The following is a 279908-nucleotide window of genomic DNA, read 5'->3' as shown; positions in this document are numbered from 1 at the left end:
GCACGAGGTATAGATGAAACGATGAGATCAACATGTGTACCGAGTTTCATATTATTACATGCAAGCGTGTTTGATTTATGGACCAAGTGTTCGGACCCCGTTCCAGGGGGCGCTGTCTAGCCCCCCTGCCACGCCCGGGTACCATCTTCAGCCTGGCCCTGATGGCCGCGGGTTCTGACCCGTGTGCAAAGTTTCAAGAGTTTTTGAGCATGTTAAGGGCCCCAAAAGTGCCCGAATAGTCGTATAAATAATAATAATAATAATAATAATAATAATCCTAAGGAAAACAATAGGGCCTTCGCCCTTTCAGGGCTTGGGCCCTAATAATAATAATAATAATAATAAATATAGCTGCGAGCAGCGATTGCGGGCCCAAGCCGGTGGCACCGCAACCCCGATGCCTTTAGTTACCCAAAGGCACCGGGATGGTGGTACCGCCGGCTTTGGCCCTTTATCGCTGCTCACAGCTATATTTATATTTAATCTAAAGCCGGTGGCACCGCCACCTTGGTGCCTTTAGGGTTATTCTGTACGACGTGTAAAAACGTAACCCCCGCTTTGACTATCAAAAAGAAGTGTATTGTAGAGCTTGCATCAATGCGGACTCGATGCGCTGTGCGCTGTAACTCCATGTGGCTTTAAGCGCATCATTCTCCACTCGGGATGCGCATAAGCGTTTTGTGCCACACTGTACTGAGCCTTTCATATCATAATGCAGTGACGCAATGACAGATTATTAATTGCCTTTCTTGTTCTGTTCCATCTATTATATGTTGATAATAGATAGGACAGAGCACTAAAAACCTCAAACAAAGCACTAAAAACTTAAGCTGTTTGCTGTGTAGTCTGAGAATGAGCTGTTTGATTTGCACCCTCTTCCTCTTCACTGTCCTCCATAAAAACCAGCTATTCAGGTCCATGTTGTTCTAGAAAGTTTGTATGTTGCTGCCTCAATTAACATCTCTGCTATACATTTAAAACATGGCTATATCTAAAATAATTTATCTTTTTGATTTTTGTTATCTTGTTTTTCATGAATATTTTACAACAATACAAAGAGCAATGTGTATTTTCCAATAATATAGTTTGTAATGGCTTTTTTTGTCATAGATTATAATCATATATTTTTTGGATTTGTTATTTATCTTTATAATGAAGTTGTCTGTATTAAGTAGATTATGTTTAACACACACAAGAGTGATTTATTAGTTCAACACATAGTTATAGAAATTCTACTTTATCTAAAAAAAACCCTGCACTTTATACACACACACAGATAAATACATGTAAATAAAAATACCAAAAAAAATACATCAAATGTGTTTTTAGTCAGAGTATTATTTTATACAGAAACAAATATTTGTAATTCAGATAAGAATGAAGTTAGTGTTTTAAAATCTTAAGGAAAACAAATATATTGAAATATAGCACATGAATTTTAAATTCATTCAACTTCAATTACAAATACAATCTTACTTTTATTTAAAGCAATCTATACATTTAAAAGATGGGGGTTATATGCCTATTTTGTCATTTAAAAATATTGTTATGCAAAATTGTTATGCAAAAAGACAAGGACTTAGAGACAAGGACTTGTAGGAAAAATCACAGCCAGCCACACACACACACATAAACACAGACAACAGCCCTCCCCTCCCCACACACACACCCACACACCCACACACACACACACACACACACACAGAGAGAGAGAGAGAGAGAGAGAGAATCGCAGGGGAAATAAATCCATTCAAACTACAATATCTGACTTTCTGTTGCTCAGAGCGAATGACTTTAAATTGGAAAGTTGATCGGCTTGACGAGAACAATATACGTGGAAAGTTTTGTAACTGTAGGTAAAATGAGCAAAGTTATAACACACTTTATGTGTCCTTTTTTAGTCATAAAATTCATTTCCTCGTCACGGCCAGACCGTTCGAGATATCAAAAATCCGTCCGGAATTGAGCATCCTCAATGTCTTGACTTCATGCACACCGAGTTTGGTTGTGATTGGTAAACACATGCGTTGTAATTTGATGTATTTCTCCTAGGAGAATTATTCAAACAACCCATAATTCCCAACTTCCTTCTCTAAACTTAGAGCACGAAAGTTGTTTGGCCTGATGTGATCTTTAATTGTACCGAGTTTCATATTAATTCATGCAAGTGTGTTTGATTTATGGACAAATTTTCGAATCCCAGTCCAGGGGGCGCTGTCGAGCCGCCCTGCCACGCCCGGTTACCAGCTTCAGCCCGGCCCTGATGGCCATGGGTTCTGACCCGTGTGCAAAGTTTCAAGAGTTTTAGAGGATGTTAAGGCCCCCGAAAATGCCAGAGAAGTTGCACACAGCAAATAAAGGGTTAAAATTAACCTGACAGGCGCCCCTCCTCTCACTCACACAGAGAGACACTGAGAGACTGGCAAAATTCTGAGATTTTCTCTACATTCAAACAAACATATCTGACTTTCTGTGGGTCCTAGCTAATGAGTGTCAATTAGAAAGTTGTCCGGCTCGAGAAGTACAATATACATACTGATTTTTGTAACTGTAGATAAAACTAACAACCCCACTTTTCTCAAAAGGTGGCGCTACTGAGCCCTCACCACACCCGTTTCTGAAACATTGCACGTCTACTGGCTAATAAATGTGATGTGTCTGTCGAGTTTCATGCATTTTGAAGCATGCTAAGGGTCTCAAAAGCATCCTAAAAGCATCCTAAAATAAGGGTAAAGTTTGATGCGTCGCCACGGCAACAGTTTCAAAGATATCAAGAATCCATTCACAGGTCTACATCTGCCGTATGTTTACATTATACATATGAAGTTTGAAGCAAATCGGGTAAAAATAAAAGGGTGATATCAAAGCATTTTGAAAGTGACACACTTCCTGCTGCCAGTTGGTGGCGCTATAACTTTGACTCACAATAGTCACATCCATGTGATCGTCCTCTTACAGCGAACACACTGCTGAAGTTTCATCAAGATCAGTTAATACATGCTGAAGTTATAACACACTTCCTGTTTCACGTTTCTCGCCATGATTTTGTTTCCTCGCCACGGCCAAACCGTTCGAGATATCAAAAATCCCCTCGCAAACTTTCATCCTCAATGCCTTGACTTCATGCTGACCGAGTTTCGTGCCGTGTGTTTGAATTCTCTAGGAGGAGTACTTCAAATTCCATTGCGAGTGTTTTATGAACAACCCTAAATAACCGACTTCCTGTTGGGCTGGGGTAAAAAGTAATAGTATGAGGTATAGATGAAACGATGAGATCAACATGTGTACCGAGTTTCATATTATTACATACAAGCGTGTTTGAGTTATGGACCAAGTTTTCGGACCCCGTTCCAGGGGGCGCTGCCTAGCCCCCCTGCCACGCCCGGGTACCATCTTCAGCCCGGCCCTGATGGCCGCGGGTTCTGACCCGTGTGCAAAGTTTCAAGAGTTTTTGAGCATGTTAAGGGCCCCAAAAGTGCCCGAATAGTCGTATAAATAATAATAATAATAATAAATATAGCTGCGAGCAGCGATTGCGGGCCCAAGCCGGTGGCACCGCAACCCCGATGCCTTTAGTTACCCAAAGGCACGGGGATGGTGGTACCGCCGGCTTTGGCCCTTTATCGCTGCTCACAGCTATATTTATATTTAATATAAAGCCGGTGGCACCGCCACCTTGGTGCCTTTAGGGTTATTCTGTACGACGTGTAAAAACGTAACCCCCGCTTTGACTATCAAAAAGAAGTGTATTGTAGAGCTTGCATCAATGCGGACTCGATGCGCTGTGCGCTGTAACTCCATGTGGCTTTAAGCGCATCATTCTCCACTCGGGATGCGCATAAGCGTTTTATGCCACACTGTACTGAGCCTTTCATATCATAATGCAGTGACGCAATGACAGATTATTAATTGCCTTTCTTGTTCTGTTCCATCTATTATATGTTGATAATAGATAGGACAGAGCACTAAAAACCTCAAACAAAGCACTAAAAACTTAAGCTGTTTGCTGTGTAGTCTGAGAATGAGCTGTTTGATTTGCACCCTCTTCCTCTTCACTGTCCTCCATAAAAACCAGCTATCCAGGTCCATGTTGTTCTAGAAAGTTTGTATGTTGCTGCCTCAATTAACATCTCTGCTATACATTTAAAACATGGCTATATCTAAAATAATTTATCTTTTTGATTTTTGTTATCTTGTTTTTCATGAATATTTTACAACAATACAAAGAGCAATGTGTATTTTCCAATAATATAGTTTGTAATGGCTTTTTTTGTCATAGATTATAATCATATATTTTTTGGATTTGTTATTTATCTTTATAATGAAGTTGTCTGTATTAAGTAGATTGTGTTTAACACACACAAGAGTGATTTATTAGTTCAACACATAGTTATAGAAATTCTACTTTATCTAAAAAAACCCTGCACTTTAGACACACACACACACACACACACACATAAATACATGTAAATAAAAATACCAAAAAAAAACATCAAATGTGTTTTTAGTCAGAGTATTATTTTATACAGAAACAAATATTTGTAATTCAGATAAGAATGAAGTTAGTGTTTTAAAATCTTAAGGAAAACAAATATATTGAAATATAGCACACTAATTTTAAATTCATTCAACTTCAATTACAAATACAATCTTACTTTTATTTAAAGCAATCTATACATTTAAAAGATGGGGGTTATATGCCTATTTTGTCATTTAAAAATATTGTTATGCAAAATTGTTATGCAAAAAGACAAGGACTTAGAAACAAGGACTTGTAGGAAAAATCACAGCCAGCCACACACACACACACACACACATAAACACAGACAACAGCCCTCCCCTCCCCACACACACACACACACCCCCACACACACACACACACAGAGAGAGAGAGAGAGAGAGAGAGAGAGAGAGAGAGAGAGAGAGATAGAGAGAGAGAGAGAGAGAGAGAGAGAGAGAGAGAGAGAGAGAGAGAGAGGGAGAGAATCGCAGGGGAAATAAATCCATTCAAACTACAATATCTGACTTTCTGTTGCTCAGAGCGAATTACTTTAAATTGGAAAGTTGATCGGCTTGACGAGAACAATATACGTGGTAAGTTTTGTAACTGTAGGTAAATTGAGCAAAGTTATAGCACACTTTATGTGTCCTTTTTTAGTCATAAAATTCATTTCCTCGCCACGGCCAGACCGTTCGAGATATCAAAAAACCGTCTGGAATTGAGCATCCTCAATGTCTTGACTTCATGCACACCGAGTTTGGTTGTGATTGGTAAACACATGCATTGTGATTTGATGTATTTCTCCTAGGACAATTATTCAAACAACCCATAATTCATAATTCATAAATAACTTCCATTTGAACTGTCATAAAACTTAGAGCACGAAAGTTGTTTGGCCTGATGTGATCTATAATTGTACCGAGTTTCATATTAATTCATGCAAGTGTGTTTGATTTACGGACAAATGTTCGAATCCCAGTCCAGGGGGCGCTGTCGAGCCGCCCTGCCACGCCCGGTTACCAGCTTCAGCCCGGCCCTGATGGCCATGGGTTCTGACCCGTGTGCAAAGTTTCAATTGTTTTCGAGGATGTTAAGGCCCCCGAAAATGCCAGAGAAGTCGCACACAGCAAATAAAGGGTTAAAATTAACCTGACAGGCGCCCCTCCTCTCACTCACACAGAGAGACACTGAGACACTGGCAAAATTCTGAGATTTTCTCTACATTCAAACAAACATATCTGACTTTCTGTGGGTCCTAGCTAATGAGTGTCAATTAGAAAGTTGTCCGGCTCGAGGAGTACAATATACATACTGATTTTTGTAACTGTAGATAAAACTAACAACCCCACTTTTGTCAAAAGGTGGCGCTACTGAGCCCTCACCACACCCGTTTCTGAAACGTTGCACATGTCTACTGGCTAATAAATGTGATGTGTCTGTCGAGTTTCATGCAATTTGAAGCATGCTAAGAGTCTCAAAAGCATCCTAAAAGAATGGTAAAGTTTGATGCGTTGCCATGGCAACAGTTTTAAAGATATCAAGAATGCATTTACAGGTCTTCATCTGCCGTATATTTACATTATACAGATGAAGTTTGAAGCAAATCGGGTAAAAATAAAAGGGTGATTTCAAAGCATTTTGAAAATGACACACTTCCTGCTGCCAGTTGGTGGCGCTATAACTTTGACTCACAATAGTCACATCCATGTGATCGGCCTCTTACAGCGAACACACTGCTGAAGTTTCATCAAGATCAGTTAATGTATGCTGAAGTTATAACACACTTCCTGTTTCACGTTTCTCGCCATAGTTTCGTTTCCTCGCCACGGACAAACCGTTCGAGATATCAAAAATCCCCTCGCAAACTTTCATCCTCAATGTCTTGACTTCACGCTGACTGAGTTTCGTCGAACTTGGATCAAAGCTCTAGGAGGAGTATTTAACATTCCATTGCGAGCATTTTACAAACAAACCTCAATAGCCGACTTCCTGTTGGGCTGGGGTAAAAAGTAAGAGCGCGAGGTATAGATGAAACGATGAGAGCAACATGTGTACCGAGTGTCATATTATTACATACAAGCGTGTTTGAGTTATGGACCAAGTGTTCGGACCCCGTTCCAGGGGGCGCTGACGAGCCGCCCTGCCACGCCCAGGTACCAGCTTCAGCCCGGCTCTGATGGCCACGGGTTCTGACCCGTGTGCAAAGTTTCAAGAGTTTTCGAGCATGTTAAGGGCCCCAAAAGTGCCCGAATAGTCGTTAGAAAAATAAAATAAAAAAAAAAATATAGCTGCGAGCAGCGATGGCGGGCCCAAGCCGGAGGCACCGCAACCCCGGTTCCTTTAGTTACCTAAAGGCACCCTGGTGGCGGTGCCGAAGGCTTTGGCCCTTTCATGATTAAATGTTAAAACGGCTTGCCATACTCTGTCATTTCGACTAGTCACAATTATGTTACAGATATCTTAAATGATAATACAAACTATCCAAAGTGTAACGACTAGACAGAAAGACTTTGTTGATATCTACAATGTTAATTCCGGACAGGCAAACTTAGCTTTTAAATGTTAAAAGGGCTTGCCATACAGGGACGTAGGCTCAGAGAGAGGCTCACCATATTCAGACCAAAATATCTGACTTCCTCTTGGTCCGAGCTAATGACTATGTATTAGAAAGTTGTACGGCTTGAGGAGTACAATGTATATAGCGATTTTTGTAACTGTAGATAAAACTAACAACCCCACTTTTAAGTATATATATGGTGCCTTTAGTGTTATTCTGCACGACGTGCAAAAACTTAACCCCCGCTTTTTTAAGTATATATATATATATATATATATATATATATATATATATATAAAGAGGGTTATTTTGCACGACGTGCAAAAACTTAACCTCCGCATTGACTGTCGAAGAGAAGTGTGCAGAAGAGCTTGCATCAGTGAGGGCTTTGCAAAATATATATACATACAAACACACACACACACACACATATAAATGAGGTTAGTGTTTTACAATATTAAGGAAAGCAAATGTATTGAAATATAGCACATTAATTTTAAATTCATTCAGCTTCAATTACCAATTTGTAGTTTACCAATTTATCTTACTTTTATTTAAAGCAAACTATACATTTAAAAGATTAGGGTTATGTGCATATTTTGTCATTTAAAAAAATACAAAATTGTTATGCAAAAAGATAAGGACTTGCAGAAAAAATCTACAGTCAGCCACACACACACACACACACACATAAACGCAGACACCAGCAACCCCCCCCCCTCCCTCTTCCCCATACAGACACTGATAGAGACAAGATACACATCCAAACTGCAATATCTGACTTTCTTTTGGTCTGAGCTTCTTACTGTTAATTAGAAAGTTGATCGGCTTGACAAGAACAATATACGTGGCATGTTTTGTAACTGTAGGTAAAACGAGCAAAGTTAACACATTTTATGTGTCCTTTTTTAGTCATAAAATTATTTTCCTCGCCACGGCCAAACCGTTCGAGATATCAAAAATCCGTCCGGAATTGAGCATCCTCAATGTCTTGACTTCATGCACACCGAGTATGGTGGTGATTGGTAAACACATGCGTTGTAATTTGATGTATTTCTCCTAGGAGATTTATTCAAACAACACATAATTCCCAACTTCCATTTGAACTGTCTTAAAACTTAGAGCAGAGATGGGCGCAGGTCACGCAAGTCTCAAGTAAGTCTCAAGTCTTAACCGTCAAGTCTCAAGTAAGTCCCAAGTATTTTTTTTTGGGGGGGGGGGGGGGGGGCAAGTCAAGTCAAGTCACAGGCTATGTCAAGTCAAGTCAAGTCTTGTAGTAGGTTAAGTCAAGTGCAAGTCAAGTCACCTTATTATTTTAATTTTACATGCAGAATCTGATCTTAATAAAATGAAAAGACAAGATAAGTATTTGCCAGTAAATTACAATAATTTGCATTGTAAATACTCATGTTCAGTAAAATACACCATGGAATCAAACAAAATTGTAACTTCATAAAATTATTTATTTTTCACTTCTGCCAACAGTGTGTTTGAAATGTTTTAAATTTTCAACATTGAGTCCATAAAACAAATAACAGCTTAACATCCTACAGACTCTCTGAACACCTTCCTCTCTCTCAAACACAGTTTACAAACAATATTAAACTTTGTTACATTTCTCCTCTCTCTCTCTCTCTCTCTCTCTCTCTCTCACACACACACACACACAGTGGCGGTTCTAGACCATTTCAACTGGGGGGGCCAAGCTGGGGCCAGTTGTACTGTTAGAGGGGCCAGTTACATTTAGACCTTATCATTTTCTGCACTGCACTGAATGCATAAATAAGCAAAATACCATGTTTATAATTATCCAACAATTTGCATTTGCATTATATTTTTACATTTGCATTACATATATCAGTCTGTATTTGAATTTCCATTTTATTTTTTTACATTGAATATACAGTATGTATATATATATATATATATATAATTTTTACAAATTAATCTACGATTTTTGTGGGTTTTTTTTTTTTTTTTTGCAAAAAGATCAGCAAATTATCCTCTAAACTGGCCTTTTTAGGGGGCTTTCCTCTCAGGGTGAATGAGCTTTTTTATAATTGTTTTTTTCCTGACATCTTTGAAAGACAGAAGCAATAATTAATGCATCCTTGGCCAGGATATAATTATAAAATATGACATGATTTTAAAAGTGACCTATAATATCGACTATGCAATACACTTTAATTTATCTAGTGCTAATAAAATTATTAAGCCTATTTGGAGAGAGAGATGTTTATAATGTGACAATATGTCAGTCATCGTGATTCGTGTAATAAGATGACTAGGCCTAGACTACTTGTTCTGAGCAGGTGTTGTCAGTGAACAGGCTGTAAAACTGTTGTCTAAGTTACAGACTGATACTAATTAAATGGGAAACGAATCGATTACCTAACGTAACCTCGGTTCTCTCTAGATGAGGGAACGAGCATTGCGTAAGCTAGCTTACGCTACGGGAAAGATTCATCTTACATCAGTCAAGTTGTCATAGTTTTTGTCAAACAAGTTGTGAATTTGTTGTAACATTAAAACAGGAGATCATGACTTACTCCGTGCTCCAAGTGATGTTCGGAGCTCCAGTGATTAGTTTCATCTGTGGGACGGGTGAAGAAACTTTCGGAAGATGTTGTAACAGAATCATATGAACAATTCCAGGATATGCTTTTTTTCATTGGTTGTTGCGTTAAATTTTACCCAGATACAATAGTGCCCTTTTCTGATTGGCTATTAAGTAGCACTTCTCTTTTTTTGATTGGCTGATGCGTAGCAGGGTCGACTGCTGAACTCCAGGCGAGACGCGCTTGATTCTCACGTGAGAGCGGCGCGGCCAGAGAAATTGCGTATATTAAATATATTATTAATAGTTTTTCCGCATGAGAAATACAATGTGTGACGGGAGTGTGAGACAAAAGACTGAAACGAGTGACTGTCATGCTCAATGCGTGACACACTATAAAAAAAATATTTCACACTGACTCCACATTTAGGGGGGCCACAAGGGGGTCCAAGCTTGTTGTCGCAGGGGCACTGGCCCCCCCAGGCCCCCGCCTAGAACCGCCACTGCTCACACACACGCACACGCACACACACACTTTCTCTCTCTCTCAAGAAGCAAAAACATGACTGCTAAAGGTTGTATCAGCGATGGCGGGGTAACATCACTTAACATCACGAGTGATATTCCCTTAGGCCACGCCCCCTTGTCTCCCCAAAGTATTATAAGCAATCATGCGCATCCCGTGTGCAGAATGATGCACTTGAAGCAACACCAAGTCACAGCACGCAACGCTTCACATTGAAAAGAACATAGCGAAGGGATGGTATCTATAATCTATGCTTAGTAGGGCTGCACGATTTGGGAAAATGTCATATTGCCATTATTGAGCCAATATTGCAATTGCGATTTGCGACTCCGATATAATAAAATGGTTTCATGAGTCCAACTTGCTTGGTTCTAAAGTAAAATGCACACACAGATTAATGTTTATTTCTCAACTCAAACTAAAAACAACAACAACAACAATAAATGATTGATAACACCTATAATGATCAATAAACCATCAACCAAACCAACATTACAGTGATTCCATCAATTGAAAGCCATCAACTTTTTAAAAAATTATTAGGCTTAAAAAAAATATATAACAGCTTTTAAATTAAGTGAACTTCAAACAATCCCCACATAAACCCATAATAAAAAACATATTTACCTGTGCCCTTCCTGTCTTAACAGGTACAGAAATTGAATAAAGTTATCAAACAGTCTGCGCTGCCTGAATCATAAATTATATATATAATAATCCTTATTAAAGCTACAAAAGTTCTTTACTCAAGATCAGTGAGTAATTTTCTAATTTCCCTTTGTTCTTTTAACTTTACTGAAAGAACGCTTTATTCGCTGCTGGCCCTTTAAGAGCACCCGTTGCCGAGACGCGGATCTCACACGCGCCTCATAGCACAACTCACAACTCTCACATTTTGGCATAATTGTGTGTGCTATTGTTCGTTCAAGCTCGAAAGAGAACTGTTTATTCTGGGCTGGCACACGGTCAGTGCATGCGCATTATGCGAGTCTCATCTATTCTAATCTAGGGCACTCACAGGCAGCTTTTCACTTCTTGTCGTGCAAAATGCGAAAAGGCATTTGAACCAATAAGAGGGGGATCTTGTAACACTAGTCAAAGGATGACAAAAAAGAAGAGATGCTGCGCTAATAGCCCTACTTTGTTTATTTCATTTAAAATCGCGGCATTTTGCGTTATATAATTGCATAGGTTTGAGATCGCTATTACGACTGCGATATAATTAATCGTGCAGCACTAATGCTTAGTGTATTCTAAAGGGCAATAAACTCCACTCCAGCAAGATAGTCATTTTATGCAAATCATAGACCTTTATGCCTTATCTACAAATAAAGTATAATATTGGGAACATTGATCTTGAAGAGAGTGTCGTCGTGTTACTGTCGCAACCGAACGCGACGCGCTAATGCTGATGCATGGAGAATGACTGAGGCGAGATGACTTTCCGTTAACTTTAACTTAGAGACTAAAATATTAATTTTACCACACATTAAGCTATTGAATGACTTTAGAAGTCTTGGAATATAGTGTGAAAACTTGATTGTGCTTTACAGTTTTTTATGCCTTTAGTGGGGCTTAACAAAATAACACAATATGCAGAATGTCGGACGTCACTTATAGGCTAAACTGTTTTTATAGATAAAACTAGGCTATTTACATTCGGCAGTCATGAAAACAAATCTCAGATAACGGTTGACTAGGTAACAATGTGTAATTTTGCGCCGGAGTTCTCCTTTAACTTACATTAGCTAGCTAACTACGAACGAGCTAACCAGATAACATTAACAAATTGACAAGCACTTACTGGGCAGAATATGGCTCTTCAAATGACGGACGAAATTGGAGGTTGTCATCTGACTGTCCGCGATCTTAACGTTGCATGTCTTGCAAAGCGCTGTTCTTTTGCCATCTTGTTGTAAGAAATTCTTGAATCCAAAAGCGACGACGACCCTCGTTATCCCTCCGGCTGACATGTTGATGTGATCTGATGTAAGTGGGCGTGGTGTGCGCGTAAGGTATGAGAAGGCATGACTGATGATCTCTGATCCAGTCATGACAGCGCTATTCTCAGCCTGCGCTCCAGCTGGATCAACTTTATTTTTTTTTTTTACATAATTTATATATTTTATATTCAAACTGAAAACATGATGTGATTAACACTCAAGTCATATTATTACATGCAAGTGTGTTTGATTTATGGACCAAATTTTCAGATCAAGTTTATGGACCAAGTTAATTTAATTAATAAACTAATTATATAAAACTATTAATGCACTACAATTAAACTGGTTATATGCCTTTACTTATAAAAAAATAAAAAACTTATTTAAAAAAATACCAGGCTTAAGGCATTTATTTTTTATGCAGGCCATACACACAGGAGTGAAATGGTTAATACCCCTCCCCCTACAAACACACACACATTCACAGACAGGCAAAGACAGCAGGCTCAGATTGAGCAAGACCACATTCAAACAAACATATCTGACTTTCTGTGGGTCCTAGCTAATGAGTGTCAATTAGAAAGTTGTCCGGCTCGAGGAGTACAATATACATACCGATTTTTGTAACTGTAGATAAAACTAACAACCCCACTTTTGTCAAAAGGTGGCGCTACTGAGCCCTCACCACGCCCGTTTCTGAAACTTTGCACGTGTCTACTGGCTAATAAATGTGATGTGTCTGTCGAGTTTCATGCAATTTCAAGCATGCTAAGGGTCTCAAAAGCATCCTAAAAGAATGGTAACGTTTGATGCGTCGCCACGGCAACAGTTTCAAAGATATCAAGAATCCATTCACAGGTCTACATCTGCCGTATGTTTACATTATACAGATGACGTTTGAAGCAAATCGGGTAAAAATAAAAGGGTGATATCAAAGCATTTTGAAAGTGACACACTTCCTGCTGCCAGTTGGTGGCGCTATAACTTTGACTCACAATAGTCACATCCATGTGATCGTCCTCTTACAGCGAACACACTGCTGAAGTTTCATCAAGATCAGTTAATGTATGCTGAAGTTATAACACACTTCCTGGTTCACGTTTCTCGCCATGATTTCGTTTCCTCGCCACAGCCAAACCGTTCGAGATATCAAAAATCCCCTCGCAAACTTTCATCCTCAATGTCTTGACTTCATGCTGACCGAGTTTTGTCGAATTTGGATCAAAGCTCTAGGAGGAGTATTTAACATTCCATTGCGAGCGTTTTACAAACAAACCTCAATAGCCGACTTCCTGTTGGGCTGGGGTAAAAAGTAAAAGCGCGAGGTATAGATGAAACTATGAGATCAACATGTGCACAGAGTTTCATATTATTACATACAAACGTGTTTGAGTTATGGACCAAGTGTTCGTACCCCGTTCCAGGGGGCGCTGACGAGCCGCCCTGCCACGCCCGGGTACAAGCTTCAGGCCGGCTCTGATGGCCGCGGGTTCTGACCCATGTGCAAAGTTTCAAGAGTTTTCGAGCACGTTAAGGGCCCCAAAAATGCCCAAAAGGTTACAAAATAATAATAATAAATAATCCTTAGGAAAACAATAGGGCCTTCGCCCTTTCAGGGCTTGGGCCCTAAAAATAATCGGAAGGAAAACAATAGGGCCTTCGCCCTTTCAGGGCTTGGGCCCTAATAATAATAATCCTAAGGAAAACAATAGGGCCTTCGCCCTTTCAGGGCTTGGGCCCTAATAATCCTAAGGAAAACAATAGGGCCTTCGCCCTTTCAGGGCTTGGGCCCTAATAATAATCCTTAGGAAAACAATAGGGCCTTCGCCCTTTCAGGGCTTGGGCCCTAAATATAGCTGCGAGCAGCGATTGCGGGCCCAAGCCGGTGGCACCGCAACCCCGATGCCTTTAGTTACCCAAAGGCACCGGGATGGTGGTACCGCCGGCTTTGGCGCTTTATCGCTGCTCACATCTATATTTATATTTAATATAAAGCCGGTGGCACCGCCACCTTGGTGCCTTTAGGGTTATTCTGTACGACGTGTAAAAACGTAACCCCCGCTTTGACTATCAAAAAGAAGTGTATTGTAGAGCTTGCATCAATGCGGACTCGATGCGCTGTGCGCTGTAACTCCATGTGGCTTTAAGCGCATCATTCTCCACTCAGGATGCGCATAAGCGTTTTGTGCCACACTGTACTGAGCCTTTCATATCATAATGCAGTGACGCAATGACAGATTATTAAATGCCTTTCTTGTTCTGTTCTATCTATTATATGTTGATAATAGATAGGACAGAGCACTAAAAACCTCAAACAAAGCACTAAAAACTTAAGCTGTTTGCTGTGTAGTCTGAGAATGAGCTGTTTGATTTGCACCCTCTTCCTCTTCACTGTCCTCCATAAAAACCAGCTATCCAGGTCCATGTTGTTCTAGAAAGTTTGTATGTTGCTGCCTCAATTAACATCTCTGCTATACATTTAAAACATGGCTATATCTAAAATAATTTATCTTTTTGATTTTTGTTATCTTGTTTTTCATGAATATTTTACAACAATACAAAGAGCAATGTGTATTTTCCATTAATATAGTTTGTAATGGCTTTTTTTGTCATAGATTATAATCATATATTTTTTGGATTTGTTATTTATCTTTATAATGAAGTTGTCTGTATTAAGTAGATTGTGTTTAACACACACAAGAGTGATTTATTAGTTCAACACATAGTTATAGAAATTCTACTTTATCTAAAACAAACCCTGCACTTTATATACACACACACACACACACACCACACACACACACACACACACACATAAATACATGTAAATAAAAATCCAAAAAAAAACCATCAAATGTGTTTTTAGTCAGAGTATTATTTTATACAGAAACAAATATTTGTAATTCAGATAAGAATGAAGTTAGTGTTTTAAAATCTTAAGGAAAACAAATATATTGAAATATAGCACATGAATTTTAAATTCATTCAACTTCAATTACAAATACAATCTTACTTTTATTTAAAGCAAACTATACATTTAAAAGATGGGGGTTATATGCCTATTTTGTCATTTAAAAATATTGTTATGCAAAATTGTTATGCAAAAAGACAAGGACTTAGAGACAAGGACTTGTAGGAAAAATCGCAGCCAGCCACACACACACACACATAAACACAGACAACAGCCCTCCCCTCCCCACACAGACACACACACCCACACACACACACAGAGAGAGAGAGAGAGAGAGAGAGAGAGAGAGAATCGCAGGGGAAATAAATCCATTCAAACTACAATATCTGACTTTCTGTTGCTCAGAGCGAATGACTTTAAATTGGAAAGTTGATCGGCTTGACGAGAACAATATACGTGGTAAGTTTTGTAACTGTAGGTAAATTGAGCAAAGTTATAACACACTTTATGTGTCCTTTTTTAGTCATAAAATTCATTTCCTCGCCACGGCCAGACCGTTCGAGATATCAAAAATCCGTCTGGAATTGAGCATCCTCAATGTCTTGACTTTATGCACACCGAGTTTGGTTGTGATTGGTAAACACATGCATTGTGATTTGATGTATTTCTCCTAGGACAATTATTCAAACAACCCATAATTCATAATTCATAAATAACTTCCATTTGAACTGTCATAAAACTTAGAGCACGAAAGTTGTTTGGCCTGATGTGATCTTCAATTGTACCGAGTTTCATATTAATTCATGCAAGTGTGTTTGATTTATGGACAAATTTTTGAATCCCAGTCCAGGGGGCGCTGTCGAGCCGCCCTGCCACGCCCGGTTACCAGCTTCAGCCCGGCCCTGATGGCCATGGGTTCTGACCCGTGTGCAAAGTTTCAAGAGTTTTAGAGGATGTTAAGGCCCCCGAAAATGCCAGAGAAGTTGCACACAGCAAATAAAGGGTTAAAATTAACCTGACAGGCGCCCCTCCTCTCACTCACACAGAGAGACACTGAGAGACTGGCAAAATTCTGAGATTTTCTCTACATTCAAACAAACATATCTGACTTTCTGTGGGTCCTAGCTAATGAGTGTCAATTAGAAAGTTGTCCGGCTCGAGGAGTACAATATACATACTGATTTTTGTAACTGTAGATAAAACTAACAACCCCACTTTTGTCAAAAGGTGGCGCTACTGAGCCCTCACCACACCCGTTTCTGAAACGTTGCACATGTCTACTGGCTAATAAATGTGATGTGTCTGTCGAGTTTCATGCAATTTGAAGCATGCTAAGAGTCTCAAAAGCATCCTAAAAGAATGGTAAAGTTTGATGCGTTGCCACGGCAACAGTTTCAAAGATATCAAGAATCCATTTACAGGTCTTCATCTGCCATGTATTTGCATTATACAGATGAAGTTTGAAGCAAATCGAGTTAAAATTAGAGGGTGATTTCAAAGCATTTTGAAAATGACACACTTCCTGCTGCCAGTTGGTGGCGCTATAACTTTGACTCACAATAGTCACATCCATGTGATCGTCCTCTTACAGCGAACACACTGCTGAAGTTTCATCAAGATCGGTTGATGTGTGCTGAAGTTATGATACACTTCCTGTTTCACGTTTCTCGCCATAATTTTGTTTCCTCGCCACGGCCAAACCGTTCGAGATATCAAAAATCCCCTCGCAAACTTTCATCCTCAATGTCTTGACTTCACGCTGACCGAGTTTCGTCGAATTTGGATCAAAGCTCTAGGAGGAGTATTAAAAATTCCATTGCGAGTGTTTTACGAACAACCCTAAATAGCCGACTTCCTGTTGGGCTGGGGTAAAAAGTAAAAGCACGAGGTATAGATGAAACGATGAGATCAACATGTGTACCGAGTTTCATATTATTACATGCAAGCGTGTTTGATTTATGGACCAAGTGTTCGGACCCCGTTCCAGGGGGCGCTGTCTAGCCCCCCTGCCACGCCCGGGTACCATCTTCAGCCCGGCCCTGATGGCCACGGGTTCTGACCCGTGTGCAAAGTTTCAAGAGTTTTTGAGCATGTTAAGGGCCCCAAAAGTGCCCGAATAGTCGTATAAATAATAATAATAATAATAATAAATATAGCTGCGAGCAGCGATGGCGGGCCCAAGCCGGAGGCACCGCAACCCCGGTTCCTTTAGTTACCTAAAGGCACCCGGGTGGCGGTGCCGAAGGCTTTGGCCCTTTCATGATTAAATGTTAAAGCGGCTTGCCATACTCTGTCATTTCGACTAGTCACAATTATGTTACAGATATCTTAAATGATAATACAAACTATCCAAAGTGTAACGACTAGACAGAAAGACGTTGTTGATATCTACAATGTTAATTCCGGACAGGCAAACTTAGCTTTTAAATGTTAAAAGGGCTTGCCATACAGGGACGTAGGCTCAGAGAGAGGCTCACCATATTCAGACCAAAATATCTGACTTCCTCTTGGTCCGAGCTAATGACTATGTATTAGAAAGTTGTACGGCTTGAGGAGTACAATGTATATACCGATTTTTGTAACTGTAGATAAAACTAACAACCAATGTAGTAGCACTTCTCTTTTTTTGATTGGCTGATGCGTAGCAGGGTCGACTGCTGAACTCCAGGCGAGACGCGCTTGATTCTCACGTGAGAGCGGCGCGGCCAGAGAAATTGCGTATATTAAATATATTATTAATAGTTTTTCCGCATGAGAAATACAATGTGTGACGGGAGTGTGAGACAAAAGACTGAAACGAGTGACTGTCATGGTCAATGCGTGACACACTATAAAAAAATATTTCACACTGACTCCACATTTAGGGGGCCACAAGGGGGTCCAAGCTTGTTGTCGCAGGGGCACTGGCCCCCCCAGGCCCCCGCCTAGAACCGCCATTGCTCACACACACACACACACACACACACTTTCTCTCTCTCTCAAGAAGCAAAAACATGACTGCTAAAGGTTGTATCAGCGATGGCGGGGTAACATCACTTAACATCACGAGTGCTATTCCCTTAGGCCACGCCCCCTTGTCTCCCCAAAGTATTATAAGCAATCATGCGCATCCCGTGTGCAGAATGATGCACTTGAAGCAACACCAAGTCACAGCACGCAACGCTTCACATTGAAAAGAACATAGCGAAGGGATGGTATCTATAATCTATGCTTAGTAGGGCTGCACGATTTGGGAAAATGTCATATTTGAGCCAATATTGCAATTGCGATTTGCGACTCCGATATAATAAAATGGTTTCATGAGTCCAACTTGCTTGGTTCTAAAGTAAAATGCACACACAGATTAATGTTTATTTCTCAACTCAAACTAAAAACAACAACAACAATAAATGATTGATAACACCTATAATGATCAATAAACCATCAACCAAACCAACATTACAGTGATTCCATCAATTGAAAGCCATCAACTTTTTAAAAAATTATTACGCTTAAAAAAAATATATAACAGCTTTTAAATTAAGTGAACTTCAAACAATCCCCACATAAACCCATAATAAAAAACATATTTACCTGTGCCCTTCCTGTCTTAACAGGTACAGAAATTGAATAAAGTTATCAAACAGTCTGCGCTGCCTGAATCATAAATTATATATATAATAATCCTTATTAAAGCTACAAAAGTTCTTTACTCAAGATCAGTGAGTAATTTTCTAATTTCCCTTTGTTCTTTTAACTTTACTGAAAGAACGCTTTATTCGCTGCTGGCCCTTTAAGAGCACCCGTTGCCGAGACGCGGATCTCACACGCGCCTCATAGCACAACTCTTTTCATCCATAGACTTTTCTTATGTTATGAAGATACTAGACAAAATCACATTTTGGCATAATTGTGTGTGCTATTGTTCGTTCAAGCTCGAAAGAGAACTGTTTATTCTGGGCTGGCACACGGTCAGTGCATGCGCATTATGCGAGTCTCATCTATTCTAATCTAGGGCACTCACAGGCAGCTTTTCACTTCTTGTCGTGCAAAATGCGAAAAGGCATTTGAACCAATAAGAGGGGGATCTTGTAACACTAGTCAAAGGATGACAAAAAAGAAGAGATGCTGCGCTAATAGCCCTACTTTGTTTATTTCATATAAAATCGCGGCATTTTGCGTTATATAATTGCATAGGTTTGAGATCGCTATTACGACTGCGATATAATTAATCGTGCAGCACTAATGCTTAGTGTATTCTAAAGGGCAATAAACTCCACTCCAGCAAGATAGTCATTTTATGCAAATCATAGACCTTTATGCCTTATCTACAAATAAAGTATAATATTGGGAACATTGATCTTGAAGAGAGTGTCGTCGTGTTACTGTCGCAACCGAACGCGACGCGCTAATGCTGATGCATGGAGAATGACTGAGGCGAGATGACTTTCCGTTAACTTTAACTTAGAGACTAAAATATTAATTTTACCACACATTAAGCTATTGAATGACTTTAGAAGTCTTGGAATATAGTGTGAAAACTTGATTGTGCTTTACAGTTTTTTATGCCTTTAGTGGGGCTTAACAAAATAACACAATATGCAGAATGTCGGACGTCACTTATAGGCTAAACTGTTTTTATAGATAAAACTATTTACATTCGGCAGTCATGAAAACAAATCTCAGATAACGGTTGACTAGGTAACAATGTGTAATTTTGCGCCGGAGTTCTCCTTTAACTTACATTAGCTAGCTAACTACGAACGAGCTAACCAGATAACATTAACAAATTGACAAGCACTTACTGGGCACAGTGGGCAGAATGGCTCTTCAAATGACGGACGAAATTGGAGGTTGTCATCTGACTGTCCGCGATCTTAACGTTGCATGTCTTGCAAAGCGCTGTTCTTTTGCCATCTTGTTGTAAGAAATTCTTGAATCCAAAAGCGACGACGACCCTCGTTATCCCTCCGGCTGACATGTTGATGTGATCTGATGTAAGTGGGCGTGGTGTGCGCGTAAGGTATGAGAGGGCATGACTGATGATCTCGTGATCCAGTCATGACAGCGCTATTCTCAGCCTGCGCTCCAGCTGGATCAACTTTATTTTTTTTACATAATTTATATATTTTATATTCAAACTGAAAACATGATGTGATTAACACTCAAGTCATATTATTACATGCAAGTGTGTTTGATTTATGGACCAAATTTTCAGATCAAGTTTATGGACCAAGTTAATTTAATTAATAAACCTATAAAACTATTAATGCACTACAATTAAACTGGTTATATGCCTTTACTTATAAAAAATAAAAAACTTATTAAAAAAAATACCAGGCTTAAGGCATTTATTTTTTATGCAGGCCATACACACAGGAGTGAAATGGTTAAGACCCCTCCCCCTACAAACACACACACATACACAGACAGGCAAAGACAGAGATGTAGGCTCAGATTAAGCAAGACCACATTCAAACAAACATATCTGACTTTCTGTGGGTCCTAGCTAATGAGTGTCAATTAGAAAGTTGTCCGGCTCGAGGAGTACAATATACATACCGATTTTTGTAACTGTAGATAAAACTAACAACCCTACTTTTGTCAAAAGGTGGCGCTACTGAGCCCTCACCACGCCCGTTTCTGAAACATTGCACGTGTCTACTGGCTAATAAATGTGATGTGTCTGTCGAGTTTCATGCATTTTGAAGCATGCTAAGGGTCTCAAAAGCATCCTAAAAGCATCCTAAAAGAAGGGTAAAGTTTGATGCGTCGCCACGGCAACAGTTTCAAAGATATCAAGAATCCATTCACAGGTCTACATCTGCCGTATGTTTACATTATACATATGAAGTTTGAAGCAAATCGGGTAAAAATAAAAGGGTGATATCAAAGCATTTTGAAAGTGACACACTTCCTGCTGCCAGTTGGTGGCGCTATAACTTTGACTCACAATAGTCACATCCATGTGATCGTCCTCTTACAGCGAACATACTGCTGAAGTTTCATCAAGATCAGTTAATGTATGCTGAAGTTATAACAAACTTCCTGTTTCACATTTCTCGCCATGATTTCGTTTCCTCGCCACGGCCAAACCGTTCGAGATATCAAAAATCCCCACACAAGCTTTCATCCTCAATGTCTTCACTTTACGCTGACCGAGTATCGTCGAATTTGGATCAAAGCTCTAGGAGGAGTATTTAAAAAAACATTGCGAGCGTTTTACAAACAAACCTCAATAGCCGACTTCCTGTTGGGCTGGGGTAAAAAGTAAAAGCGCGAGGTATAGATGAAACGATGAGATCAACATGCGTACCGAGTTTCATATTATTACATGCAAGCGTGTTTGAGTTATGGACCAAGTGTTCGGACCCCATTCCAGGGGGCGCTGACGAGCCCCCCTGCCACGCCCGGGTACCATCTTCAGCCCGGCTCTGATGGCCGCGGGTTCTGACCCGTGTGCAAAGTTTCAAGAGTTTTCGAGCATGTTAAGGGCCCCAAAAGTGCCCGAATAGTCGTAAGAAAAATAATAATAATAATAATAATAATAATAATAATAGAAAAGAATAATCCTAAGGAAAACAATAGGGCCTTCGCCCTTTCAGGGCTTGGGCCCTAATAATCCTAAGGAAAACAATAGGGCCTTCGCCCTTTCAGGGCTTGGGCCCTAATAATCGTTAGGAAAACAATAGGGCCTTCGCCCTTTCAGGGCTTGGGCCCTAATAATAAATAATCGGAAGGAAAACAATAGGGCCTTCGCCCTTTCAGGGCTTGGGCCCTAAATATAGCTGCGAGCAGCGATTGCGGGCCCAAGCCGGTGGCACCACAACCCCGATGCCTTTAGTTACCCAAAGGCACCGGGATGGTGGTACCGCCGGCTTTGGCCCTTTATCGCTGCTCACAGCTATATTTATATTTAATATAAAGCCGGTGGCACCGCCACCTTGGTGCCTTTAGGGTTATTCTGTACGACGTGTAAAAACGTAACCCCCGCTTTGACTATCAAAAAGAAGTGTATTGTAGAGCTTGCATCAATGCGGACTCGATGCGCTGTGCGCTGTAACTCCATGTGGCTTTAAGCGCATCATTCTCCACTCGGGATGCGCATAAGCGTTTTGTGCCACACTGTACTGAGCCTTTCATATCATAATGCAGTGACGCAATGACAGATTATTAATTGCCTTTCTTGTTCTGTTCCATCTATTATATGTTGATAATAGATAGGACAGAGCACTAAAAACCTCAAACAAAGCACTAAAAACTTAAGCTGTTTGCTGTGTAGTCTGAGAATGAGCTGTTTGATTTGTACCCTCTTCCTCTTCACTGTCCTCCATAAAAACCAGCTATTCAGGTCCATGTTGTTCTAGAAAGTTTGTATGTTGCTGCCTCAATTAACATCTCTGCTATACATTTAAAACATGGCTATATCTAAAATAATTTATCTTTTTGATTTTTGTTATCTTGTTTTTCATGAATATTTTACAACAATACAAAGAGCAATGTGTATTTTCCAATAATATAGTTTGTAATGGCTTTTTTTGTCATAGATTATAATCATATATTTTTTGGATTTGTTATTTATAATGAAGTTGTCTGTATTAAGTAGATTGTGTTTAACACACACAAGAGTGATTTATTAGTTCAACACATAGTTATAGAAATTCTACTTTATCTAAAAAAAACCCTGCACTTTATACACACACACACACACACACACACACACACACACACACACACACACACACACACACACACACACACACACACACACACACACACACACACACACACACACACACACATAAATACATGTAAATAAAAATACCAAAAAAAAAACATCAAATGTGTTTTTAGTCAGAGTATTATTTTATACAGAAACAAATATTTGTAATTCAGATAAGAATGAAGTTAGTGTTTTAAAATCTTAAGGAAAACAAATATATTGAAATATAGCACATGAATTTTAAATTCATTCAACTTCAATTACAAATACAATCTTACTTTTATTTAAAGCAATCTATACATTTAAAAGATGGGGGTTATATGCCTATTTTGTCATTTAAAAATATTTTTATGCAAAATTGTTATGCAAAAAGACAAGGACTTAGAGACAAGGACTTGTAGGAAAAATCACAGCCAGCCACACACACACACATAAACACAGACAACAGTACTCCCCTCCCCACACACACCCACACACACACACACACACACACAGAGAGAGAGAGAGAGAGAGAGAGAGAGAGAGAGAGAGAGAGAGAGAATCGCAGGGGAAATAAATCCATTCAAACTACAATATCTGACTTTCTGTTGCTCAGAGCGAATGACTTTAAATTGGAAAGTTGATCGGCTTGACGAGAACAATATACGTGGTAAGTTTTGTAACTGTAGGTAAATTGAGCAAAGTTATAACACACTTTATGTGTCCTTTTTTAGTCATAAAATTAATTTCCTCGCCACGGCCAGACCGTTCGAGATATCAAAAATCCGTCCTGAATTTAGCATCCTCAATGTCTTGACTTCATGCACACCGAGTTTGGTTGTGATTGGTAAACACATGCATTGTGATTTGATGTATTTCTCCCAGGACAATTATTTAAACAACCCATAATTCATAATTCATAAATAACTTGCATTTGAACTGTCATAAAACTTAGAGCACGAAAGTTGTTTGGCCTGATGTGATCTATAATTGTACAGAGTTTCATATTAATTCATGCAAGTGTGTTTGATTTATGGACAAATGTTCGAATCCCAGTCCAGGGGGCGCTGTCGAGCCGCCCTGCCACGCCCGGTTACCAGCTTCAGCCCGGCCCTGATAGCCATGGGTTCTGACCCATGTGCAAAGTTTCAAGAGTTTTCGAGGATGTTAAGGCCCCCGAAAATGCCAGAGAAGTCGCACACAGCAAATAAAGGGTTAAAATTAACCTGACAGGCGCCCCTCCTCTCACTCACACAGAGGGACACTGAGACACTGGCAAAATTCTGAGATTTTCTCTACATTCAAACAAACATATCTGACTTTCTGTGGGTCCTAGCTAATGAGTGTCAATTAGAAAGTTGTCCGGCTCGAGGAGTACAATATACATACCGATTTTTGTAACTGTAGATAAAACTAACAACCCCACTTTTGTCAAAAGGTGGCGCTACTGAGCCCTCACCACGCCCGTTTCTGAAATTTTGCACGTGTCCACTGGCTAATAAATGTGATGTGTCTGTTGAGTTTCATGCAATTTCAAGCATGCTAAGGGTCTCAAAACCATCCTAAAAGAATGGTAAAGTTTGATGCGTCGCCACGGCAACAGTTTCAAAGATATCAAGAATCCATTCACAGGTCTACATCTGCTGTATGTTTACATTATACATATGAAAAATCGGGTAAAAATAAAAGGGTGATATCAAAGCATTTTGAAATTGACACACTTCCTGCTGCCAGTTGGTGGCGCTATAACTTTGACTCACAATAGTCACATCCATGTGATCGTCCTCTTACAGCGAACATACTGCTGAAGTTTCATCAAGATCAGTTAATGTATGCTGAAGTTATAACACACTTCCTGTTTCACGTTTCTCGCCATGATTTCGTTTCCTCGCCACGGCCAAACCGTTCGAGATATCAAAAATCCCCACACAAGCTTTCATCCTCAATGTCTTGACTTCACGCTGACCGAGTATCGTCGAATTTGGATCAAAGCTCTAGGAGGAGTATTTCAAATACCATTGCGAGCGTTTTACAAACAAACCTCAATAGCCGACTTCCTGTTGGGCTGGGGTAAAAAGTAAAAGCGCGAGGTATAGATGAAACGATGAGATCAACATGCGTACCGAGTTTCATATTATTACATGCAAGCGTGTTTGAGTTATGGACCAAGTGTTCGGACCCCATTCCAGGGGGCGCTGACGAGCCCCCCTGCCACGCCCGGGTACCATCTTCAGCCCGGCTCTGATGGCCGCGGGTTCTGACCTGTGTGCAAAGTTTCAAGAGTTTTCGAGCATGTTAAGGGCCCCAAAAGTGCCCGAATAGTCGTAAGAAAAATAATAATAATAATAAATATAGCTGCGAGCAGCGATGGCGGGCCCAAGCCGGTGGCACCGCAACCCCGGTTCCTTTAGTTACCTAAAGGCACCCGGGTGGCGGTGCCAAAGGCTTTGGCCCTTTCATGATTAAATGTTAAAACGGCTTGCCATACTCTGTCATTTCGACTAGTCAAAATTATGTTACAGATATCTTAAATGATAATACAAACTATCCAAAATGTAATTACGACTAGACAGAAAGACGTTGTTGATATCTACAATGTTAATTCCGGATAGGCAAACTTAGCTTTTAAATGTTAAAAGGGCTTGCCATACAGGGACGTAGGCTCAGAGAGAGGCTCACCATATTCAAACCAAAATATCGGACTTCCTCTTGGTCCGAGCTAATGACTATGTAATAGAAAGTTGTCCGGCTTGAGGAGTAAAATGTATATACCGATTTTTGTAACTGTAGATAAAACTAACAACCCCACTTTTGTCAAAAGGTGGCGCTATTTAGTCCTTGCACCATGCCCGTTTCTGAAACTTTGCACGTCTACTGGCTAATAAATGTGATGTATCTGTTGAGTTTCAAGCAATTTCAATTTCAATTTGACTGTTGAAAAGAAGTGAGCCGATTAGATACTCAGGATCGGTATCGGCTCTGACACTGCCATCTTTGACGAGGCTGATTCAAATTCTATATTGTGCATATACTATTCTATGTAAGGCACAAAGGCACAAAAACTTTCTAAAGTACCATAAAGTTTTTGTGTACTGTATTATAAGTGTTCTGAAGCTATTATGTGATATAGAAATTAATATTTAAGTCATTAAATTCAAGAACACGTAAACTTTTCCCTCTCTGCGCCTGTCAGTCATTCTCCATTCAGCATTCAAACAGCACGTCGCATTCGGTTACAGTCAATGATGAAACGATCTTCAAGATGATTCAATGTTAATCCTATTATACTGAGTCTTTAAGATAAAGGTCTAAAGGTCTATATTTTCGAATGAAGAAACTTTTTCTTGCTGGACTTTATTGCTGTAACTTAATCGTGTTACTTTCTACCGGGTGTCAGACGCTGTCGGTTAGATCACAACACTAGAGTCAGAGCACTATAATTGTTCTTCACGCACACAGTAACTGAAATTTAAAACCTTTAAAAGAAAAGGCTCAATAAACTATTGCATAGATAGATAATGTATAATACACTGTTCATAAATATGTATTTCCTTTGTGCTTTGAACTTTTCAATACGGACTCAATGCGCTGTAACTTCATGTGGCTTCAAGCACATCATTCTCCGCTCGGGATGCACATAAGTGCTTTGTGCTGCACCGTATTAGAGCCGTAATATCATAATGCAGTGACGTAATAACAGATTATTAATTGCCTTTCAATTATATGTTGCTGCGTCATTAAACATCTGTCCTATGCATTTCAAACATTTATAGCAGCCATGGCTATATCTTTTTATGATTTTTGTTATCTTGTTTTTCATGAATGTATTTTTTAAAAATAAGAGCAATGTGTATTATCTATTATTAATATAGTTTATAATAGCATTTTTGTCATAGATTATGACAAAGTAATCATATGATCCACCAGCGAGGAACCAGCAGAACAGAGTGAACATTCTTTCTGTTTAGTTCAATCCTACTTAATAGGAATTTATTTAAAATGCTCGCTCTACTCCACACCATTAATGTCTTGTGCGGACATCCGTATTTTGACTTTCGGTTTTAAGTAAGCGATTTAAAAGCTCCCAAGTCCCAGCGGAGTCACACGTTGATTAACCGGTGGGAATATACACAATAGGCCTACCTGATATTGAACACAAGAGGGCAGTATAGCACTACGTATGACTCAGATTATTATTTTTTTCTGAATTTTACAACAATTCTGGCTGTTTTTGAACGTAAACATAATTCTTAAATGAAAAAAGGGAAAAATTGGGGAAGTTATAATATTTGTATAATTTAATTTAGAAACAAATGATGTATAATTACATTTTTAGAAGATATGAGGCTTTTAGTGTTTACTTTTTTGACATTACTTTAATCTTTTGCCATAGTTGCACATGTCTACTGGCTAATAAATGTGATGTATCTGTTGAGTTTCAAGCAATTTCAAGCATGCTAAGAGTCCCAAAAGCATCAAAAGAGAATGTTAAAGTTTGTTTCGTTGCCACGGCAACAGTATCAAAGATATCAAAAATTCATTCACAGGTCTACATCTGCCGTGTATTTACATTATACAGATGAAGTTTGAAGCAAATCGGTTAAAAATAAGAGAGTGATTTCAAAGCATTTTGAAAGTGACACACTTCCTGCTGCCAGTTGGTGGCGCTATAACTTTGACTCACAATAGTCACATCCATGTGATCGGTCTCTTACAGCAAAAACACTGCTGAAGTTTCATCAAGATCAGTTAATGTATGCTGAAGTTATAACACACATCCTGTTTCATGTTTCTCGCCATAATTTCGTTTCCTCGCCACGGCCAAACCGTTCGAGATATCAAAAATCCCGTGGCACTTTTCATCCTTAATGTCTTGACTTCACGCTGATCGAGTTTCGTCGAATTTGGTTCAGTGCTCTAGGAGCAATAATTTAAATTCCATTGCATGTGTTTTAAACACAACCCTAAATAGCCGACTTCCTGTTGGGCTGGGGTAAAAAGTAAGAGTGTGAAGTATATATGAAACGATGAGATCTATATGTGTACCAAGTTTCATATTATTACATGCAAGTGTGTTTGATTTATGGACCAAATTTTCAGACCAAGTTTATTGACCAAGTTAATCTGATTAATAAACTAATTATATAAAACTATTGTCAATTCACTACAATTAAACTAGTTATATGCCTTTACTTATAAAAAATAAAAATAAAAACTTATTTAAAAAATACCAGGCTTGAGAAATTTATTTTCTTTATGCAGGTCATACACACAGCAGTGAAATGGTTAAGCCCCCTCCCCCTGCACACACACACACACACACACACACACACACACACACACACAGACAGCCAGCCAGTCAGCCAGCCAGCCAAAGACACAGAGACACAGAGACATGTAGGCTCAGAGTGGCCATATTCAAACAAAAATATCTGACTTTCTGTGGGTCCTAGCTAATAAGTGTCAATTAGAAAGTTGTCCGGCTCGAGGAGTACAATATACATACCAATTTTTGTAACTCTAGTTAAAACTAACCACCCCACTTTTGTCAAAAGGTGGCGCTACTGAGCCCTCACCACGCCCGTTTCTGCAACTTTGCAGATGTCTACTGGCTAATAAATGTGATGTGTCTGTCGAGTTTCATGCAATTTGAAGCATGCTAAGGGTCTCAAAAGCATCCTAAAAGCATCCTAAAAGAAGGGTAAAGTTTGATGCGTCGCCACGGCAACAGTTTCAAAGATATCAAGAATCCATTCACAGGTCTTCATCTGCCGTATGTTTACATTATACATATGAAGTTTGAAGCAAATCGGGTAAAAATAAAAGGGTGATATCTAAGCATTTTGAAAGTGACACACTTCCTGCTGCCAGTTGGTGGCGCTATAACTGTGACTCACAATAGTCACATCTATGTGATCGTCCTCTTACAGCGAACACACTGCTGAAGTTTCATCAAGATCAGTTAATGTATGCTGAAGTTATAACACACTTCCTGTTTCACGTTTCTCGCCATGATTTCGTTTCCTCGCCACGGACAAACCGTTTGAGATATCAAAAAAAATCCCCTCGCAAACTTTCATCGTCAATGCCTTGACTTCACGCTGACCGAGTTTCGTGCCGTGTGTTTGAATTCTCTAGGAGGAGTACTTCAAATTCCATTGCGAGTGTTTTATGAACAACCCTAAATAACCGACTTCCTGTTGGGCTGGGGTAAAAAGTAATAGTTTGAGGTATATATGAACGATGAGATCTATATGTGCACCGAGTTTCATATTATTACATGCAAGCGTGTTTGATTTATGGACCAAGTTTTCGGACCCCGTTCCAGGGGGCGCTGTCTAGCCCCCCTGCCACGCCCGGGTACCATCTTCAGCCCGGCCCTGATGGCCGCGGATTCTGACCCGTGTGCAAAGTTTCAAGAGTTTTTGAGCATGTTAAGGGCCCCAAAAGTGCCCAAATAGTCGTATAAATAATAATAATAATAATAATAATAATCGTTAGGAAAACAATAGGGCCTTCGCCCTTTCAGGTTTTGGGCCCTAATAATAGTGAAGAAAAATAATCCCAAGGAAAACAATAGGGCCTTCGCCCTTTCAGGGCTTGGGCCCTAATAATCCTTAGGAAAACAATAGGGCCTTCGCCCTTTCAGGGCTTGGGCCCTAATAATAATCGTTAGGAAAACAATAGGGCCTTCGCCCTTTCAGGGCTTGGGCCCTAAAAATAATCGGAAGGAAAACAATAGGGCCTTCGCCCTTTCAGGGCTTGGGCCCTAATAATAATAATAATAATAAATATAGCTGCGAGCAGCGATGGCGGGCCCAAGCCTGTGGCACCGCAACCCCTGGCTCCTTTAGTTACCTAAAGGCACCGGGGTGGCGGTGCCGAAGGCTTTGGCCCTTTCATGATTAAATGTTAAGACGGCTTGCCATAGTCTGTCATTTTGACTAGTCACAATTATGTTACAGATATCTTAAATGATAATACAAACTATCCAAAATGTAATTACGACTAGACAGAAAGACATTGTTGATATCTACAATGTTAATTTCCGGATAGGCAAACTTAGCTTTTAAATGTTAAAAGGGCTTGCCATACACGGACGTAGGCTCAGAGAGAGTCTCACCATATTCAAACCAAAATATCTGACTTCCTCTTGGTCTGAGCTAATGACTATGAATTAGAAAGTTGTCTGGCTTGAGGAGTACAATGTATATAACGATTTTTGTAACTGTAGATAAAAATAACAACCCCACTTTTGTCAAAAGGTGGCGCTATTTAGTCCCTGCACCATGCCCGTTTCTGAAACTTTGCACATGTCTACTGGCTAATAAATGTGATGTGTCTGTTGAGTTTCATGCAATTTCAAGCATGCTAAGAGTCTCAAAAGCATCCTAAAATGATTTCAAAGTTTGAAGCTTTGCCACGGCAACAGTTTAAAAGATATCAAGAATCCATTCACAGGTCTACATCTACCGTATGTTTACATTATACAGATGAAGTTTTTCATCTGTTTTTCATCATTATACAGATGAAGTTTTTCATCTGTTTACATTATACAGATAAAGTTTTTCATTCATATTATTACATGCAAGCGTGTTTGATTTATGGACCAAGTTTTCGGACCCCGTTCCAGGGGGCGCTGTCTAGCCCCCCTGCCACGCCTAGGTACCATCTTCAGCCCGGGCCTGATGGCTGTGGGATATGACCTGTGTGCAAAGTTTCAAGAGTTTTCAAACCCGTTAAGGGCCTCAAAAGCCATTAAGAGTCTCAAAATCATCAAAAAAAAAAGAATTTTAAAGTTTGATGCGTTGCCACGGAAACAGTATCAAAGATATCAAGAATCCATTCACAGGTCTTCATCTGCCATGTATTTACATTATACAGATGAAGTTTGAAGCAAATCGGGTAAAAATAAGAGGTTGATTTCAAAGCATTTTGAAAGTGACACACTTCCTGCTGCCAGTTGGTGGCGCTATAACTTTGACTCGAAATAGTCTAATCCATGTGATCGTCCTCTTACAGCGAACACACTGATGAAGTTTCATCAAGATATGTTAATGTATGCTGAAGTTATAACACACTTCCTGTTTCACGTTTCTCGCCATAATTTCGTTTCCTCGCCACGGCCAAACCGTTTGAGATATCAAAAATCCCCTCACAAACTTTCATCCTCAATGTCTTGACTTCTTGCACACCGAGTTTGGTTGTGATTGGTAAACACATGCGTTGTAATTTGATGTATTTCTCCTAGGACAACTATTCAAACAACCCATAATTCTCAACTTCCATTTTAATTGTCGTAAAACTTAGAGCACGAAAGTTGTTTGGCCTGATGTGATCTATAATTGTACCGAGTTTCATATTAATTCACGCAAGTGTGTTTGATTTATGGACAAATGTTCGAATCCCAGTCCAGGGGGCGCTGTCGAGCCGCCCTGCCACGCCCAATGACCAGCTTCAGCCCGGCCCTGATGGCCATGGGTTCTGACCCGTGTGCAAAGTTTCAAGAGTTTTAGAGGATGTTAAGGCCCCCGAAAATGCCAGAGAAGTCGCACACAGCAAATAAAGGGTTAAAATTAACCTGACAGGCGCCCCTCCTCTCACTCACACAGAGAGACACTGAGAGACTGGCAAAATTCTAAGATTTTCTCTACATTCAAACAAAGATATCTGACTTTCTGTGGGTCCTAGCTAATGAGTGTCAATTAGAAAGTTGTCCGGCTCGAGGAGTACAATATACATACCGATTTTTGTAACTCTAGTTAAAACTAACAACCCCACTTTTGTCAAAAGGTGGTGCTACTGAGCCCTCACCACGCCCGTTTCTGAAACTTTGCACATGTCTACTGGCTAATAAATGTGATGTGTCTGTCGAGTTTCATGCGATTTGAAGCATGCTAAGGGTCTCAAAAGCATCCTAAAAGAATGGTAAAGTTTGATGCGTTGCCACGGCAACAGTTTAAAAGATATCAAGAATCCATTCACAGGTCTACATCTGCCGTATATTTACATTATACAGATTAAGTTTGAAGCAAATCGGGTAAAAATAAAAGGGTGATTTCAAAGCATTTTGAAAGTGACACACTTCCTGCTGCCAGTTGGTGGCGCTATAACTTTGACTCACAATAGTCACATCCATGTGATCGTCCTCTTACAGCGAACACACTGCTGAAGTTTCATCAAGATCAGTTAATGTATGCTGAAGTTATAACACACTTCCTGTTTCACGTTTCTCGCCATAATTTTGTTTCCTCGCCACGGCCAAACCGTTCGAGATATCAAAAATCCCCTCGCAAACTTTCATCCTCAATGCCTTGACTTCATGCTGACCGAGTTTCGTGCCGTGTGTTTGAATTCTCTAGGAGGAGTATTGCACATTCCATTGCGAGCGTTTTACAAACAAACCTCAATAGCCGACTTCCTGTTGGGCTGGGGTAAAAAATAAGAGTGTGAGGTATAGATGAAACGATGAGATAGACATGTGTACCGAGTTTCATATTATTACATTCAAGCGTGTTTGATTTATGGACCAAGTGTTCGGACCCCGTTCCAGGGGGCGCTGTCTAGCCCCCCTGCCACACCCAGGTACCATCTTCAGCCCGGCTCTGATGGCTGTGGGATCTGACCTGTGTGCAAAGTTTCAAGAGTTTTCAAACCCGTTAAGGGCCCCAAAAGCCGCTAAGAGTCTCAAAATCATCAAAAAAAAGAATTTTAAAGTTTGATGCGTTGCCACGGCAACAGTATCAAAGATATCAAGAATCCATTCACAGGTCTTCATCTGCCATGTATTTACATTATACAGATTAAGTTTGAAGCAAATCGGGTAAAAATAAGAGGGTGATTTCAAAGCATTTTGAAAGTGACACACTTCCTGCTGCCAGTTGGTGGCGCTATAACTTTGACTCACAATATTCACATCAATGTGATCGTCCTCTTACAGCAAACAAACTGCTGAAGTTTCATCAAGATCAGTTAATGTATGCTAAAGTTCTGACACACTTCCTGTTTCACGATTCTCGCCATAATTTCGTTTCCTCGCCACGGCCAAACCGTTCGAGATATCAAAAATCCCCTCGCAAACTTTCATCCTCAATGCCTTGACTTCATGCTGACCGAGTTTCGTGCCGTGTGTTTGAATTCTCTAGGAGGAGTACTTCAAATTCCATTGCGAGTGTTTTATGAACAACCCTAAATAACCGACTTCCTGTTGGGCTGGGGTAAAAAGTAATAGTTTGAGGTATATATGAACGATGAGATCTATATGTGCACCGAGTTTCATATTATTACATGCAAGCGTGTTTGATTTATGGACCAAGTTTTCGGACCCCGTTCCAGGGGGCGCTGTCTAGCCCCCCTGCCACGCCCGGGTACCATCTTCAGCCCGGCCCTGATGGCCGCGGATTCTGACCCGTGTGCAAAGTTTCAAGAGTTTTTGAGCATGTTAAGGGCCCCAAAAGTGCCCAAATAGTCGTATAAATAATAATAATAATAATAAATATAGCTGCGAGCAGCGATGGCGGGCCCAAGCCGGTGGCACCGCAACCCCTGGCTCCTTTAGTTACCTAAAGGCACCGGGGTGGCGGTGCCGAAGGCTTTGGCCCTTTCATGATTAAATGTTAAGACGGCTTGCCATAGTCTGTCATTTTGACTAGTCACAATTATGTTACAGATATCTTAAATGATAATACAAACTATCCAAAATGTAATTACGACTAGACAGAAAGACATTGTTGATATCTACAATGTTAATTTCCGGATAGGCAAACTTAGCTTTTAAATGTTAAAAGGGCTTGCCATACACGGACGTAGGCTCAGAGAGAGTATTCAAACCAAAATATCTGACTTCCTCTTGGTCTGAGCTAATGACTATGAATTAGAAAGTTGTCTGGCTTGAGGAGTACAATGTATATAACGATTTTTGTAACTGTAGATAAAAATAACAACCCCACTTTTGTCAAAAGGTGGCGCTATTTAGTCCCTGCACCATGCCCGTTTCTGAAACTTTGCACATGTCTACTGGCTAATAAATGTGATGTGTCTGTTGAGTTTCATGCAATTTCAAGCATGCTAAGAGTCTCAAAAGCATCCTAAAATAATTTCAAAGTTTGAAGCTTTGCCACGGCAACAGTTTAAAAGATATCAAGAATCCATTCCCAGGTCTACATCTACCGTATGTTTACATTATACAGATGAAGTTTTTCATCTGTTTTTCATCATTATACAGATGAAGTTTTTCATCTGTTTACATTATACAGATGAAGTTTTTCATTCATATTATTACATGCAAGCGTGTTTGATTTATGGACCAAGTTTTCGGACCCCGTTCCAGGGGGCGCTGTCTAGCCCCCCTGCCACGCCTAGGTACCATCTTCAGCCCGGGCCTGATGGCTGTGGGATATGACCTGTGTGCAAAGTTTCAAGAGTTTTCAAACCCGATAAGGGCCTCAAAAGCCATTAAGAGTCTCAAAATCATCAAAAAAAAAAGAATTTTAAAGTTTGATGCGTTGCCACGGCAACAGTATCAAAGATATCAAGAATCCATTCACAGGTCTTCATCTGCCATGTATTTACATTATACAGATGAAGTTTGAAGCAAATCGGGTAAAAATAAGAGGTTGATTTCAAAGCATTTTGAAAGTGACACACTTCCTGCTGCCAGTTGGTGGCGCTATAACTTTGACTCGAAATAGTCTAATCCATGTGATCGTCCTCTTACAGCGAACACACTGATGAAGTTTCATCAAGATATGTTAATGTATGCTGAAGTTATAACACACTTCCTGTTTCACGTTTCTCGCCATAATTTCGTTTCCTCGCCACGGCCAAACCGTTTGAGATATCAAAAATCCCCTCACAAACTTTCATCCTCAATGTCTTGACTTCTTGCACACCGAGTTTGGTTGTGATTGGTAAACACATGCGTTGTAATTTGATGTATTTCTCCTAGGACAACTATTCAAACAACCCATAATTCTCAACTTCCATTTTAATTGTCGTAAAACTTAGAGCACGAAAGTTGTTTGGCCTGATGTGATCTATAATTGTACCGAGTTTCATATTAATTCACGCAAGTGTGTTTGATTTATGGACAAATGTTCGAATCCCAGTCCAGGGGGCGCTGTCGAGCCTCCCTGCCACGCCCGATGACCAGCTTCAGCCCGGCCCTGATGGCCATGGGTTCTGACCCGTGTGCAAAGTTTCAAGAGTTTTCGAGGATGTTAAGGCCCCCGAAAATGCCAGAGAAGTCGCACACAGCAAATAAAGGGTTAAAATTAACCTGACAGGCGCCCCTCCTCTCACTCACACAGAGAGACACTGAGAGACTGGCAAAATTCTAAGATTTTCTCTACATTCAAACAAAGATATCTGACTTTCTGTGGGTCCTAGCTAATGAGTGTCAATTAGAAAGTTGTCCGGCTCGAGGAGTACAATATACATACCGATTTTTGTAACTCTAGTTAAAACTAACAACCCCACTTTTGTCAAAAGGTGGTGCTACTGAGCCCTCACCACGCCCGTTTCTGAAACTTTGCACATGTCTACTGGCTAATAAATGTGATGTGTCTGTCGAGTTTCATGCGATTTGAAGCATGCTAAGGGTCTCAAAAGCATCCTAAAAGAATGGTAAAGTTTGATGCGTTGCCACGGCAACAGTTTCAAAGATATCAAGAATCCATTCACAGGTCTACATCTGCCGTATATTTACATTATACAGATGAAGTTTGAAGCAAATCGGGTAAAAATAAAAGGGTGATTTCAAAGCATTTTGAAAGTGACACACTTCCTGCTGCCAGTTGGTGGCGCTATAACTTTGACACACAATAGTCACATCCATGTGATCGTCCTCTTACAGCGAACACACTGCTGAAGTTTCATCAAGATCAGTTAATGTATGCTGAAGTTATAACACACTTCCTGTTTCACGTTTCTCGCCATAATTTCGTTTCCTCGCCACGGCCAAAACGTTCGAGATATCAAAAATCCCCTCGTAAACTTTCATCCTCAATGCCTTGACTTCATGCTGACCGAGTTTCGTGCCGTGTGTTTGAATTCTCTAGGAGGAGTATTGCACATTCCATTGCGAGCGTTTTACAAACAAACCTCAATAGCCGACTTCCTGTTGGGCTGGGGTAAAAAGTAATAGTTTGAGGTATATATGAACGATGAGATCAACATGTGTACCGAGTTTCATATTATTACATGCAAGCGTGTTTGAGTTATGGACCAAGTGTTCGGACCCCGTTCCAGGGGGCGCTGTCTAGCCCCCCTGCCACACCCAGGTACCATCTTCAGCCCGGCTCTGATGGCTGTGGGATCTGACCTGTGTGCAAAGTTTCAAGAGTTTTCAAACCCGTTAAGGGCCCCAAAAGCCGCTAAGAGTCTCAAAATCATCAAAAAAAAAGAATTTTAAAGTTTGATGCGTTGCCACGGCAACAGTATCAAAGATATCAAGAATCCATTCACAGGTCTTCATCTGCTATGTATTTACATTATACAGATTAAGTTTGAAGCAAATCGGGTAAAAATAAGAGGGTGATTTCAAAGCATTTTGAAAGTGACACACTTCCTGCTGCCAGTTGGTGGCGCTATAACTTTGACTCACAATATTCACATCCATGTGATCGTCCTCTTACAGCAAACAAACTGCTGAAGTTTCATCAAGATCAGTTAATGTATGCTGAAGTTCTGACACACTTCCTGTTTCACGATTATCGCCATAAGTTCGTTTCCTCGCCACGGCCAAACCGTTCGAGATATCAAAAATCCCCTCGCAAACTTTCATCCTCAATGCCTTGACTTCATGCTGACCGAGTTTCGTGCCGTATGTTTGAATTCTCTAGGAGGAGTACTTCAAATTCCATTGCGAGTGTTTTATGAACAACCCTAAATAACCGACTTCCTGTTGGGCTGGGGTAAAAAGTAATAGTTTGAGGTATATATGAACGATGAGATCAACATGTGTACCGAGTTTCATATTATTACATGCAAGCGTGTTTGAGTTATGGACCAAGTTTTCGGACCCCGTTCCAGGGGGCGCTGTCTAGCCCCCCTGCCACGCCCGGGTACCATCTTCAGCCCAGCCCTGATGGCCGCGGATTCTGACCCGTGTGCAAAGTTTCAAGAGTTTTTGAGCATGTTAAGGGCCCCAAAAGTGCCCAAATAGTCGTATAAATAATAATAATAAATATAGCTGCGAGCAGCGATTGCGGGCCCAAGCCGGTGGCACCGCAACCCCGATGCCTTTAGTTACCCAAAGGCACCGGGATGGTGGTACCGCCGGCTTTGGCCCTTTATCGCTGCTCACAGCTATATTTATATTTAATAAAAAGCCGGTGGCACCGCCACCTTGGTGCCTTTAGGGTTATTCTGTACGACGTGTAAAAACGTAACCCCCGCTTTGACTATCAAAAAAAAGTGTATTGTAGAGCTTGCATCAATGCGGACTCGATGCGCTGTGCGCTGTAACTCCATGTGGCTTTAAGCGCATCATTCTCTACTCGGGATGCGCATAAGCGTTTTGTGCCACACTGTACTGAGCCTTTCATATCATAATGCAGTGACGCAATGACAGATTATTAATTGCCTTTCTTGTTCTGTTCTATCTATTATATGTTGATAATAGATAGGACAGAGCACTAAAAACCTCAAACAAAGCACTAAAAACTTAAGCTGTTTGCTGTGTAGTCTGAGAATGAGCTGTTTGATTTGCACCCTCTTCCTCTTCACTGTTCTCCATAAAAACCAGCTATCCAGGTCCATGTTGTTTTAGAAAGTTTGTATGTTGCTGCCTCAATTAACATCTCTGCTATACATTTAAAACATGGCTATATCTAAAATAATTTATCTTTTTGATTTTTGTTATCTTGTTTTTCATGAATATTTTACAACAATACAAAGAGCAATGTGTATTTTCCAATAATATAGTTTGTAATGGCTTTTTTTGTCATAGATTATAATCATATATTTTTTGGATTTGTTATTTATCTTTATAATGAAGTTGTCTGTATTAAGTAGATTGTGTTTAACACACACAAGAGTGATTTATTAGTTCAACACATAGTTAAAGAAATTCTACTTTATCTAAAAAAACCCTGCACTTTATATACACACACACACACACACACACACACATAAATACATGTAAATAAAAATACCAAAAAAAACCATCAAATGTGTTTTTAGTCAGAGTATTATTTTATACAGAAACAAATATTTGTAATTCAGATAACAATGAAGTTAGTGTTTTAAAATCTTAAGGAAAACAAATATATTGAATGAAATATAGCACATGAATTTTAAATTCATTCAACTTCAATTACAAATACAATCTTACTTTTATTTAAAGCAATCTATACATTTAAAAGATGGGGGTTATATGCCTATTTTGTCATTTAAAAATATTGTTATACAAAATTGTTATGCAAAAAGACAAGGACTTAGAGACAAGGACTTGAAGGAAAAATCACAGCCAGCCACACACACACACATAAACACAGACAACAGCCCTCCCCTCCCCACACACACACACACACACACACATAAACACAGACAACAGCCCTCCCCTCCCCACACACACACACACCCACACACACACACACACAGAGAGAGAGAGAGAGAGAGAGAGAGAGAGAGAGAGAGAGAGAGAGAGAGAATCGCAGGGGAAATAAATCCATTCAAACTACAATATCTGACTTTCTGTTGCTCAGAGCGAATGACTTTAAATTGGAAAGTTGATCGGCTTGACGAGAACAATATACGTGGTAAGTTTTGTAACTGTAGGTAAATTGAGCAAAGTTATAACACACTTTATGTGTCCTTTTTTAGTCATAAAATTCATTTCCTCGCCACGGCCAGACCGTTCGAGATATCAAAAATCCGTCCGGAATTGAGCATCCTCAATGTCTTGACTTCATGCACACCGAGTTTGGTTGTGATTGGTAAACACATGCATTGTGATTTGATGTATTTCTCCTAGGACAATTATTCAAACAACCCATAATTCATAATTCATAAATAACTTCCATTTGAACTGTCATAAAACTTAGAGCACGAAAGTTGTTTGGCCTGATGTGATCTATAATTGTACCAAGTTTCATATTAATTCATGCAAGTGTGTTTGATTTATGGACAAATGTTCGAATCCCAGTCCAGGGGGCGCTGTCGAGCCGCCCTGCCACGCCCGGTTACCAGCTTCAGCCCGGCCCTGATGGCCATGGGTTCTGACCCGTGTGCAAAGTTTCAAGAGTTTTCGAGGATGTTAAGGCCCCCGAAAATGCCAGAGAAGTCGCACACAGCAAATAAAGGGTTAAAATTAACCTGACAGGCGCCCCTCCTCTCACTCACACAGAGGGACACTGAGACACTGGCAAAATTCTGAGATTTTCTCTACATTCAAACAAACATATCTGACTTTCTGTGGGTCCTAGCTAATGAGTGTCAATTAGAAAGTTGTCCGGCTCGAGGAGTACAATATACATACCGATTTTTGTAACTGTAGATAAAACTAACAACCCCACTTTTGTCAAAAGGTGGCGCTACTGAGCCCTCACCACGCCCGTTTCTGAAACTTTGCACATGTCTACTGGCTAATAAATGTGATGTGTCTGTCGAGTTTCATGCAATTTGAAGCATGCTAAGGGTCTCAAAAGCATCCTATAAGAATGGTAAAGTTTGATGCGTTGCCACGGCAACAGTTTAAAAGATATCAAGAATCCATTCACAGGTCTACATCTATCGTATGTTTACATTATTCAGATGAAGTTTGAAGCAAATCGGGTAAAAATAAAAGGGTGATTTCAAAGCATTTTGAAAGTGACACACTTCCTGCTGCCAGTTGGTGGCACTATAACTTTGACTCACAATAGTCACATCCATGTGATCGTCCTCTTACAGCGAACACACTGCTGAAGTTTCATCAAGATCAGTTAATGTATGCTGAAGTTATAACACACTTCCTGTTTCACGTTTCTCGCCATAGTTTCGTTTCCTCGCCACGGACAAACCGTTCGAGATATCAAAAATCCCCTCGCAAACTTTCATCCTCAATGTCTTGACTTCACGCTGACTGAGTTTCGTCGAACTTGGATCAAAGCTCTAGGAGGAGTATTTAACATTCCATTGCGAGCGTTTTACAAACAAACCTCAATAGCCGACTTCCTGTTGGGCTGGGGTAAAAAGTAAGAGTGTGAGGTATAGATGAAACGATGAGAGCAACATGTGTACCGAGTTTCATATTATTACATACAAGCGTGTTTGAGTTATGGACCAAGTGTTCGGACCCCGTTCCAGGGGGCGCTGACGAGCCGCCCTGCCACGCCCAGGTACCAGCTTCAGCCCGGCTCTGATGGCCGCGGGTTCTGACCCGTGTGCAAAGTTTCAAGAGTTTTCGAGCATGTTAAGGGCCCCAAAAGTGCCCGAATAGTCGTTAGAAAAATAAAAGAAAAAAAAAAATAATCGGAAGGAAAACAATAGGGCCTTCGCCCTTTCAGGGCTTGGGCCCTAAATATAGCTGCGAGCAGCGATGGCGGGCCCAAGCCGGTGGCACCGCAACCCTGATGCCTTTAGTTACCTAAAGGCACCGGGATGGTGGTACCGCCGGCTTTGGCCCTTTATCGCTGCTCACAGCTATATTTATATTTAATATAAAGCCGGTGGCACCGCCACCTTGGTGCCTTTAGGGTTATTCTGTATGACGTGCAAAAACGTAACCCCACTTTGACTGTCGAAAAGAAGTGTATTGTAGAGCTTGCATAAATGCGGACTCGATGCGCTGTGCGCTGTAACTCCATGTGGCTTTAAGCGCATCATTCTCCACTCGGGATGCGCATAAGCGTTTTGTGGCACACTGTACTGAGCCTTTCATATCATAATGCAATGACAGATTATTAATTGCCTTTCTTGTTCTGTTCTATCTATTATGTGTTGATAAAAGATAGGATAGAGCACTAAAAACCTCAAACAAAGCACTAAAAACTTAAGCTGTTTGCTGTGTAGTCTGAGAATGAGCTGTTTGATTTGCACCCTCTTCCTATTCACTGTCCTCCATAAAAACAGGCTATTCAGGTCCATGTTGTTCTAGAAAGTTTGTATGTTGCTGCCTCATTTAACATCTCTGCTATACATTTAAAACATGTTGTCTCAATTTTATAGCAGCCATGGCTCTATCTAAAATAATTTATCTTTTTGATTTTTGTTATCTTGTTTTTCATGAATGTATTTTACAACAATACAAAGAGCAATGTGTATTTACCACTAATATAGTTTGTAATGGCCTTTTTTGTCATAGATTATAATCATATATTTTTTTGGATTTGTTATTTATCTTTATAATGAAGTTGTCTGTATTAAGTAGATTGTGTTTAACACACACAAGAGTGCCACCAAACACAGCTCTAAAAAAACTTGACACAATCCATCATTCAGCCATCCGTTTTGCCACTAATGCACCCTATCACACTCATCACTGCGACCTGTATAAACTGGTGGGTTGGCCCTCCCTTCATACCCGGCGGCTCCATCATTGGTTTCTCTTCATATATAAGACAATTCTGGGCAAGGCACCTCTCTATTTGTCATCCCTATTTCATGCCGCTCATACAGTGGTGGAATGTAACGAAGTACAAATACTTCGTTACTTTACTTAAGTACATTTTTCACGTATCTTTACTTTACTTAAGTACAATAAATAGTGCCTACTTTTTACTTTTACTTCGTTACATTTTGCAGCAATTATTATACTTTCTACTCCACTACATTTCTACAACTTCTGTTACATTTTCGTTACATTTTCTGATCAGTTTTTCCCCTGCCAAAACGTAATCTGACCGTCCGTTCGTTCCACGTTTGTCTCACCAGTGACGTTTGGTTGCCATAGATACAGTATATCAACCCGGTCACACTAAATGCGTCTCACACGCAGTGTGTTTATCATGCAACTCATACGCGAAAATTAGTTTTTACGTGCATAGGAAACACACCGTGTGTAATATATGTTTGGTTTGGTTATATGGCAAGCCAAGAGGTTCAGAATTACACCATTAATGAATCGCGTGTACTGCCAAACATAGTTATTAACATATAGTAAGGATAAGCATGATATTGCCTAATTGCAAGCTTGTTTCAGAAATGGTGACATTTTTTTCCATCATTATTGAACATCATTATAGGAGTAGGCTATTAGGTTGAATGAGTTAGAATTAAATGTTTTATTAATCATTAGAAAATAGACATTAAGATAATAAATTGTTATGCAAGTACTTTTACTTTTAATACTTAAAGTACATTTAAAATAAAGTACTTTTTACTTTTTACTTAAGTATGGTTGTCATTGTGTTACTTCTACTTTTACTAAAGTAAATATTTATCTGGGTATTTGTACTTTTACTTAAGTACTGAGATTCAGTACTTCCTCCACCACTGCGCTCATAACATCTATCACACAAGATCAAGTAATTTGATTAAATTTAGTATCCCCCCTACTTCTACTACCTTTGGACATAATGCCTTCCGCTTTGCATCAGTACACGACTGGAACATACTACAAAATACCCTGAAACTTACATCTCTGATCCCAATCTCCACCTTTAAGCAAAACCTCGAAAGTTACATAGTTGACTCTTGTTCCTGCTGACAATCATGAACCATATTTACACACTTATTTAAGCACTCTATTCGTTTTCTTTTTCCTCTTTGTTGTCTTTTTTATTTTTATTTAGCTGCTTGTTCTAAGTGTTATGTGTTTGACTATGTACAGCTGTACATTATGTTCTTATTTTTTCCTGTAGCCTCTTGGCCAGGTCATGTTTGTAAATGAGAAGTGGTTCTCAAACATTTTACCTGGATAAATAAAGGTTAAAAAAAAAAGAAAAAAAAAGAGTGATTTATCAGTTCAACACATAGTTATAGAAATTCTACTTTATCTTTTTTTTCTTTTTTTTTTTTTTTTATTTAACAGTCAGACATACATACAAACAAACCAACATAGTGCAGTAGTGAGCAATCTTGTAAATCCATAATTCCAGCAGTGGCAAGAGTGATTAAGTGTTTGATCTAAGTGTGTAAGTGAGCGTGTATGAGCGTGGGTATGTGTATGCGTGTGTACACAAAGTAACCATTTATTATTTATTACCATTGTCATTACCATCACTCCCCACTACCACCATACTGCCCATATTGTTTTTGTAGATTTTTATTTCCATCCTTCCTCCTATGTAACAATTGCCATTGTCAATCCTGTACAAAATATGATAATATAATAATATAATATAATATAAGACAACCTTCCCCCACATCTCATCAGTCCCTATCTTTTCTATATTTTTCTTTTTTTTGTGTGTGTGTTATGTGCAATGTCTAAAGTGCATTAAAAGAGGGAGTACAGTGCGAGAATGTCTCAAATTGGGCCAGAGATGCTGTCCCGTTGAAACTACTTCTCGCCTGAAAGAAGAAATTCTACTTTATCTAAAAAAACCTGCACTTTATACACACACACACACACACACATACATAAATACATGTAAATAAAAATACAAAAAGAAACATCAAATGTGTTTTTAGTCAGAGTATTATTTTATACAGAAACAAATATTTGTAATTCAGAAAAGAATGAAGTTAGTGTTTTAAAGTCTTAAGGAAAACAAATATATTGAAATATAGCACAAGAATTTTAAATTCATTCAGCTTCAATTACAAATACAATCTTACTTTTATTTAAAGCAAACTATACATTTAAAAGATGGGGGTTATATGCCTATTTTGTCATTTAAAAAAAATACAAAATTGTTATGCAAAAAGACAAGGACTTAGAGACAAGGACTTATAGGAAAAATCGCAGCCAGCCACACTGTGTGGTTCAAACATACATAAACACAGACAACAGCCCTCCCCTCCCCCCCCACACACACACACACACATGGACACACACACACACACACAAACACAGACAACAGCCCTCCCCTCCCCACACAGACACACACACCCACACACAGAGAGAGAGAGAGAGAGTGAATCGCAGGGGAAATAAATCCATTCAAACTACAATATCTGACTTTCTGTTGCTCAGAGCGAATGACTTTAAATTGGAAAGTTGATCGGCTTGACGAGAACAATATACGTGGAAAGTTTTGTAACTGTAGGTAAAATGAGCAAAGTTATAACACACTTTATGTGTCCTTTTTTAGTCATAAAATTCATTTCCTCGTCACGGCCAGACCGTTCGAGATATCAAAAAACCGTCCGGAATTGAGCATCCTCAATGTCTTGACTTCATGCACACCGAGTTTGGTTGTGATTGGTAAACACATGCGTTGTAATTTGATCTATTTCTCCTAGGAGAATTATTCAAACAACCCATAATTCCCAACTTCCTTCTTAAAACTTAGAGCACGAAAGTTGTTTGGCCTGATGTGATCTTTAATTGTACCGAGTTTCATATTAATTCATGCAAGTGTGTTTGATTTATGGACAAATTTTCGAATCCCAGTCCAGGGGGCGCTGTCGAGCCGCCCTGCCACGCCCGGTTACCAGCTTCAGCCCGGCCCTGATGGCCATGGGTTCTGACCCGTGTGCAAAGTTTCAAGAGTTTTAGAGGATGTTAAGGCCCCCGAAAATGCCAGAGAAGTTGCACACAGCAAATAAAGGGTTAAAATTAACCTGACAGGCGCCCCTCCTCTCACTCACACAGAGGGACACTGAGACACTGGCAAAATTCTGAGATTTTCTCTACATTCAAACAAACATATCTGACTTTCTGTGGGTCCTAGCTAATGAGTGTCAATTAGAAAGTTGTCCGGCTCGAGGAGTACAATATACATACTGATTTTTGTAACTGTAGATAAAACTAACAACCCCACTTTTGTCAAAAGGTGGCGCTACTGAACCCTCACCACACCCGTTTCTGAAACGTTGCACATGTCTACTGGCTAATAAATGTGATGTGTCTGTCGAGTTTCATGCAATTTGAAGCATGCTAAGAGTCTCAAAAGCATCCTAAAAGAATGGTAAAGTTTGATGCGTTGCCACGGCAACAGTTTCAAAGATATCAAGAATCCATTTACAGGTCTTCATCTGCCATGTATTTGCATTATACAGATGAAGTTTGAAGCAAATCGAGTTAAAATTAGAGGGTGATTTCAAAGCATTTTGAAAATGACACACTTCCTGCTGCCAGTTGGTGGCGCTATAACTTTGACTCGCAATAGTCACATCCATGTGATCGTCCTCTTACTGCGAACACACTGCTGAAGTTTCATCAAGATCGGTTGATGTGTGCTGAAGTTATGATACACTTCCTGTTTCACGTTTCTCGCCATAATTTTGTTTCCTCGCCACGGCCAAACCGTTCGAGATATCAAAAATCCCCTCGCAAACTTTCATCCTCAATGTCTTGACTTCACGCTGACCGAGTTTCGTCGAATTTGGATCAAAGCTCTAGGAGGAGTATTAAAAATTCCATTGCGAGTGTTTTACGAACAACCCTAAATAGCCGACTTCCTGTTGGGCTGGGGTAAAAAGTAAAAGCGCGAGGTATAGATGAAACGATGAGATCAACATGTGTACCGAGTTTCATATTATTACATGCAAGCGTGTTTGATTTATGGACCAAGTGTTTGGACCCCGTTCCAGGGGGCGCTGTCTAGCCCCCCTGCCACGCCCGGGTACCATCTTCAGCCTGGCCCTGATGGCCGCGGGTTCTGACCCGTGTGCAAAGTTTCAAGAGTTTTCGAGCATGTTAAGGGCCCCAAAAGTGCCCGAATAGTCGTTAGAAAAATAAAAGAAAAAAAAAATAAATAATAAATATAGCTGCGAGCAGCGATGAAGGGCCCAAGCCGGTGGCACCGCAACCCCGGTTCCTTAGTTACCTAAAAGCACCAGGGTGGCCATGCCACTGGCTTTGGCCCTTCATCGCGGATCACAGCTAGCTATATATATATATATATATATACTGTATATACATATATATATGAAGCCGGTGGCACCGCCACCCTGGTGCCTTTAGGTTTATTGTGCACGACATACAAAATGTAACCCTGCTTTGACTGATGCAAGCTCTTCAGCACAGTTTATAGTAAGAAAGAATATAGTAAGAAAGAAAAGTAAGCTGTTACTCTGAGATGGTTTGGGAAACAAACATTCATCATGTCGCATTGGTTTTAGTTACTTGTCCTCGAACAGAGCCCTAATCTGTTTATATTTCAGTTACACATTCTACATTGATTAAAAAAGAAAAATCAAATGTGTTTTTAATTCATACAGAAATAAAATATTTATAATTCAGCTGAGAATAAAGTTAGTTCAAATTTTAAGAAAAAACAAATATGATCTGAAATATAGCACATTCATTTTTAAATTCATTCAGGTTCAATTACCAAAAATACAATCTTAATTTAATTTAAAGCAAATAATAAATCTAAAATATATGGGTTATATGCATATTTTGTAAAAAAAGAAAAAAAAAAGAAAGAAAGATATATATCCAAAAACACAAGGCCTTAAACTTTAACAAGGGTGCAACTCTTATCACTACAACAAACATAGTCACACACACAAGTCAAGTCACTTACATTTTAGATGCAATATTGACTTTTTAGATGCAATATTGACTTTTTTCTGTTTCAGAAGAGAAAATAGTTAAACAAAGATCACAGCGACCCATCGCGCATCTCAAAGCAATGTGTTTTCTCATTACTGAATGATTCAGCATTTTGAATCCATGACTCGTTCATTAAGACGGTCATCTGGCGACACCTTATGGTGATTTAGGGTTATGTTTAAAAGTATCGTTCTTTACAGCGATTTTTAATTGACTCCTGTTAAACCAATCTCGTAACATTATTGTGTAACCGATTTAATTTGATCAGCCTTACCTAGGGTAACAGCCCTATAGTGTCTTATTATTCTAAATTATTGAATTTATTGATCAAATTTACTAATGAAAAATGAAGCATACATTTATTAAGACTAGGCTGCCCTGCAGATATTAGGCTACAATATGCAGATTTAAATATACCATTTATCAAATAATCTGTTTATTTTTAGGTTACACATTACATTGTTTAAAAAATAAAAATCAAATGTGACCCGCTCTGGCGAAATGAGTCGGAAGTTGCAACCTTCCATTTTAAGATATGGGCCGATTATATGGAAAAACCATGAAATAACAAAAAAATATATATATATATTTTTTTTTTGCTAATTTCAAAGAACAGACATTCAAAAATAATCTCACAGGGTTTCGTAGTCGAGATAATTGAGTAAAGGTATTTAAATAACGATTAAAGTTGTCAAAGCTTTAAATTCGCTGAAATAAACATTGCTCTTCTCAACTCCCCTCGTCAGTCGTCACCTCTGAGCATTTCCCGGGTATCCCCTGAAACGTTGAACTCACTGGAGGCTTCTAACCTAAACTGCGTGAGTATATTTATCTGCAAGAAGAATATAGCCTATGTAAGGCTGTAACGATCGCGACACTCAGATCCACGAACCTGTGTCGCGGTGTGAGAAGACAGAATCACGACACCGACACGTCCCTTCAACTCCCGAAGTTATCCTTCACGTCCAGACCCAATGCTAGCTACAACATCTTTAAATTACTATTAGTATTATTTGAAGTTAACATTATAAAATACGTAGACTTACACCACAAAACTTAAATTATTACTAAATTTTTTAAAATTGGGCAATTTCAGCATTATGGAGGAGATCCAATTCCCAGATAATTAAATATTTTAATAAATTGGCCTATGTGAACCACACTGCACAAACCAAAAGTAATACTCACCGGATGAAGAAGGGTTGACTCTCTCCAGAACATAAAATCTTTATTTTATTTTCCGTGTTCGCATTTAAAACAATCCGAACGTGACCGTTCTCTGGAAGCAGCACTAAAACTTTTAAGTAAATTTCGTTTTAAAATAATTATCTTAATTTAAATCAATGTTTCATCAACCAATTACTAGGATTTAATAATAAGAAATAAATTGCAGACAATAGGCTAGGCCTAATCACGACGCTGAGACGCGCGGCACGTGAACTGAAGCTTGTCTCATGAACCGAAAGTCAGCGTATAAGGTATCGTCACAGACATATATATTGAAATGTCTACTTTTAAAGACAACCATTCAAAATGAAAGAAGACAGACTGCTCTCTGCTTATGTGGGCTAATCCGTATGAAAACTGAATTTCTCTCTGACTCCTCTTCAATCTTTCTGATTTTAGAACATTTTTGTAAAAGTGACTTTTTAATTATTTATTTCAAAAAAATTAAAAATAAGTTGAGTTTCAGCCTCGTTAAATTGCATTTATATATGTTAATCTATTTGGTCAAATTAAGCTATATAAAATAAATAGTTTATCCCTTAAAATGCTATGGATTTTGAAAGATATCAAAAAAAAAAAAAAAAAAAAAACGGGCAAAAAAATTTTTAAAAGCGATTTTCTTAGGTTTTCAATTGGAAAAAAAGGGCAGACGACCAGAATTCAAATCTGTATATCTTTACAACCATTCAAGGTATGACCAAGGTATCATTTGAAAGCTTACAGTGTCCTCTTTTCACTAATATCAAAATCTCAATTTTTAAATTTGGGTCACTGTGACTAATTTTGCTGGATCAGGTCGGTCACAAATGTGTTTTTTATTGTAGTATTATTTTATACAGAAATACATTATAATTATATATAATATACAAAATATAACCGTGGGCGCGATTAAACAGTGTTACAATAAAACTCAACATTGTGTTTTTTAAAAATAAATTCAAATAATACAAATCCCGAAATTGCGCTAATTTTAAAATTAAACTAAAACTCATGGCTGCACAAGCATTCATAACTGTGCGCGCCAACAGCGAGGAACCAGCAGAACAGAGTGAACGTTCATTCTGTTTAGTTCAATCCTACTTAATAGGAATTTATTTAAAATGCTTGCTCTACTCCACAACATTAATGTCTTGTGCGGATATCTGTATTTTGACTTTCGGTTTTAAGTAAGCGATTTAAAAGTTCCCGAGTCCCAGCGGAGTCACACGTTGATTAGGCCTAACTGATATTGAACACAAGAGGGCAGTATAGCACTACGTATGACTCAGATTATTTTTTCTTCTTCTGAATTTTACAACCTGGCTGTTTTTGAACGTAAACATAATTCTTAAATGAAAAAAGGGAAAAACTGCTTTAATTATAATATTTGTATAATTTAATTTAGAAACAAATGATGTATAATTACATTTTTAGAAGATATGAGGCTTTTAGTGTTTACTTTTTTGACATTACTTTAATCTTTTGCCAAAGTTGCACATGCCTACTGGCTAATAAATGTGATGTATCTGTCGAGCTATCTGTATCTATCTGTTTCAAGCAATTTCAAGCATGCTAAGAGTCCCAAAAGTATCAAAAAATAATGTTAAAGTTTGATTTGTTGCCACAGCAATAGTATTAAAGATATCAAGAATCCATTCACAGGTCTACATCTGCTGTATTTTTACATTATACAGATGAAGTTTGAAGCAAATCGGTTAAAAATAAGAGGGTGATATCAAAGCATTTTGAAAGTGACACACTTCCTGCTGCCAGTTGGTGGCGCTATAACTTTGACTCACAATAGTCACATCCATGTAATCAGCCTCTTACAGTGAACACACTGCTGAAGTTTCATCAAGATCAGTTAATGTATGCTGAAGTTATAACACACTTCCTGTTTCACGTTTCTCGCCATAATTTTGTTTCCTCGCCACGGCCAAACCGTTCGAGATATCAAAAATCCCCTCGCAAACTTTCATCCTCAATGCCTTGACTTCATGCTGACCGAGTTTCGTGCCGTGTGTTTGAATTCTCTAGGAGGAGTATTGCACATTCCACTGCGAGCGTTTTACAAACAAACCTCAATAGCCGACTTCCTGTTTAGCTGGGGTAAAAAGTAAGAGCGTGAGGTATAGATGAAACGATGAGATCAACATGTGTACCGAGTTTCATATTATTACATGCAAGCGTGTTTGATTTATGGACCAAGTGTTCGGACCCCGTTCCAGGGGGCGCTGTCTAGCCCCCCTGCCACACCCAGGTACCATCTTCAGCCCGGCTCTGATGGCTGTGGGATCTGACCTGTGTGCAAAGTTTCAAGAGTTTTCAAACCCGTTAAGGGCCCCAAAAGCCGCTAAGAGTCTCAAAATCATAAAAAAAAAGAATTTTAAAGTTTGATGCGTTGCCACGGCAACAGTATCAAAGATATCAAGAATCCATTCACAGGTCTTCATCTGCTATGTATTTACATTATACAGATTAAGTTTGAAGCACATCGGGTAAAAATAAAAGGGTGAGTTCAAAGCATTTTGAAAGTGACACACTTCCTGCTACCAGTTGGTGGCGCTATAACTTTGACTCACAATAGTCAAATCCATGTGATCGTCCTCTTACAGCGAACACACTGCTGAAGTTTCATCAAGATCAGTTAATGTATGCTGAAGTTATAACACACTTCCTGTTTCACGTTTCTCGCCATAATTTCGTTTCCTCGCCACGGCCAAACCGTTCGAGATATCAAAAATCCCCTCGCAAACTTTCATCGTCAATGCCTTGACTTCATGCTGACCGAGTTTCGTGCCGTGTGTTTGAATTCTCTAGGAGTAGTACTTCAAATTCCATTGCGAGTGTTTTATGAACAACCCTAAATAACCGACTTCCTGTTGGGCTGAGGTAAAAAGTAATAGTATGAGGTATATATGAACGATGAGATCAACATGTGTACCGAGTTTCATATTATTACATACAAGCGTGTTTGAGTTATGGACCAAGTTTTCGGACCCCGTTCCAGGGGGCGCTGTCTAGTCCCCCTGCCACGCCCGGGTACCATCTTCAGCCCGGCCCTGATGGCCGCGGGTTCTGACCCGTGTGCTAAGTTTCAAGAGTTTTTGAGCATGTTTAGGGCCCCAAAAGTGCCCGAATAGTCGTATAAATAATAATAATAATAATAATAATAATAAATATAGCTGCGAGCAGCGATGGCGGGCCCAAGCCGGTGGCACCGCAACCCCGGTTCCTTTAGTTACCTAAAGGCACCGGGGTGGCGGTGTCGCAGGCTTTAGCCCTTTCATGATTAAATGAAATGTTAAAACAGCTTGCCATACTCTATCTGTCGTTTCGACTAGTCACAATTACATTACAGATATCTTAAATGATAATACAAACTATTCAAAATGTAATTAAGACTAGTCACTTTTGTCAAAAGGTGGCGTGTTGATATCTACAATGTTAATTCCGGATAGGCAAACTTAGCTTTTAAATGTTAAAAGGGCTTGCCATATAGGGACGTACAGTAGGCTCAGAGAGAGGCTCACCATATTCAAACCAAAATATCTGACTTCCTCTTGATCCAAACTAATGACTTTGAATTAGAAAGTTGTCCGGCTTGAGGAGTAAAATGTATATACCGATTTTTGTAACTGTAGATAAAACTAACAACGCCACTTTTGTCAAAAGGTGGCGCTATTTAGTCCCTGCACCATGCCCGTTTCTGAAACTTTGCACATGTCTACTGGCTAATAAATGTGATGTTTCTGTTGATTTTCATGCAATTTCAAGCATGCTAAGAGTCTCAAAAGCATCCTAAAATAATTTCAAAGTTTGATGCATTGCCACGGCAACAGTATCAGATATATCAAGAATTCATTCTCAGGTCTTCATCTGCCATGTATTTACATTATACAGATGAAGTTTGAAGCAAATCGGGTCAAAATAAAAGGATGATTTTAAAGCATTTGGAAAGTGACACACTTCCTGCTGCCAGTTGGTGGCGCTATAACTTTGACTCACAATAGTCACATCCATGTGATCGGCCTCTTACAGCGAACACACTGCTGAAGTTTCATCAAGATCAGTTAATGTATGCTGAAGTTATGACACACTTCCTGTTTCACGTTTCTCGCCATAATTTTATTTCCTCGCCACGGCCAAACCGTTCGAGATATCAAAAATCCCCTCGCAAAATTTCATCCTCAGTTTCTTGACTTCATGCACACCGAGTTTGGTTGTGATTGGTAAACACATGCCTTGTGATTTGATGTATTTCTCCTAGGACAATTATTCAAACAACCCATAATTCATAATTCATAAATAACTTCCATTTGAACTGTCATAAAACTTAGAGCACGAAAGTTGTTTGGCCTGATGTGATCTTTAATTGTACCGAGTTTCATATTAATTCATGCAAGTGTGTTTGATTTATGGACAAATTTTTGAATCCCAGTCCAGGGGGCGCTGTCGAGCCGCCCTGCCACGCCCGGTTACCAGCTTCAGCCCGGCCCTGATGGCCATGGGTTCTGACCCGTGTGCAAAGTTTCAAGAGTTTTAGAGGATGTTAAGGCCCCCGAAAATGCCAGAGAAGTTGCACACAGCAAATAAAGGGTTAAAATTAACCTGACAGGCGCCCCTCCTCTCACTCACACAGAGGGACACTGAGAGACTGGCAAAATTCTGAGATTTTCTCTACATTCAAACAAACATATCTGACTTTCTGTGGGTCCTAGCTAATGAGTGTCAATTAGAAAGTTGTCCGGCTCGAGGAGTACAATATACATACTGATTTTTGTAACTGTAGATAAAACTAACAACCCCACTTTTGTCAAAAGGTGGCGCTACTGAGCCCTCACCACACCCGTTTCTGAAACGTTGCACATGTCTACTGGCTAATAAATGTGATGTGTCTGTCGAGTTTCATGCAATTTGAAGCATGCTAAGAGTCTCAAAAGCATCCTAAAAGAATGGTAAAGTTTGATGCGTTGCCACGGCAACAGTTTCAAAGATATCAAGAATCCATTTACAGGTCTTCATCTGCCATGTATTTGCATTATACAGATGAAGTTTGAAGCAAATCGAGTTAAAATTAGAGGGTGATTTCAAAGCATTTTGAAAATGACACACTTCCTGCTGCCAGTTGGTGGCGCTATAACTTTGACTCACAATAGTCACATCCATGTGATCGTCCTCTTACAGCGAACACACTGCTGAAGTTTTATCAAGATCGGTTGATGTGTGCTGAAGTTATGATACACTTCCTGTTTCACGTTTCTCGCCATAATTTTGTTTCCTCGCCACGGCCAAACCGTTCGAGATATCAAAAATCCCCTCGCAAACTTTCATCCTCAATGTCTTGACTTCACGCTGACCGAGTTTCGTCGAATTTGGATCAAAGCTCTAGGAGGAGTATTAAAAATTCCATTGCGAGTGTTTTACGAACAACCCTAAATAGCCGACTTCCTGTTGGGCTGGGGTAAAAAGTAAAAGCACGAGGTATAGATGAAACGATGAGAACAACATGTGTACCGAGTTTCATATTATTACATGCAAGCGTGTTTGATTTATGGACCAAGTGTTCGGACCCCGTTCCAGGGGGCGCTGTCTAGCCCCCCTGCCACGCCCGGGTACCATCTTCAGCCCGGCCCTGATGGCCGCGGGTTCTGACCCGTGTGCAAAGTTTCAAGAGTTTTTGAGCATGTTAAGGGCCCCAAAAGTGCCCGAATAGTCGTATAAATAATAATAATAATAATAAATATAGCTGCGAGCAGCGATGGCGGGCCCAAGCCGGTGGCACCGCAACCCCGGTTCCTTTAGTTACCTAAAGGCACCCGGGTGGCGGTGCCGAAGGCTTTGGCCCTTTCATGATTAAATGTTAAAACGGCTTGCCATACTCTGTCATTTCGACTAGTCACAATTATGTTACAGATGTCTTAAATGATAATACAAACTATCCAAAATGTAATTACGAATAGACAGAAAGACGTTGTTGATATCTACAATGTTAATTCCGGACAGGCAAACTTAGCTTTTAAATGTTAAAAGGGCTTGCCATACAGGGACGTAGGCTCAGAGAGAGGCTCACCATATTCAAACCAAAATATCTGACTTCCTCTTGGTCCGAGCTAATGACTATGTATTAGAAAGTTGTCCGGCTTGAGGAGTACAATGTATATACCGATTTTTGTAACTGTAGATAAAACTAACAACCCCACTTTTGTCAAAAGGTGGCGCTATTTAGTCCTTGCACATTGCCCGTTTCTGAAACTTTGCACGTCTACTGGCTAATAAATGTGATGTATCTGTTGAGTTTCAAGCAATTTCAATTTCAATTTGACTGTTGAAAAGAAGTGCGCCGATTAGATACTCAGGATCGGTATCGGCTCTGACACTGCCATCTTTGACGAGGCTGATTCAAATTCTATATTGTGCATATACTATTCTGTTAGGCACAAAGGCACAAAAACTTTCTAAAGTACCATAAAGTTTTTGTGTACTGTATTATTAGTGTTCTGAAGCTATTATGTGATATAGAAATTAATATTTAAGTCATTAAATTCAAGAACACAAACTTTTCCCTCTCTGCGCCTGTCAGTCATTCTCCATTCAGCATTCAAACAGCACGTCACATTCGGTTACAGTCAATGATGAAACGATCTTCAATGATTCAATGTTAATCCTATTATACTGGATCTTTAAGATAAAGGTCTAAAGGTCTATATTTTCGAATGAAGAAACTTTTTCTTGCTGGACTTTATTGCTGTAACTTAATCGTGTTACTTTCTACCGGGTGTCGGACGCTGTCGGTTAGATCACAACACTAGAGTCAGAGCACTATAATTGTTCTTCACGCACACAGTAACTGAAATTTAAAACCTTTAAAAGAAAAGGCTCAATAAACTATTGCATAGATAGATAATGTATAATACACTGTTCATAAATATGTATTTCCTTTGTGCTTTGAACTTTTCAATACGGACTCAATGCGCTGTAACTTCATGTGGCTTCAAGCACATCATTCTCCGCTCGGGATGCACATAAGTGCTTTGTGCTGCACCGTATTGGAGCCGTAATATCATAATGCAGTGACGTAATGACAGATTATTAATTGCCTTTCAATTATATGTTGCTTTATAGCAGCCATGGCTATATTTTTTTTTAATGATTTTTGTTATCTTGTTTTTCATGAATGTATTTTTCAAAAATAAGAGCAATGTGTATTATCTATTATTAATATGGTTTATAATAGCATTTTTGTCATAGATTATGACAAAGTAATCATATGATCCACCAGCGAGGAACCAGCAGAACAGAGTGAACATTCTTTCTGTTTAGTTCAATCCTACTTAATAGGAATTTATTTAAAATGCTCGCTCTACTCCACACCATTAATGTCTTGTGCGGACATCCGTATTTTGACTTTCGGTTTTAAGTAAGCGATTTAAAAGCTCCCAAGTCCCAGCGGAGTCACACGTTGATTAACCGGTGGGAATATACACAATAGGCCTACCTGATATTGAACACAAGAGGGCAGTATAGCACTACGTATGACTCAGATTATTATTTTTTTATGAATTTTACAACAATTCTGGCTGTTTTTGAACGTAAACACAATTCTTAAATGAAAAAAAAGGAAAAATTGGGGAAGTTATAATATTTGTATAATTTAATTTAGAAACAAATGATGTATAATTACATTTTTAGAAGATATGAGGCTTTTAGTGTTTACTTTTTTGACATTACTTTAATCTTTTGCCATAGTTGCACAAGTCTATTGGCTAATAAATGTGATGTATCTGTTGAGTTTCAAGCAATTTCAAGCAAGCTAAGAGTCCCAAAAGCATCAAAAAATAATGTTAAAGTTTGTTTCGTTGCCACGGCATTTTGAAAGTGACACACTTCCTGCTGCCAGTTGGTGGCGCTATAACTTTGACTCACAATAGTCACATCCATGTGATCGGTCTCTTACAGCGAAAACACTGCTGAAGTTTCGTCAAGATCAGTTAATGTATGCTGAAGTTATAACACACATCCTGTTCCATGTTTCTCGCCATAATTTCGTTTCCTCGCCACGGCCAAACCGTTCGAGATATCAAAAATCCCGTGGCACTTTTTCATCCTTAATGTCTTGACTTCACGCTGATCGAGTTTCGTCGAATTTGGTTCAGTGCTCTAGGAGCAATAATTTAAATTACATTGCATGTGTTTTAAACACAACCCTAAATAGCCAACTTCCTGTTGGGCTGGGGTAAAAAGTAAGAGTGTGAAGTATATATGAAACGATGAGATCTATATGTGTACCAAGTTTCATATTATTACATGCAAGTGTGTTTGATTTATGGACCAAATTTTCAGACCAAGTTTATTGACCAAGTTAATCTGATTAATAAACTAATTATATAAAACTATTGTCAATTCACTACAATTAAACTAGTTATATGCCTTTACTTATAAAAAATAAAAATAAAAACTTATTTAAAAAATACCAGGCTTGAGAAATGTATTTTCTTTATGCAGGTCATACACACAGCAGTGAAATGGTTAAGCCCCCTCCCCCTGCACACACACACACACACACACAGACAGCCAGCCAGCCAGCCAAAGGCTCAGAGTGGCCATATTCAAACAAAAATATCTGAGTTTCTGTGGGTCCTAGCTAATAAGTGTCAATTAGAAAGTTGTCCGGCTCGAGGAGTACAATATACATACCAATTTTTGTAACTCTAGTTAAAACTAACCACCCCACTTTTGTCAAAAGGTGGCGCTACTGAGCCCTCACCACGCCCGTTTCTGCAACTTTGCACATGTCTACTGGCTAATAAATGTGATGTGTCTGTCGAGTTTCATGCAATTTGAAGCATGCTAAGGGTCTCAAAAGCATCCTAAAAGCATCCTAAAAGAAGGGCAAAGTTTGATGCGTCGCCACGGCAACAGTTTCAAAGATATCAAGAATCCATTCACAGGTCTACATCTGCCGTATGTTTACATTATACAGATGAAGTTTGAAGCAAATCGGGTAAAAATAAAAGGGTGATTTCAAAGCATTTTGAAAATGACACACTTCCTGCTGCCAGTTGGTGGCGCTATAACTTTTACTCACAATAGTCACATCCATGTGATCGTCCTCTTACAGCGAGCACACTGCTGAAGTTTCATCAAGATCAGTTAATGTATGCTGAAGTTATAACACACTTCCTGTTTCACGTTTCTCGCCATGATTTCGTTTCCTCGCCACGGACAAACCGTTCGAGATATCAAAAATCCCCTCGCAAACTTTCATCCTCAATGTCTTGACTTCACGCTGACCGAGTTTCGTCGAATGTGGATCAAAGCTCTAGGAGGAGTATTTCAAATACCATTGCGAGCGTTTTACAAACAAACCTCAATAGCCGACTTCCTGTTGGGCTGGGGTAAAAAGTAAGAGCGCGAGGTATAGATGAAACGATGAGATCAACATGTGTACCGAGTTTCATATTATTACATGCAAGCGTGTTTGAGTTATGGACCGAGTGTTCGGACCCCGTTCCAGGGGGCGCTGACGAGCCCCCCTGCCACGCCCAGGTACCAGCTTCAGCCCGGCTCTGATGGCCGCGGGTTCTGACCCGTGTGCAAAGTTTCAAGAGTTTTCGAGCACGTTAAGGGCCCCAAAAGTGCCCAAAAGGTAGTAAAATAATAATTATTATAATAATAATAGAGAAGAAAAATAATCGCAAGGAAAACAATAGGGCCTTCGCCCTTTCAGGGCTTGGGCCCTAATAATAATAATCCTAAGGAAAACAATAGGGCCTTCGCCCTTTCAGGGCTTGGGCCCTAATAATAATCCTAAGGAAAACAATAGGGCCTTCGCCCTTTCAGGGCTTGGGCCCTAAATATAGCTGCGAGCAGCGATGGCGGGCCCAAGCCGGTGGCACCGCAACCCCGGTTCCTTTAGTTACCTAAAGGCACCCGGGTGGCGGTGCCGAAGGCTTTGGCCCTTTTATGATTAAATGTTAAAACGGCTTGCCATACTCTGTCATTTCGACTAGTCACAATTATGTTACAGATATCTTAAATGATAATACAAACTATCCAAAATGTAATTGCGAATAGACAGAAAGACGTTGTTGATATCTACAATGTTAATTCCGGACAGGCAAACTTAGCTTTTAAATGTTAAAAGGGCTTGCCATACAGGGACGTAGGCTCAGAGACAGGCTCACCATATTCAAACCAAAATATCTGACTTCCTCTTGGTCCGAGCTAATGACTATGTATTAGAAAGTTGTCCGGCTTGAGGAGTACAATGTATATACCGATTTTTGTAACTGTAGATAAAACTAACAACCCCACTTTTGTCAAAAGGTGGCGCTATTTAGTCCTTGCACCATGCCTGTTTCTGAAACTTTGCAAATGTCTACTGGCTAATAAATTTGATGTATCTGTTGAGTTTCAAGCAATTTCAATTTCAATTTCAATTTGACTGTTGAAAAGAAGTGCGCCGATTAGATACTCAGGATCGGTATCGGCTCTGACACTGCCATCTTTGACGAGGCTGATTCAAATTCTATATTGTGCATATACTATTCTATGTTAGGCACAAAGGCACAAAAACTTTCTAAAGTACCATAAAGTTTTTGTGTACTGTATTATTAGTGTTCTGAAGCTATTGTGTGATATAGAAATTAATATTTAAATAATTAAATTCAAGAACACAAACTTTTCCCTCTCTGCGCCTGTCAGTCATTCTCCATTCAGCATTCAAACAGCACGTCACATTCGGTTACAGTCAATGATGAAACGATCTTCAAGATGATTGAATGTTAATCCTATTATACTGGATCTTTAAGATAAAGGTCTAAAGGTCTATATTTTCGAATGAAGAAACTTTTTCTTGCTGGACTTTATTGCTGTAACTTAATCGTGTTACTTTCTACCGGGTGTCGGACGCTGTCGGTTAGATCACAACACTAGAGTCAGAGCACTATAATTGTTCTTCACGCACACAGTAACTGAAATTTAAAACCTTTAAAAGAAAAGGCTCAATAAACTATTGCATAGATAGATAATGTATAATACACTGTTCATAAATATGTATTTCCTTTGTGCTTTGAACTTTTCAATATGGACTCAATGCGCTGTAACTTCATGTGGCTTCAAGCACATCATTCTCCGCTCGGGATGCACATAAGTGCTTTGTGCTGCACCGTATTGGAGCCGTAATATCATAATGCAGTGACGTAATGACAGATTATTAATTGCCTTTCAATTATATGTTGCTGCGTCATTAAACATCTGTCCTATGCATTTCAAACATTTATAGCAGCCATGGCCATATTTTTTTATGATTTTTGTTATCTTGTTTTTCATGAATGTATTTTTCAAAAATAAGAGCAATGTGTATTATCTATTATTAATATGGTTTATAATAGCATTTTTGTCATATATTATGACAAAGTAATCATATGATCCACCAGCGAGGAACCAGCAGAACAGAGTGAACATTCTTTCTGTTTAGTTCAATCCTACTTAATAGGAATTTATTTAAAATGCTCGCTCTACTCCACACCATTAATGTCTTGTGCGGACATCCGTATTTTGACTTTCGGTTTTAAGTAAGCGATTTAAAAGCTCCCAAGTCCCAGCGGAGTCACACGTTGATTAACCGGTGGGAATATACACAATAGGCCTACCTGATATTGAACACAAGAGGGCAGTATAGCACTACGTATGACTCAGATTATTATTTTTGAATGAATGAATTATTTTTATGAATTTTACAACAATTCTGGCTGTTTTTGAACGTAAACACAATTCTTAAATGAAAAAAAGGAAAAATTGGGGAAGTTATAATATTTGTATAATTTAATTTAGAAACAAATGATGTATAATTACATTTTTAGAAGATATGAGGCTTTTAGTGTTTGCTTTTTTGACATTACTTTAATCTTTTGCCATAGTTGCACATGTCTATTGGCTAATAAATGTGATGTATCTGTTGAGTTTCAAGCAATTTCAAGCATGCTAAGAGTCCCAAAAGCATCAAAAAAGAATGTTAAAGTTTGATTCGTTGCCACGGCAACAGTATCAAAGATATCAAAAATTCATTCACAGGTCTACATCTGCAGTGTATTTACATTATACAGATGAAGTTTGAAGCAAATCGGTTAAAAATAAGAGAGTGGTTTCAAAGCATTTTGAAAGTGACACACTTCCTGCTGCCAGTTGGTGGCGCTATAACTTTGACTCACAATAGTCACATCCATGTGATCGTCCTCTTACAGCGAACATACTGCTGAAGTTTCATCAAGATCAGTTAATGTATGCTGAAGTTATAACAAACTTCCTGTTTCACGTTTCTCGCCATGATTTCGTTTCCTCGCCACGGCCAAACCGTTTGAGATATCAAAAATCCCCACACAAGCTTTCATCCTCAATGCCTTGACTTCATGCTGACCGAGTTTCGTGCCGTGTGTTTGAATTCTCTAGGAGGAGTATTGCACATTCCATTGCGAGCGTTTTACAAACAAACCTCAATAGCCGACTTCCTGTTGGGCTGGGGTAAAAAGTAAGAGTGTGAGGTATAGATGAAACGATGAGATCAACATGTGTACCGAGTTTCATATTATTACATTCAAGCGTGTTTGATTTATGGACCAAGTGTTCGGACTCCGTTCCAGGGGGCGCTGTCTAGCCCCCCTGCCACACCCAGGTACCATCTTCAGCCCGGCTCTGATGGCTGTGGGATCTGACCTGTGTGCAAAGTTTCAAGAGTTTTCAAACCCGTTAAGGGCCCCAAAAGCCGCTAAGAGTCTCAAAATCATCAAAAAAAAGAATTTTAAAGTTTGATGCGTTGCCACGGCAACAGTATCAAAGATATCAAGAATCCATTCACAGGTCTTCATCTGCTATGTATTTACATTATACAGATTAAGTTTGAAGCAAATCGGGTAAAAATAAGAGGGTGATTTCAAAGCATTTTGAAAGTGACACACTTCCTGCTGCCAGTTGGTGGCGCTATAACTTTGACTCACAATATTCACATCCATGTGATCGTCCTCTTACAGCAAACAAACTGCTGAAGTTTCATCAAGATCAGTTAATGTATGCTGAAGTTCTGACACACTTCCTGTTTCACGATTCTTGCCATAAATTCGTTTCCTCGCCACGGCCAAACCGTTCGAGATATCAAAAATCCCCTCGCAAACTTTCATCCTCAATGCCCTGACTTCATGCTGACCGAGTTTCGTGCCGTGTGTTTGAATTCTCTAGGAGGAGTACTTCAAATTCCATTGCGAGTGTTTTATGAACAACCCTAAATAACCGACTTCCTGTTGGGCTGGGGTAAAAAGTAATAGTTTGAGGTATATATGAACAATGAGATCTATATGTGCACCGAGTTTCATATTATTACATGCAAGCGTGTTTGATTTATGGACCAAGTTTTCGGACCCCGTTCCAGGGGGCGCTGTCTAGCCCCCCTGCCACGCCCGGGTACCATCTTCAGCCCGGCCCTGATGGCCGCGGATTCTGACCCGTGTGCAAAGTTTCAAGAGTTTTTGAGCATGTTAAGGGCCCCAAAAGTGCCCAAATAGTCGTATAAATAATAATAATAATAATAAATATAGCTGCGAGCAGCGATGGCGGGCCCAAGCCGGAGGCACCGCAACCCCGGTTCCTTTAGTTACCTAAAGGCACCCGGGTGGCGGTGCCGAAGGCTTTGGCCCTTTCATGATTAAATGTTAAAACGGCTTGCCATACTCTGTCATTTCGACTAGTCACAATTATGTTACAGATATCTTAAATGATAATACAAACTATCCAAAGTGTAACGACTAGACAGAAAGACTTTGTTGATATCTACAATGTTAATTCCGGACAGGCAAACTTAGCTTTTAAATGTTAAAAGGGCTTGCCATACAGGGACGTAGGCTCAGAGAGAGGCTCACCATATTCAGACCAAAATATCTGACTTCCTCTTGGTCCGAGCTAATGACTATGTATTAGAAAGTTGTACGGCTTGAGGAGTACAATGTATATAGCGATTTTTGTAACTGTAGATAAAACTAACAACCCCACTTTTAAGTATATATATGGTGCCTTTAGTGTTATTCTGCACGACGTGCAAAAACTTAACCCCCGCTTTTTTAAGTATATATATATATATATATATATATATATAAAGAGGGTTATTCTGCACGACGTGCAAAAACTTAACCTCCGCATTGACTGTCGAAGAGAAGTGTGCAGAAGAGCTTGCATCAGTGAGGGCTTTGCAAAATATATATACATACAAACACACACACACACACACATATAAATGAGGTTAGTGTTTTACAATATTAAGGAAAGCAAATGTATTGAAATATAGCACATTAATTTTAAATTCATTCAGCTTCAATTACCAATTTGTAGTTTACCAATTTATCTTACTTTTATTTAAAGCAAACTATACATTTAAAAGGGGGGGGGGGCAAGTCAAGTCAAGTCACAGGCTATGTCAAGTCAAGTCAAGTCTTGTAGTAGGTTAAGTCAAGTGCAAGTCAAGTCACCTTATTATTTTAATTTTACATGCAGAATCTGATCTTAATAAAATGAAAAGACAAGATAAGTATTTGCCAGTAAATTACAATAATTTGCATTGTAAATACTCATGTTCAGTAAAATACACCATGGAATCAAACAAAATTGTAACTTCATAAAATTATTTATTTTTCACTTCTGCCAACAGTGTGTTTGAAATGTTTTAAATTTTCAACATTGAGTCCATAAAACAAATAACAGCTTAACATCCTACAGACTCTCTGAACACCTTCCTCTCTCTCAAACACAGTTTACAAACAATATTAAACTTTGTTACATTTCTCCTCTCTCTCTCTCTCTCTCTCTCTCTCTCTCTCTCTCTCTCTCTCTCTCTCTCTCTCTCTCTCTCTCTCTCTCTCTCACACACACACACACAGTGGCGGTTCTAGACCATTTCAACTGGGGGGGCCAAGCTGGGGCCAGTTGTACTGTTAGAGGGGCCAGTTACATTTAGACCTTATCATTTTCTGCACTGCACTGAATGCATAAATAAGCAAAATACCATGTTTATAATTATCCAACAATTTGCATTTGCATTATATTTTTACATTTGCATTACATATATCAGTCTGTATTTGAATTTCCATTTTATTTTTTTACATTGAATATACAGTATGTATATATATATATATATATATATATATATATATATATATATATATATATATATATATATATATATAATTTTTACAAATTAATCTACGATTTTTGTGGGTTTTTTTTTTTTTTTGCAAAAAGATCAGCAAATTATCCTCTAAACTGGCCTTTTTAGGGGGCTTTCCTCTCAGGGTGAATGAGCTTTTTTATAATTGTTTTTTTCCTGACATCTTTGAAAGACAGAAGCAATAATTAATGCATCCTTGGCCAGGATATAATTATAAAATATGACATGATTTTAAAAGTGACCTATAATATCGACTATGCAATACACTTTAATTTATCTAGTGCTAATAAAATTATTAAGCCTATTTGGAGAGAGAGATGTTTATAATGTGACAATATGTCAGTCATCGTGATTCGTGTAATAAGATGACTAGGCCTAGACTACTTGTTCTGAGCAGGTGTTGTCAGTGAACAGGCTGTAAAACTGTTGTCTAAGTTACAGACTGATACTAATTAAATGGGAAACGAATCGATTACCTAACGTAACCTCGGTTCTCTCTAGATGAGGGAACGAGCATTGCGTAAGCTAGCTTACGCTACGGGAAAGATTCATCTTACATCAGTCAAGTTGTCATAGTTTTTGTCAAACAAGTTGTGAATTTGTTGTAACATTAAAACAGGAGATCATGACTTACTCCGTGCTCCAAGTGATGTTCGGAGCTCCAGTGATTAGTTTCATCTGTGGGACGGGTGAAGAAACTTTCGGAAGATGTTGTAACAGAATCATATGAACAATTCCAGGATATGCTTTTTTTCATTGGTTGTTGCGTTAAATTTTACCCAGATACAATAGTGCCCTTTTCTGATTGGCTATTAAGTAGCACTTCTCTTTTTTTGATTGGCTGATGCGTAGCAGGGTCGACTGCTGAACTCCAGGCGAGACGCGCTTGATTCTCACGTGAGAGCGGCGCGGCCAGAGAAATTGCGTATATTAAATATATTATTAATAGTTTTTCCGCATGAGAAATACAATGTGTGACGGGAGTGTGAGACAAAAGACTGAAACGAGTGACTGTCATGCTCAATGCGTGACACACTATAAAAAAAATATTTCACACTGACTCCACATTTAGGGGGGCCACAAGGGGGTCCAAGCTTGTTGTCGCAGGGGCACTGGCCCCCCCAGGCCCCCGCCTAGAACCGCCACTGCTCACACACACGCACACACACACTTTCTCTCTCTCTCAAGAAGCAAAAACATGACTGCTAAAGGTTGTATCAGCGATGGCGGGGTAACATCACTTAACATCACGAGTGATATTCCCTTAGGCCACGCCCCCTTGTCTCCCCAAAGTATTATAAGCAATCATGCGCATCCCGTGTGCAGAATGATGCACTTGAAGCAACACCAAGTCACAGCACGCAACGCTTCACATTGAAAAGAACATAGCGAAGGGATGGTATCTATAATCTATGCTTAGTAGGGCTGCACGATTTGGGAAAATGTTATATTGCCATTATTGAGCCAATATTGCAATTGCGATTTGCGACTCCGATATAATAAAATGGTTTCATGAGTCCAACTTGCTTGGTTCTAAAGTAAAATGCACACACAGATTAATGTTTATTTCTCAACTCAAACTAAAAACAACAACAACAATAAATGATTGATAACACCTATAATGATCAATAAACCATCAACCAAACCAACATTACAGTGATTCCATCAATTGAAAGCCATCAACTTTTTAAAAAATTATTAGGCTTAAAAAAAATATATAACAGCTTTTAAATTAAGTGAACTTCAAACAATCCCCACATAAACCCATAATAAAAAACATATTTACCTGTGCCCTTCCTGTCTTAACAGGTACAGAAATTGAATAAAGTTATCAAACAGTCTGCGCTGCCTGAATCATAAATTATATATATAATAATCCTTATTAAAGCTACAAAAGTTCTTTACTCAAGATCAGTGAGTAATTTTCTAATTTCCCTTTGTTCTTTTAACTTTACTGAAAGAACGCTTTATTCGCTGCTGGCCCTTTAAGAGCACCCGTTGCCGAGACGCGGATCTCACACGCGCCTCATAGCACAACTCACAACTCTCACATTTTGGCATAATTGTGTGTGCTATTGTTCGTTCAAGCTCGAAAGAGAACTGTTTATTCTGGGCTGGCACACGGTCAGTGCATGCGCATTATGCGAGTCTCATCTATTCTAATCTAGGGCACTCACAGGCAGCTTTTCACTTCTTGTCGTGCAAAATGCGAAAAGGCATTTGAACCAATAAGAGGGGGATCTTGTAACACTAGTCAAAGGATGACAAAAAAGAAGAGATGCTGCGCTAATAGCCCTACTTTGTTTATTTCATTTAAAATCGCGGCATTTTGCGTTATATAATTGCATAGGTTTGAGATCGCTATTACGACTGCGATATAATTAATCGTGCAGCACTAATGCTTAGTGTATTCTAAAGGGCAATAAACTCCACTCCAGCAAGATAGTCATTTTATGCAAATCATAGACCTTTATGCCTTATCTACAAATAAAGTATAATATTGGGAACATTGATCTTGAAGAGAGTGTCGTCGTGTTACTGTCGCAACCGAACGCGACGCGCTAATGCTGATGCATGGAGAATGACTGAGGCGAGATGACTTTCCGTTAACTTTAACTTAGAGACTAAAATATTAATTTTACCACACATTAAGCTATTGAATGACTTTAGAAGTCTTGGAATATAGTGTGAAAACTTGATTGTGCTTTACAGTTTTTTATGCCTTTAGTGGGGCTTAACAAAATAACACAATATGCAGAATGTCGGACGTCACTTATAGGCTAAACTGTTTTTATAGATAAAACTAGGCTATTTACATTCGGCAGTCATGAAAACAAATCTCAGATAACGGTTGACTAGGTAACAATGTGTAATTTTGCGCCGGAGTTCTCCTTTAACTTACATTAGCTAGCTAACTACGAACGAGCTAACCAGATAACATTAACAAATTGACAAGCACTTACTGGGCAGAATATGGCTCTTCAAATGACGAACGAAATTGGAGGTTGTCATCTGACTGTCCGCGATCTTAACGTTGCATGTCTTGCAAAGCGCTGTTCTTTTGCCATCTTGTTGTAAGAAATTCTTGAATCCAAAAGCGACGACGACCCTCGTTATCCCTCCGGCTGACATGTTGATGTGATCTGATGTAAATGGGCGTGGTGTGCGCGTAAGGTATGAGAAGGCATGACTGATGATCTCTGATCCAGTCATGACAGCGCTATTCTCAGCCTGCGCTCCAGCTGGATCAACTTTATTTTTTTTTACATAATTTATATATTTTATATTCAAACTGAAAACATGATGTGATTAACACTCAAGTCATATTATTACATGCAAGTGTGTTTGATTTATGGACCAAATTTTTAGATCAAGTTTATGGACCAAGTTAATTTAATTAATAAACTAATTATATAAAACTATTAATGCACTACAATTAAACTGGTTATATGCCTTTACTTATAAAAAAATAAAAAACTTATTTAAAAAAATACCAGGCTTAAGGCATTTATTTTTTATGCAGGCCATACACACAGGAGTGAAATGGTTAATACCCCTCCCCCTACAAACACACACACATTCACAGACAGGCAAAGACAGCAGGCTCAGATTGAGCAAGACCACATTCAAACAAACATATCTGACTTTCTGTGGGTCCTAGCTAATGAGTGTCAATTAGAAAGTTGTCCGGCTCGAGGAGTACAATATACATACCGATTTTTGTAACTGTAGATAAAACTAACAACCCCACTTTTGTCAAAAGGTGGCGCTACTGAGCCCTCACCACGCCCGTTTCTGAAACTTTGCACGTGTCTACTGGCTAATAAATGTGATGTGTCTGTCGAGTTTCATGCAATTTCAAGCATGCTAAGGGTCTCAAAAGCATCCTAAAAGAATGGTAACGTTTGATGCGTCGCCACGGCAACAGTTTCAAAGATATCACGAATCCATTCACAGGTCTACATCTGCCGTATGTTTACATTATACAGATGACGTTTGAAGCAAATCGGGTAAAAATAAAAGGGTGATATCAAAGCATTTTGAAAGTGACACACTTCCTGCTGCCAGTTGGTGGCGCTATAACTTTGACTCACAATAGTCACATCCATGTGATCGTCCTCTTACAGCGAACACACTGCTGAAGTTTCATCAAGATCAGTTAATGTATGCTGAAGTTATAACACACTTCCTGGTTCACGTTTCTCGCCATGATTTCGTTTCCTCGCCACGGCCAAACCGTTCGAGATATCAAAAATCCCCTCGCAAACTTTCATCCTCAATGTCTTGACTTCATGCTGACCAAGTTTTGTCGAATTTGGATCAAAGCTCTAGGAGGAGTATTTAACATTCCATTGCGAGCGTTTTACAAACAAACCTCAATAGCCGACTTCCTGTTGGGCTGGGGTAAAAAGTAAAAGCGCGAGGTATAGATGAAACTATGAGATCAACATGTGCACAGAGTTTCATATTATTACATACAAACGTGTTTGAGTTATGGACCAAGTGTTCGTACCCCGTTCCAGGGGGCGCTGACGAGCCGCCCTGCCACGCCCGGGTACAAGCTTCAGGCCGGCTCTGATGGCCGCGGGTTCTGACCCATGTGCAAAGTTTCAAGAGTTTTCGAGCACGTTAAGGGCCCCAAAAATGCCCAAAAGGTTACAAAATAATAATAATAAATAATCCTTAGGAAAACAATAGGGCCTTCGCCCTTTCAGGGCTTGGGCCCTAATAATCGTTAGGAAAACAATAGGGCCTTCGCCCTTTCAGGGCTTGGGCCCTAATAATCCTAAGGAAAACAATAGGGCCTTCGCCCTTTCAGGGCTTGGGCCCTAATAATTAAAGCTGCAAGCAGCGATGGGCGGGCCCTCGTACCTGTAGCACGTCGGGGTCTGAGGCGGCCGTGTTGCATTTTCTGCAGCTCAGCCAGTGCGGATGTGCATTTGCTACGCTGCTTCGTTAAAGGTCACTTCCTGTTGCCAGAAGGTGGCGCTATGACTGTGGGTGAATGTCGGCATGTAGATTTGTTCAGGGCGGGACTCTTGTCAAATGTGTAAAATTTCGTGCAGATCTGAGCATTTACAGCCAAGTTACTACAACTTCCTGTTTCATGGCGAATCATCGACGCCACGGTCACACCCATCGACGAAAACGCGCAGATAGCACAACTTTACATTGTCAATGCCTTTAGAAGGTACAGCAGAAATTTGAAGTTGATCCGACTAAATCCCTAGTAGGAGTTCGTTAAAGTACGGAGTGTGTAAATCGTCCCAAATCGGTCGCCAAATTCAAAATGGCGGACTTCCTGTCGAGTTTAGGGTATGGGTTCTTGAGGCTTTTTTGTGCGTCTGGTCATGGTAGATGTACCACAGAAATTTCGTACATGTCGGTCAAACAAGCGGCGGGGGCTGCTTCGTTAAAGGTCACTTCCTGTTGCCAGCAGGTGGCGCAATGACTGTGGGTGAATGTCGGCATGTAGATTTGTTCAGGGCGGGACTCTTGTCAAATGTGTAAAATTTCGTGCAGATCTGGGCATTTACAGCCAAGTTACTACAACTTCCTGTTTCATGGCGAATCTTCGACGCCACGGACACGCCCATCGACGAAAACGCGCAGATAGCACAACTTTACATCGTCAATGCCTTTACAATGCACAGCAGAAATTTTAAGTCGATCCGACTAAATCCCTAGGAGGAGTTCGTTAAAGTACGGAGTCTGTAAATCGTCCAAAAATGGCCGCCAAATTCAAAATGGCGGACCTCCTGTCGAGTTTAGGGTATGGGTTCTTGAGGCTTTTTTGTGCGTCTTGATATGCTTCACGTCCCCACCAAATTTCGTGCATGTAGGTTGAACGTGGACGAGGGGCTAATTTTTTCCAATTTTCTAGGTGGCGCTAGCGAGCCATTTTGCCCCGCCCATCCGCGAAACCCACAAAATGCGAAATTTTTCACCAGTCCTGACATGCGTGCCAAATTTGGTGAGTTTTGAGCATGTTGCGGCCCCGAAAATGGCGCTTATTTTGCAGAAAAAATAAAAAATAAAAAAAATTAAAGCTGCAAGCAGCGATGGGCGGGCCCTCGCACCTGTAGCGCGTCGGGGTGTGAGGCGGCCGCGTTGCATATTTTGCAGCTCAGCCGGTGCGGCTGTGAATTTGCTACGCTGCTTCATTAAAGGTCACTTCCAATTGCCAGCAGGTGGCGCTATGACTGTGGGTGAATGTCGGCATGTAGATTTGTTCAGGGCGGGACTCTTGTCAAATGTGTTAAATTTTGTGCAGATCTGGGCATTTACAGCCAAGTTACTACAACTTCCTTTTTCATGGCGAATCATCGACGCCAGGGCCACGCCCATCGACGAAAATGCGCAGATAGCACAACTTTACATCGTCAATGCCTTTAGAAGGCACAGCAGAAATTTTAAGTTGATCCGACTAAATCCCTAGGAGGAGTTCGTTAAAGTACGGAGTGTGTAAATCGTCCCAAATCGGTCGCCAAATTCAAAATGGCGGACTTCCTGTCGAGTTTAGGGTATGGGTTCTTGAGGCTTTTTTGTGCGTCTGGTCATGGTAGAAGTACCACAGAAATTTCGTACATGTCGGTCCAACAAGCGGCGGGGGCTGCTTCGTTAAAGGACACTTCCTGTTGCCAGCAGGTGGCGCTATGACTGTGGGTGAATGTCGGCATGTAGATTTGTTCAGGGCGGGACTCTTGTCAAATGTGTAAAATTTCGTGCAGATCTGGGCATTTACAGCCAAGTTACTACAACTTCCTGTTTCATGGCGAATCTTCGACACCACGGACACGCCCATCGACGAAAATGCGCAGATAGCACAACTTTACATCGTCAATGCCTTTAGAAGGCACAGCAGAAATTTTAAGTCGATCCGACTAAATCCCTAGGAGGAGTTCGTTAAAGTACGGAGTCTGTAAATCGTCCAAAAATGGCCGCCAAATTCAAAATGGCAGACCTCCTGTCGAGTTTAGGGTATGGGTTATTGAGGCTTTTTTGTGCGTCTTGATATGATACACGTCCCCACCAAATTTTGTGCATGTAGGTTGAACGTGGACGAGGGGCTAATTTTTTCCAATTTTCTAGGTGGCGCTAGCGAGCCATTTTGCCCCGCCCATCCGCGAAACCCACAAAATACGAAATTTTTCACCAGTCCTGACATGCGTGCCAAATTTGGTGAGTTTTTGAGCATGTTGCGGCCCCGAAAATGGCACTTACTTTGCAGAAAAAAGAAAAAAAAAAAAATAACCCTAACAGTTTCAATAGGGTCCTCGCACTGTTAGTGCTCGGGCCCTAAATATAGCTGCGAGCAGCGATGAAGGGCCCAAGCCGGTGGCACCGCAACCCCGGTTCCTTAGTTACCTAAAAGCACCAGGGTGGCCATGCCACTGGCTTTGGCCCTTCATCGCGGATCACAGCTATATATATATATATATATATACTGTATATATACTGTATATATACATATATATATGAAGCCGGTGGCACCGCCACCCTGGTGCCTTTAGGTTTATTGTGCACGACATGCAAAATGTAACCCTGCTTTGACTGATGCAAGCTCTACAGCACAGTTTATAGTAAGAAAGAATATAGTAAGAAAGAAAAGTAAGCTGTTACTCTGAGATGGTTTGGGAAACAAACATTCATCATGTCGCATTGGTTTTAGTTACTTGTCCTCGAACAGAGCCCTAATCTGTTTATATTTCAGTTACACATTCTACATTGATTAATAAAGAAAAATCAAATGTGTTTTTAATTCATACAGAAATAAAATATTTATAATTCAGCTGAGAATAAAGTTAGTTCAAATTTTAAGAAAAACAAATATATGATCTGAAATATAGCACATTCATTTTTAAATTCATTCAGGTTCAATTACCAAAAATACAATCTTAATTTAATTTAAAGCAAATAATAAATCTAAAATATATGGGTTATATGCATATTTTGTAAAAAAAGAAAAAAAAAAGAAAGAAAGATATATATCCAAAAACACAAGGCCTTAAACTTTAACAAGGGTGCAACTCTTATCACTACAACAAACATAGTCACACACACAAGTCAAGTCACTTACATTTTATATGCAATATTGACTTTTTAGATGCAATATTGACTTTTTTCTGTTTCAGCAGAGAAAATAGTTAAACAAAGATCACAGCGACCCATCGCGCATCTCAAAGCAATGTGTTTTCTCATTACTGAATGATTCAGCATTTTGAATCCATGACTCGTTCATTAAGACGGTCATCTGGCGACACCTTATGGTGATTTAGGGTTATGTTTAAAAGTATCGTTCTTTACAGCGATTTTTAATTGACTCCTGTTAAACCAATCTCGTAACATTATTGTGTAACCGATTTAATTTGATCAGCCTTACCTAGGGTAACAGCCCTATAGTGTCTTATTATTCTAAATTATTGAATTTATTGATCAAATTTACTAATGAAAAATGAAGCATACATTTACTAGGCTGCCCTGCAGATATTAGGCTACAATATGCAGATTTAAATATACCATTTATCAAATAATCTGTTTATTTTTAGGTTACACATTACATTGTTTAAAAAATAAAAATCAAATGTGACCCGCTCTGGCGAAATGAGTCGGAAGTTGCAACCTTCCATTTTAAGATATGGGCCGATTATGTGGAAAAACCATGAAATAACAAAAAAACAAAAAAAAAAAAAATTTTTTTTTTTGCTAATTTCAAAGAACAGACATTCAAAAATAATCTCACAGGGTTTCGTAGTCGAGATAATTGAGTAAAGGTATTTAAATAACGATTAAAGTTGTCAAAGCTTTAAATTCGCTGAAATAAACATTGCTCTTCTCAACTCCCCTCGTCACCTCTGAGCATTTCCCGGGTATCCCCTGAAACGTTGAACTCACTGGAGGCTTCTAACCTAAACTGCGTGAGTATATTTATCTGCAAGAAGAATATAGCCTATGTAAGGCTGTAACGATCGCGACACTCAGACCCACGAACCTGTGTCGCGGTGTGAGAAGACAGAATCACGACACCGACACGTCCCTTCAACTCCCGAAGTTATCCTTCACGTCCAGACCCAATGCTAGCTACAACATCTTTAAATTACTAGGCTATTAGTATTATTTGAAGTTAACATTATAAAATACGTAGACTTACACCACAAAACTTAAATTATTACTAATTTTTTTTTTTAAATTGGGCAATTTCAGCATTATGGAGGAGATCCAATTCCCAGATAATTAAATATTTTAATAAATTGGCCTATGTGAACCACACTGCACAAACCAAAAGTAATACTCACCCGATGAAGAAGGGTTGACTCTCTCCAGAACATAAAATCTTTATTTTATTTTCCGTGTTCGCATTTATGAGGAAAAACAATCCGAACGTGACCGTTCTCTGGAAGCAGCACTAAAACTTTCACATAGCTTAAACATGCAAGCACAAAGCCTTTCTTTAAAGTAAATTTCGTTTTAAAATAATTATCTTAATTTAAATCAATGTTTCATCAACCAATTACTAGGATTTAATAATAAGAAATAAATTGCAGACAATAGGCTAGGCCTAATCACGACGCGGAGACGCGCGGCACGTGAACTGAAGCTTGTCTCATGAACCGAAAGTCAGCGTTTAAGGTATCCTCACAGACATATATATTGAAATGTCTACTTTTAAACACAACCATTCAAAATGAAAGAAAACAGACTGCTCTCTGCTTATGTGGGCTAATCCGTATGAAAACTGAATTTTCTCTCTGACTCCTCTTTAATCTTTCTGATTTTAGAACATTTTTGTAAAAGTGACTTTTTAATTATTTATTTCAAAAAAATTAAAAATAAGTTGAGTTTCAGCCTCGTTAAATTGCATTTATATATGTTAATCTATTTGGTCAAATTAAGCTATATAAAATAAATAGTTTATCCCTTAAAATGCTATGGATTTTGAAAGATATAAAAAAAAAAAAAAAAAAAACGGGCAAAAAAACTTTAAAAGCGATTTTCTTAGGTTTTCAATTGGAAAAAAAAGGGCAGACGACCAGAATTCAAATCTGTATATCGTTACAACCATTCAAGGTATGACCAAGGTATCATTTGAAAGCTTACAGTGTCCTCTTTCCATTAATATCAAAATCTCAATTTTTAAATTTGGGTCACTGTGACTAATTTTGCTGGATCAGGTCGGTCACAAATGTGTTTTTTATTGTAGTATTATTTTATACAGAAATACATTATAATTATATATAATATACAAAATATAACCGTGGGCGCGATTAAACAGTGTTACAATAAAACTCAACATTGTGTTTTTTAAAAATAAATTCAAATAATACAAATCCCGAAATTGCGCTAATTTTAAAATTAAACTAAAACTCATGGCTGCACAAGCATTCATAACTGTGCGCGCCAACAGCGAGGAACCAGCAGAACAGAGTGAACGTTCATTCTGTTTAGTTCAATCCTACTTAATAGGAATTTATTTAAAATGCTTGCTCTACTCCACAACATTAATGTCTTGTGCGGATATCTGTATTTTGACTTTCGGTTTTAAGTAAGCGATTTAAAAGTTCCCGAGTCCCAGCGGAGTCACACGTTGATTAACCGGTGGGAATATACAAAATAGGCCTACCTGATATTGAACACAAGAGGGCAGTATAGCACTACGTATGACTCAGATTATTTTTTCTTCTTCTGAATTTTAAAACCATTCTGGCTGTTTTTGAACGTAAACATAATTCTTAAATGAAAAAAGGGAAAAACTGGTTTAATTATAATATTTGTATAATTTAATTTAGAAACAAATGATGTATAATTACATTTTTAGAAGATATGAGGCTTTTAGTGTTTACTGTTTACTTTTTTGACATTACTTTAATCTTTTGCCAAAGTTGCACATGCCTACTGGCTAATAAATGTGATGTATCTGTCGAGCTATCTGTATCTATCTGTTTCAAGCAATTTCAAGCATGCTAAGAGTCCCAAAAGTATCAAAAAAGAATGTTAAAGTTTGATTTGTTGCCACAGCAACAGTATCAAAGATATCAAGAATCCATTCACAGGTCTACATCTGCTGTATTTTTACATTATACAGATGAAGTTTGAAGCAAATCGGTTAAAAATAAGAGGGTGATATCAAAGCATTTTGAAAGTGACACACTTCCTGCTGCCAGTTGGTGGCGCTATAACTTTGACTCACAATAGTCACATCCATGTAATCAGCCTCTTACAGTGAACACACTGCTGAAGTTTCATCAAGATCAGTTAATGTATGCTGAAGTTATAACACACTTCCTGTTTCACGTTTCTCGCCATAATTTTGTTTCCTCGCCACGGCCAAACCGTTCGAGATATCAAAAATCCCCTCGCAAACTTTCATCCTCAATGCCTTGACTTCATGCTGACCGAGTTTCGTGCCGTGTGTTTGAATTTTCTAGGAGGAGTATTGCACATTCCATTGCGAGCGTTTTACAAACAAACCTCAATAGCCGACTTCCTGTTTGGCTGGGGTAAAAAGTAAGAGCGTGAGGTATAGATGAAACGATGAGATCAACATGTGTACCGAGTTTCATATTATTACATGCAAGCGTGTTTGATTTATGGACCAAGTGTTCGGACCCCGTTCCAGGGGGCGCTGTCTAGCCCCCCTGCCACACCCAGGTACCATCTTCAGCCCGGCTCTGATGGCTGTGGGATCTGACCTGTGTGCAAAGTTTCAAGAGTTTTCAAACCCGTTAAGGGCCCCAAAAGCCGCTAAGAGTCTCAAAATCATAAAAAAAAAGAATTTTAAAGTTTGATGCGTTGCCACGGCAACAGTATCAAAGATATCAAGAATCCATTCACAGGTCTTCATCTGCTATGTATTTACATTATACAGATTAAGTTTGAAGCACATCGGGTAAAAATAAAAGGGTGAGTTCAAAGCATTTTGAAAGTGACACACTTCCTGCTGCCAGTTGGTGGCGCTATAACTCTGACTCACAATAGTCACATCCATGTGATCGTCCTCTTACAGCGAACATACTGCTGAAGTTTCATCAAGATCAGTTAATGTATGCTGAAGTTATAACACACTTCCTGTTTCACGTTTCTCGCCATAATTTCGTTTCCTCGCCATGGCCAAACCGTTCGAGATATCAAAAATCCCCTCGCAAACTTTCATCGTCAATGCCTTGACTTCATGCTGACCGAGTTTCGTGCCGTGAGTTTGAATTCTCTAGGAGTAGTACTTCAAATTCCATTGCGAGTGTTTTATGAACAACCCTAAATAACCGACTTCCTGTTGGGCTGGGGTAAAAAGTAATAGTTTGAGGTATATATGAACGATGAGATCTATATGTGCACCGAGTTTCATATTATTACATGCAAGCGTGTTTGATTTATGGACCAAGTTTTCGGACCCCGTTCCAGGGGGCGCTGTCTAGCCCCCCTGCCACGCCCGGGTACCATCTTCAGCCCGGCCCTGATGGCCGCGGGTTCTGACCCGTGTGCTAAGTTTCAAGAGTTTTTGAGCATGTTAAGGGCCCCAAAAGTGCCCGAATAGTCGTATAAATAATAATAATAATAATAATAATCCTAAGGAAAACAATAGGGCCTTCGCCCTTCCAGGGCTTGGGCCCTAATAATAATAATAATCCTTAGGAAAACAATAGGGCCTTCGCCCTTTCAGGGCTTGGGCCCTAATAATCGGAAGGAAAACAATAGGGCCTTCGCCCTTTCAGGGCTTGGGCCCTAATAATAATAATAATCGTTAGGAAAACAATAGGGCCTTCGCCCTTTCAGGGCTTGGGCCCTAATAATCGTTAGGAAAACAATAGGGCCTTCGCCCTTTCAGGGCTTGGGCCCTAATAATAATAAATATAGCTGCGAGCAGCGATTGCGGGCCCAAGCCGGTGGCACCGCAACCCCGGTGCCTTTAGTTACCTAAAGGCAGCGGGGTGGCGGTACTGCCGGCTTTGGCCCTTCATCGCTGCTCACAGCTATATTTACATATATATACATATAAATACATATATATATACTGTATATATATATATAAGCCGGTGGCACCGCGACCTTGGTGCCTTTAGGGTTATTCTGCACGACGAGCAAAAACGTACCCCCGCTATGACTGTCGAAAAGAAGTGTGCTGAAGAGCTTGCATCAGTGAGGGCTCTGCAAAAGTGCGCATCGAGGGCACATATCAACCACAAAGTATGCGTGAGCAACCTTCTGAAAGCTCAGGTGTACATCCAGGTATACATCTGCCGTGTGTTTACATTTTAGTAGTTAGGGATGCGCCGATTAGATACTCAGGATCGGTATCGGCTCTGATACTGCCATCTTTGCCGGATCGGGTATTGATCAGACGAGGCTGATTCAAATCCTATATTGTGCATATGCTATTTTATGTTATTGTTAATCCCCACAAAAGGCACAAAACTTTCTAAAGTACCATAAAGTTTTCGTGCACTGCATTATAATTGTTCTGAAGCCATTATGTGATATAGAAATTAATATTTAAGTCATTAAATTCAAGAACACGTAAACTTTTCCCTCTCTGCGGCTGTCAGTCATTCTCCATTCAGCATTCAAACAGCGCGTCGCATTCGGTTACAGTCAATGATGAAACGATCTTCAAGATGATCCAATGTTAATCCTATTAAACTCGATCTTTAAGATAAAGGTCTAAAGGTCTATGGTTTCGAATGAAGAAACTTTTTCTTGTTGGACTTTATTGCTGTAACTTAATCGTGTTACTTTCTACCGGGTGTCGGACGCTGTCGGTTAGATCACAACACTAGAGTCAGAGCACTATAATTGTTCTTCACGCACACAGTAACTGAAATTTAAAACCGTTAAAAGAAAAGGCTCAATAAACTATTGCATAGATAGATAATGTATAATACACTGTTCATAAATATGTATTTCCTTTGTGCTTTGAACTTTTCAATACGGACTCAATGCGCTGTAACTTCATGTGGCTTCAAGCACATCATTCTCCGCTCGGGATGCACATAAGTGCTTTGTGCTGCACTGTATTGGAGCCTTTAATATTATAATACAGTGACGCAATGACAGATTATTAATTGCCTTTCAATTATATGTTGCTGCCTCATTAAACATCTGTGCTATACATTTCAAAAATGTTTAGTAGCAATTTTATAGTACCCATAGCTATATCTTTTTGATTTTTGTTATCTTGTTTTTCATGAATGTATTTTTCAACAATACAAAGAGCAATGTGTATTATCTATTAATATAGTTTATAATAGCATTTTTGTCATAGATTACGACAAAATGATCATATGATCCACCAGCGAGGAACCAGCAGAACAGAGTGAACATTCATTCTGTTTAGTTCAATCCTACTTAATAGGAATTTATTTAAAATGCTCGCTCTACTCCACACCATTAATGCCTTGTGCGGACATCCGTATTTTGACTTTCGGTTTTAAGTAAGCGATTTAAAAACTCTAAAAGTCCCAGCGGAGTCACACGTTGATTAACCGGTGGGAATATACACAATAGGCCTACCTGATATTGAACACAAGAGGGCAGTATAGCACTACGTATGACTCAGATTATTATTTTTTTTCTAAATTTTACAACGATTCTGGCTGTTTTTGAACGTAAAAATAATTATTAAATGAAAAAAGGGAAAAATTGGTTTAGTTATAATATTTGTATAATATCATTTAGAAACAAATTATGTATAATTAAATTTTTTGAAGATATGAGGCTTTTAGTGTTTACTTTTTTGACATTACTTTAATCTTTTGCCATAGTTGCACATGTCTACTGGCTAATAAATGTGATGTATCTGTCGAGCTATCTGTATCTATCTGTTTTAAGCAATTTCAAGCATGCTAATAGTCCCAAAAGCATCCTAAAAGAATGTTAAAGTTTGATGCGTTGCCACAGAAACAGTATCAAAGATATCAAGAATCCGTTCACAGGTCTACATCTGCCGTATGTTTACATTATACAGATGAAGTTTGAAGCAAATCGGGTAAAAATAAAAGGGTGAGTTCAAAGCATTTTGAAAGTGACACGCTTCCTGCTACCAGTTGGTGGCACTATAACTTTGACTCACAATAGTCACATCCATGTGATCGTCCTCTTACAGCGAAGACACTGCTGAAGTTTCATCAAGATCAGTTAATGTATGCTGAAGTTATAACACACATCCGTTTCACGTTTCTCGCCATAATTTCGTTTCCTCGCCACGGCCAAACCGTTCGAGATATCAAAAATCCCTTGCCACTTTTTCATCCTTAATGTCTTGACTTCACGCTGATCGAGTTTCGTCGAATTTGGTTTAGTGCTCTAGGAGCAATACTTGAAATTCCATTGCATGTGTTTTAAACACAACCCTAAATAGCCGACTTCCTGTTGGGCTGGGGTAAAAAGTAAGAGTGTGAAGTATATATGAAACGATGAGATCTATATGTGTACCAAGTTTCATATTATTACATGCAAGTGTGTTTGATTTATGGACCAAATTTTCAGATCAAGTTTATGGACCAAGTTAATTTAATTAATAAACTAATTATATAAAACTATTGTCAATGCACTACAATTAAACTGGTTATATGCCTTTACTTATAAAAAATAAAAAACTTATTTAAAAAAATACCAGGCTTAAGGCATTTATTTTTTATGCAGGCCATACACACAGCAGTGAAATGGTTAAGACCCCTCCCCCTACAAACACACACACATACACACACAGACAGGCAAAGACAGAGATGTAGGCTCAGATTGAGCAATACCACATTCAAACAAACATATCTGACTTTCTGTGGGTCCTAGCTAATGAGTGTCAATTAGAAAGTTGTCCGGCTCGAGGAGTACAATATGCATACCGATTTTTGTAACTGTAGATAAAACTAACAACCCCACTTTTGTCAAAAGGTGGCGCTACTGAGCCCTCACCACGCCCGTTTCTGCAACTTTGCACATGTCTACTGGCTAATAAATTTGATGTGTCTGTCGAGTTTCATGCAATTTAAAGCATGCTAAGGGTCTCAAAAGCATCCTAAAAGAATGGTAAAGTTTGATGCGTCGCCACGGCAACAGTTTCAAAGATATCAAGAATCCATTCACAGGTCTACATCTGCCCTATGTTTACATTATACAGATGAAGTTTGAAGCAAATCGGGTAAAAATAAAAGGGTGATTTCAAAGCATTTTGAAAGTGACACACTTCCTGCTGCCAGTTGGTGGCGCTATAACTTTGACTCACAATAGTCACATCCATGTGATCGTCCTCTTACAGCGAACACACTGCTGAAGTTTCATCAAGATCAGTTAATGTATGCTGAAGTTATAACACACATCCTGTTTCACGTTTCTCGCCATGATTTCGTTTCCTCGCCACGGAAAAACCGTTCGAGATATCAAAAATCCCCACACAAGCTTTCATCCTCAATGTCTTGACTTCACGCTGACCGAGTTTCGTCGAATTTGGATCAAAGCTCTAGGAGGAGTATTTCAAATACCATTGCGAGCGTTTTACAAACAAACCTCAATAGCCGACTTCCTGTTGGGCTGGGGTAAAAAGTAAGAGCGCGAGGTATAGATGAAACGATGAGATCAACGTGTACCGAGTTTCATATTATTTCATGCAAGCGTGTTTGAGTTATGGACCGAGTGTTCGGACCCCGTTCCAGGGGGCGCTGACGAGCCCCCCTGCCACGCCCAGGTACCAGCTTCAGCCCAGCTCTGATGGCCGCGGGTTCTGACCCGTGTGCAAAGTTTCAAGAGTTTTCGAGCACGTTAAGGGCCCCAAAAGTGCCCAAAAGGTAGCAAAATAATAATAATACTAAAGAAGAATAATAATCCCAAGGAAAAATATAGCTGCGAGCAGCGATGGCGGGCCCAAGCCGGTGGCACCGCAACCCCGGTTCCTTTAGTTACCTAAATGCACCCGGGTGGCGGTGCCGAAGGCTTTGGCCCTTTTATGATTAAATGTTAAAACGGCTTGCCATACTCTGTCATTTCGACTATAGTCACAATTATGTTACAGATATCTTAAATGATAATACAAACTATCCAAAATGTAATTACGAATAGACAGAAAGACGTTGTTGATATCTACAATGTTAATTCCGGACAGGCAAACTTAGCTTTTAAATGTTAAAAGGGCTTGCCATACAGGGACGTAGGCTCAGAGAGAGGCTCACCATATTCAAACCAAAATATCGGACTTCCTCTTGGTCCGAGCTAATGACTATGTATTAGAAAGTTGTCCGGCTTGAGGAGTACAATGTATATAACGATTTTTGTAACTGTAGATAAAACTAACAACCCCACTTTTGTCAAAAGGTGGCGCTATTTAGTCCTTGCACAATGCCCGTTTCTGAAACTTTGCACATGTCTACTGGCTAATAAATGTGATGTATCTGTTGAGTTTCAAGCAATTTCAATTTCAATTTCAATTTGACTGTTGAAAAGAAGTGCGCCGATTAGATACTCAGGATCGGTATCGGCTCTGACACTGCCATCTTTGACGAGGCTGATTCAAATTCTATATTGTGCATATATACTATTCTATGTTAGGCACAAAGGCACAAAAACTTTCTAAAGTACCATAAAGTTTTTGTGTACTGTATTATTAGTGTTCTGAAGCTATTATGTGATATAGAAATTAATATTTAAGTCATTAAATTCAAGAACACAAACTTTTCCCTCTCTGCGCCTGTCAGTCATTCTCCATTCAGCATTCAAACAGCACGTCACATTCGGTTACAGTCAATGATGAAACGATCTTCAAGATGATTGAATGTTAATCCTATTATACTGGATCTTGAAGATAAAGGTCTAAAGGTCTATATTTTCGAATGAAGAAACTTTTTCTTGCTGGACTTTATTGCTGTAACTTAACCGTGTTACTTTCTACTGGGTGTCGGACGCTGTCGGTTAGATCACAACACTAGAGTCAGAGCACTATAATTGTTCTTCACGCACACAGTAACTGAAATTTAAAACCTTTAAAAGAAAAGGCTCAATAAACTATTGCATAGATAGATAATGTATAATACACTGTTCATAAATATGTATTTCCTTTGTGCTTTGAACTTTTCAATACGGACTCACTGCGCTGTAACTTCATGTGGCTTCAAGCACATCATTCTCCGCTCCGGATGCACATAAGTGCTTTGTGCTGCACCGTATTGTCACGGTGCGGGTGCAGGCAGAAGAACGGGCGGAGAACAGAATCTCGATCAAGAGACATTTAATTCCAAAATACAGGCAGGAAGACGGGATATACAACGCAACATTCAACATCGACCGACAAAGACTGACTAAAACAGAGGGAACTAAATACACTGAAGAATCAAACATAATGAGGTGAAGACAGGTGAAACAGATGAACAGGACGCTGAACGGGAGGCTGATGAGGGAGTGAGTTCAGGTGTGCAGACAAGAGGATCATGGGAAGTGTAGTGCTGGAGACGCAGACAGGATGGTGCAGACGAAGACTGTGACAGAACTCCCCCCTCCCGGGAGGCGTGACCTCACGCCGCATAACAGAGGAAGGAGGGGGGACGAACTGGGGGCTGGGCGGGGCGGGGCCAGGGCGGAGCAGGCTGAGGGCGTGGCCCGGGCGGAGCAGGCTGAGGGCGTGGCCAGGGCGGAGCAGGCTGAGGGCGTGGCCAGGGCGGAGCAGGCTGAGGGCGTGGCCAGGGCGGAGCAGGCTGAGGGCGTGGCCAGGGTGGAGCAGGCTGAGGGCGAGACCAGGGCGGAGCAGGCTGAGGGCGTCCCCAGGGCAAAGCAGGCTGAGGGCGTGGCCAGGGCGGAGCAGGCTGAGGGCGAGACCAGGGCGGAGCAGGCTGAGGGTGAGACCAGGGCGGAGCAGCTGGAGGGAGGACCCCTGGTGGAGCCGATGGTAGTGGGGCTGGCAACACCAGGGGGCCGACTGACAGGGGCGGAGCGGATGGGAGAGGAGACCAGGGTGTAGCTGAGGGACCGACGATGATGGATGCTGAGGAGGGACCGAGGGAGCTAGGGGACACCGCAGGCTCTGGTGACCGAAGTGCTGACAGGGGCACAGAGGGACACGGTGAGGTCAGAGTGCGTGAGGGCTGACGGGTGACTGGAGGGAGTGAGGAGTCCAACTGAACCGGGGGGGTGACATGACGGGGCGGAGCCAAGGGAAGGAAGTCCAAAGGTGAAGGGAGGATGACGAGGGAGTGCAGGGAGTTCGGAGGGACGAGGGAGCCTGGCCGAGCTGGTGGACTGTGGGACCATGGAGGAGCTGAGGGAGGTAGCAGCCACGGGGGAGCCGATGGGACCGGGGGCCGAGGAAGTGTCTCAGAGGAGGAGGTGTGAGGCGAAGACCGGGGATCCACGGACCAGGCTGGGTCAGGGGAGCTGAAGGGCAGGAGAGAAGAACGGGGACAGATGAGAGGAGGCGGGAGAGGGAGGCAGGGTGGGATCCTGGTCTCGGGCTCTGGCTGGACGGTCTCTGGCTCTGGCTGGACGGTCTCGGGCTCTGGCTGGACGGTCTCGGGCTCTGGCTCTGGCTGGACGGTCTCGGGCTCTGGCCCTGGCTGGACGGTCTCGGGCTCTGGCTCTGGCTGGACGGTCTCGGGCTCTGGCTCTGGCTGGACGGTCTCGGGCTCTGGCTCTGGCTGGACGGTCTCGGGCTCTGGCTCTGGCTGGACGGTCTCGGGCTCTGGCTCTGGCTGGACGGTCTCGGGCTCTGGCTCTGGCTGGACGGTCTCGGGCTCTGGCTCTGGCTGGACGGTCTCGGGCTCTGGCTCTGGCTGGACGGTCTCGGGCTCTGGCTCTGGCTGGACGGTCTCGGGCTCTGGCTCTGGCTGGACGGTCTCGGGCTCTGGCTCTGGCTGGACGGTCTCGGGCTCTGGCTGGACGGTCTCGGGCTCCGGCTGGACGGTCTCGGGCTGGACGGTCCCTGGCGTTGGAGTGGGGCTGGTGCCGTCGTCCACGGTGAAAGAAGATCCACATGACACCAGCACCCACTCCACATAGGCCGCGAAGTTCCCTCGAGGCCCCTCTCCGGGCAGGCGTGCCTGGGTTTCAGCGTTTAGGCCTGCCCGGAAGAACACACAGAGGCTGGTATCATCATAGTGAACGTGAGGTATCAAGTCCAAATACCTCTGTGTGTGGGCCTCGAGGGATTGATCCTCCTGCTCCAGGAGGAGAAGTTGCACTGCTGCAAAATCCATTATTTGGCGGTCGGTCGATCTGTCACGGTGCGGGTGCAGGCAGAAGAACGGGCGGAGAACAGAATCTCGATCAAGAGACATTTAATTCCAAAATACAGGCAGGAAGACGGGATATACAACGCAACATTCAACATCGACCGACAAAGACTGACTAAAACAGAGGGAACTAAATACACTGAAGAATCAAACATAATGAGGTGAAGACAGGTGAAACAGATGAACAGGACGCTGAACGGGAGGCTGATGAGGGAGTGAGTTCAGGTGTGCAGACAAGAGGATCATGGGAAGTGTAGTGCTGGAGACGCAGACAGGATGGTGCAGACGAAGACTGTGACACGTATTGGAGCCGTAATATCATAATGCAGTGACGTAATGACAGATTATTAATTGCCTTTCAATTATATGTTGCTGCGTCATTAAACATCTGTCCTATGCATTTCAAACATTTATAGCAGCCATGGCTATATTTTTTTATGATTTTTGTTATCTTGTTTTTCATGAATGTATTTTTCAAAAATAAGAGCAATGTGTATTATCTATTATTAATATGGTTTATAATAGCATTTTTGTCATAGATTATGACAAAGTAATCATATGATCCACCAGCGAGGAACCAGCAGAACAGAGTGAACATTCTTTCTGTTTAGTTCAATCCTACTTAATAGGAATTTATTTAAAATGCTCGCTCTACTCCACACCATTAATGTCTTGTGCGGACATCCGTATTTCGACTTTCGGTTTTAAGTAAGCGATTTAAAAGCTCCCAAGTCCCAGCGGAGTCACACGTTGATTAACCGGTGGGAATATACACAATAGGCCTACCTGATATTGAACACAAGAGGGCAGTATAGCACTACGTATGACTCTGATTATTATTTTTTTATGAATTTTACAACAATTCTGGCTGTTTTTGAACGTAAACATAATTCTTAAATGAAAAAAAGGAAAAATTGGGGAAGTTATAATATTTGTATAATTTAATTTAGAAACAAATGATGTATAATTACATTTTTAAAAGATATGAGGCTTTTAGTGTTTACTTTTTTGACATTACTTTAATCTTTTGCCATAGTTGCACATGTCTACTGGCTAATAAATGTGATGTATCTGTTGAGTTTCAAGCAATTTCAAGCATGCTAAGAGTCCCAAAAGCATCAAAAAAGAATGTTAAAGTTTGATTCGTTGCCACGGCAACAGTATCAAAGATATCAAAAATTCATTCACAGGTCTACATCTGCCGTGTATTTACATTATACAGATGAAGTTGAAGCAAATCGGTTAAAAATAAGAGAGTGGTTTCAAAGCATTTTGAAAGTGACACACTTCCTGCTGCCAGTTGGTGGCGCTATAATTTTGACTCACAATAGTCACATCCATGTGATCGGTCTCTTACAGCGAAAACACTGCTGAAGTTTCATCAAGATCAGTTAATGTATGCTGAAGTTATAACACACATCCTGTTTCATGTTTCTCGCCATAATTTCGTTTCCTCGCCACGGCCAAACCGTTCGAGATATAAAAAATCCCTTGGCACCTTTTCATCCTTAATGTCTTGACTTCACGCTGATCGAGTTTTGTCGAATTTGGTTCAGTGCTCTAGGAGCAATACTTTAAATTCCATTGCATGTGTTTTAAACACAACCCTAAATAACCGTCTTCCTGTTGGGCTGGGGTAAAAAGTAAGAGTGTGAAGTAGGCTATATATGAAACGATGAGATCTATATGTGTACCAAGTTTCATATTATTACATGCAAGTGTGTTTGATTTATGGACCAAATTTTCAGACCAAGTTTATTGACCAAGTTAATCTGATTAATAAACTAATTATATAAAATTATTGTCAATGCACTACAATTAAACTAGTTATATGTCTTTACTTATAAAAAATAAAAATAAAAACTTATTTAAAAAATACCAGGCTTGAGAAATGTATTTTCTTTATGCAGGCCATACACACAGCAGTGAAATGGTTAAGCCCCCTCCCCCTGCACACTCACACACACACAGACAGCCAAAGACACAGAGAGACAGAGACATGTAGGCTCAGAGTGACCATATTCAAACAAAAATATCTGAGTTTTTGTGGGTCCTAGCTAATAAGTGTAAATTAGAAAGTTGTCCGGCTCGAGGAGTACAATATAGATACGAATTTTTGTAACTCTAGTTAAAACTAACAACCCCACTTTTGTCAAAAGGTGGCGCTACTGAGCCCTCACCATGCCCGTTTCTGAAACTTTGCACATGTCTACTGGCTAATAAATGTGATGTGTCTGTCGAGTTTCATGCATTTTGAAGCATGCTAAGGGTCTCAAAAGCATCCTAAAAGCATCCTAAAAGAAGGGTAAAGTTTGATGCGTCGCCACGGCAACAGTTTCAAAGATATCAAGAATCCATTCACAGGTCTACATCTGCCGTATGTTTACATTATACATATGAAGTTTGAAGCAAATCGGGTAAAAATAAAAGGGTGATATCAAAGCATTTTGAAAGTGACACACTTCCTGCTGCCAGTTGGTGGCGCTATAACTTTGACTCACAATAGTCACATCCATGTGATCGTCCTCTTACAGCGAACACACTGCTGAAGTTTCATCAAGATCAGTTAATGTATGCTGAAGTTATAACACACTTCCTGTTTCACGTTTCTCGCCATGATTTCGTTTCCTCGCCACGGACAAACCGTTCGAGATATCAAAAATCCCCTCGCAAACTTTCATCCTCAATGTCTTGACTTCACGCTGACCGAGTTTCGTCGAATTTGGATCAAAGCTCTAGGAGGAGTATTTGACATTCCATTGCGAGCGTTTTACAAACAAACCTCAATAGCCGACTTCCTGTTGAGCTGGGGTAAAAAGTAAGAGCGCGAGGTATAGGTGAAACGATGAGATCAACATGTGTACCGAGTTTCATTTTATTACATGCAAGCGTGTTTGAGTTATGGACCGAGTGTTCGGACCCCGTTCCAGGGGGCGCTGACGAGCCCCCCTGCCACGCCCAGGTACCAGCTTCAGCCCGGCTCTGATGGCCGCGGGTTCTGACCCGTGTGCAAAGTTTCAAGAGTTTTCGAGCACGTTAAGGGCCCCAAAAGTGCCCAAAAGGTAGCAAAATAATAAATATAGCTGCGAGCAGCGATGGCGGGCCCAAGCCGGTGGCACCGCAACCCCGGTTCCTTTAGTTACCTAAAGGCACCCGGGTGGCGGTGCCGAAGGCTTTGGCCCTTTCATGATTAAATGTTAAAACGGCTTGCCATACTCTGTCATTTCGACTAGTCAAAATTATGTTACAGATATCTTAAATGATAATACAAACTATCCAAAATGTAATTACGACTAGACAGAAAGACGTTGTTGATATCTACAATGTTAATTCCGGATAGGCAAACTTAGCTTTATACAGGGACATAGGCTCAGAGAGAGGCTCACCATATTCAAACCAAAATATCGGACTTCCTCTTGGTCCGAGCTAATGACTATGTAATAGAAAGTTGTCCGGCTTGAGGAGTAAAATGTATATACCGATTTTTGTAACTGTAGATAAAACTAACAACCCCACTTTTGTCAAAAGGTGGCGCTATTTAGTCCTTGCACCATGCCCGTTTCTGAAACTTTGCACATGTCTACTGGCTAATAAATGTGATGTATCTGTTGAGTTTCAAGCAATTTCAATTTCAATTTGACTGTTGAAAAGAAGTGCGCCGATTAGATACTCAGGATCGTTATCGGCTCTGACACTGCCATCTTTGACGAGGCTGATTCAAATTCTATATCGTGCATATACTATTCTATGTAAGGCACAAAGGCACAAAAACTTTCTAAAGTACCATAAAGTTTTTGTGTACTGTATTATAAGTGTTCTGAAGCTATTATGTGATATAGAAATTAATATTTAAGTCATTAAATTCAAGAACACGTAAACTTTTCCCTCTCTGCGCCTGTCAGTCATTCTCCATTCAGCATTCAAACAGCACGTCGCATTCGGTTACAGTCAATGATGAAACGATCTTCAAGATGATTCAATGTTAATCCTATTATACTGGGTCTTTAAGATAAAGGTCTAAAGGTCTATATTTTCGAATGAAGAAACTTTTTCTTGCTTGACTTTATTGCTGTAACTTAACCGTGTTACTTTCTACCGGGTGTCAGACGCTGTCGGTTAGATCACAACACTAGAGTCAGAGCACTATAATTGTTCTTCACGCACACAGTAACTGAAATTTAAAACCTTTAAAAGAAAAGGCTCAATAAACTATTGCATAGATATATAATGTATAATACACTGTTCATAAATATGTATTTCCTTTGTGCTTTGAACTTTTCAATACGGACTCAATGCGCTGTAACTTCATGTGGCTTCAAGCACATCATTCTCCGCTCGGGATGCACATAAGTGCTTTGTGCTGCACCGTATTAGAGCCGTAATATCATAATGCAGTGACGTAATGACAGATTATTAATTGCCTTTCAATTATATGTTGCTGCGTCATTAAACATCTGTCCTATGCATTTCAAACATTTATAGCAGCCATGGCTATATCTTTTTATGATTTTTGTTATCTTGTTTTTCATGAATGTATTTTTTAAAAATAAGAGCAATGTGTATTATCTATTATTAATATAGTTTATGATAGCATTTTTGTCATAGATTATGACAAAGTAATCATATGATCCACCAGCGAGGAACCAGCAGAACAGAGTGAACATTCTTTCTGTTTAGTTCAATCCTACTTAATAGGAATTTATTTAAAATGCTCGCTCTACTCCACACCATTAATGTCTTGTGCGGACATCCGTATTTTGACTTTCGGTTTTAAGTAAGCGATTTAAAAGCTCCCAAGTCCCAGCGGAGTCACACGTTGATTAACCGGTGGGAATATACACAATAGGCCTACCTGATATTGAACACAAGAGGGCAGTATAGCACTACGTATGACTCAGATTATTATTTTTTTCTGAATTTTACAACAATTCTGGCTGTTTTTGAACGTAAACATAATTCTTAAATGAAAAAAGGGAAAAATTGGGGAAGTTATAATATTTGTATAATTTAATTTAGAAACAAATTATGTATAATTACATTTTTAGAAGATATGAGGCTTTTAGAGTTTACTTTTTTCACATTACTTTAATCTTTTGCCATAGTTGCACATGTCTACTGGCTAATAAATGTGATGTATCTGTTGAGTTTCAAGCAATTTCAAGCATGCTAAGAGTCCCAAAAGCATCAAAAAAGAATGTTAAAGTTTGTTTCGTTGCCACGGCAACAGTATCAAAGATATCAAAAATTCATTCACAGGTCTACATCTGCCGTGTATTTACATTATACAGATGAAGTTTGAAGCAAATCGGTTAAAAATAAGAGAGTGATTTCAAAGCATTTTGAAAGTTACACACTTCCTGCTGCCAGTTGGTGGCGCTATAACTTTGACTCACAATAGTCACATCCATGTGATCGGTCTCTTACAGCGAAAACACTGCTGAAGTTTCATCAAGATCAGTTAATGTATGCTGAAGTTATAACACACATCCTGTTTCACGTTTCTCGCCATAATTTTGTTTCCTCGCCACGGCCAAACCGTTCGAGATATAAAAAATCCCGTGGCACTTTTTCATCCTTAATGTCTTGACTTCACGCTGATCGAGTTTCGTCGAATTTGGTTCAGTGCTCTAGGAGCAATAATTTAAATTCCATTGCATGTGTTTTAAACACAACCCTAAATAGCCGTCTTCCTGTTGGGCTGGGGTAAAAAGTAAGAGTGTGAAGTATATATGAAACGATGAGATCTATATGTGTACCAAGTTTCATATTATTACATGCAAGTGTGTTTGATTTATGGACCAAATTTTCAGACCAAGTTTATTGACCAAGTTAATCTGATTAATAAACTAATTATATAAAACTATTGTCAATTCACTACAATTAAACTAGTTATATGCCTTTACTTATAAAAAATAAAAATAAAAACTTATTTAAAAAATACCAGGCTTGAGAAATGTATTTTCTTTATGCAGGTCATACACACAGCAGTGAAATGGTTAAGCCCCCTCCCCCTGCACACACACACACACACACAGACAGCCAGTCAGCCAGCCAGCCAAAGACACAGAGACACAGAGACATGTAGGCTCAGAGTGGCCATATTCAAACAAAAATATCTGACTTTCTGTGGGTCCTAGCTAATAAGTGTCAATTAGAAAGTTGTCCGGCTCGAGGAGTACAATATACATACCAATTTTTGTAACTCTAGTTAAAACTAACAACCCCACTTTTGTCAAAAGGTGGCGCTACTGAGCCCTCACCACGCCCGTTTCTGAAACTTTGCACATGTCTACTGGCTAATAAATGTGATGTGTCTGTCGAGTTTCATGCAATTTGAAGCATGCTAAGGGTCTCAAAAGCATCCAAAAAGCATCCTAAAAGAAGGGTAAAGTTTGATGCGTCGCCACGGCAACAGTTTCAAAGATATCAAGAATCCATTCACAGGTCTACATCTGCCGTATGTTTACATTATACATATGAAGTTTGAAGCAAATCGGGTAAAAATAAAAGGGTGATATCAAAGCATTTTGAAAGTGACACACTTCCTGCTGCCAGTTGGTGGCGCTATAACTTTGACTCACAATAGTCACATCCATGTGATCGTCCTCTTACAGCGAACACACTGGTGAAGTTTCATCAAGATCAGTTAATGTATGCTGAAGTTATAACACACTTCCTGTTTCACGTTTCTCGCCATGATTTCGTTTCCTCGCCACGGACAAACCGTTCGAGATATAAAAAATCCCCTCGCAAACTTTCATCCTCAATGTCTTGACTTCACGCTGACCGAGTTTCGTCGAATTTGGATCAAAGCTCTAGGAGGAGTATATGACATTCCATTGCGAGCGTTTTACAAACAAACCTCAATAGCCGACTTCCTGTTGGGCTGGGGTAAAAAGTAAGAGTGTGAGGTATAGATGAAACGATGAGATCAACATGTGTACCGAGTTTCATATTATTACATACAAGCGTGTTTGAGTTATGGACCAAGTGTTCGGACCCCGTTCCAGGGGGCGCTGACGAGCCGCCCTACCACGCCCGGGTACCAGCTTCAGCCCGGCTCTGATGGCCGCGGGTTCTGACCCGTGTGCAAAGTTTCAAGAGTTTTCGAGCACGTTAAGGGCCCCAAAAGTGCCCAAAAGGTAGTAAAATAATAATTATTATAATAAATATAGCTGCGAGCAGCGATGAAGGGCCCAAGCCGGTGGCACCGCAACCCCGGTTCCTTAGTTACCTAAAAGCACCAGGGTGGCCATGCCACTGGCTTTGGCCCTTCATCGCGGATCACAGCTATATATACATATATATACTGTATATATACATATATATATGAAGCCGGTGGCACCGCCACCCTGGTGCCTTTAGGTTTATTGTGCACGACATGCAAAATGTAACCCTGCTTTGACTGATGCAAGCTCTACAGCACAGTTTATAGTAAGAAAGAATATAGTAAGAAAGAAAAGTAAGCTGTTACTCTGAGATGGTTTGGGAAACAAACATTCATCATGTCGCATTGGTTTTAGTTACTTGTCCTCGAACAGAGCCCTAATCTGTTTATATTTCAGTTACACATTCTACATTGATTAAAAAAGAAAAATCAAATGTGTTTTTAATTCATACAGATATAAAATATTTATAATTCAGCTGAGAATAAAGTTAGTTCAAATTTTAAGAAAAACAAATATATGATCTGAAATATAGCACATTCATTTTTAAATTCATTCAGGTTCAATTACCAAAAATACAATCTTAATTTAATTTAAAGCAAATAATAAATCTAAAATATATGGGTTATATGCATATTTTGTAAAAAAAGAAAAAAAAAGAAAGAAAGATATATATCCAAAAACACAAGGCCTTTAACTTTAACAAGGGTGCAACTCTTATCACTACAACAAACATAGTCACACACACAAGTCAAGTCACTTACATTTTAGATGCAATATTGACTTTCTAGATGCAATATTGACTTTTTTCTGTTTCAGCAGAGAAAATAGTTAAACAAAGATCACAGCGACCCATCGCGCATCTCAAAGCAATGTGTTTTCTCATTACTGAATGATTCAGCATTTTGAATCCATGACTCATTCATTAAGACGGTCATCTGGTGACACCTTATGGTGATTTAGGGTTATGTTTAAAAGTATCGTTCTTTACAGCGATTTTTAATTGACTCCTGTTAAACCAATCTCGTAACATTATTGTGTAACCGATTTAATTTGATCAGCCTTACCTAGGGTAACAGCCCTATAGTGTCTTATTATTCTAAATTATTGAATTTATTGATCAAATTTACTAATGAAAAATGAAGCATACATTTCTGCCCTGCAGATATTAGGCTACAATATGCAGATTTAAATATACCATTTATCAAATAATCTGTTTATTTTTAGGTTACACATTACATTGTTTAAAAAATAAAAATCAAATGTGACCCGCTCTGGCGAAATGAGTCGGAAGTTGCAACCTTCCATTTTAAGATATGGGCCGATTATGTGGAAAAACCATGAAATAACAAAAAAAAAAATATATATATATTTTTTTGCTAATTTCAAAGAACAGACATTCAAAAATAATCTCACAGGGTTTCGTAGTCGAGATAATTGAGTAAAGGTATTTAAATAACGATTAAAGTTGTCAAAGCTTTAAATTCGCTGAAATAAACATTGCTCTTCTCAACTCCCCTCGTCACCTCTGAGCATTTCCCGGGTATCCCCTGAAACGTTGAACTCACTGGAGGCTTCTAACCTAAACTGCGTGAGTATATTTATCTGCAAGAAGAATATAGCCTATGTAAGGCTGTAACGATCGCGACACTCAGATCCACGAACCTGTGTCGCGGTGTGAGAAGACAGAATCACGACACCGACACGTCCCTTCAACTCCCGAAGTTATCCTTCACGTCCAGACCCAATGCTACAACATCTTTAAATTACTATTAGTATTATTTGAAGTTAACATTATAAAATACGTAGACTTACACCACAAAACTTAAATTATTACTATTTTTTTTTAAAATTGGGCAATTTCAGCATTATGGAGGAGATCCAATTCCCAGATAATTAAATATTTTAATAAATTGGCCTATGTGAACCACACTGCACAAACCAAAAGTAATACTCACCGGATGAAGAAGGGTTGACTCTCTCCAGAACATAAAATCTTTATTTTATTTTCCGTGTTCGCATTTATGAGGAAAAACAATCCGAACGTGACCGTTCTCTGGAAGCAGCACTAAAACTTTCACATAGCTTAAACATGCAAGCACAAAGCCTTTCTTTAAAGTAAATTTCGTTTTAAAATAATTATCTTAATTTAAATCAATGTTTCATCAACCAATTACTAGGATTTAATAATAAGAAATAAATTGCAGACAATAGGCTAGGCCTAATCACGACGCGGAGACGCGCGGCACGTGAACTGAAGCTTGTCTCATGAACCGAAAGTCAGCGTATAAGGTATCCTCACAGACATATATATTGAAATGTCTACTTTTAAAGACAACCATTCAAAATGAAAGAAAACAGACTGCTCTCTGCTTATGTGGGCTAATCCGTATGAAAACTGAATTTCTCTCTGACTCCTCTTCAATCTTTCTGATTTTAGAACATTTTTGTAAAAAGTGACTTTTAATTATTTATTTCAAAAAAATTAAAAATAAGTTGAGTTTCAGCCTCGTTAAATTGCATTTGTTAATCTATTTGGTCAAATTAAGCTATATAAAATAAATAGTTTATCCCTTAAAATGCTATGGATTTTGAAAGATATAAAAAAATAAAAAAAAATAAATAAAAAAAAAAACGGGCAAAAAAACTTTAAAAGCGATTTTCTTAGGTTTTCAATTGGAAAAAAAGGGCAGACGACCAGAATTCAAATCTGTATATCTTTACAACCATTCAAGGTATGACCAAGGTATCATTTGAAAGCTTACAGTGTCCTCTTTCCATTAATATTAAAATCTCAATTTTTAAATTTGGGTCACTGTGACTAATTTTGCTGGATCAGGTCGGTCACAAATGTGTTTTTTATTGTAGTATTATTTTATACAGAAATACATTATAATTATATATAATATACAAAATATAACCGTGGGCGCGATTAAACAGTGTTACAATAAAACTCAACATTGTGTTTTTTTAAAATAAATTCAAATAATACAAATCCCGAAATTGCACTAATTTTAAAATTAAACTAAAACTCATGGCTGTACAAGCATTCATAACTGTGCGCGCCAACAGCGAGGAACCAGCAGAACAGAGTGAACGTTCATTCTGTTTAGTTCAATCCTACTTAATAGGAATTTATTTAAAATGCTTGCTCTACTCCACAACATTAATGTCTTGTGCGGATATCTGTATTTTGACTTTCGGTTTTAAGTAAGCGATTTAAAAGTTCCCGAGTCCCAGCGGAGTCACACGTTGATTAACCGGTGGGAATATACACAATAGGCCTAACTGATATTGAACACAAGAGGGCAGTATAGCACTACGTATGACTCAGATTATTTTTTCTTCTTCTAAATTTTACAACCTGGCTGTTTTTGAACGTAAACATAATTCTTAAATGAAAAAAGGGAAAAACTGCTTTAATTATAATATTTGTATAATTTAATTTAGAAACAAATGATGTATAATTACATTTTTAGAAGATATGAGGCTTTTAGTGTTTACTTTTTTGACATTACTTTAATCTTTTGCCAAAGTTGCACATGCCTACTGGCTAATAAATGTGATGTATCTGTCGAGCTATCTGTATCTATCTGTTTCAAGCAATTTCAAGCATGCTAAGAGTCCCAAAAGTATCAAAAAAGAATGTTAAAGTTTGTTTGTTGCCACAGCAACAGTATCAAAGATATCAAGAATCCATTCACAGGTCTACATCTGCTGTATTTTTACATTATACAGATGAAGTTTGAAGCAAATCGGTTAAAAATAAGAGGGTGATATCAAAGCATTTTGAAAGTGACACACTTCCTGCTGCCAGTTGGTGGCGCTATAACTTTGACTCACAATAGTCACATCCATGTAATCAGCCTCTTACAGTGAACACACTGCTGAAGTTTCATCAAGATCAGTTAATGTATGCTGAAGTTATAACACACTTCCTGTTTCACGTTTCTCGCCATAATTTTGTTTCCTCGCCATGGCCAAACCGTTCGAGATATCAAAAATCCCCTCGCAAACTTTCATCCTCAATGCCTTGACTTCATGCTGACCGAGTTTTGTGCCGTGTGTTTGAATTCTCTAGGAGGAGTATTGCACATTCCATTGCGAGCGTTTTACAAACAAACCTCAATAGCCGACTTCCTGTTTGGCTGGGGTAAAAAGTAAGAGTGTGAGGTATAGATGAAACGATGACATCAACATGTGTACCGAGTTTCATATTATTACATGCAAGCGTGTTTGATTTATGGACCAAGTGTTCGGACCCCGTTCCAGGGGGCGCTGTCTAGCCCCCCTGCCACACCCAGGTACCATCTTCAGCCCGGCTCTGATGGCTGTGGGATCTGACCTGTGTGCAAAGTTTCAAGAGTTTTCAAACCCGTTAAGGGCCCCAAAAGCCGCTAAGAGTCTCAAAATCATAAAAAAAAAGAATTTTAAAGTTTGATGCGTTGCCACGGCAACAGTATCAAAGATATCAAGAATCCATTCACAGGTCTTCATCTGCTATGTATTTACATTATACAGATTAAGTTTGAAGCACATCGGGTAAAAATAAAAGGGTGAGTTCAAAGCATTTTGAAAGTGACACACTTCCTGCTACCAGTTGGTGGCACTATAACTTTGACTCACAATAGTCACATCCATGTGATCGTCCTCTTACAGCGAACACACTGCTGAAGTTTCATCAAGATCAGTTAATGTATGCTGAAGTTATAACACACTTCCTGTTTCACGTTTCTCGCCATAATTTCGTTTCCTCGCCACGGCCAAACCGTTCGAGATATCAAAAATCCCCTCGCAAACTTTCATCCTCAATGCCTTGACTTCATGCTGACCGAGTTTCGTGCCGTGTGTTTGAATTCTCTAGGAGTAGTACTTCAAATTCCATTGCGAGTGTTTTATGAACAACCCTAAATAACCAACTTCCTGTTGGGCTGGGGTTAAAAGTAATAGTATGAGGTATATATGTACGATGAGATCTATATGTGCACCGAGTTTCATATTATTACATGCAAGCGTGTTTGATTTATGGACCAAGTTTTCGGACCCCGTTCCAGGGGGCGCTGTCTAGTCCCCCTGCCACGCCCGGGTACCATCTTCAGCCCGGCCCTGATGGCCGCGGGTTCTGACCCGTGTGCTAAGTTTCAAGAGTTTTTGAGCATGTTAAGGGCCCCAAAAGTGCCCGAATAGTCGTATAAATAATAATAATAATAATAATAATAATAATCCTAAGGAAAACAATAGGGCCTTCGCCCTTTCAGGGCTTGGGCCCTAATAAATATAGCTGCGAGCAGCGATGGCGGGCCCAAGCCGGTGGCACCGCCACCCCGGTTCCTTTAGTTACCTAAATGCACCCGGGTGGCGGTGCCGAAGGCTTTGGCCCTTTTATGATTAAATGTTAAAACGGCTTGCCATACTCTGTCATTTCGACTAGTCACAATTATGTTACAGATATCTTAAATGATAATACAAACTATCCAAAATGTAATTACGAATAGACAGAAGGACGTTGTTGATATCTACAATGTTAATTCCGGACAGGCAAACTTAGCTTTTAAATGTTAAAAGGGCTTGCCATACAGGGACGTAGGCTCAGAGAGAGGCTCACCATATTCAAACCAAAATATCTGACTTCCTCTTGGTCCGAGCTAATGACTATGTATTAGAAAGTTGTCCGGCTTGAGGAGTACAATGTATATAGCGATTTTTGTAACTGTAGATAAAACTAACAACCCCACTTTTGTCAAAAGGTGGCGCTATTTAGTCCTTGCACTATGCCCGTTTCTGAAACTTTGCACATGTCTACTGGCTAATAAATGTGATGTATCTGTTGAGTTTCAAGCAATTTCAATTTCAATTTCAATTTGACTGTTGAAAAGAAGTGCGCCGGTTAGATACTCAGGATCTGTATCGGCTCTGACACTGCCATCTTTGACGAGGCTGATTCAAATTCTATATTGTGCATATATACTATTCTATGTTAGGCACAAAGGCACAAAAACTTTCTAAAGTACCATAAAGTTTTTGTGTACTGTATTATTAGTGTTCTGAAGCTATTATGTGATATAGAAATTAATATTTAAGTCATTAAATTCAAGAACACAAACTTTTCCCTCTCTGCGCCTGTCAGTCATTCTCCATTCAGCATTCAAACAGCACGTCACATTCGGTTACAGTCAATGATGAAACGATCTTCAAGATGATTGAATGTTAATCCTATTATACTGGATCTTTAAGATAAAGGTCTAAAGGTCTATATTTTCGAATGAAGAAACTTTTTCTTGCTGGACTTTATTGCTGTAACTTAACCGTGTTACTTTCTACCGGGTGTCGGACGCTGTCGGTTAGATCACAACACTAGAGTCAGAGCACTATAATTGTTCTTCACGCACACAGTAACTGAAATTTAAAACCTTTAAAAGAAAAGGCTCAATAAACTATTGCATAGATAGATAATGTATAATACACTGTTCATAAATATGTATTTCCTTTGTGCTTTGAACTTTTCAATACGGACTCACTGCGCTGTAACTTCATGTGGCTTCAAGCACATCATTCTCCGCTCGGGATGCACATAAGTGCTTTGTGCTGCACCGTATTGGAGCCGTAATATCATAATGCAGTGACGTAATGACAGATTATTAATTGCCTTTCAATTATATGTTGCTGCGTCATTAAACATCTGTCCTATGCATTTCAAACATTTATAGCAGCCATGGCTATATTTTTTTATGATTTTTGTTATCTTGTTTTTCGTGAATGTATTTTTCAAAAATAAGAGCAATGTGTATTATCTATTATTAATATGGTTTATAATAGCATTTTTGTCATAGATTATGACAAAGTAATCATATGATCCACCAGCGAGGAACCAGCAGAACAGAGTGAACATTCATTCTGTTTAGTTCAATCCTACTTAATAGGAATTTATTTAAAATGCTCGCTCTACTCCACACCATTAATGTCTTGTGCGGACATCCGTATTTCGACTTTCGGTTTTAAGTAAGCGATTTAAAAGCTCCCAAGTCCCAGCGGAGTCACACGTTGATTAACCAGTGGGAATATACACAATAGGCCTACCTGATATTGAACACAAGAGGGCAGTATAGCACTACGTATGACTCAGATTATTATTTTTTTATGAATTTTACAACAATTCTGGCTGTTTTTGAACGTAAACATAATTCTTAAATGAAAAAAAGGAAAAATTGGGGAAGTTATAATATTTGTATAATTTAATTTAGAAACAAATGATTTTTAGAAGATATGAGGCTTTTAGTGTTTACTTTTTTGACATTACTTTAATCTTTTGCCATAGTTGCACATGTCTACTGGCTAATAAATGTGATGTATCTGTTGAGTTTCAAGCAATTTCAAGCATGCTAAGAGTCCCAAAAGCATCAAAAAAGAATGTTAAAGTTTGATTCGTTGCCACGGCAAAAGTATCAAAGATATCAAAAATTCATTATTAGGTCTACATCTGCCGTGTATTTACATTATACAGATGAAGTTTGAAGCAAATCGGTTAAAAATAAGAGAGTGGTTTCAAAGCATTTTGAAAGTGACACACTTCCTGCTGCCAGTTGGTGGCGCTATAATTTTGACTCACAATAGTCACATCCATGTGATCGGTCTCTTACAGCGAAAACACTGCTGAAGTTTCATCAAGATCAGTTAATGTATGCTGAAGTTATAACACACATCCTGTTTCATGTTTCTCGCCATAATTTCGTTTCCTCGCCACGGCCAAACCGTTCGAGATATAAAAAATCCCTTGGCACCTTTTCATCCTTAATGTCTTGACTTCACGCTGATCGAGTTTTGTCGAATTTGGTTCAGTGCTCTAGGAGCAATACTTTAAATTCCATTGCATGTGTTTTAAACACAACCCTAAATAGCCGTCTTCCTGTTGGGCTGGGGTAAAAAGTAAGAGTGTGAAGTAGGCTATATATGAAACGATGAGATCTATATGTGTGCCAAGTTTCATATTATTACATGCAAGTGTGTTTGATTTATGGACCAAATTTTCAGACCAAGTTTATTGACCAAGTTAATCTGATTAATAAACTAATTAAATAAAACTATTGTCAATGCACTACAATTAAACTAGTTATATGTCTTTACTTATAAAAAATAAAAATAAAAACTTATTTAAAAAATACCAGGCTTGAGAAATGTATTTTCTTTATGCAGGTCATACACACAGCAGTGAAATGGTTAAGCCCCCTCCCCCTGCACACACACACACAGGCACACACACACACACAGACAGCCAAAGACAGCCAAAGACACAGAGACATGTAGGCTCAGAGTGACCATATTCAAACAAAAATATCTGAGTTTCTGTGGGTCCTAGCTAATAAGTGTAAATTAGAAAGTTGTCCGGCTCGAGGAGTACAATATACATACCAATTTTTGTAACTCTAGTTAAAACTAACAACCCCACTTTTGTCAAAAGGTGGCGCTACTGAGCCCTCACCACGCCCGTTTCTGAAACTTTGCACATGTCTACTGGCTAATAAATGTGATGTGTCTGTCGAGTTTCATGCATTTTGAAGCATGCTAAGGGTCTCAAAAGCATCCTAAAAGCATCCTAAAAGAAGGGTAAAGTTTGATGCGGCGCTACGGCAACAGTTTCAAAGATATCAAGAATCCATTCACAGGTCTACATCTGCCGTATGTTTACATTATACATATGAAGTTTGAAGCAAATCGGGTAAAATAAAAGGGTGATATCAAAGCATTTTGAAAGTGACACACTTCCTGCTGCCAGTTGGTGGCGCTATAACTTTGACTCACAATAGTCACATCCATGTGATTGTCCTCTTACAGCGAACACACTGCTGAAGTTTCATCAAGATCAGTTAATGTATGCTGAAGTTATAACACACTTCCTGTTTCACGTTTCTCGCCATGAATTCGTTTCCTCGCCACGGACAAACCATTCGAGATATCAAAAATCCCCTCGCAAACTTTCATCCTCAATGTCTTGACTTCACGCTGACCGAGTTTCGTCGAATTTGGATCAAAGCTCTAGGAGGAGAATTTGACATTCCATTGCGAGCGTTTTACAAACAAACCTCAATAGCCGACTTCCTGTTGGGCTGGGGTAAAAAGTAAGAGCGCGAGGTATAGATAAAACGATGAGATCAACATGTGTACCGAGTTTCATATTATTACATACAAGCGTGTTTGAGTTATGGACCAAGTGTTCGGACCCCGTTCCAGGGGGCGCTGACGAGCCGCCCTACCACGCCCGGGTACCAGCTTCAGCCCGGCTCTGATGGCCGCGGGTTCTGACCCGTGTGCAAAGTTTCAAGAGTTTTCGAGCATGTTAAGGGCCCCAAAAATGCCCAAAAGGTAGCAGAAAAATAATAAAGAAGAAGAATAAATATAGCTGCGAGCAGCGATGGCGGGCCCAAGCCGGAGGCACCGCAACCCCGGTTCCTTTAGTTACCTAAAGGCACCCGGGTGGCGGTGCCGAAGGCTTTGGCCCTTTCATGATTAAATGTTAAAACGGCTTGCCATACTCTGTCATTTCGACTAGTCACAATTATGTTACAGATATCTTAAATGATAATACAAACTATCCAAAGTGTAACGACTAGACAGAAAGACGTTGTTGATATCTACAATGTTAATTCCGGACAGGCAAACTTAGCTTTTAAATGTTAAAAGGGCTTGCCATACAGGGACGTAGGCTCAGAGAGAGGCTCACCATATTCAGACCAAAATATCTGACTTCCTCTTGGTCCGAGCTAATGACTATGTATTAGAAAGTTGTACGGCTTGAGGAGTACAATGTGTATACCGATTTTTGTAACTGTAGATAAAACTAACAACCAATGTAGTAGCACTTCTCTTTTTTTGATTGGCTGATGCGTAGCAGGGTCGACTGCTGAACTCCAGGCGAGACGCGCTTGATTCTCACGTGAGAGCGGCGCGGCCAGAGAAATTGCGTATATTAAATATATTATTAATAGTTTTTCCGCATGAGAAATACAATGTGTGACGGGAGTGTGAGACAAAAGACTGAAACGAGTGACTGTCATGCTCAATGCGTGACACACTATAAAAAAAATATTTCACACTGACTCCACATTTAGGGGGGCCACAAGGGGGTCCAAGCTTGTTGTCGCAAGGGCACTGGCCCCCCCAGGCCCCCGCCTAGAACCGCCACTGCTCACACACACACACACACACACACACTTTCTCTCTCTCTCAAGAAGCAAAAACATGACTGCTAAAGGTTGTATCAGCGATGGCGGGGTAACATCACTTAACATCACGAGTGATATTCCCTTAGGCCACGCCCCCTTGTCTCCCCAAAGTATTATAAGCAATCATGCGCATCCCGTGTGCAGAATGATGCACTTGAAGCAACACCAAGTCACAGCATGCAACGCTTCACATTGAAAAGAACATAGCGAAGGGATGGTATCTATAATCTATGCTTAGTAGGGCTGCACGATTTGGGAAAATGTCATATTGCCATTATTGAGCCAATATTGCAATTGCGATTTGCGACTCCGATATAATAAAATGGTTTCATGAGTCTAACTTGCTTGGTTCTAAAGTAAAATGCACACACAGATTAATGTTTATTTCTCAACTCAAACTAAAAACAACAACAACAATAAATGATTGATAACACCTATAATGATCAATAAACCATCAATCAAACCAACATTACAGTGATTCCATCAATTGAAAGCCATCAACTTTTTAAAAAATTATTAGGCTTAAAAAAAATATATAACAGCTTTTAAATTAAGTGAACTTCAAACAATCCCCACATAAACCCATAATAAAAAACATATTTACCTGTGCCCTTCCTGTCTTAACAGGTACAGAAATTGAATAAAGTTATCAAACAGTCTGCGCTGCCTGAATCATAAATTATATATATAATAATCCTTATTAAAGCTACAAAAGTTCTTTACTCAAGATCAGTGAGTAATTTTCTAATTTCCCTTTGTTCTTTTAACTTTACTGAAAGAACGCTTTATTCGCTGCTGGCCCTTTAAGAGCACCCGTTGCCGAGACGCGGATCTCACACGCGCCTCATAGCACAACTCTTTTCATCCATAGACTTTTCTTATGTTATGAAGATACTAGACAAAACCACATTTTGGCATAATTGTGTGTGCTATTGTTCGTTCAAGCTCGAAAGAGAACTGTTTATTCTGGGCTGGCACACGGTCAGTGCATGCGCATTATGCGAGTCTCATCTATTCTAATCTAGGGCACTCACAGGCAGCTTTTCACTTCTTGTCGTGCAAAATGCGAAAGGGCATTTGAAAGAGGGGGATCTTGTAACACTAGTCAAAGGATGACAAAAAAGAAGAGATGCTGCGCTAATAGCCCTACTTTGTTTATTTCATATAAAATCGCGGCATTTTGCGTTATATAATTGCATAGGTTTGAGATCGCTATTACGACTGCGATATAATTAATCGTGCAGCACTAATGCTTAGTGTATTCTAAAGGGCAATAAACTCCACACTCCAGCAAGATAGTCATTTTATGCAAATCATAGACCTTTATGCCTTATCTACAAATAAAGTATAATATTGGGAACATTGATCTTGAAGAGAGTGTCGTCGTGTTACTGTCGCAACCGAACGCGACGCGCTGTGTGAAGCTGATGCATGGAGAATGACTGAGGCGAGATGACTTTCCGTTAACTTTAACTTAGAGACTAAAATATTAATTTTACCACACATTAAGCTATTGAATGACTTTAGAAGTCTTGGAATATAGTGTGAAAACTTGATTGTGCTTTACAGTTTTTATGCCTTTAGTGGGCCTTAACAAAATAACACAATATGCAGAATGTCGGACGTCACTTATAGGCTAAACTGTTTTTATAGATAAAACTATTTACATTCGGCAGTCATGAAAACAAATCTCAGATAACGGTTGACTAGGTAACAATGTGTAATTTTGCGCCGGAGTTCTCCTTTAACTTACATTAGCTAGCTAACTACGAACGAGCTAACCAGATAACATTAACAAATTGACAAGCACTTACTGGGCACAGTGGGCAGAATGGCTCTTCAAATGACGGACGAAATTGGAGGTTGTCATCTGACTGTCCGCGATCTTAACGTTGCATGTCTTGCAAAGCGCTGTTCTTTTGCCATCTTGTTGTAAGAAATTCTTAAATCCGAAAGCGACCCTCGTTATCCCTCCGGCTGACATGTTGATGTGATCTGATGTAAGTGGGCGTGGTGTGCGTAAGGTATGAGAGGGCATGACTGATGATCTCTGATCCAGTCATGACAGCGCTATTCTCAGCCTGCGCTCCAGCTGGATCAACTTTATTTTTTTTACATAATTTATATATTTTATATTTAAACTGAAAACATGATGTGATTAACACTCAAGTCATATTATTACATGCAAGTGTGTTTGATTTATGGACCAAATTTTCAGATCAAGTTTATGGACCAAGTTAATTTAATTAATAAACTAATTATATAAAACTATTAATGCACTACAATTAAACTGGTTATATGCCTTTATAAAAATAAAAAACTTATTTAAAAAAATACCAGGCTTAAGGCATTTATTTTTTATGCAGGCCATACACACAGGAGTGAAATGGTTAAGACCCCTCCCCCTACAAACACACACACATACACAGACAGGCAAAGACAGCAGGCTCAGATTGAGCAAGACCACATTCAAACAAACATATCTGACTTTCTGTGGGTCCTAGCTAATGAGTGTCAATTAGAAAGTTGTCCGGCTCGAGGAGTACAATATACATACCGATTTTTGTAACTGTAGATAAAACTAACAACCCCACTTTTGTCAAAAGGTGGCGCTACTGAGCCCTCACCACGCCCGTTTATGAAACTTTGCACGTGTCTACTGGCTAATAAATGTGATGTGTCTGTCGAGTTTCATGCATTTTGAAGCATGCTAAAGGTCTCAAAAGCATCCTAAAAGCATCCTAAAAGAAGGGTAAAGTTTGATGCGTCGCCACGGCAACAGTTTCAAAGATATCAAGAATCCATTCACAGGTCTACATCTGCCGTATGTTTACATTATACATATGAAGTTTGAAGCAAATCGGGTAAAAATAAAAGGGTGATATCAAAGCATTTTGAAAGTGACACACTTCCTGCTGCCAGTTGGTGGCGCTATAACTTTGACTCACAATAGTCACATCCATGTGATCGTCCTCTTACAGCGAACATACTGCTGAAGTTTCATCAAGATCAGTTAATGTATGCTGAAGTTATAACAAACTTCCTGTTTCACGTTTCTGGCTATGATTTTGTTTCCTCGCCACGGCCAAACCGTTCGAGATATCAAAAATCCCCACACAAGCTTTCATCCTCAATGTCTTGACTTCACGCTGACCGAGTATCGTCGAATTTGGATCAAAGCTCTAGGAGGAGTATTTCAAATACCATTGCGAGCGTTTTACAAACAAACCTCAATAGCCGACTTCCTGTTGGGCTGGGGTAAAAAGTAAAAGCGCGAGGTATAGATGAAACGATGAGATCAACATGCGTACCGAGTTTCATATTATTACATGCAAGCGTGTTTGAGTTATGGACCAAGTGTTCGGACCCCATTCCAGGGGGCGCTGACGAGCCCCCCTGCCACGCCCGGGTACCATCTTCAGCCCGGCTCTGATGGCCGCGGGTTCTGACCCGTGTGCAAAGTTTCAAGAGTTTTCGAGCATGTTAAGGGCCCCAAAAGTGCCCGAATAGTCGTAAGAAAAATAATAATAAATATAGCTGCGAGCAGCGATGGCGGGCCCAAGCCGGAGGCACCGCAACCCCGGTTCCTTTAGTTACCTAAAGGCACCCGGGTGGCGGTGCCGAAGGCTTTGGCCCTTTCATGATTAAATGTTAAAACGGCTTGCCATACTCTGTCATTTCGACTAGTCACAATTATGTTACAGATATCTTAAATGATAATACAAACTATCCAAAGTGTAACGACTAGACAGAAAGACGTTGTTGATATCTACAATGTTAATTCCGGACAGGCAAACTTAGCTTTTAAATGTTAAAAGGGCTTGCCATACAGGGACGTAGGCTCAGAGAGAGGCTCACCATATTCAGACCAAAATATCTGACTTCCTCTTGGTCCGAGCTAATGACTATGTATTAGAAAGTTGTACGGCTTGAGGAGTACAATGTATATACTGATTTTTGTAACTGTAGATAAAACTAACAACCAATGTAGTAGCACTTCTCTTTTTTTGATTGGCTGATGCGTAGCAGGGTCGACTGCTGAACTCCAGGCGAGACGCGCTTGATTCTCACGTGAGAGCGGCGCGGCCAGAGAAATTGCGTATATTAAATATATTATTAATAGTTTTTCCGCATGAGAAATACAATGTGTGACGGGAGTGTGAGACAAAAGACTGAAACGAGTGACTGTCATGCTCAATGCGTGACACACTATAAAAAAAATATTTCACACTGACTCCACATTTAGGGGGGCCACAAGGGGGTCCAAGCTTGTTGTCGCAGGGGCACTGGCCCCCCCAGGCCCCCGCCTAGAACCGCCACTGCTCACACACACACACACACACACACTTTCTCTCTCTCTCAAGAAGCAAAAACATGACTGCTAAAGGTTGTATCAGCGATGGCGGGGTAACATCACTTAACATCACGAGTGATATTCCCTTAGGCCACGCCCCCTTGTCTCCCCAAAGTATTATAAGCAATCATGCGCATCCCGTGTGCAGAATGATGCACTTGAAGCAACACCAAGTCACAGCACGCAACGCTTCACATTGAAAAGAACATAGCGAAGGGATGGTATCTATAATCTATGCTTAGTAGGGCTGCACGATTTGGGAAAATGTCATATTGCCATTATTGAGCCAATATTGCAATTGCGATTTGCGACTCCGATATAATAAAATGGTTTCATGAGTCCAACTTGCTTGGTTCTAAAGTAAAATGCACACACAGATTAATGTTTATTTCTCAACTCAAACTAAAAACAACAACAACAACAATAAATGATTGATAACACCTATAATGATCAATAAACCATCAACCAAACCAACATTACAGTGATTCCATCAATTGAAAGCCATCAACTTTTTAAAAAATTATTAGGCTTAAAAAAAATATATAACAGCTTTTAAATTAAGTGAACTTCAAACAATCCCCACATAAACCCATAATAAAAAACATATTTACCTGTGCCCTTCCTGTCTTAACAGGTACAGAAATTGAATAAAGTTATCAAACAGTCTGCGCTGCCTGAATCATAAATTATATATATAATAATCCTTATTAAAGCTACAAAAGTTCTTTACTCAAGATCAGTGAGTAATTTTCTAATTTCCCTTTGTTCTTTTAACTTTACTGAAAGAACGCTTTATTCGCTGCTGGCCCTTTAAGAGCACCCGTTGCCGAGACGCGGATCTCACACGCGCCTCATAGCACAACTCTTTTCATCCATAGACTTTTCTTATGTTATGAAGATACTAGACAAAACCACATTTTGGCATAATTGTGTGTGCTATTGTTCGTTCAAGCTCGAAAGAGAACTGTTTATTCTGGGCTGGCACACGGTCAGTGCATGCGCATTATGCGAGTATCATCTATTCTAATCTAGGGCACAGGCAGCTTTTCACTTCTTGTCGTGCAAAATGCGAAAAGGCATTTGAACCAATAAGAGGGGGATCTTGTAACACTAGTCAAAGGATGACATTAGCTGCGCTAATAGCCCTACTTTGTTTATTTCATATAAAATCGCGGCATTTTGCGTTATATAATTGCATAGGTTTGAGATCGCTATTACGACTGCGATATAATTAATCGTGCAGCACTAATGCTTAGTGTATTCTAAAGGGCAATACACTCCAGCAAGATAGTCATTTTATGCAAATCATAGACCTTTATGCCTTATCTACAAATAAAGTATAATATTGGGAACATTGATCTTGAAGAGAGTGTCGTCGTGTTACTGTCGCAACCGAACGCAACGCGCTAATGCTGATGCATGGAGAATGACTGAGGCGAGATGACTTTCCGTTAACTTTAACTTAGAGACTAAAATATTAATTTTACCACACATTAAGCTATTGAATGACTTTAGAAGTCTTGGAATATAGTGTGAAAACTTGATTGTGCTTTACAGTTTTTTATGCCTTTAGTGGGGCTTAACAAAATAACACAATATGCAGAATGTCGGACGTCACGTATAGGCTAAACTGTTTTTATAGATAAAACTATTTACGTTCGGCAGTCATGAAAACAAATCTCAGATAACGGTTGACTAGGTAACAATGTGTAATTTTGCGCCGGAGTTCTCCTTTAACTTACATTAGCTAGCTAACTACGAACGAGCTAACCAGATAACATTAACAAATTGACAAGCACTTACTGGGCAGAATATGGCTCTTCAAATGACGGACGAAATTGGAGGTTGTCATCTGACTGTCCGCGATCTTAACGTTGCATGTCTTGCAAAGCGCTGTTCTTTTGCCATCTTGTTGTAAGAAATTCTTGAATCCGAAAGCGACCCTCGGTATCCCTCCGGCTGACATGTTGATGTGATCTGATGTAAGTGGGCGTGGTGTGCGCGTAAGGTATGAGAGGGCATGACTGATGATCTCTGATCCAGTCATGACAGCGCTATTCTCAGCCTGCGCTCCAGCTGGATCAACTTTATGTTTTTTTACATAATTTATATATTTTATATTCAAACTGAAAACATGATGTGATTAACACTCAAGTCATATTATTACATGCAAGTGTGTTTGATTTATGGACCAAATTTTCAGATCAAGTTTATGGACCAAGTTAATTTAATTAATAAACTAATTATATAAAACTATTAATGCACTACAATTAAACTGGTTATATGCCTTTACTTATAAAAAATAAAAAACTTATTTAAAAAAATACCAAGCTTAAGGCATTTATTTTTTTATGCAGGCCATACACACAGGAGTGAAATGGTTAAGACCCCTCCCCCTACAAACACACACACATACACAGACAGGCAAAGACAGAGATGTAGGCTCAGATTGAGCAAGACCACATTCAAACAAACATATCTGACTTTCTGTGGGTCCTAGCTAATGAGTGTCAATTAGAAAGTTGTCCGGCTCGAGGAGTACAATATACATACCGATTTTTGTAACTGTAGATAAAACTAACAACCCCACTTTTGTCAAAAGGTGGCGCTACTGAGCCCTCACCACGCCCGTTTCTGAAACTTTGCACGTGTCTACTGGCTAATAAATGTGATGTGTCTGTCGAGTTTCATGCAATTTCAAGCATGCTAAGGGTCTCAAAAGCATCCTAAAAGCATCCTAAAAGAAGGGTAAAGTTTGATGCGTCGCCACGGCAACAGTTTCAAAGATATCAAGAATCCATTCACAGGTCTACATCTGCCGTATGTTTACATTATACAGATGACGTTTGAAGCAAATCGGGTAAAAATAAAAGGGTGATATCAAAGCATTTTGAAAGTGACACACTTCCTGCTGCCAGTTGGTGGCGCTATAACTTTGACTCACAATAGTCACATCCATGTGATCGTCCTCTTACAGCGAACACACTGCTGAAGTTTCATCAAGATCAGTTAATGTATGCTGAAGTTATAACACACTTCCTGGTTCACGTTTCTCGCCATGATTTCGTTTCCTCGCCACGGCCAAACCGTTCGAGATATCAAAAATCCCCACACAAGCTTTCATCCTCAATGTCTTGACTTCATGCTGACCGAGTTTTGTCGAATTTGGATCAAAGCTCTAGGAGGAGTATTTCAAATAACATTGCGAGCGTTTTACAAACAAACCTCAATAGCCGACTTCCTGTTGGGCTGGGGTAAAAAGTAAAAGCGCGAGGTATAGATGAAACGATGAGATCAACATGCGTACCGAGTTTCATATTATTACATGCAAGCGTGTTTGAGTTATGGACCAAGTGTTCGGACCCCATTCCAGGGGGCGCTGACGAGCCCCCCTGCCACGCCCGGGTACCATCTTCAGCCCGGCTCTGATGGCCGCGGGTTCTGACCCGTGTGCAAAGTTTCAAGAGTTTTCGAGCATGTTAAGGGCCCCAAAAGTGCCCGAATAGTCGTAAGAAAAATAATAATAATAATAATAATAGAAAAGAATAATCCTAAGGAAAACAATAGGGCCTTCGCCCTTTCAGGGCTTGGGCCCTAATAATAATAATAATAATAGAAAAGAATAATCCTAAGGAAAACAATAGGGCCTTCGCCCTTTCAGGGCTTGGGCCCTAATAATAATAATAATAATAGAAAAGAATAATCCTAAGGAAAACAATAGGGCCTTCGCCCTTTCAGGGCTTGGGCCCTAATAAATAATCCCAAGGAAAACAATAGGGCCTTCGCCCTTTCAGGGCTTGGGCCCTAAAAATAGTAAAGAAAAATAATCCCAAGGAAAACAATAGGGCCTTCGCCCTTTCAGGGCTTGGGCCCTAATTATAATAATACTAAAGAAAAATAATCCCAAGGAAAACAATAGGGCCTTCGCCCTTTCAGGGCTTGGGCCCTAACAATAGGGCCTTCGCCCTTTCAGGGCTTGGGCCCTAATAATAATCCTAAGGAAAACAATAGGGCCTTCGCCCTTTCAGGGCTTGGGCCCTAATTATAATAATACTAAAGAAAAATAATCCCAAGGAAAACAATAGGGCCTTCGCCCTTTCAGGGCTTGGGCCCTAATAATCGTTAGGAAAACAATAGGGCCTTCGCCCTTTCAGGGCTTGGGCCCTAATAATCCTAAGGAAAACAATAGGGCCTTCGCCCTTTCAGGGCTTGGGCCCTAAATAGGGCCTTCGCCCTTTCAGGGCTTGGGCCCTAATAATCCTAAGGAAAACAATAGGGCCTTCGCCCTTTCAGGGCTTGGGCCCTAATAAATAATCCCAAGGAAAACAATAGGGCCTTCGCCCTTTTAGGGCTTGGGCCCTAATAATCCTAAGGAAAACAATAGGGCCTTCGCCCTTTCAGGGCATGGGCCCTAAATATAGCTGCGAGCAGCGATGGCGGGCCCAAGCTGGTGGCACCGCAACCCCGGTTCCTTTAGTTACCTAAAGGCACCGGGGTGGTGGTGGCTTTGGCCCTTTCATAATTAAATGTTAAAACGGCTTGCCATACTCCGTCATTTCTACTAGTCACAATTATGTTACAGATATCTTAAATGATAATACAAACTATCCAAAATGTAATTACAATAGACAGAAAGACGTTGTTGATATATACAATGTTAATTCCGGATAGGCAAACTTAGTTTTTAAATGTTAAAAGGGCTTGCCATACAGGAACGTAGGCTCAGAGAGAGGCTCACCATATTCAAACCAAAATATCTGACTTCCTTTTGGTCCGAGCTAATGACTATGTATTAGAAAGTTGTCCGGCTTGAGGAGTACAATATGATTTTTGTAACTGTAGATAAAACTAAGATCACATTTATTAGCCAGTAGACATGTGCAAAGTTTCAGAAACGGGCGTGGTGAGGGCTCAGTAGCGCCACCTTTTGACAAAAGTGGGGTTGTTAGTTTTAACTAGAGTTACAAAAATTGGTATGTATATTGTACTCCTCGAGCCGGACAACTTTCTAATTTACACTTATTAGCTAGGACCCACAGAAAGTCAGACATTTTTGTGATGAAGACCTGTGAATGGATTCTTGATATAATCCTAAGGAAAACAATAGGGCCTTCGCCCTTTCAGGGCTTGGGCCCTAAAAAGAATAACCCTAAGGAAAACAATAGGGCCTTCGCCCTTTCAGGGCTTGGGCCCTAATAATAATAATAATAGAAAAGAATAACCCTAAGGAAAACAATAGGGCCTCCACCCTTTCAGGGCTTGGGCCCTAATAATAATAATAATAATAATAATAATAATAATAATAATAGAAAAGAATAACCCTAAGGAAAACAATAGGGCCTTCGCCCTTTCAGGGCTTGGGCCCTAATAATCGGAAGGAAAACAATAGGGCCTTCGCCCTTTCAGGGCTTGGGCCCTAATAATCCTAAGGAAAACAATAGGGCCTTCGCCCTTTCAGGGCTTGGGCCCTAATAATAATAGTAATAATAGAAAAGAATAACCCTAAGGAAGACAATAGGGCCTTCGCCCTTTCAGGGCTTGGACCCTAATAATCGGAAGGAAAACAATAGGGCCTTCGCCCTTTCAGGGCTTGGGCCCTAATAATCCTAAGGAAAACAATAGGGCCTTCGCCCTTTCAGGGCTTGGGCCCTAAAAAAAAAAATAATCGGAAGGAAAACAATAAGGCCTTTGCCCTTTCAGGGCTTGGGCCCTAATAATCCCAAGGAAAACAATAGGGCCTTCGCCCTTTCAGGGCTTGGGCCCTAATAATAATAATAATCCTAAGGAAAACAATAGGGCCTTCGCCCTTTCAGGGCTTGGGCCCTAATAATCCTAAGGAAAACAATAGGGCCTTCGCCCTTTCAGGGCTTGGGCCCTAATAAATAATCCCAAGGAAAACAATAGGGCCTTCGCCCTTTCAGGGCTTGGGCCCTAATAATAATAATCCTAAGGAAAACAATAGGGCCTTCGCCCTTTCAGGGTTTGGGCCCTAAAAAAAAATCGATATTGGGTTTCTGAAAATCGATATAGTATTGCAAAATAAAATATTGCGATACTCAAGTGTATCGATTTTTTCTTACACCCCTATTGGCAGCAGATTCGAGTGCGACCACCCGTTTATCTAGGGCTTCACTCTTGGCGTTAGCATTATCGTCGGCTAGTTTAATTTCTGCTCTTAGCTGGTGTTACAGTGGAGTCTCCCGCTCTGCCTCCTCTCCGCCACCAGAGGGAGCCTTCCCTGGAATATTGATCATTGGCTTCAAACTCAAATTCCCATCATGCCTCATACCTGGGACTGATTGCGCATCACATCTGCACTGCATTTACACACACCCATAAAAGACACCTTCACACACCACACCAGTGCGAAGTCTTGATTTGCCCCGGTGATCATTTCTGAGCGGTTGTTCCCTGATTCTGGTTTTGGACTTTGGACTGTTTGACTACTCTACGATTGATATCTGCCTGGCCTGAACTCGGACTGTCTTCTGATTACGATTATTGCTGCCTGCCCTGATCTCTGCCTGTTTCCTGGTTTATCCTGTTGCCTTGTCTGCATTGCTCTGTCTGCCTCGTCTCGACCCTGCCTGTACGACTCTGTTTAATAAAAGCTGCAAATGGATTCCTCTGTTCCCTGTGGTTCGTTACAGCTGGTCAACCTGGTTCCGAATTTCAGTGGATTGTGCCTCTGCTTTGGTGAGCAGTTCAGTCCTCAGCTCGGCGATTGCTAGCAGGATGTCCTCATGCCCGGGTCCGCGGTCAAGTGCGGCGTCAGGCACAGCATCCGGTGTAGCGCTAGCCTCTGGGCTAGCCTTGGAGCTAAACCTCGTATCAGGCGCTTTTCGGGGGTTTTTAGACATTTTCAGCAAGCGTTAGGTCAAAATGTCAAGCCTGGTGCGACGTCTTGGTTTCAATAATGAGCGTGACTCAATGTATTTACATTAAATTGCTGCTTCTATATGTCTTACTAGTATTGGCGAGGAGTTCGGTAAACCATGTCCTCACATGGCACCGCTCAGACCGTTGATACAATGCAATACAATGGCATATTTCCATGTTCTTGTATGTAATAAGTTTATAAGTTTAAATTATATGAGCGAAAGGTGTACTTAACACTTCATAACATCAGTAACTCGACAGAATCTCGAAGATCTTTCCTCGAAGATCTTTCCTTTGGAGAAAACTGTTGATTTTATTCTCAATAAATGAATAACTCCTTAAAAATGTATATTACCTCAGAATGAATTGCATTGTTAGCCCACCCCAAAACTTAAACAAAATAATAATATTAAATGCTGACCAATACTTTGTAATAATTATATTACTTTTTTATATACTAAAAATTATAAAATTTAATTAAAAACAAGCTAAATGCAAATTGTTTTGTCATACGACAAAAGGAACTAATGCGCCTCCTCACACAGGTCGTCGACCGCCTCGGGCTCAAGTGGTCACCGCCTCCCGAGCAGGCACCCAACAGACTCGACTGCTGTTTTCTTCAAAGCCGCCGCCGCACGGCACCCTCGACCCGGGCCGCTCCCTTCCTGCTGGAACTCCACGCTGAGCTCACTAAGTCGCGGAATGGTCTGAGATGGCGGTCTAAGCCTGTGCTCCCATCTAAGGCTTGCGGAACCACTTCTGCTTGTGTTGGCCGCGCCTATGCCGCCGCCGGCCAAGCCGCATCCGCTCTGCACTCGACGGCCGTCCTGCAGATCCTCCAGGCGGACCTCCTTTGTGAGTGGGATGAGAAAGGCAGGCACCCAGAGGCTGTTACGGATTTAAGGAGTGCGACGGATCTCTCCCTTCACGCCACAAAATCTGCAGCTCAAGCCCTAGGAAAGTGCATGGCTGCGCTGTGACCGAGAGACATCGTGGCTAACGCTTGCTGACATGGGAGAATCTGAATGCGCCACGTTCCTCAATGCGCCGCTCTCTCCTTCTGGTCTCTTTGGTTCTCTTCAGCTAGATCGCGCTCGGACAGCCGCCGCAGACCGCCGCCCCCTCGCAGGCCTCGGCCTAAGATCGCGTTGAAGCCTGAGCATCCGAAGTCCTCCTAGTTATGTTGAGAAAACTACGGCTCAGTCCCACCGCGGCCGGACCACCGTCAAAGCTTCGCCCCCTGTCAGTCCCTTTCTCTCAGGTTACTGCAGTGGTTAGAGGCCTGCATTTCAGCCCGAGCCCGACGAGCCCCGACTTATTTACACTCCTCGGGCCGGGCTTCGGGCCAATTTTAACGTCATAGTTCACACGCGGGCCGGGCCTCGGGCCTGTTTTAGGCTTAGGCTATCTTTTTTATAGCCTATTTTAGATATTACTTAAAATAAAATATGAGAAGATGACTATTGAAAAGCAAACATAGAAAGACGTTTTATAACCTATCATACTGACATATATGACTGACAGTCTGCTCACGGCACGCGCACACAGGTTTCCCGGCAACGCGATCCGCGCGACCGGCTCGTTTACTGTTGAGTGTCCCGCCAGCAGCAGAAGTAGTGAGCGTGACTTCAGCGCAGCTGGAAAAAGTACAACTGGATTAAAACTTTCCACGGTGGATGGTGCTTTTTCTGCACGATGCTCTATAAGAGACTGTTTAGGAGGTTGTCTTGTTGTTTTTTGTTTGATTGGACTTTAGTTTCATGAGTCTGTTGGAAACTTTTGGAAATACGAATGTTCTGTTGTGAAGACTTGATTTTTGAGGTAAGATAACCTGCATGTTTGTTTTTAATGTAGGGCCTAATTTATTTGATTTGTTTAGATTGCATTCTCTGTATTGTATTGTTATATTGTAAATTGTATTGTGCGAGCGCTGTTGCGAGCAGCGGAGCAGTTTGCCTCAGCTTTTCAAAAATGACAATAAACGTTTAACAAACGTTTTTGTCTGTGTGAATATGTTTAAGTTGTGTTATATCTATGGATTTTATTGTAGCCAAGTAAAGTGTTGATTTGAGAGGCTATAAATGGATCAAACATGTTTAACTCGCTGTCGGGTGCTTGGTCGTCATAAAAAAATAAATAAAAAGAAACATTTGTCTTAATTAACTTTATAAAGAAATGAAAATAATCTAAACGGTAACTACTTTGCCATTGAGGACAAAACATATCTGTTTAAATGACTGCTGCAACAGGGCAGGCTGTGTAGGTGTTTATTTATTTTTTTTTTTTAAATAACGGGCTCGGGTCGGACTCGGGCTGATCATTCTGATGAGCTGTCGGACACGGGCCGGGCTAGGGCCTGGACGTCTCGGGCCAGGGCCGGGCTAGGGCCTAGATTTGAGGCCCGTGCAGGGCTCTAGCAGTGGTCAATTAAGCAGCCAACAAGCCGGTAACACTACATGCTTGCCTGCACCCAAATGCCGTTTTCACGGCGACCCAGAGAAATCTCTTAAAGAGCAAACTTGCCTTATGTGTAGAAAATGTGCCCACGATCCAGTGTTAACCCCTACACACAAGCATTACACTCCCCGTGTCTCTATCAGAGCCCACTCCCATAAAGCCGGCTCGATTGATCGAGTCAGGAAACATGCCCACGAGCCTGTGCATGTGCCCTCTCTCTGTCCGCTCTGTCACACAGCCAGTAAACAAGCTCGTGAAAAAGCTCGCGCATCACATAACAGATGTGACATGTTCCCCAAATTACCTCAATCAGGAAGTCACTCACAGAACAGCCTGTCTCTGCAGTCTGCGAGCCGTCATTCACAAACACAGTAAGCGCGCTCACCAGGGCCGGCTCTAGGTTATTTGGTGCCCAAGGCGAGAGTGCCCCCCCCCCCTATATATATATAGATATATATAGATATATATGAAGAGTTCAGATGCAAAAGCCTCTAAATGCCATTTGAAATTTTCTTCTTTAATGATAATTTTTATCAAACTTCTATATTTAAGTTCAGTAATTTCACTTAAATGGCAATGATAATTACCTATTAATTGTTATTTAAGTGAAATTACTGAACTTAAATATACAAGCTTGATAAAAATCATCATTAAAGAAGAAAATTTCAAATGGCATTTAGAGGCTTTTGCATCTGAACTCTTCATATATATATATATAGAAAAATCCGTCATAAATCTGAAAATTTTTACACAGAAATGAAGGCCTAGCACTAGAGCATAAATGCAATGTATCATAAAAAATAATTTTTCATATGCAAGCTAATGGCGTAGTTGAGGAATTGTGTGGTAAATGGATAAAAATGTATATCTCCAAAAACACAGCATTAATGAATAGATGAGAAGTAAACAAAAAAATATAATAACGTATATTTTTTGTACAATTACTAAATAAATTGTTGGGGTCATATATACCCCGGCCCGAAGCCCAGAAGTGTAAACAGGAAACGAAGACCAATTGAAGGTATAATGCCGACGAACTAGCGCTGATGAAAGCCGATGTCGCCTCTCGTCCCCTCTCGTCGGGGTAAAAAGCTGCACTTGAACCATGACTGAAAGAGAACAGGCTACTGTCAGCTAGAATGTGCGTTCTGCGTCTGCGTGCAATGAGCCAACTTTCTATTTCTGCAGATATATTAGTCTATATTCGTCATTCAAAAAGGAAAACCGACGCTGCCGCCGCAGATAACGTTACACATAACGTAAACAAAGCAGCGCATGCTTACCGTTTTGAATATACGCGTAATATACGCATCCCCTTGTCAACATGTCGAATCGGGCGAAACACAGCCGACGAGGACTATTTTGAGCCGACGGCACGGAACCGCGTGGAACACACCGAGGAAACTAAAGTGCTAAAACCAGCTTGTCAGATGTTTTCGCTCCACTCCCGGTTGCTGAGCAACGCGCGTGAGTTTGACAGCTGCCTGTCAGAGTGACTCAGTCGTTTTTTAGGATTGTATAATCTTGTAAAAGAAATGTACAAAAACAAGCAGTGTGTGGACAATGCACAGTAAAAGTGTACAGCGTGTGTGCAGCTTTCATCATACGATACATACATTTAATTAACTTTTTTTTTCAATTCTGCAATTTGCGCCCCGTCCAGCAGATGGCGCCCCAGGCGGCCGCCTGTGTCGCCTGTCGGCAAAGCCGGCCCTGGCGCTCACACATTCTGTACAGCTTGCTGTGTGCGGCAATCAGGGTGATTTGGCCATTCACCCTCTAGCTTTGTGCTTCTAAGCATGGGAAGCTATCCCAGGGATATCCAAATGGGTGCAGAGCACGATAAAACAGGGCTATTTGCTACAGTTCGACCGCCACCCTCCCCGCTTCCGAGCATCTGGACCAACGGACTTGTGGGGTGTCGTCCCTACTTGTGTTTTTACAAGAGCTACTGAATAGGGGCAGGTCCCCATCCACGCTTAAAGTATATTTGGCCGCGGCGTTCGCGGAACCCCTGCATGGCCAGTCAATGGGAAAAAACAAGCTGGTCATCCGCTTCCTGAAGAATGAACCCTCCGCGCCCCCCATCGGTTCCTATATGGGATCTTTCTATAGTCCTCGAGGCTATGAAAGCCGCCCCTTTCGAACCACTTCAATTCATGGATCTGAAATACCTTTCACTCAAAACCATTTTTCTGACAGTCCTGTCATCAGTTAAACTTGTGGGAGACCTCCAAGCGCTGTCTGTCAGCGCCGCATGTCTTGAGTTTGGACCAAATGACTTCAAGGTCATTTTAAATCCTAGACACGGTTATGTCCCTAAGGTGATTGGTACCCGTTTCAAAGCACAGGTTATCTCTCTGTTGGCTCTGCCAGCATCCGATAGCGAATGAGACGCCAATCTCCTCTGCCCATTTAGAGCACTGAGATTGTATACTGCGCGATCTGCTTCTTTCAGATGCTCTGAGCAGCTTTTTTTTTTCGTTCGGGGGGCACACTAAAGGCCTCGCCAAATTGAAACAGACACTGTCCAGATGGATAGTGGACGCTATTGCGGCCGCGTATGCGTCAAAAGACCTGCCATGCCCATTAGGCATTAGGGCTCACTCCACTAGAGGCATGGCCTCCTCGTGGGCGTGGTCCAGTGGGATTTCCATTCATGACATATGTGTGGCAGCGGGCTGGGCTTCCCCCTCCACCCACATTTTACAATCTGGAAGTGCCCGCCCTGCAGGCAAAACTATTAGCGGTTTAATACGCTACAGATCCCCTGATGAGCACATGGGGATACCTGGGATACATTCCACACAGACCGGCACCACCGCTCTGTTTTCCCCTTCCCACTACGTGCTTATGTATTACATACACACTGGCCCATACTCCTGCCAGCCACCATTATTCCCCACTCATAAGGGCTCCCCGGGGCTCATGTAGTGGATGCTTAGCGCACGGCGTTGACAATGGGTTCCCGTAGCGTAAGCTAGCTTACGCAATACGAGAGAACCTCACGTAAGAGAACGAGTCGGTTCTCTCTAGATGAGGGAACGAGTATTGCGTACCAGCCGATTAAAAAGTGATTCTCGCTTCAGTCAATGAAAACCAGGGAATTAGCCTCCGAACATCGCTTATATACACTCTAGCCATGCCCTTTCTGGCGCGCTATGATGCAATGACGGCGCGAGCGCTTCTCATTGTTTGTCTGATCTACTTTTCACCTACCGTCCTGCACGCTCTTTCAGATCAACTGAACTTGGTTTATTGTCCATCCCCCGCTATCGATTATCTACAGTAGGTGGAAGGTCATTTAGTGTAAATGCGCCAACATTATGGAATTCACTGCCCCTTTCACTTCGAAATATTTCATCAATGACTGCTTTCAAGACACAGCTAAAAACATATCTATTCAACATGTACTTCGTTTAAATGTGACTATTTTGTATCCTCTGTGACTGTTAGCTGTGTGTCAGTGTTTAAATGTATTGTTCATGTACCATGTAAAGCGACCTTGAGCTTTGGAAAGGCGCTATATAAATAAAACTTCTTCTTCTTCTTCTTCATTGGACGTGAGTTCACTCAAGATCATCTATAGGCTGCTGCAGTTTGCCGCAGAGCAACCAATGAGCTCGCTAGCTAGCCCGCTCTAGGTCTGCAGCTGCTGCATTGCGTTGACAATAAAATACAAAATTAAGGATAATTTTTTTGGCTTCAATATCTCAGAAAAGATTCATCTTTCCCGTAGCATAAGCTAGCTTACGCAATACTTGTTCCCTCATCTAGAGAGAACCGAGGTTACGTTAGGTAACCAATTCGATTTATATTGATGAATGCAGTGAAACATCTCAATTGTCAGTCAAGCAATGAATTAATGCATACATTAATTAAATGATTATATTTTATATACTGACAATGATAAGAAACATGAATAAATGAGTAAATGAGTAAAAGAACAAATAAAAGTAACCATAATAAACAACTGCATATACAAGTCAACAACAAATGGAACAAAGCTTTTTTCAAACTAAGCATATTTACAGGCACTGAACCCCACATCTTACTGCCATCTCAACACAGCAGCTCCCATTCTGCGGCTTTATTGTGATGAATTCATCAAAGGTGAGCCTTGTTGCTGCGCTGCGCTTCACAATCTTAGGGCAGATGGAGCAATAGAGGGTCTCATCCATGGCACCACTTCCAGGATTCAGCTATGTGCTCTTCATCCTCAGTGCTCACACCATTCTGCAGAATTCAGGTCCAACAAAAATGCACAAACAGTCATTTTAACAGCACAGCACAATGTCATTTGATTTATTTATTTAAAAAAAAATAACTAAAATGACTTTTATATTGGAGTAAAATCCCTAAAACCTTTTTTCCCCCAACAAATGCTGCCATCGCTGGTCCTGCTACACCACAAATGCTCTGCAGCAAATGAACAGAAATTAAGAATCAGAAAAGTGCTGTAATTTCTCTGTTTGAAAGTACAATAATTCAAATAAACTACAATTTAAGATTTAATAGATTTTGCTATCCATTTCTGTAGTGCACTCACTCAAAGCCTTTGATGACAGCATTCAGCATCATAAGCCTCTCTTCACTGGATACACACACATCTGTTCTTCTGTCCCTGTGACATCCTGACAAGATTCACATAACCTCTGTGATTTATGAGCTTAATGCTACATTTACATGCTGAGGTTGTAGCTGATGTGTTAACTCACTTTTTATCCAAATTAAATGTTTATCAACAGTAATAATGGACAAATAAAATATATAACATGTTTAGTTGCTTTATATATTTGTCCTTCAATTAGATCCTTAAAATGTTTCACCCTTTCGAAATTCTTAATTATACTATGTCCACAAATGAATTACTAGGAGTGCTACTTGGGTGTTACGAGGTGTGTTCCTTTGGTGCTCTTCAGTTTGGAGATCCAAAGTGTTTCCCAGATAAACAGTAATTCTGAGGCACTCGAAAGGAAAATAAATATAAAAAGCCTTTATTTAAACTTGGCTATCCATTAAAAACATATGCCAACATGTTTTGACCTCATTGGCCTTCTTCAGGGCAAATTCAAAATGGCAGTCAGTAGACTGCAAGCATATCCACATGTAGTCACATGACCTAAAAGTCACAGGTGCTCATCTACACATATCACCTGACCAAGAGCAACAGGGACAACCTACTCTAGATAAGACAGGTCACATTTACATATCAGGATAGTTTAAAATATCAATATAAATGGATACATATAACAAGAGGTTACTTTATATGACAACTTACAGAAAAAAGAGTACATAGTAAAAAAAATAAATAAATAAAAAATTATTTTCATACTCTAATAAATATGTACAGTCTCAGATGTTAAATACCTTTACAATTTCTATAATATACCTCTTTTCACATCAAGATGCAATTTTAAATATCTATATAGACTGATACATAGAGCAAAACATAAACTTATGCATATAGCCCATTACAAGAAAGGAGAAAAATCCAATTCCAAGTTTAGACCTGGGTATTGATTAGCTTTTAAAGTGTAAATCCAAAAAGATTCTCTTTGCAAAAGTTTTTTGAGTCTATCTCCCCCTCTTGGTGATATTTTAACATGTTCTATCCCAAAGATTTTTAAAGTATCGCTACTTCCGTGGTTCGCCTCTCTATAATGTAGAGCCATAGGGTAGGCTACTGGTAGTTGCTTGTTCTTATTGCATATTTATGCTCTGCTAATCTTTCTTTAAGTTTACGCTTAGTTCTTCCAATATAAAAACAACCACAAGGACATTCAAGTCTGTAGACAACGAATGAGGTATTGCAATTAATAAATGAATGTACTGTATTCGCGATTTGTTGTCACATCTGTAAATATTGGTCTTTACCATATTGCTACAATGATTACAGTTTCCACACTTATAATTACCTCTTATTTTGCCTAGCCAGGTTTTATTCTCTACAGGAGGCATAGCTTTTCACAAGACTATCTTTTAGAGTAGGAGCTCGTTTAAAGGTGATAGGTACCTCCGGCAGTATATCTCTCAACACGTTATCACTTTTTATTATGTCCCAATTCTTCTTAATAATTTGCTTTATCTTATTAGCGTGACTACTGTATTGTGTAACAAAATAAACTTGGTTTGGCTCTTCGTGAGCTTAGAATTATAAGGTTCTATCTCCACTTTTGGTCGAAATTGAGTTTTTGACATTATCTGATCCATTAGGTGTTTATTAATGCCTGTGTGGTGTTATTTTTGTAAAAAAAATATTTTGTTAGTAGTTATTAATAAAATAAAAAGGTTCCATCTCACAAAACATAAACCGAGTTGGGATTATAAGGTTCTATCTCCAGTAGATTCAATATCCAATCAAAACCCTGAATGAACACGGACAGACAAATCAAAACCCACCTCTTAGCTCTGTAGCCTGACAAGATTGTGAGTAAGATTGTGTTTTGTATAAACACTGCTTTGTTTTGCGATACTGGAAAAGTATCTGGGAAACCAATGGCACAGATAGAAAATGTGGCATAAAGACAACTACAGAGAAAATAATTTTATACGAAAACACCCTTCAATTTAGGAAGTACTGTACAGGTGCTAAGCAATGCAATTGTCAGGTATTAGGTGTTGATTAATGCCTGTGTGGTGTTATTTTTGTAAAAAAAAATATATTTTGTTAGTAGTTATTAATAAAATACAAAGGTTCCATCTCACAAAACATTAACCAAGTTGGGATTATAAGGTTCTATCTCCACTAGATTCAATATCCAAGCAATGCAACTGTGACTGTTTATTCTGTTGAGTCCTGGACAGTGCCTCAGTGGGTCCCATTGTCTAATCTGTCTAATATTTATCCATGTTCAAGTACATGCCTGCAGTTGACAAAGCGTACTACAAGGCAGTATTTAGAAAGTAAAGATAGAAGGTTGGAAACTTGAGTCATGACAACATAAATTACATAACATGAAGTACATCATACATAACAAAACAGACATACAGAATAATAAGGGATGAAAACATAATTTTCATGATGTTACAATATTTTGTGTTAATCTACTAAATTAAACGTTTTTAATGTAAGATGCTTCCTAAATGTTTTTTTACAGTACAGAGGAGTGAGGTGTAGTATTGTGTAATTACTCCATGTCCATGTTCTTTGAAAATATTTTTTTTTCTTACAAACTTGCTTGCTTGGCTTTGATACTATACTATTATATTATATTATCAATGGTTATATACAATTATTCTTTGAAATGTGGGGTTTTATTTGTAAAAGTGGAGATAGAACCTTATAATTCCAAACAGAATCAGAGCTCTCAGACTTAAAAGGTTCTATCTCCATTGGGGTCATCTTAAAAAATCACATTTCCAAATGTGCCAGGATTTTGATATTTTATTCACAAAGTACCTGTAGGGTGATGGTCTTGTTGAGCTATAATAGAAGATTATACTACATAACAGTTTTGCCAGCTGGGATGTAAAAACTTTGATGCTCAATATCTCAGAACTACCCTAAACGGAGATAGAACCTTATAATTCTAAGCTCACGTCTTGTTGTCGCCTCTGTTTTTTAACCAACAGCTGTTCTCTACCAAATTCTTTTACTCTATTGTAGGCTATATCTAGAGTCTTATATACCCTCTTTTCTTAAACCTTTGAACCATGTCTTGAGCATTTTTTTCAAAGACTTCTTCAGAATCACATGTGCGTTTAATCCTTAATTATACTATTTTTAAATGTATTATTTTATCAGTCGTTATTGCGCTGGCTTCAAAACAGCAGTGTGCACGCCACTTCACCTGGGGCGCTGTTACTTTGTTCAAACGAAATATTTACAGCAGATTGTACGACCTGAAGAAGACACATCTTTGTTGGGATAACTCTCTCTATCTCTTTCCCATTTGAGTCGCATTTATACAAAATTGATATACCAAAAAGGCTCGAATGGCGACAGAGAGCGAAGAGAACGGCACCGAAATGCAAACTGAGGTCTGAATATGTTGTCACATGGAGCCAGTGAAATATTAGCGCTGAAGCTATTGCTAGCAAGCACTATGACTGATTAATTTAGTTTGTCAGTGCCTTTATTGGGATCACACTTTTAATCAAATCCGTTTTTTAAATGATATGCCTTATGATAGATTATTATTTTTGAAAAGAACCATTATATGTGGCTAAATATTCTGACCCCATTGAATTGGATCAATATGTTTTAACTGTTAGCTATTTTTTGTTGATGTCAATCATGTTGTGTCTCAGGTGGACGAGTCTGTTTATTCGCTGGCTCGGTGCAAGCTGGAGAACCTCCTCAATAAGAGTATGAGGATTCGAATGACAGACGGACGGACGCTTGTGGGGCTCTTCCTGTGCACAGACCGAGACTGCAACGTCATCCTGGGATCTGCACAAGAATTCCTCAAATCTACAGGTACCCAGTGCACCCCAGGTACACACCTAATGCTTTATCAAAACTTAATCATTATTATTAATGATGGTGAAATGAAGATTTGTGAAGTAATGAGGCTTTCCCCTCAGTCGTAAATTACTCGAAGCTTTTCAACACGGTGCACTCTAACGATATCTTGTGGTCAAAAGGTGGAAAAGCTACCTTTCCCAATTTTTTTATTTATTTTTTATTTATTTTGTTTTATGTTATTAATCACTTTGTGCTATGAAAACCACAAAGCAATAAAATCATCAGTGTTAGTGTTGATGTTTACACAATGTATTAAAAAATGAGAGATTAATTAATTTATGAAAGAAAATAATTAATACATATGACCAAGCGGCAACCTCCCCGTCTCTCTCTCTCTTGAAGCCAACACGGAAGTGAATTAAACTGCAATCTATCGAGTGGCCGCTTGAGGCAGGCTGCAGAAATCTGTATCTCCTAGTGATGGGAAGTCCGGTTCTTTTCTGCGAACCGGTTCTTTCGGACAGTTCGTTTTAATGAACCGGTTCAAAAAAACGGTTCACCAGTTCTTTTACGTCATCACGTAATGACGTCAATTCTATCATCCCGGCGGATAAAAATACTTAAAATTAAAGGCATTTGTAATCATAACTTCAGTTAAATAATAGTACACATCGTCATAATCATCTTGGATAAGTTTCTTACATTTACATTTTGAAAACAGACCCTGCTGAAGCTAGGCGATGTGCTAACGCGGATGTTTTATATGATTTAAATATATAAAATGCATAAATGGTCTTCATCATTTTATTTGTTATTAAATAAACTTACATTTCGCCGATTCGCCCTCTCATTTAAGTCCTGGGTTCACCCGTACTACTGCGTGCTCGTATATCAGCACAGGATCAGCCGGCCGAAAGAAAGTTCTGTTCAGTGCTATCACGCATGCGCATTGCGCAGTATCTCCAGCTCATCGGTTCTCCGAACGTGTCCGAAAGAAACAGTTCTCGGTTCTGTACTAGCACAAGAACTGCAACAACCTCTTCGGCGGTCACTCGAGACGAGTATGACTGTCCTCTCCGTTGGGTCACCTTATTTGTGGATCCTCAGGTGGCTGTAGAGGCCAATCCTTGATCCACAGATTCTACTGCAGTGTTGGCATTGAAAGGTTGAGGTGTTGTGTTGTGGTTGAGCCTTTCTCTGTTTGTCCTTGCGGTGCTTCCGCTTTGCATCTGCGGCGCAGCGAAGTTCTGTTTCGTGGTGTGCTGCACCTTCAAGCACTGCCTTTCTCCAATATGACCTGTTAAATGCTAGATTCTCCCAGTCGCCAGATGTGATGTTAAACTTTTTTAGGTTGGTCTTAATATTGTCCTTAAAGCGTTTCTTTGGCCCACCAGGGGCTCGCTGTCCTTCCTTTAGCTGGGAGTACAGGATCGGCTCGAGAACCATAGCATAGGCCTGTGTTTGCTGAGCTGAAACCTGAATATACAGACGACAAAACTAAAAAATCGATGCATGTCTGTCTCCAATATAGCCTTCTGTAGCCTATACAGTATCATGTTTATAATGTGTTAACATAACGAATTAAACATGTATGTTTAATTTCTTATGTTAACACATTATAAACATTTACTAAGCAGTGCACCATTAAAACCTTGGCAAGAGTTTACATCAAATATTTATATTGTTACATAGAAATTAAATGAGCTGTTCCTGAAAATATTATTTTAGTATAATTATAAATGTTTAGTTTGAGAGTTTTAGAATCCAATCATTGTTTCCAATCGTTAAAATAATACAGTGATAATACAGTAATTATGTGATAAACATGTTTCCAAAATGTTTTATTTTGTTACACTTACTGATGTTCAACTAAAGACTTGGAAACATACATTTCGTCCCTGAAAAAAATGCACGCATGCTCAGCTCATCAACTCATCAGTTCTCAATATGTCGCATGTGTCCTAAAGAAACAGTCGGTTCTGCACTGGTTATCCGACCGCTGTACGTTCGGTAGTACACGCATGCGCAGTATCAGCTGCTCGTGCTCATCACTTCTCTCAGCACCAACATATGTCTCCGTTGAGTGAACTTTTTGAGTTACTGGAATAAAATGTACTTCTGGATATTGGTTTATTTCGATTCGGAGGGACTGTCAGGCATGTCTGAAAGTGAGTAACTTTAGTAACTTGTGGTTTAGCGCTGACGCGAACTGTTTCGAACGATTCAGTCCGATTTAGTGTACTGGTTCGACCGGTTCACTAAAAAGAACCGGTTCAAAAGAACGATTCGTTCACGAACCGGCCATCACTAGTATCTCCCCCATGTTAAAATTCTCAACTTTACAGCAGAAAAAAACATGTTTACAGCCTGGAGCAAAAAGTGGCTTTGGTCTATAGAGCTCATTTTTCCCTTCATGACATCCCTTTATATTTAAGCCTTAAAGTTCTGCATAATTAAGGGCGTGGCCACTTGAGTGACAGGTGATTCTTGCCGCTGCTTTCACTGCTAGTCGTTTGTCTGCTGTCTGTTAGCGTCACCCTCAGCTGTGTTTGTGCTTTTCCGGGATTATTTCATACAATTTAATACATGTATTATACCTTCGCCCGTGCACGCCATTGGATTCCGTCGTGTTGAGAGAATAACCAGTGCTGTGTTTCCAGTTGTTTCCCTCACATGGATTAATGGATGTCTGATGATTTCAGTGCTTTCTCTCCGTCCATGCAATAGATGCACACCTTTGAATGAGCGCGGATTTCTAGTTCATTTACTTGAAGTTCTGAGGTAATATCTTTGGTTTGACCCATCTGAGAAACTGAGAGGCGGCCAAAATCAGATTGTAAAATAGACTGAATTAAAGCTCTTTACGAACGTGACGTGAGATGCCGACTGACGTGTGCTTGCCTTGAATCACTGTCACATGCACAAGCTTTGAGCAATATTGTAAGTAATTAATACATTTTTAACTAGCAGAATGCATCACGATGCACATAGTTGACTGCTTGTATGTTGTGAGAAATGTGTGTGATCTGTGTTATGTACTTGTATACATGCTCTTAACTAATTGCCCCTTGTGTGAGATTAATAAAGTTGATTAAAAAAGTAAAGTAAATAGTATCACTTTTAGTTACGTCTTAATTATTATAATATTTCGAAGGGCAAAACATGAACTTTAAGCATTGGCTTTACTTTTTCAATCAGCTGTCAATTCAGCGGCAGTAGCATAGCATTAGCACCTCAGCTCCACCCGCGTCCCGCCTCTTTGCCCATTTTAATTTATCCGGTAGTGACGAGAGGTGACGCACTGCCAAGATGGAGATGGCCGGCCCCGCACACTTTAGGCTTCAAAAACGCTTTTCAGAAACCTATGGGTGACGTCACGGACACTACGTCCATATTTTTTTACAGTCTATGCATAGGACAAATTAACTCTGCTTTATGTAACAAATGCAGCCCTAAACAGTGATGTAGTGGTGCCTGGAGAAGTGGTTATACTCTTAATTTATACCCCCAATATTTTTTAAGCGTCCCAGCAAAGGATGAACGCTCTGTGTTATAAACAGTGACTTGTAAGAATCTGATCAAATAGGCTACTTCATGTTTTCAGCTACTGTTGTCAATTTTTTTGGCCATCAAAACACCTTAAAATGCTTATTTCGAGATCAGGGGGGCATACCCCCGAACCACCCTAACAATATCATTTATGGGACCTGGCACCTGGGTTTTTAGAAAACCATATGTGCAGCCCTGATATGCAAGAATACTACTGATTCTATGTGTTCTATTGTATTCATTATACTATAGTCTTGCATATTGAATACTAATGCAAGACTAGTAGTCTACATGAGAATCAGTTCCAGTTTCAGCGACTTTTCTTTCCTAAATTAATCAATGTTTTTTGGACTAATCTGTTAATTTAATTTGTTCTGAATTCTTCATGTTTACTATAATAACATACAACGCTAATTCTGTGCGCATCTCCGATATTATACTAAACATGAAGAATTCAGAACATAATTAATGGTTCAATTGCTCACTCAAAAAGACAGTCACTTGTCGCCACCCTCTGGCTTAATGATGCAAGTGGCTCAAACACAGACAAGCGGAGTTTTAAACAGTGAAAAGACAAACACATTCGAAAAAACGTTATACAAATATATTTATACAATAATAATGGCAATATATTTACACGTATGCAATTTTTGGCCACCAGGGCTCACTCATTTAAAATAATAACAAAAGACGTACTTTGATAACGTCGGGAAAGAGCGTGGGCTCACGGGAGTTGTTGTCGCTGTCAATGACAACCAGCTCAGCTCATGACATGACATCATCGTTTCAGAAAATATACGGATATACAGCATCTCTATGTAGATTTAGCTTGTCAAGAAGCTTTAAATGCAACCCCAATGTTTACCTGTGTCATGCTTCTCCTATCCCAAACCCTTCTCGGGTCATATTTTTCACCCGTACGTTTGAGCTTTACTGAGCTGGCAGCAGAACGTGCAGGCAAAGCGTAATCGTGGTCCAAAACTATGATACAAACGAATATAAATATTTATATTAAGCACCTTCAATGAATGACCTAGAACATTTTTCATATATAGGGCGCACCGGATTATTAGGCACATAAGATACTGCAGTCAAGCGTTTGACTGGGTTTGCTTTATGCATCCACTATGTGCTAAGGCTAAAGGGAATGTAGTGAGTGCGCGGTGCCGGAGGTGAGGCGTTTATTTAGTAAGCATGAGCGCGCTGGAGCGGGCACGTAACTTACATTCGCAGCCTGACTCATATGAGTATTCAATGTGCGTGGCTCGCTGACAGCAGTAGCTGGCTGATTTGAATGAGACGACCCGGTTACTGTGAATGGGGAGCGCTTTATGAATTCTGTGACGCACGAGCAGCACCGGGGACAGTGTGTCTGTTAAGAATGAGCGCTCGTGAGCGGGCACGTGATTTACACATAAAAATACATGCAACATTTTTTTCTTCATCATTTTCTTTGCTTTATTGGCGGTAGTCCCTTTATGTTTGGCGGGTTTCGCCGGGTTCCGCAGGAAGTTAGAGAAAATAGAGGAGTCAAAGGTTATATGACGCCATAGACGGGCGACGAAACGGAAATAAAGAAACGTCCCGTCCCGTGTCTTCGAATTAAACTATACATTTCTCCGTATTTTAAAGTTGGTGGAAACTGTCGGGATAATGTAAGTACACATCTAATAGAAATATATAACATAGATACAGTTATTTTTGCTATTTTTAAAGCAGAAAAAATACATATTGTGGCTTTAATAGGGTGCTTGTGTTGTTAAATTGAGCTCATAATTTCCACTATCTTTAATCAAACTGATTATTTCTGTCGTGTCGGTGATTTAAAACGTCTATTGAAAAACAGCCGCAAATTTGAGCTACTTGCATTTTATCTTACACTGTATGATTGTTAACTGAAGTGAAGCGTCGCATTGGGATTCGCGCTCGGCTCGCGCTTCTATGAACAAAAATACCGCATTCTTTGATTGGTCTCATGAACATTTTCACATTGACGAGCAGGTGTTTGAGTGCTGAAGCAGATCAGATGACAAGGTCAGTTATCGTCGCGATGGGAGAATCATTGCAGCAACAAATTAGAGTTAATATTACGGGTACGACTCTAACTGGGTGTTTTTTTTTATTCACGAAATTGGATTAGCAACTAAATGATGCGCATCAGAGAGGATTTAGAAGTGGGTATACGCAATGCCGACTGAAAAGTTAAGTGGGTATACGCCGTATACCTGCACCCTGCACTACACCACTGGTCCTAAACCTATGAGTTCATAGGCAAGGTGCAATTGCCTATGCAAGGTTCATAGTGAAAGTGCTTGTGAACTGGGGAGTTTTGTAATTGAAAAAATTAAAGATTTTTTACTAAGGAACAGGTCTTGTTCAACAGTGTGAGGGCTAATATTTCTTTTTTATTTACTACTTACCCTGCCTTTAAAAATATTCTCTCACATGGGACTTGATACGACTTGATTGAAAATGCTGCCAGACTTCCAAACGGCGGCTTTTCACTACTGAAGCGCATGCCATGACACTCAAAACCTGCGCAAGGGGTTTGTTCTATTTTTTAAACAGAATATGAAGCAGTCATGTGGTTGTGTGTCGAAACGAAGCTTCGGATGTAATTGATCACATGGTTATGCCAAAACGAATCAAGCTCTGGTACAGTGGTTCATGTGAGATGTTTCGTTTTTATGATACAAGCTTCGCAGCCTCGGTGCCAAACATCACATCACTAATTATTATTCTTGTCACTTTATTTTGAACACTTGCTTTCTATTGTCAGGAATTTTCATAACAACTGTAATTATTAAATTATCGATTTTTGCATCAAAATATTCCAAAAACACTAGAACAATGTTATATATTTTGTTGATTTGTGTACGACTTACATCATCCCAAATATTTAGCTTACGTGTCCTTGCATCACCTATAAATGACATAATTCCCGCATTACCTTCGATTTCCGATTTATTTAGTAGGGACCATAGAAACATTTAAGACGCTTTAATATATTATGTGTTTTATAGACAGGTGAGCAACTGTTTGGATACATTCGTTGACAGAAAACTAACCATTGTTATACATCTCAACCAGGCGTGTATATATTAATTGTTTCGTATCGATCCATCGATTATACAGGCGATGCATTCGATGCATCGTCGCGTCCGCAAGAGTATCGATTCATGTGTTTATTTTGCAGCTTGTCTGTTCGCCTCTCTATTTTCAGCATCCGCTCCGACTAGGGTTGGGTATTGGTTGGGTTTTATCCGATACCAGTACCTACTCTGTATTTTTTTAAACGGTTCCGGTGCTTAAACGGTTCTTGAAACGGTACTTAAGAAAACGAAACCGCACACTCTTTGTCAAAAAAATAATACCCCTTTATTTACAGGGCCAAACTGAACACAATATTAACTTATATATTTAAACAATATAAATACAAGTAACATATGGTAATAATAAATAAACCAATATAAAATAAAAATTCACATAACACAATATCAAATAAAACAATATTGTATCAAACAATGTAATAATACTGGAGATTAATAGAGATTACTACCAGGGTAATCTAATATCGACATGGCTACAGGTTCCCATGTTTTGTCTGCTTGAACCAGTCATGCAAGTTATCTGGTCATTGTACTAGTTATGCAGTGCTTAGCTTGGCGAGTTTGGTATTTCGTTCTCACTGCGTCTTTGCTACGCAGCTTTGAGTAAACTTATGAAAGAGAACGTCTCTGGTTACTGATGTAACCCATGTTCTCTGAATAGGGAACAAGTCACTGCGTTCGCTGCCAAACTCCTTGCGCTTCCGACAAGCTTCCTTTTTCGGCAGAGAAATCTGAGGAGCAGATGATGCGCACGCTAATATAATAGGATGACGTGAGCGTCAAGGCGGCGCGAATCGTGATTCTATATGGGCTTCAGACAATCGTTCTGACGCATAATTTTACACGTGAAATGCAGACAAACTTTGGAGCATTTTGTCTTTGGCATCTTCATTAATCCCCTCGCTATCAGCAGACGCTCCGGGAGTCTCCCGCATGTTGATAACGGCTCCCTGATGTCCGCAAATTAGTTAAAATCTCCCGGAATCTAGAGCGAGCGAGCAAGTGCGTGCATGCTAGACAGAACAGACTGTGCTTCAAACTGTATAGTGCGCGCACGAGGGAGAGAGCGAGATATTTGCGTGACACAGAGAGCCTCATGACACAGAGACTCAGGGACCGAAATCCGAAATCTTTGTTCTTATTCGGTCTGATTACTACCGTTTACGTCAGAACCGGTTCCCTATTGGCACTGAGTTTTGGTACCCAACCCTAGCTCCGACATTTGCGTACAACCTATTCCTAAGCTACGGATGGCGCTAACCTCATTATTGTCTTCTACTTCACACGCGTTACTTATGTTTCACAGTCTATGTTCACACACATTGTTGAGTCCAGAGCCGGCGCCAGCCGAGCGCTGATGAGGGGGCGTCTGAAATACCGAGAAGAGGATACCGTGTTGGCTAGCGCTGACGGTGGAGATCCACTGTTGCAACACGACTGTCGCAAGGCCTCCCCACGTTGATGGGGGTTGTACGTTGATGGGCAGTCCTCAAGTTTACCGCTATGGGCGTGATTTTAAAAAAGCGGCCAGTCTAGAACAAAGGACTTAAACCGATCTTTCTGTGCCTTTGAGAAAATTAAAGCTCAGACGAGCTGATTTTGAACCTCCCCTTTCTTTGCTTTGCCTGCCCCAAGAATTTGGCTCGCGCATGAGAAAGTAAGCTAGGAAGCATGAATGCGATTTGAGTTTTTCCTCGAGAGATATTGAAAAAAAATATTGACCAAAATTGTGTTTCATGGTATGACTCATTTTATTTCATGGTAACGCTATATTTCACGATATAGTTATTTATATATGTAGTTATCCTCAAAAAAATCGACAAAAAGGGCTTTGTATAATAAATAAATCTAAATACTTTAGAAATGAAAAGAATTTTTTTTAGAAAAAGAAAAGAAAAAAAAGCTTATACTGCATTTTTAAGGGGCTTGTTTTGCTCTTTTTGTGATATGGCAACCTGTCACCCTGAGCTTTAATCAAGAGGAGTTCAAAAGTGTCAAGTTCATCAAGTTCAGAAGTAAAGAAGGAGAGCAGCAATATGAAAACCAAACAGCAGCTACTGTTAGTGTTGACTAAGTAGTTTAAATTATACACAACTTATAACAGTGCGTCATTATTTGACCATAGCCCGGTGAACACCTCGCTCCCGCTCAGTGCTTGTGCACGCGCGCGTCTTTTGCATCAACAAAATACGATCGATTAATTTGAGTGTCAAGTTGTAATCACGGATCGAATCAAAGGAAGATTTTATCAGCTGGGTCAGTGGCCAATTGTTTGGAGTTCAAAAATATATAACTCGCGCTGCATATTTAGTAATTTTGCCTCAGATACAGGATACTGCTTTAACAAGCAGGATGTTCATTCATGCTGAATGCGATTTTCATGTTTAAAAAGTAACTGTACATAAGAGAAGGAAAGATGCGGATAACTATACATTATTAAAGGTTATTTCTAGTCGTAACGATATTGATGTATGAAATGTTATCAAGTAAACTTTATGCTTTCCCCGTTGCGAACGTGCACTCCTGGACGTGCAACTGTAGCCTGGGTGGTGGCACTGCTCTAGTTGACGGCTGCGCCTTTCCCCCCGAAAATATCACGTTAAGGAGAACTCCGGTGAAAAATGAACCTTTGGTCTAATAAAACAACGGTACTTAGTCAACCGTTCTCTGAGATTTGTTTTCAAGATAATCGAATGTATAGAGTTTTATCTCTAAAAACTGTTTAGCGTATAATGCTAGTAATGGGGACATTTACTAAGTAAAAAGAAATCGCTAGTTTATACCACTAACAAGGCTCAAAATAGCCCCACACTAACATAGTAACATAATGAGTCCCTGCATGCAAAACGAAGCATTGAGAACTTTGTAAATAAGAAGATACTTTATAAAGACAGTTCACTTCGTGTATACAGGCGGCTCCATCTTTGGAAAACAGTAAAACAGTAGTAAACATTATTTTACATGAACACATCCAAACTATATTGCTATAGTCTACTGAGATTTGTTCTAATCGCGATATAGAATAGTATCTGTAAAACCAAAAAGACTGTTTAAATATGAATCGGGTGTCTGGGTGTGTGAATAACGAACGAACACACAGATGCCAGTGTTTCCCCTAGAAATTTTTTCAGCAGCGGTGCTGTTAGGTGCCGCCGTGCCGGAGGTTGTTACCAAGCCGCGGTGGGCGGGGCGGGGTGGGGTGTTGCTGTGTGGTTTGGGGAATTGCACCTCCGGGAGAATTTTTTTTTTTAAATAACCCCTTCAACCATGAGTTTGAAAAATGTAGAAATACATTTTCCATACACATTAGATCCATCGGCATGACAAGTTCCATCATTACGCTTATTCACTGCGTCTTTGTTATTGTAAGAGGTTAGCGACCCCTAGCGGCTGAGAAAAATACATAATGTAGCTTTAATGGGGTCATGAACAGAGAATTCAAATTTTCCTTGATATTTTGACAGTTAAGAGGTCGTTATACTATAAAAAAATAACCTGTAAGTTTTAAAACTCAAACTAAAATGTAGAAATTGATAGGGGAAAAATTAAACGTCACAACCCAGAAAAAGATTATTTACAATTTATTGAACATTTTTTCTTAATGGCAAAGGCCACACCCAATCTGTGAGCACTTAATTTTTCTGGGCTTTTCAGATGTGTGTGAGTGAGAGTGATACTATTTTATGTTTTTGCAAGAAGCCTTATGCTCATCTAGCCTGCATTTATTTAATCAAAAATACAGAAAAAAACACGTCACTTCTATTCTGAGTGGAGCGCGTATGCCTTATTTAAATTAACGAACGGCCCCTTATGGCAACATTAGCCTAATCGAAAATATTTCCATATATGGCTCTTTCCTCCGTTCTTGTCAACAAGTGGATTCAGAGCCACATTAGCAGCGCTGCCGGTCGCCATGTCTGTGTTTTTAGGTGTATAGACCATTTCACAAGATGTAAACAACACTGGTCCAGAAACACTTCCTGTTTCAGTTTGTAACTGTTTTCTTTATTTCACATGTAAAGAAAACATCTTAAAGATGTTGGTTTAACTTTTTGATTCAGTTTTAAATGTTCTGTTGGATGTATTTTATCCCAGCTTTTATTTAGTGTTAAACTGAAACAGGAAGTGCTTCTGGACCATTGTTGTTTACATCTTGTGAAATGGTCTATAAGTGAATAAAGTGAATGTCATGATATTGCTGATTTTGCAGCGGTGCATGCGCGAGAACTGAGACGAGACCGTTCTTCTTCGACTACTTTTTGTTACCGGCTGCTCGCCGCTTAGGAGTTTTACCGCCCCCTACCGTATAAGATGACGTACTGATATAGCCGGAGGCGCAAAACGTTCTGTTTACAAGCAGTACGTCATCTTATACGGTAGGGGGCGGTAAAACTCCTAAGCGGTGAGCAGCCGGTAACAAAAAGTAGTCGAAGAAGAACGGTCTCGTCTCAGTTCTCGCGCATGCGCCCATAAGGAAGTAATGGAAAGTCGAATAAAGTCGTTATTTACGTTTTTTTTCGCACAAAAAGTAGTCTCGTCGCTTGATAAAGTTATAGTTGAGCCACTGTAGGCACATGGAATACTTAAACCTTTTCTTTTAATGACTTTCTGGGCCGTCAAGAGGCAGTCCCTCAGGCTGTCTATGGAAGAGTGGTCCAGCCCTCAGATTCAATCAAAAATATCTTTATTTGTGTTCCGAAGATGAACGAAGGTCTTACGGGGTTGGTACAGCATGGGGGTGAGTAATTAATGACTTAATTTTTATTTTTGGGTGAACTAACCCTTTAACATTACTGATTAAAATTACTGTCCAAAATCCATGAAAATCCTGAAATTTGGCAATGATAATTAATATATTACAGGTATGCTGCAACCCAGAAAGCCTTTGCTAGCTTTGGTCCATTTAAAACCACTATTCATCAGCATGCATTGTTTAATCCAATAGACTGTAGCAAAAAAAAAAGAAAAAAAATATATAGCTGCGAGCAGCGATGGCGGGCCCAAGCCGGTGGCACCGCAACCCCGGTTCCTTTAGTTACCTAAAGGCACCCGGGTGGCGGTGCCGAAGGCTTTGGCCCTTTTATGATTAAATGTTAAAACGGCTTGCCATACTCTGTCATTTTGACTAGTCACAATTATGTTACAGATATCTTAAATGATAATACAAACTATCCAAAATGTAATTACGAATAGACAGAAAGACGTTGTTGATATCTACAATGTTAATTCCGGACAGGCAAACTTAGCTTTTAAATGTTAAAAGGGCTTGCCATACAGGGACGTAGGCTCAGAGAGAGGCTCACCATATTCAAACCAAAATATCTGACTTCCTCTTGGTCCGAGCTAATGACTATGTAATAGAAAGTTGTCCGGCTTGAGGAGTACAATGTATATAGCGATTTTTGTAACTGTAGATAAAACTAACAACCCCACTTTTGTCAAAAGGTGGCGCTATTTAGTCCTTGCACTATGCCCGTTTCTGAAACTTTGCACATGTGTACTGGCTAATAAATGTGACGTATCTGTTGAGTTTCAAGCAATTTCAATTTCAATTTCAATTTGACTGTTGAAAAGAAGTGCGCCGATTAGATACTCAGGATCGGTATCGGCTCTGACACTGCCATCTTTGACAAGGCTGATTAAAATTCTATATTGTGCATATACTATTAAAGGAAAGGAAAAGGAAAAATTAGGGAAGTTATAATATTTGTATAATTTAAATTTAGAAACAAATGATGTATAATTACATTTTTAGAAGATATGAGGCTTTTAGTGTTTACTTTTTTGACATGACTTTAATCTTTTGCCATAGTTGCACATGTCTACTGGCTAATAAATGTGATGTATCTGTTGAGTTTCAAGCAATTTCAAGCATGCTAAGAGTCTCAAAAGCATCAAAAAAGAATGTTAAAGTTTGATTCGTTGCCACGGCAACAGTATCAAAGATATAAAAAAAATTCATTCACAGGTCTACATCTGCCGTGTATTTACATTATACAGATGAAGTTTGAAGCAAATCGGTTAAAAATAAGAGAGTGGTTTCAAAGCATTTTAAAAGTTACACACTTCATGCTGCTAGTTGGTGGCGCTATAACTTTGACTCACAATAGTCACATCCATGTGATCGGTCTCTTACAGCGAAAACACTGCTGAAGTTTCATCAAGATCAGTTAATGTATGCTGAAGTTATAACACACATCCTGTTTCATGTTTCTCGCCATAATTTCGTTTCCTCGCCACGGCCAAACCGTTCGAGATATCAAAAATCCCTTGGCAATTTTTCATCCTTAATGTCTTGACTTCACGCTGATCGAGTTTCGTCGAATTTGGTTCAATGCTCTAGGAGCAATACTTTAAATTCCATTGCATGTGTTTTAAACACAACCCTAAATAGCCGTCTTCCTATTGGGCTGGGGTAAAAAGTAAGAGTGTGAAGTATATATGAAACGATGAGATCTATATGTGTACCAAGTTTCATATTATTACATGCAAGTGTGTTTGATTTATGGACCAAATTTTCAGACCAAGTTTATTGACCAAGTTAATCTGATTAATAAACTAATTATATAAAACTATTGTCAATGCACTACAATTAAACTAGTTATATGCCTTTACTTATAAAAAATAAAAATAAAAACTTATTTAAAAAATACCAGGCTTGAGAAATGTATTTTCTTTATGCAGGTCATACACACAGCAGTTAATGGTTAAGCCCCCTCCCCCTGCACACACACACACACACAGACAGCCAAAGACACAGAGACATGTAGGCTCAGAGTGACCATATTCAAACAAAAATATCTGACTTTCTGTGGGTCCTAGCTAATAAGTGTAAATTAGAAAGTTGTCCGGCTCGAGGAGTACAATATACATACCAATTTTTGTAACTCTAGTTAAAACTAATAACCCCACTTTTGTCAAAAGGTGGCGCTACTAAGCCCACACCACGCCCGTTTCTGAAACTTTGCACATGTCTACTGGCTAATAAATGTGATGTGTCTGTCGAGTTTCATGCATTTTGAAGCATGCTAAGGGTCTCAAAAGCATCCTAAAAGCATCCTAAAAGAAGGGTAAAGTTTGATGCATCGCCACGGCAACAGTTTCAAAGATATCAAGAATCCATTCACAGGTCTACATCTGCCGTATGTTTACATTATACAGATGAAGTTTGAAGCTTCCTGTTTCACGTTTCTCGCCATGATTTCGTTTCCTCGCCACGGACAAACCGTTCGAGATATCAAAAATCCCCACGCAAACTTTCATCCTCAATGTCTTGACTTCACGCTGACCGAGTTTCGTCGAATTTGGATCAAAGCTCTAGGAGGAGTATTTGTCATTCCATTGCGAGCGTTTTACAAACAAACCTCAATAGCCGACTTCCTGTTGGGCTGGGGTAAAAAGTAAGAGCGCGAGGTATAGATGAAACGATGAGATCAACATGTGTACCGAGTTTCATATTATTACATACAAGCGTGTTTGAGTTATGGACCAAGTGTTCGGACCCCGTTCCAGGGGGCGCTGACGAGCCGCCCTGCCACGCCCGGGTACCAGCTTCAGCCCGGCTCTGATGGCCGCGGGTTCTGACCCGTGTGCAAAGTTTCAAGAGTTTTCGAGCATGTTAAGGGCCCCAAAAATGCCCAAAAGGTAGCAGAAAAATAATAAAGAAGAAGAATAATAAATAATCCCAAGGAAAATAATAGGGCCTTCGCCCTTTCAGGGCTTGGGCCCTAATAAGGTTTTGACCAAATCAAATGCTGATGTGACCAAATGAGAAAGTTGGTAGCACCAGTTCAACCACTGGAAAAGTTAGTCTGGAGCCCTGCGCATACACGGTCAACACAAAATGAACGAATCACTCGAGACAACTCGGTAGTCCCAAACAAGGGGGTAATCCATCAGCTGGAAGCTGAAGCTGCCTCAAGGGGCCGCCATTGTAGCTGGCTATCACCTGCTGTTAGCATCCCATTGACTCCCTTTCATTTTGGCATCACTTTGACAGCGAATAACTTTACATCTGAGGCGTCCAAAGACTCCATTTATCCATTATTTATTTCTAAAGAAACATTACAATGTATAAAAGGCTCCATTACTTTGTATGTTATGTTATGGCCAGTGATGCGCGGGTTGATCCGAAATGAGCGGGTGCCTGCGGTCACCCGCGGTTGCCCGCGGTTACGAGTCATCCAAAAATATTTTTAATGATATTCGGGTCGCGGTCGGTCGGTTGTTTGAAATAAAGATGTCAATTAAACCTTTGTAATTTATATAGTACTAGACACAATTTTGTATGAAATACATAGGCATACACTTTATTGGCTGAATAACTGGCGCGAAGATGACGCACGCACGAGCTCAGTCTGCAGGTAGAGATGGAGGCGGCAAGACAGAAAGTGAGGTCTGGGGAGTGGAAGCTCCGCAAATACACAGACAGAAAAAGCAAAGTGTGGGAGACATTTGACGAAATAATCAAAGATGATGGCCAAAGTGCTGGATTTGTCATGTGTACTTCTTGCGATGCAATTTACACATTTGATAGCCACAAAACTGGCACGACCAACATGGCACGTCACAAGTGCGGCCCCGGGAAGCCATCACAGCCGAATAGAGCAGCGTCAGGCCAACCAGGACCACAAACTATAGATGCCTTTATGCGCCCTGACCACACGAAAATTCCTCTTCAAGTGAAGAGTAAATTTGTGGATTATTGCGTGGACTTTTGTTGCACAGACCTGCGCCCGTTTGATATTGTTTCAGGGGAAGGTTTTACGAAAGTAGCCCAGGGTCTCATCAACATTGGAGCACGTTATGGCGCAGTCGACGCAAATGGAGTGCTTCCTCATAGGCAGACAGTCTGTGATCGAGCTAAAAAACAGGCCATGGTCGAGAAACAAGCTTTATCCGAGGTACTGAAGTCAGCGGTGCACGACCATGGAGGGCTTGCAATAACGACTGATATGTGGACTGATGATTTTAACAGAAGGTCCTACACTGTCTTGACGTGCCATTATATCACAGAGGACTGGAAGCTGGCAAGCCGTGTTATGTCCACTGTGGAATTCGATTGCACATTGCCCAAAACAGCAATCAACATCCATGAACAGATTAATGAGCAGCTGTGTTCATACGGGATCTCATTCGACCAAGTGGTGCTCGTGAGTGACCAGGGTTCTAACATCAAAGCTGCCCTAAAAAATTATCACTGGATACCATGTGCAGCCCATGTTCTGAACACAATTCTGAAACATACGTTCAGTGGATCTGACATTGATGAGGTAACGGAGATGATTGACGCGTGCAAGGGCATCGTCAAATATCTTAAAAAAGCCAGTGCAAGCACAGCTCTCCCACATGGCTTAGTCCAGTGGTGTAGTGCAGGGTATACGCAGGTATACGGCGTATACCCACTTCCTTTTCAGTCGGCATTGCGTATACCCACTTCTAAATCCCCTCTGATGCGCATCATTTAGTTAATCCAATTAATTAGCTAATCCAATTTCATGATAAAAAAAAAAGCACCCACCCAGTTAGGGTCGTACCCGTAGGCCTAATATTAACTCTAATTTGTTGCTGCAATGATTCTCCCATCGCGACGATAACTGACCTTCTCATCTGATTTGCTTCAGCACTCACCTGCTCGTCAATGTCAAAATGTTCGTGAGACCAATAAAATAATGCAGTATATTTGTTCACAGATGCGCGAGCCGAGCGCGAATCCCAACGCGACGCTTCACTTCAGTTAACGATCATACAGTGTGAGATAAGATGCAAGTAGCTCAAATTTACGGCTGTTTTTCAATAGACGTTTTAAATGACCGACAGAAATAATCAGTTTTATTAAAGACAGTGGAAATTATAAGCTCAATTTAACAACACAAGCACCCTATTAAATATATTGCCATTATTATTGTATAAATATATTTGTATAGCGTTTTTTCGAATGTGTTTGACTTTTTACTGTTTGTATAACTCCGCTTGTCTGTGTTTGCGCCACTTGCATCATTAAGCCAGAGGGTGGCGACAAGTGACTGTCTTTTTGAGTGATCAATTGAACTATTAATTAAATTAACAGATTAGTCCAAAAACATTGATTAATTTAGGAAAGAAAAGTCGCTGAAACTGGAACTGATTCTCATGTTTAAGAATCTGATCAAATAGACTACTTCATGCTTTTAAAGCTAACTGTTGTCATTTTTTTGGCCATCAAAACACCTTAAAATGAGATCAGGAAAATCTAAATTTTCTCGGGGGGGGGCATGCCCCCGAACCCCCCTAACAATATAATTTATGGGACCTGGGTATTTAGAAAACCATATGTGCGGCCCTGATATGCAATAATACTGATTCTATGTTTTCTATTGTATTCACTCTATTCTATAGTCTTGCGTATTCACACTAATGCAAGACTATAGTCTTACATGTCACTGTTTATAACACAGACCGTTCATCCTTTGCTGGGACGCTTAAAAAAATATTGGGGGCATAAATTAAGAGTATACCCACTTCTCCAGGCACCACTACATCACTGGCTTAGTCCAAGATTGTGAGACTCGTTGGAACAGTAAAATTGACATGCTCAAATCTGTGAGCAAGCAATACAGAGAAATTAACGAGCTACTCGAAAGCAGGGGGCAGTCAGAGCGCATGGAAGGCATATATCATAACACGCTCACAGCCGTGATAGATTTCTTGGAGCCTTTCAAGAAAGCATCTGAGGAGTTGCAGGGACAGGACTACCCGACACTGCATTTAGTGATGCTGTGGTTTTACAATCTGGACGCACACTGCCAACCAGTCTTTGGAGACCCGGAGTACATGGCTTTGCTCCGTACGCGCGCACTTGCTCTACTCCATCAAAAGTTAATCCTCACAGACACGCACAAAATCGCCCTCTTCCTCTGCCCCCGCTACAAAAGTCTCAAAATGATGACTGAGACTGAAAGGAAGAATCTCCACAGAATCGTTAGTAACCTCATGTCTCTTGAAGCCGCGGGCTCTCCTGAGACTTCAAGCACTACAGCACCACGAACATCTACAGGCGAGGGTAAGTGACTGTGTTATTAATGATGAATGGGATATTTCAATTTAAGTCTGGTAAATGACATTATTGACAAATGCTATTTTACCTTCCACAGACGTCACTAACGAAAGTCAGAGAGAGAAAAGACCTAGAGTGGACTTCGCTGAATGGGCCGATGATGCCGCTGATGTGGGCCTAACGAATGAATTGGAGCGGTACCGTGCTGCACACTTTACGCTGGATGACTGTAACGAGGACCGGTTGCTTGAATTTTGGGAGAGACAGGGACCCACCTTCCCGAGGCTTCGTGCATTGGCAAGGAGGATCCTCTGCGTTCCAGCATCAAGTGCAGCCAGTGAGCGCACATTCAGCTCCGCTGGTCGTGTCATAGAGGCGAGAAGAAACCGTCTCAACCCTGGGACGGTTGATTCAATACTATTTCTACACAGCGCGAGGACAGCTAAAAAATAAGTAGGCTAATGTTCTGTTTTAGGCCACAAAATGCACATTATAGCCCGTTTAAGCCCAAGTTAGGCTTACTGTATCTGATTTAGGTTCCTGTGTTAGTTATAGGATATATTTGTAGGCTAAAAACAATGAAGCCTATTTTGTTTCATTATACAAATGCATTTTCGTTTATTGTATTAGGCTACTTTTTTTTTTTTTTGTTACCAACAAGTGGCACCTTTTAGCCTTCTTTTTAAAACAGGTTAAGTTTACTGTGTTTCAGTATTCAGCTTTACTTTAATGGGTATTTGTGAACTTTTATTTATTGATATTGTAGCAGTCTTTGGCTTAGCCTATCTGTTTTTGTTAGTCTAAAATGCGTTAATAAAGACTTTACATATTCTATGCCTACAATTTGTGTTGTGTGACCTTTAATTGGGCATCACGTGGCGAAATAGCCTAAACCTTAATACAAATGGGAAATCCTTATTTACCTTTTGAATGTAGAACTTATTAACTTTTGAATAAATGCTGACGCGGGACAAAATGCCCGATTTCCCAACACATTGAACTGAGCAATACCATTGTACCATTTTAATAGACTACTTTTAAACGTATATAACTCGGTAATGTCAGTTTTATGTATTTTCTGAGAGGGCGCGGGATTTTTGTTGGGAAAGTCGGGGTAGAGACGCACACTTTGACTAGACTGGATAAACACATGCAGCATTTTAATTGTTAAGAAAATGAAACGAAATAAATTAATAAATAAAGCCTTTTTTACATAACACTAGGCTATATCATACAGCATTCAGAAAAAGAACAGTTTGCGCTCCTAGGCTTTCACACTTTTCCGAAAGTTGGCCTTCTCTCAGTAAACCTGCTGATGAATTCTTTAAGCAGGGTCGAAACGTAAACATCGCATTCATCAATAATGCGCATTCATAATAAATATTTAATACTTTTAAAAAAATGCGGTCCAGGAAGCGGGTCGGGTACAATATTTCCTTTTTCTTTTTTTCGGTCCGAGTTGCGGGCGGGTTAGTTGAAAACGTCGGTCGGGTGCGGGTTGTTTATAGATTGACCCGCGCATCACTGGTTATGGCCCCGTAGAAGCCGTTCTTATAAAAATAGGCTAAAAATTGCGTCATAACCACTCGACTGTCCGTCGCACAGTAGAGAAGTTACCTTATAGACAGCAGGAGAAGCTCGCACAGCCTCGTAGGCAATCTTTTACTGTCTATAGTCAGCCCATGGCATAGATAGAAGCAAAATGTCAAAATAATTAATCAGAATACTTACCAAAAGTTGCTCCAGGTCGCACTTCGCCGTCTCTGTGCACGATTAAAATTTGTGTTGGCACAGCTACTAGACGATTTACAACTGTCAAGTCAGTTTGCTCACGTGACATCTACGTCGTCAAGCTCAGTTTGAGCCCGCGCAGAATGCTCGGCTATCAGGAAGTGAGTGCCCATGTTGAGCTTCAGCTCTCTCCGTTGAAATCAACGGGGTCGCTGTGTCCATTTTTTTTACTGTCTATGGTCCCGAATCATATTAAAGATTCATTCAAAATGAACGAATCGTTCATGAACGATACATCACTATTAACCCTCTATAACCGACGGAAGCGCCGGCGCTCCGGTTTGTGTGTGTCTGTTTAAGAGCCTATAGACACTGAAACCAAATGGCTAGCTCAATCATTCTTTTTGCATACAAAACCAGAGAGGTAACATGTTCAGATCAAGCCTCCAACATGCTCATGTTGCGTTGTTTTAATAATGAGTCTGTACAAATTGCGTAATATGCGTTTACAAAAATAAAAAACACACAAAAATGGATTGCATGTCTTTGCACATATTCTGTAGATCTGCCAACATGACATCATGACTTTTGCGTAAACATACACGCCACTTTCGAGTCAGGTGGCGTGTTATCTCTACGCATTTTGAGCTATCCGCGTGTATCCGCGTGTATGCGTGTATGTCTACGCCATTAACGTCCGTGTCATTCCGCGTGTCTGTACATGCAGTCAAATCTCCAGTCATAAATGCCATTAACCCCAGTGACGGTTAAGTTTAGGGATGGGGTTGAGGTAAATCATATCTTTTTTTTACCTAGGATGGTAAGGGAACAGTCATAAATGCCATTAACCCCAGTGACGGTTAGGTTTAGGGACGGGGTTGAGGTAAGTCATATATTTATATAACGTTAAGTCAACGGCGTTCATAAACACGCTGAAAGGCGATTATGCGTCTTGATAGCACGCCAAAAATGGAAATACGAATTGGCGTGGCATACACACGCTACTTCATGAGATCAGTCTGGATCTGCGATTGATAGTTACATCTTCCGATGGCTTATTGACGTATCACGTTCTGTGCACTATGACCCCAGCGTGTGTCGCATGATGTGACGTCAAAAGCTGCATCATTTGACCATGCATTTGACTCCCATCTGCTATATGTTCCCTCTTATCGTTATTGTCTTTTTACCATTGCTTCATTCTATCATTTCCTTCTCATTTATACACTCGCAAATACAAGCACATTCACACACGCACACACACAGACACACACGCAACGTTATGACTAAATGAAAGTACACGGACGTGAAGTTTTTGGAAATACTAATTGCGTCCGATGACGCTGAACTCTCCGTCTGCTCATCGGCTTTATTTATTTATTTTTTATTTATTTTATTATTAATTGTTCTGACAGGGTCTATTTATTTTATATTCTAACCAATTCAGTGTTCAATCAATATTTAAATGCAAAATGTTATCTGTTTGACCACAAATGTAATTGAATATTTTACATGGCATTTTTACCCCCTTTTTTTTTGAATGAGTGTAAAAATGAAAAAAAAAAAAATGAAATCTTAAAAACTAATTTATGTAATCAGTTCAAATCAATTCTGTATAGTTTTAAATTGTTTTATGCATGTTTTTCACATTGACAAGTTTACGGTTTAGATTTATCCATTTTTTGTATTGATTAAAATATGTAGAATAAAAAAACGGTTTTCTTTTTGTTTATTGCACTTTTGAGATATTTATCTAGTTACTATTGATGTATTACAAACATAGCCTTCAAATTGGGAGAGTAAGGATTATTTTGATGTATGGCATATGAAAATGCTCAAAAGAATGACAGCACAGCATGTAAAAATAGAAAGATAGAAATAGAAATACTCTGGTGGAATTGTTCTATGGCAGGTCATGAAGAGTTAAAATGATCCCAAAATTAACATAATCTATTGCGTTGATCACAAGATATTCCTCATGGAGGAACAATTTTAATTAAAGCTGCAAGCAGCGATGGGCGGGCCCTCGCACCTGTAGCGCGTTGGGGTGTGAGTCAGCCGCATTGCATATTCTGCGGCTCAGCCGGTGCGGCTGTGAATTTGGTTCGCTGCTTCGTTAAAGGTCACTTCCTGTTGCCAGCAGGTGGCGCTATGACTGTGGGTGAATGTAGGCATGTAGATTTGTTCGGGGCGGGACTCTTGTCAAATGTGTAAAATTTCGTGCAGATCTGGGCATTTACAGCCAAGTTACTACAACTTCCTGTTTCATGGCGAATCATCGACGCCACGGACACGCCCATGAACGAAAACGCGCAGATAGCTCAACTTTACATCGACAATGCCTTTAGAAGAAACAGAAGAAATATGAAGTCGATCAGACTAAATCCCTAGGAGGAGTTAGTTAAAGTACACAATGAGTAAATCATCCAAAATTGGCAGTAAAATTAGCAATGGCGGACTTCCTGTCGAGTTTAGGGAATCGCTCCAAGAGACTTTTCTGTGCGTCTGGACATGATAGATATACCACAGAAATGTCGTACAGGTCGGTCAAACATGCGGCCGGGGCTGCTTCGTTAAAGGTCACTTCCTGTTGCCAGCAGGTGGCGCTATGACTGTGGGTAAATGTCGGCATGTAGATTTTTTCAGGGCGGGACTCTTGTCAAATGTGTCAAATTTCATGCAGATCTGGGCATTTACAGCCAAGTTACAACAACTTCCTGTTTCATGGCGAATCATCGACGCCACGGACACGCCCATGGACGAAAACGCGCAGATAGCACAACTTTACATCGTCAATGCCTTTAGAAGAAACAGCAGAAATTTGAAGTCGATCAGACTAAATCCCTAGGAGGAGTTAGTTAAAGTACGTAATGAGTAAATCATCCAAAACTGTCGGTAAAATTAGCAATGGCGAACTTCCTGTCGAGTTTAGGGAATCGCTCCAAGAGACTTTTCTGTGCGTCTGGACATGATAGATGTACCACAGAAATTTCGTACAGGTCGGTCAAACATGCGGCCGGGGCTGCTTCGTTAAAGGTCACTTCCTGTTGCCAGCAGGTGGCGCTATGACTGTTGGTGAATGTCGGCATGTAGATTTGTTCAGGGCGAGACTCTTGTCAAATGTGTCGAATTTCGTGCAGATCTGGGCATTTAAGGCCAAGTTACTACAACTTCCTGTTTCATGGCGAATCATCGACGCCACGGACACGCCCATGGACGAAAACGCGCAGATAGCACAACTTTACATCGTCAATGCCTTTAGAAGAAACAGCAGAAATTTGAAGTCGATCAGACTAAATCCCTAGGAGGAGTTAGTTAAAGTACGTAATGAGTAAATCATCCAAAACTGTCGGTAAAATTAGCAATGGCGGACTTCCTGTCGAGTTTAGGGCATTGCTCCAAGAGACTTTTCTGTGTGTCTGGACATGATCGATGTACCACAGAAATTTCGTACAGGTCGGTCAAACATGCGGCCGGGGCTGCTTCGTTAAAAGTCACTTCCTGTTGCCAGCAGGTGGCGCTATGACTGTTGGTGAATGTTGGCATGTAGATTTGTTCAGGGCGAGACTCTTGTCAAATGTGTCGAATTTCGTTCAGATCTGGGCATTTACAGCCAAGTTACTACAACTTCCTGTTTCATGGCGAATCTTCGACGCCACGGACACGCCCATCGACGAAAACGCACAGATAGCACAACTTTACATCGTCAATGCCTTTAGAAGGCACAGCAGAAATTTGAAGTCGATCCGACTAAATCCCTAGGAGGAGTTCGTTAAAGTACGGAGTGTGTAAATCGTCCAAAAATGGCCGCCAAATTCAAAATGGCGGACTTCCTGTCGAGTTTAGGGTATGGGTTCTTGAGGCTTTTTTGTGCATCTTGATATGATACACGTCCCCACCAAATTTCGTGCATGTAGGTTGAACGTGGACGAGGGGCTAATTTTTTCCAATTTTCTAGGTGGCGCTAGCGTGCCATTTTGCCACGCCCATCCGCGAAACCCACAAAATACGAAATTTTTCACCAGTCCTGACATGCGTGCCGAATTTGGTGAGTTTTTGAGCATGTTGCAGCCCCGAAAATGGCGCTTACTTTGCAGAAAAAAAAAAAAATTAAAGCTACAAGCAGCGATGGGCGGGCCCTCGCACCTGTAGCGCCTCGGGTTGTGAGGCGGCCGCGTTGCATATTCTGGAGCTCAGCCGGTGCGCCTGTGAATTTACTACGCTTCATTAAAGGCCACTTCCTGTTGCCAGCAGGTGGCGCTATGACTGTTGGTGAATGTCGGCATGTAGATTTGTTCAGGACGGGACTCTTGTCAAATGTGTAAAATTTCTTGCAGATCTGGGCATTTACAGCCAAGTTAATACAACTTCCTGTTTTATGGCGAATCATAGACGCCACGGACACGCCCATCGACGAAAATGCGCAGATAGCACAACTTTACATCATCAATGCCTTAAGAAGGCACAGCAGAAATTTGAAGTCGATCTGACTAAGTCCCTAGGAGGAGTTTGTTAAAGTACAGAGTGTGTAAATCATCCAAAAATGGCGGTAAAATTAGAAATGACTTTCTGACTTCCTGTCGAGTTTAGGGCATTGCACCAAGAGGCTTTTCTGTGCGTCTGGACATGTTAGATGTACCACAGAAATTTTGTGCATGTCGGTCAAACATGCGGCGGGGGCTGCTTCATTAAAGGTCACTTCCTGTTGCCAGCAGATGGCGCTATGACTGTGGGTGAAAGTCGGCATGTAGATTTGTTCAGGGCGGGACTCTTGTCAAATGTGTAAAATTTCGTGCAGATCTCGGCATTAACAGCCAAGTTACTACAACTTCCTGTTTCATGGCAAATCATCGACGCCACAGACACGCCCATGAACGAAAACGCGCAGATAGCTCAACTTTACATCGTCAATGCCTTTAGAAGGCACAGCAGAAATTTGAAGTCGATACGACAAAAGCTTTTTTTAAACAGGATCCTCTTCCTGTCCTATCGTTGTAAAGTGGTTTAGTTGTTCTGGAGGGGCCATAATTGAAGCTGAATCATAAGACACCATAGAGGATTGTACATTTATAATTGTGTTTCGGATGCTTTCTATTTTCTCATTGAAGTAATTCATAAAATCATTACTACTAAACTGTAACGGTATATTTTGCTCTGGTGATGTCTGTTTATTTGTTAGTCTAGCCACGGTGTTAAATAAAAACCTTGGATTATTTTGGTTATTTTCTATTAGTTTGCGGAGATGCTCAGCCCTGGCTGTTTTTGTGTCTTTGTCTTTTTATAACGTGACATGCTGTCTTTCCACGCGATTCTAAAGACCTCTAAATTAGTTTGTTTCCATTTACGCTCTAACTTACGGGTTTCTCTCTTGATAGCATGCGTAGCACTGTTGTACCAGGGTGCTTTAGTTTTCTCTCTAACCTTTTTTAATCTAATTGGTGCAACAATATCTAATGTACTAGTGAAAATGGTGCTTAAACTGCTAGTCATTTCCTCTAATTCATCTGTTTGTTTGGGTTCATTTAGCAGCTTAGATAGATCAGGTAAGCTATTTGAGAATCTATCTATAGTGGTTGGAAGGATTGTTCTGCCTGGTCTCTAACGTGGCGCAACATGACATATTTCAGCAGTACGTAATATGCAAGTCACCATGTAATGATCAGCGACGTCATCGCTTTGCGGTATAATATCTATATCAGTTGGATTTGTTCCATATGATATAATTAAATCTAGTGTATGATTTAGACGATGAGTGGGTGCACTGACATTTTGTTTGACCCCAAAGGAGTTTAATAAGTCTGTAAACGCAGCCCCTAAAGCATCATTTGTATTATCTACGTGTATGTTAAAATCGAACAATTATTGCTTTATCGACATTCACCAATAGATCCGATAGAAAGTCTGCGAACTCTTTTAGGAATTCAGCATATCGCCCTGGAGGTCTATATACAGTAGCCAAGGCTAGAGATAATATGGATTTCCTTCTTACATCTAAGAGCGTAACATTTAGCACAAGTACTCCAAATGAATTAAACCTGTGACCTGTTTTCTGAGTAATATTAAAAATATCTTTATAGATTGTTGCAACACCGCCGCCACGACCAATCAGACAAGGCTCATGTTTATACCAACTTATAATTTACCAACTTACCACAAATAATTTGTGCTATAGATACTTTAAACCCACAATTAATTTGCTTGTTGAGGAGAGGCAAGGCACCAAGTTCTAAATTTACCAAAGCAGGGGTGATATTTTATATTTTGTATCTCACTATTTTACTAAAAACATGTAATATAGATTACATTTAATATTTAATTTGTAGTATTACTTGAATAATGACAGGAACACCTTTAAAATTCGATAAAATATATATTTATATTTTTAAATGGAAAAATTCACCACTGAGTTGGGACCACTACAGGCCCTTGGTTGATAGTCACATGTAAAACCATACATGTCTCCTCAGTACCATGGTTAAAAGTTAAAAAAATACATTTATATTTTTTTCCCACAGATTCTTTCTCACAAGGTGAACCCAGAGTGTTGGGACTGGCTATGATCCCCGGCCATCATGTGGTTTCTATAGAAGTGGAATCTGAAAGCCTTCAGACCACCACCCATGGACTCTGACAACTTAAGAGACATTTGGGGTCACCATATGGACTATAGAGAATTTAGTTTTTCATGCACACTTTGTATCTGCAACTACAGAGATAGCAGAAGAGCTGGAGTTGTAACCCAATAGGATTTTTCCCAGTGTGTGTGTGTGTGTGTGTGTGTGTGTTTTTCTTTTTTTCTTCAGGGAAATGCAATACACAGTGGTTTGGACCTCTGTGTTGAAACAAAAATTATTAATAACAGTGTGACTTGTAAACTGTACCCTTTTGCTTGTTTGTTTGCTTTGTGAGCAGTGCACATTGTGTATGTAATTCTATGGATATTGCAATTTTTCAATAAGAGTTTAATAATCAATCTGATATTTGTATGATGTCATTGCACCATTTATTACTATTTCCTCATAACCTCATATCACCAGCAGAGGTCATTCACAGACCTTATTCTTTTACATGTTGATTATAATTGCACATAAACAAAATGACATCTTTCAACTGCTAAAATTACGAGAGTGCAAATAATTATATATGCATACATATATCTCAATACATTACAAAATTAAAAGGATTTTTATTTTACTGAATTCATATCTATGGATATAGAAAAAGAACGACTAAATACCATCTTGGTTATTTAGTTATCCAATATAATTGTCAAGTTAATGTAAAATGAAAATATATACAGTATATTTTAGCATTATCAAAATCTCACTGCTCTTTTCTTGTAAATTCTTGTACACAACAATTATTTACTGCATGCAAATACTTTTATCATTGACCAAATATACAATTATAACTTTAGTTTGCAGTGGATATAAAAAGTCTGCACACCTGGTTTGCGTCACAAAAACAGCTGTTTTTTTTTTGTGATGTAAGAACTGCAAGTTAAATCATATCAAAATCTTTAATGTAAAAATTACATTTTTTACATTTTAAAATTTCATCAGAGAAGCATGGTGGTGGCAGCATCATGCTTTTGAGCTGATTTTTTTTTTTTCTTCAGTTGGAACTGGGGGGTGCTTCTCAATACTCAAATTGAGGTGATAGCACTCAAGTTTCCTCGCTCCTCTGACCTCCAGCCTGTGACCTGGAAACCGATTGAATTCAGCCATATTAAAGGACATCTCAGTTAGCTAATTGCACCATGACGAGGCGAGGAACATGGAGTGAGTAAGCATCCAGAGGAGCTGTGCGCTAGGATGCACAGGTGTATCCTATAAAGAAGTTTTTCTTGACGAGAAACCTGGTATAAATTCTCCTCCCCCTTCACATCTGTCATAATACTTTTAATTTATGCTTTACATTTGCAGTTTAAATAAACCATATATCAACAGGGCATCTTGCTTTATTTTTATTATTTATTATTTTTTTAAAGGTCCCATGACATGGGGTTATTTTATTTTTTTATAATGTTTCCTGGGTTGCCTTTTTTTTTAGATCAAACATAGTCATAATTTAGAAATAAAAGGCAATTTTCCTAGCCTGATTTTAGCCTCTGATTTGAACGCTCTGTTTGAAGGGGCGTGTCTGCTGTGGGATTCAGTGTAGCCAGCCACTGCTGTGATTGGCTGACATGCTTGCATATGCAATAGCTATGTATTACATGCAAAACTTTCTCGAACACTTTTACTACAGCTATTATAGGTTTTTACTTTACAGCTATCGAGATTAACGAATTGTGAAGTTTTTAAGTATTTAGATCTATTCCCATCACATAAAATGTTGCCATGATAAGCATTGAGCAAGCAGATGACAGTGTGTTGATCACGAGAAATAAGGATCTTATCTTTATTGCAACGCAGTTTCTGAACTCTCTGTAATGCTTTCACCAATGCAAACACGATGATGTACATACAAGAGCTTCGTTGTGCAGTGTTGATTCCATAACGAATTGTCCAGATAAACTTGAGCTGTGTGGAAAGATTGTTCTTTGATCGCTTTCTGTATAATTTGTTCAGAATTTAAATAAGATTATTTTCATCCTATTAAAAGAAACGATGTGAAGTTGATATTTTAGTCAATGGCTTGACTTACTAATGCATAAACAGTATTAAACCATTTTGAGAGAAAGATAAACTTACCTGTCTGAACTTGAACAATTGGGCTACACATGAGAAATTGTTGCTTGGTAGCTCGATCGATTTATTTTCAGACGTTCATCGAGTTGAGGAAACAGTTGTCGGTGAAATATTTGGACTATACAAAACTTTGGGAAGTTGTGTCTGCGCATTTCCAGAGAAAAAAAAAACCCATTGTTTCTTCAGAGGCTTGGATGACGGAACTAATCAAATCGTGCTCGCGCGTTCGTACTCCTTAGTTCACTTTCTCATGGGTGAGCCAAATTGGCTTTATGCACAGCTGCACTACTTCCTGAATTTCAGCCAGCTCCTTGTTTCCTGTCTGCCATTATTGGATACATTGATTAATTCAGGTGTGCTTGACCTCAGTAGTCATGGCAACAATAATCAGCCACACCTGTATTAATCAATTTTGCCCAATAATGGCAGACAGGAAACAAGGAGTTGGCTGAAGTTCAGGAAGTAGTGCAGCTGTGCATAAAGCCCATTCTCCGGGCGGGCAAAGCAGAGAAAGGGGAGGTAACCTTTCTCGTTATGAAGTAATAACAAGGAGATTCAAGATCAGCGTGTCTGAGCTGCAGAGAAGAGAAAAATAGCCAAAGCTCGGTTTACACCAATTGAAAATTCTAGACACGAGGGGACCAAATACAGGCTAGGGAACTAATGTTAAAAAACCTCAGAAAGTGAAAATTTCATGTCAAGGGACCTTTAAATAACCAAACTTTAACAAAATGACTTTCCCACATATGACCTTGAAGCTACATCAATTATTCCATCTGCCACTGTCAAAAACTTAATTCTTCTACATCTATCATTCTTAACCCTTCACTGACCTTCCACGCTTATATTAGTCAACTCTGTAAAGCTGCATTTTTTTTCAACTTTGCCATATTGCCAAACTCCATCCTTATCACTTGTACACGCGTTAATCACATCTCTACCCGATTATTGTAATGTTCTTTTTCTGGACTACTAGCACAATCTATCTCGCATTTGTAGCTAATATATTCAAAACTCTGCCGCAAGATTGCTAACATGCACTAAACGATCTGCTCATATCACTCCTATTCTGTTTAACCTCCATTGGCTACCTGTCTTCTCGTGTTACTTACAAAATTCTTCTGCTTACCTTTAAGTCACTCAATGGTCTTGCTCCTTCCTAGCTCTCTGACTTACTTTCTCATATTCCTTTTCAACTTCTCCGTACTTCTGGCTGTGAACATCTGTGAGCCGAGATTTCGTCTATCATCTACGCTGCCCTACAAAGGCAAAGTGCAGTAACTACGCAAACAAAGAAACAGAGAAAAAGGCCTTTAAAGTTTTTATACCAGCCAGGCAAACATGTTATTCAGTGGCGCAAAAAGTGGTATGCGCTATATGCGGCGCATAGGGCAGGGATGTGATTTTTCCAGATTAATCCGGAATTCCGGATTTTCCGACCTGAAAATGTGACCTACGTGAATCATGCAGATCTGTAAAAAAAAAAAAAAAAGGGGGGGGGGGGGGTGTCGGGTGAAAGGAGAGAATATGAGGCCATAACCCATAACTGTCTGACGTGCGTACAGAAAGTTCCTTTCAAAGTATCAACAAGGACGTATTTGCGTTCAGCCAGTGAATGTCTAATTGGTTCAGCTTGTTCACCTGCTCAATTTCGTATCTCAGTCGTTCTCGCGCTGGTGTCGTTGTCAGTTGACAAGAACATCACATTTAGGTCACCAGGGCTGGGCGATATATCGATATATTTCAAATTTGCGCTATGATCCTTGCTCCAAGCAAGCTGCTGACTGCAGCTATCGTGCATACGCCTTATTCACGGCAGCGCCATCTTTGATTTTTAATGAGAATGAAAGCGAGGCTGTGATGCATCTCTTCAATGGGCTGTACTGTTATTTAATGTGTTTTCGGATTGTTCTGCTCATGAAACACTGAAAAAATATCTTTCCAAGAAATTTCAGTTGACAAAAAACTCCCGACAATAAGCTGTGGAAAATTGTAAGTATCTAGCAGTTTTATTCAGCTTTTTACAGCGGATGCCATTGGAAACACGGTAGTCTATCCCTCACAGCCTCACTTTCATACCTGTCATGGCGCTGCTCTGAATAAGGTGTATTCTGTCAGTTGCAGTCCTCCTGACACCTCCGTCTCAACAGCATTAGTGTAAGTGTACAACGCGACAAATACTCGCAGAGGAACGGCTACATCAGTTCAGCGAGTTCACAAAAGTTAATTTGCATCTGCTTTAAAGCCTTGCCGTTGCCGGTTAAACATGTCATTCACTGCTAATGCGCTGTTCTGAGCGCGAACACCCGACGTGCACATGCGTTAAAAGCTTGTAACAGCGCCTGGTTGCTGGACTAAGTTATCTTTCGAGTAGTATTATTTCGCTAATACTCTCAAATATAGGCTACACAAGGTTTACATAAGAACATTTGGTTATGTCCAGGGGTTAAAGTGGTCCGGAACTGCGTTCCGGCACCTCAGATAAATTAATAAATAAATAGATTAATTAATCTCAACGAATATTGCAGTTCTCCCGATATGGACCAACTTCCCTTCCTCCCCGCTGAACGCGAGCGATAAACACAAAGTATAAACTATATAAAGTATAAACTGTATAAAGTATAACAGCATGAAGTATAAACTATATAAAGTAGCTATAAACGCCTCGTCCGTTTGGAGAGGTGCGCGCGGAGCCCCGCGCTCGTGCGGACGCGTCTAGTTATACACAAGGGTTTACAAATGCTTGAAATGCACTTGCGGTGGTTGAGCGCGGTAAAGTTAGTTTTAGGTCCGAAATATTTCGCCTGACATTTGTTTTCCCTATAGCCGCTGTTCTAGGGTCTTACAAAGATATCAATAGCAGGATTAGGCCTAGTTTTAACAAACCATTGTATATCGACATTAATACTCGTTCATTAATATTCAAAAATCACCTGCGTGCATTTAATGCTGCATAGAATCCTGAGAATGCTTTCACGGGTTTGCACAGCGCATGAGGGAACGTCTGCCAAATTCCACCAAATAATTTGTATTATTTAAAATTACTTTTTTAAATTCCAAAGCTTGTATTAGGTGGCAATACAGACCTGGTAGCCTTGAGTAAATTAACTTGTTTAAGATAATGATTCATGAAACATAATTATCAATTATTTACTTCACTGACAGATGAAAATGAAAGACTATCAGTCAAAGTTCAGGGAGTTTAGGAGTTTAGGAGGGGAAGAAATAGGGCAGGATAAGGAGACTGAGAAAAATAAAGATGTAGATGAGAAGAGAGCAGGTAGGCTATTGACAAAATAATTGAATGCCCACTGACATGGTTTTAAAGCTATTTATTATCCTTTTTTGGCCTTAAAAAGTCTTAAATGGCACATAATTTGGTCAGAGAAATCAAAATTTTCTCGGGGGAGGCCAACTGAAAGCAAACCGAGAAAATTGAGAGAAATCTGCTTGTCAAATGCTCCGTGTATATTAGACGTGTCGCGTACAGGTCTTAAAGTGACAGTAGCCCTAATAATAAAAATGCAGCCGCTTGTTCTTAAAGGGATAGTTGACCCCAAAATAAAAATTCTGTCATTATTTATTCACTCTAATGTTGTTCCAAACCTGTATTAATTTATTTATTGTGCTGAACAAAAAAGAAGATGTGGGTAACCAGACAGTTGCTGGTCCCCATTGACTTCCATAGGGAAAAATTTAGTATGGAAATCACTGGGGTACATCAAATGTTTTGTTACCCACATTCTTCCAAATAACTTAAACAGAAGAAAGAAACTTATTCAGGTTTAAAACAACTTGAGAGTAAATGATGACAATTACAATTTTTGGGAGAACTATTAATGTTAATTAAACAACAAAACACAGAGGCAATCACTCACTGCTCTTGAGAACTTTAATAGTAGCTTTAATAATAATCAATGTGTCATTTATACATTGAAGACTATATTTGACTTTGATTGAACAATTGCTCTCACTTTGCGGAAAAGATATTGGGATATATATCGATCGGGGGGGGGGGGGGGCTCGGTATATTTTCCTGCTTTTTTGTCCTTAGCCAATCACATGCCTGATAGGGGCGCAGCACAATGGGGGGCGCCAAAGAGATGGTAAAAAAAAAAAAAATTATATATAGGCTATTGTATTTCTATGTAGCTGCCGTTGTGCGTTTCTAAATCATTTCTGCATTCCTTCAATGTTATATAAAATTTTAGAGGACTAACAGCCAGGCTAGAGTAGGCGCCCTCATGGAGAAGGGGGGCGGGTAATATCGCGAGCGGGCGAGGGCGCCGTGAGCGCTGAGCGAGCAGGTACGAGTAGTTAGTTGTCGTCGAAAAAGATGGATAAAACAAAATGCTGTGGTGCTAAAAATAGAAAAAGAAAGAGAAAAAGGGAGATGGCATGTCAATTGATGCGACAGCAGCTAAATAACTGCATGCATTGCTGAAATCCAACAGGTTTCCAACAATACATTTCATCCTTTTTAATTTATTTGTCTTAACGGCCCACAAAACTCATACATCGGCGGCCCATTTGTGTGTTTGTTGTTTGTTTTTGTTTTGTTTTTTGCTTAATTGGTGGCGCTGTGCTGGTGTAATGCATTGGTCAAAAAAAGTCAGCTTTAGTTTTTTTTTTTTCTGACACACTGGCCCATGAAATATATGTCATTATGCGCAAGTATCTTTCAAGTATAGAAAATAGTGCAAAACTACTGTAATTATGAAAGTTTCCTTTATTTTTCTGTGCATTTGTTTTACAATAGCCTTTATGGCAATTACTATCATGGGATTAATATTATAACTATTATTTGTAGTAGTGTAATGTAGACAAACACTAACTAAAAGAGGTTCAAATTTTTCTCTGTTTAATTTGCACCCTGAATATGGGTTGGAGCTTTTAATTTTGAACTCTCAAAGTGCACCAGACTGCTGAATTTAACATTACAGAACAAAAAATTTTATTACGCATGCCCCCGAACCCCCCTAGAGAAACAGAGGTCCACCTACCACAGTTTTACCTAAAATCCTGTGAGGAATACTGGTATTGCTGTTCCAATGGAGCTTATAGTTTTCTTAAGGGGGGTTCATCAAGGTGGAGTAGCTATAGTTTAATTGTGTTAATAAACGACAATTTTGCACTTATTTTTTTCTGTTAGCTCTCATTTCTTCCTACTCACTTATTACACAGCACACTTACATTACATTTATTTATTTATTTTTATTTTTTTTGGGGGGGCGCTAAAATTGTTGCTGCATACCCCTCTGAAACTGGGTAGTTGCGCCCCTGGGTAGATTATGTGGTAATGCATCTCCAAAATGGGACATAATTTAACCCAGATATTTTTTTCACAAGACAGAACACATGTCATAAAGCCCATTACAAGTCTTAACTCATTTTTGACCAAATGTGTAGTTACTGCGCTTTGCCTTTTTGTAGGGCAGTAGGTCTTTCTCCATTATATCCCCTAAGCTATGGAACTCTCTTCCCCTGGCTCTTAGGACAACAACCACACTTTTTCTTAAACATTTTACATAACTTACAGTCATAATGTATCCTTACGTACCATTATTATTTTGCCCACCTTCTATGGTGTCTGTAAATAGTGTTTGTTTCTGTCATAGTGTCTGTTTGATTTCGATTGTAATGCAATATGCAACTGCAATCTCTCAACATTTTGGACTGGGCAAATGTCTACTGTCCATTTATTATGTATAATCTGACTGTTCTTCTCTGTTATTGTGAAGCATCATTGAGCTCGGGAAAGGCACAATATAAAATAAACATATTATGCTTATTATTATAACATAAGGACAGATCTTTTGAGCACAGCTGATGACGCTTTGAAGTGACACTTGAGTGATCAAGAATATTCCAATATTTAAAAAAAATATTTCCTTCAATTCATCCTTCCTCATTTTCTTTCCGTGCAGCCTTCCCTTGCATTCTACAGGGGGTGGATATGTGAGGAAAACAAATGAAGATGCACACATAAGAAATTAGAAGCACCCACAGGTTTTAGTGAAGATGGAGGGAATCTTGAATAGCTCCAAGTTCTGGATGATTTTGGCAAGGAACCTTCTGGGGTTTGCTAGAAAGCTGAAAATTAAGAGAACTTTCACTTTTCAGCATAACAATGATCCCAAACACATTTAAATCAACAATAGAATGGCTTCACCAAAGAAAGATTAATGTGGAATTGCCCAATCAGGATCCAGACCTGAATTCTATAGAAAAGCTTTGGTGGGACCTGAAGAGGGCTGTGTGCAGGTGATGTCCTCGCATCTGAAACATTTTTGCAAAAAAGAGTGGTAAAATATTCCCATCAAGATGTGCCAAGCTGATAAACTCTTATCCAAACAGATAGTGATGTGATAACATCAGAGGGGGCTTCAGTATTAGTTTATTGGTGTGCCCACTTATGCAGTTAGTTATTCCAAGTTTTTTTCTCTCTTATTAACAGGGGTGTAGACTTACCCACTGTGCATGGTTCCATTCTCCAGTAAACTTAAGACTGTTTACAAAAGAAATGTGACATCTGCTTTACAACAGATTCTGACCATACTGCATAGAAAAGGTATTGCATTGTGTTCTGTTTTGTGATGTCTGTAACTTGACTTTGTTGATCCCATGTATTTATTACCTTCCTTATGCCAGCTAAATACTGCACAATTTTGGCAACAACCTACAGCCAAGATAAGGGAAAGGGCAAGGGTGGGAGAGCCATGGCTTCAGCAAGCAACAGTTCTAACCTTTATATTCTTTTTTTTTTCTGTATCACTTCTCCAGTATGTTTGGTAGTTCAGACAGTGATGTCGGCGATTCTTTGTTTCAAAAAGTATAGCACCTAAATTGTACCCCAGATAGTCATGTAGTCTGAGAAAAGCAGCGTTCCAATGAATTTAAAAATGGTGTAATGTGTTCCCAGCATTAAACATATGCATTCAGTCTATATTGGCTGGAAGGGACACGGGATATTGTAGAGGCGGTTTGAACCATATGTCTGGATTGAGCCTGGTAGGAGCATGATCTGAAGTTCTGAAGATGTGATCTGAGCAAACAAAATAGAAATAGAAATTTAGTACAGACATTTTTTAAAAACAACTGATGCAGGGCCGTCCTTTAGGGGCCCAGCGGCGGATGCAAACAGACCAACCAAGGGGGCCCGCTTCCTCTAAGGGTGCTTTCACACCTGCCTTGTTTAGTTCGGTTGAATCGCACTAGAGTTCGTTTTCCGAATTGGTGTCGTTCGTTTGGGCAGGTGTGAATGCAGCAATCACACTCGGGTGCGCATCAAAAGCTGCCGCATGTATGCTTTCAAACGAACTCTGGAGCGGTTCGTTTGTGGTGAGAACGTGATCCGAACTCGAACAGACCCAACTGCCAAATAACTGTGCATTTTTGGACTAAACCAGCTGCCGTAGTCAGCCGCGCTGTGCGTTATGGGATGAGGACTAATGTTTGTTGACATTTTGCACTAGCATGGCAGCTCGCGGACAAACGTGGAGTTCTGAGGAGGTGCGGAGCCTCATAGAGATATGGTCTGATGACCATATTAGCTCCCAACTCTCCAAAACTCATAAAAACAGTGAAATATTTGCTTTGTTTAGTAAACAGCTCAGGGAAAGGGGGTTTCAGAGATCTGTGGAACAGTGCAGGGTAAAGGCAAAGAAACTTCGCCAGCAATACATAAAAGTGAGGGATGCACTTAATAAAACAGGCAGCTCTGGTAAGGAGAAAGACAAGTTCCCTTGGTACGATGACCTCGACAAAATTCTTGGGACAAAACTCGACGTTGATCCGGTGGATGTTGTTGAGTCCCATGATAGTCCAACATTGTCATCGTCAGATTCCAATGCTACTGATGCTAACACAATTGACCAGGCTACTGCATCTGATACAGAGATTGACGGTGAGTTTATTTACTTTTTTCACTTGCCAATACCAACCACTTTTTCAGAAGTTATTGTGTAACTTTAGGCATAGATAGTGGTATACTTTGTCTTGCCAATATGACAGCCAGTCAGGAAACTTATCATTAACCAAAAGCAGCTATATAAACCTGTTGCTTGTTTGCATGCTATATTCTCTTTGTTATACACACACACACACACACACACACACACACAGCATTTTGTATATTGCAACATGTACTGAAATATATTTTTTATCTGTATTAATCAAAATTGTGTAATTCAATAAACAGTGGGAGATTCAAGAAGCATATCCTGTGATGCAGATGACACAAACACCGTTGCTGATGCTGGACTGTCTTTTAAATCAAGCACAGAGAGCAGTGTCAATGAAGAAGGCATCAGAGGAGGGAGACTGCCCATTCCTGGAGCCAAGGCTTGAAAAAGGAAAAGAAAGCCTTGCCAAGCTGATGATGGAATCCAGGCATATATGATGGACAACAGAATAATGCTAAATGAATTGCATAGAGCTGAACAGACTCAGGTGGCTCAAGAGGCTTCCAGTTTTGAGAGAATACTTAAGGCACAACATGAGGCTGAGGAGAGAAGATTCCTGATGATGCACGCACAGCAACAGGCCACTAACCAGATGTTTCTTAATCTAATGGGTACTATTGCAAGTGCGTTGAATCCTGATCAGCATCAACCTCATTCCACAAATATGCCAGCCTGGACCATGACACCCCCACCAACATCAATCACTAGTCCTTGGTCCCAGCCATTTAGAGTAGCTACACAATGCATTTTGAATGTTGTGTTGCTGCTAGGGATGCACCGATCCACATTTTTTCACTTCCGATCTGAGCCCGATACCTGACTTTGGATATTGGCCGATACCGATACTTTTCCGATACCAGAGCTGTGTTTGCTTTAACATTATTTATCATTATTGTTGATTTTATATGATGCTGAAATAAACTCCTCTCTACAAGCAAGGATGATATGTACGTATGTATGTCAATATATATATATATATATATATATATATATATATATATATAATAGATATAAACAATAGATAGACAATTAAACAAAGATACACATTATACAGGCCTACACAGTGCTTTAATTTCAGGAAGGTCTACTAACATTATTCAGGTATGGTCTAAAAAGAATTATAATAAAATAATCAAAAGTAAAATAGCACTGCAAAGTTTATCATAGATAGATTTATGCTTATTAAAGCTGAAGTTATTCATTCAAGAGCTGTGAGTGATTTTCTCTTTGCCTTTTGTTGTCAGTAATGTCGCAATCGTCACATTTATACTGCTGCCCCTTTAAGAACAAGTTCAGATTTCATATCTACTGATGCTCCATATTTTCTCCCAACTATTTCCATAACTACGTTCATTTTAGACATAAACGGTGGTTTAAGTGTTAATCTCCAAGCCGGTCGTTTTGACATTTTTGTGCAGGCTACATTTGATCGTTTAGACGCGCATATGAAGCCCAGAGTATAATTTGCTTGTCTTGTTGCGGTCTGTTACGGAGCGCGCGCCGCAGTGGGAACAGAATCTCTTGCGCAAATTTTGTGCTTTTAATAGCTCTTTTTTTTTTTTTTTTTCACTCTTATTTTTATTTTTTTAAAGTCAACACAAAGCATGGTTATCACAGTTTCGAGTATGGTTACAAAAGGCAAAAAAAATAAAAATAAATAAATAAAAATGAACAATAAAACAAAAGACAGCAACCAGATGTTATGATAGAAAAAAAGACAAATAAAAATAAAACCTTCAGATTACACAGTTTCTAATGCTATTTTATATGCTATCCATTTGTGCCATTTTTCTTTAAATTCTGCTTCTTTCAGTCTAAGGATAAAAGTCAGTCTTTCCATGGTAAATATATCCTGCACAATGTCCATCCACTGAGTATGGCTAGGTGGCTCAGGTTTGAGCCAGCTTCTTGTTATCGCTTTCCTCCCTGCCGACAGTAATATCTTAACCAAATATCGATCATCTTTCTTTACATTGGTCAAAAGGCCCAGATACATTGTTATAAAAGTTAATGGTACAGAATACTTCAGTACTTTGCAAAGAGTGAGATGGACAGAAGTCCAGAAAGGTTTTATTTCAAGACAGTCCCAGAAAACATGTGTGTGATTAGCATCCACAGAACCACATTGCCTCCAACACACTTGCTGAGTAGCCAATTGTTTACTTTTAATAGATGGCGTGATAAAGAATCGTATGAAATTTTTCCAATTGAATTCTCTCCATTTTTGTGAATTTGTGGATGTCTGTGACAACTCACAGATTTTGTACCATTCCTCATTTGAGATCTTGACAGCTGCTTCTCTTTCCCACTTTTCTTTGACATACAGGGTTGTGTTTTTCTGACAGGACATTAAGCTAGTGTACAGCTTTGAGGTAATTTTGTGTGTTTTCTGTTGGTATGCTCCACACATAATCTCTAAAACAGCATTAGGTTCATTTCTGTCCTTAATTTCTTTATTATAGTATTCTCTTAGTTGTAAGTATCGGAAGAAGTCTCGATTATCTAAACTAAATTTGTCTTTCAGATATTGAAAATTTCTTATTTCTCCATTATTAATTAAATTACAAAAAGCTGTGACCCCTCTATTGATCCAAAATTTGAAATTTGAGTCACCCATTCCTGGTTTGAAGTCTTTGTCATGCGCTACCCATCTTAATATTTTTCTTTCTTTCTTCAGTTTTAATTGTCTTGCTACACTATACCAAATTTCCATTGTGAATTGTGCAATTGGGTCAAGTAATTCAGTTATATCGGTTGGGATATGGTCCTCTCCCATGAGTGTCTGAACATTGTACCCAGGGATGCACGTCTCAATCTCTTTCCATTTGGCACAGTAACTAGGGTCACACCAGCAACACAGGTAACGCAATTGAGCTGCATAGAAATATAATTTTAAATTAGGAAGGGCCATGCCCCCCTTATCCTTTTGCAGCTGTAATGTTGAGTACCTAACTCTAGGCCTCTTCCCCTCCCATATGAACTTCGATAACAGCTTATCCCACTCGTTGAATTGTTTTGACGGTATATTTACCGGGAGGGATTGAAATAAGTAGAGTAGCCTAGGGAGGATGTTCATTTTTACCACTTTTATTCTATCACTTAAATCAAGTGGGTAAGTAGACCATCTCTGAATGTCTATTCTAATACTTTCGTTTATAGGATTATAATTAAAGTTATATAATAGTGAAGAATCATTAGATAGAATCACTCCAAGGTATTTAATTTTGTTAGAGCTCCAATTTATATCATATGTGCGTGCAGTTTCATTTGAGGGTGAATGGTTAAACAGTAGCATTTGGGTTTTGGAAATGTTCAACTTGTATCCAGCATATTCATTATACTTTCCCAAAAGATCCATCAGTATGGGAAGTGATATGTTAATATCTTCTAGAAATAACAATATATCATCCGCAAATAATCCGATCTTTTGTTCTCTTTCGTTGATCATAATCCCCTTTAAATCATCTTTCTCCCTAATTGCTTGAGCTAGTGGTTCAATGTATAAAGCAAAAAGGGAGGGACTCAATCCGCAGCCCTGTCTACAACCTCTACTGAGTTCAAACCGGTCTGTCAGAGATCCATTCACTTTAATTCTTGCGGTTGGCTTATCATAAATTGCTCTAATACATTGAATAGAATCATTAGTAAGGCCAAATTTCTCCAACGTTAAATATAAGAAATCCCAATTTACTCGATCGAAGGCTTTTTCTGCGTCGAGGCTGATCAAGGCCGCTTTAAGCTTATTGCTGGAAATATTGTGAATCACTTGCAGACTCCTTCTGATATTATCTTGAGTTTGCCTACCAATTATAAAGCCAGTCTGGTCTTCATCAATTAAATCAGAAATAAAGGTTTCAAATCGTTTAGAAATAATGGATGTATATAGCTTATAGTCCACATTTAAAATTGATATTGGCCTATAATTGGCACAATTATCTCTATCTTTATTTTCTTTGGGGATCAGGGTAATAATTGCTTCCTTCCATGAGGGAGGGGTCTTGCCTTCTTTGTGAATGTAGTTTAAAGCTCTAAGAAGAAGCGGCTTCAATTCTACCTTAAATGTCCTGTACCACTCGCCGGGGAAACCATCACTACCTGGGGCTTTATTTGCCTTTAATCTATTTATTGCTTTATCCAGTTCTTTTGATGTAATTTCTGCTAATATTCTTTTATTTTGTATTTCTCCTATACAGGGAAGGTCTAATTTGTCTAGGAATGCTCTGATCAACTCTTTGTTAGAAGCGCCCTCTTGTGAATATAATTTGCTGTAGTACTGATAAAAAGTGTTTTCTATTTCTTTTGGCTCAGTTTGAAGCTTTTGCGAGGTAGGGTCTTTAATTTTCAAAATTGTTGAGTCCACCTGTTGTTTGCGTAATTTTCTAGCGAGAAACTTTGTTGATTTTGGGCCTAGTTCATAATATGCTTGTTTTGTAAACCTAGATTTTTTCTCTACTTCGTCATCTAAATAATTTTCAAGTTGCAGTTTCAATTTTTTTATTTCTTTTTGAGTGTCTTGATCTTTTTTCAAAATGAATTTTTCCTCTTTATCTTTTAAATCTTTAATTAATCTTTTATATGCTTCAATCCTAGTTTTCTTAATGTTTGTTGCTTTGGCTATTAGTTTTCCTCGTAAGACAGCTTTTAGCGTGTCCCAAACTATTGATGGATCCACTTCCCCATTGTCATTCTCTTCTATAAAAGTTTTGATGTCCTGTTTGATAGATCCAACTACTGATTGGTTGTTAAGGAGGCCAACATTTAATCGCCATACAGTATTTTTGGGGTTATTCTCCAAGTTAAGAGTTAAATATATTGCGCTGTGGTCTGAAACATCAGTGACTCCGATCTTACATTCGGTTACCCTGTAGAAATCTTCCTGTCTCATTATAAAATAGTCTATTCTTGAATGAACCAAGTGAGGTACTGAGTAATGTGTATAGTCTCTCATAGTTGGGTTGAGCTTCCTCCACACATCTACCAAGCCAGTTTCCTCTAGCATAATATTAAGTAATTTTGTAAGATTTCTTTTACTCCTATTTTTGCTTGTGGAATCTAGTTTCGAATTTAAAACAGCATTCCAATCCCCTCCACATACACAGATCCCTTCCGCTTCTGCTGTGAGTGTATCAAAAAAATCTTTATAAAATGTTGTTTCGCATTCAGGTGGTGCGTAGATGTTAACCAATGTCATAAGATTATTATTGATTTTACCCTTCACTAGAATATATCGACCCTCCTTATCCTTTATTTCTTTGAAAGTGTCAAGCTTTATTTTTTTAGTAACAAGTATTGCAACTCCCCTCCTATGACTTTGTGAATGTGAGCTATAAAATATGTTGTAGCCAAATTTAATAAGTTTTTCATGTTCCAAAGCTCCTAAATGTGTTTCCTGTAATAAGATGATGTGCGTATCGTCTTTCCTTATCTTATTCATCACCCTTGCCCGCTTTACTGGGTTACCTAACCCATTGACATTTAATGACATTATTTTAAGCTTTTTACTGTGCATCATAAATGTGAGGTAGTTCAAATTGGTTGCTTGTCTTATAACCATGAACTTCGAACATGAACTGTTTAAACAAAAATAGAAACAAAGCTGAACTTAAAGCAACAGAACAAATAACATTAAACTGAAAAGAGGCTTCCAAGGCAGGGTACTCGCAATTCCTCCATTTCGCCAAAATAAGGTAAGGGGAAAAGCCTCTCTCTAAGAGAGGACCCCCTCCCAGAACCAGTGTATAAAACAACAAGAGCTTTTCCACTAATTCTACCTTAGGCGTTTTAACTCCTTCAAATCAGGCTATTTGAATCATAAAAAATGACAATGATAATGTTTATATCGTTGACAGTCGATGACAAAATAGAACTGAACACATAGTTCTTTGGAACATAGTTAGTACCTATTTCCATCAGGCCACCAGGTCTTTGTCTTCTCGGTTCAAGTATTGAGCTTCCGTTGGAATTCCCGCAGCCGCTCCCGTGCTCTCCTGCCTGTGTCCTTCTCTCCGCGCCGGGGCATGCGTTGCCAAGACGATATTTGGTCCAGTCTTCGGGTCGCTGATAAGCCAGTTCCGCTGGTATTATCCCCACCGGGATGGTCCTCTGGCAAAAGACCACGGCGACGCAGATCACTTTCGGCTTCCTCAGCGCTGTTGTAGGTCTGTTGGCCACTCTCCCAATGGATCCGCAACCGGGTGTATGGCGTCTGGAAGCGTATGCCGTGCTCTTTCAAAACAATCTTAACTTTTTTATAAGCTTTGCGTTGCTGAATCACGTCTGTTGTGTAGTCGTGGTCAAAAGAGAGAAATTTATCCCCAAGCTGAATTTTCTTTTTCCAGGCGTTTCTGAGAACTGTTTCTTTGACTCTATACTGAAGAAAGTTAACAACTATTGATCTTGGGGGGTTGTCGGGGGTCGGTTTCGGGCCCAGTGATCGGTGTGCGCGTTGTATTTGGGCATCAGTTCCTTCTTCAATAAGTTTTTCGCTCACCAACAGCTTCTCCACAAATTGAATCACAGAGGGACCTTCCATTTCCTCGCGTACCCCGTATATTCTGAGGTTGTTTCGTCTCCCCCTTGACTCCAAATCGTCAACTTTTCCCCGCAGTGCCCTTTGCTCTTTTAGTGACTCTTGGAGCACTTCATTTGCCGCTGCTGACCAACTTTCCAATTCCTCAATGCGCGCCTCCGCCGCCTCGAGTTTATTGTCATGATCTTGTAGGGTTAGCGTCGTAGCAGTTAACTGTTGGTTAATCTGTTGTCTGAATTCTGACAGTTCCTCTTTCACTTCTCTCTTCACCTCATCTTTAAACGAAGTTAGATCGGTATTTAGTTGGGTTCGAAGGTTAGTTATTTGATCGCTTATATCTTTCAAACTCGGTTGAGAAGTCGAGGCACTGCTGTGTGCGTTTATGTTAGCATTGTTTGCCTCGGGTGTATTCGCTTCTTTGCGTCCCTCTTGTTCCGCTTTTCCAGTCATCTTTTGGTTTCTTGTTTTACCCCCACTCATATTCCAGTCTTTTACCTAAACTTGGATAATATTCTCTGAATTCAAGGGGTTTTAATCGCCTGACTTTACGGAGCTCACGTTTCACACGTCCATCTCGTTCCGTCGCATACCGGAAGCCTAATAGCTCTTTTTATTATTAAAAGCGTCCCGCAATTTAGCAACAGCAGAGACTGCATTTTACAACAATCACAGATCGTGCTGATTCTGTCTTAAAGTTTGAGTTTTAAGGAGAAATGATAGTGCACCGCCGCGATGGGAAGTTGGCTAGACAGAATGCGGCTATTGTTTTTAATGGTTTTTTACCTCAATACATTCTTTAATCTTTGGAAATCAGACTAATATCACAGATCTAAAATGTAACCAGGCTACGTTTGAATGTTTAGTTCTGTGCTCTGTCGTCACGCATTAAGCAGGGCTGTCGTGTTGTGCTTGCTGTGGCACCGCGTGAGAGATCTCTCTTTCTCTTCTCTGGAGTGCGAATTGCAAACATGCATCACAGACAAATAGTTTAATTTATACGGCTTTGCAAACATTGCATTTTGCTGTCTTGCTCTGCTGCGGTGTTTCCAGTGAAGTATTTCCACCATAGGATTTCCATACAGCGAACATGTTGGTAGCTCAATGCTGTCCTGCTAGCTGGCTGCAAACTGCGGAATGGATTTCCTGAGCGGGGGTGTATGTGTCTCATTGAGCCCTATTTTTTACAGTCTATGATTGAGCTGCACCTCCGTTCAGGATATCCATTCCACAGTTTGCTAGCAGACTAGCAGGCCCGGGGAATCCCTTTTGGAGTCATTTCAGCAGCCAACGTTAAAGCGCAGACATGGATCATAAATATCGGATTTCTCCGCAGGTTGGATCGGAAAAATACGTGAATTACGATGGTATCGGGTCCTGATACCGATAATGGATCGGATCGGCCCCATCCCTAGTTGCTGCTGTGCGTGTCCCAGGTCATCATGTACAGGTCCTTCTTCCTCTGCAGCGGTTTCTCCCTCCGCAACGGTTTTTCCCTCCAGAAATTTCTCTTTCTGTATCTCACAGAAATTATGCAGCACACAGCAATCAGACACAATACGGCTTACAAAAGTTATGTGGGTCTCATTTTCTTTAAGAAGGCAATGCCAGCGTCCTTTGAGGCACCCAAAGGCACGCTCTACAGTCATACGTGCTTGGCTCAATCTGTGGTTGAAGTTGAGCTGCTGTGGTGTTACTGCTCCTCCCTCTGGGTAAGCTTTCATGAGCCAAGTTAGTAGAGGGTAAGCCGAATCACCCAAAAGAAAGAGAGGCACGTCGACCCCCTCAAACGTTTCAGACCAATGAGTTAAAAGAGTGCCTGCACTACCACGCTCCTACAATGATGAGAGGGAGAAAACACGACATGTATCTTGCCTGCTCGTCCAACATTAATGTCCCAAAATCTCATTCTATGGTCCACCACACCTTGCAAAATGATGGAATAGTCTCCCTTCCGGTTGTAGTAACAAGATGAGTTGTCAGGTGGAGCTCTGATCTTGATATGGGTTCCATCTATAGCACCTGCCACCTGAGGGAATCTCCATTTGTCATGAAAACCCTGTGTTATCTGCCTGAACTCTGCTGCAGAGGGATGCTTGATGTACAGAGGCTTCATTACAACATTTATGGCAGGCACAACCTCTTGGGTGATAGTGCAACATGTTGATAACCCAACACCAAACAGTTGCGACATAGATCTGTACTCCAGGTTTGTGGATAACCTCCAAATACAAATTGCAACACGAGCCTCTACAAATGCTCCTGTGTTTAACAGAAATATGAAATTGGTCATCTAGTCAATATGATAACTTTCAGGAAAATAACTTGATTTAAATTATTATTATATGTAAACTGCTATCATTAAAATTGGTAGATGAACTAGAGCTATGTAGTTTTTGTTAAGATTTTACACCTTTAATAATGTTTCTCACTTTGAATAAAGGTTTAATGCTATAACTTGCCTGCAATCTTGACCGATATTTCAAACAGTTAAATAACAAGCAGATTCTTAGGTAGGGTTACCAAACCTTCTTCAACGTCAAATTTAAGGACTTTCCACACTTAGAAGAAAAGGTTCTATATAGAACCTTAAAAGGTTCTAAAGCTAATTCTAATGCTTTACTTGCAGGACTTGGATTCCTCCCTACCTAAACTCTTGGAGGTAATTGATCAGTTTCATATTTGCTCTGGTTACAAATTAAATATCACAAAAACTCAAATTATCTACTTTAATTATTCCACAGGAGAAGAAATTAAAAATAAATTAAATGTAAATTGGAAAACAAAAACACTGAAATATTTAGGGATAACCATAACAAAAATACCTGAGCTCCTATATAAAGCAAATTATAACCCAATAAATGATGACATAAAAAAAAGATCTGGAGAGGTGGTCGACCTACCCGCTAGATTTTAGTAGTAGAATAAATGTAATAAAAATGAATATTTTGCCAAGGCTCTTGTATCTATTCCAGTCATTACCAGTGGAAATACCACTTAAACAATTTGTACAATGGGACAAAATGGTATCAAGGTTCATATGGGAAGGAAAACGCCCCAGAATACATCTCTCTACTTTGCATCTTTGAAAAGAGAAAGGAGGAATGGCTCTCCCAAACTTCAAATTGTATTTTCAAGCTGCACAATTACGACCTTTGTGCCTTTGGTGTGATAATTCTTATATTGCACGATGGAAAGATATAGAGACCTATGTACCAGATTATAATGTTCAAACCTTGTTGGGTGAGGAAGGTCTAGATGACACCCGAAGGAAGGGTCTGAATCCCATAGCTGTATTTTCCATTGGGATATGGTTTTCTCTGATTAAGCAATTGAAACTTAAAAATGATCAAAAAGTACTGAGATGGATTGCACTGGATAACAGATTTAAACCGGCTCTTTATGACAGTACTTTTAAAGATTGGATGAATAAGGGCCTAACAGCTCTCTGTATAGTTATCAAAAACAACAAGATGAAGAGTTTTCAGGAGCTAAAAGATAACTTTGATCTAAATAACCAGGATTTATTCAGATACTTACAGTTGAGAGACTACTACTGTAAAGAAATTAAGGGGTCTTCTTCTAATGTGGTAAACCCTCTTATTGAAATAATGTGTGGGGCTTATCAACAAAAGACCAATAAGATTCTGTCTAAACTCTATCAGAGTCTGATGGAGAACGTGAAAAACACTACAATGTATGTAAAAATGAAATGGAAATGTGAATTAAAGGTCGTTCTCACGGAGGAGGAATGGTATAAAACGTGTTGCCTACTCCAGACCTCTACCAACTCCCAACAGTGGAGAGAATTTAACTGGAAGTGTTTTATGAGGTTTTTCATCACTCCTTATCTAAAGAGTAAACAACTTGGGATACCTCAAGACTGTTGGAGGGACTGTGGTAGTACGGACGCGAATCACGCCCACATCTTCTGGATATGTCCTAAAATCCAACCATTTTGGTCTACCATTAACATTGCTTTAGAGAAAGTGCTGGGGTACAGTATCCCAAGGAAATGTAAAGTTATGTTTCTCGGAAACATTACAGAAAGTGTGAGGAAGGAGGACATGTATTTAGCAAAGATTTTACTATCTGCGGCTCGAAAGGCTATTACTAAATTATGGCTCAAATCGAAAAGCCCAGATCTACAGCAATGGATAAGTCTAATTCAAAGTATTTTTATCATGGAAAAATTAACCTACATTATAAGGCTAAGGGAGTCAGCTTTCAACGAAAAATGGAGAAAATGGACCAGGTTCCTGGCCCAAGAAACTACATGACTGTTTCTTCCCAACACAATTGTATATTCTGCTAAGTTTGTTATCCAACTGTCTGATTTTCTGGTAAATCTATGTATAAAATGGTAGACATAATGTACAATGGAAGGAGTATTGGAACAATGATTATGATGACCACAACCATGCTATTTTTGTTTTAACTGTACTAGGTACCTCCTCCATGGCCTCCTCTAATTTTATTTTATGTTTAGTTTTTTTATTTATTTATTTGTTTTTTATTATTTTCCCTTTTTTGTTTAAGTGGGTGTTATAAAATTCCAATACAAATTCAAAGTGGAAAAAAAAGGTTCTAAAGCGCTACGTATTTGGAACCCCTAAAATGCAATGCATGTGAATGATCACAAAATTCAAGATATGCGGGTTAAAAAAAATTAATTAATCAATATCAGACGAAGAGTGCCATTTAAGTTTTTATCCTCCAAAATCAGCATGATTAAAATGTGATATTAAGTTACAACAGTTTAATAAACAATAATTTAATTACATACTACATAATGTTGCAGAATAATGTAATATATGAACAAATAATAGCCTATAAAGAACCTTTGTGCCAAAAGGGTTCTTTCTTCTCATTTTAAAAGCTTTTTGTCATGTAGTCGTGTTGTCGAGAGGCCCAAGAGAAGTTAGAAAGACTCAGTACAGTGGAATAGATTTTTCAAAATGCCAGTGGTGATTTATTTTCAGCAGCAGGAGCTCACACAGTGCAGTCCACATGAAGTAAAAGAAAAACAAAGAAACAAAAAAAAAAAAAAAGTAACATATACTGGTGCTAAAACAAAAAGAAAAATGCTGTGAGCAGCAAAAACTGTCACTAAACAATGCCCAGTGGCACATCCACCAAATCATCAGCATGTCTCACCTCAAACATGATCAAACTTTTTGCACAGTACTCACTGGAGGCAACCTCCTCAAACAAGATCTAACAATGGTTTAAATACTCAAGTTTCCCGCCAAACACTAGTGGGCCGTACCATTGTCACGGGGTGGAACCTTTCCCCATGACCCTCACTGAATTTCACAGCAAGCCATTTTCATACAAATACAACTAATGTTCATGAACTCATTGATCATAATACAAACATGCATAACATACAAATGACAAACTCAAACATTTAACACCTCACACAGCACTCATGTCTCCCTCCATCTTGGAACATGGTATGTTCTGACTATGCGCACTACCAGAACCCAACTCCAAAACACTGGCTCCGACAGGTTGTTCTAACATGTACTATAATATACAAATGTCTATCAATAAAGAAATAGTTGACTCGGTTATCATTTGACACATTTACACATTAAACACTCAATGTTGGAATTGTCCATTCATCACAATAGCACCAGGTTGGCACACTAGTGATGATGTCCTTGAACTGGTTCATCATCACATACCCCCCTCCTCAAGACAGCCACTCTTCAAAAGAGGCGTGACAAAAAGTCTGCAATAACATTCACTGTTCCAGCCCTATATTGGACTTTGAACTTAAAAGGTTGGAGAGAAAGATACCACCGTGTAATTCTTGCATTACGGTCTCTCATTTTATTGATCCATTGCAAAGCCCTATGATCAGTCTCCAGAACAAAGTCTTTGCCAATCAAATAATATTTTAAAGTGTTCAGGGCCCGTTTAATGGCCAGAGCCTCCTTTTCAACTGTTGAATAGTTAGTCTCACGAGGAAATAGCTTCCTGCTAATGTACTGCACTGGGTGTCGATCTTGTCCATCACCCTGTAACAATACTGCACCCAATCCCAATGCAGATGCATCTGTTTGAACTACAAAAGGAAGGTCAAAGTTTGGGCTCTGTAGGACAGGCTCTTTGCACAGACAAACCTTTAAATCTTGAAAAGCTTGTTCACACTCCGATGTCCACTTGACTTTTGTGGGGCTACTCTTCCTTGTGAGGTCAGTTAATACTGCGGCTCTGCTGGCAAAATTGGGAACAAATCTCCTGTACCAGCCCACCAAGCCCAGAAAAGACCGAACACTCTTCTTTGGTGTTGGGGGTGCACATGACAAGATAGCTTGCACTTTATCTACCTGAGGCCTGATGGATCCTCCTCCCACGACGTAGCCTAAATACGAGACTTCCTGCTTGGCAATCTGGCACTTTTTGGCATTGACAACCAGACCTGCGTGATGGATCTTATTGAACACTTCAGTGAGATGGTCTAGATGTTCTTCCCACAAATCGCTGAAAATGACAATGTCATCTATATAAGCTGCTGCAAAATGGTCCATTCCTCTCAGTACCCGGTCCACCAAGCGCTGGAAGTTTGCTGTTGCCCCCTGCAGGCCAAAAGGCATAAATTTGAAATGATACAATCCAGAAGGAACACGGAAAGCAGTCAATTCTTTAGCCGAATCAGCCAATGGCACTTGCCAATATCCTTTGCATAAGTCGAGAGTTGTTAGATACTTAGCTTTTCCCAGTCTTTCAATTAGCTCATCGACTCTTGGCATCGGGTATGGATCAAGGGAGGAAACAGCATTAAGCTTTGAGAAGTCCACGCAGAACCTGAGTGAACAATCCTTTTTTGGTACCAGTACTGCACCATTCGCTACTAGATGGTTCTATGATGTCTAAATCAAGCATCACTTTCACTTCCTCTTTCAAAGCAGGAATCAGGCGGGGGGGCACTCTACAATGAGTCTGCCTTATGGGCTCTGTTGGCAGGAGACGGATATTATGCTGTATAAGATCTGTTTTTCCAGGCTGATCACTGAAGAGATTCTCTGGTACTCGTTTCAGGAACTCTCTCTGCTGTTTAGGTGTAAGATGATCTACTGCTGGAAAGGTAATGGACTTTTGATCCACTGGGAAGTATTGCTCCTCCAGTTCCTCTTCTTCGTCCACCTTTCTTGCCCACAGCTGCTCTGACAATGAGCCTTTTCTCTCCTGCCACGGTCTTAAGAGGTTAACATTAAAAACTTGGGACTTCTTCCTACGATCTGTTAGAGAGATCTCATAGTTAGTAGCTCACTTAGTTTCCGTAACACTTCATACGGCCCCTGCCACTTGGCCAGTAATGAACTGTCAGATGTGGGAAGAAGCAGTAACACCTTCTGTCCTGGACCTAATGTTCTCTTCCTACTTGACTGGTCGTACCATTGTTTTTGATGTTGTGCCTTAGTCATATTGACTCTTACTAGCTCTGCCATCGAGTCCATCTTCTCCCTCATCTTAATGACATACGACAAGATATTTGTTTGTTCACTTGCATTGTCTCCTTCTCAGCCCTCCTTTAAGACATCCAAAGGTCCACGAACCTGACGTCCATAAAGCAGTTCAAAAGGTGAGTAGCCTGTAGATGATTGTGGAACTTCCCGATAGGCAAACATCAAGTATGGCAACCACTGGTCCCAGTCTGCACCTGTATCAGACACAAATTTGCGCAACATTGTTTTCAATGTCTGATTGAATCTTTCTACCATACCGTCAGTCCGAGGATGATAAGGGGTGGTCTTAATTGGATGTATACGCAACATTGAATACACTTGCTTGATTTGTCTGGACGTAAAATTGGTTCCCTGGTCTGTAATTATTTCTTTGGGTAAACCTACCCGTGAAAAGAGCTGAACAAGGGCATTAACAATTTGTCTTGTCTTTGTATTTTTAAGAGGAAAAACCTCTGGATATCTAGTAGCATAATCTGCAACCACCAGAATATTTCGCTTTCCCGTTCTACTCTTCTCCAAAGGACCCACTATATCCATAGCAATGTGAGAAAACGGGATGTCAATAATATGTAGACTCACAAGAGGAGCTCTATCTCCCTTTCTAGCTGGACTCACCAGCTGACACTCTGGACAAGACTTACAAAAATCCATTACGTCCACATACATTCTGGGCCAATAAAATCTACTAGCAATTCTGGCTAGCGTTTTCTGCTGGCCTAAATGCCCTGCCCACGGTACAGAATGACCCAACTGCAATACCTTCAGTCTCATGGATTCTGGGACCACCAACCTCTCTCCCTCAGCACCTACAAGGTACAGTCTATCATCTTTAATCACAAAACGATCTTTCTGCAACAAAGCTGGCACAGTGTTTCCCTTGTCTACCTTCTCAAACAAAGGTTTCAGTGTTTTATCTTGCCTTTGAAGTTCCACTGCATCATGAGGAATACACTCAATATCATCTGCCTGAGGTTTAAGCAATTGTTCGACCATTTCTGTACCCTCAACTTTGTTCTGACGCCTCTCACGTTTAGATTTCCTAGTTTTAGGACTCCTACCAAAAGGCAAATCTTCCAGCAGCTGTTTACAGGTCTCACTATGTTTAGCCTGGGCTCTTGTTACCACCCTAGCTTCAGCTATCTCACTGTCATTATGCAAAAGATCTACAAGCACGGGTACATCTCTGCCTAAAATAACTGGATAGGGTGCCTGGTCCATAACACCAACTGACAGATAATAAGCCTGACCCTTTATTTCAATTACCACATCAGTTTTGGGATATCGTTACCTTCCCCCAAACATTCAGACCTTACTTACGTTTGGCTTGAATCAGAGTCAACTAGAGCTTTAAAGAATTTAGTCCCCATCTTTACCTCAATTACAGTGTCTGTATTCAACTCAACCTCTTTTAACCCTGAAGAAGATCTTGGTACATAACAAAGACGGGTATTAGTAACTTTCTGTAAAGGGAAATCTGCTTTCTTATGCCCTGGCTGGCCACATCCATGACAAACAATCACAGTTTTACCCTTACACTGATTAACTACACCCTGATGTTTACTACTGTTTGTACCAGAACTGATCTGTGATACACCGGTATTAGAACCAAAACTGCACAGACCACTACCCCGACCATCCCCAGACTTACCGGTTGAGCTGTTGTCATAGCTCCGCCATCGTCTTGGTTGATACACTGATCGTCTTGCAGCCATAAAGGTCTCCGCCATCTCTGCTGCTTGTTTAGATGTGGTAGGGTTATTCTGTCTCACCCATGTTCTTGTCTCTGGGTTGAGTAATTTAAGGAACTGTTCTAACACAATCTGATCACCGATCTCCTCCTTTGTTCGACTCTTAGGATTCATCCACTTCTCATACAAGTCTCTCAGTCTTACTTGCAGCTCTCTTGGAGTCTCATCTTCTTGGGCACTGTATGATCTGAAGCGTTATCTATAGATTTCAACATTGATTTCAAACTTGTCAAGAATGGCCTGTTTGACATAGTCATAGTTGAGTGAGTTGTCAGGCTCCATGGCCACATAAGCTGTCCTCGCCTTACCAGATAAGAGAGGTAACAAATGCAACACCCAGTCTTGTCTTGGCCATCTGCAAGCTTGAGCGATGCATTCAAAAGTTGTTAAATAATGTTCCATGTTCTCATTATGAGTCCAGGGAAGCATTCTCGGCATTTGGAAACATGGTATTGCAGGTCCTTGTCCCTCAGATGGAATCTCACATGCCGAAGCGGAGTCATCATCTTGTAAGGCCTGTCGACCTGACCGAATGGTTGTAGGCAGATGCACCTCTGGACCTGCTGATGTAGTTGCTGCCCATGACTGTCGCTGTTGTTGGACTTGATGCACTTCAGACTGCAGCTTTGTAAACTAATGGTGAAGCACCTGCCATTTATGCTCTTGGCGCTGTGCCTCTCTTTCCAAGCGATCCTCTCTTTGCTGTTCCTTACGCAAAAATGTTTGCAGCATATCCTTAAGCTGGTCTGTTGTACTCCCAGTTACAACTTCACCTTGATCTGTAGTTGTGCACGTTGCTTCAGCCTCATCTGGAACTTTAAGCTCATCTCTCACCCTTGCTGCATCTTGCTTCTTTGGTGGCATTTTAGTTTAACAATGAACAGTTTATCCTGCCACCCAACTTGCAATATGGTTTGTTGCACCACATGTACTAGTCTCCTATTGGCCTGGAAGCACCACTGCCACCATGTGTCATGTAGTCGTGTTGTCGAGAGGCCCAGGAGAAGTTAGAAAGACTCAGTACAGTGGAATAGATTTTTCAAAATGCCAGTGGTGATTTATTTTCAGCAGCAGGAGCTCACACAGTGCAGTCCATATGAAGTAAAAGAAAAACAAAGAAACAAACAAAAAAAATAAAGTAACATATACTGGTGCTAAAACAAAAAGAAAAATGCTGTGAGCAGCAAAAACTGTCACTAAACAATGCCCAGTGGCACATCCACCAAATCATGAGCATGTCTCACCTCAAGCATGATCAAACTTTTTGCACAGTACTCACTGGAGGCAACCTCCTCAAACAAGATCTAACAATGGTTTATATACTCAAGTTTCCCGCCAAACACTAGTGGGCCGTACCATTGTCACGGGGTGGAACCTTTCCCCATGACCCTCACTGAATTTCACAGCAAGCCATTTTCATACAAATACAACTAATGTTCATGAACTCATTGATCATAATACAAACATAAATCGATAATCATAATACAAACATGCATAACATACAAATGACAATCTCAAACATTTAACACCTCACACAGCATTTATGTCTCCCTTCATCTTGGAACATGGTATGTTCTGACTATGCGCACTACCAGAACCCAACTCCAAAACACTGGCTCAGACAGGTTGCTCTAACATGTACTATAATATACAAATGTCTATCAATAAAGAAATAGTTGACTCGGTTATCATTTGACACATTTACACATTAAACACTCAATGTTGGAATTGTCCATTCATCACAATAGCACCAGGTTGGCACACTAGTGATGATGTCCTTGACCTGGTTCATCATCACACTTTTTTAGCATTAAATATCCTTTCGAGCTGAGTAATGAACCCTGTGCTACATATATAGAACCCTTTTTAAGAGTGCAGAACCAGTTTCCTCAAATTCAAGGACCCAACACAGCATAGTAAGCTAATAAAGTTTATAAGGAGAACTTGTAGGCTTTACAGATGCTCACAGAAAACAATTTTAAAGAGAGAAAGGGCACAACATTACCTGATGGATCGTTGAATTTTTTTTTGGATGATGAGCATTCCACTGTTTAACAGCATTTATGCACGCCTCCTCCTGAAGTGACTTGCGATCCTCCTTCGCCGCGTGCAGTGCATAAAAACATTCTGCTCGAGCCGCATCCTCGATTCATTGTGAAACGTAATTGTTTGCCTACAGTGGTGTAGACAAACTATATAATATAGTATGACTAGGGATACTATCAGCCCACGCAGTCGTCTCTCCATAATTAAACCATAGACAAGTCAAACGCTGTCTGCCGGATTTTCCATCTCTGTTTACTTCCGGGAGCTCTGGAATTTTCTCGCATGTTGATTCTGACCAATCAAAGTACAGTTACCTCTGGCCAATGAGTGATGTGGATGTTGTCACGTGACTGCATTTTGGTTCATTTCATCAACTCATCAGCTGATTCGGACCAGAGCAATCAGTGTGGTGTGAAAATGAACCAAAACGCCTGAAAATGATACAAAGTATAATTTTTCGCCCTTAGTCCGGACCAAATGAACCTACAGGTGTGAAAGCACCCTAACTCAGGCTTGGGACGGCCCTAAACTAATCTCACCTCTCATTTAAACATCCCAAAAATGTCACCGGCAGGTAACTGATTGCTGAAATGGTTAGTTAATGAAGTGTCATTTTAACAGCGCTTGTGTTGCATACTAAACTCACTTTTTTTCCTCTCGGCTGCACAGTCCACAGGAAAACAGCAAACAGCTGCCGCCACATAAAGCCATTATAGCTGAACTCCAACCAATGTACAGCCCTTCTCCGATTTCATACCTAAACACACAGGACACATCTAACATTGCACAGTAGAGGCATTCCAAGACTGCGACATGACAGGCAAATATTGTCTGAAACATAATCACAAACATGTTTGTATAAGTGATCTTACTCATGCTATATTGCTTAATTAGATAACTCCAAATACGATAAAATCATTCTAAATATTTTCTCTAATAGCTCTATATACCAAGATAATAACTCTTCTTTCCACTTACTTTATTCCTGGATAAAGTGGGTCAAAGAATTCCTGAGTGATATTGAAAGCATACCAAGACACTGCAATCATCGTGCACAGACCTGAAACATAAAAAATAATTTTGTTTCTATAAACAATACTAATGTTTAAATTACCTATGCTTCTCCTTACCAAGACAGTCAATCAAAGGTTATTTTGAAGACATTTATTTTGTGAAAGCATAATCTTAATGATGCAAGGTTTAATTAATTAACATTAATGCACTGGGTATCATGAACTATACTCATGCAGTATTTACTAATCTTGGTTAATGTTATTAAATATATTTGTAACATGGCAATTTGTATAAAATTATGTATAATGAACAAAAAATAATTAACAATGGATAGTATATAGAGGATTACCCTTATATAGAGTAATAAATCCTATATATAAAAAAGTTTTTGATTAGTTCTTGATTAGATTGTGTTGGGTAAACAAGACTCAATGGCCCTCATTTAACATTCTTGTATAGAAACTATTCAGTTACCTAACATAACCTCGGTTCTCTCTAGATAAAGGAACGAGTATTGCGTAAACTAGCTTACGCTACGGGAAAGATTAATCTTTCTTTCTGTGATTCTGTGATATTTACGCAAAAAAAAAATTTCCTAATTTTTATATCCGTTGTCAACGCAGTGCAGCAGCTGCAGACCATGAGCGTCCTCCTAGCTAGTAAGCTCATTGGTTGCGCTGCGGCAAACTGCTGCAGCCTATAGACGAACTTGAGTGAACTCGAGTCCAATGAGAGGCGCTCGCACCGTCATTGCATCATAGCCACGCATGCAGCGCCCAGTGCTGAGAGTGGGGATGCCAGATCGTGCCGCAAGCTTAAGAGAGGAGATCTGCTCTCACTGGAATGGGCCACAGGGCTGTCTGTGACAGCTGCGTAAGCTCTGGGAACCATGTCTGATTCTCCCAGCGCGGAGCTATGAGGAGCACCGAGTGGCACGTTTCCCTGATCCTCTGTATTACCTGTGGCAATAGCGAGACAGGAGGGAAGATGTTTTTCGAGAAAAATACTGGGCAGTGAGAGTTTTCCTCTGACGCAAAGAGGTCTATCTCTGCTCTGCCGAATATGCACCATAACTTCTGGACTGTTTGAGTGTGCAGGGACCATTCCCCTGGGGGAATGTTGTCTCTGGACAGTCTGTCTGGGCCATCGTTCAGGTGGCCTGGCACATGCGTCGCCCTCATCGAGCGCAGATGGCACTGGGACCAACTCAGTATGCGTTCCGCCCTGACGGTTTAGATAGGATACCACAGATCTGTTGTCCGAGCGGACCAGGATGTGGTGACCCTGAATGATCGGGAGGAAGCACACAAGCACGTACTCGACCGCTATCATTTCCAGACAATTTATGTGAAGGCTTTTGCTGAACTGACCAAAGTCCAAAAGCCGGTGAGCCCTCGCAGACTGTGCAACAACTCGTGTTGGACGCGTCTGTCGAAATGACTTTTCAGCGAGATACAGCTCCCATAGTCACTCCCCGCTGATACAATTCGGCCACTGTCCAGGGCTGTAGAGCTGAGATACAGGTCTGAGTCACTCTGATAGGCTGGCGGCCTGGAGTACTGCTGCGGCTGAGGCTATGTAGTGGGTGGGCGGAGAGGGAGAAAGCGAGGCTTGAGGGAGAGGCTCCGGCGAGACAGTCGCTTCCATGAGCGGTTCCGGCAGCCTTTGGGAGTGGCACTTCTTCTTGCGCAGCGAGGTGAAAGACGGTGCGGCGACTTCGGCTTTAAATGCTTCGAGTCGAGCCCACAGGGTCGACAATGGAAGCTCTTCGCAGAGGTCGCATCCGCTGTCTGCGAGAGCGAGCTCTGCATGTTCCTGTCTCCGACGCTGAGAGGGGTGCGGTATGAGTCGCAGGTGGTGCGAGGCATCTTTAAAAAGACAACTCGCTTGCTCTTTTGTAAAGTTCACTTGGAACTTATGCTCTTAAAAGGCTACGTCAACCGGATGGCGTAGCTCGCAGGATGGCTTAAGGTTGTGTAGACTCCAAGCTTCTTCAGGCCCTGTCCAGGCTTGCTAGATGCCCATCAACGGCGAGTGGCGAACCGCGCTTATATACACTCTAGCCATGCCCCTTCTGGCGGGCTATGATGCAATCACGGCACGAGCGCCTTTCATTGGACGTGAGTTCACTCAAGTTCGTCTATAGGCTGCAGCAGTTTGCTGCAGAGCAACCAATGAGCTCGCTAGCTAGCCCGCTCATGGTCTGCAGCTGCTGCACTGCGTTGACAATGGATACAAAAATTAGGATAATATTTTTCAATATCTCAGAAAAGATTAATCTTTCCCGTAGCGTAAGCTAGCTTACACAATACGAGAGAACCTCTCGTAAGAGAACGGCCGTTTATTGTGGTGTACAAAAGTAATGGTGATGATATGATGTGGAGTACCATTTATTCACATTAGTAATTGCATGAAAATTTGTAATATTCTTATTATTATTATGATTTTTATTATTAATGCCGCTTATTGTTATTTAGAAGAAGAATGTTGTTATTATTATTTGTATTATTATTATTTTTTAAAAGAAGAAGAATGTAATTTTTATTATTTTGTCAGTCTGAATTATTTTTCTGTGCGCACCTGCCAGGCCTAATCCTCCTGAAACGTCAAGTAAAGCGCACAGGCTTGCAACTGAAGGAATACATGCCTAGAAATCAAATGCTTTGGTAAAGTCACACAAAATAAACAAAATTGAAGTCCATGTTGCACAAGAATAAACACTGAAGTTTATAATTACTACGTTGTTTGTTGTTGTTTTTTTACAGTGGGTCATAATATATTTATATTATAGATATTTAGTTTGTCAGTGGGTTTTGTGGTGTTAGGAATCGTTCTTCTTGCGCATTTCCGCACTAACTCAAAACGTGCGACAGCACCTCCTGAGCTGGCGTGGGTGTACACCAGGTGTACGCCAGATGTACGCTGGAAATGTGGTGTATGCACTTTTGATAAATGAGGGCCAATAAGATTGTGAAGGTAGATTTTTAACCAAGAGGGAAATTGAAATTCACATAAATGTTTGGTCGGGGAAAGGTGTAAACTTTTTTATAGATGAGTTGTTTTTTTTTTAATTTTAATTTATTTTTTAATTTTTTTTATAAAAAATTCTGTTCGTCAAAACTGTTTCTTGAATGCTCCGTACAGTGTACCTCAATATATTGACTTTGAGTCAAGTCACATTTATTTATATTTTCAAGTCACATTTATTTACACTTTTTACAATACATATTGTTTCAAAGCAACTCCACAGAGTTAATGCAAAAAAAAAAAATGTTTAAGTTCACAGTCCAGTTTAAGTAAGTTCAGTGATGCTTTATTTTTGTTTTACAATAAGTTATTAATTTATATACCCAGACAGCAAACTGACATTGAATCAACGTGGAAACGACGTCTCTCATGACATTGAAACAACGTTGATTTTGCTCATCGAATTAACGTTGAACCAACGTCAGACGCGGCATTCTTCAAAGCTAAATGAAAATCGAAAATTGGTTTGCTTTCATAACGTTGAAACAACGTGTTGATTTCAAGTTGATTTTCCGTTAGTTTTGAAAGAATGACGCGTCTGACGTTGGTTCAACGTTAATTCGATGAGCAAAACAATGTCAGATCAACGTTGTGTCGATGTCATATTTCCACGTATATATATATCTTTGTCATCGTCCAGCTCAGTTCAGTTCTTGTATAATAGTGACAATGCAGACAGATCAATATTATTGTTGAATATTAAAGTAAATGTTACATTTTAATGTCCCCAACTAAGCAAGCCAAGCCAATGGTAACAAAGGTGAAAAAAGGTGACACTGGCAAGGAACCAAAACTCCATCAGGTGGCAGAATGGAGAAAAAAAAACCTGGGAGAACCCAGGTTCAGTCAGGGAGCCAGTTCTCCTCTGGCCAATGAACAAACAGTGTATGATTATGATTCAGGCGGCATTATAGGTCAGAAGTCAGATTGGTTTGGAACAATCAGAGTATTATCCAGTTCCATCTGGCTGAAATAAAAAAATATGACAGCTAGCCCTAAATGTCACAGTTAGTTGCAGCATGGAGTAAGGCAGGATCTATACACAGTAATCACTTTATTTAACAATAAACCAAATAAAAAACAAGCAGGATCACTAGAGATTTCTGGAATGCTGGAGAATTGACCCTAAACATAGACAAGAACAGAACCAAGAACAAAAGAGCTAAACAATAATGAACAGGTGAAGAAAATCCAACAATGAGTTTCTATGGAAACAAATTAAAACATTCTAGACAACATGGGAACATAAAAGAACTACAGGAAGTCCAGGACAATGAAACAGACATCAAAACTTAAAGGGATAGTTCACCCAAAAATGAAAACTAACCCATGATTTACTCACCCTGAAGCCATCTTAGGTATATGACATTTTACTTTCAGACGATCGAAGTTATATTAAAAAATGTCCTGGCTCTTCCAAGCTTTATAATGGGTATATTTTTTGGAAGTCTATCAAAGCGCATCAAAGTGCTTGAAAAGGCTTTATTCGACTAAAATAACTAGCGTCCGGCAGACGGCCGCATGCAAGTCGACTTACGGCAAAAGAGTAACACTTGATGTATGAAGTAGGATGTAGGAGTAGCGTAAGATTTGATGCCTCTCGCAGTTAAAACAAACAGGGCTGGGCAACCACGTTCGTAATTACGTTGTGTCACGTCTTATACGAACTCATCGCTTCACTTCAGAAGGCCTTTATTGGCCCACCAGAACCGTATCGAGCACTTTTATCATCGATGGATGAGCTTTGATGGCCTTCCAAAAAAAATATACCCATTGACTCCCATTATAAGGCTTGGAAGAGCCATGACATTTTTTAATTCAACTTCGATTTTATTCGTCTGAAAAGAATATACACCAAGGATGACTTCAGGGTAGTTAAATCATAGGGCTAATTTTCATTTTTGGGTGAACTCTCCCTTTAACTTTACCCTGATTTCCTTTACTGTATATGACAGGTGGTAAGTCAGTAAAGGACATCACTTGGTTAAGTTCTTACCTTGCAGTATGAAGAAGACCCCTCCAGCCCCAGCGATACGACCCTTCATTATGTAATTCTCCCCTCCTATCTTGGAACATTGCATACCCACTAGAGTTGCCACCAGCCCGAATGCACCTAGCACAATGGATGTGATCATTAATGCACGGCATGCTTGGATTAAACCTGAGAAAACAGAGAAGGAACAGTTACAAGTCTGACATCTGTACACAAATAGTAAAAAAAAAAAAGAAAAAAAAAAGAAAGATATGTGAACAAGATACAAATATGTATATACAGTACATAAAAAATAGACATTAATATGTACAGGTGTGCTATGTAAAAACAGAATAAAATGTATAGGTAACACTTTAGCACAGATGGTCTCCATCCCAGCCGAATCGGAGCGGCTGTGCTGTCGGACAACATTTCCAAGACATTACGCACCAGATGACTAATGAGTCAAAGTCCAAATTACAGCCTTTGCGGTCCAAACTTAACTAATAAGCATAGTGTGGAACATTATATAGAAACTGTGTCTATTCCTCGTTTAGTGAAGCCAAACAATAAATCTAGTGTAGGATCTAGCAAAAATCTTATTGTAATTAAACCAGAAAATCTAAATATCAGTCAACAAAAACAATTTCTAAAGCTAGGTCTCCTAAACATTAGATCGCTCACACCTAAGGCGGTTATCGTAAATGAAATGGTCACAGACAATAACTTCGATGTTCTGTGCCTTACTGAAACCTGGCTTAAACCAAATGAGTATTTCGGTCTAAACGAATCTACTCCGCCAGGATACTGTTATAAACATGAGCCTCGTCTGATCGGTCGTGGCGGCGGTGTTGCAACAATCTATAAAGATATTTTTAATATTACTCAGAAAACAGGTCACAGGTTTAATTCATTTGAAGTACTTGTGCTAAATGTTACGCTCTTAGATATAAGAAGGAAATCTATATTATCTCTAGCCCTGGCTACTGTATATAGACCTCCAGGGCCATATGCTGAATTCCTAAAAGAGTTCGCAGACTTTCTCTCGGATCTATTGGTAAATGTCGATAAAGCAATAATTGCTGGAGATTTTAACATACACGTAGATAATACAAATGATGCTTTAGGGGCTGCGTTTACAGATTTATTAAACTCCTTTGGGGTCAAACAAAACGTCAGTGGCCCCACTCATCGTCTAAATCATACACTAGATTTAATTATATCATATGGAACCGATCCAACTGATATAGATATTATACCGCAAAGCGATGATGTCACTGATCATTACATGGTGACTTGCATAATACGTACTGCTGAAATATGTCATGTTGCGCCACGTTATAGACCAGGCAGAACAATCCTTCCAACCACTATAGATGGATTTTCAAATAGCTTACCTGATCTATCTAAGCTGCTAAGTGAACCCAAACAAACAGATGAATTAGAGGAAATGACTAGCAGTTTAAGCACCATTCTTACTAGTACATTAGATATTGTTGCGCCAATTAGATTAAAAAAGGTTCGAGAGAAAATTAAAGCACCGTGGTACAACAGTGCTACACATGCTATCAAGAGAGAAACTCGCAACTTAGAGCGTAAATGGAAACAAACTAATTTAGAGGTCTTTAGAATCGCGTGGAAAGACAGTATGTCACGTTATAAAAAGACACTAAAAACAGCCAGGGCTGAGCATCTCCGCAAACTAATCGAAAATAACCAAAATAATCCAAGGTTTTTATTTAACACCGTGGCTAGACTAACAAATAAACAGACATCACCAGAGCAAAATATACCTTTACAGTTTAGTAGTAATGATTTTATGAATTACTTCAATGCGAAAATAGAAAGCATCCGAAACAAAATTATAAATGTACAATCCGCTATGGTGTCTTATGATTCAGCTTCAATTATGGACCCTCTAGAACAACTAAACCGCTTTACAACGATAGGACAGGAGGAGCTAAATAAACTTATCATTGCATCTAAACCAACAACTTGTTTATTAGATCCAATACCCACTAAACTACTGAAAGAACTATTACCTGTAGTGGAAGAGCCTCTCCTCAATATTATTAACTCGTCTTTATCTTTAGGTCATGTCCCAAAAATATACAAGCTGGCTGTAATAAAACCGCTCATTAAGAAACCGCAATTAGATCCAAATAACTTGGCAAATTACAGACCCATTTCAAATCTTCCATTTATGTCCAAAATACTTGAAAAAGTAGTGTCCGCTCAATTGTGCTCTTTTTTGCAAGAAAATGATATCTATGAAAAATTCCAGTCAGGATTCAGACCGCATCATAGTACAGAAACTGCGCTAGTTAAAATTACAAATGATTTACTTTTAGCTTCTGACCAAGGCTGTATCTCAATACTAGTCCTACTTGATCTTAGCGCTGCGTTCGACACTATAGATCATATAATACTCTTGGATCGACTACAAAACTTCACCGGTGTCCAGGGACAGGCATTAAGCTGGTTTAGATCGTACTTATCGGACCGTTCTCATTTTGTCTGTTTAAATGGGAAAAAATCAAAGATAACGTCAGTAGACTATGGAGTACCGCAAGGATCAGTTTTAGGCCCTCTGCTATTCTCAATATATATGCTGCCACTTGGTAATATTATAAGAAAACATGGAATTAATTTCCACTGTTACGCTGACGACACTCAATTATATATTTCATCACGACCAGATGAAAACACTAACTCATCTAAAATGACAGAGTGTCTCAAAGATATAAAATGCTGGATGACGCGTAATTTCCTGCTATTAAATTCAGATAAAACGGAGGTATTACTTATTGGTCCAAAAAACTACTCACAAAACCTCTCACAATACAACTTTAATATAGACGGATGTCCTGTTACTTTATCCACAACAGTAAAAGACCTGGGTGTTATACTAGACCGCAACTTGTCGTTCGAAAATCATATTTCATATGTTACAAGAACAGCCTTTTTCCACCTTAGAAACATTGCTAAGCTACGTAACATGCTATCTATTTCTGATGCAGAAAAATTAGTTCACGCATTCATGACCTCGAGACTAGATTACTGTAATGCTTTATTAGCTGGTTGTCCTGCATCCTCAATAAACAAGCTACAGTTAGTACAAAATGCAGCTGCTAGAGTTCTTACTAGGTCAAGAAAATATGATCATATAACACCGATTTTATCATCTCTACACTGGTTACCTATTAAGTTCCGCATCAACTACAAAATACTACTACTGACCTATAAAGCCCTAAATGGTTTAGCACCTATGTACTTAACGGACCTTCTTTCGCCCTACAATCCACCGCGTTCCTTAAGATCACTAAATTCAAGGCTTCTGGTCATTCCTAGGATATCGAAGTCCAGTAAAGGAGGGAGGGCGTTCTCGCATTTAGCTCCAAAACTCTGGAATGGCCTTCCCGATACGGTCCGAGCCTCTGACTCGCTGACACAGTTCAAAACTAGATTAAAGACGCTTCTCTTTAGTCAAGCATTCACATAATGCTTACCTTCTAGTCCTCTGTTATGCCATACGGAACCGTTTGCCACTGAAACTGCTTAACGCACCAGTGGGGCTCGACAGCCTTTTAGACAAACGGGTCGGCGCGTATGGTTGGGTTGCGGAGAGTTCGGGTTACGGAGAGTTTGTGAGTTATAACGGAAATTATTATGAACATCAGCTATGCTAATTATTTCCCATCTGCCTTTCTGCTGTTATCTCGGGACGCTTGTCCCGAGAAAAATGGCGTTCGTCAGGTCCAGTTTTGTGTCCAGCCTCTCACGGGGATTTCGGATGCCCCAACGCCTGTGATGAGACGACTCAACGCCTGTGATGAGACGACTCAACGCCTGCGATATGTTATGGCGCCGTTTGATTCATAAACAATATTTATATTTAATATTTATATTTAAACAATATGAATGTAAGCCAGAGGAGAACTGGCCCCCGACTGAGCCTGGGTTCTCCCAAGGTTTTTTCTCCATCCAATCTGATGGAGTTTTGGTTCCTTGCCACTGTCGCCTTGCTTTTGGCTTGCTTTGAGCTTGCTCAGTTGGGGTTATTTATTTAGTGTTTAGCAATGTTGTTGATCTGTGTTGTACTACTTTCATGTTATCACTGTGAAGCTGCTTTGATACAATCTGTATTGTGAAAAGCGCTATATAAATAAATGTGACTTGACTTTACAATTAGGTTTCATTAGCGTCATGATAACTACATCAGTTAACATGAACTCTATTCATGTTACTCTATGAACTCTACTATTAAAATCAAAAGTTGTATTTGTTAACATTAGTTAATGCACTGTGAAGTAACATGAACAAACAATAAACAGTTGTAATTTTATTAACTAACGTTAACAAAGATTAACAAATACAGTCAAATGAATTGCTCAATTAACAGTGAGTGGAATAAGTAGAGATGGGGTGTTGTTAAATAAATGTAAGTGGTATTGCACATGGTTATCATTGCACAGTGGGGAGAACATTTAGCTGTTCATGAGGTAGATTGCCTGGGGGAAGAAACATTTATTTTGCCTAGCTGTTGCCTAGCTGCTTTTGCCTAACAAATTTGAAGAACTCCACAGCAGCCACATTGCTGTTCATGATGGTAAATAGGGTGAGCTGGGGTGTTACTCCCGATTCCACTATCATCTCCACTGTTTTGAGCATGTTCAGCTCCAGGAAGTTATGACTGCACAAGACAGTCAGTTGATCAACCTCCAGTCTGTATGCAGACTCGTTACCATTGTGGATGAGGCAGATGACTGTAGTGTCATCTGCAATCTTCAGGAGTTTGACTGAAGGATCTTTAGCAGTGCAGTCATTTGTGTGCAGGGAGAACAGCAGTGGGAAGCCCTTATGAAAGAAAAATATATTTACCAATATATTACTTGAAATATATTGTAATATATTATTTTCATTTTCATTTTCCAATATATTATATATTGGAAATACATGGAGTAATATATTGATGATACAAATATTATACAATATATTAAATATATTGTAATATATTGCAAAATATACAAATGATTGCCGCTTTCAATATATTGAAATATATGGTAAATGAATATATAATATATGTAATTATATATCCGAAAATATATGCAATTTTATATTTATTAATATCCACCATAATGTATTGCAATTTGTATGGGATAATGTATTGGTTATATATAAAGATATAAGGTCTCATGTATGTTCAATATATGGTAGAATACATTTCAATATATATATGGAAATATATAAATAAAATATATGTATAGATATGTGTTCCATATATTGTGAAATATATTTTAAATATATTTAAAATTGTATGGAAATATGTGCATATATATATGCACATATATATATATATATATATATATATATATGAAGAGTTCAGATGCAAAAGCCTCTAAATGCCATTTGAAATTTTCTTCTAAAATGACCATTTTTATCAAGCTTGTATATTTAAGTTCAGTAATTTCACTTAAATGACAATTAATAGGTAATCTTCATTGCCATTTAAGTGAAATTACTGAACTTAAATATACAAGCTTGATAAAAATGATCATTTTAGAAGAAAATTTCAAATGGCACTTAGAGGCTTTTGCATCTGAACTCTTCATATATCTGTGTGTGTGTGTGTGTGTGTGTTCAATATATTGTGGAATATTTTAAATATTTGTACAATTATATCGAAATATATGCATGCACATATTTATAGATATGTGTTCAATATATTGTGGAATAGATTTTAAATATATGTAAAATTATATCTAAATATATTGTATATATACATATATCAATATTGAGAACATGCACATTCTGTAACGATGCAGGGAGGAATGAAGCAGAGATTGAATCCAATCGCAAGCACTTTAATAAACAAACAAATAGGTAAACCAGGGTAAATGACAGAACACTCAGAACAGGAACAGGGGACTCAGGACAGGAAGAATGAGACAACAAACATTACAACATCAAGAACTCACAAGGACTGAACTAAAACACAGGGCTTAAACACAAGGGAACACAAACTAAAAAAAGATAACAAGGGCTCCCGGACGAAGGCTTGTATGCCGAAACGCGTCGGAGTGTTTTTATAGTGTTGATTATGACCAAGCCATAGAAATAAAGGCTTTTTAACTTTTCTAAAGAGAGTGCCTTTGATGTTCCTGTGTTGATTTATAAGATAACAAGGGGGTATGGTTTAACTGAAACACTTGGGAAGACTAATCAACATAATGGGGAACAGCTAGACATGGGACAAGACACATGGCAGGATCACATGACAAACAGGGAATCACATGACAGACAAGAACAAGGAACAAGACAAAACCCACACCGTGTATACACAAATCCGCCGCGAACTCTACGGGCGCCGCCATCTTGCCTGCCGCCATTACTGCGGGCCTGCGAAGTGCGACGGTGATGTTCCTCTAATGATATTTCAATTAAAGTGGATCCTGCTTATGAAATAAAATGTCTGGTTTACATTGGGTACCCGGTATGATGTCAGGCAGTGGCCAAAACTAACAGATAAAGGTAATTTATTGACAACATGTGTTAATGTAAAAATGTAATGTAATGTAATTAAGACGTGTATTAATTTATGACAACAATAAAACTGAACGCTGTCATAGATGTGTTGCTAATATCATATGTTCACATGCCACTGTCCCGAAAAAATACTGCCCTACAAAGGCAAAATGCACTAACTACGCAAACAAAGAAACGGAGAAAAAGGCCTTTAAAGTTTTTATACCAGCCAGTCAAACATGTTATGGATAGATTATGTGGTAATGCATCTCCGAAACGGGACATAATTTAACCCAGATATTTTTTCACAAGACAGAACACATGTCATAAAGCCCATTACAAGTCTTAACTCATTTTTGACCAAATGTGTAGTTACTGAGCTTTGCCTTTGTAGGGAAGAATAGACTGCTACTGATCTAACCACTGACTACACCAGCAACATGACATTTGAGAACGATCACGACACCAGTTATAATCCATTACAGCCCACACGCGCATCAGACCATACAAACTCAACATCCAGCCACGCAAGAAAACGCCGAGGTAATAAAATGCTGATGTGATTTGCTGCCCAAGAATTCAAGATTCAAAGTAGATTTATCTGAAATAAAAAATCTTAACATTATAAATGTCTGCGTTCACTTTTTGATTACTTTCATGCATCCTTGCTGAATAAAAGTAGTGTATTACTTACTTTAATTTTTGTCAAATGTAGCTACAAAAGCTTTTTATTTCAGATAAATGCTATTATTTTGAATTGTGATTGATTTCTGTAATGTGACTTTTTTGTGTGATCCTAAAATCCGATTTACAATTAAATTGTACATAAATAGGTTAAGCAAAACAAATGTTTAAACTTTTGTGTTTTTTAAAAAAAGAACATTTTAAATGCATACTAACCTGAAATGATATACTGTTTGATACAGTACAACTATTTTGAGTGTCTCTTATTTCCCTGTAAAGAACAACACTTGTCCTACATTTTTCTCTGAAGTTGGCTATGGTCATTAAATGGCTTTCCTGAGCTAAATGTAACGTTATGTGACATAATTGTTCTCCTGCTGTTATATTGACCTCTTTCCATAGTTTAAAAACACTAATTGGTCGATATTATGTATACTTTCTAGCTGTAACGTTACCTTACCCTTGCCCGTTGCAATGTGAAAACAAGATAAATAATGGACACAAATGAAAAACATGAATTTGTTTATTTGATTTCATTCATTTATTTATTTATTTATTTATTGTTGCCAACTGGACAGATCTTTTTATACTTTCTTCGTTAGCAAACGTTGGCCTAGCTAGCTTGCCAAGCTATTTTCATAAATAATCTGTAAGATTGTTTGTACCTTCATCTGTGACAGGAGGCCACTGTCTAACATCATCAACCCAATAAGTCATTCTGCCTGGCTGTAGCTGTCATCGAGGGTGCGTTCATGTTATCACCGAGGTTTGTTTACATACTGGTGCATATGTCTATGCCGGTGTAACAGCTCAGTAATGGCGTCGCCACAAGATGGCAGCCTACACAGAACGCTCGTCGGATTCGTCTATTCTTCAAAAGACCATACTTTTTCTGGGTGAATACCAAATTTCCTTGTCAAATTCAATCTGACTGATTCAGTCACTATGGAGTCCATGTGCTCTCCTAACAATGACTTAAACTCACTGTCTGTCCATAAAGGCGTAGCCAGTCCACCTTTTTCAGTTGATGGAACTAGCCTAGCATTCCTTCAAACCATTTTGTGAGTTTCTTTGTTACCACACAAACAAACCCTAAAACTTGTTTGATCAACAGAGGCTACACTTGTTAACACAGATCAACTATTGTTAACCTTCTTTGGCAGAGCAAAAGATAACCACAATATTACTAGTGCATTACACTTATTACTAATCTTCCCTACTTGAACAGAGGACAAAACAACAACAAAAAAAGCATGTAATGCTATTAACATTTAATGTTAATGTTTCCCTGCCTGCAAGAATAGAGGATAACCAAATCATTAGCACCTGATGCTAAAACTTCCCTGCCTGAAACAGAGGATACTCTTTTTAACACGTAATGTTAAAACTTCCCTGCCTGAACAGAGAATATACTTTCATCTCTAAAAGACAACTTTTAAAGGATAACTTTAGTTAACCAAACTCTACAGCTGTTTGATAACTATTCTCTGACAGTGCAGAGGATATTCTGGTTTACTGGTCTGCAGCGGTTCTTTTGAATAGAGTGAAACTCACCGAATCATTGGTTGTGCAGAAATATTCAGTCTGGAACTCAGGCAGAAATGTTCATTCTTTGTTGAGATTCACTTCTGGAACTCCGCTTTGTTGAGATCTTGTTTGCTTGAAGTTTTTAAGATTCAGTTCAGAAAAGGTTAATTCTCTGTTGAAATCTTTGTTGCTTGAAGTTTCAATATTAAGTTCTGGATTCAGGTAAGATTCTCTATCACGGGGGACCAAAACTGTAGTGAACTTTTTCTTCCAAAGTGGAAATCAGAAGCACAGACCAGGAGACTTTGAGTTATCTTTCACGCAGAAGTTATTTATTGTGTCGCTGTAGTCATCTCAAAAATTGTCTAACTAAAACTAAAATACAGAACTGTTCTTATACATTTCAAGAGGCGAGGAATTACATAGAGGAGGGGACTCTTGAAACAAAGCAAATGTAAATGCATGATTCAGCTGGTTACAGGAAAATTTCCCAGCCCTGATCTCATTAGCATACCAGTTATTTGAGTCTTCTTGAGATGCTAATCCAATCAGCCTAGCCTAGGACTAGATTGCTCAAACCTTTACATTATTATTGAGACAAAGGGTGGGAGTCTCAGTAATCTGGCTCATTTAATTTACAATAGAGAGACCAGGACAGACAGAAAAGAGCCATTAAGATTTTCAGAAATCTGAAAGCAGGATTAGCCAGATACCATTCCCCTCCTCACCTTGAATGCTAAATTCAATGTAAAGAAAACTTTCTCAGTTTATATTGGAATCTAAATTAAACATATTCTTAAATTTATAATCTTTCAAGACAGAGACAACCTGCTGTGCGTCTGAGCAATGAACAAGCGAACTATTGACTCGTTCTTCCAACCTGCGGCTAGTGTGTCAGTTAAATTCACTTGCTGGCTTCCCAAATAATACATTACAATAGCGATTATAAAAAAATGTGAACAAAACAATTACTCTTTGTAAGTTGTGTATTCAAGTTCCGTCTTCCGGTTGAGTTGGGTACGCTGGTGCGTTCTGGCTGCCGCTCCACTCTCTAAATAGACATTGTGATGCGGTGCATTTTATTTATGTTTGTCGGGAATTTGCTTCTCTTGGTGTTGGCATGGTGGCCTTCTTTTCACTTTGAGGACTTTCAGACAGGCCTGTCTGGAGCTGGTGCTAAAGAGGCTTCAATGAATATGGCCTTACAGTTCACCTCCTGCCAGCTGCTATGCCTGAAGCGGAATTATTATCTGTCTAGCGACACCTATGTCCACTGTGACTGGGCTGGATTGCTGCGGCCCAAGCGGTATATTCATTGGAGCTCAGGACGGAGCTACGTCTCTTCCTCGTCTTCTTCCATCCCAGTTTTGAACTGTCATTTAAGGATTAACGTTAGACAACCGTCTTCCTCTGGTGTTGATTTGACCAACTTATCAGCCCTTCCGTCTGAGTGGCATCCCTGTGATGTGGAGATTGCAAGCCCTTTAAAAGTCGCGTTACTTAATGTGCTGGATTTACCTTACCTTCGTTTACCTTTTAACGTGTTGATTACTGCAATGGTCTCCCAGCTGGGGTATAAAAATTATCTATAGACAAATTACAATATCTACAAAAGTCGGCTGCTAGAGTATTGTCTGGGGTCAGGGCTAGGGATCATATTACCCCTGTCTTGGAGTCTTTGCACTGGCTCCTTCCTTGTCAGGTATCGCATTGATTTTAAAATCGTTATGCTGGCATTTAAGGCTTTGCACAATCTAACTCCTCAGTACTTGACTGATCATTTAATACCTTACACACTACGTTGCAATGTGCGTTCTGCTCAGAGTGGTCTCTTGGTGGTTCCCAAGACCCGGCTTTGTTCTAGAGGTGATTGAGCATTTTCCTCTGTTGCTCCAAAGCTTTTGAATTCTCTCCCGACTGTCATCAGGGAAGCAAATACATTAGTGACTTTTAAATCTTGTCTCAAAACATTTTAGTTTAGAATTGCTTTTAGTTGATTATTCATTTTACCTGTTTTTTTTGTGTGTGTATTGAAGTGTGTAGTTTTTTATTTTATTTCATTTTTTTATGTCTTTATGTTTGCCTGTAAAGCGCTTTGAGAAAGCAACATTTAAAGGGACTATATAAAATAAATGTATTATTATTATGTGAGGGGCAAATGCTCGAACATGACCTGTCATTTACGCCGTCATCACCCGGGAGTTGATAGTGCACGAGCGCAGGCGAGACCTGAACTGCAGACATTACCATCAGTGTTTAAACTAAATTCATTTAAATTTTGCCATTGTAACCATTCAAGAGCAAGACGCGAAAGAGAACTCGCGTCTATAAGATTTGTGTATGCACGCGTGTGTGTGTGTATGTGTAGGCTACCCAGACAGCAAACTGACATTGAATCAACGTGGAAACGACGTCTCTCATGACATCGAAACAACGTTGATTTTGCTCATCGAATTAACGTTGAACCAACGTCAGACGCGGCATTCTTCAAAGCTAAATGAAAATCGAAAATTGGTTTGCTTTCATAACGTTGAAACAACGTTGATTTCAAGTTGATTTTCCGTTAGTTTTGAAAGAATGATGCATCTGACGTTGGTTCAACGTTAATTCGATGAGCAAAACAATGTCAGATCAACGTTGTTTCGATGTCATGTTTCCACGTTGATTCAATGTCAGTTTGCTATCTGGGTACTCATCTCAGACAGCGCGCAAATATTGAGTTCTCTTTCAAGTCTTGCACTTGAATAGACAAATTCAAACAAAAGTATGTCAACATGTCCGTCTTAATGAGTATCGTAGCAGACATAGTCTGCTATACTTAAGTGAACTTATAGACCATTTCACAAGATGTAAACAACACTGGTCCAGAAACACTTCCTGTTTCAGTTTGTAACTGTTTTCTTTATTTCACATGTAAAGAAAACATCTTAAAGATGTTTGTTTAACTTTTTGATTCAGTTTTAAATGTTCTGTTGGTTGTATTTTATCCCAGCTTTTATGTAGTGTTAAAAAACTGAAACAGGAAGTGCTTCTGGACCAGTGTTGTTTACATCTTGTGAAATGGTCTATATGGTCAAGAAAAACACTCACAGTATGGTGTAGGCCAACTGAATCAGCTCTAAATTGAATCACTTTTGTCACTTTTGTTGAATCACTTTTTATAAATTAAAGATTAATCCTTATTATAGTCAAATATGTCAAATATGCAATGTTATTTTACATTTGATTATTTTATTCAAATTCTGTAACTGAAAACTAATGTTAGACCTACCTGGAAAGCATAATTTATTTTGTTAGTATCTTTTCTCTATTATATTTATTTGTGCATTTGCTTGTGGTTAGATAATTTGTTCATATTTTCTTTATTTAAATTGACAGTAGTCTTTTTTCCCCTGAACATAGCACATACCAAATCATACCGAAACTGTGAACATAAAACCGTGATAGAAACTGAACCTATTTGAAACGTTTGAAACAAACTGAAACTATTTGAAAGCTATTTGAAACGTTGCAGCTAGTACAGTGTCACAGTCGGAAGATGATTCAGAGAGAGAGGTTTTTGTGGCGAATAAGGCCAAACCCACCATTTTCATGAAGACTGGCTGCGAGAATTCAGCTGGTTAAGGTAGCACTGTAAGAAGACAAATTCCATGACCTGCGAACGTTGCAGTCACTGCCCATAACTGCGGGGAACACGAAGTTTGCAGACAGTGCAGGCACTTCACAGTTTAAACACAATACGCTAGTTAAACACAATCTTAGCCTCAAGCATAGAGTATGCGGTGACATGTTAATAAATCAAAAAGTAACGCCACTGCCATTGCTTTTAGAAGACAAGAGGTTGTAACGTTAAATCAGAGCGCAAAGGCATTTTAATTTCTGCATCTATTATCAAAGTATTTATTAGTAATACACTGGAAATTTAATTAGTAGAAATGTGAATATTTGGTTAGTATGTTGTGTGTGCTCCTAAATTTTCTGGTTGTGCCCCTTAAATTTTTTAGTTGGGGGCTACTGTGCTCCTAGTGAAAAAAGTTAGTCTGGAGCCAAGGGCAAACCAACATCAGTGTCAGTCAATGGGGTCAAAATACCAAACAGTTTCTTACTACTTTTCTAATTCACTCTCAGAGAACAAACAACCCAGCAAGCAATTTTGTATGTAAAAGATGTCTAATAACCGTCCAAACAAGAACAAATTTGGACTGTCAGGGAAAATTTTGTTGACTTCTAACCGTGGCCCAAGAATAGATGCACAGGCTACGCATAGAAAATGTCTAAGATATGAAACAAAACACCTTGTAACTACTGTTGACTTTGGTTACATGATGGAATATCATACATCTCGCAAGTTATTTTGGAAAAAACGACATGCAACCAAATTCAAGGTTATTTTGGTTAACTAACCTATAAGGGGAAATGAGGGCTTTTTTTTTTTTTTTTTTTGCTGGGAATGATTACAGAACTCTTAACATAAAAGCTTTTTGTCTAATCACACAGCCAAACCAACAATTCACTAACAAAACAACTAAATGTTCCACTAAAATGAGTGACATCAGGGCTCTTAGGGTGTGCCTGGAATTGACTGCAGTCACTGCACCAATCAGGTTGAAACACTCATTAGCCTAAATGAGCCAATCATCACCATCCCTAAACAATAAGGCTGCGTCTAAAATTTACATACTCTCTTGGGTAGATACTTTACTTATTTGAATAAGTAATTACTTCATGACAACTAAAGAAGTATGCTCTATATGTGGTTTATCAGTGGTTCCGAAATTAATTATTATATATATATATATATATATATATATATATATATATATAATTAAACACAACAAATTATACTAAATTAAGAATATACATAATATGCAGACAGGCTATGTAAATTTTCAGAATACCTTAATAGAATTAACCGCACTTCAACTAATCAGTTCATATGCCGAACTGCTTTGTTGGATACTCTTTTCATCAATTTTCATGAAGGTTTCTTCTTAGTATTCTTAGTTTACTAAGAATACTCAACAATATCAGCTTGTAGCTTCAGATCACACATTAAAGAGGTTTTGTTCTATGACCAACAAACAGAGACAAGCAAGCGTATAATGGAGTTTAATAAAATTAACTAGGATATACAACTACATTTAACAATGAAGATATAGAATAATGAAAGTAAAAACAGGAAGAAAGAGAAATGGAAACACAAGAAAAACACGATTGCTAACAAAGCTGAACCTTAAGAGCCAACAAGGAAAATAAACACTTTAACCCCTTAACGCCCACTGTCACAAATATGCGACAAACCGTTTGACTCAGTCAACCAGCCGAAATAACGTCTTCTTTCCCCCAATGCTGGTTAGTGCATATTCGCTACGGACCTAGGACCTTCGACAAGCACTTTCTAGTGGGACCGCAAAGTGACGGACTTATTTCCTGTTTACGCGCGAGGATTACTCCGGTCAGGAAAGTTATGGATATGAGTCGGGAACGTTTGATCCTGAGGTGTATATAAGGTAAGTTTTGCTAAGATAAAAATACTCACCTGCTTATTGTGTGCTTATACACTTGACGTAATGAGGTGAAGTATGTGTGACAAGTATTTTTGAAGTTATTGTAATATTTAGCTTTGTAGCATATTAGCGACTGTGGACCATAAGCCTAATGCTGACTGCTAACCAGCGGTATATAGAAAAACTCTTTTAGTGACAGGTTATCTAAGTAATCCTTTGTATTTTGCTTAGTTATTTTCAATAGTCTGTATACAGACACCATGCTGGGATATGAATACAAAAGCTAATTATTTTTGTGCAGATCCGAATGAAACCTTCCGTGTTTTACGGCAAGCACGTAAATGCGCAACTTCGCGTCAGAGCTCCCCCAGAGGAAAGTGAGGATAGTTGTCTCAGCGATAGTGCAGGCAGCGATGAGGAATGTGTTCCCAAGCCAGGTGATGAAGAGAGCTGCAGTGAGAGTGACAGGAGCAGCAGTGATGAGGAAAATGTTGTCAAGCCAGGTGAATCAGGATTCAAAGTTAGCACCAGCACCAGCCAAATGCTGGTCAAATTTTATGTTGGCTGGTACTAGATTTTAGACTGAAAATGCTGATTTCCTATTGAATGGCTAGTGAATTTCACCAGTTTATCCATAGATTATCCATAGATTTTCACATTTCTAAAAGTTAATTTTGACCCCTGCAGGTGTGAGGAGCAGCAGCAGTGAGGAGGATGTTCAATACCAAGATGCGGGCAGTGCGGGCAGCGATGTAGAATGTGTTCCCAAGCCAGGGGATGAAGAGAGCAACAGGAGCAGCAGTGATGAGGAGGTTGATAGCACCAGTGATGAGGAGGTTGATAGCACCAGTGCCCAAGCTGCAAGAAAGACACAAAAGAGACAAAACAAAGACAAAGTGGCATGGAAGACGGTGAAACAGATTCAGAGCTCTGCAAAAAAAGTGCCAGTGTGGGAAGGTGCTCTGCCAGAACCAGACAGTGACACAATCAAACAGCCTGTTGATTATTTCAGACAGTTTTTTGACACTGAACTTTTGGATCTTATTGTCAATCAGAGCAATCTGTACAGCACACAAGAAAATCCAAACCATGCCTTGAAATTAGATCAGAAAGAATTGGAGCAGTTCATTGGAACTGTTTTGTACATGAGTGTTATCCGCTTACCTCGCTCTAGGATCTACTGGTCTAATGCATGTCGTGTAGAGCAGGTGGCTGATGTGACGCCCCGCAGCAGGTGGGAAGAAATTAAACATTTCCTTCATTTTAATGACAAGTCAGCACACAACAACAGTGATAGGCTGTTCAAAATTAGGCCACTAATTGATTCCCTGCTCCCAAAATTCCAAGCTCTGCCTCAAGATCAGATGCTATCTATTGACGAACAAATGGTGCCATTCAAAGGCAGATCTGTTCTAAAACAGTACATCCCCAAAAATACGTACAAATGGGGATACAAAATCTTTGTTTTGTGTGACACAAAGGGCCTGGTGCACTCATTTGATGTTTATGCAGGGAAATCTGATCCTCCACCAGGTTCACAAGACATAGGAGCAAGCGGAAACGTCGTGCTAAAACTTGCACAAGTTATTGAAGGCTCTGTCAACCACCTGCTGTTCTTTGATAATTGGTTTTCCTCGCTCGATTTGTTCGTAACTCTTGCAAATAGGGGGATACCAGCCCTTGGCACTGTGCTGCAAAATCGCCTGCGAGACTGCAGTTTCAGTGAAGACAAAAAGCTCAAAAAGAAGGGAAGAGGGACATTTGAGGAGCAACAGGCTGTTGTTGACTGTGTGGAGGTTAGGGCTGTCAAATGGTTTGACAACAGAGGGGTGATTGTTGCCAGCACTTTTGCAAGTGCCCAGCCTGTTTCCTTCATAGAGAGGTGGGACAGAAAGCAAAGGATGAAAGTGTCTGTGGAATGTCCTAGCATCATCACCCTCTATAATAAGTTCATGGTTGGTATGCACTTGATGCCCTAATCGCCTACTACCGCATCCACATCAGGTCTCAGAAGTATTACCACCGATTCTTCTTTCACTTCGTGGACATGGTGGTTGTCAACTGCTGGTTGCTCTATCGGCGTGATTGTTGATATGAATGTTCCACGGAAGAAGCAGACGGACTTGCTGGCTTTCAAGCTTTCCATTGCACAGGCCCTCTGCATGCAAGGCAAAGATCTGTCAGCCAAAAAGAGGGGGCGGCCTTCGTCTGACGTGGAGCGAGCGTTCAAGAAGAAGAAGCGCAGAGGACCAACTAAGGCTATTCCCACACAAGATGTCCGTGCTGATGCTGTAGGTCACTGGCCGCAAATCGACAGTGTGCGGCAGCGCTGCAAATTCCCTACATGCACGGGCCACACATTCTGTACTTCAAGTGTACAAAATGTGATGTTCACTTAAACAAGAACAAAAACTGCTTCTGTGCATTTCACGAGTGAGTTACATTGTAACAACACATTTGTTACATTGTTGTGCATGCCTAAGTGTGTGTATGTATGTATGCATGCATGTGTGTCCACGTGTGCGTGAATGCATGCATGTGTGTGTTTGTGTGCGTGCGTGTGCGCATGTGTGCGTGTGTGTGGAGGTTAACCCTGGGGCTACCCTAGAGGTGTTTCACGGCCCCTGCTCCTTAAATAATTAAAGAGTGGAGTAGCATTGTTACGTTACATTGTTATAGTACAAATAACTGCTTCTGTGCATTCACTCTCATTCTTTCAGGTTCAGCAAAATACATTTGAAAACTTAATTTACAATTCAAATCAATCTACAATTCAAATGAATGCAATACTATAGCCTTAACAGTAACGTTTGTGTATTGTGTTGGTGACATGAAAGTGGTCATAATAATTCTTATTATTAAATACCTGCTGTTGCAGATTTATATAAATAAGTAAAATAAAGGGTGAATAAATAAAACATTGTTTTTTCACTGTTATTTTACTGTGTTTTTTTATCTTATTATTGACCATTATGCCCGCTGTTGCAAATTTGCAACATACCAAATTGACCCCAAACTGACCATTATGCCCGCTGTTGCAAATTTGCAACATACCAAATTGAACCCAAATTGACCATTATGCCCGCTGTTGCAGATTTGCAACGTACCAAAATTTCGATTTATTTGTTGTGCAAAAGTGAAATTGATAATCTCAACATTATTTACCATCTACTTAAAGGCAAAAACACACAAAACATTTTTTATATACAGCTATATAAATAAATCCCGGAGACGGGAACTGAGCATTAAGAAAAAGACAGAGCTAAACGCAAAATAAACAAAAGACAAATAAGACTAGAGACCAAAACAACAAGACAAGGATGAAGGTAACACTAACAGAAGAATTACATGAAAAAGAGAGAGAATGACCAGTGTCGGGATCTTTTAAAGTGAAAGTTCACACCCCTTCTTTGGGGGAACGATCCAATGGCACCTCACAGGTTTTGGGCGTGCAAAGAGTTCCTTTGTCTTCCCCTGATGACCTCATTTGCATGTTTTTATAAGGTCGCAAGTTTGGTCATTTCATTTCAAAGATGGAAAAACATAGTGGACTAGTTTTTACAGTAACTTCTTACATATATCTGGCTCAGGCTAGTTGAGACATTTTGTTTTACACCCAGAAGTTTGTGTTTGGCATGCATACACGAATATATATACTCTTAGATTATTTGTAGAACCCCTTAGAGTTCAACTACATGACTAACAATCCTAGCAAGACTTGATACAACAGTATAAAACTCAAACATACAAGAATACATCATTTATAAATTTCAGAATCACTCATTTCTGGGTTTTAATGTCAGGACGGCATCTGTGTGTGTGTTTGTGTGTGCGTGTGTGTATCTTCATGTGACCTCTGGCATTCCTTCCTCGTCGGCGAGGGGTTTGGCAATAACGGCCTTCTTTGATGTTACCTCACAAATGGATCGGGATGGCATGATGATCTCTGGAGGTTATGCTGTAAAGGTGTCAGGAATCAATTTAAACTGCAGACTTGCTGGTGCTGGTTGGTGATTTAGATGGAGGTTGTAGGTTGTGGGCTTTAGAAACCATTTGCAAGAATTTGTGCATGGCGTTCAGAATTAGTGAATTCATGATTCTTCATTCATACTCTACAGTCCCCATTTTTGTCAGATGACGTCCCTTGTGGGACATCATTGGACGACAATCATCACAATGGCGAATGGCAGGTGAATCATGAGGGTCTTGTAGCAGGGGGTTATTAGGGCTGAAGGCTCAGCTCAATGAGGCTCACAGCGATCTCTGGCATGGTCCCCTCTTTCCGGAGGTTTCATCAGAAACCTCCAGACACAGCTAAGCTTGGTGGTAGATGTTCGCATCTCGTTGAGTCTCTTGTACAGGATGAAGGCCACGCCCAGTGTCAGGATTTGGCTGACTCCCATAGAGATACACAGCACAGTGTCAGCTGCGGTCCAGACTTAGACAACAGGTGAGGTAGTCAAGATAGGTAGTCAAGATGGGCAGTAGAGACAAAGCTTGGAGGGCTGTGTCGATAGGAGCAATGCAAATTAGCTGGGACCCCCCTTTTTTCAATCCCCAGTTGTAGTTCTGGATTCTGGTAGTTCTAGTCCCAGTTCATGAAATGCCTTGGGGCTGCGGAAATTTGCATAGCGTAACTGCGCCCCACCCCGTGGGTATAAAAGGAGGAAGTGAACGCAACCACAGTATGTCTTCGCTGAGGAGCCAAGACTGAACTCAGGCGTCTACCCAGTGGTACAGCAGAAGTGGCAAGGCGACGTAACGTCTCCGTTCCCTACTCAGGGAACGAGGGTTACATCCGTAACCGAGACGTTCCCTTTCGTAGTCACTCCGAGTTACGTCGGAATGACAGAGAATGGGGGTCTGTGCCATCACGCCATCTTTACAGCTGTCTTCCAGTGCCCTGCGAAAGTCTGGACTCCTGAACTTGACTTATAACCAGGAGTTCCTACTTTAACACAGGAATACCAAGGTACACTGGGAAGCATATCCCGGGAGGGACATGCTACCAAATGCCTACCGTAGGGAGGACTTACGAATACACATATGGCCGTGTTAGGGACTACATATGGAGATCACTGGAGCACCAACCTAAGGGTGGCTAGAAACTTAGCTCCAGGTGTGGCAAATGGCTTGCCAAGGGAAGACACATGCTCAGAGAGGCTTACAGTGGATAATACACATGTGACAGTTACCATAGGGAACCGTGCACACGGAGGCACCTAGCCGGCACCAGAGCAGAGCAGTGGTGCCCGCATCAGAAGTGCTGGAGGACTCAGGGCTTCAACGGAAGAATCAACTGAGGAATATCGCACTTATCCAATCCGAGGAGTGGAATGGCGAGCAAGCGAAGATACCTAAGCGGGTCCAGTACTGACGGGAGCGAGTATGCGAGAGGACACCGGCTCTATTCGCAGATTAAAAAATCTTGCGAAGGTGTTTGGTGTCGCCCAGCCTGCAGCTCTTCAAATGTCTGTTAGCGAGGCGCCATGCGCTAAAGCCCAAGAGGAGGCCACACTCCGAGTGGAGTGGGCCGTCACACCAAGGGGGCACGGTCGACCTTGCTGTTGGTAAGCCAAAGGGATGGCGTCCACTATCCAGTGAGACAGCCGTTGCTTTGAGAGAGCCCTTCCCTTCTGGCTCCCCCCATAACAGACAAAGAGCTGGTCTGAGGTCCTGAAACACCGCGTTCTGTCAACGTAGGCGCGTAGCGCACGTACCGGACAGAGCAGTGCCAAGGCTGGGTCTGCCTCCTCCAGGGGCAGCGCTTGCAGGTTCTCCACCTGGTCCTGGAAGGGAGTGGTAGGAACCTTGGGCACATATCCAGGCTGGGGTCTCAAGATCATGTGAGAGTAAGCCGGCCGGAACTCCAGGCACGCTTCGTCAACGGAGAATGCGTGCAGGTCCCCTACCCTCTTGATGGAGGCCAATGCAACCAGGAGTGCTGTCTTCATGGACAGAAACTTTAACACTACCGATTGCAAAGGCTCAAAGGGAGGCCTCTGCAGAGCACTTAGAACTATTGAGAGGTCCCAAGAGGGCACGAGGGGAGGGCGAGGCGGATTTAGCCTCCTCGCTCCCCTCAGGAACCTGGTGACCAGTTCGTGCTTTCCAATAAGGGGCTACCAGCAAGACCTGCTCCTCGTCCTCCTTGATCTTGCACAACACCCGTGCAAGAAGGCTCACTGGGGGAAACGCATACTTGCGTGGGCCCCGCGGCCAGCTCTGTGCCAGTGTGTCTGTGCCGAGCGTGCCCTTGGACAGGGAATAAAACTGGGCGCAGTGGGATGAGTCCCGAGAGGCGAACAGGTCTGTGCCTCCCCGAACTGGTCCCAAACCAGCTGGACCGTCTGGGGATGGAGTCGCCATTCGCCGGAGATAGGGTGGACCTGTGACAGCTCTTCGGCCGCCAGGTTCCGGTCTCCTGGAATGTACACTGCACGAAGGGAGCTCAGGTGCTTCTGACTCCATAACAGGAGGTGGCGAGCGAGCTGCGACAACCGACGTGAGCGTAGACCACCCTGGTGGTTGATATACGCTACCGTAGCGGTATTGTCTGAACGGACAAGTACGTGTTGACCCCTGAGCAGTGCTCAAAAGCGGTGCAGGGCCAGGCGTACTGCCAACCAGAGTATGTGAGCGGAGTGGAGTGGGAGCGGAGCGAGGAGTGGAGCGGCATGATTTTGAATGGAGCGCGGAGTGGATTTTTTAAAAGTCGGAGCGTCGTGGTTTTCACTCGCTCCGAGCGCGCTCCACTACCGCTCTATCACGAGGACAATTCATGCCAACGGCTTATTATAGAACTGCATTTTTAGTAAGGATTCACGTGTTAAACACATTACGCTAGCATGATACAGATGGATCACTCAAATCAGAAAAAAATGTGAGGGTTATGATGACGCCGATGGACATGAGTGGCTGCGGGAGGTTATAGTTATCAAGCCTGTACTGAATATGAGCGGGCACCACGATCTCATGAAAGTGCGAATCTATAGCACACATTTTATTTCTCGTGCCTATTATTATATGCCAAAAAATTGTTTGTGCGTGCAAATGACGCACAATAAACCCCTTGGTTAGGATGGGTGTGAAGTGCGTTCTTGCCATTAAGTGCGTATCGTAGGCTATGCCCACGAGAAATAAAATATAGATAGCCTACGCACTTTCATGAGATGGAGCGCTGGATCGGTCGGGGTGAAAGCACATTTTAAACAGGTAACACTTATTCACCAACGCAATCGCTTTCTCACTAATGCATTGCATTCAAACAAATGTAATCATACAGTCGGCTACCTGTCAGTATTTGATTTTAAATGAGCATGAATCTGTGAGAAATGTAGCGACCCGTAGATAAATAACTGATGAAAACGTAGTTATTTTCTTCTTTCCGAACAAAATGTGCTCTGCAAAAAGCAGCAATGATATTTAACTTATAATGCTGATAACCTGTAATAAGCATAGCATGTCATAGGAAAAGTTTGCACACTATCCAAATCCAATAAACAACATTGCAACTATTCTCCTAACGTTGTTTTTTTTTTATTTATTTACTATGCCTATGTATCTATTATGATGAGGAGACATTTTGTGAGATTTTAAAGCATACTTAAATACTTTATTCGGAATTTCCTTGGGGAGCGAACACGGAGCGGTGTTTCTGATATCAGTGAGCGAGGAGTGGAGCGGGAGCGGTAAATGGTGAACCCGGAGCGGAGCTGGAGCGGAGTGATTATATAATGCTTGGAGCGTGGAGGGGAAATTGTTGCCGCTCCACTCCGCTCACATACTCTGCTGCCAACAGCTCGAGGCAATTGATGTGCATGAGGCGCTGGGGTCCTGTCCAGGAACCCGCGGCTGCATGCCCATTGCACATGGCACCCCAACCCGTGGTAGAGGCATCCGTGGAGACAACGACATGCCTGGAAACTCGCATCAGAGGGACTCCGGCCCGTAAAAAGCTGAGGTTCGACCACAGGAAGAAGGTCTGGCGGCACGCTGGAGTCACTGGAACTCGGAGCGATGCCATGCCCACCTCGGGACTCGATCGCGAAGCCACAGCTGAAGCGGTCTCATATGAAGCAATCCGAGCGGTGTTGCCGCGGCTGCGGATGCCATATGCCCCAGGAGCCTCTGAAAAAGTTTCAGTGGAACCGCACTCTTGCCCTCGAACTGTCGAAGACAAGTCAGCAGTGAGTGCGCGTGCTCGCTCGTGAGCTGCGCGGACATGGCGACCGAGTCTATCTCCATACCGAGAAAAGAGATCCTCTGCACGGGGCAAAGTTTGCTCTTCTCCCGGTTGATCCGAAGGCCCAGACGGGCTAGGTGCCGGAGCACCAGGTCTCTGTGTTCGCAAACCTGTTCTCGAGAGTGTGCTAGGATCAGCCAATCGTCGAGATAGTTCAGGATGCGAAACCCGTGTTCGCGAAGGGGAACAAGGGCTGCCTCGACGATCTTCGTGAAGACGCGAGGTGACACAGCTAACCCGAATGGGAGAACCGCGTACTGATATGCCTGGCCCTCGAAAGCAAACCGAAGAAACGGTCTGTGTCGAGGCAAAATGGAGACATGAAAGTACGCGTCCTTCAGGTCTATCGCTGCAAACCAATCCTGAGGCCGGATGCATTCGAAAACGCGTTTGGCTGTAAGCATTTTGAACAGCAATCGATGAAGAGCACGGTTCAAAATGCGCAGATCCAGGATCAGTCGTAACCCACAGGTCTTCTTGGGGACGATGAAGTAGGGGCTGTAAAACCCTGACCTCATCTCGGCTGGAGGGACCGTCTCGATTGCACCCTTCGCCAGCAGGGTCGCAATTTCCGCTCTCATGACCGGGGCATTGCCACCGATCACTGTGAAGCGAACTCCCCTGAAATGGGGAGGAGACCGTGCGAATTGAATCGCGTAGCCGAATCTGATCGCTCTGATGACCCAGCGGGACAGGCCGGGGAGCTCTATCCAGGCTCCCAGGAACTGATCCAGCGGGGTCATGCGAACCACAGACGTCCCCCCCGGAGGGGCAGCGAGGCGGGGAGACCGGCATGCGCACAGGACCAGCGTTCCACGGGGGTCTGTTCTGCCGGGGGCCTGGCGATAGAGGGGGAGGGGAGTGGTGTAGTCGAGGGACGACACATGCTCCCTTCCGCACCCTCAGAGACAGAGAGGAATGAGTGGGGCGACGCACGGGAGACGTCGTTCGCACTCATTCCTGTCTGTGTGCTCAGTGATGATGTCAAGTCTTTCTTTAACCAACTCAGGGTGCTGTCCACCCGTGGGTGAGCAGCGGGGAGCTGAGAACAAAAGATTCTCCCCCGGCCCTCCACCGGGGGAAGGAGGGGCCTGCTACCGCCTCCTGGGAAACACTCGACTTCATCACTGAGCAGCCCGTCTCAGGAACGCCGTTTCGCCTGGCGTTTAGCGGGGCGCGCGGCCTGAGGGGGCTGTGACGCTCTCCTGCGGCCTCCTCCGCGACGCGACCCGGATGAAGGCTGCTGCTGGGGCCGCGTGGGAGGGAGGGGAGCCGCAGGGGGGCGTCCTCGGCGGCGAGCAGGCAGAGGCGTCTGAGCCGACGGTTGGGTGGAGGCATCAGCTGGCCATCGGGGCAGAATATGTTTGATCGCCTCCGTCTGCTTCTGGGTAGTCGAGAACTGCTGGGCAAAGTCCTCGACTGCACCGCCGAAGAGGCCAACCTGGGAGAGGGGGGCATCGAGCAGACGAGTCCGCTCGGCATCCCGCGTGTCTGCCAGGTTGAGCCACAGATGACTCTCCTGGACCACGCTAGTGGCCATCACCTGACCAACGGAGCGAGCGGCCACTTTCGTCGCCCGGAGAGCGAGGTCGGTGGTAGATTGCAGCTCGTTAAAAGCCGCTTGGTCAGTCCCCCCCCCCTCGTGCATATCCCTTAGCAGTTTGGCTTGAAAAACCTGCAAAGTGCTCATAGCATGCAGGGCGGAGGCTGCCTGTCCCGCCGCTCTATAGGATCGCGCCGCCATAGACGACGAGAACCTTCAGGCTTTGGATGGGTGCTTAGGAGTGCCGCGGGAGGACGCGCTCTGTGGACACAGTTGCATCGCAACAGAGCGTTCCACCGGGGGAATCCCAGCGTACCCACGGGCAACCGCGCTGTCGAGGGGAGGAAAGGCGGGGGAAACTGAAACGCATTCTCGGGAGGTCAAAGGAGCCTTCCAAGTGCGCGTCAGTTCCGCATGCAGCTCGGGGAAAAAAGGAATTGGGGTCGGCTGTGGCCTTGCGGCGGCAGCCTTACTCAAGAACCAATTATCCATCTGCGAGAGATCAGGACAGGGCGGAGGGTTCCACTCTAACCCGATACTCACGGTGGCCCGAGATAGCATGGCCGTCATCTCGGGATCAGACACGGGCAACGCTGGCGCTCCCGAAGGAGGCAACGCAGCCGCATCCTCACTTCCCGAGGACTCAAGCCCGCCTTGTGATGCTGCGATCGACATCGCATCATCCTCTGGAGCGCCGAACGAAACAGACGAAGAGGCAGACGCCTAAAGCGATTCGGCGCTCGCTGACTCTAACACTGGAACGGTGGGTGTGGCCCGAGGAGCTAACGTCGGGGTTTGTTCCACACAGTCACCCTGTCCATGAATCGAAGAGCTTCTAGAAGAAGAAGCCGAACAAGTAGCGGACGCGGGGACTCTCACTTTTGTCAGATCATTGAGTCTAGATCGCAGTGTAGAGATGGTCATGTTCCCACAGAAGGAACACGTCATCCACGAACGCTGCTGCTGTGTGCTGAATGCCCAGACACACAAAGCAGCGATCGTGACCATCAGAAGATGACATGAATCGACCGCACCCAGAAGAACACGGGCGAACTATCTTTAAAAAGACGTGCCACGTGCAGCTCTTTCAGTAGAGAGGAGGAAATTCACTCTTTCAGCGCTGAGGCGTCCAGGGAGAAGCGCAAAGTCTGGCAGACCACTGCTCAGATCGCAGGCAATGCAGAATCTCGCTGGGTACCGCCATCACACCAACACTGAAGAGGACGCTCGTCTCGAAGAGTTGTACTCTTGAGTGTAGGGAATCAAGGCGAATCAAACACAACTTAATCAAATTAATCTCTCATGGGATTAATTCACATGGCTTCAACACTCCAAGTTCTGGAGCCCACATTCCAGAGTCACAGAACGGCACCGAGGGTTTGCTTTGGGGGGACAATAAACCCCCCCTCCGAAGACTTTTATGGTCCTGCAGATCAGGGTTACAATTCAGCTCAGTCAAGCCATCCGACTCGTCTTACTTTCATTTCTTTCCTTTATTTCCTTTTTCGTAAAAGTTTCGTTTCAAAGTTAACTTTGCAACGCGCTTCGAACTGGAAAAGACTCTCATTCGCTTGCTAATCACACGTGACCAGCGGCGAAACTTTCATCCCTGCACTTCAAAGACAACAAACCACGCAACGGACCCGGCCGGGGAACCCCCCTTCGACGCGACGCAGACAAAGGGAATTCCCTCAGCCACTACAAAGCGCAAGTACTCCAGGCTCTAACTGAACTGGTGCTTTAATGTTAATTGAATAACCTTTTTTTAAGAAATGAAGGTTCAAATTAATGCTTGGTGGTCCTTTCAGGTTATGTCTTATGTGCATATAGAAAGTTGAAACTTTCTCTCTCACTCTTTCCAACTCACTCTTTCCCTTTCGCGACTGTATGAATGTGTGTGTGTGTGCGTGATTATGTTTAGTTGTGTTTAGAATAGCTAATAAAGTCTTCCATATATTTGAAAAGATAAATCTTCTTGTGTCGTGTTTGCACATTTAATGTCTTGTACTGTTCGATCTAAAGTTACCTTGCTAAGACAGTGTTTCACTATAGATTTGGTTATAATTACGGCCCGTTCAAATGAATTCTAAGCGAGTCATTTGCTCGGTTCAGTGATTCGGTTCCATAGATTCATTGAAAATCAATGAATCATTTCCCTTTGAGCTAAATTGGCCTTCGGCCCCCTTAAATACATTTTATGTATATTATTAAATGTTGCATTTGCTACATTTTTGGTGGAGAATGCGGGCAGTTCAACCTAAATTGTGAACATATATCAAGAAATTATCTTTTCAATTTTGGTTGCGGATGCGAGATCCGAACCTCCGCGAGTCTGTGTGTGACGTATGCGCCGCGCGCACGTTGAATGTTGCTGCTGCTGTTATCTGTGAGTGAAACTCCCAGAGAAAGCTGAGAAGTCTAGTCTGTCGCCTATTTTGTTTCTTTTATCTTTAACTAAGATATAAGACCTCACACTACAATAAGGTAGGAATTAAGCGTGTTCCTTATTTCCAGAAATGCCTCGTTATAGCTGAGATATCTGCGTGTTCCAGAGTCTTTCAGAGAGCTATAACGTTGTGTGTGTGTTTATATCAGTCAGAGAAGCCGAACGAAATCAAACTGCAGTAATTAAAACTAACCCTGTAAGTTAAAATATTTTCCTGACAGAGCGTCAAGCGTGTTCCTTGTCGAATCTAGTCATAAAAGCCTTAAAGTTATTTATCTGATCGCAGTGCGTGTTCCATTGCTTCTCCGTGATAAATGCTTAATGCTTTCTGTTTATTTTATTTGATCGCAGTGCGTGTTCCATTGTGATCTCCGTGATACACACTTAATGCTTATCTGTTTATTTGTTTGATCGCAGTGCGTGTTCCATTGTGATAAACACTTAATGCTTATCTGTTTATTTTATTTGATCACCAGTGCGTGTCCCACTATCCGTGATCCCCGTGATAAACAGTTAATGCTTTTCTGTGTATGTCTGTTCAATTATTTATCGTGTAAACACTGCGCGTGTCCGAGTGTAATTGAATAGGACTTATTTTAAGTTTTGTCCAAGTAAAGCTTGTTTTGAAACTGAACCAAGTTAGACCCTGTTACTTTGTGTGAAACTAAACCTGCACAAAGACAGAGACGAGATCATCGTTCTCATACAGCGCACCGCCGCGTGCTTAAAAGTTATCACTCTCAACAAACTGAGTGATTAAGCCCCATGTCGTAAACCCAGCTACGAGTGGTGTATTTTATTTGAACAGTGTGAAATGCGCCGACATTTCCCGTAATATGATCGATTGTTACTGTATGTTCTGTGAACATTGAAATGCGCTCACATTGCATGGAACTCTAACAAACTGCTTACCAACTGCAATTCACGGTTCGCCCACTAGCGTTCGCTTGATCGCTTTAGTTGCTATCGTGACACGGAAGTCTTAACCAACACTTCCGGGTGAACCCTGACCCCCTCGAACTTTGTAAACAAACCAAACAAACGCTACGCTAAGCTAGGCTAAGCTAAAGCTGAACAGTTGTTTGCATTGAGGCCTGTGCTAAAGCCTTTAGCATCAGTTACTATTATCAATACTAACCCCAGCGGTTAGCTATAGTGTCTGTTTGAACAACGTTAAAGTGATTTAACCAGTTAGACACCTATCGATCTTTTCTTGTTTCTTCTTTTAACTTTCTCACACTTTTCTTTAAAGTTATCAATATTGTTCCTGAAAGGAAAATACTGATTAACCATCATTAATTATTTTACCTGCATTTTACTTGAAAAAGAAAATGCTGGTTTATGATTATTAATTGTCAAATTTCGAATTTGATTTTAAAAGAACAAGAAATTGCAAAATTGAGATTCTACCTTTCTAAACAGATCATTTCTAATGATTTCTAGATTTATTTTTGTAATAATTCTAATTGCATAATTTTCATAATTTTTACATTTCTCTTTGAGATCTAATCACTTTAGGTGAATTAGGTTTGAAACTTAAGAACTCCGAAAGTTAAAATTTGGAAAGTTGTTATTACTATTACAAAAATAGTGTTAGACTCAGATTTGCTTATTATCGTCATTGCGCTTTATCCTTTCGTCTTGTTGGTTATAAACTTAACCACTATATTGGAATAATTCATTTGCGTGACGCTTCAATAGGAGACATTACCATCTCAATACGAGTTTCAAATAAACCAGAGACAATCGTCTTTTACAAAGTTTATTTGTGTGTTTAGTTGTTCATCAACTATCAATTCTATACTCGTAGTAGATCTAAAGGTAGCGGGATCCAACCTCCTTGCTTCATTTCCTCCTCATCACATCTTTCCTGTTCTGTCCTGCTTTATTCCATCTAATTTTGCACATTTGTAGGGAACAAACCTGGAAGAACCATCAACCAACTCTAAAAAGAGACAAAGAACCAACCGAAGGTGTGTGTGTCAATCCTGTCAAACTCAGAAAAGAGGTATTAGCATTATTATTGTATTATTTTTCATTGCAAACATAATCAAAAATATTGTTTACCTTTCTGGAAACAGATTGTCATTGATAGAAACATTTATGAGAAATTAATACTTTCCCTAGTTATTAATTTCCTTTTTGTTTCGTTTCTCTCTCATTTGAAATTGGTTGTTAACTTTTCTCTCTTCTTCTCTTACTCAGTTGAGTGACGAAGTCCTCACATCACGAGTTGAAACCAGCTTTCCAGTGATAGAAAATATTTACAAAAATATTTTCTTCCATTGAAAAAAAGCTATTTCCATCTGAAATTTGTTTTAACCTCTCTCTTTTTCTTTCCTTTACCCAGTTGAGTGACGAGATCTTCACATCCCTAGCCTCACTGTGTACACTTAGACCAACATTTAGTCATCACGACACTTCACTATTGGTGCACACTTACTGAAACTACACTCAGCCGTGCAACCACATATAGGCTTATACCACACAGATCTGTGTCAGTCTCTTCACCGAGCGTGCCAACATGTCGTGGACGACAAACCCCACTGCCCAACGGGAAGACATGGACGCCTGGCTCAGAGGCATTACAGACTGCCTCACACCAAAGACAATTGAACTGTTATTATTCTTAATAATAATCATGATTCTGAGAAGATTCCTGACACATGATTCAAGCCAAAACCAAAGCCATGTGGAACTAACCAAAATAACCTGTTCCTTAAGCAATGCCTTCACAGCCCAGCTAAACCTAAGCCACCAGCACGTCACCCACCTTCAGGAGGAGCTGACGCGTGCCCAAAGCCGCATAGACAAGCTGGAAGTGAAAGTCCAGGACGACCTCAAGACTACCGAGTTCCTGAGAGAGCTGATGCACACTCAACACTGCAAAGACCAGCTCAAAGCGTCCGACGAAGCGGAGCATGAAACAAAGACCCAAGTTGACAAGCTCCAAGAAGCCCTTGCAGTCACTGAACGTGACAAACAAGAGTTAAAGACTGTCCAGAAGCACCTGGAAAACCAACTCCAGTCTGCTGAACATCAGCTAGAGAAAGCCAAAGCTGACATTGAAAGTAAGAACTCTAAACTCACTGCTCTGGAAGACCACCTGCGAAGGTGCAGCGTTGAAATTGACCATCTGACCCAACAGCGAGACGACGCCAACGACGAGCTCTACGCGGTCAGAAATGAACTCCAACATGTCTTTACACAGAAACCAGAGCCAAGAAGGGAGAGACCTCCCTCAGCATCATCACTGCTGAGCAGAACAGAGTCCTCCATCCAAGAACTGTCATCCTACGGAAGAAGTGAATGGCCACACCCCAAAACGTCACCGGCCTTCACCACAGAACTCTTCCCTGCCAACCAACAAAGAGAGATCATCCAGCCAGACTCCAAAGCTGCAACTGGAATGACCTTCAAAGATCTCAACCAGCTGGCTAAGAACATCACCCAGTTCGACCCGAACTCCACGGAGGGCCACGGCATCCAGGCCTACCTCCAAGATATCGACTTCCTCCTAGAGGTGAGACCACATATGACTGACAGAGACATTTTATACCTCCTCAGATCCACATCCAGTCAAGAGGTACGAAGCGTCCTAGACCGACAACCTGCTTATGTCAAGTCAAACTACCAGCTGCTACGTGAGATCCTGATTAAAGAATTTACAAGTCCAGAGTCAGAACACGGTGTGTTAGTCGCCTTGGAAACCAAACAAGGTCGTCAAGAGACTCCCCAAGCCTATTATCACCGTTTCCGACAAGCCTACTTCGGTGCACATAGCAAACCTGAATCTGAAGAGGATCTGAACTTCAAAACCCTCTTCCTGAGAAACCTGCACCCAGGACTGAGTCGTCATCTCGGCATCATGGCCTGCCCAGTCACCATGACGCTTCAACAGCTTCGTGACCTGACACACAAGGCCTACATCAAACAAAAGATGACTTCAAAGAAAGGTTTGAAAACATCCACAGTGTCAAACTCCAGCAGCCAAGACACAAGCCTTGCACTGGAAGACACCCAGTGGCATGACAATGCCACAGTCCTTCATCAGGAGCACAGAGAACGTGACTCCCATGCTAACGACAGCTACCACTCCAACCACGTGGAAAAGTCATGGGACCCACCAGAAGGAAACAACTGGAATCAACGAGTGCATCCAAAAGCATTCTATGTGGGTAAGCGACAACGAAACCCACCTCCACACCACACTGAGTGTGTCCAAGAACACGACAGTCTCCCCTCAGAGGACATGGAGCGACTACTGAGTCGACTGCAAGTGTTCTTCAAAGACAAGCTGAACACAGAAGACCAGTGATCACCTTGCACACCTTCCTGAGACGACCACCTGTTCTACAACAACACAGAACAAAGTGGCCTCTCACAGTCAACCACTGACAAACACCCAGAGGTACCAGAAAACACCATCCTGGTTACCCATCACACCACAAGCTCCAAACTCAAGAACCATCTGCGTGCTGCCGCAACACCAGTAAGCACAGAAGTCAGACTGTCTGTCACAACCAGAAGGCATCACAAGTGGAATGCAACAAGGAGACCATGTTTTGCACTACAGCTTCACGCATCCGTGCCAAACCACCTCCCAATGTCTGCCAGAGAACTTCCTGCCTTACTGGACTGACCCCCCATCAGATCACAGAAGATCCCTTTCCAAGGCAAAGATGCGACAAGCTCATCAAAGCTAAGCCATCAAGCAAAGGGGGGAGCAAAACAGACTGAGACAGATCTGACGTACATACAGCATACATACAGTACATGCACTACACTACACTGTACTGACATACACAAGTTAAACACATCTACCATGAAAACATTCAACAAACATGTTTTTCATTGTATTAGCTAACCTTTCCACCACAGGAAACATATAGCAATACACCCAACAAGTATAACACCTCTCATTACATGTTGACACCTGTCACTGCATCACAGTACCCATACTGGAGTCACTCAACTGCTTTGTTTTGTTTTACCTCTTCCTTCCCTTCTTCTCTTATTAGGTAAAATCCCTTTTGCCCCATAAGGGTCAAGGTTACAATATAAGGATTGACGCACCACGCCTGACGTTTGCAAGTCACCTTAGAACGAATGTTAGCCAGGAACTCCCTGCATCATTCGAATCAAAATTTGGAAGGTAAATTGGTCTAAACCTAGAACAATTTAGAAGTGGATAAAACAAACAAATCAAATTTAGTCACAAAGTTGATCAATCGCCGTTTAACACAAACTAGAATAACGGTCCTAAAATTGAACTAAACTTTTTCCACATAATTGACTATATTGAGAGAGTGAACTCGTTAGGCCTAGATAACCTAATGCCCTGCACCAGTAAAGTGACCAGTCATGGAGGAGTTGCCTTGTTGTTTGCTGTGTGTGTTTGCTTCTTCTTCTTCTGTTTCTCCAGCGTTCAATGACGTCTTCTTCTCAACCCATCATCGATCGAAGGGGGGATATGTAGGGAATCAAGGCGAATCAAACACAACTTAATCAAATTAATCTCTCATGGGATTAATTCACATGGCTTCAACACTCCAAGTTCTGGAGCCCACATTCCAGAGTCACAGAACGGCACCGAGGGTTTGCTTTGGGGGGACAATAAACCCCCCCTCCGAAGACTTTTATGGTCCTGCAGATAGCAACAGAATGCCACAGGAAGAAACGTGTCAATATGTTAATGGTTTTACTAAGACAAATTGGCTCCAAAATGGTGGAACGAGAGGCTCACAACCAAGACCCCTTTGATCCCCTGACAGAGATGTTCCACAGAACACATCTCCTCGTCCCCCTTACGAGTTGAACTCGCAGTAACCTTGCGGTTGAGATCGGAGATCTCACACATAAAATCATATAAACTCACCACAGAACAATTCTTGGACCTATAACCAATCATAATTGTTGTTGTTCCTACACTTCATGTGTTATTATGCTTAGATCACATAATAACCATGTAATTGTTGTTAACTATTAACTCATTGTTATACAACCATTAGAAGTGTGAATGCCTCGTTTACTCTTAAACGAACCGTATTCTCGTAATTCAAAAGATGGCTTGATTGAAATCTGCGTAAAAGGTTTTGTTTTATGATTATAATTATCATAAGGTTAAAACGATGGTCTTTTGTCTCTGCTAAGTGCTGGAGACCAGCTCACAGACCAGCTCACAGACCATGCATAAATTATGATAAAGCAAGAAGTAGATCCACCTCCTGAGATCATGCCATTACCCATTGGCCTGAAGTTTCTTGGAGGTTGGACTAGAGTTTAAGTTAAAGATCCGAACAAAGGACCTCATGTTCAGATTTCAGAAGATTTTTGCAGATTTGTCAGATTTTAGTTCAGTTCGTTCAGTTCTGTAACTGTTAAGTCCGTGCCTCTCTCTAAAACCAGCAAGAGAGTGTTCTGTTCGTGCTTATCTCTGAAACAAAGAACGTGTTCGCATGCTTCTACATCGACTAGACCAAATTCGACCCGCAGACGAATAACCCATCACGATCAGGGTTACAATTCAGCTCAGTCAAGCCATCCGACTCGTCTTACTTTCATTTCTTTCCTTTATTTCCTTTTTCGTAAAAGTTTCGTTTCAAAGTTAACTTTGCAACGCGCTTCGAACTGGAAAAGACTCTCATTCGCTTGCTAATCACACGTGACCAGCGGCGAAACTTTCATCCCTGCACTTCAAAGACAACAAACCACGCAACGGACCCGGCCGGGAAACCCCCCTTCGACGCGACGCAGACAAAGGGAATTCCCTCAGCCACTACAAAGCGCAAGTACTCCAGGCTCTAACTGAACTGGTGCTTTAATGTTAATTGAATAACCTTTTTTTAAGAAATGAAGGTTCAAATTAATGCTTGGTGGTCCTTTCAGGTTATGTCTTACGTGCATATAGAAAGTTGAAACTTTCTCTCTCACTCTTTCCAACTCACTCTTTCCCTTTCGCGACTGTATGAATGTGTGTGTGTGTGCGTGATTATGTTTAGTTGTGTTTAGAATAGCTAATAAAGTCTTCCATATATTTGAAAAGATAAATCTTCTTGTGTCGTGTTTGCACATTTAATGTCTTGTACTGTTCGATCTAAAGTTACCTTGCTAAGACAGTGTTTCACTATAGATTTGGTTATAATTACGGCCCGTTCAAATGAATTCTGAGCGAGTCATTTGCTCGGTTCAGTGATTCGGTTCCATAGATTCATTGCAAATCAATGAATCATTTCCCTTTGAGCTAAATTGGCCTTCGGCCCCCTTAAATACATTTTATGTATATTATTAAATGTTGCATTTGCTACATGAGTGAAGAAGTCTCTTGGCTCCGAAGCGAAAACATACTGCGGTTGCGTTCACTTCCTTCTTTTATACCCACGGGGTGGGACGGAGTTACGCTATGCAAATTTCCGCAGCCCCAAGGCATTTCATCCCATTGGCTCGTTGTTAAATACTCGAAGAGGATTGGCTTTCTATGCAAAACCCCCATTCTCCGTCATTCCGACGTAACTCGGAGTGACTACGAAAGGGAACTAGAGGTATTCCGGATTTCATGGAAGGAGAGCTCAATTGCATACAGAGAGGCCTTAAAAACGGCTAGGTCTGCTTATTTTTCAAACCTATTAGAAGGAAATAAACACAATTCTAGGTATCTATTTGAAACAGTGGCTAAACTAACGAAAAAGAAGGCTTCAAGCCCAGAAGTGTCCAAGCAACACAGCAGTAATGACTTTATGAATTTCTTCACATATAAGATTGATAATATCAGGGACAAAATTATAACTATGCAACTGTCTACTACAGTATCGCATCAGGCGGTGCATCAGGGGGTTGTTGTCTCCCTGAGGAAAGATTTGTTTCATTTGCTGCTGTAGGAGAGGAAGAATTTTGCAAACTCGTTAATTCATCTAAATCAACAACTTGTATGCTAGACCCTATACTAAACTACTGAAAGAGATGCTTCCAGAGGTCATAGATCCTCTTCTTAATATCATTAATTCGTCTTTGTCGCTAGGATATGTACCAAAAACTTTTAAGCTAGCTATGATAAAACTGCTTGTTAAAAAATGCAACTTGATCCTACATAATTAGTTTTTTTTTTTTTTTGGAAACGCCACCAGAATACCAAATATGGGTCTGTGCACCTAAGTGGAAAGAGGTAGAGCAGGCTGTGAGAAAGGCAAGGGCTTCATCATCTCCAGGGCCTAATGGAGTTCCGTGCAGATTGTACAAGAGTGCTTCAGGAGTTCTGCGAATTCTCTGGAAATTGCTAAAAGTGGCATGGGAAAAACAGGTTGTACCTAGAGCATGGCGCAGAGCAGGTGGAGTCTTTATACCTAAAGAAAAAGATGCTACAAGCATCAGTCAGTTTCGTTCTATTTCACTATTAAACGTTGAAGGTAAGATTTTCTTCAGCGTTATTGCCCAGAGATTGTCCACCTGCCTAATGAAGAATGGCTTAATTGACAATTCAGTTCAAAAAGCGGGCATTCCAGGCTTCTCAGGATGCTTAGAACACATCAATGTTATCTGGCAATGAATTCAGGCAGCTAAAAAGGAGAGGAAGGAGCTCCATGTGACATTCCTGGATTTGGCTAATGCATATGGTTCAGTGCCACATGAGCTTCTTTGGGCAGAATTTGATTTTTTCAGAGTACCAATGTCAATAATAAATTTAGTGAAAGCCTATTTTGGAGATTTGCAATTTAGTTTCTCAACTCAAAAATTCAGCACTGCATGGCAATGCTTAGAGGTTGGAATAATGGCAGGATGCACCAGTTCTCCTCTGGCTTTTACCATGGCAATGGAAGCAATCATTATGGTGCATTCACACCAGACGCGAATAGCGCGTCAGGCGCGAATGATTTCAATGTTAAGTCAATGCAAAGACACGCTACGCGTGTAAAAAAAATTCCTGCGGCGCGAATGAAGCATAGAGCGCGGAAGACGCAAATACGCCTCATTCGTGCATCAAGTTCGCGCGAATTGAGCATCTAGCGCGTTAGGCGTGTTACGTGCGAATGATTTAGTTAAGTGCCATTTGTGCATTCACACGTTTGACGCGAATTCTCGTCTGCCGCCCGAGTTGAAAAATCTGAACTTTGGCGTCAATTCGCGCCGCGTTAACCAATCAGGAGCCTAGCTGCTTGCTCACTTGGTGAAGTGTCTGGATGCTTCAATAAATTATTTTGTAATATGACTAAATGCATGGTGGGATTCTTATGCACAACAAAGCAAATATTTTATCACTTAAAACATTATTTCTATGTACGAGACATGTTCATTTTGTATGGAATGTTATTCATTCCATATCTAGATTATATGAAATAGTATTATGACGTAAAGACAACCAACATACATATGCATATTCGTGTCTGGACGTGAGAGAGAAGAAAATCACAGGACAGGTTAATAACTTTTGGAGGCTGGCTCTTTTTATCATCAAAACAAAAATAAATGACAGCTAGATTAGGTGGATTAGGGCAAGGGTGATCCTCGCTCCGACGCGGGACAACAGGTCATCAAACCTGGCACGGGACAGGCGGAAGTACCGCTGACAGCGGCCGTCATCCAGGTGCAGCTCCTGGAGCAGGGAAATGGTGAAACTCCCGAAAAAACGGATCGCCTCTGAAGGGTCCGGTGGACACAAATACAGTGACGATGATCCCCACACCGCTGTTCTAGCTCTCCAAAGCAAATACAGTGCGGTGAATCTCTCGATGAATGCTCGATCAACAGGTTTCGGTTTTGACGCGCGAGACGCACGCAAATTTCGCTTTAAACTTTTTATTTTACCCGCGTCAGTTTCGCTCTTGACGCGCGAATTAACACAAAGGGCCCTATTTTAATGATCTGAAACGCAAGTGTCAAAGCACAAAGCGCAAGTAATTTTGTGGGCGGATCCCAGCGCTGTTGCTATTTAACCGGCGGGAAAAATGCCTCTTGCGCCTGGCGCAAATCTAAAAGGGGTTGGTCTGGAGTAGCTTCATTATTCATAGGTGTGGTTTGAGCGTAACGGGAAATAAACCAATAAGAGCGTCATATCACATTCCCTTTAAGAGTGTGATGAACGAGGTGCACTTGTTCCGTGGCACAATACTATTATAACGGCGCATTTACCAGGCGCTCTTCAATCGGTTCACAGACGAGGAGATCGACGTTCTCGTCAGGGCCGTAAAAGAAAGACAAGTGACATTGGGGATGAGACAAACCCACCCAAATTAGCTTCGGTTAAACATGCATATGATAATTTGGGTAAATGTGTAAGCTTTATGCCTTTTCCCTTTGTCATGAACACAACAATAATTTCCCTCATGTTTATATATTTTTCCTTATAATAATGTATCATTTGCAAAAAGTAAAATGCATCTGTGTAGATGAGAGAATCATCTACAGTGTATGCGCGTTGTTCACACTTTGTATTATGGCCAAGCATGCACTTTTAATATAGCATCTGAATGTACGCTCAACGCGCCACTGACTTTTTTCTGGTTTTTTCTGGTCATTGGCGCAATAGTTTTCTGAAACTGCAAAATAGCACCAGGGATTGTTTGCGCCGAAACACACCTCCTTTTTGCGCCGCCCCGCCCGGGGAGCGCAAATTCATTTCCTAGTTTATCGACATGCGTCTGTGGAGGGAAAAAGCCCGCTTTGCGCGAGTGCAAAATAGGAATGATAAATGCGCCAGTGAATAAAGTCATTTGCGCCGGGTGCAAGATAGAGCCCAAAGTGGTCAAGCGTCAAACTAGAGACGCGAATTTGACGGTAGATGCGAATTTGACGCGTTATTTGCGTCTGGTGTGAACGTAGCATTAGGGCATCAAGATGGGTAGTAGGAGGAGAGCGCTTGGATTCTGGACTGTGACTACCACCAATCAGTGCATACATGGATGACATGACAACCATGACTACTGGGGAAGTTAACAGATAATATTGAATGGGCACAAATGCAATTTAAGCCCTCTAAATCAAGGAGCATCCCAGTAGTTAAAGGAAAGGTAGTAGATAAAACATTCTTCATTAATGGTGAGGCAATACCAACAGTTTCTGAGAAGAGTCTTGGGAGATGGTATGATGGGGATTCTAAAGGACACAGTCCGAGTGGGAGAAGTTAGACGTCAAGCAATGGAAGGGTTGAAGAGCATAAACAGCTGTGCTCTACCTGGCAAACTAAAGCTCTGATGCTTTCAGTTTGGTCTACTGACATTTCTTTGACAACAGTGGATAAGCTGGAAGTTATGATTATGATAAGTAGTAGAGTCACGCAACAAATGTGTAAGGGAGGTAGCCCCTGTGTTAAAAACTGGTAGGAAGTGGTCAGCAAAGAAATCTATAGTAGAGGCAAAGGCTGCCCTTCAAATTGGGGATATCGTGGGACAGGTACAGCATGGAAGAGCGGGTTTTGGGCTCAGTTTAGCTCCTCCTAAATGGCATAAGGCACGCCCAGCTCAAAAGGAGGAAGCTGGTAGTCAATGAGGTGCGAAAGCAGGAGGAGACGATGATGTGTATAAAGGCCATTTCCCAGGCCAAGCAGGGAGAGTGGATGAGATGGGAGTGGGTGGAACAATACAAGATGGTCTGGAAAGACCTTTGGTCAATGGAAGGGAGTAGGATCAGTTTCCTTATTAGGTCGACATATGATGTTCTCCCATCACCGCAGAACCTAAACCTTTGGGTAGGAGAGGATCCCTCTTGTCCTTTGTGTTCATCACCTGCCACATTAAGGCACATTTTGACAGGATGTAAGGTGGCTCTTAGCCAAGGTCGGTTCACTTGGCACCATGACCAAGTACTGCGATGTCTGGCTTTAGCATTGGAAGGCAAGCGTAGTATGACCAATAAGTTGCCGCTTTGTCTTGCAAAGCATTATAAGCAGAAAACAATATTCCTCCGCCCAGACGAGCAACCATCAAGAAAAGGTTTTAACACCAATTCTCGCACAGGACAACTGGAAGCTGCTAGGACTGGAAGATGCTGGCTGATCTTGAACAACGGCTTATTTTTCCACCTGAGATTGCCACCACTAACCTACGACCAGATATTGTTTTGTGGTCTGAATCAGCATGCATTGTTCAACTGATAGAGTTAACAGTGCCATGGGAAGATGCGGTAGATGAGGCATGTGAGAGGAAGAAATTGCGGTATGCTCATCTGGCATCTGAAGCAGAACAGTGAGGATGGAGATTCCAGGTTTATCCAGTAGAAGTGGGTTGTCGAGGTTTTGTAGCACACTCTACAACCCGGTCAGGGCGGGACTCTTGTCAAATGTGTAAAATTTCATGTACTTAACGGACCTTCTTTCGCCCTACAATCCACCGCGTTCCTTAAGGTCACTAAATTCAAGGTTTCTGGTCATTTCTAGGATATCTAAGTCCACTAAAGGAGGGAGGGCGTTCTCGCATTTAGCTCCAAAACTCTGGAATATTCTTCCCGATACGGTCCGAGGCTCTGACTGGCTGACACAGTTTAAAACTAGATTAAAGACGCATCTCTTTAGTCAAGCATTCACATAATGCTTACCTTTTAGTCCTGTGTTATGCCATACGGAACCGTTTGCCACTGAAACTGCTTAACACACATGTGGGGCTCGACAGCCTTTTAGACAAACGGGTCGGCGCGTATGGTTGGGTTGCGGAGAGTTCAGGTTACGGAGAGTTTGTGAGATAGTGGTTTTCAAACACCGACTCCCGTATAATGGAAATCATTATGAACATCAGCTATGCTAATTATTTCCCATCTGCCTTTCTGCTGTTATGAAAAATGGTGTTCATCAGATCCAGTTTTGTATCCAGCCTCTCACACGGATTTCGGATGCCCCAAAGCCTGTGATGAGAAGACCAACGCCTGTAAAGAGACGACTCAACGCCTGCGATATGTTATGGTGCCGTTTTATACATAAACAATATTTATATTTAATATTTATATAAACAATATGAATGTAAGCCAAAGGAGAACTGGCCCCCGACTGAGCCTGGGTTCTCCCAAGGTTTTTTCTCCATCCAATCTGATGGAGTTTTGGTTCCTTGCCACTGTCGCCTTGCTTTTGGCTTGCTTTTGGCTTGCTTAGTTGGGGTTATTTAATATTTAACAATATTATTGATCTGTGTTGTACTACTTTCATGTTATCACTGTGAAGCTGCTTTGATACAATCTGTATTGTGAAAAGCGCTATATAAATAAATGTGACTTGACTTGACTTGACCCCCCTGCTGTACCAACCCCGTAAGACCTCCGTTCGTCTTCGGAGCACAAATGAAGATATTTTTTGTTAAATTTGAGAGCCGAATCACTACCACATAGGCTCCTAAGGGAATGACACTTGACGGCCCAGAAAGTCAATGAAGAAAATGTTTAAATATTCCATGTGACTACAGTGGCTCAACTATAAGTTTATCAAGCGACGAGAATACTTTTTGTGCGAAAAAACAAACAAAAATAACGACTTTATTCGACTATTCCTTTTCTTCCTTGTTGGCCAGAAACGAGACTTCAAGAGATTTCCACGACGCATGCGCGAGAATTGCGATCTCCTTCAACTACTTCAGTTCAGTTCTCGCGCAACCCCGTAAGACCTTCGTTCGTCTTCGGAGCACAAATGAAGATATTTTTTTATTAAAATTGAGAGCCGAATCACTACCACATAGGCTCCTAAGGGAATGACACTTGACGGCCCAGAAAGTTCCCTTAAAAAACCTATTAAGTTCACAATACACATTTTAATAAGCAGGAATAATTTTCCACTTTAAATAAATACCCATTTAAATGCTTAGGATGTTTGCATTGTAAGACTGTTCAGGGAGACTGTAGATTTTAAAACGGTGTCCCATTATGCAATGTTTTCTCAGTCAAATCATACAACTTCCTATTGATTCAATAGAACGCGTCTGGAACGCGTGAGCTCACTAGGGAATCACAATATGGCGGCGCGGTGGCTTCACTGTTTATGACGTTATGAGCTATCCAGTCATTCTATATAGATCAGTGGTACTGTACAACATACATGACAAAATGCAGCGAAACTATCCTTCTGGTCACGAAAAGAGGAAGAAAAAAAAAAACATGAGAGTGAATTGCGGGAACAACAATCAGGTAAACATGTGTTCTCTCCTCTCTAAGTTTGATATCAGCAAAGTTTGATGTTTTTCGGTCTTGCTAATCTAGCAGGCAGTGCATCTCTTGCATCACTTTGTGCCTGACAAGTGAGAGTAAAATACACATTTGTTACGTTTGTTTTTGATAAACGACAACGGAGTTTGTTTACTGCAGCCCGAAAACATTACCGCGTCGCGTCTGTTATCGTGCATTCATACATACGCGTGTACACGAAATGAAAATTTTCAAGCAGAAATATGTGGAGACCAGACATACTGTACAATACATGCACGTGAATGATGGCACTCAAAGTGCACATTATGAAGACACTGATTATCTAGTCTCAGTGTAGCTAAAAACTATGAACAACTGGACTAATTATGCAAGATAGAATGCAATGTATTGTAGAGATTCTGAAAGGACAATCATTAACCAGTTTGCATGCAATCACTCAGAGCGTGGTTGGCAGAGAACCTTTTAACACATTCCTACACATATGTGTAACACATATGTGACTAAGTGTGATTTAGGACGAGCACAGAGACATCGCGAGGCAGTGCCACCCGCCCGCAATTAATCCGATTGCAATCAGAGCCAGCTCTCTCCTCTTTTGATCCTTTGACACCTCCAAAAAGCGAGGGAATTCTAGAGACAAACCAGACTTCGTTTGTTCTATCGCAATATACGTGTGGCCCGCTGACCCACACCTACGTGCAACACGGTCACACACACACACACATCAACGCGTCCGCGCGCTAAACATTCCTGCACGCACACAAACACGGACATCTCTGAAAAGCTTGTGTATGGGTTACCAAAAATATCTAGTATGCTGAAATACATGTAAAAGAACTGTAATTCACTAACCTAACTTAAGTGTACTCACGAGTGACAAAGAAGTTGAAATACCTGTAATACAAGGCTTTAAAATGTAACTCAACGATGCTGTCAAAATAATTCAATGTGTTTGATGTTTTTGTAATCCTCACAGCATGATCTGTCTTTTAAACTGTATATCGATATTGTGAAATGTATACCATTATGTATAAGTTTGTTTTCAAAGTTAGCAGAACTTTTCCTTTGTCTTAAGAACCAAGATTAACGACGTGGTATGTTAATCAAGTGGGCGCGCGCTCCTTCATTTGGGCGACGCTCATTGGCCATCTGAGTTTTAAGGGGAGTCCCGTAACACCCTTGAAAAACTCGCGCCACAGAATCCTCTCTCTCTTACACTCTTGATCCCTTACATCATCTCGCTCTTACATCTTACTCTCCTTCCGGAATTCCTTGGACCCTCTCGTCGTCTTCTGAAGCTTTTTAAAGTTATCAGTTTTCGTTACTTTTTCTTCGTTTACTTTTGCGAATAGCCAGTTAAAGTTCGTAAGTGTGTCTTCTCCAACAAGAAGACAACATCCAGCACGAACTCGCTTTGAACTCCCGCGAAACACACCCACGTGGGGAGAACAAAGGAATCCGGTTCCAGCCTCCCGGAAAACCACACGCTTCCAGCATACAAAGGTCTGAAAAGCAATTTGTTCCATCAAATTTGAGACTCAAGATGTAATCCTGTGGTTGTCTCTGAAGGTTTAAAGCTGTGCTAGTAACTGTAATTTTCTTTGTATTTCCATTTTCCCTTGTTTCATTTTTTTTTGTTTCACTTTCATTTTGTGTATGTACATATATCGTGTGATTTTTGTAGTGTAACTTAGTCGTGTGCTTTTATTAAACTCATTTATACATTCTTTGCCATTGTTTGTATTAATCACATAACAAAGCCTCTTTAATATTAGATTCTGACGCTACAATCTGATTTTGTTGAGTGCACAAAACATTGTCAGAAAATTAAGCTAAACAGACCAAGTGATTGATAGTTTTACAGATCTGCACGCTGGCGCGCTGACTGAGAAAGCTGTGTAATCCTTTGTTGTGTTTAAAGGTCAAACAGCCCCGATCTGTGGAAAATATATGCTCCAAATTATTCATAATTCGTTGTGTTTAATTTCGTCATATATACCTGAAGCAGACGTGTGTTGTGAAACACCCCTCGTTGGGTGATTTAATTTATGTGAGAAACTCGGTTTAACGAATATTCTAGTTGCTGATCCAGATCATTAATTTGGAATATTCTTCCCCTGAATTCAAATTGAGCTATAAACCTTAAGCCGAGATTCTTTAGTATTGACAATTTGACATTGATTGATTATTGATTTATATGCTGTATTGAATTTAAAATGTTCATTAGCTGGACATACTGGTCAATATGGATGCACATCCCTCAGTAAATAATAACCATAAATCAAGAATTGCTTCAACATGCATAAAAAATAAAAATAAAAGTCATACTGATGCTGAAAATACCCAGAGAAGTTAATCCCAAAAGCCAAAGCTCAGGGTTATACTTTATTCAAGTCAAGTCAAGTCACATTTATTTATATAGCGCTTTTCACAATACAGATTGTATCAAAGCAGCTTCACAGTGATAACATGAAAGTAGTACAACACAGATCAATAATATTGTTAAATATTAAATATCCCCAACTAAGCAAGCCAAAAGCAAGGCAACAGTGGCAAGGAACCAAAACTCCATCAGATTGGATGGAGGAAAAAAAAAAAAAAACCTTGGGAGAACCCAGGCTCAGTCGGGGGCCAGTTCTCCTCTGGCTAACATTCATATTGTTTATATAAAAATATTAAATATAAATATTGTTTATATATAAAACGGCGCCATAACATATCGCTGGCGTTGAGTCGTCTCTTCACAGGCGTTGGTCTTCTCATCACAGGCGTTGGGACATTCGAAATCCCCATGAGAGGCTGGATACAAAGCTGGACCTGACGAACGCCAATTTTCCCGGGACAAGCGTCCCGAGATAACAGCAGAAAGGCAGATGGGAAATAATTAGCATAGCTGATGTTCATAATGATTTCCATTATACGGGAGTCCGTGTTAGAAAACCACTATCTCACAAACTCTCCCCAACCCAACCATACGCGCCGACCCGTTTGACTAAGGCTGTCGAGCCCCACTGTCGCGGAAATGCGCTTCAGTGGCAAACGGTTCCGTATGGCATAACAGAGGACTAAAAGGTAAGCATTATGTGAATGCTTGACTAAAGATATGCGTCTTTAATCTAGTTTTAAACTGTCAGCGAGTCAGAGCCTCGGACCGTATCGGGAAGGCTATTCCAGAGTTTTGGAGCTAAATGCGAGAACGCCCTCCCTCCTTTAGTGGACTTAGATATCCTAGGAATGACCAGAAGCCTTGAATTTAGTGATCTTAAGGAACGCGGTGGATTGTGGGGCAAAAGAAGGTCCGTTAAGTACATAGGAGCTAAACCATTTAGGGCTTTATAGGTCAGTAGTAGTACTTTGTAGTTGATACAGAACTTAATAGGTAACCAGTGTAGAGATGATAAAATCGGTGTTATATGATCATATTTTCTTGACCTAGTAAGAACTCTAGCAGCTGCATTTTGTACTAACTGTAGCTTGTTTATTGAGGATGAAGGACAACCAGCTAATAAAGCATTACAGTAATATAGTCTCGAGGTCATGAATGCATGAACTAACTTTTCTGCATCAGAAACAGATATCATGTTGCGTAGCTTAGCAATGTTTCTAAGGTGGAAAAAGGCTGTTCTTGTAACAAATGAAATATGATTTTCGAAAGACAATAGGCGGCGAGCTACATAGGCCTACCGTGCACCCCCCCCCCCCACCTCCCAACAAAACCATACTTTTTTGAAAGGTCTGGATGTGTAGAATATGAATCTGAATGTTAACATTGAAAATTTTTGGTTGCACTACCTGTTTTAGGCCTGTGAATAGGGAAACCCTAAAAACGTTTTTAAGCGATTTTAACATTTCAAGATTGGCCTAGTCAATCAGAACAGCTTTTAATTGGTGAGGGTAAACTGGAGGACAGCGCTAAGGGTCAAACAGGTTCTGTCAGAAAAGGGTTGGATGTAGCAAATAATATTAAGTTGATACCCAAATTTAGTGAAACTGATGTAGACACATTCTTCAGTTTGTTTGAACGCTTGGCAGGCGTTATGAAATGGCCAGATTCTGAACAGACTTTGATGTTGCAGTGCATGTTAACTGGTAAGGCACAAAAAGCTTATTCTTCTCTAAGTGTTCTTGATAGTCAAAACTATCATAAGGTTAAGGAGGCTGTACTGAAAGCTTATGAGCTGGTGCCAGAGGCCTATCGGCAGAAATTTAGAAACATGCGAAAGCCTGCAGAACAGACATATTGTGAGTTTGTGAGAGACTTAAAAATCCAGTTAGATCGCTGGTGTACTGCTTCAGGTGTAACTAGTCGTGAAGATCTCCTTGAGTTGTTCCTCTTAGAACAGTTTAAAAGTACTTTGTCTGAGCATGTTTCAATCTTTTTGACCGATCGAAATGTTACATCTGCGGAAGAGGCTGCCATCCTTACTGATGAGTATGCACTCACTCATAAATGTGAAGTCAGGAAAAGTAGGTCAAAGTTCAATGATAGTCCAACAGAGAGTGTAACTGTCCGTCATACCCTGGCTGATAATAAGGTTGAGAGGAATTTTAAAAGCTATGCTGATAAAAATGACCGGTGTGCTTATTGTCATTTAAAGGGACATTGGAAAAAGGATTGTTTAGCGCTTAAGGGAAAACTGATGCGTGTTAAATCTGAACCCAAGCCCGCTCTTGCAGTTTCATCTGTACAGACAGATAATAATTCTGACTGTCTTAATATTTTACAGGATCTGGAGAAACCAGTGGTACTTTGCAGTGTTGGAGATGAGGGTTATGCTCCCTTCATTACAGAGGGCTTTGTGTCATTGCTTGGAAGTACTGAGAAGGTTCCTATTAAGATCCTCAGAGACACTGGTGCATCAGAATCATTCATTTTGCAATCTGTCCTTCCTTTTTCTCAGGAGTCAAGTACAGGAAACAGTGTGTTGATTCGTGGTATTGGATTGCAAACATTGTCCGTACCCCTGCATAACCTGTTTCTCCAATCTGATTTAGTAAATGGAGCAGTTGTGATGGGAGTCCGTCCATCACTGCCAATGGAAGGAGTTTCAGTGATTTTGGGGAATAATCTGGCGGGTGACCGTGTGTGGCGTGATGTTCCACCTCCACCTGTTGTTGCTACTTGTCCTGTTCCATCTGGGAACACTGATATATCCCAGCAGTATCCAGAGGTATTTGTGTCTTGTGCACTCACACGTGCAATGCGTAAACAATCTGCGGATGCAAATCTAAGTGATGTGAAGGATTTTTTAACCACTAAGAGGGTAGTGCCAGGTCTCCTTGCTTTGCCTTCTATTCCCTGTCAGGACTGGGTGTCTGCTCAGAAAGAGGATTCATCTCTGAACCCCCTGTTTGATGCTGCTTTACCTCCTGATGAAGCAGAGAGTTCCGTTAATGGGTACTTCATTGAAAACGGGGTACTACTGCGGAAGTGGACATCTAACACGGAGGGAGGTTTGACTGAACCAATTATACAGGTAGTGGTGCCTGTTTCTTTGCGAATTTCGGTATTGGATTCTGCTCATGGCGGGGTGTCTGGACATTTGGGTGTAAATAAGACCTACCAACATTTGCTGCAGTATTTTTACTGGCCTCGTATTAAGAGCGATGTGAGACAGTATATTAAGACTTGTTCGACCTGTCAGCTAACTGGAAAACCAAATCAGACCATAAAACCTGTGCCTTTGTATCCCATACCTGTTATGGAACAGCCTTTCCAGCATCTTCTAGTTGATTGTGTTGGACCTTTACCACCTTCAAAGTCTGGTAGTGTTTACTTATTGACAGTGATGTGCCAGAGCACTCGTTATCCTGCGGATTATCCTTTGCGGTCAATCACCACACGGTCAGTTGTAAAAGCTTTGTCCCAGTTCATTTCTATTTTTGGAATTCCAAAAGTTGTTCAGAGTGATCAGGGGACAAACTTTACATCTAACATGTTTCAAGAGATTCTGCGGCAGCTTGGCATAAGACACAATAAATCCAGTGCGTACCATGCAGAAAGTCAGGGTGCCCTAGAACGTTTTCACCAGACGTTAAAATCTTTGTTGAGGGCATATTGCAGTTGAAAGGTGACTGGGAGGAAGGGTTACCTTGGTTGTTATTGGCCACACAGGAGGTTATCCAGGAGAGTTTAGGATTTAGTCCAAATCAGTTAGTCTTTGGACATTGTATACGGGGACCTATGGCGGTATTGAGTAAGAATGCGCTACCGGAAGATCCACCACAGAGTCTAATTCAATATATACAGGGTTTTCGTCGACGTCTAGTTCTGGCTGGGGAATTGGCAAGACAAAAGTTGGAAGAAACTCAGAAAAAGATGAAATGCTGGTTTGACCGCAAGTCTGAGATTCGCATATTTAGTGCAGGAGATCAGGTGTTAGCCTTACTTCCTTTACCAGATTCTCCTTTCTGTGCAAAGTTTTTAGGACCCTACACTGTGCTTTGAAAAGTGTCCGATCAAAATTATATTATTTCTACTCCTGAGCGCAGGAAACCTACCCAGTTGTGCCATGTAAATTTGTTAAAACCCTTTTATTCTCGTAATGCTGCTCCTGAAGTCATTCCTTCACCAGTGGGGTTAGCTACTTCAAGTCAAATAGGTAATATACCACTGGATGTGAAATCCCCTGATGATGTCATTTTACAACCTCGTCTAAAGAACTCTGAGACATTGGCTAATCTAGAAGGATGGGAAAAACACTTATCTTGCAAACAACGCTCTGAGTTAAATTCAATACTAACAGAATTCTCTGTTCTCTTTTCAGATACTCCTTCTCGTACGCACTTGATTGAACACGATATCGATGTAGGCGACGTTAAACCTGTCCGACAACGATTTTATCGTGTATCATTTGATAAACGTCAGAAATTGGAGGTTGAAGTCAATTACATGCTTGAAAACAACATAGCAAAGCCTTCCTTTTCAGATTGGGCTTCGCCTTGTTTGTTAGTGGGAAAACCAGACGGCACTCAGCGTTTTTGCACTGATTATAGACGAGTAAATACTCTAACTAAACCTGACTCTTATCCATTGCCTAGAATGGAAGACTGCGTTGACCAAGTTGGATCAGCTAACTATGTCAGTAAATTTGATTTGCTCAAAGGCTACTGGCAAGTGCCTTTGACTGCTCGAGCACAGGAAATTTCTTCTTTCATTACTCCCTTTGGATTATATTCTTACACCGTAATGAGTTTTGGTCTCAGAAATGCTCCAGCTACATTTCAGCGTTTAATGAACAGAGTGACGGCTGGATTAGAGGGTTGTGCCGTATACTTGGATGACATTGTTGTCTACAGTGACACATGGGATCAACATCTTATCCGAATTCGTGCACTGTTTAAGCGTTTGTCTGATGCCAAACTCACAGTCAACCTGGCAAAGTGTGAGTTTGCCAGGGCGACTGTGACTTATCTGGGCAAAGTTGTTGGAATGGGCAAAGTGCGACCTGTACGCGCTAAGGTCATGGCGATTGACAAATTTCCTAGCCCTCAGACTAAACAGGAATTGATGACATTTCTAGGAATGGCTGGGTATTACAGGAGTTTTTGCCCAAACTTTTCTTCTGTTGTTGCCCCGCTTACAGATTTGTTGCAAGCAAAGGCTAAATTTGTGTGGACTCCAAAATGTGAAGACGCCTTTGAGAATGTTAAACGACTGCTCACATCGTCACAACGTCACAACGACTGCTCCATTTAAACTTCAGGTGGATGCTAGTCAGATTGGAGCTGGAGCTGTTCTGTTGCAGGCTGATGAAAATGGAATAGATCGCCCTGTCAGCTATTTTTCACGTAAATTCAATTCATATCAGATCAATTATTCTACAATTGAGAAAGAGGCGTTAGCGTTGTTTTGGTCCCTGCAATATTTTGAGGTGTATGCGTCTTGTGGGACTATGCCAACTGTGGTATACACAGACCATAACCCCCTTACATTTCTTCACTCCCTGCAGAACCCTAATCAGCGTCTTATTAGGTGGTCTCTTTTCTTACAGCCTTATGCTTTGGAGATTCGTCATGTGAAAGGCGTAGATAATATCTTAGCTGACGCCTTGTCCCGGGCCCCATGTGGTGTAAAATAAGTTTCTTAACCATTTGTTTCCTCTCTCTCTCCTTCTTTTTTATTGGTTTTCAATTCCTTAATTGTGCTTTTTCCAGGCGCCGGGAGATTGCTGGGTTTGAAACCAAGAGTTGTGTAGAGTTTGGGGAGGTAATAATGGTTATTGATCGATACTAATTCCGGTAAGGTTGTTTTTTATTGTTCATTTCCCATAGCATATGTGTGTTTTGGGGTTGAAAATAGTGAAAGGTAGAGTTTCTAATGAGAATCTCTCCCTTTTTTAAGGGGGGAGGTGTTACGGTTTGTTTTGGATTTGTTCTGCTGTCCTTTCTTTTCTTTTATAGGTTGCCAGATAAGGATCTACACCTGTCTGCAATTTGGAAATTATTATTTAAGATGGCTGGCCTTTGTGGAAGATTGCTCTGATCCATCCTGTAGCTGTTCCCATCAGGAGCTGGACCTTCTATTGTTATTTCTTTATTGTTTGTTTATTTACTGTTGTAAGCTTCTTTTCTTTATTATTTATCCCCTGGACTTAATTAAATATTTTGCTTAAATATATTTTTGGACTCTGTTCCCTTTATTTTGTTACTTCCTGGAGCCGGAACGTAACACTACAGTCCGGATCACCCCATTGTATCTGGATGGGTGGAAACCGATCTGCAGCCTGTACCCATTCTGAATGGTGCGCAGGGCCCTATTTTACCAAGGGAACCAGGCCCTCGAGCCTGGCCTCGGGTATTAATCGGAATTCGTTCTCGACCCCCTGAAGCGGATTTCAGGCAGGGCTGGACCGAAAACGATTCTCGATGGGCGGACACGATTGCTGCCTGGCCGCAAGCCTGTGGGGCGGACAGTGCAGCCTGCGTTCGCTGGAAACCGATGCGTCCCGAAACATGTTTAACGGCGGGAGAGCAACATCGATTTCCTGCGGGCTCCGTGAAAGGGACGACTTCGGTCGCTCCACTGCCGGTGGGGCTGCCCGCAGAGAACCTAGGCTGGCTAGGACCTCTTTGTGGAAGCCTTTATAGCCTGCAGGACGACCCTAGGCTTCGCCTGAGAGTGCCGTCTATGCCCCCAAGCTCCTAGAGGAGGGGCTCTAGAAGCGGTACTCTTTCACCAAACAATACTGTTTTAATATTATTACAGTCTCGTAATATACACGCTGCCTCGGCAAACGTGAGATTTGAGCCGTAACAATATATTTGGCTTTCATCCCTCGAGAAGAAAGTCAACAGATGTGAGGCTGAAATATCCGACAGCGCATGGTCTAATTTGTTGGCCTATGCTTCGAGATATTTCTCAATGAACACTGCCAGCACCCTCAGGAGCTGACTGTGAATGCCTCACACACAACAGTATTATTTATTTTTACTATTTAAAATTGTTATTTACAGATTATGTGTCCTTATTATTGTAGACTCGTAATCTATGCGCTGCCTCGGCAACGGCGAGATTCGAGTCATTCACAATATATTTGGCTTTCATCTCTCGAGAAGAAAGTCAATAGGCACGAGGCTGAAAACACCCGAACGCACGGCTGTGTGTGCGTCGAGATTTTTCTCAATGAACACAGCCAGCGCCCTCAGGAGCTGACTGTGCATGCCTCGCCCCCACACAGAATCTTTATTGCAGAGTAGACCTAATCTGCGCGCTGCCTTGACAACGCGAGATCCGAGCCACTATAGATTCTTTATTGCAATGCAGACCTTAAACCTATGCGTTGCCTCGGCAAACGCAAGATCCCAGTCACAGAATCTTTATTGCAAAGTAAACTTGTAATCTACACGCTGCCTCGCCAAACGCGAGATCCGAGCCACTATAGATTCTTTATTGCAATGCAGACCTTAAATCTACGCGTAGCCTCAGCAAACGCGAGATCCCAGTCTCAGAAACTTTTTTTTTTTGCAGAGTAAACTCGTAATCTACACACTGCCTCAGCACACGCGAGATCCGAGCCAATAGATTCTGAATTGCAATGAAGACCTTAAATCTACGTGCTGCCTCAGCAAACGCGAGATCCCAGTCACAGAATCTTTATTGCAGAGTAAACTCGTAATCTACACGCTGCCTCTGCAAACGCGAGATCCGAGCCACTAGATTCTGAATTGCAATGCAGACCTTAAATCAACGCGCTGCCTCTGCAAACGCGAGATCCCAGTCTCAGACTCTTTATTGCTGAGTAGACTCGTAATCTACACGCTGCCTCGGCAAACGCGAGATCCGAGCCACTAGATTCTGAATTGCAATGCAGACCTTAAATCAACGCTCTGCCTCGGCAAACGCGAGATCCCAGTCTCAGAATCTATTGCTGAGTAGACTCGTAATATACACGCTGCCTCGGCAAACGTGAGATCCGAGCTACTAGATTCCATATTGCAATAATTCAGGACAATTCTTATGGGACAAACAACACCAAATAAGACAGACAGTTTGACACAGAGCGCTTTGCTGAAGAACAAAAAGCTGACATCTCATGTGTGCCGGGTCCTTATATAGCTTCCGCCTATGTGCCGTCACACATTACGTCATGACGCAACACCAATCAGAGATTGGCATAGTTTCATTCATACTTCAGAGGCGCCACGCTGAGGGGCGTTCCCCCAAAGTGTCATTTGTAGTTTGCAGTTTGAGTTCCCTCGATAGGGAACTAAAGGCACCGGGGTTGTGGTGCCACCGGCATGGGCCCGTAATCGCTACTCGCAGCTATATTTTAAATATTTTAAATTGCAATTTAAACTGATTTAAACTCAATTTAAATAAGCGTATAAAGAGATGTCAAGTAACCTCTAAGATAGTAAGGATACAGTTGTAATAAAGTATAAATAAGAAGAATTATGAAGAAAAAAAAAATAATAACTGGAAGGGAAAAATAGAACTGTAAAACAATTCCCAAAATGAAATGAGAAACTTAATTCAAATTTAAATTCAAAATTAGTTTGTTTCAAACTAAATTTGAATAAGTGTAAGAAAAGTTAAAAATCAGAATTATATCTGATGCTAATCACGATTACTGTAAGGTATCAGTGATAACACATAAAATAAAACCAACTGGAAATAGAACACTTCAGAACAGACTGAAAGGAAAAAAAAAAGCAGGGGAGGCCACTGAGGGGGCGCCAAACCGCGAATCTAACATCCAATCATATTAGCACAAGCAACGCTGTCAATGCACGTATGTATTGAAGGTTAGACCGCATGATTTCAACTGGGAAGAATTGAAATGGTCGGAAGAGAGAATTGTAAGAAAAGAATGACCTATCTGCTAGTGTACACACGATGGCACTATTGCGCTCACGCAGGATGAAGTCAGGGGGCGGTGCGTAATTCGAAAACTGTCAAGCACTTTAAAGGCTACGCTCTAGTGTTTGTAAGCGGAATAACAACCAGCCTGCTTCAATGTGATTCAACTCTGAGGGCGTGCAGATGCCTCTTTACTGCATAATCACAAATATAAATTTTAAATCTCGGTGGATTTTTTTGGTGCTATATTTCACAAACACGTGTGGCAGGATTTCTTCGCCATACTACACGTAAATTGTGGACAACAGGAATTATCCGAGCAGATAATTACGCAGCACAGTGCCTGAAGCAACGATCATCGTGTCTGGACCACTTCCCACATACCGACAAGGACAGGAAAGGTTCAGTAGATTATTTGCACTAAATGAATGGTTAATGTCATTGTGTAATGAACAGAAACTGCTCTTTGTAAATAATTGGAATCTGTTCTGGGAGCGACCTAGGCTGTATCGTGCTGATGGCCTGCATCCCAGCGGAATCGGAGGGACTGTTCTGTCGGACAACATCTTCAAGACGTTAGACACCATCTGACTAGTAAGTCAAAGTCCAAATCACAGTCTTTGCTGTCCCAACTTAATTAATAGAAGTGTAGAACATTTTATAGAAACTGTGTCTATTCCTCGTTTAGTGAGGCCAAACAATAAATCTAGTGTAGGATCTAGGAAAAATCTTATTGCAATTAAATCAGAAATCTAAATATCAGTGAACAAAAACAATTTCTAGAGCTAGGTCTTCTATACATTAAATCGCCTAAGGCATAAGTTATTGTAATTGAAATGGTCACCAGGCATGTGATTGGCTGAGAACAAAAAAGCAGGAAAATATACCGAGCAATCGATATCCCAATATCTTTTCCGCAAAGTGAGAGCAAATGTTCAAAGTCAAATATAGTCTTCACTGTATAAATTACACATTGATTCTTATTAAAGCTACTATTAAAGTTCTCAGTCAAGAGCAGTGAGTGATTTCCTCTGTGTTTTGTTGTTTAATTAACATTAAATAGATAGTTCTCCCAAAAATTGTAATTGTTATCATTTACTCTCTCAAGTTGTTTTAAACCTGAATAAGTTTCTTTCTTCTGTTTAAGTTATTTGGAAGAATGTGGGTAACCAAACAGTTGATGTACCCCAGTGATTTTCATAGTAAGTTTTTCCCTATGGAAGTCAATGGGGACCAGCAACTGTCTGGTTACCCACATTCTTCAAAATATCTTCTTTTCTGTTTAGCACAAGAAATAAATTAATACAGGTTTGGAACAACATTACAGTGAATAAATAATGACAGAATTTTTATTTTGGGGTCAACTATCCCTTTAAGAACAAGCGGCTGCATTTTTATTATTATGGCTACTGTCACTTTAAGACCTGTACGCGACACGTCTAGGAGCATTTGATAAGCAGATTTCTCTCAATTTTCTCGGTTTGCTTTGAATTGAATTTAGACATAACCAAATGTTCTTATGTAAACCTTGTGTGTATTTGAGAGTATTAGCGAAATAATACTCGAAAGATAACTTAGTCCAGCAACCAGGCGCTGTTAGACAAGCTTTTAGTGCATGTGCACGTCGGTTGTTTGCGCTCAGAACAGCGCATCAGCAGTGAATGACATGTTTAACCGGCAAGGCTTTAAAAGCACATGCAAATTAACTTCAGTGAACTCGCTGAACTGATGCAGCTGTTCTTCTGCGTTAATATTGCGAGTATTTGTCGCGTTGTACACTAATGCTGTTGAGACGGAGGTGTCAGGACTGCAACTGACAGAATGCACGATATAGCTGCTAGTGCTACATATTTCTACAAAAGCAGTCAGCAGCTTACTTGGAGCAAGGATCATAGCGCAAATTTGAAATATATCGATATATCGCCCAGCTCTGGTGACCTAACTGTGATGTTCTTGTCAACTGACAACGATACCAGCACGAGAGCGACTGAGATACGAAATTGAGCAGGTGAAATACGTCCTTGTTGATACTTTGAAAGGAACTTTCTGTTCGCACGTCAGCCAGTTATGGGTTATGTCCTCATATTCTCTCCTTTTCACTCCGGCTGCCGACACCCGTCCCCCTCTTTTTTTTATTTATTTATTTATTTATTTTTTTAACAGATCTGCATGATTCACGTAGGTCACATTTTCAGGTCGGAAAATGGAAAATCACATCCCTGGGTCACATATAATAGTTTCGATGTACTTTGCCTTACTGAAACCTGGCTTAAACCAAATGACTATTTCGGTCTAAATGAGTCTAGTCCACCAGGATACTGTTATAAGCATGTCAAAGATCGGTCGTGGCGGCGGTGTTGCAACAATCTATAGAGATATTCTTAATGTTACTCAGAAAACAGGTCACAGGTTTAATTAGTTTGAAGTACTTGTGCTAAATGTTCCGCTCTAAGATGTAAGAAAGAAATCCCTATTATCGCTAGCCTTGTCTATCGTATATAGACCTCCAGGGTCATATGCTGAATTCCTAAAAGAGTTTGCAGACTTTCTCTCAGATCTATTGGTCAATGTCGATAAAGCAATAATTGTTGGAGATTTTAACATACACGTAGATAATACAAATGATGGGTTAGGGGCTGCATTTATAGATTTATTAAACTCCTTTGGGGTCAAGCAAAACATCAGTGGTCCCACTCATCGTCTACATCATACGCTAGATTTAATTATATCATATGGAACCAATCCAACTGATATAGATATTATACCACAAAGTGACGATCTCACTGATCATTACATGGTAACTTGCATAATATGTACTGCTGAAATTTGTCATGTTGCGCCACGTTATAGACCAGGCAGAACAATCCTTTCAAACACTATAGAAAGATTCTCAAATAGCTTACCTGATCTATCTCAGCTGCTAAGTGAACCCAACCAAACAGATTAACTAGAGGAAATGACTAGCAGTTTGAGCACCATTTTCTCTAGTACATTCCCAGATAGCAAACTGACATTGAATCAGCGTGGAAACGACGTCTCTCATGACATTGAAACAACGTTGATTTTGCTCATCGAATTAAGGTTGAACCAATGTCAGACGCGGCATTCTTCAAAGCTAAATGAAAATCGAAAATTGGTTTGCTTTCATAATGTTGAAACAACGCGTTGATTTCAAGTTGATTTTCCGTTAGTTTTGAAAGAATGACGCGTCTGACATTGGTTCAACGTTAATTCGATGAGCAAAACAATGTCAGATCAACGTCGTTTCGATGTCATGTTTCTACGTTGATTCAATGTCAGTTTGCCATCTGGGTTAGATATTGTTGCACCAATTAGATTAAAAAAGGTTAGAGAGAAAACTAAAGCACCATGGTACAACCAAGGGGCAACCTCCCCGTCTCTCTCTTGAAGCCAGCACGGAAGTGATTCAAACTGCAATTCATCGAGTGGCCGCATGAGGCTGGCTGCAAAAGCGAGTCAAATCTGTATCTCCCCCAAGTTAAAATGTCTAACTTCACAGCAGGAAAAAAAACATGTTTACAGCCTAGTGGCAAATAGTTGTTTTGGTCTATATCGCTAATTTTTCCCTTCATGACGACTGTGAGGGGGGTGAATTTTTTTACAACTCATCTGTTTAAATTATATTTAAGCCTTAAAGGGTCATGAAACCCCAAACCAAATTTTCGGAGATTATAACAGAGGTATGTGTGTTGAACACCATTGAAGACAATGTTAGCATCTATTCAGGGTTCTCAAGTTAGAGCAAAAGCTTGGAGTGAGATCACACGCGGTTAGGGGAGGAGCCATAATGAAGCCCCGCCCCACCCATCCCCGCCCCCAATTTTACCCATTGTTAATAATTAACCAGAACAAATTAAAATTATAACAATTAGTAAATCTGATAAATGACAGAGCAATTCATCACATCAAATACTCTTTAATGCAGTATTACAAATATAGCTAACCAAAAATATAACAAATTGCTCCAAACAGTTTCAAACAAATCTTTAAAAATTGCATTTTGATTTTTGAATGCGTCTTCTATCTAGACGAATGATTTATTGTGTGGTGGGACATTGAGAACAAATGGACAGATTAGAGTGCACCAATCTGGCAACCTTTTTAGGGGGCTTACCCTTTGGTGCCCAAAATGACAAAATATCTTTCTGCTTTTTTCATCTTTGAAAAATACAAATGCAACATTATGACAATGATTAAATATTACCCAGAGCAATCTGCTGTAATACATCCTTAATGTAACTAGAAAGACTATTATTAATATTACAGTATAATATAATTTAAAATAAAATCAGTAAATCTTCATTCCTTTCCATACCCACTAACATTTCTCTTAGTTTCAGATAACGTAAGATAGCCAAACTGAGCCTGGTTGCAAAGTAGTTGTAGAGTTTTTGACTGCATCAATAATAATGTACGATGGGCTACATATTAAATGTTCTTCTAGCCCAAAAATGTTAGACGAGCTTCTTCCAACTGACCTTCTTCTCCATCACGACACATGTGTTCGCGCGATGTTGTTGGTTACCTAGGATACCGAGGATGTTCCGTCCATTTCCGTGTGTTCGCGCTACTGAATGACATGTCATGTATAGATCAGTGGTGCACGCAGCGCGCATGTATGTTGCCTAGTAACGAACGCAATCTGGCGGAGATACGCGCTGGCGGCAGGAAACTTCACTTTGTTTGCCTGCGCCTCGTTAGAAAGCTTTCAGCCAGGACAACTTGGTTGGCATTGCCTTTTCAGCGTGAGAAATACACAGTGTGGCGTGTGAGCGTGTGAACCGGTCGAAATGAGTGTGTCTCACGGCCAATGCGTGAGACTTGAGAACCCTGAATTAGATTTAATAATAAGGTTAAAATGGTTAAATTTGAGTTTTTTTCCGCTTTTTTCGTCTTCCAGGTTTAAAATCTTCATCGGAGCAGGTGACGTGGCCATGCACTGCACAGTGCGTTGATGACTCATCGCTGTCTCATAATTATTAATGAGACTGAGTTTTCTTATCCAATGAGAAGACACGGCCTCTTAATTATTCATGACACCACGTGGATCTTTCCAACGACAGACATGTTAAACTATCGCGTACACGTAGTAGATGAGAGAGACAATCATGGGACGCAAGTATTTTTTTCATGGTGCAAAGTCCAAGTGCTTTGAATATGTTCCTCGCGATATTGCCAGGGCTAGACTCCGGCTCTGGACGGTTGGTTTGACATCAAACACGGACACATCTAAAGATGATCTAAACTATAGTGTGTGCTGCGAACATTTTCTCGAGAGAGCTGGACTTCGCCTTGACAACTAATCCAAGTGCGTCTTGCGAGTGATGAGGTATCCCGAGGACTTTCTATCCCTTCAGAGGTGTGTGTGTGTCTAAAATGAGAATTCATCCACCTCCGCAGAGCCATCTTTATTATGAGGGTTCAGAGGGCACGTAGACTATACACGGAATGATTTTTTTAAGCGGAAATTAATTTTTTTTTTTCTGAAATGTATTTATAGTGTCTATATATTTTATAATGACATTCTAATTATGCATGTAGCCTACATTAATATGTTTTAATTAGAATTACGATTACTGTAGGCTAATATATGAAGCAGGACATTCAGTTACTTTTGAAAGGACAATAATAAAGTGTCAGTGTATTTCATAAGACTTTAACTTTGCCAGCTATATATAAAAATCTAGTATTTCCTCACGTTTTACCACTGCTTTTTAGTGACAGACGATATGCATGGGACAGTGACGTGATGGCCATACCACACACACTCCCTCCCTTCTTGTCACAGCTAGCCACGCCCATTTAAGATGCATTTTTCAAAAAGATTTTGAGCTAGACTTGAGCTGAAAGAAGGGGGTTTCATGACCCTTTAAAGTTCTGCATAATTAAGGGCGTGGACACTTGAGTGACAGGTGCCGCTGCTTTCACTGCTAGTCGTTTGTCTGCTGTCTGTTATCGTCACCCTCAGCTGTGTTTGTGCTTTTTCCGGGATTATTTCATACAATTTAATACATGTATTATACCTTTGCCCGTGCACGCCGTTGGATTCCGTAGTGTTGAGTAGAGAGAACAACCAGCGCTGTGTTTCCAGCTGTTTCCCTCGCATGCACTAATGGATGTCTGATGATTTCAGTGCTTTCTCTCCGTCCATGCAATAGATGCACACCCTTGAATAAGCGCGGATTTTTAGTTCATTTACTGTTTTTACCATCTGAGAAACTGAGAGGCGCCCAAAACCAGATTGTAAAATGGACTGAATTAAAGCTCTTTACAAACTTGACGGGAGATGCCGACTGACATGTGCTTGCCTTGAATCACTGTCACATGCACAAGAGCAATATTGTAAGTAACTAAAACATTTTTAACTAGCAGAATAATAATGCATTACGATGCACATAGATGACTGCTTGTATGTTGTGAGAAATGTGTGTGATCTGTGTTATGTACTTGTATCCATAGATATCATATAGAGACTAGATACCCTATTGGCCGCTGGAAAACGAGAAATCTGGCCGCCATCTTGAACCGGTCGTCTTCCTAGTTTCGTTGCGTGGCAGCAGATAAGATGCCAGAGCACTGTGGAGCATTTTCCTGTTCTAATCGCCGGACCACCGAAAATAGGGCTTTTCACAAAGTAAGTCTTAACATTACCGTACTATTGGTTGTATTTTGTGAATAGAATATTACCAGATAATCGAGAAGGATTATCCCAGGATGCCCTGTTGTATAGGTTATTTGTGTTTGCGCACATCAGGGGCTCGTTCTTCGTACGTTGCTTAAAACATCCGAGATCAAATGAGAGATCTAAGATGAGATCATCGTGCTAATCATGATCCGGCTAATTGGGTTCTTCGAACACACCTGTTGTTTATGATTAGGATCGCTGGATTGAGTTATCTGAGATAACTGCGCGTTCTCGCGTTGGTTTAAAAGGGTACATGTATCGATAGCAGAACCAGTGATCAGCAGCGCTGCTATTGGCTGTTCAGCATGGCCAAAGAACACGCCCAGTTTTTCCCCCAAGCAGAGCAAGCGCTTTTAATGCAAGGTTATGCCGAATTTCAGTCTTTAATTAAAACGCCAGGGAACACCTCAAAGTGTGCAAAAGCCAGGAGAGAGTGCTGGCAAAACTAGAAGACAAATTAAATGCGTTTGTGGTGACCATGTTAGATGTTTTAATAACTTATTATTATTTTATTATTATTTTCATAATTTCATAATTACTTTGTTCATTGTAATGTCGAGTCACCGCACTATAATAATGGACATGGTGAAAGTGAAGTACAAAAATATTCTACTTAATGGTAATTTTAGGCCTTATAGGCCTACTAGTCTCTTTTAAAAAGGCACTGTTAAATAAATGATTGTCTGTTTATAAAAGCAACCAGGAAAAAGGCTGAGAAAAAAATAATAATGATGCTCCTGACCCTGGCAGAAGAGCTGACCCTTGGGTTGAATGTGAATTGCCCTGTTGTGAAGGGCATCCCTGGGTTCAGTTCTTCCAGACTCACATCAGGGACCAGTAGCAGCAACACCTTCATCACTGGGAAATGAGATTTAAATTATCTTTGTACACTATGAAATAATTTGTTGCTGCATTAAATGAAGTAGACCTATAATCCAAATTGGCTGGTTTAGTCATTTCAGCTGTTAAATCTTGAGTAATGATAAATTGCTTTGTCTTTTGAAAGTAAAAACTGATAAACTTATGTTAATGTAAAAATATTTTGCCATGAGTTATCAATCACATTGCACTGGAGAGTGAAGAAAACTTCTCAGATGACTGTCCTTTGGAGGAAGTACTTTAATTTTAATTGTGCCTATGCCTGTTATTTCTGAGAGGAGTCCACATGTACAGAAAGGCCTACAGAAGAGTCTGCACACAGCAGTGATACAGGGGTGGGCAGTGTAGAGACAACTTTTGCTTTTTATTTGTTGCATGAGGCATGTGTGACACAAACGACACAGGGTTAAATTCGTCCCCTATATGAGTCTTCAACAGAAAATAGAGTATTTTGAAAAAACAAAAATCAGGGGGAGAAACAGAACTTGACTAAGAAAAAATTGCACTAGAAATAGAATTGCTTCAAAATAAACTTCAGAGTAAAATCACACAGAGTACTATTGCTGACCTTGCATAATATCTTTTAAAAAGATGACTGAATAACTGGCTTTTCTTTACAAAGAACAATTGAAATAAAACTCTAAGCAAATAGAGTTTTGCAAATTTGTCTTGTCTTTTATTTTAGGCTTAATGAAACTTTTTTTTTTTTTTGATGTTGGCAGTGTTGTGTAATATGGCACATGCAATGTCACAGGCCCTGTCAGGTGCAACCCTCAGGCTTTTTAGACCCTGAAATCTTCCCTTTAGTTGGCCAAAGCTCATGTCATTGTGGCAAAAAAAAAAAAACTAAGAGCACTACTTTGTGAATGGCACAACAGAAAGCTTATCAAGTTCTCCGCATCTCCAATAGTGTAAAGGAAACCACTCGCAAATAATTTTAGGGCAATGCAAACATTTTGTAATGTTGTTGAAGCCCGATATCGAATCAAACATTAATGTGCATTTCCAACAAAATAATAATGTATTTAAACGACACCCTCACGACGATCATTTCACGAGAAAACAAAAATAAATCTCAGAAATTAGGCTACACACTATCGCGCTGCGCTGAAGGACTTCCCGTATCAGCCGCGATCTAATCCTGTTTACATGAAATAAGCCTGCTCGCGAGCAGGCTCAAGCTAGCGCACCTGTTGCTATGACAGCAAGTCCAGGATGAGCGTCGAAGAACCAAACGATCCAAGATCATGCCAAATCGCCAACAATCAAATCCAGCTAACTGAGTTAGCGACGTACGAAGAACGAGCCCCAGGAAGCAACGTAATATACACCCATGACAGCGATGCGCAAATTGAGTTACCTCTCCAACTTTTAGTTTTATTGATAACCTATATCTTACCACATGCGATTTGGCTATTGATATTACAGAAGTCCTGTGGTAAAATTACATTAACTTACTCCATCTACCCTTGTAAAGTTAATCCGAATATGGCTTTAGTCTCGACATTTTCCCCTCCTACATCCACATACAATAAAATAAGGTATAGCCTTAATGTTGTCCAAATGTAATTTTTAGAAATTAACGTTACTGATGCAAACACGCTGAAAAGCTTCTTCTCAATTTTTATTACAGGTGGCTGCGTTCGGTGGATTCGGTGGCTGCGTTCTGTGTGTGTGTGTGTGTGTGCGTGCGTGTGTGTGTGTGAGAGAGAGAGAGAGAGAGAGAGAGAGAGTGAGTGAGAGAGAGAGAGACAGCGAGAAAGAGAGTGTGTGTCTGTTCGTGTGTATGTATGTGTATGTGCGTGTCAATCATAAACTGTTTCTTCAACTTATTAAAATATCTTACTTTACTGCTACTATCTGTTTCTGCTTCTTTATTATATTTATAGTGTGTGACTTATAAAATACACTATATCCTTCATCACATATATTGTGTCTGGTCACTTTATATCTTATATCAGAATATTATATTACTGTTAACCTACAATGGATATTAAAATACGCCGAACCATGTGTCCTGTATCATAGCTACATGAATGACCTTTGCAGCAAAAAAACCCGCGTAAAAATCAGTTAAGTATTCAGTGAGATATGATTAATTTAATGCGCTGATAGCTCATTTCACCTGCCATTCAGAATACACTGAGCGGAGCGGATGACCGGTTTAAGATGGCGGCTCCAATTCTCGTCCGTGCCAATAGGCAGTAGCGGTCGATAGGGCGTCTACCTATATGATGTCTATGCTTGTATCATAGACTGTAAAAAAATATGGACGTAATATCCATGACGTCACCCATAGGTTTCTGAAGAGCGTTTTTGAAGCCTAAAGTGGGCGGGGCCGGCCGTCGCCATCTTGGCAGTGCGTCACCTCTCGTCACTACCGGATAAATTAAAATGGGCAAAGAGGCGGGACGTGGGTGGAGCTGATGAACTGATGCTACTGCCCTCGTGCTGAATTGACAGGTGATTGAAAAAGTTGTTAAAGTTCATGTTTTTGCCCTTCGAAATATTATAATAGTTAAGACGTAACTAAAAGTGAGACTATTTACTTTACTTTTTTATCAACTTTATTAATCTCACAAGCGGCAATTAGTTAAGAGCATGTATACAAGTACATAACACAGATCACACACATTTCTCACAACATACAAGCAGTCAACTATGTGCATCGTGATGCATTATTATTCTGCTAGTTAAAAATGTATTAGTTACTTACAATATTGCTCTAAGCTTGTGCATGTGACTGTGATTCAAGGCAAGCACATATGTCAGTCGGCATCTCACGTCAAGTTCGTAAAGAGCTTTAATTCAGTCCATTCTGAGGGTGACGCTAGCAGACAAACGATTAGCATTGAAAGCAGCGGCAAGAATCCACCTGTCACTCAAGTGTCCACGCCCTTAATTATGCAGAACTTTAAGGCTTAAATATAATTTAAACAGATGAGTTGTAAAAAAATTCACCCCCCTCACAGTCCTCATGAAGGGAAAAATTAGCGATATAGACCAAAACAACTATTTGCCACCAGGCTGTAAACATGTTTTTTTCTGCTGTGAAGTTAGACATTTTAACTTGGGTTAGATACAGATTTGACTCGCTTTTGCACCAGCCTCATGTGGCCCCTCGATGAATTGTAGTTTAATTCACTTCCGTGTTGGCTTCAAGAGAGAGACGGGGAGGTTGCCCCTTGACTTGTATACATGCTCTTAACTAATTTTCCCTTACGTGAGATTAATAAAGTTGATAAAAAAGTAAAGTAAGTAGTCTCACTTTTAGTTATGTATTAACTGTTATAATATTTCGAAGGGCAAAAACATGAACTTTAACCATTGGCTTTACTTTTTCAATCAGCTGTCAATTCAGCGAGACGGCAGTAGCATAGCATTAGTACCTCAGCTCCACCCACGTCCCGCCTCTATGCCCATTTTAATTTATCCGGTAGTGACGAGAGGTGACGCACTGCCAAGATGGCGACGGCCGGCCCCACCCACTTTAGGCACGCTCTTCAGAAACCTACGGGTGACGTCACAGATACTACGTCCATATTTTTTTACAGTCTATGGGTACAACAGTGTTATGCATGCTATCAAGAGAGAAACTCATAACTTTAAGCGTAAATGGAAACAAACTAATTTAGAGGTCTTTAGAATCGCGTGGAAAGACAGTATGTCTCTCATGTTATAAAAAGGCTCTAAAAACAGCTAGGGCTGAGCATCTCCACAAACTAACAAACTAGACTAAGAAATAAACAGACACCACCAGAGCAAAATATTGCGTTACAGTATAGAAGTAATGATTTTATGAATTACTTCGACGAGAAAATAGAAAGCATCCGAAACACAATTGTAAATGTACAATCCTCTATGGTGTCTTATGATTCAGCCTCAATTATTGCCCCTCAAGAACAACTACATCGCTTTACAACTATAGGACAGGAAGAGCTAAATAAACTTATCATTGCATCTAAACCAACAACATGTTTATTAGATCCAATACCCACTAAACTACTGAAAGAAGTGTTACCTGTAGTGGAAGAGCCTCTTCTCAAAATTTTAATTTTTTTTTTTAAATATTCAAGCTGGCAGTAATACAACGTCTCATTAAGAAACCAGATCCAAATAACTTAGCAAATTACAGACCCATTTCAAATCTTCCATTTATGTCTAAAATCCTAGAAAAAGTTGTGTCCGCTCAATTGTGCTCTTTCTTGCAAGAAAACGATATCTATGAAAAATTTCAGTCAGGATTCAGACCATATCATAGCACAGAAACGGCGCTAGTTAAAATTACAAATGATTTACTTTTAGCTTCTGACCAAGGCTGTATCTCAATACTAGTTCTACTTGATCTTAGTGCTGCGTTCGACACTATAGATCATAAAATACTCTTGGATCGACTACAAAACTACACTGGTGTTCAGGGACAGGCATTAACCCCCTGAGGACCAAAAACGCGCCCCCACATTTCGATCTTTTTTTTTTTTTCACATAGCTGCAACATAGACTTAAAATACTCCGTCATTAATGGTCATATAAATAAAATCAATACATGATTATAAACTAGAGGGTCTTATTTTTTTGTGTACACTCTTATTAAAATCAAAACCTTGTGTTTTTGTAAAAGAAATAAAATAAACAGGGTGCGCTTTGAGCTCACTTTGTCTCCGCAAAAAAATCTTTCTGAAACGCTTCCGAAAAATGAACTGTAACTCATTAAATACTTGTCACAGAGACACAAAAGATTTCTCTTTATGAAGCTGAAATTCTCTTCTTTTAAATGAAGTAATTTATATAAAAAGTAACTATTCTAAGTTGATGTAATCTGTATGAAAAGAGAGAGATGTCAGTCTTTTTCCTTTCACCTAATTATAGCGTATGACGTGTTACAGTTTTTCTCCATTGGTTTGGCTCATTTCTTGAAACAGAAATTAAATACATTCTCAAAACAACATGGACAAACCTCCAAACAGGGCCGTGCACAGACATTTTGAGGGACAGTGGCCTTAGCCAAAAAACTAAGGGAGTGGTTGCTTGTTAACACAAATTATTCAGTTATTGTTACAGTTTTACATTTTTTACATTATTGTTACAGTATTTTCCTTTTACAGCAAAAAAGGATGGGGGGGGGGTGTACTTAGGCTATTATTTGTATTAGATCGAGAGAGAGAGTACAATAATTTGATTAGACAAGCAGCTAATTCTAGAACGTGGATATGTTGTACAAGTTGTTAGCACTAGTAGAAGACCAAGAGCAAAACGTTACTGACATAAATGCACAAAAACAAACAAAAAAATAATGAATAATTTTGCAGATTCAACCACTGTCTATTATGGAAGCTTGTTTCCGCTACTGAATAAAAATAAAAAAATAAATAATTGCGACTTTTTATCTCAAAATTGTGAGATATGAAGTCAGAATTGTGAGAAATAAAGTCAGAATTGCGAGATATAAAGCCAGAATTGCGTGATATAAAGTCAGAACTGTGTGATATAAAGCCAGAATTGCGTGATATAAAGTCAGAATTGCGAGATATAAAGCCAGAATTGCGTGATATAAAGGCAGAATTGCGAGATATAAAGCCAGAATTGCGTGATATATAAAGTCAGTATTGCGTGTTATAAAGTCGCAATTCTAAGAGAAAAAAAAAACAGAATTACGACTTTTTTTCTCACAATTGCTAGTTTACATCTCGCAATTCTGACTTTATAACACATAATTGCGAGTTTATATGTCGAATTGCATACATCTTTTCTCAGAATTGATATATACTCGCAATTGCGAGTCTCAAGCCAATTCTAAGGGGAAAAAATTCTAACTTTTCCCCCTCAGAATAGTTTATATCTCGCAATTCTGACTTTATAACACGCAATTGTGACTTTATAACACCCATTTCTGACTTTATATCACGCAAATCTGACTTCAGATCTCGCAATTCTGAGAAATAGTCAGAATTGCAAGATGTAAACTCGCAATTGTGAGAATAAAAGTCAGAATTGTGAGATAAAAAGTTGCAATTTCCTTTTTTATTTTTCATTCTGTGGCGGAAACAAGCTTCCATAGTCTTGCATAGCCTACCTGTTAATGCAACAGCTTTCGTGAACTGTCGTATTCACTATCTCAGTTTCAAGAGAGGGCCGCAGACATACGCTGCGGAGAGCGGACTGCGGAGCGAGCGGGAAAACCTGGAGCGGATTAGTGGAATCAACGGAATGCTTTGAGCAAAGCGGAGCAGGTGGGCAGGAGGGGCACCTCAGTCGATGAGGGCAGAGGGGCAGTGGCTCTAGCCACCGGGCCACCCCCCTGTGCACGGCCCTGCCTTAGACTGTTTCTGCTTATAAGTTAAATATACTGTATGGCAGAGTTATACTCAAGGGGGTCTCTCCCTATGGGGTCCGGCCGGACTCAGCCCGAAGAAGCGAAGTGGGACCGTCTTCCCGTGGGCTCACCACCTGCAGGAGGAGCCGTAAGGGGGCGGTGCAGAGAGGATCGGGCGGCAGTCGAAGGCAGGGGCCTCGGCGACCCGACACGGAATCTAGCCTTAGGGACCTGGAACGTCACCTCACTGGTGGGGAAGGAGCCCGAGATTGTGCGTGAGGTTGAGAGGTTCCGACTAGAGATAGTCGGGATCACCTCTACGCATGGCTTGGGCTCTGGAACCACACTCCTTGAGAGAGGATGGACTCTTCACCACTCTGGAGTTGCCCATGGTGAGAGGCGGCGGGCTGGTGTGGGTTTGCTTATAGCCCCCCAGCTCAGCCGCCATGTGTTGGAGTTTACCCCGGTGAACGAGAGGGTCATTTCCCTGCGCCTACGGGTCGGGGATAGGTCTCTCACTGTCGTGTGTGCCTACGGGCCAAACGGCAGTGCAGAGTACCCGGCCTTCTTGGGGTCTCTGGGAGGAGTGCTGGAAAGTGCCCCGACTGGGGACTCCATTGTTCTACTGGGGGACTTCAATGCTCACGTGGGCAACGACAGTGACACCTGGAAGGGCGTGATTGGGAGGAACGGCCCCCCCGACCTGAACCCGAGTGGTGTTCAGTTATTGGACTTCTGTGCTAGTTACAGTTTGTCCATAACGAACACCATGTTCAAGCATAAGGGTGTCCACCAGTGCACGTGGCACCAGGACACCCTAGGTTGTAGGTCGATGATCGACTTTGTGGTCGTTTCATCTGACCTGCGGCCGTATGTCTTGGACACTCGGGTGAAGAGAGGGGCGGAGCTGTCAACTGATCACCACCTGGTGGTGAGTTGGATCCGATGGCGGGGGAGGAGGCTGGACAGACTCGGCAGACCCAAGCGTACTGTAAGGGTTCGCTGGGAACGTTTGGCCGAATCTCCTGTCAGAAAGATCTTCAACTCTCACCTCCGGCAGAGCTACGACCAGATCCTGAGGGAGGCTGGAGATATTGAGTCTGAGTGGACCATGTTCTCCACCTCCATTGTTGAAGTGGCTGCTCGGAGCTGTGGCCATAAGGCCTCGGTGCCTGTCGAGGCGGCAATCCTCGAACCCGGTGGTGGACACCGGAAGTAAAGGATGCCGTCAAGCTGAAGAAGGAGTCCTATCGGGCCTGGTTGGCTCGTGGGACTCCGAAGGCAGCTGACAGGTACCGGCAGGCCAAGCGGACTGCGGCCCGGGTGGTCGTGGAGGCAAAAACTCGGGCCTGGGAGGAGTTCGGTGAGGCCATGGAGAAGGACTATCGGCTGGCCTCGAAGAGATTCTGGCAAACTGCCCGGCGCCTCAGGAGAGGGAAACAGTCCCCTACCAATGCTCCCCTACCGTCACGTCTTCCATTGAGGAAGCAGAGGCTGAGGGCTCAGGGGTGGACTCGTACATAACCCTAGCTGAGGTCACCGAGGTAGTCAAGAAACTCCTCGGTGGCAAGGCACCGGGGGTGGATGAGATCCGCCCCGAATACCTCAAGTCTCTGGATGTTGTGGGGCTGTCTTGGTTGACACGCCTCTGCAACATCGCGTGGCGGTCGGGGACAGTGCCTCTGGGATGGCAGGGGTGGTGGTTCCTCTTTTTAAGAAGGGGGACCGGAGGGTGTGTTCCAACTATAGGGGGATCACACTTCTCAGCCTCCCTGGGAAAGTCTATGCCAGGGTACTGGAGAGAATACGGCCGATAGTGGAACCTCGGATTCAGGAGGAACAGTGCGGTTTTCGTCCGGGCCGTTAAACACTGGACCAACTCTATACTCTCTACAGGGTGCTGGAGGGTTCATGGGAGTTTGCCCAAGTAGTCCACATGTGTTTTGTGTATTTGGAGAATGCATTCGACTGTGTCCCCGAGGCGGCCTGTGGAGGGTGCTCCGGGAATATGGGGTCCGGGGTCCTTTGCTAAGGGCTGTCCGGTCCCTGTATGACCGAAGCAGGAGCTTGGTTCGCGTTGCCGGTAGTAAGTCAGACTTCTTCCCGGTGCATGTTGGACTCTGGCAGAGCTGCCCTTTGTCGGCGGTTCTGTTCATAATTTTTGTGGACAGAATTTCTAGGCGCAGCCAGGGGCCGGAGGGTGTCAGGTTTGGAGACCACACGATTTCGTCTCTGCTCTTTGCGGATGATGTTGTTGTGTTGGCCCCTTCAACCAGGACCTTCAGCATGCACTGGGACGGTTTGCAGCCGAGTGTGAAGTGGCTGGGATGAAAATCAGCACCTCCAAATCCTCAGCTGGAAAAGGGTGGCTTGCCCACTTCAGGTTGGTGGAGAGATCCTTCCTCAAGTGGAGGAGTTTAAGTATCTTGGGGTTTTGTTCACGAGTGAGGGAAGGATGGAACGGGAGATTGACAGACAGATTGGTGCAGCTTCAGCAGTAATGCGGTCGATGTACTGGTCTGTTGTGGTGAAGAAGGAGCTGAGCCGTAAGGCAAAGCTCTCGATTTACCAGTCAATCTACGTTCCTACTCTCACCTATGGTCATGAGCTTTGGGTCATGACCGAAAGGACAAGATCCCGGATACAGGCGGCCAAAATGAGCTTTCTCCGCAGAGTTGCTGGGCGATCCCTTAGAGATAGGGTGAGAAGCTCGGTCACTCGGGAGGAGCTCAGAGTAGAGCTGCTGCTCCTCCACATCGAGAGGGGTCAGCTGAGGTGGCTCGGGCATCTGTTCCGGATGCCTCTTGGACGCCTTCCTGGGGAGGTGTTAAGACCTAGGACCTAGGACCTGAAGACCTAGGACACGCTGGAGAGACTATGTCTCCCTATGTCTCTCCTATGTCTGGCCTGGGAACGCCTCGGCATCCCCCCAGAAGAGCTGGAGGAAGTGTCTAGGGAGAGGGAAGTCTGGGCATCTCTGCTTAGACTGCTGCCCCCGCGACCCGGCCCCGGATTAGTGTAAGAAGATGGTATGGTATACTGTATAGTATGTTTTGTCAAAAATAAACTAATCAACTGTTATCCAATGCAAGCTAATGCAATGCACGTATCAAAATAATGAATCCTTAACTTTGAAATATGTATTATAAAATTTAAATGTCCTACTTTAAAAATAATACTTTATATGTATATGTTGTCCTTTCAATTTTTTCTTGTCTGACTCACCTGAATGAAATGCTCATTATTATGCGGGTCTTTGTCTCTCTCCGGTGAGAATCACCTAATTATACATGATGAGGACTGGCCTGTTCATGCCCATTCACATATTGCCTTGGCAAACAAAAAATGTTTTTTCACAATATGACCCAATTCACAGTTTTATGTGAACGATTAGGAGGATGATTTTCAGATCATTGTGAAGAAAAAAAACTCTAGGCAACAACATCCACTAGTCAAAAGTCTTGTGGACGCATATTTCGTATGTGTCTTGTGGTCTTATTTCAGACACTTTAATTTTTAGTTTTTTTCAATAACCATGCATATACAATATTTTCTCAAAAATACAAACATGTACATACATGTTGCTCACATATTATGGTAGCCCAAACAAAGTACAAATGTCAGAGCATGTCAGAACATCTCAAGGACCCCAAATACACCTTGGTCCCCAGGGGGTTAAGCTGGTTTAGATCGTGCTTATCGGACAGTTACCATTTTGTCTGTTTAAATGGGGAAAAATTAAAGATAACGTCAGTAGACTATGGAGTACCGCAAGGATCAGTGCTAGGCCCTCTTAAAATATTATAATATATTAATATTATTAATATTACAATAAAACATGTAATTAATTTCCACTGTTATGCTGATGACACTCAATTATATATTTCATCACGACCAGATGAAAACACTAACTCATCTAAATTGACAGTGTGTCTCAAAAATATAAAATTCTAGATGATGCGTAATTTCCTGCTTTTAAATTCAGATAAAACGGAGGTATTACTAATTGGTCCAAAAAACTACCCACAAAACCTCTTACAATACAGAAGGATGTCATGTTACTTTACCCACTACAGTAAAAGACCTGGGAGTTATAGTAGACCGCAACTTGTCTTTCGAACATCATATTTCATATGTTACAAGAACAGCCTTTTTCCACCTTAGAAACATTGTTAAGCTACGTAACATGCTATCTGTTTCTGACGCAGAAAAGTTAGTTAATGCATTCATGACCTCGAGACTAGATTACTGTAATGCTTTATTAGCTGATTGTCCTGCATCCTCAATAAACACAGTTCAAAATGCAGCTGTTAGAGTTCTTACTAGGTCATGAAAATATTATCGAATAACACCAATTTTATCATCTCTACACAGGTTACCTATTAAGTTCGGTATTAATTACAAAGTACTACTACTGACCTATAAAGCCCTAAATGGTTTAGCTCCTGTGTATTTAATGGACCTTCTATCGCCCTACAATCCATCGCGTTCTTTAAGATCACTAAATTCGAGGCTTCTGGTCATTCTTAGGTGTAATGGAAATCATTATGAACAGCAGCTATGCTAATTATTTCCCATTTGCTTTTCTGCTGTTATCTCGGGACGCGAGTCCTGAGAAAAATGGCGTTCGTCAGCTCCAGTTCGTATCAAGCCTCTCACAGAGACTTCAGATGCCCCAACACCTGCGATGAGATGACTCAACGCCGGCGATATGTTATGCCCTAACTTATTACATGATTAACTAAATGTAATTTTCCATATACATTTCTGAAATGCACTTACTGTAAAGCTGCTTTGAAACAATTTGTATTGTGAAAAGCGCTATACAAATAAATTTGAATTGACTTGAATTGTCTGATCGGACATGGAAGCGGTGCAGAGTGAGACGTACTTGCCAGCAACTCGAGGCAATTAACATGCCATAGGCGCTGGGGTCCTGTCCAGGAGCCCGCGGCAACATGCCCATTGCACATGGCGCCCTAGCCCGTGGTGGAGGCATCTGTGGAGACAACAACATGCCTGGAAACTCAAAGGCACTTCTGCCTGTAGAAAACTGAGGTTCGTCCACGGGGTGAAGGTTTGACGGCAGGTCGGAGTCACTCGGACTGGGAGCGTGCTTTGTTGCCATGCCCACCTTGGGACTCGATTGAGAAGCCAGTGCTGAAGCAGTCTCATATGAAGCAATCGAGTGGCTTTGCTGCGGCTGTGGATGTCATATACCCCTGGAGCCTCTGAAAATTTTTCAGTGGAACCGCCCTCTTGCCCTCAAACTGTCTCAGGCAAGTCGGCAGTGACTGCGCGTGCTCGCTCGTAAGTTGATTCGATCGGCTACCGAGTTGTTCTAAATACCGAGAAAAGAGATCCTCTGCACGGGGCAAAGTTTGCTCTTTTCCCAGTTGACCCGAAGGCCCAGACGAGCTAGGTGCCGGAGCACTAGGTCCCTGTGTTTGCAAACCTGGTTTTGAGAGTAAGCTAGGATCAGCCGGTCATCGAGACAATTCAGGATGCGAACCCCGTGTTGCTGGAGTGGCACAAAGGCTGCCTCGATAATCTTCATGAAGACGCGAGGAGACAGGGCTAGCCCGAATGGGAGAACCGCGTACTGGTATGCCGGTCCCTCGAATGCAAACCATAGGAACGGTCTGTGTCGAGGAAGAATGGAGACATGGAAGTAGGCGTCCTACAGGCCGATCACTGAAAACCAATCCTGGGGCCACACACATTCGAAAATGCGTTTGGCCATAAGCATCCTGAATGGCATCCTGTGAAGGGAGCGCTTCAGAACGCACAGGTCCAGGATTGGCCGTAACCCACCGGTTTTCTTGGGATAATGAAGTAGGGGCTGTAGAAGCCGGACCTCATTTCGGCAGGAGGGACAGTCTTGATTGCACCTTTCGCCAGTAGGGTGGCGACCTCCGCTCTCATGAGAGGGGCATTGCCACCGACCATAGTGAAGCAGACTCCCCTGAAGCAAGGAGGAGACCGTGCAAACTGAATCACATAGCCGAGCCTGATGGTTCGGGTGACCCAGCGGGGTAGGTTGGGAAGCTCTATCCAGGCTCCCAAGAACTGTACCAATGGGGTCATGCAAACCACAGACGTCCCCTCGGTGGTGCAGCGTGGGCCGGAATGACCGGCCCAGGCAAGGGGGCACGGTCATTAACCTCCCCTGTTCATGACAGAGAAGACCAGGGAAGGACCAGCATTCCATGGGGGCCTGCTCTGCCAGGGGTCTGGCAACAGAGGGGGACAAGAGTGGCGAGGCCTGTGGGCGGTGCACACTGTCATCCGAGAACTCTGTGTGCTCAGAGATGTGTCAGTTCTTTCTTTAAAGGGTCACTCCACCTCTGGAAAGATGAATGTGTATTTAAAATGGGTAATTTATGTAGAAAAAATGTGAAATTATTTTTGAATTTGGAGCTTTCTAGACTGAGAAAAGCCAGAAAATGTATTTTTGGCTTATGTGGATGAAAGACAACAACTCCATGAATGCACTTGCTTCGCTGCCCTAGGAGGCCACACCTACCGTTAACAGAGTGCAGTAGGTAAACAACAGTGTAGGCTATTGAGTCTCCGTGATGAGTCTGCCCGAAAATCTTCGAGTTTTCGAGAAAAAGTTTCGAGATCACCCAAAATGTCCAGGATTCGGCTTTTGCGATCTACAGTCGCCATTCATCATGTTTACTGTGGCGAGCAGGACGAGTGAGGGCCGTGTGGAGAATGGCGCGAGGCCGGTGGCGTGATTACAAATGAGCGACAGCTGTTTGACGTAAGTTACCGGTCTCGTATCTCTCATGGAGGAGCGGAAATTTTCTTAGCAATGTTAAAACACACATCAACGATCACTTTTTTTAGCGTTCATGTAAACACTACATTCAGATTCACCAATCGGAATGAATTCAGTTAGATTGAAACAAAAGCTGTGCATGTAAACAATGCATGGTGACTGCAGAAACCAATCGACGGCCGGACATGTCCGGGAAAAAGAGGACGCTAACCCCTAGAGTTACTACTCAGCTTTCTCCACAGAACAAGAGCCTGCTAGCTTAGCTTCCAAAAAAGATGGCTGACACTATGTGTAATCCCAATCCTCTATATGCATCCGTCTGCGTATTCAGTACCTTCGTCCTTATTTTCAAAAAGTTTCTGCTGGTGAAATTAAACACACTGGCACTGATCTGTGATAGGTCTGACAATGACAATTTTTGCGTCATTGTAGGAAGAAGTGAAAAAGGTAAATAGCGGATTTCTCTCGTCTCAGGGGAAAATGAGAGAGTGTTGCACGACCATTCAATAGTATGACTGGGTTTCTAACAATGGAAAGCTTAAAGGGATACTCCACTTTTTTTGGAAATAGGCTCATTTTACAACTCCCCGAGAGTTAAACTGTTGAGTTTTACCTTTTTTGAATCCATTCAGCCGATCTCCGGTTCTGGCTGTACCACTTTTAGCATGCGCTAGAGCCCAAGAGGAAGCCACGCTCCGGGTGGAGTGGGCTGTCACACCAAGGGGGCACGGTCGACCTTGCTGCTGGTAAGCCAAAGCAATGGTGTCCACTAACCAGTGAGACAACCTTTGCTTTGAGAGAGCCCTTCCCTTCTGGCTCCCACCATAACAGACAAAGAGCTGGTCTGAGGTCCTGAAACACTGCGTTCTGTCTACGTAAGCACGAAGGGCGCGTACTAGACAGAGCAGTGCCAAGGCTGGGTCTGCCTCCTCCAAAGGCAGCGCTTGCAGGTTCACCACCTGGTCCCAGAAGGGAGTGGTAGGAACCTTGGGCACATATCCAGGCCGGGGTCTCAGGATCACGTGAGAGTAAGCCGGCCCAAATTCCAGGCACGCTTCGTCAACGGAGAATACGTGCAGGTCCCCCACCCTCTTGATGGAGGCCAGTGCAACCAGGAGCGCTGTCTTAAGCGACAGGAACTTAATCTCAACTGATTGCAGAGGCTCAAGGGAGGCCTCTGCAGGGCGCTTAAAACCACTGAGAGGTCCCAAGAGGGTACGAGAGGAGGACGAGGAGGATTTAGTCTCCTCGCTCCTCTCAGGAACCTGATGATTAGGTCGTGCTTCCCCAGAGACTTACCTTCAACTGCTTCGTGATATGCGGCAATGGCAGCCACATACACCTTCAGGATGGAGGGAGACAGCCTTCGCTCCAACCCTTCTTGCAGGAAGGAAAGCACGACACTGATCAAGCATCTGCGGGGGTCTTCTCGGCGAGAAGAACACCAGTTGACGAAGAGGTTCCACTTCAACGCATAGACGTGTCTCGTGGACGACGCTCTAGCGGAAGTGATAGTAGCCGCCACCGCAGGTGGCAGGGTACTTAAACCTGCCTCGACCCGTCCAGGAGCCAAACATGTAGTCTCCATAGATCGGGTCGAGGGTGCCACAGGGTGCCCCGTCCCTGAGAAAGGAGGTCCTTCCTCAGAGGAATTGGCCAAGGAGGTGCTATCGCGAGGAGTATCAGTTCTGAGAACCAGGTCTTGGTGGGCCAGTATGGGGCGACCAAAATGACCTGCTCCTCGTCCTCCTTGATCTTGCACAGGGTACGTGCGAGAAGGCTCACTGGGGGAAACGCATATTTGCGCAGGCCCCGCGGCCAGCTGTGCGCCAGTGCGTCTGTGCCGAGCGTGCCCTCGGTCAGAGAGTAATACAGGGCGCAGTGGGATGAGTCGTGGGAGGCAAACAGATATATCTGTGCGTCCCCGAACTGGTCCCAAATCAGCTGGACCGACTGGGGATGGAGTCGCCATTCGCCAGAGACTGGACGGAGCCGTGACAGCTTGTCGGCTGCACAGTTCCGCACTCCTGGAATGTGGATAGCACGAAGGGACCTCAGGTGCTTCTGACTCCATAAGATGAGGTGGCGTGCGAGTTCGAACATACGGCGAGAGCGTAGACCCCCCTGGTGGTTGATGTACGCTACAGTCATGGTATTGTCTGAATGGACTAGTACGTGTTGACCCTTGAGAAACGCACGGAAGCGGTGCAGGGCAAGGCGTACTGCCAGCAACTAGAGGCAATTGACATGCATGAGGTGCTGGGGTCCTGTCCAGGAGCCCGTGGCTGCATGCCCATTGCACATGGCGCCCCAACCCGTGGCAGAGGCATCTGTGGAGACAACAACATGCTTGGAAACTCGTTCTAGGGGAACACTGGCCCGTAGAAAGCTGAGGTTCCTCCACGGGGTGAAGGTCTGACGGCAGGTCGGAGTCACTGGAACTCTGAGCGTACCGTGATGCCATGCCCACCTCGGGACTCGATCGCGAAGCCACAGCTGAAGCGGTCTCATATGAAGCAATCCGAGTGGCGTTGCCGCGGCTGCGGATGCCATATGCCCCAGGAGCCTCTGAAAAAGTTTCAGTGGGACCACACTCTTGCCCTCAAACTGTCGAAGACAAGTTAGCAGTGATTGTGCGCGCTCGCTCGTAAGCTGCACGCACATAGCGACCGAGTCTATCTCCATACCGAGAAAAGAGATCCTCTGCACAGGGCAAAGTTTGCTCTTCTCCCAGTTGACCCGAAGGCCCAGATGGGCTAGGTGCCGGAGCACAAGATCCCTGTGTGCGCAGACCTGATCTCGAGAGTGTGCTAAGATTAGCCAGTCGTCGAGGTAATTCAGGACGCGAACCCCTTGTTCGCGAAGGGGAACAAGAGCCGCCTCGACATTCTTCGTTAAGACGCGAGGAGACAGGGCTAGTCCGAATGGGAGAACCACGTACTGATATGCCTGCTCCTCGAAAGCAAACCGAAGAAACGGTCTGTGTCGAGGAAAAATGGAGACATGAAAGTAGGCGTCCTTCAGGTCTATCGCTGCAAACCAATCCTGGGGCCAAACACATTCGAAAATGCGTTTGGCCGTGAGCATCTTGAACGGCAGCCGGTGAAGGGTGCGGTTCAAGACGCGCAGGTCCAGAATCGGTCGTAACCCATCGGGTTTCTTGGGGACAATGAAGTAGGCACTGTAAAACCCTGACTTCATCTCGGCTGGACGGACGGCCTCGATTGCACCCTTCGCCAGCAGGGTAGCAACCTCCGCTCTCATGATCTGGGCATTGCCACCGACCACCGTAAAGCGGACTCCCCTGAAGCGGGGAGGAGACCGTGCAAACTGAATCGCATAGCCGAGCCTGATAGCTCGGGCGACCCAACGGGACAGATTGGGGAGCTCTAACCAAGCCCCCAAAAACTGATCCAGCGGAATCACCCGAGCCACAGGTGGCCCCCCGGAGGGGCAGCGGGGCGGAGAGATCGGCACAGGCGAGGGTGGCATAGCGACCCCGCGCATGTGCGTCAAGCTCCGTGCCCCGACAGAGGAGACCAGGGAAGGACCAGCGTTCCACGGGGGTCTGCTCTGCCAGGGGTCTGGCGATAGAGGGGGATGAGAGCGGAGTGGTCCGGAGACGGCACGCACTGTCATCCACGCCCTCAGAGGCAGAGGAGGATGAGAGTGGCGAGGCACTGGGGCGTCGCACACTGCCATCTGGCTCTGTGTGCTCAGGGATGGAATGCAGCTCTTTGGAGAAAAGATTCTCCCCCAGCCCTCCACCGGGGGAAGGAGTGGGCCTGCAACCACTCCCTGAAGAACTGCAAGCCATATCTGAGCTGCCCGTAACAGGAGCGCCACATAGCCTGGCGTACAGCGGGGCTGCAGGGCTGGTACGGGCAGGGGCGCCTCCCTGCGACCACCTCCACAGCACGGCAGACAAAAGCCACAGTCCACTTCTGGGCGGACGAGAACTGTTGGGCAGAGTTCACGACCGCGCCGCCGAAGAGGCCAGCCTGAGATATGGGGAAGTTAAGGAAACTGGTTCACTCAGCCTCACGCACATCAACCAGGTTAAGCCATAAATGTCTGACCACGCATGTGGACATCACCGGACTCAGGGAGCATGAGGTCACCTTCGTCGCTCGTAGAGCAAGGTCGGTGACGGCAGGCAGCTCAAGGATGAGCCCTGAATCAGCCCTATCCTCGTGCATGTCACTGAACGCCCATAAGGATGACAATAACATACAGTGAGGTGGCAGCCTGCCCCGCAGCTCTATAGGTCCCCGCCACTGGAGTAGACAAGAACCTACAGGCATTGGAGGGGTGCTTAAGGTTGCCACGTCAGGTGGAGGCGCTGTGGGGACCAGTGTTGGTCAAGTTACTTGGAAATAGTAATTAGTTACTGGTTACTGATTACTAATCCAATTACTTTACTGATTACTTATTTTCAAAAGTAATTAGTTACTTTACTATTTACTTTACTAAGTTACTTTTCAAAAACATAATGCACGACCTGAATACGCTAAAGCATAGACCTTTCAGCCTAATTCTATTCTTTCTGCATATTCATCATCTAAAATGTAATCAAATTAAACATTCTCTTTTTTTAAACTTGTTTTATTTGTTTCAATATTTTAACTTTATGCACATTGCATCAAGCAAAAATTAAATTAAATGCAACAGTCTCAGACTAGAAGAAAATTGTTGAACATTTAACATTTAATATTTAGATATTTTCTGCACATTCCACCATTTTAATGAAAAAGACAGCCCTTCTTCTGTTAATATACATTTCTACATACTCCAGCATATAAAATAAATATATTTTGTAAAATCCTTCATTTGAATAGATGTAAAAATAAAATAAAATCATGAAAGTCGCTCCTGACTATATTACAGAGTATTAACACTTACGTCTTTTAACAGTAAATTGCAGAGAGGAGTAAAAATTAGTTGATCAAAACAGAAAATGCTGTTGCATGCCGTATTTTGGCTTCAAGTTTTTTTTTTGTTTTTTTTCTTTCGGAGTTAAACAGTCATCATGTAGCCTCAGCGGTCATGTCAGACGGGGGAGTTTCACATTCCTGTACCGGCTTGCTTTACGTGTGAGACTGTTTCGTGACATGCTTGCTCAGATTTGAGGTAGAACTTTGACATTCTCCAACGGGGGTCCTGTTTCCAGATCAGGATGCTCTATAGTACGCAAGTCTCTCTCTTGCTCTCCTCGTCTTGCGCGCGATACGAAGTTTGGACTTTGGAACACAGTCTGGCATGCGCGCTCGCTCTAGATTCCGGGAGATTTTAACTAATTTGCGGCATAACTAGTCAATCACAAATGTGGCTCAACGGTTAGATTTATAGATAAACTCATCTTTCAGGCATTTGACCGACGGGATTGACACTTCAGCGCGAGAAATCGGGGGTGTGTCGTGTGAGCGTGTGTGAGAGTTGGCAGCTCGACTGCTCTCTCCCGTGCTCTAGTCGTCTCTCACTGATGTCGCGGCGCTCATACATCATTTTTATTCACGCACGACTCATGTCACTAGACAGTCTGACTAAACAAAATCACGGTTAACTAACGCAGTAACGCAGGCTGTTTACGGGGAAGTAACGGTAATCTAATTACTGTTTTTTCAATTGTAATCCCTTACTTTACTCGTTACTAGAAAAAAAGTAATTGGATTACAGTAACGCGTTACTTCTAACGCGTTACTGCCCATCAGTGGTGGGGACACATAAGTGTTGCCACAGAACTCTCCACAGGGGGGAACCCCAGTGTACCCTAGACTGCGGCCTCTACGAGGGCATTGAAGGCGGAAGAGGCCGCTGAGTGATCGTGAAAAGTCAAAGGAGACTTCCACGATCTCACGGCCTCTTCATGCACATCCGGGAAGAAAGGATTTGGGTTCGCCACCCCCAAAAACCAATCATCAGCCTTAAGTGCTCGGGACATGGCAGAATTTTCCACACAAACCCGACACTCGTGGCAGCCCGGGAAAGCATAGCTGTGAACCCTGAACCAAACTCGCTATGCTAGCACATCCGAGGACAGCAGCACAGACGAGCCATCTCCAGAGGACTCCAGCTCACCTTGTGATGCGGCGATAAACATGATTTCATCAGCTGGGGAACCGAATGAGAACGCGGGCCCGCGGGCGGGCCCCGCCCACTCACTCTGGACCACGTGGGTTGCAACGTGAAAGACGGGGTGTGGACCGGGGTGTGGAGCTGACGTATTATCTCACGTGGAGAAAATAGTTCGGGTTGTGGATGAGGGGACTCTCACTCTATTGAGCTCACAGAGTCTCAACCGTTATACATTGCGATGATCACGTCCCCACTGAGAGAACGTGACACACCCACGAGCGCTGTCTGAGCTTGATCATCAAAGCCCAAACATGTCAAACACCGCTCGCGCCCATCAGCTGACTCTATCAGAATTCCGCACTCAGGAATACACGGGCAGATCGTCTTTAAAAAGACGCGTCTTTAAAAAAAGACGTGCCACGTGCACACTCTTTCAGTGAGAGGAGAAAACTCCGCGGATGTTGAAGCGACCAGGGAGAGACACACACACTGGCAGACCACTGCTCAGATCGCAGGCAATGTGAAACTCGCTGGGTACCGCCGTCACACCAACACCAGAAAGTTCGCTCGTATTGAAGAGGTGAGTCACCGTAGTAAACTCAGATTGTGTGGCTTGTGGAGTGAAGAAGTTCTCTTGGCTCCGAAGCGAAAACATACTGCGGTTGCGTCCGCTTCCTCCTTTTATACTCACGGGGTGAGGCAGAGATACGCTATGCAAAATCCGCAGACCCATGGCATTTCTTTGCTATTGGCTCGTTTTTTAATACTCGAAGAGGATTGGCTTTCTAGGCGAAACCCCCATTCTCCGTCATCCAACGTAACTCGGAGTGACTACGAAAGGGAACCAAGGATTCTCCCCCGACCCTCCACCGGGGCGGAAGGAGTGGCCCTGCTAAAAAACTGATTTGAAACTGGAAAAAACTGATTGCCATCTGAGCAGCCCGTTACAGGAGCGCCGCTTAGCCTGGCGTTTAGCGGGGCACAGGGCTGGAGAGGGCTGTGGGGCCTCTGTTGAGAACTAAATTTTACAACAACATAATGTATTCCTGTTTTTATTTTAAATACAAATGCATGATGAGAAATGTATGGGCCATCCTATACATGTATTGTAACTACACTGAAGCATTATTTTACATAGCATTGTGGGATCTCTGCTGTTTGAATTTTGACATCTCAGGTATGAAAGGTTAACATGAAATCTATTCTATAAGTCTATGGATATCCAGTCACAACCTTAAAATAAGATAAAGATAAAAAGAAGACATTAAATCTTTGAAGATCTCAGCAGAGGAGGATTAAACAACTCCACAAACAGCTTCACTTATTACTAACCAGACTGACTTTATTTCAGTCATAAGAACTGATGTTTAGATGTCAATGTTTTCAAATGTTTGGTCACCATTATTGACAATTATTGATTTTCACGCACAAGCATTTCTAGGGTTTACAAAGAATGGTGTGAAAAGGGAAAAACGTCCAGTAAGCGGCAGTCCTGTGGACGAAAATGCCTTGTTCATGCTAGAGGTCAGAGGAGAATGAGTCAACTGATTCAAGCTGACAGAACAGCAACTTTGACTGAAATAACCAGTTACAACTAAGGTATGCAGCAAAGCATTTGTGAAGCCACAACATGCACAACCTTGAGGCGGATAGGCTACAACAGCACTCTCCACTACAAATAGGAAAAAGAGGCTTCAATTTGCAAGAGCTCACCAAAATTGGACATTTGAAGACTGGAAAAATGTTGCCTGGTCTGATGAGTTTTGATTTCTGTTAAGACATTCAGATGGTAGAGTCAGAATTTAAGGGCTGCAACAAACGATTATTTTGATAATTGATTAATCTAACGATTATTAGAATGATTAATCGACTAATCAACTTTTTCAATTAGTTAAAACATTGAGTTATAGATATTCTTACTATAATAAAAAAGAAAATCAGTTCAGCTTTTGAAATAATTGTTTTAATGAACTTTGAGCCAACTAATCAGGTCATTCTCTTTAAGTTTTCAGATTTCAGTCCAAATCAAATCACATACAAATTCTCTCTAAGCATTGGTTAATAGGCCCCATTGCTTTTCTTAGAACTGAAACAGAAAAAGGGACATTTACTTCAGGACACAAAGAATGGTAAAATATTAATATGCAAACCATTATTATATGTAAAAAATTACAATCTTTTTTTACATGACAATTGAGCTGACGTTCTCATTCAACTTTTAATTTACAGTATGAAAAAGAAAAAGTAACTGCCATGATATTGTTCCTAACATCTCCTTTTGTATGTCTTCATTATTATGGAACAAAATACAGGCGAGTGATAAGACTATACCTAATAGTGTTACTATAATAAAAACAGCACTGACTCCTAAGCTCGATCAAGCTTTATTCTATGCAAAATAAATCATCACATTACTGTAATTATATTATTATTGATAATATTATTACTATTATTAGTAGTATTGCATTATCTAATAAAGGGATTTACGTTACCACTAGTTAGTTAGCTCCAGCTGGAGAACACTCAGTTCACACCGACTCCTCTTTTGCTGGGATGTTTCCTCTTTAAGTGCTCCAACATGCATGTTGTGCTCCTGTGAAAAGCAAGTTCCACCTTGCATGTATTGCACATGACAGCATTGTTGGTTTTAATTTTTGTGAAACTTTCCCAAACCTTGCTAGTTCCGATTCGTTTGCAGTCTGTCATAATTCGCACTGTTTTTTCCTTTTACCGCAATAGAGGGAATGCATTGACACGTGACTTTCCCGCGTGACAACCCCCCTCAGCCTGACCGAGTGGCAAAAGATCTGCTGCGTGACTGGATTTAATAGGTGAAAACTGCCGGGTGCCATCGTCCATAGAAATCCTCGTTCATCCAAATGGGACTACCGCCGCCTGCTGGAGGAACTCGAAACTGCTTATGGCCCTTCTTCAGATCATGCAGCGGTTGTAGCAGTAGAGCTGAGGCAAAGAGTGCGTAAATCTGGTGAAGCTCTTCATGTGTTTAGAGATGACATTTATGAAAAAGTTTCAATAGCTTACGGTGATTGGTCAGAGGCTGAGCAAGACGCTATAGCAGTTGAAGTTTTCACAAACGGCCTGGGTGATGCAGAGCTAGTCCAGAGAAAAACGTCCAGCTACACTAGCTAAAGCTTACGAGATAGCCCACCGTCATGACACTACCAAGCGAGCTGCTTCCTATGTCACCAGCATTATGCAGCCAGGGGCACGCAACCTCATTGAACGCAGACCCCGTGCCGCTGTTGTCAGAGAAAGGGACAAAAATGAGACTGTAATTACCACTACCTCCTCTGCGGTTAGCCCATCCCCCAATCACTTTGTCCCACGCACACCTGTAAAAGCACTAAAGCAGCACAAGAACTTTAATAGGGGTGACATTCGCTGCTATAACTGTAATGGTTGGGGTCACAAACAAAGCCAGTGCTCGTCCCCGCAAAGAAACACAGAGACTTTCTTTTCAAAAGCCGCCAAAGAAAGCCCGCTGACCACCGTGTTCCACCTTAAAAGCCAGAGTCGTGAAATGAACATTCACATGCGCATATCTGAGCTGGAGGTATGTGCAGTCCTGGACAGTGGAGCGCGGAGGAGCGTGCTGCCCCTTCACCAATATAACGCCAATCACCAAGACGTGAGACCACCACTCCAGTCATCCATTGTAGAGACTTTGCTCGGGGTGGGGCCAGGAGAAGTGCCAGTGCTTGGTGAGGCCAAGGTACCAGTCAGTATTAACAACCGTCAAGTTGAAGTAGACTTCCTAGTAGCGGACATAGAGGGCAATGAAGTGCTGCTTGGCCATCCTTTCCTCACCCAAGCTGAGGCCCGCCTGGATTTCGGTAAGCACCGCATAATTCTGTTCGGAGAAGAAGTGCCCTACTTTCACCCAGAGACTGTTCCAAAGTCACACGCTGTAAGAGTAGCCAGAACTGTTGTGGTTGAAGCGGGACAAGAGTACTTAGCCAAGGGCAATGTGTATTTTTGCAGAGAATCTCAGGGAGACATGATGCTTAGCCCCACTAAAGGCTTTGTTGAAAAGCACAGAGTACTCATTGCCAGAGCCCTAGTCAACGCACAGGCCACCAACATCATTCCATTACGTTTGTTTAACCCTGGCAACAAAGCTGTGACTATTAAAGAAGGTGCCATTGCAGGCCTCCTCCAGCCAGCGGAAGCCCTGTCTCCGTCCAGTGTCCCCATCGCGGCAGACTTTCCAGTCAGCCTCCCTGCAGTTCCAGAGCACCTCCAGGAGCTCTATGCCCAGAGTTCCACGGGTCTTAATGGCAGGGAAAGGCTTGAATTATCGAATCTGTTGTGTGCCTATGAAAGTGTCTTTTCCAAGGGACCTGGTGATCTGGGCCGGACCAGTCTTGTGCAGCATGACATCATAACCCGGCCGGGACCTCCAGTGAAGCAGTCTCCTCGTCGAATGGCTGGGGAAAAACAGCGAAGTGCGGAACAGCAGATCAGTGAGGGCCTTCAGAGCGGCATTGCCACACGCAGCCACAGCAGTTGGGCCTCGCCGATCGTTATGGTGCGTAAAAAGGATGGCACCTATCGCCTTTGTATAGACTATAGGGCTCTCAACAACCTCACCATCACTGACGCGTATCTATTACCTCGCATCCAAGATACGCTGGACACCCTCGCCACTGCCAAATGGTTCAGTACTCTGGATCTTGCTGCAGGTTACTGGCAAGTTGAGCTAACACCAAGGGCCCGCCGCGCAGCTGCCTTTTGCACCCATAACGGACTATTTGAATGGAACGTTATGCCGTTCGGGTTATGTAACGCACCAGCGACGTTCCAACGTCTGATGGACCGTGTCCTTGCTGGCCTGCAGTGGGAGACCTGCCTCGTCTACCTGGACGACATCATCATGCTGGCCAAGGATGTGCCCGAGATGCTGCAGCGACTAAGCCAAGTGTTCCAGAGACTTAAACAGGCAAATCTCAAACTGAAACCCGCCAAATGCTGCCTGTTCCGCCGTCAAGTTGTCTATCTAGGTCATATTGTGTCTGAGCACGGGGTGGCCACTGACCCCAATAAAGTCAGCAAAGTCCAGGTCTGGCCCACTCCCACATCAGTCCAAGAGGTCAGACGTTTCATTGGTCTCGCTTCGTACTATCGCAGATTTGTGAAAGACTTTGCCTCCATTGCTGAGCCATTACATAATCTGACTAAGAAGAATGCCCACTTCCAATGGCACGCTGAACACCAAGCTGCCTTTGACACGCTCAAGCACCACCTTACCACAGCCCCTGTCTTAGGCTATCCACTGGACCATGGTGAAATGATCCTGGACACCGATGCCAGCGACACCGGTATTGGAGCGGTCTTGTCACAAATGCAGGGTGGCACAGAACGTGTGTTGGCTTACGGCAGCCGCAAACTAACTAAAGCGGAGCAGAACTATTGCACTACGAGACGGGAGTTGCTAGCCATTGTCGATTTCACATCGCACTTTCGGCAGTACCTACTTGGGAGGCCTTTCCAGGTATGAACTGACCACAGTAGCCTGCGCTGGCTCACACGAATGAAAGAGCCGGAAGGTCAGTTAGCCCGGTGGCTTGAGAAGCTAGCGGAGTACGAGTTCGAAATCGTCCATCGCCCAGGTCGCGTCCACACTAATGCTGACAGCCTCTCCCGCAGGCCCTGCCGCCAGTCCTGTCCTTGTAATCTGCAGGACCCTTCTTTGCAGCTGAGAACCATAAGTCACCAAGCAATTCAGTGTGATTTGGACTCTGACACCAGTTTCCTATTGCTGAGTCCGGTGGGGGTAAGCGCTGGAAATGTTATTAACACAGACAGTTTAAAACAAACAGAGGATATTTATGTGATGAACACGAATGAGACCAGACTGTTTCCTGGCTGGACTATGGAGGAGTTGCGCCAGGCTCAAACTGCTGATACAGACATTGCACCAATCAGAGCTTGGTTAGAGGTCAGTAGTGAGCGGCCTTCGTGGATCGCAGTCTCTCCATGCAGCCCAGCCACCAAAACGTACTGGAGTCAATGGAGAAGACTGTACTTCAAAGATGGAGTGCTGGTCCGCCGTTTTTACTGTCTAGACGATACACAGTTCTATCCTCAAATTGTTCTCCCACGCAAGATGCAACCCGATGTTATGCGACAAATGCATGAAGGGCCAATAGGTGGACATTTTGGTATTGAAAGGACTGTGGCCAGACTTCAAACCAAATACTACTGGTACCACATGAGAGAAGATGTGGCCCTCTGGTGCCGAACTTGCACAGACTGCGCATGCAGAGCCAGGCCCCACAAGACTCCACAAGCACCCATGGGAACTGTCAGAGTTGGAGCCCCCATGGAGCGCATTGCACTGGATATTATGGGCCCACTCAATGAGACAGAACGCAAAAACAGTTATATACTCGTAATACAGGAGTATTTCACCAAATGGACTGGAGCGTTTGCAATCCCTGACGAAAAGGCTGTGACAGTGGCAAACGTTGTTGCAACTGAATGGGTGTGCCGCTTTGGAATGCCTCACTCTTTGCACAGTGATCAAGGGCGCAATTTTGAATCAGAGGTATTCCAAGAAATGTGCCGTTTGTTTGGCATCGACAAAACCCACACTGTACCATTCAGACCACAGTCCGACGGCCAAGTGGAGCGCTTTAACGCCACACTACAAAAGATCCTGGCCTCCACTGCCGAACACTGTCACTGGGATTGGGATCTGATGATTCCATATGCAGTTATGGCCTACAGAGCGACCAAGCACAGCGCTACTGGTTTCACCCCCAACTTCATGATGTTCGGCCGTGAAATAAGTGAGCCAATGGACCTTGTGGCTGGTTTGCCCCCAGACTCTGACCATGCCACTTCAGCCCCAGAGTATGTGCAACAAATGCGCGAGCGGTTGGAACTGGCCCATAACATCACCCGAGAAGCCCTCGGTGAGTCAGTCATGCGTGCAAAAAGACAATACGACAAAAATGCTTGCCACACACAGTACAAAGTCGGCGATGCGGTGTGGTATCTTATCAAAGGAACACGTCATGTAAGAAACAAAGTCAAAAAGTTTCTCCCCTCCCTTACTTTGTTATGGGAGATTTGGATGATCTAGTTTACTGGATTCAGAAGAGCCCCAGAGCTAAGGTCAAAGTCGTCCACCATGATCAACTTAAGGCTTACCGCAGCCGTGAGCCCCTGGACATCACTTGGGTCCTGGACCAATCCAAGAACTGGACGCCTTCTGAGATCCTGCCACCAGCTGTGGACGGGCACCCCGCAGACCAGGAGGATCTTGGTCTACACAGCCTCTACTCTACTGCCTCGGGTGATGGTCCCAGCGACTCCTGGCTGTCTGCTCCACCTGCTACTAATTCTCGCATTGCCGGGTCTCTTCCACCCACTCCTTCCCATGTGATACTTGACCATGGTGGGGGTGCGGTGGGAGAGCCACAACACCAGTCTCCGCGCGAACCTCGGCCCCAACGTCAGTGCCGGGGACCGCTCCGGTACGGGGACTGGGTTACTGAGTGAGTCACCTACGGCAGTTCATATTTGCACTAGAGACTTTACAGCTTATGTTTTTGGACTCTAGTCTAGTTTGTTCTAGGTATATATATTTTTGTTGTTGTTAATGTTCTTAAAAAAAAAATGCTTAGGAGCTATTCGATGCTTTTACATGCTTGCATTGATTGCATTTAATGTATCTTTTGATTATTACCAGATTAGTCAGACAGTATTATCACTGATCACCGAAGAATAGGATTTGAAAGGTAATGTGCTCTTATATTTTATTAGAGGCAATTGCATTTCTATTAATTTCTTTATTTTTCACTCCTGTGTTCACTGTTGAATGAGCTTTAGAACTTTTCGCACTCTTTAGGCACTTAAATTAAACCTACCCCTTTGGATTTACATATTATTTGGGACACAGCTATCTCTTCACATTTTAGGCCTACGGATATAGAGATTGTGTGCTAGTGTATTTAGATGGAATGGAATTAGTGTTAATTGCCAGTCCATGGTGGGGGTAGTGTTGTGGGATGTGTCTCCTATGTGTTTAGTTCATCATAGCTCAGTGTGTGTGTGAATGAGATTGAGAGAGTGCGCATGTCCGAGGCGCGCCCCTTTTACTTTCACCTTTGGACTCCCGCGCGTGAAGGAGCGGGGAAGAGTGTGTGAGAGAGAGTGACGCGGTGATCGGTGCAGATAGTTAGTTATGTGCAGTGTATTTCAGTGCAGCCAGTAAAATAAATCACCTAAAGTCTTCGGCAAGACGGCCTCTTTGTTTTCTTTATGCTACCAACACTCTTACACAGCGTGAATCGTGAAGTTTTTGGGGTTAACCCCGGGAAGAGAAGTTCCGGCCCTGGAGAAGATGAATCTCCCCTGTGTCTTCCAATCACGATTAGGAGACAGAAGCAGGAATGGTTAACACATGGATATTGACATGCAGCCAGGAATCGTGTTGCCTGACATTTGCCTGATTTCGACACCGGGGAAATAAAAGCAAGACCTAAACATAAAGCAAATTTGCCTGTGAACGCTTTATATAAATATAATATAGGTAGGTCTAAATCCGGGTGATCACTTATATCAGTGTTATATGTAGCCTATATATATATATATATATATATATATATCATATCGTCCAGCCCTAAAACTTTATAAGTTTTTTTGGTCAGTGTTTATTAAAAAACGTCTCGGTTACGTATGTAACCCTCGTTCCCTGAGTAGGGAACGGAGACGTTACGTCAGAAGTGACGGAGATTGGGGGTTTCGCATAGAAAGCCAATCCTCTTCGAGTATTAAAACACGAGCCAATGGCATGCAATGCCTTGGGGCTGCGGAAATTTGCATAGCGTACTCCGCCCTACTCCGTGAGTATAAAAGGAGGAAGTGAACGCAACCGCAGTATGTCTTCGCTGAGGAGCCAAGACTGAACTCGGCCTCTACCCAGCGATACAGCAGAAGTGGCAGGGAGACGTAACGTCTCCGTTCCCTACTCAGGGAACGAGGGTTACATACGTAACCGAGACGTTCCCTATCGTAGTCACTTCGAGTTACGTCAGAAGTGACGGAGATTGGGGGTCTGTGCCATCACGCCATCTTCAAGCTGTCTTCCAGTGCCCTGCGAAAGACTGAACCCCCGAGCCTTACCTCTTTTTTTTTTTTTTTTTTGGGGATCCGACTTTGACACAGGATTACCAAGGTACACTGGGAACATATCCCGAAGGGGACATGCTACCAGCTGCCTACCGAAGGGAGGACTTAAGAATACACATATGGCCACATAGGAACGCATATGGAACACTGGAGTACCAACCGCAGGTGGCTACTGATTTAAACTCCAGGGGTGGCAGATGGCTTGCCAAGGGAAGACACATGCTCAGAGAGGCTTACAGTGGATAATACACATGAGACGGTTACCATGGGGAACCGTGCGCATGGAGGCACCTAGCTAGCATCCAGAGCAACGCAGTGGTGCCCGCATCGTCGGTGCTGGAGGACTCAAGACTTCAATGGAAGAACTGAGGAAATATCGCACTTATCCAGTCCGGGGAGTGGAGTGGCGAGCAAGCGAAGACACCTGAGCGGATCCAGAACTGGCCGAAACGAGTACGTGAGAGGATACCGGCTCAATTCGCAGATTATAGAATCTGGCGAAGGTGTTGGGTGTCGCCCAGCCTGCAGCTCTGCAGATGTCTGTTAGCGAGGCGCCGTGCGCTAAAGCCCAAGAGGAGGCTACACTCCGAGTGGAATGGGCCGTCACACCAAGGGGGCACGGAAGGCCTTGCTGCTGGTAAGACAAAGCAATGGCATCCACTATCCAGTGGGACAGCCGTTGCTTTGAGAGAGCCCTTCCCTTCTGGCTCCCCCCATGACAGACAAAGAGCTGGTCTGAGGTCCTGAAACACTGCGTTCTGTCGACATAGGTGCGGAGAGCACGTACCGGACAGAGCAGTGCCAAGGCTGGGTCTGCCTCCTCCAGGGGCAGCGCTTGCAGGTTCACCACCAGGTCCCGGAGGGGAGTGGTAGGAACCTTGGGCATATATCCAGGCCGGGGTCTCAGGAATACGTGAGAGTAAGCCGGCCCGAACTCCAGGCACACTTCGTCAACAGAGAGTGCGTGCAGGTCCCTTACTCTCCTGATGGATACCAATGCAATCAGGAGTGCTGTCACATAGGACAGGGCAAAAACTCTACCGACTGCAAAGGCTCCAGGGGAGGCCTCTGCAGAGCACCCAGGTCTACTGAGAGGTCCCCAGAGGGCAGGAGGGGAGGGAGGCGGATTTAGCCCCCTCACTCCCCTCAGGAACCTGATGACCAGGTCATGCTTCCCATAGACTTACCTTTCACTGCATCATGAGACGCGGCAATGGCCGCGACATAATCCAAAGGGTGGAGGGCGACAGCCTGCGCTACAACCCCTCTTGCAGGAAGGAAGCATGACTCCGATCGAACATCTCCGGGGGTCTTCTCAGCGAGAAGAACACCAATTGACGAAGAGGTTTCACTTCAACGCATAAGGTGTCACGTGGACGACGCTCTTGCGGAAGTGATGGTTGCCGCCACCGCAGGTGGCAGCGAACTCAAACCTGCCTCGTCCCGTCCTGGAGCCACACGTGCAGCCTCCAAGATCGGGACGAGGGTGCCACAGAGTGCCCCGTCTCTGAGAGAGTAGGTCCGGTCTCAGAGGAATAGGCCAAGGAGGTGCTGTCGCGAGGAGCAAGAGTTCGGAGAACCACGTCTTGGTGGGCCAGTAGGGGGCTACCAGCAAGACCTGCTCCTCGTCCTCCTTGATCTTGCACAACACCCGTGCAAGGAGGCTCACTGGGGGAACGCACACTTGCGTGGGCCCCGTGGCCAGCTGTGCGCCAGCGCATCCGAGCCGAGAGAGCCGCGGGTCAGAGAATAACTGGGCGCAGTGGGACGAGTCCCGAGAGGCGAACAGGTCTAACTGTGCCTCCCCGAACTGGTCCCAAATCAGCTGGACCGACTGGGGATGGAGTCGCCATTCGCCGGAGATGGGACGGGCCCGGGACAGCTCGCGGCTGCCCGATTCCGGTCTCCAGGAATGTAACTGCACGAAGGGACCTCAGGTGCTTCTGACTCCATATCAAGAGGTGGCGGGCGAGCTGCGACAACCGGCGCGAGCGTAGACCCCCCCTGGTGGTTGATGTACGCTACTGCCGTAGTGTTGTCTGAGCGGACAAGCACATGCTGGCCCTAGAGCACGCTCGGAAGCGGTGCCGGGCGAGCCGTACTGCCAACAGCTCGAGGCAATTGATGTGCATGAGGCGCTGGGCTCCTGTCCAGGAACCGGCGGCTGCATGCCCATTGCACATGGCACCCCAACCCGTGGTAGACGCATCCGTGGAGACAACGAGATGCCTGGAAACTCGCTGAATAGGGACCCTGTCCGTAAAAAGCTGAGGTTCGACCACGGGAAGAAGGATCGGCGGCACGTCGGAGTCACTGGAACTCGGAGCGAGCCGCGATGCCATGCCCACCTCGGGACTCGATCGCGAAGCCACAGCTGAAGCGGTCTCATATGAAGCAAACCGAGCGGCGTTGCCGCGGCCGCGGATGCCATATGTCCCAGGAGCCTCTGAAAAGTTTCAGTGGAACCGCACTCTTGCCCTCGAACTGTCGAAGACAAGCCAGCAGTGAGTGCGCGCGCTCGTTCGTGAGCTGCGCGGACATGGCGACCGAGTCTATCTCCATGCCGAGAAAAGAGATCCTCTGCACGGGGCAAAGTTTGCTCTTTTCCCGGTTGACCCGAAGGCCCAGACGGGCTAGGTGCCGTAGCACCAGGTCTCTGTGTTCGCAAACCTGAGCTCGAGAGTGTGCTAGTAACAGCCAGTCGTCGAGATAGTTCAGGATGCGAACCCCGTGTTCGCGAAGGGGAACAAGGGCTGCCTCGACGATCTTCGTGAAGACGCGAGGGGACAGAGCTAACCCGAATGGGAGAACGGCGTACTGGTATGCCTGGCCCTCGAAGGCAAACCGAAGAAACGGTCTGTGTCGAGGGAGAATGGAGACATGGAAGTACGCGTCCTTCAGGTCGATCGCTGCAAACCAATCCTGATACCGAACACATTCGAAAATGCGTTTGGCCGTGAGCATTTTGAACGGTAGTCGATGGAGAGAACGGTTCAAAATGCGCAGGTCCAGGATCGGTCGTAACCCACCGGTCTTTCTTGGGGACAATGAAGTCGGGCTGTAAAGCCCGGACCTCACCTCGGCTGGAGGGACCGTCTCGATTGCACCCTTCGCCAGCAGGGTCGCAATCTCCGCTCTCAAGACTGGGGCATAGCCACCAACCATCGTGGAGCGAACTCCCCTGAAGCGGGGAAGAGACCGTGCGAACTGAATCGCGTAGCCGAATCCGATCGTTCTGATGACCCAGCGGGAACCCCGGGAAGCGCTAGCCAGGCTTCCAGGAAGTGAGCCAACGGGGTCATGCGAACCACAGACGTCCCCCCGGAGGGGCAGCGAGGCGGGTCGACCGGCATGCGTGCAGGAGTTACCCCGTCCGGATGCACCGTCGAAACCCGCTCCCCGACAGAAGAGACCAGGGAAGGCAGAGCGTTCCACGGGGGTCTGTTCTGCCGGGGGTCTGGCGACAGAGGGGGAAGGGATTGGCGTAGCCCGGGGACGACACACGCACCCTTCCGCGCCCTCCGAGACAGAGAGGAATGAACGGGGCGACGCACTGGACGTCGTGCGCGCTCATTCCAGTCTGTGTGCTCAATGACAGTGTCAGCTTTTCCTCAACCAGCTCAGGGAGCTAGCTAGAACAAAAGATTCTCCACCGGCCCTCCACCGGGGAAGGAGGGGCCCTGCCACCGCCTCCTGAGAAAAACCATGACACTATCACTGAGCGGCCCGCCTCAGGAACATCGCTTCGCCTGGCATCTAGCGGGGCACGCGGCCTGAGGGGGGGCTCTTTTCTTGGGACGCTTACCTGTGGCCTCCTCCGCGACGCGAACCGGCTGAAGGCTGCTGCTGGGGCCGCGTGGGAGGGAAGGGAGCCGCAGGGGGGCGTCCTCGGCGGCGAGCTGGCGGAGGCGCCCGAGCCGACGGCTGGTTGGAGGCAGCAGCTGGCCGTCGGGGCAGAGAAACCGCCTTCGTCTGCTCCTAGGCGGTCGAGAAGTGCTGGGCAAAGTCCTGGACCGCACCGCCGAACATTATGATGCTCCTGGACCACAGCGGTGGGCATCACCTGACCAAGGGAGCGAGCGACCGCCTCCGTGACCCGTTTAAGGACAAGGTAGGCGACAGGCTCGCAGCTCGCTTGGTCCGTCACCTCCTCGTGCACATTCCTGAGCAGCTAGCTTTGTAGGTGCTCATCATATGCAGGGCGGAGGCTGCCTGTCCCGCCGCTCTACAGAATCGCGCCGCCATAGACGACGAGAACCCATAGGCTTTGGAGGGGCATCTGAGAGCAACCGCCGGTTGACCGGGGGAGCCCCAGCGTACCCACAGACAGCCGCATCGCCGAGGGGAGGAAGGGCGGGGAACTAAGCACGCTTTTTTTTTTTTTTTTAATTTATTTATTTTTTAGTGCGTGTCAGTTCCGCATGCAACTCGGGGAAAAAAGGAAATTGGGGTTGGCCGTGGCCGTAAGGCGGCAGCGTTACCCAAAAACCAATTATTCAGCCGCGAGAGATCGGGGAGGGGCGGAGTTCCACCCCCACCCGATGCTCACGGACGCCCGAGATAGCACGGCCATCATCGCGGGATCAGACACGGCGGCGCTGACGCTCCCGAGGGAGGCAACGCGGCCGCCTCCTCACTTCCCGAGGAGTCAAGCCCGCCTAGTGATGCTGTGATCGACATCGCATCATCATCTGGAGCGCTGCCCGAAGCAGCCGGTGCCACCGAAGAAGCAACCGACTGAATCGAACTAACGCTCGCTGGCTCTCGCACTGAGGCGGGAGGTGTGGCCCGAGGAATCGTCGGGGCTTATCCCACACCATCACCGTAAATCACCAGGTCCCCGGGTCGACGGGCCCCCTATGGAGGAAACCGATCGAGCGGGGGGGACCGGGACTCTCACTCAAGTGAGATCATTGAGTCTCGACCTCAGTGTAGAGATGGTCATGTTCCCACAGAAGGAAAATGAGTCATCCACGAACGCTGCTGCTGCATGCTGAAATGCCCAGGCATACAAAGCAGCGATCGTGACCATCAGATGACGACAGAAATCAATCACACCCAGAAGAGCACGGGCGAACCGTCTTTAAAAAGACGTGCGCGTGCAGCTCTTTCAATGAGAGGAGGAAATTCACTCTTTCAGCGCTGAAGCGACCAGGGAGAAGCGCAAAGTCTGGCAGACCACTGCTCAGATCGCAGGCGATGCAGAATCTCGCTGGGTACCGCCGTCACACCAACACTGAAGAGGACGCTCGTCTCGAAGAGTCTTGAACAGTGCTTTCAGGAGTGAAGAGGTTCTCTTGGCTCCGAAGCGAAAACATACTGCGGTTGCGTTCACTTCCTCCTTTTATACTCACGGAGTAGGGCGGAGTACGCTATGCAAATTTCCGCAGCCCCAAGGCATTGCATGCCATTGGCTCGTGTTTTAATACTCGAAGAGGATTGGCTTTCTATGCGAAACCCCCAATCTCCGTCACTTCTGACGTAACTCGAAGTGACTACGATAGGGAACATCCAATTATGCAGAATATGCAATGATAAATATTTAATTGATGAGCTGTTAATGTATATAACAATACAAAATATATGGGTATGGTTTTACAGCTAAATTCAGCATATTGACACAAAATGATAACTTGCAAATTCGCTGACTGGAGTCCAGTTGTTTCTGTGAATTGCAGCGATCCATTTGCTCCTCTTTCCATAGCAGTCTGTAAAAATATACCTCCGATGTTTTGTCAAATCTAGTTGTAGGCCTACAGTCAATCGCAAAGCTCTTTCCCACTTTATTTGTGTGTGTTGTGTTTGTTTTTCGCGGCATTCACGCTGAAATCATATACAGCCGCTTAGTCGTTTTGAGCGGACTGAGGAACTGCAGGCACTCAGGCCGATGGTGACGTCACGCGCATTCCCTCTATAGCATGTGTAAAGGGCTGCATTACACTCTAGCGCCAAAGCAGTAGTGGTCAAATCGCACGCCCTTACATTAGGTCAATTGAGATCAAACGACTACTCGACAACAATGATATTTGTTGACGATTTTTTATTGTCGACGTTGTCGACAATGTCGACTAATAGTTCCAGCCCTAAAGAATTTGCCGTAAACAGAATGAGAACATGGTTCCATCATCCCTTGTTACCACTGTGCAGGCTGCTGCTGGTGTTATAATGGTGTGGGGGATGTTTTCTTGGCACACTTTTACGTCCCTTAGTGCCAATTGGGCATTGTTTAAATGCAACGGCCTACCTGAGCATTGTTTCTGACCATGTCCATACCTTTATGGCCACAATGTACAACAGGCCACAAGGTATAACGTTGGACGTTGCTGCCATCAGACCTAACAGTTTTTGAAACTGCTTTACAATGGCTGGCCTACGAAAGGAAGAACACTTTGCTTTGCCCCCGATAGCAGACCGGTCCCCTGAGGGCACCGAGGTAAGAAGGGCACCGCATAATGAGGTGTAAACCATCTTCCCCACGGAGGGGTGTACCCTCAGAAGCCTGACACCACTGGCGTCAGGGCTTCTTGGCCTACTTAGGGACAATAACTTCCCTAAGAACCGTTTTACCATAAATACTGAATTTAGAAAGCCCACAAAGCATTCGGTGCCCGGCCGTGCCCTTACCATAAACATGGATTTAGAAAGTGCATAGTATTTTATGCAGCTAAAAACCAAAGAGATATTTCATGTAATTTCTCAAAATTAAATAAAACCATAAAAATGGATTTTAGAAAGGGCACAAAGCACTCGGAACATGCCTTTACCATAAACATGGATTTTAGAAAGTGCATAGTATTTTATGCAGCTAAAAGGCCATGAATATATTTCATTTAATTCCTTAAATTTGAATGTAGCCAGTAACAATCAGACAAGTATTTCATAGTCTAAATTAGAGGCTGAAAATTCCTATTTGAATACAAAAAGAATCATGGCTTGCAAACACACATATTAGTTGTGATCATAGGAAAAAGAGAGAAAGGGGAACTCCTTTAGCTCAGTTTCCTCCGCATTATAAATATACAGTATTGCGGACCCATAGGCAACGTGAGATCCGAGCCATGGATTCTTTATGTTGACCCATAGTCCGAGATCAGACCTAGTTAAGACTCAACAGGAGCGGAGCTAAAACTTCCGATAGTGTCTATACCCGCTCGTAATGTATTGAAGGCAGAGAGGGACACGATTCAAAAAGCAGTTTGCTTTACATGAAGTGGCTATTCTGTTTCGATACACAGCTCCTAACTTTCACACATTAGCTGTGAGACACAATAATTTTAAGACGGACAAAAAACACCAGGGACATATTATTCACATAGAGCGCTGACTGAAGACATGGAAGCTGACACTGTGTGGTTCAGGTGTGATTTTTAGTTTCCTGGTCGATGACATCACAATATGTTCCGTCACGCCATTCGCCATTACGTGCTTCATGACGCAATCATGCAGAGGCGTTCCCACAGCGTTTCGACGCAGCTCGAATTCCCTTGAAAGGGAAACCAGTTTTCCATATCAAGCATAACAAGCTGTTTTTACAGCTAAAAATAACTGGAAGCGAATGACACCGGAAGCCAGATACAGTACATTAAAATTACAAATGTCTGTGCCCGCTCTTACCTGAAAAATAACTTGAAGACCCACAAAAAACATGTGACCTCAATATACATTGAAATGTCTCAAAAATCAATTAGCTTCAAACTCACTGGAGGGTCTCACTGTCAGATTCAATAGTGGCACAGAAATAGTTTCATAATGTCTCAGACAGCAGCGATAAAGTCAGTAACATCAAAAGGTTTAGGTGCAAGGTTTAATTTATATCATTATTTTATCTTCAGTTACAAGTGACAATTGGCCTTTGCGCCACTTGGTGATTTCGCAAATTAATTTCACATCCTTAAAAGAATGTCATGCACAATCATTTTGACTTATTTTTGGTCAAAACATACTGTTTTAGTAGCATGGATCAGTTTTGATGACTTACACATAGTTTTGAACATAAAAAAGAACAACATGCATATTTTAAATGTAACTCAGTAAAGAGTAATGATAGCAATATCAGTAGTATAATGAATTATCAGTAACACTTTACAATAAGGTTAATTTAGTTAACATTAGTTAACTACCTTAGTTAACATGAACTAAGAATGAATAATACTTCTACAGAATTTATTAATCTTAGTTAATATTAATTCCAACATTTACTAATTCATTATTAAAATCAAAGGTTGTATTTGTTAACATTAGTTAATGCACTGTGAACAAACATGAACAAACAATGAACAGCTGTATTTTTATTTTTATTAACTAACTTTAACAAAGATTAACTAATAAAGTAACAAATGTATTGATCATTGTTAGTTCATGTTAGTTAATACATTAAGTAATGTTAACTAATGAACCTTATTGTAAAGTGGTACCCTATTATCAGTATTTCAGTTGTTTACACAATTATCAGTGTTTTACCTGGTAAAGCGAGCATGGACTGGAAATCCCAACAATTGAAAGTACCCGTGGAATCATCTGCACAGGACATCCAAAGGTTCTCAAAGATGCTGGATGTGATGATAACACTATCGTCATCTGAAGACACTTTCCAGTAGTGACTAAGTAATGATAATACAGCAAACCCACACCCCAAAAAACCCAAAAGAAGTGCAATAATTTGCAATATGTCTTTCATATCTCTGGATCTTCTGCGTTCCAAGGTGTTCTGGGTGGCTCGAGATCAGTCTATGTTCTGTGTGCATACTGCACATTTTCAAGGAATATAGTCTGCCTGTCTTGCCATGTTACCTGCACTCTCAGAAAAAAAAGAAAAAAAAAAAGGCACACAAGCTGTTGCTGGGGGCGGTACCTTTTCAAAAGTCACACCTTTGTACCCAATGTGCATATTAGCACCTCAAAAGGTACATATTGGTTCCAAAAGCTACCATATTAGTACCTAAATGGTACAAAGTAAATAATGGCCTTTTTAAAGTGTGGACCAAACCCTTTGAAAAAAGGTCATTATTTACTTTGTACCATTTAGGTACTAGTATGGTTTTTCTGAGAGTGTGTTAAACAGTCTTACATAAGTCCATAGTTTTGACAAAGGCAGACAGGTACAAAAGAGAACCACCAACCCAAATCAAATCTTGTTCACTTTTTTATAGAGCACCATCAAATTTAATAGTTCTACTGCTAGCCACACATAGTGATAAATTAAACTATATGTTGCTCCAATAAATGGAATCTAACCTTGTGATGCCTTTTAAGCTGTTTGATTTCAATGCCTGGTAGCTGCCAGAAGTTATAAATGCATACTGCATGTTACTCTGATAGGTTAAACATTAAAAAGAAAGGTTCTTTTATAGTTTTTGGGATCAGCAAAAAGCCTTCAGGCTACAGTTTTCATGAACTGATTTAAGGAAATGTGCAAAATATAACACCACTCCTTAGAATTCAAGTTCCAGTTATAAACCATTAAATAATTTGATGCCATAAAAAAACATTCATAAAATGCAGAAACCATGACTGATCTCAACAACCTATTTAGTAACATTAAGAACTTGTACTATCACTGAAGAACCATAGGCTACAATAATTTCAGAAATGTTTAATTAAAAGTGTACCTTTCAGGAGTTGAAGGTTACTTGCAGTTCAGACTAATCTCATGAAATGGCTTAAGTATGACACCAATTTGTATTTCCATTTTTGCCGTGCGGTGCTATCAACCCGCATAATCGCTTTTCAGCGTGTTTATCAACGCAGCTGACTTAAAGGGTATATATCATGCTTTTAAATCATTCATTTTTACTTAGAAATCATACATTTGTGGTCTATATAAAGCATAACTGCAATGCTT

The 279908-nt window shown here is 41.4% G+C and overlaps 2 protein-coding genes and 1 pseudogene across 4 annotated transcripts in view; 1 reads left to right on the top strand and 2 right to left on the bottom strand.

The window, feature by feature from the left end:
* The window catches only part of LOC120477365 (uncharacterized), a 104783-nt pseudogene extending 21935 nt beyond the window's left edge, over positions 1–82848 (bottom strand). The window contains exon 1 of the transcript XR_016168202.1: positions 82599–82848. The product of XR_016168202.1 is annotated as an uncharacterized LOC120477365 (transcript). The remainder of the gene's footprint in view (positions 1–82598) is intronic.
* Positions 82849–121766: 38918 nt separating this feature from the next.
* On the top strand, positions 121767–149743 carry naa38 (N-alpha-acetyltransferase 38, NatC auxiliary subunit). 2 transcript variants are annotated; one of them, XM_039674206.2, is made up of 3 exons: positions 121767–121940; positions 122211–122397; positions 148308–149743. In XM_039674206.2, the coding sequence occupies exons 1-3, from the start codon at positions 121896–121898 to the stop codon at positions 148421–148423; spliced, it is 348 nt and encodes a 115-aa protein (XP_039530140.1). In that variant the 5' UTR covers positions 121767–121895; the 3' UTR covers positions 148424–149743. The 2 variants fall into 2 exon arrangements, with proteins under 2 accessions (XP_039530140.1, XP_039530141.1); XM_039674207.2 differs by having other exon boundaries at positions 121771–121940; positions 122211–122379.
* A 7545-nt stretch (positions 149744–157288) lies between these two features.
* Positions 157289–278856, bottom strand: cldn15b (claudin 15b). The gene is made up of 5 exons (XM_089129970.1): positions 278528–278856; positions 182285–182449; positions 177226–177307; positions 176894–177004; positions 157289–157530 (listed from the first exon to the last, which is right to left on the bottom strand). Exons 1-5 carry the CDS (start codon positions 278742–278744, stop codon positions 157410–157412), a joined length of 696 nt encoding a protein of 231 aa, XP_088986096.1. The 5' UTR covers positions 278745–278856; the 3' UTR covers positions 157289–157409.
* Between the last annotated feature and the right edge of the window lie 1052 nt (positions 278857–279908).

The sequence above is a fragment of the Pimephales promelas genome, chromosome 4, assembly GCF_988280905.1.
Source record: "Pimephales promelas chromosome 4, fPimPro1.hap1.1, whole genome shotgun sequence".
In the NCBI taxonomy this organism is placed as follows: Eukaryota; Metazoa; Chordata; class Actinopteri; order Cypriniformes; family Leuciscidae; genus Pimephales; species Pimephales promelas.
The sequence above is the reverse complement of the archived record's forward strand: the minus strand, read 5'-3'. Positions and strand labels throughout refer to the sequence as shown.

Bases quoted from the DNA above. Each gene is read 5' to 3' on its own strand.
- naa38 (XM_039674206.2), top strand. From the start codon at position 121,896: ATGGCGACAGAGAGCGAAGAGAACGGCACCGAAATGCAAACTGAG. The intron at 121,941-122,210 runs GTCTGAATATGT...GTTGTGTCTCAG, and splicing joins GCACCGAAATGCAAACTGAG to GTGGACGAGTCTGTTTATTC. The intron at 122,398-148,307 runs GTACACACCTAA...TTTTTCCCACAG, and splicing joins AGGTACCCAGTGCACCCCAG to ATTCTTTCTCACAAGGTGAA.
- cldn15b (XM_089129970.1), bottom strand. From the start codon at position 278,744: ATGAAAGACATATTGCAAATTATTGCACTTCTTTTGGGTTTTTTGGGG. The intron at 182,450-278,527 runs GTAAAACACTGA...CTGTTTTCTCAG, and splicing joins GTCCATGCTCGCTTTACCAG to GTTTAATCCAAGCATGCCGT. The intron at 177,308-182,284 runs GTAAGAACTTAA...TTTATGTTTCAG, and splicing joins GGTCTTCTTCATACTGCAAG to GTCTGTGCACGATGATTGCA.